The sequence below is a fragment of the Bradysia coprophila genome, unplaced genomic scaffold, assembly GCF_014529535.1.
Source record: "Bradysia coprophila strain Holo2 unplaced genomic scaffold, BU_Bcop_v1 contig_75, whole genome shotgun sequence".
Lineage (NCBI taxonomy): Eukaryota > Metazoa > Arthropoda > Insecta > Diptera > Sciaridae > Bradysia > Bradysia coprophila.
Window position 1 is genome coordinate 71,529 of NW_023503989.1, and position 288,358 is coordinate 359,886.

General features: G+C 37.0%; 2 protein-coding genes and 4 long non-coding RNA genes across 6 annotated transcripts; 2 read left to right on the forward strand and 4 right to left on the reverse strand.

The window, feature by feature from the left end:
• Window positions 1–41,470: 41,470 nt before the first annotated feature.
• Window positions 41,471–60,733, forward strand: LOC119084528. Its single transcript, XR_005089082.1, has 3 exons — window positions 41,471–41,481; window positions 52,944–52,948; window positions 60,512–60,733. It is a non-coding gene; the product is annotated as an uncharacterized LOC119084528 (long non-coding RNA).
• Window positions 60,734–66,591: 5,858 nt separating this feature from the next.
• Window positions 66,592–99,322, reverse strand: LOC119084522 (zinc finger protein 809-like). The gene is made up of 6 exons (XM_037194535.1): window positions 97,617–99,322; window positions 90,420–90,422; window positions 86,915–86,922; window positions 79,640–79,651; window positions 72,086–72,093; window positions 66,592–66,603 (listed from the first exon to the last, which is right to left on the reverse strand). The coding sequence occupies exon 1, from the start codon at window positions 99,121–99,123 to the stop codon at window positions 97,630–97,632; it is 1,494 nt and encodes a 497-aa protein (XP_037050430.1). The 5' UTR covers window positions 99,124–99,322; the 3' UTR covers window positions 66,592–66,603; window positions 72,086–72,093; window positions 79,640–79,651; window positions 86,915–86,922; window positions 90,420–90,422; window positions 97,617–97,629.
• Window positions 99,323–105,397: 6,075 nt separating this feature from the next.
• LOC119084525 lies at window positions 105,398–122,799 on the reverse strand. Its single transcript, XR_005089080.1, has 3 exons — window positions 122,789–122,799; window positions 122,726–122,730; window positions 105,398–105,464 (listed from the first exon to the last, which is right to left on the reverse strand). It is a non-coding gene; the product is annotated as an uncharacterized LOC119084525 (long non-coding RNA).
• A 16,250-nt stretch (window positions 122,800–139,049) lies between these two features.
• Window positions 139,050–139,389, reverse strand: LOC119084523. The gene is made up of 2 exons (XR_005089079.1): window positions 139,293–139,389; window positions 139,050–139,145 (listed from the first exon to the last, which is right to left on the reverse strand). It is a non-coding gene; the product is annotated as an uncharacterized LOC119084523 (long non-coding RNA).
• A 20,944-nt stretch (window positions 139,390–160,333) lies between these two features.
• Window positions 160,334–160,972, reverse strand: LOC119084527. Its single transcript, XR_005089081.1, has 2 exons — window positions 160,566–160,972; window positions 160,334–160,497 (listed from the first exon to the last, which is right to left on the reverse strand). It is a non-coding gene; the product is annotated as an uncharacterized LOC119084527 (long non-coding RNA).
• Window positions 160,973–178,967: 17,995 nt separating this feature from the next.
• Window positions 178,968–180,176, forward strand: LOC119084526. Its single transcript, XM_037194538.1, has 6 exons — window positions 178,968–178,988; window positions 179,101–179,173; window positions 179,237–179,305; window positions 179,367–179,519; window positions 179,597–179,876; window positions 179,933–180,176. The coding sequence occupies exons 2-6, from the start codon at window positions 179,126–179,128 to the stop codon at window positions 180,073–180,075; spliced, it is 693 nt and encodes a 230-aa protein (XP_037050433.1). The 5' UTR covers window positions 178,968–178,988; window positions 179,101–179,125; the 3' UTR covers window positions 180,076–180,176.
• Window positions 180,177–288,358: the final 108,182 nt, after the last annotated feature.

Below are 288,358 nucleotides of genomic sequence, written 5' to 3' on the forward strand. Positions count from 1 at the left end.
TTCTCCCATCTCGTTGCTCTAACATTATCCATCTGCAAACTTAACCTCAAGAATTTCAATCTTCGTCGAATAACACAAAAAATTTGAAAATCGGATAAGAATTAGGGAAGTTATAGCGGTAACAAGGAATAACATTCTCTTGAGAATTACTCCCATCTCATTACTCCAATATTGCCCATCTACGAACTTAACCTCATGATTTTCATTCTCCGTCGATTAAAACCAAAATTTTGCAAATCGGTAAAGAATTACTCGAGCTATCGAGTCCACAAGGAAAAGCGTCTGTGTAGAATTTCTCCCATCTCGTTGTTCTAACATTATCCATCTGCAAACTCAACCTCAAGAATTTCAATCTTCGTCGAATAACACAAAAAATTTGAAAATCGGATAAGAATTAGGGAAGTTATCGCGGTAACAAGGAATAAAATTCTCTTGAGAATTACTCCCATCTCATTACTCCAATATTGCCCATCTACGAACTTAACCTCATGATTTTCATTCTCCGTCGATTAAAACCAAAATTTTGCAAATCGGTAAAGAATTACTCGAGTTATCGAGTCCACAAGTGTACGGACGTTTTCTGTATTTAACGTTTTTTGTCAATGTAGAACATTTTCAAAATATCAAAGTGAACTTAGCGTTACGGACATTTAAGGGTATTTTCTTTCATAAGACCCTGACTTTCAGTCAAGGGAATTATATTATATTATGAAAATTGATGTGAAAATTTTCACACATCGCTTGATACTAGCGCGCGAATATTCGTAATGTAATTATTATCATTTATGGCTTAAATGGAGTCAATAATAACTCTCAGTGCTGAGCTCTATCTACAGTATTCCCTCAGGGGTCTCGTTGTTTCGTGACAGTGTGAGACTAAAAGAATCAATAGTCAACGTAGTTGTTAGTATTGTAAAATAATTTTCGTTCTGCGGAAGTTGTGGAGCCTATTGCCATTTCATAAGCCTTCCTTCAAATGTTTCTATATTACTGATAGCAGCGATAACAAATGAATAACTTGTCAAAAAAGCGCACAAAGAAAACTCTTCTTCTTCTTCTTCTTCTTCTTCTTTTTCAGCCTGTTTCTATCCACTGCTGGATGTAGGCCTCTCCAACTTCTTTCCATTTCGTACGATCCATTGCCATTTACTGCCAGTTTGTACCTGCAATATTCTTAATTCCGTTTGTCCATCTCTCTCGTGGTCTACCTATAGCTCGTCTTTTATATGGTCGCCAGTTCATGATCTTTTTGGTCCAACGTTCGTCTGTCCTTCTTGCAATATGTCCCGCCCAGCTCCATTTCAGAGATGCTATTCTTTCCATGACATCAACGACTTTTGTTTGTTGGCGAATCCATTGATTCGTCATTCTGTCTCTGAGTGTTATTCCAAGCATACTCCGTTCCATGGCTCTTTGTGTCACTCTCAATTTATCTTCGGATGCTTTCGTTAAAGTTAACGTTTCCGCTCCATAAGTGAGCACTGTAAGGACACAAGTGTCGAAAACTTTGCGTTTCAGACTATTATTCATTTTGTTTTTGAAAATTAGTCTTAGTTTTTCGAACGCTGCCCATGCAAGACCACTCCTACGTCTTATTTCTGCAGTTTGGTTGTCCAGATCTAACTTCAGTTTATGTCCTAGATATACATAGCTGTCGACTCGTTCAATGACAGTGTCACCAATTTTGATTTCTCTATCGTCCCCGATGTTGGTCATGACTTTTGTTTTCGATAAGTTCATCTTGAGACCAACTTTGCTTGCCTCTTCACTTAAATGTTGTAGCATAAGCTGAGCCTGACCTAGATTCGCTGCTATCGGTACAATGTCATCAGCGAAGCGGAGATTGCTACTGCCTTTTTGTTGGCAAAAGTTTTAGCAAAACTTTTACTACTACTAATATATGAATTTGTGTCAACACAAATTTTTTTTGTGTCTCGTGTCCGTATGTAAAATCACAAAAATTATTTGTGTCAGGAAATTTGTAAATTTTTTGTGTAGAAATATTATTTGTGTGGAGTTTTTACAAAGCAGCATATAAGAGTTGAAAATAGTTGAAAATGAGTTCATTGAATTTCTGCTATGATTTTCAAGAGAAAATAGGATAGCAAATAAAGATACAAAATTTTGCTCTACTTTTTTTTAGTGATAACTGTCTTTAAGATATAAATGCATCTGTTAATTGAGAAAAGTTTGGAACGTCGAAACTGTGTAAGTTCGAAGTAAAAAATGTTTCAAATCTGACGTTAAGTAGTTCCTACTAGCTATCCACAACGTAAAATCAATATTTAGACTCGAGATGTTAATATCAGCTGAATCCCGCTTTTCATAGCGGGGAACGTTTTTCACACTAAGTTCGAAGTAATAAATCTTTCAAATGTGATGTTAAGTAGTTCCTACTAGCTATCCACAACGTAAAATCAAGATTTGACTCGAGATGTTAATATCGGTGAACGTTTTTCACACTAAGTTCGAAGTAATAAATGTTTCAAATCTGATGTTAAGTAGTTCCTACTAGCTATCCACACCGTAAAATCAAGACTTAGACTCGAGATGTTAATATCAGCTGTATCCCGCTTTTCACGACGAAAAGCGGGGAACGTTTTTACACTAAGTTCGAAGTAATAAATCTTTCAAATGTGATGTTAAGTAGTTCCTACTAGCTATCCACAACGTAAAATCAAGATTTAGACTCGAGATGTTAATATCAGCTGAATCCCGCTTTTCACGACGAAAAACGGGGAACGTTTTCACACTAAGTTCGAAGTAATAAATGTTTCAAATCTGATGTTAAGTAGTTCCTACTAGCTATCCACAACATGAAATCAAGATTTAGACTCGAGATGTTCATATCAGCTGAATCCCGCTTTTCACAACGAAAAGCGGGGAACGTTTTTCACACTAAGTTCGAAGTTATTATTATGTGGAAATGTTCAGAGTAACGAGCGCTTCAAGATAATGCAAAAAAATGTTTCATTATTTCAGATTTGTTTTACTTTTCAGATAAAACTTATTACAAATGTTCCGATCTCTTTTTGTCATTTCTTGATAGCTTACCATGTGGCCATTTAAAATAAACCAAATTTGTCATAATGTACCTAATGTACACACTAAGTCGACTTCAATGAGACCTAATGTGTGCCCATGTCGCATTTCTCGGAAATTTCAATTTGTCATCTTACACTTTCAAGGTGTACGAGGAACAAACCACTCGATTTGCAACTCATTTGCAACTCTTTTCGTATTTAACTTGTTTTCATCCAAAAAATGTAAAGAAAATCAACAACATTTGTTAAAAACAAAAAAAAAAATGGGAAAACATTAAACTGTGATATAGAAACCAAATTAGTTAGACGAAATTCTCAAAGAATTGAATTAATTTTAGTAAAAAGGTATGTCCAACAAGTAACGATAGTGTAACCATTGTGATAATTAGTAGATCTAAATGTAATGTTTTTCAATGGATACATTGAAAATGCCAACGAAATGCTGGCGAAATACTTGGTGAAAATAGAAACAAAAACAACTGAGCTCACGAGTATCATTCCAAAAATTTCCACACAAGCTCATAAATCCCGATAAAAAAAAACATTAAACGTTCCTAATAGAGATATTGTAAATTGCCGACATCGATGTTCCTAAGGAGCGACAAAAATATTCAATGGAACCGATAAGGGTAAAATTTACAACGATTATCGGTAAATTATCGGCAAATCACATTGATTTCAACGATGTGGAATGCAAAATCAATGGGCGGGCATTCAAATTCAGTTTTTCTCATCTTGATTGTTCTATTTTGTCAAAAACGGGCATATATTCAAGGCACTTCAAGCATGAGCAATACTCTCAATAGAGCACTTAAAGTCGACAGTGTATCATATAAATTTTGGCACTGTAAAAAAATTTGGCAGGCTGACAGCTGTCACTCGAAACACTTTTTCTTGAAGTGCGTTGATTTGATCAAAGAATTTTGCAGTGGTGAAAGAGAATGTAGAAAATAGTGTGCCCTCATCGAGATCACTTAAATGAACTGGTTTATTCTTAGTAAACTGGACTTTTACATACAAATTTTGACATATCAAGACTTGTTGAATAACTTTCTATTTTCTCTCTTTTATCGCTCTTTTAACACTTTAATAAAGTTCAGTGAACAGTGTTCACTATTTGTAGTTCAAGTAATCGTTTGAATAACATTTATTATTTATTTCTTCCGCGTGCAACTCTTTTTTTATTCTCGAATGCAACTCTTTTGCAACTCATTTTGAGTGGTTTGCCCCTCGAAGGTGTATAATTTTAAAGTAATTTTCTCATTTAGTGTCGTAAATAAGCTCTGCTCAGTCAAAGTTCTCAAAATCATAAAATTAGAAATTTTCGAATTTTTTCATATTGAAATTTCGGAGAAATGCTATATGGGCACACATTAGGTCTCATTGAAGTCGACTTAGTGTGTACATTATGACAAATTTGGTTTATTTTGAATGACCACATGGTAAGCTATCAAGAAATGACAAAAAGAGATCGGAACATTTGTAATAAGGTTTATCTGAAAAGTAAAACAAATCTGAAATAATGAAACATTTTTTTGCATTATCTTGAAGCCCTCGTTACTCTGAACATTTCCACATAATAATAACTTCGAACTTAGTGTGAAAAACGTTCACCGCTTTTCGTCGTGAAAAGCGGGATACAGCTGATATTAACATCTCGAGTCTAAATCTTGATTTTACGTTGTGGATAGCTAGTAGGAACTACTTAACATCACATTTGAAAGATTTATTACTTCGAACTTAGTGTGAAAAACGTTCCCCGCTATGAAAAGCGGGATTCAGTTGATATTAACATCTCGAGTCTAAATATTGATTTTACGTTGTGGATAGCTACTTAACATCAGATTTGAAACATTTTTTACTTCGAACTTACACAGTTTCGACGTTCCAAACTTTTCTCAATTAACAGATGCATTTATATCTTAAAGACAGTTATCACTAAAAAAAAGTAGAGCAAAATTTTGTATCTTTATTTGCTATCTTATTTTCTCTTGAAAATCATAGCAGAAATTCAATGAACTCATTTTCAACTATTTTCAACTCTTATATGCTGCTTTGTAAAAACTCCACACAAATAATATTTCTACACAAAAAATTTACAAATTTCCTGACACAAATAATTTTTGTGATTTTACATACGGACACGAGACACAAAAAAAATTTGTGTTGACACAAATTCATATATTAGTAGTACAGCCGTTGAAAAGTGAAAACTAACATGTTTTCTGTTTTGGGACTAGTTTTGGGTTGAATTGTGGGACAAAAATACTTAATTTAATGAACAACAGTGGAGCTAGTTGTCCAGCAAAGTTTTTATTCAATAAAATTCTGACACTTTTGATTCGGGGTGCTCATATTCGCACCATAAAAAATTCAAACGAGCAGTTAACAAAATCGAGAACATAAATGTACACATTTTTTGCGATGCTGACCCTTCCCAAGAATTGTTGACATTGTATCTTGAAATACACACAATATCCTCATATTTATTTCTGAAATTTAAAGTAAAATTGTGAAATCTTGATGCATTGGAATTGAAGCTGCTGGTCACATTTTTAAATGGTACGGTAATGAGCAGCCAAAATTCAAATGTCAGAACCACTGTTCGCGTAGTATTGTTCTCGCATTCATTATTCTTGTGTCGCAATTTGATTCGGTTGTGATGTGAGAAAATTTCTGCTAAACTTTGTGCATTAAACATTGCAAATATTTTTGTGAACGGCTAAAAGTGTTGAGGAAATTTCGGAAATATACGTGTGTGGAAGATACACATCAAAACATTGCTGTCGGTTTCAAATTTAAACATCCACAGCCAATGTTTTGATCGTGTTTTCCCATACAAATGATACGAAAAGTGAAATAATAAATTAACTAAGTATTTGGTCGCGGTTAATTGCTAATAATTTCTATTTTCTAATCGAAAATCTTTAAATCGAAGAATTTGACTTCGGAGGAATTTTCTGCTTTTGATGTGGTCAGAAATAAATTATTTGTTTTTCTTCATCTAAAAAGGTTTTTTTTATCAAATTTTCATAAGAAAGTTATCTTGTTCAAGAAGCTTTTTGAGTCTCTGTGTGCGTCAATATTTTCGAAATATTTAATAACACATGGAAATGTGCATCAGCATTTTATATGAACTGTACACTGATATCAACAGTTAGTATCTCTCACCGAAAACAAGAGCTTAGCAAATCGATGCATGCTATTCGAATGTTCGGTTTGTGATCAATACTATGTTCTAAGAAGTTCCTACTATCAAAAGATCAAGTCTTAAATGAGGACGTTTGTAGTTGGCAGCGAGATCCCTTTCAAGTCATCAGACTTTTCATTATCTGGGAGTTTTTAGTAATACAAAGTTCATAACAGCTGAATAATGATTTATCAAAATAGACTAGGAACAGGAACGCATTTATAGCAAGTGATATGAACGATTGACGTGATGTTAGAGATTTTCGAACAGAATCAATCAACCGTATAGTTCTACCAAAAGCATGACAACGTTTATGAGAAAGTACAATACCGCGGTAGGTACAGCTGCACTGATAAAGTCAACTTACACCTTGGATATTTCACTATGCAGCATAAAGAAACGAAGCCCATTTCTAAATTATTTTTTTGATCGACCAAAATCTCATGACTGTGATCAATTCAGTCAATACACGTGTAGCGATTATAACACACTCAGTTCAATACGTGGTTGACGATACAATGGGGCGTGAAAATTCTCGTCGCCGTTATGATGTGAATTTTCAAGTTACGCAGATCTTCCCAAAAGCTTACAACCTTGACAATTCTTTCCTTACCAATTTTTACTGTTGAAGTAATTAGTTATTTGTCGCTGTTTTGGACGACTGATTAGAGGCAATTTCACGAGCTGTAGTTTGGGCATAGCAAGGCCCACAAGCGAAAGTGCCTCAGATCAATCGTCCCAAACTGGTACACAAGTAATTTTTCATGTAAACGGCCGAAACCCAGATAAAACCAAAAAAGTTGCCCTAATTTTGGCCCCGAAACATGAAAACATAATTTACTTGGAAATTTACTTACTGACCTGGAAAGGGGCTAATTTTGACATTTAACAAAGGCAATTTTTTTTAACCAAGCGAGAATCTTGGGTGTCAAAGAGAGATCTTTCATTTTTTAAGTTGTTTCTCCATCTTTTAAGGGAACCGTTCAAAAATTATCGCATTCACACAAAATCAGCAATAATTGAATCATTATTTTCACGAAATGAAGGTAAAGCGTTCACCACATCAACAAAACCTCGATTACTAAAACAACCGGCAGCTGCTTTATCTTGATTTGAAGGAAAGTTTGATAAAAAAAAACCTTTTTAGATGAAGAAAAACAAATAATTTATTTCTGACCACATCAAAAGCAGAAAATTCCTCCGAAGTCAAATTCTTCGATTTAAAGATTTTCGATTAGAAAATAGAAATTATTAGCAATTAACCGCGACCAAATACTTAGTTAATTTATTATTTCACTTTTCGTATCATTTGTATGGGAAAACACGATCAAAACATTGGCTGTGGATGTTTAAATTTGAAACCGACAGCAATGTTTTGATGTGTATCTTCCACACACGTATATTTCCGAAATTTCCTCAACACTTTTAGCCGTTCACAAAAATATTTGCAATGTTTAATGCACAAAGTTTAGCAGAAATTTTCTCACATCACAACCGAATCAAATTGCGACACAAGAATAATGAATGCGAGAACAATACTACGCGAACAGTGGTTCTGACATTTGAATTTTGGCTGCTCATTACCGTACCATTTAAAAATGTGACCAGCAGCTTCAATTCCAATGCATCAAGATTTCACAATTTTACTTTAAATTTCAGAAATAAATATGAGGATATTGTGTGTATTTCAAGATACAATGTCAACAATTCTTGGGAAGGGTCAGCATCGCAAAAATGTGTACATTTATGTTCTCGATTTTGTTAACTGCTCGTTTGAATTTTTTATGGTGCGAATGTGAGCACCCCGAATCAAAAGTGTCAGAATTTTATTGAATAAAAACTTTGCTGGACAACTAGCGCCACTGTTGTTCATTAAATTAAGTATTTTTGTCCCACAATTCAACCCAAAACTAGTCCCAAAACAGAAAACATGTTAGTTTTCACTTTTCAACGACTGTAGTAAAAGTTTTGCTAAAACTTTTGCCAACAAAAAGGCCGTAGCAATCTCCGCTTCGCTGATGACATTGTACCGTGAGGCCGTGAGATTGCTCAGGTACTCTCCATTTATCTTTATTCCCATTTTCTTCTTCTTCTTCTTCTTCTTCTTTTTCAGCCTGTTTCTATCCACTGCTGGATGTAGGCCTCTCCAACTTCTTTCCATTTCGTACGATCCATTGCCATTTGCTGCCAGTTTGTACCTGCAATATTCTTAATTCCGTTTGTCCATCTCTCTGGTGGTCTACCTATAGCTCGTCTTTTATATGGTCGCCAGTTCATGATCTTTTTGGTCCAACGTTCGTCTGTCCTTCTTGCAATATGTCCCGCCCAGCTCCATTTCAGAGATGCTATTCTTTCCATGACATCAACGACCCTGGTTTGTTGTCGAATCCATTGATTCGTCATTCTGTCTCTGAGTGTTATTCCGAGCATACTCCGTTCCATGGCTCTTTGTGTCACTCTCAATTTATCTTCGGATGCTTTTGTTAAAGTTAACGTTTCCGCTCCATAAGTGAGCACTGGAAGGACACAAGTGTCGAAGACTTTGCGTTTCAGACTATTATTCATTTTGCTTTTGAAAATTAGTCTGAGTTTTCCGAACGCTGCCCATGCAAGACCAATCCTACGTCTTATTTCTGCAGTTTGGTTGTCCAGACCTAACTTCAGTTTATGTCCTAGATATACATAGCTGTCGACTCGTTCAATGACAGTGTCACCAATTTTGATTTCTATATCGTCCCCGATGTTGGTCATGACTTTTGTTTTCGATAAGTTCATCTTGAGGCCAACTTTGCTCGCCTCTTCACTTAACTGTTGTAGCATAAGCTGAGCCTGACCTAGATTCGCTGCTATCGGTACAATGTCATCAGCGAAGCGGAGATTGCTCAGGTACTCTCCATTTATCTTTATTCCCATTTTACTCCAGTTTAACTTCCTAAAAATACTCTGCAGAATCGCCGTGAATAATTTCGGTGAAATGGTGTCACCCTGCCTTACACCTCGGCCAATTCTGAATTTCTCCGTGCTCTTATGAAGTTTTATACATGAAGCAGCATTTTTGTACACATATCGAATTGTGTTGGAGTACCTTGAGTCTACTCTACATTCGTCTAATGCGTCCAATATCGACCATGTTTCCACTGAATCGAAAGCTTTTTCGAAGTCTATGAATAGCAAGACTATGTCGATGTTGTATTCACGACACTTCTCAATAAGCGTTCTCATCACCTGCAAATGGTCGTTTGTGCTGAAACCAGATCTGAAAGCAGCTTGTTCAACAGGTTGGTAGAAGTCGAACTTGTTAGTGTTCCTCTTCGTAATGATTTTCATAAACAACTTGTAGAGTGTTGACAATAGGCTTATGGGTCGGTAATTTTCCAGCTTTGTTATGTCTCCTTTTTTATGCAGCAATGTAATTACCGCATTTTCCCAGGCTTCTGGTACTTCTTCCCATTGGAGACATTGATTAAACAAAGCCGTGATTGCCTTTAATAATGAGTCTCCACCTAGTTTAATGGCTTCCACTGGAACACCATCTTCTCCGGGAGACTTTTTGTTTTTCATCTCGGCTACTGCAGCTTTGACTTCATCAACAGTTATGTCGGGCATATCCTCCGATCCCACGTTTCTTATTATTGGTCTATCTTCGGTTTCTTCCGTTGAGCTCTGTCTTGCTGAAGAAAACAAATTCTCATAAAATTCTGTTGCAATGTTTAATATCGCATTTCGATCCGTTTGGATCGTTCCTGTTTTGTCTCGTAATTTGAAGATTTCTTTTTTGGCGTTTGTCATTTTTCTTCGTAGGACTTTCATATTGCAGTTAGCTTCAATTATGTTTTGAGCCAATTGGACATTATATTTTCTTTCATCTGATCTCCTTGCTTTGTTGATACTTTTAGACAGGTTCCGGTATTCCACCGAATCTCGTCCTCCGTTTTTTACCAACTCTGCTCTGCTTGCGATCAGGTCTAATGTTTCTCTGCTGAGTTTTGATTCTTTCCCTTGGACGGATTTGCATTTGGATTTCATGAAACCCATTATTGTATCGACGATTTTGGTATTCAATTCATCCAATGTTTCACATTGATTGTTGACGTTATCTAATTCGGCAGTCATTTTCGTAGCAAATTCTTCATTTTGTGTGTAAAGTCGTTGTACGTCAATCCTTTCACTTTTCTGAACTAGTTGTGATCTTTGAAATCTGGTATTTAACGTGACTCTTGCACGAACCATTCGGTGATCACTACCGGTTGAAAAATTGTTTAGGACCGTAACGTTCTTAACGGTTGACTTACAGCCAGTTATGATGTAATCGATCTCATTTTTCGTTACACCATCCGCACTAGCCCAAGTCCATTTCCGTTGAGGCTTTCCTGCAAAAAATGAATTCATTGCGTACAAATTGTGTTGCTGTAAGAAGTTGAGTAAAGTATTTCCACGCTCATTTCTTTGGTCATTGCTAATACTACCAACAGAAACTTCGGAGTCTTCTTCTCGTTTTCCCAGCTTCGCATTGAAATCACCGATTAGATATTGGTAATGTGAAGGGTTTTCGTCCAGAGCTTTCTCGACATCTTCATAGAATCTTTCTACTTCTTCGTCATCATGAGTGGACGTGGGTGCGTAAACCTGAATTAATTTGACACTGTATCTGTTATTTATCTTCATTTCCCATTTTCCCATTTTACTCCAGTTTAACTTCCTAAAAATACTCTGCAGAATCGCCGTGAATAATTTCGGTGAAATGGTGTCACCCTGCCTTACATCTCGGCCAATTCTGTATTTCTCCGTGCTCTTATGAAGTTTTATACATGAAGTAGCATTTCTGTACACATATCGAATTGTGTTGGAGTACCTTGAGTCTACTCTACATTCGTCTAATGCGTCCAATATCGACGCAGAAAACTCGGGCTTTAACAAAAGCACGTACTCCGCTGAATTTGAATTTCGGGCGAACGGGTGAACCGAAAAAATCAATGCATATGAGAATATAATGAACGGGGATGATTGAACGCTTAGTGAGAACTTTTCTCTTATTATTTTGAACTTTGAGGAGATTAAATTTTGTTGAAACGACTATCTTCTACCTATATTTAGATCAGAAATCACAGTTCCAAACAAAATCTCTCATTAACTTATTCTACGAACTGTTAAAAGCGTCTTTCATTTTCAAAACAAAGGTGCTGAACGCTTTCAGTTTAATTTAATTGTGTTACATTCTAAACGACAAACCATACATTTTTTTTACATTTGTTCAAATGTGCAGACACAACCAACGGAAAAAATTGCGTCTATCCAAAAATGATTCATTAACTCCTTTCCATCGGTGATGACATCTTAAAATTCAACAATACAGAGTTCCCACGGCTTAGGAAGGCTCCTAAAATTAGGAATTTTAGGAAATTTTAAAGGCAATTTTAGGAATATTTTAGGAGATTTGGAAGGCAATTTTAGGAGAATTTTAGGAGGAATTTTTTAAAATGTGGGAAAGGTGGTATAAGTAATTTCCGGAGGAATTTTTGCTCTGTTTCTCTGTTTCTCATACACTTCGTAAAATACTAAAAATGTTTAAGAAAATTGACAAAAAGTTATTTTTTTTTGTCAAAACATATTTTTCCTTATGTAGTTTAATAATTGAAACTTTTATGATTTCCTTTTTTCTGACGCCAGTCTCGACTAGCCAGCAGCTGATCCTTTATCAGGTTTTTCTTGTCGACTGCGCCTTTCGAATTAACAAGATTCACCATAATTTTGTTTCCATCATTTATCAGCTCTTGTGCACTAAAAAGTTCTTTTCTACTGGATCTGGAGAGATTTCTCGATATCGGAAAGTTTTTCTGAACTCGATTTTTTTTTGTGAAGATGCTTTATTGAGATTATCTTCCGCCTCTTTATTCTTAAGAAGTAGTACCTTCTCGACTTTTTGTTGTTCGAGAAAAGTAAAGTACATTGGAGCACATCTGGAAAATACGTCGATTCATTAGGAAGTCAGTGACGTTTATATTATTCAATGTGTCCTTAAACGTTCGAAGTGACACGATAGTCGCATCTTCTAACAAACTGCGATCCTCGATAATGTATTTATTTTCGCTAAATCCACGTTCAGGATCGCTATTTGCATGACTCAAAGAAAGGAGTGTTTTCGCAAGTTGAGTCAGGTTCATACAGAAGTTCAAATTCATTGCCGCATAATTTTGCTGTTTTTACCGTTTTTAGTTTTTCAGTATTATTAAAAAATTTCTTCGAGAGTGTGAGCTCATTTTATGAATTTTAGGAGTTTTAGAAGATTTTAGGAGATTTTAGGAGGATTTGGTCCATTTTATGAATTTTATGAATTTTAGGAGGAGTGGGAACTCTGACAATATCTCAACTCAATCGAAATTCCCTTTCAACAGAAGAATTAAATAGTTGCACCATCTGGAAATTTCTCATAAAATTGAGTGAGTAAAATAACATATTTACTTTAATATTACAATGCACTGCGTCATTATCCATACAAAAACAGTCAAGTCACATCGCTTCGCATACTTTAAATGCATCCAACTCGTACGTTTTATATAGACGTTATATATATATATATATATTATATATATACATATATATTATATACGAATAACATCTTCGTTTTATAAGGAATGGGATAGATGGATTATAGAAAGAGATTGTGATCACAAAATGCCGCGTTCGATGTGGTTTTAAAACAATTTCCTTTGTTTTCTTTAAATTATTTCGATGATGTTACCATAATTAATAAACAAACGAGTCTATTAAATACCTTATGGCTGTTGAATACTGATTTTTATTGGAATGGCTTATGAGTTTATGATTCACATGGAAACGATAAACTAAAATAAAATTAAATATATGGAAATATTTTCAAATTCCGATATTTCCACCAACCACTCTAACAGCTTGTTTATCATTCCTGATTGGAAATATTTCTGGCCTGTAATTGATCCAAAACAAAAAACACATTCGTATTAATTTCCGACATTCTGAAGATCAATCAAACGAAAAATCATCTTTTGATCAAAACGGTATGGTCGTTGTTAATCTCTAGATCTTGGGTTCTTGGGATCCGGCCGAATGGTCATATGGTTGCAATGAGTTAATGTAGGGGTAGTTTCCGAAATAATATGATAAGCAATTATCGAGCTGACACGTTTTTGTATTCAGTCTTTTTTGCAAGATAAAGATTAGTGTTATAATCTTGTAAAAATCAGTATATCAGCTTTTTAGCCCCGTACGAAGTACGAAGGGGCTTATAGGATTACGATGCCGTGTGTAATTGATGGAATTCGAAGCAGACGGTAAGGGCAAAGTGTTTGCCTATGTTCATAGATAACGAATCCGCAATAAAAATTTTGTCCGTCTGTCCGTCCGTCTGTCACGTCGATATCTTGAGTAAATAAAATCCGATTTCAATTTTTTTTTTCCCTGAAAGATAGTCAAAATAGTGAGGCTAAGTTCGAAGATGGGCGATTTTGGGTCGACCCTTCCGGAGCTGGGGCCCAATAAGTGCCTAACTGTTTTTCGACGATATCTCCAGACATTTAAGCACTACACTTGTAAGTGATACGTCAAATGAAAGGTATTTACAATACCGATCGACAACAAAAAAAAGTTTATGAAAATTGGATGACCGACTCGTGAGTTAGACCCCTTGGTGTGAACTAGGTACAGGGCGGCAAGCCGTTTTTGCTTGTAGGTTGGCCAAATTTGAACGTATTTAGATGGATTTTGCTTTATTAGATAGGTATTGACCGTACCAATCAGGGAATATATGAAATTCGATTCACCGGAGCGTGAGCTAGGTCTCTTGGAGTGAGCTTATATGTGGCTAATCGGCCGTACAGTGAAGGTGGTGTTTTTTGTTAATATCTCGAGTAAACTTTGACCGAATTTTAATTTTTTTTTGTTTGAAAGGTACTAACGAATGTAAAGCAGCCGTACTACTTTCCACCTCGTAACAAAATGGCCGTCGGCCGCCATTTTGGATTTTTGTAAAATCAATATAAATCGGTGAAAATGATACTTACTTAATTTTAGGTCAATTCGAAATTTGTGTTACATTTGAAAGGAACGTCGTACGGGGCTTCGTAATTGCGCTATGCGCAATTTTTAAGACGTACACATTTCATAAGAATTTTACTTTACCGACGTTTACCGGCGCAGTAGGCTTAAGGCAAGAGTAGGGCGACGGACGAACTAGGGTCACGTACGCAATAGATGTACGGGTTTATACGGGGCTCAGTCGCAGCAAACGTTCCGACTGTTCTGACGGCTCGTTTCGTTGTTCTCTCTTGAAAGAAAACACAACAATTCAATTTTATAGGAGACTAGTACCCGGCTTGGCTCGGGATTATTTTAACGTCAAAATATTTACCCCAAATTGTTACGCGTTGACAATATTTTCACGCATCAATAATTTTCAAGCGTTACAAAAATGTAACCGGCAAAAAAATTCGGGCGTGAAAATAATGGACGAGAGAGAAAAAAGAAGTCGTGCGTTCTTCCTAACTTTTCCTAATAAGTTAGTATGCCAAGTTCCAAGTCTATAGGACTTTCCGTCTGGGCTCCTATAGAGCTGCAAAGAAACCAACAAACAAATAAGCATTAAACTTTATATTATAGAAACAGTAGTCATGTCACTAAAGCTGCCGATTGATTTGACATGTCACCTTTTAGGGACTTTTAAGGACTTTCCGTCTGGGCTCCTATAGAGCTGCAAAGAAACCAACAAACAAACAAGCATTAAACTTTATATTATAGAAACAGTAGTCATGTCACTAAAGCAAAGCTGCCGATTGATTTGATATGTCACCGTCACCTTTAGAGACTTTTAAGGACTTTCCGTCTGGAATCCTATAGAGAGACAAACAAACAAACCAAAACCAACAAACAAACAAACAAACAAACCAACAAACAGACAAACATTAAACTTTATATTATAGATTTGACCCCTGCGTAAATGATCGACATGTGGAATATTTTCGGCTCAATTTTTGGGAATTTTTAAGCATGAAGGCAGCAAAACGGAATAGATTTGATGCTGCTACGCAATTCATTAATTCGGAAACAATTTTCTGATAAAAGCAAACACCCTTGTGTATTTTTCAGCAACTTTCTGTCAGCTGAATAACCATTTAAGCAAATTCATATATATTTTCATTGACTTATAAAATATTTGTTAAAACTAATGAAATAAATTTTTTGTAGAGACTTATCCAGAGTTTGTATTAATTTTTAGCCCCGTACGAAGTACTGGGGGCTTATAAGATTAATATGCCGTTTGTAACACGTCGAATTGGAAGCAGACAGTCAGGGCAAAGCATTTGGTTATGTTCATAGATGACGAATCCGCAATAAAAAAAATGTCCGTCCGTCCGTCCGTCCGTGACCCCTCTAGCTTGAGTAAATCACAACCTTTTTTCAAAATTCTTTTTTTCCCCGATTGGTATCGACAAAAGTAAGGTCAAGTTCGAAAATGGGCATGGTAGGGTCGGCCCCTCCAGAGCTAGGGCCCTATAGGTGTTTTTCAGTCTTTCGACGCTATCTTCCGAAATACGCACTTAATAGCTGCTTGTGATATATCAAATGAAAGGTATTGACGAGTAGAACAAAGTTGCTGAACATTGTTTTTGGGTAAGATGCAACGTGGGCTTGTTGGGAGGGCTCAAAGGTCGTTCCTCGGCCCTAAGTGTTTTTTGCACATAAATCGAGTAAATCTCATCCGATTTTGCTAGATTTAGTTTTTTATGGAAGGTAATTGAACACTGAAAAGAACGTGGCGAAAAAAGTTTCAAATTTGGGCCCTTGGACTAAGGCCGCTACTCGGCCCTAAGTGTTTTTTGCACATAAATCGAGTAAATCTCATCCGATTTTGCTAGATTTAGTTTTTTATGGAAGGTAATTGAACACTGAAAAGAACGTGGCGAAAAAAGTTTCAAATTTGGGCCCTTGGACTAAGGCCGCTACTCGGCCCTAAGTGTTTTTTGCACATAAATCGAGTAAATCTCATCCGATTTTGCTAGATTTAGTTTTTTATGGAAGGAAATTGAACACTGCAAAGAACGTGGCGAAAAAAGTTTCAAATTTGGGCCCTTGGACTAAGGCCGCTACTCGGCCCTAAGTGTTTTTTGCACATAAATCGAGTAAATCTCATCCGATTTTGCTAGTTTTTGTTTCATTTGAGAGGTAATTGAATACCCAATGGAAAGTTGGCAAAAAATTTTGGGTTTCTAAAATAATGTCGTAAATTGTTGGTTTTATTTAAAAGGTACTTCGTACGGGCTTTCGTAATTGCGCTATGCGCAATTTTAAAAATGAACAGTTTCAGTAAATTTGACAATGCCCAACTTGACTTGCATTTTGGTAACAGACGGATTAGAGGGTTGTAGACGTATTAGGGTTCCGGGCTTATTAGGGCTACGGACGTATTATGGTTGCGGACGAAATAGGATTACGGGTTGTACGGGGCTAAGTCGCAGCAAACGCTCCGACTGTTCTGATGCCTTGTTTTCATAGAAAGTGTAATTTCATTTCGGATGTTGAATATAACAGAATAATAGGTGACGGGTGTGATTGGTACTTCAGTGGTTCTCAATGTCAAGATTTGATGAAATCAATTAGGGATGGGTGCAAGACAAAGCGTCCGGTTAGAGAACGATTGCGAAGAAAGTGCAAAGAAAAGTTTCCAGATAGGTTTCCGGAGTCTAATTGTGTTTTGACAAAGGAAAAGTCTTCCTTTGGTGGGGTTATTTGTGAGAGTTGCGGTTTCATAGCAAAGAATAGCCATGGGCTCAGTATTCATATGAGAAAGCATAGAAGTGGTTTTAGTAGTGTTGATGATACTTCTGGGAGTAGGAATGATAGTGATGGGTGCAGGAATGTATTGTCAGTTGTAGAGGGTGATTCAGACGTTTTAAACGATTTTGGCCGGCTTCTTAATAGATGCCGACTTACGGTTCCTTTGACTAGGATTATTCAGAAATCTGTTAGGGCTGTTGTTTGTGAGGATCTTACTAGGGAAATCGAGTTTTTGATAAAAAAGGATGATTTAGGCTCTTGGATGAGGGTACTTGCTTTTCCTTACGTTGTACTGAGTAGTAAATCGAAAGGAAAAAATGGGGTTAATGTAATTAGGTCTAACTTGAGTTATTTCAGAAGTTCCTTTTAAGGTAGAGAAGTCAGTAGATAGGAATAGCGATCAAAACTGCTACTAGAAAGGTTAGTGAAGGCGATATTAGGGGTGCTGTTAGAGTTTTGTGCTCAGACGAAGTAGTAGCACCTCAAAATTTTGAGACTGTTACTAAGTTGAGAGCAAAACACCCGGATGATGATGGTGGGGATTTTAAGGAGACCAAGGTTGAGAGCAGTTTGCCATTGACTGAGGTTGAGGATGTTATTAGGGCCATTAGAAGTTTTTCAATGAGTTCTTCTGGAGGAATTGGTGGGTTACGTCCTAGACACTTGAAAGATCTTATATCTTATACTTGTGGTGATTCAGCAAATCGTTTGTTAAAAGCTATTGCTGCGTTTATGGATGTTATTAAGGGTGTTAAAGTGCAGAGTGAAGTTGCGAAGGTCCTTTTTGGTGCTTTTTTGACTGCTCTTTTGAAGGGAGAAAGTGATGTGAGGCCAATAGCAGTTGGGGTTGTTTGGAGACGCTTAGCAGGGAAAATTGCGTGTAGCAATGTCAGGGAAAATTTAGTTGAAAAATTGAAGCCTTTTCAGTGGGGTTTCGGTATTAAGGGTGGAGCTGAACCAATGCTGAGCCTATACTGATGCAATGGTGCTTGTTAAGTTTGACTTTAGGAATGCTTTTAATATGCTATTTAGGAAATTCATGCTAGGTGAAGTGAAGGACATTTGTCCAGAGTTGTTGCCTTTGTTGCAGCAGGCTTCCTTCGAATCTTTATTTTACTGATGAGCCACTTTTTAGCCCCGTACGAAGTACTGGGGGCTTATAAGATTAATATGCCGTTTGTAACACGTCGAATTTCAAGCAGACATTAAGGGCAAAGCATTTGGTTATGTTCATAGATGACGAATCCGCAATAAAAAAAATGTCCGTCCGTCCGTCCGTCCGTCCGTCCGTCTGTGACCCCTCTAGCTTGAGCAAATCACAACCTTTTTTCAAAATTCTTTTTTCCCCGATTGGTATCGACAAAAGTAAGGTCAAGTTCGAAAATGGGCATGGTAGGGTCGGCCCTTCCAGAGCTAAGGCCCTATAGGTGTTTTTCAGTCTTTTGACGATATCTACCAAAATACGCACGCAATAGCTGCTTGTGATATATCAAATGAAAGGTATTGACGAGTAGAACAAAGTTGCTGAACTTTGTTTTTGTGTAGGATGCAACGCGAGCTTGTTGGAAGGGCTCAAAGGTCGTTACTCGGCCCTAAGTGTTTTTTCCACATAAATCGAGTAAATCTCATCCGATTTTGCCAGATTTAGTTTTTTATGGAAGGTAATTGAATACCGAAAATAACGTGGCGAAAAAAGTTTCAAATTTGGGCCCTTGGACTAAGGCCGGTACTAGGCCCTAAGTGTTTTTTGCTCATAAATCGAGTAAATCTCATCCGATTTTGCTAGATTTTGTTTTATTTGAGAGATAATTGAATACCGAAAATAACGTGGCGAAAAAAGTTTCAAATTTGGGCCCTTGGACTAAGGCCGGTACTCGGCCCTAAGTGTTCTTTCCACATAAATCGAGTAAATCTCATCCGATTTTGCCAGATTTAGTTTTTTATGGAAGGTAATTGAATACCGAAAATAACGTGGCGAAAAAAGTTTCAAATTTGGGCCCTTGGACTAAGGCCGGTACTCGGCCCTAAGTGTTTTTTGCTCATAAATCGAGTAAATCTCATCCGATTTTGCTAGATTTTGTTTTATTTGAGAGATAATTGAATACCGAAAAGAACGTGGCGAAAAAAGTTTCAAATTTGGGCCCTTGGACTAAGGCCGGTACTCGGCCCTAAGTGTTTTTTGCTCATAAATCGAGTAAATCTCATCCGATTTTGCTAGATTTTGTTTTATTTGAGAGATAATTGAATACCGAAAATAACGTGGCGAAAAAAGTTTCAAATTTGGGCCCTTGGACTAAGGCCGGTACTCGGCCCTAAGTGTTTTTTGCTCATAAATCGAGTAAATCTCATCCGATTTTGCTAGATTTTGTTTTATGTGAGAGATAATTGAATACCGAAAAGAACGTGGCGAAAAAAGTTTCAAATTTGGGCCCTTGGACTAAGGCCGGTACTCGGCCCTAAGTGTTTTTTGCTCATAAATCGAGTAAATCTCATCCGATTTTGCTAGATTTAGTTTTTTATGGAAGGTAATTGAATACCGAAAATAACGTGGCGAAAAAAGTTTCAAATTTGGGCCCTTGGACTAAGGCCGGTACTCGGCCCTAAGTGTTTTTTGCTCATAAATCGAGTAAATCTCATCCAATTTTCCTAGATTTTGTTTTATTTGAGAGATAATTGAATACCGAAAAGAACGTGGCGAAAAAAGTTTCAAAATTGGGCCCTTGGACTAAGGCCGGTACTCGGCCCTAAGTGTTTTTTCCACATAAATCGAGTAAATCTCATCCGATTTTGCCAGATTTAGTTTTTTATGGAAGGTAATTGAATACCGAAAAGAACGTGGCGAAAAAAGTTTCAAATTTGGGCCCTTGGACTAAGGCCGGTACTCGGCCCTAAGTGTTTTTTGCTCATAAATCGAGTAAATCTCATCCGATTTTGCTAGATTTTGTTTTATTTGAGAGATAATTGAATACCGAAAATAACGTGGCGAAAAAAGTTTCAAATTTGGGCCCTTGGACTAAGGCCGGTACTCGGCCCTAAGTGTTTTTTCCACATAAATCGAGTAAATCTCATCCGATTTTGCCAGATTTAGTTTTTTATGGAAGGTAATTGAATACCGAAAATAACGTGGCGAAAAAAGTTTCAAATTTGGGCCCTTGGACTAAGGCCGGTACTCGGCCCTAAGTGTTTTTTGCTCATAAATCGAGTAAATCTCATCCGATTTTGCTAGATTTTATTTTATTTGAGAGATAATTGAATACCGAAAAGAACGCGGCGAAAAAAGTTTCAAATTTGGGCCCTTGGACTAAGGCCGGTACTCGGCCCTAAGTGTTTTTTCCACATAAATCGAGTAAATCTCATCCGATTTTGCTAGATTTTGTTTTATTTGAGAGATAATTGAATACCGAAAATAACGTGGCGAAAAAAGTTTCAAATTTGGGCCCTTGGACTAAGGCCGGTACTCGGCCCTAAGTGTTTTTTCCACATAAATCGAGTAAATCTCATCCGATTTTGCCAGATTTAGTTTTTTATGGAAGGTAATTGAATACCGAAAAGAACGTGGCGAAAAAAGTTTCAAATTTGGGCCCTTGGACTAAGGCCGGTACTCGGCCCTAAGTGTTTTTTGCTCATAAATCGAGTAAATCTCATCCGATTTTGCTAGATTTTGTTTTATTTGAGAGATAATTGAATACCGAAAATAACGTGGCGAAAAAAGTTTCAAATTTGGGCCCTTGGACTAAGGCCGGTACTCGGCCCTAAGTGTTTTTTCCACATAAATCGAGTAAATCTCATCCGATTTTGCCAGATTTAGTTTTTTATGGAAGGTAATTGAATACCGAAAATAACGTGGCGAAAAAAGTTTCAAATTTGGGCCCTTGGACTAAGGCCGGTACTCGGCCCTAAGTGTTTTTTGCTCATAAATCGAGTAAATCTCATCCGATTTTGCTAGATTTTATTTTATTTGAGAGATAATTGAATACCGAAAAGAACGTGGCGAAAAAAGTTTCAAATTTGGGCCCTTGGACTAAGGCCGGTACTCGGCCCTAAGTGTTTTTTGCTCATAAATCGAGTAAATCTCATCCGATTTTGCTAGATTTTGTTTTATTTGAGAGATAATTGAATACCGAAAATAACGTGGCGAAAAAAGTTTCAAATTTGGGCCCTTGGACTAAGGCCGGTACTCGGCCCTAAGTGTTTTTTCCACATAAATCGAGTAAATCTCATCCGATTTTGCTAGTTTTAGTTTTTTATGGAAGGTAATTGAATACCGAAAAGAACGTGACGAAAAAAGTTTCAAATTAGGGCCCTTGGACTAAGGCCGCTACTCGGCCCTAAGTGTTTTTTGCACATAAATCGAGTAAATCTCATCCGATTTTGCTAGATTTTGTTTTATTTGAGAGATAATTGAATACCGAATAGAATTATGGCGAAAAAAGTTTCAAATTTGGGCCCTTGGACTAAGGCCGGTACTCGGCCCTAAGTGTTTTTTGCTCATAAATCGAGTAAATCTCATCCGATTTTGCTAGATTTTGTTTTATTTGAGAGATAATTGAATACCGAAAAGAACGTGGCGAAAAAAGTTTCAAATTTGGGCCCTTGGACTAAGGCCGCTACTCGGCCCTAAGTGTTTTTTGCACATAAATCGAGTAAATCTCATCCGATTTTGCTAGATTTAGTTTTTTATGGAAGGTAATTGAATACCGTAAAGAACGTGGCGAAAAAAGTTTCAAATTTGGGCCCTTGGACTAAGGCCGCTACTCGGCCCTAAGTGTTTTTTGCACATAAATCGAGTAAATATCATCCGATTTTGCTAATTTTTGTTTTATTTGAGAGGTAATTGAATACCCAATGGAAAGTTGGCAAAAAATTTTGGGTTTCTAAAACAATGTCGTAAATTGTTGGTTTTATTTGAGAGGTACTTCGTACGGGCTTTCGTAATTGCGCTATGCGCAATTTAAAAAATGAACACTTTCAGTAAATTTGACCATGCCCAACTTGACTTGCATTTTGGTAACAGACGCATTAGAGGGTTGTAGACGTATTAGGGTTCCGGTCGTATTACGGCTACGGACGTATTATGGTTACGGACGAAATAGGATTACGGGTCGTACGGGGCTAAGTCGCAGCAAACGCTCCGACTGTTCTGATGCCTTGTTTCTAAGGGTGATCAGCAGGGTGATCCTTTAGGTCCTCCTGGTTTTTGTATTGGTATTATGAGAATGACTCATTCTCTCATGTCTAGGTTAAATGGGTGGTATTTAGACGATGGTACCATAGGTGATGTTCTGTCAGCTGTTTTAGAGGATAATAAGAAGGTATTGTCATTTTGTGGAATATCAGGTTTACCTTTGAACGCGAGTAAGTGTGAAGTATTTCTTGTGAATGCTTCTGCTGAGGATGAGGCTAGCATGTATGATATTTCAGCTCTGTTGCCAGGGATTAAGAAGGTTGATGAGTCTTCACTCGAGATTTTAGGCTCGCCGATCTTCGAATTAGGTTTAGAAAGGATGTTTTCGTCAAAGATAGAATCAATTAGGTTGATGTGCGATCATTTGAAGTTGATGGATGTTCATCCTGCTTTGTGTATTTTTAGGAAATCTTTGAGTAGTTGTAGATTTAATTACTTGTTGCGTTCTTGTAAGGCTTTTTTCTTGTCGGATAAGTTGAAAGCAGTAGACGAGATTTTCCGTTCTACACTCGAAGCTATTACTAACACGAGGGTGGACGGGTTTTCATGGGATCAAGCGTCTCTACCATTGTCTTTTGGTGGCATGGCATGGGTATTATGAAAGTAGAAGATTTGGCAGTACCAGCCTATTTGTCATCTGTTTATTCTTCATCAGATTCGTCAAATGAATTACTTCGGAATTTCAATTTACAAATAATTGATGACAACATTTTACATATGATTAAGGCAATCCCTCAAGATTATATTCCAGACAATGATATCCTTAGAAAAGAGCAAAAGAATTGGGACCTCCCGAGGATCAAGGGTAAATTTTCGGAAATGTTTGATTCTAGTGAGCCGACTGCTCGTGCTCGACTACTTGCGTCATCAACCAAAGAACCTTCAAAGTGGCTGCAAGTGGTTCCATCGAGTCTGTTAGGCTTACTATTAGATAACAATTCTGCAAGAATTGCTGTTGGTCTTCGTTTGGGCAGTCAATTGTGTGAAGAGCATAAATGTATTTGTGGAAAGACGGTTACGAAGGATGGCTTACACGGTTTATCTTGCAATAAAAGCGGAGGATGGAGTTAATGATGATGAGTTAATGATGAATAGAGGTGTGCGCCGGTCAAAAGTTCTCGGTGGCGGCTAGCCGAGTGTAGATGTGTCGGCGGCGGCGCGCCGAAAACGACATTTCTCGGCGGCTCGGCTCAGCCGCGCCGCGCCACTATATTTTGAATAATTTAAAAAAAATTCTAAAAATTCATAGAAAAGTCAATGTTTTTACAGTTACTCTTAAGAATACCTACTTCATTTCTAATATAATACAAGAATTATGAGTTCCTGTGAACTCTGGTGTAAAACCAACAAAGTTTAATTTTTATTTAGTGAAACATACTAGACATCAAAATCATAATGCTCATAATGTCCACAGCTGGGCTTGAACTAGCAACCTCTGGTTTATAAATCCAGCGCCTATCCAACTCGACTAACTTCATTTCTTTCAAATTTTGAATCTTTGAAAATTTAATTCGAAGATACCAATAAACTGGGTTTGCTAATAGTCGAAAGAACAACGAAACTTCTAAAATGCAGAGGGATGGTCCATAAAGTACGTAACTCGAAAAAGTCACAGGTAGGTCTAGACATATTGTTACAGATAGTGCAAAATATTCAGAACTATATGGAAACGTAATTACGAGATATAATGATAAGTCTCGAAAATGCAGATTTTGTGGATCGCCTCAGAGCTTTAAAGATTTAGTTTAATTTACAATCCAAACGACGATATTCATTCCACATACGATTTACACGTTATAATACATACGTAAATGTCATAAAGTTGGAAAGGCATGTGGAATGAATAGCGCTGATTGGATTGTAATAGTTACTTCTTATAATTCCGAGACTGTCCTATGACTAGTGACTCACTAGAGAGTAAAAAAAACTCTTCTTGAAAGAGGTGAGGTAAGAGTCGACTAAAATTTCTTAAAAAAAAAAAAATCAACACAAGATATTTGTAATATGACATTAAGGCAGATTGCGATTTTTATTTAATTTAATTTAGTTTTACAGTGAACGACATCTCAAATGTCTCACTGTCATTTTTTTCAGAGAATGTCATTGTGAATTTGCAATGACACAATAAAATTCTCAGAAAAATTTGACAGTGAGACATTTGAGATGTCGTTCACTGTAAGTTGACGTAAAACGAGGAAATTGTAAGGAATTTTTCCATACAAATTGTATTGTCAATCGACTTATAAATCGAATGTTTTACGTCAAATTATAATAAGAAGTAAAAATCGAAATTTTCTTATCATTCCACGCGGTTTCTCAGAAGGAAGTTTACGTTAAACATACATGATGTTTTACAGCACTCATCGAACCGTTTTATATCGATGAAATATTCCATATACCTAAACAATAATAGAAATTATGCTTTTAAAAGACATTACGTGTTAAGAACGAAGATTTGCGATTGCTACCATTCAAAGAAACGCTAAGCTCCATCGGAGAAATTGAAAATCGTGATATTTAGTTGAATGAGGCCCTAAACTTATTTTGTTGTCCAGCCGATGAAAACAGTCGGCGGCTGGCGGCGGCTGATGTCATATTTTTGTATCGGCGGCGGCGCTCGGCTGAGTACCTTCTGAAGTTAATAAAATCTTTTCTCATACATTTTCCTCTGCAGGTTTTCCGAATCTAGTACAACCTCCAGGCATTTCTAGAGACGACGGTAAAAGACCGGACGGTATGACTCTAATTCCATGGAGTCACGGTAAACCGATTTTGTGGGATGTAACCATTAGAGACACACTAGCTCCATCTTACCTAAGCCAATCATCTAAAAAATCTGGATCAATTGCAGATAATGCTGAAAGATTCAAGCATAATCATTACATACGTTTAAAAGAAAATTACTTATTTACACCTATTGCTTTTGAATCACTAGGTTGCATGGGTCCTGAAACAAGTTCATTTATAAAGAAATTGGGTTCATTAATGCGAAACGCTTCTGGCGAACCCCGATCAATGGATTACTTATTACAAAAGGTTTTCTATTGCAATTCAACGGAGAAACGCTAGTTGCATTTTGGGGACTTTAGGACGTAGAAGAATTGATGATTTTTATTTATTGTAACTTTGTTTTTTTTGAAAAGATCGTTTTTTACTGGTTGCGCATTGCAGCCTTTTTTTCGCTTTTAAAAATAAAAAAACAACTTATCCAGATAATTAGAAGAAATAACAAGATAATAGTATGATACTGGTGATTCACTTCTCATTCAAACACAAATAATCATCGAAAAAATATTTCATGAATTGAGAGCCTAACGGGTTATATGGTCCAGATAAATTTAAATATCAAAAATTCTATCCATATTGTGCATAAGCCCGCATAAGCCGGTGAAAAAATCTGTAAAAAATTAATTATATTCTTAAAATTCTGTGGGAGGGGTTCCGAACCGAAATAATCAGCTGTTTGAAAAAAAAAGTTAGTAATTACTTTACAAATCATTAGATTAACGCAACTGTCAAACCTATTTACATAATCGTGTTTTATGCCTGGTAAGCTTTTGAAAAATCTTTAAAATTTAATTCGAAAAACATATTTCACTTAACTCATTTGTATGCATTGAGCATTGCTTCACTATATTCAAAAAATACAACCATTTTAGCAATTACAATGCCTTTAAAATTACAAATCGAAAAACTCAAGAAGTTCAATTCCTTTGTATATTTTCTTCATTTACTTTTCCTCGACATATATCGCAAACACCGAACGTATAGATATACCAACTAGCAAGCAAATACTTACCGACAAACACAAAATTAAAGTGGCATTGTGGTTTTTAAAATCCTCTTATATCCTAAAAATAAAATCTATTTAACATTCAAGATGCATCACTATACTTAGTACTCGGAGAGATTAATGCCTGACGGTGTGCTTGTTATGTTATTGAATGTGTATTATATATATAGAAATGTGTAAGTCTATACTACGTTTTATCTGAACCGGGTAATATTGAGAGCGTTATAAGCAGAAGAAGTGCATAATACGATATACATAAGCCAAATAGTAGCTAATAACGTGTATAAAATGTGAAGTGTTTTTGTTGCACGAAAAGGTATACACATACACGATTTACAAAATACCCTCCTCTATAGTCAAACTATTTATGTTGTGTAACGCTGAAAAAATATTTTTCTTTTATTTTTGGAAAATCTATTCGGGAAAATAAGAGTATTTCGATAACGTTTCGGCATTTAAATGACTATTGTTAATTGCTATGAAATTTAGTGCAATTTAAATTTTTGAATTTATTCAAAACATGGTCGGTTAAGTTTAACTACAGAAATAATTGAGAAAATGCAATTCTATATACTGTAAGTTTCTAAGACTTTTATTGATTTGTTTTTCATCGATGTAATCAGTTGGTAGAAAATTACCAGATCTCACTTATCGGTTGTTAGTTTTATAAAACCACGAGGAATCCAATTTTAATCTAAATGATTGAGCCTCTCCATTAGAATTGATAGAAGAAATGTTCTGTTCCAAATGAATAGTAGGTTACAGTGCGAAAATGATTCATTACATGAGGGGACAATTTTGAGATAAGAGCAACTGCGCAAGTGTGATGTTGAGCAACAAACTTCGGTAACTGTTAGTTGAAACAACTGTAGAGTTTACATATCCGAGCCGAAGGCATATCCATATTAGTCTACCCTAATAACTCAAACGAGCGAACACATTTTTTCCTATTCATAAAAGATTTTTAATACCATTTCTTCATACATAAATTATCAAACCCAAATCTCTTAACAAATATTAATTTAATTTAAAGTAATTTTATTGTCCCTATAAAACCCCAAACAAAACATTTAATTTTCAAATATATGAACACTTTTTACAGATTAACCCCAATTTAATCTAGCACCGAAAGGCCCCTGATAAAACAATCGCAAACTTTCAAAATATTCCTGTGGCTGCTCCTGCTCAACCTCTAAATAAAATAAAAAATAAACAAAAAAACAGAATCGATGTTTGTGTATTATAAAAAGAAACACATACATTGTGTTCCATCAACTTTATCCATGAATATGGGTAGCAAAAAAGAAAGAAATAAGAGAAACACTTTTTGGACAGCTTTTGTTTACATATATGTACATTTTACTCTAATCGTCTAATGGTTTTCGGGGATGGGGACAATTTTATTTTATTTTATTATTCGGCCTGGATATATGTTATGAACATTGGTTTTTAAGGGATGTGTGTTTATTTAGATCAGTTAATCCCTTTCTTTCAAGAAGAATGATATATATTCAATTCATCTATACAGACAATGAGTTTTCTTGTGTACGTACATCGATGGATATTAGGGTGTAGCGGTTTTACAAAATGTGTTAGTTCTGTTAAGGCTCAGCCGGAAATCCAGTCAGCTGGTCCATCTGATCATTTTATGGAAGAAATTTTTTTTTCAAACTTTGATTTTGTGCTGCCGCCAGATCGATTTTTGAAAATTTCGTCGTTTTCGGTCCACGTCACATATATCGATTTTTTACGGTGGGCTCGGTGTACATAAAAAGTTGAGTCAACATGGTAATCTAATCTCCAGGCTTCACAGATTATTTTATAAAAAAGATCGAGTCTAAAAAATATTTTTTGAGTTCATGACTGATCGTCAAAGTTCCCCGATGGTGATTTTGAGACTTTAATCTCGCCACAAAATTTGATGAAAATGTGCAAAAATGTAAATTAAACTTTAAATATGCTAAATGGACCGCGGTGAGTCAAATACAACATCTGATTTGAATTAAGACACCTAAATATGATATTTATCTGACAAAAAGTTGTGTTTTTGGTACATGGAATATTGGTGGCGAAAGTCGAATTACCTCAAATCAATAATTTTTTAGCTTATAATGTATTCCCAGGTTCTGACAATGCGAAACCTTCAATTTTTTAGCGTTTTCTAAGCTAATTTACGTACTGTTGACAAGTTCTAGAGCCAGTGGCTACGTCTCTTTACATTTTCAAATTTTGATGTATTTAATGTTGTAAATTAGCTTAGAAAACGCTTAAAATTGAAGGTTTCGCATTGTCAGAACCTGGGAATACATTTACAGCTAAAAAATTATTGATTTGAGGTAATTCGACTTTCGCCACCAATATTCTTCTTCTTCTTCTTCTTCTTTTTCAGCCTGTTTCTATCCACTGCTGGATGTAGGCCTCTCCAACTTCTTTCCATTTCGTACGATCCATTGCCATTTGCTGCCAGTTTGTACCTGCAATATTCTTAATTCCGTTTGTCCATCTCTCTGGTGGTCTACCTATAGCTCGTCTTTTATATGGTCGCCAGTTCATGATCTTTTTGGTCCAACGTTCGTCTGTCCTTCTTGCAATATGTCCCGCCCAGCTCCATTTCAGAGATGCTATTCTTTCCATGACATCAACGACCCTGGTTTGTTGTCGAATCCATTGATTCGTCATTCTGTCTCTGAGTGTTATTCCAAGCATACTCCGTTCCATGGCTCTTTGTGTCACTCTCAATTTTTCTTCGGATGCTTTCGTTAAAGTTAACGTTTCCGCTCCATAAGTGAGCACTGGAAGGACACAAGTGTCGAAAACTTTGCGTTTCAGACAATTATTCATTTTGCTTTTGAAAATTAGTCTGAGTTTTCCGAACGCTGCCCATGCAAGACCAATCCTACGTCTTATTTCTGCAGTTTGGTTGTCCAGACCTAACTTCAGTTTATGTCCTAGATATACATAGCTGTCGACTCGTTCAATGACAGTGTCACCAATTTTGATTTCTCTATCGTCCCCGATGTTGGTCATGACTTTTGTTTTCGATAAGTTCATCTTGAGGCCAACTTTGCTCGCCTCTTCACTTAACTGTTGTAGCATAAGCTGAGCCTGACCTAGATTCGCTGCTATCGGTACAATGTCATCAGCGAAGCGGAGATTGCTCAGGTACTCTCCATTTATCTTTATTCCCATTTTACTCCAGTTTAACTTCCTAAAAACACTCTGCAGAATCGCCGTGAATAATTTCGGTGAAATGGTGTCACCCTGCCTTACACCTCGGCCAATTCTGAATTTCTCCGTGCTCTTATGAAGTTTTATACATGAAGTAGCATTTTTGTACACATATCGAATTGTGTTGGAGTACCTTGAGTCTACTCTACATTCGTCTAATGCGTCCAATATCGACCATGTTTCCACTGAATCGAAAGCTTTTTCGAAGTCTATGAATAGCAAGACTATGTCGATGTTGTATTCACGACACTTCTCAATAAGCGTTCTCATCACTTGCAAATGGTCGTTTGTGCTGAAACCAGATCTGAAGGCAGCTTGTTCAACAGGTTGGTAGAAGTCGAACTTGTTAGTGTTCCTCTTCGTAATGATTTTCATAAACAACTTGTAGAGTGTTGACAATAGGCTTATGGGTCGGTAATTTTCCAGCTTTGTTATGTCTCCTTTTTTGTGCAGAAATGTAATTACCGCATTTTCCCAAGCTTCTGGTACTTCTTCCCATTGGAGACATTGATTAAACAAAGCCGTGATTGCCTTTAATAAGGAGTCTCCACCTAGTTTAATGGCTTCCACTGGAACACCATCTTCTCCTGGAGACTTTTTGTTTTTCATCTCGGCTACTGCGGCCTTGACTTCATCAACAGTTATGTCGGGCATATCATCCGATCCCACGTTTCTTATTATTGGTCTATCTTCGGTTTCTTCCGTTGGACTCTGTCTTGCTGAAGAAAACAAATTCTCATAAAATTCTGTTGCAATATTTAATATCGCATTTCGATCCGTTTGGATCGTTCCTGTTTTGTCTCGTAATTTGAAGATTTCTTTTTTGGCGTTTGTCATTTTTCTCCGTAGGACTTTCATATTGCAGTTAGCTTCAATTATGTTTTGAGCCAATTGGACATTATATTTTCTTTCATCTGATCTCCTTGCTTTGTTGATACTTTTAGACAAGTTCCGGTATTCCACCGAATCTCGTCCTCCGTTTTTTACCAACTCTGCTCTGCTTGCGATCAGGTCTAATGTTTCTCTGCTGAGTTTTGATTCTTTCCCTTGGACGGATTTGCATTTGGATTTCATGAAACCCATTATTGTATCGACGATTTTGGTATTCAATTCGTCCAATGTTTCACATTGATTGTTGACGTTATCTAATTCTGCAGTCATTTTCGTAGCAAATTCTTCATTTTGTGTGTAAAGCCGTTGTACGTCAATCCTTTCACTTTTCTGAACTAGTTGTGATCTTTGAAATCTGGTATTTAACGTGACTCTTGCACGAACCATTCGGTGATCACTACCTGTTGAAAAATTGTTTAGGACCGTAACGTTCTTAACGGTTGACTTACAGCCAGTTATGATGTAATCGATCTCATTTTTCGTTACACCATCTGCACTCGCCCAAGTCCATTTACGTTGAGGCTTTCCTGCAAAAAATGAATTCATTGCGTACAAATTGTGTTGCTGTAGGAAGTTGAGTAAAACATTTCCACGCTCATTTCTTTGGTCGTTGCTAAAACTGCCAATAGAAACTTCGGAGTCTTCTTCTCGTTTTCCCAGCTTCGCATTGAAATCACCGATGAGATATTGGTAATGTGATGGGTTTTCGTCCAGAGCTTTCTCGACATCTTCATAGAATCTTTCTACTTCTTCGTCATCATGGGTGGACGTGGGTGCGTAAACCTGAATTAATTTGACACTGTATCTGTTATTTATCTTCAGGCTTACGTATATCACTCGATCGGATATGCTTTTCGTGTGAGTTATGCGATCCGACCACCGCTTGTTTATGAACAATCCGACACCGTGCATCAGCATCTGACTGTCACTTCCTCGGTAGAAGAATGTATGCCCTGATTGTAATTTCAATATTCCATGTACCAAAAACACAACTTTTTGTCAGATAAATATCAAATTTAGGTGTCTTAATTCAAATCAGATGTTGTATTTGACTCACCGCGGTCCATTTAGCATATTTAAAGTTTAATTTACATTTTTGCACATTTTCATCAAATTTTGTGGCGCGATTAAAGTCTCAAAATCACCATCGGGGAACTTTGACAATCAGTCATGAACTCAAAAAATATTTTTTAGACTTGATCTTTTTTATAAAATAATCTGTGAAGCCTGGAGATTAGATTACCATGTTGACTCAACTTTTTATGTACACTGAGCCCACCGTAAAAAATCGATATATGTGATGTGGACCGAAAACGACGAAATTTTCAAAAATCGATCTGGCGGCAGCACAAAATCAAAGTTTGAAAAAAAAAATTCTTCCATAAAATGATCAGATGGACCAGCTGAGTGGATTTCCGGCTGAGCCTTAAAAGAACTAACACATTTTGTAAAAACCGCTACACCCTAGGATATATTAAAACTAGAGGCAAGTGTAAGCCACAAACAACTAGGTCCCACCTTCTGGGCGGGTCAGGTCACTTAACTGACATTTTTCTTGACAAATTTGACAAACAATTTTTTCTTGGAAACCAACGACGTAAGGTGGAATGATTTTTGTCCACTTTTTGAGCTCTCAATTTTCTTATACATTTTCAATTTTTAAGATTTTCAATCAACCTCAAATCATAAATAAAATATGACTCGTGTAGATTACGGCCCTCGCTTCGCTCTGGCCGTAAACTTCCCACTCGTATGAGCTGTATTTTATTCTCTTTGATTGCCTTTTTGTTACATCAGAGTAGATGTGAAGTTTGTTTTGTGAATGTGGAACGAGGACTTTTTCTCAAAATAAAAAGTGCTATAGATGTTCTTCTCTTACACTTTTGCGTAAAAAAAAGGAAGTCCCCGGTACTTAATACACCTTTACATGGTGACATGGTAATAAATGAATTTTATTAGTTTTTGGTTCATCGTTAAAAATAACTCAGTTTACCAATATTTTCGGTAAATTGGTACCAACTTCGACTCTATAATGGTAAAGGGATTTAAAATATTTGTAAAAGGAGAAATTTATTGGTAGACCGAGATAAAATAATCCCTCGATTTCCCAATCACAAAACCTTCAACCGTGAATAAAATGTCACGACTCGTGTGAATGACGGCCCTTGCTTCGCTCTGGCCGCAAACTTCACACTCGTAAAATTTTTACAATATTCTCTTTGATTCATTTAATTCAATCTATTTGAAAAAATCTTCAGAAATTAATCGAGATAGTTCATCTTATTAGCCTGCAAAATTTTTACTTTTTTATTAAAATTTCTTACACTTTTTAATCAAAGTGTGCTAATTTGATAACAGGCATTTCGCTGGCGCAAGATGTGGTTGTAAGGGGAGTAAAAAACTACTTACTTGATAAATGACAAACAACTTGATAGTCAACTATCAAATTTGATAGTCAACTATTAAATTTGATAGTCAACTATCAAGTTGTTACGTTGTTAGTCAACTATCAAATTTGTTAGTCAACTATCAAATTTGTTAGTCAACTATCAAATTTGTTAGTCAACTATAAAGTTGTTAGTCAACTATCAAATTTGAGAGTCAACTATCAAATTTGATAGTCAACTATCAAATTTGATAGTCAACTATCAAATTTGATAGTCAACTATCAAATTTGATAGTCAACTATCAAATTTGATAGTCAACTATCAAATTTGATAGTCCACTAGAAAGAGATGTTTACACGTTAAAAGATGGGCATCGAATGATGAAATTATTCTTCCTACTTAAACAAACAAACAAACTTATATGATTTACCCACACTACCAAACAAAATCAAATTTCATCAAAGTAATCTTTTTTAATTGAGGCTATGATCAACAGTATAAAATCCCGTTTTTCTCGGATAGCTTCCAGATCCTTAGTCCTACATAGCCCATCTTCGAACTTAGCTTCGGGATTTTAATTTCACGTATTTAAAATCAGTCAAAAACACTCAAAAGAGTAAAAGTGACGCAAGTCCTTGTGCATACTTTCAAAACAACTGATATCGCTGGAGGTGACGCATTCTGCGCTTGTACGCAAAAACTGTAACAGCAAAAATTTGACCAAAGAAATTCTAGAAACAAAATTTTACCAAAAAAATTTTGCGTCACAAGTGGCAGATGTTGAGGAAAGTACTTTAAAGAATTTTTTTTAAATAGGCAAGAATATGTCCTAATTAGACAGTCTCGGAATTATAAGAAGTAACTATTACAATCCAATCGGCGCTATTCATTCCACATGCATTTCCAACTTTATGACATTTACGTATGTATTATAACGTGTAAATCGTATGTGGAATGAATATCGTCGATTGGATTGTAAATTAAACTAAATTTTTAAAGCTCTGGGGCGATCCACAAAATCTGCATTTTCCAGACTTATCATTGTATCTCGTAATTACGTTTCCATATAGTTCTGAATGTTTTGCACTATCTGTAACAATATGTCCAGACCTACCTGTGACTTTTTCGAGTTACGTACTTTATGGACCATCCCTCTGCATTTTATGAAAAATAAACTCGAGTCGTACCACTAAATTAATTAGTTTTTAACAACGAACTTTAGAAGTTTCGTTGTTCTTTCGACTATTAGCAAAACACAGTTTATTGGTATAGGCGCTGGATTTATAAACCAGAGGTTGCTAGTTCAAGCCCAGCTGTGGACATTATGAGCATTATGATTTTGATGTCTAGTATGTTTCACTAAATAAAAATTAAACTTTGTTGGTTTTACACCAGAGTTCACAGGAACTCATAATTCTTGTATTAGATTAGAAATGAAGTAAGAATACCTATGAGTAACTGTAAAAACATTGACTTTTCTATGAATTTTTTTTAAATTATTCAAAATATATCGGCGCGCCGCAGCTGAGCCGAGCCGCCGAGAAATGTCGTTTTCGGCGCGCCGCCGCCGACACATCTACACTTGGCTAGCCGCCACCGAGAATTTTTGACCGGCGCACACCTCTAGTCCTAATACGTCCAAACCATCTGCCACTTTGTGACGCAAATTTTTTTTTTAAATTTTGTTTCTAGAATTTCTTTGGTCAAATTTTTGCTGTTACAGTTTTTGCGTACAAGCGCAGAATGCGTCCACTCCAGCGATATCACTTGTTTTGGAAGTATGCACAGGGACTTGCGTCACTTTTACTCTTTTGAGTGTTTTTGACTGATATGGGAACTTCGAGGAGCCCTAGCTCCGAAACGAGGCCGGTTCCCCCCAATTTTTTTTTCTGGAATGTCTTAGAATGACGACTAGAATCTACTCCCAAAATTTAAACATCTAAAGAAGACTTTAGAAGATAGGAAACACGGACGGACGGACGGACGGACGGACGGACTAACAAAGTAACGTAGGATTTTTTCATTTTGTTTAAAGTACTGAAATTGACCAAAATGTATGGAAATGGGGCTTCTTGGAAGATTTTTTGCGTGGCCAAATTTTAAGCTGCAAGAACGTGTGATAGCTCGTTGAACTCGTACGGAGTATAGGACTTGATGACTTTGACCGTATGTCATTAAATAGTATTCAAGAGCAACGCCAGAAGTGAGCTCTGACTTCTGGATAATTATAGTCTTTCTTAACCGAGTGAGGGTTACAGGACGAGTCGAAGGCGAGTGGAATATTCACACAAGCCAAAACAATATTTTACAATCAATTAGTTATTTCACGTGTTAACGGGAGATGAGATGAGTGATGAGACAAACAGTGAAGTTCATTTTACCGCTCTTCAGTATGTAAAAGATTAGGTAACGCCAGATTTTTCGACGCTAAATGCAAAAACTGTAACACTAATCGCTAAATGTTTGAATGGTGGACTGTCATCTAAAAAATCATGGGCGCGCGTTAGCATAGCGCCCGTGACGCAAGTCCTATACTAGAAAACATTTCAAAAAAATTACTCAAATGACTCCAAATTAGCTTTAAAAAAAACTAGGCGTCCGTACGAGTTCAACGAGCTAACACCCGGGTAAAAAAAAGGTGTCGGTGAGACCTTTTTGAGACTGAAATTTTTATATGGAGATGAGACTGGATGAGTCTAGTTATTTCGAACCTTTGAGACCGATAATTCATCCAAAAATTCATCGGAATTCATCCGAAAGTAATGAGAGGTCTCATTTCAAAGATTTATGGAGGATGTTCGAGGCTGGATGAGTGGTCTCATTTCGGATTTGTTAGACGTTGTGAGACTGGATGAGTGGTCTCATTTCAGGATTTGTTAGACGTTGTGAGACTGAATGAGTGGTCTCATTTTGAAATTGTTAGACGTTGTGAGACTTAATGAGTGGTCTCATTTTGGATTTGTTAGACGTTGTGAGACTGGATGAGTGGTCTCATTTCGGATTTGTTAGACGTTGTGAGACTGGATGAGTGGTCTCATTTTTGATTTGTTAGACGTTGTGAGACTGGATGAGTGGTCTCATTTCGGATTTGTTAGACGTTGTGAGACTGGATGAGTGGTCTCATTTTCGATTTGTTAGACGTTGTGAGACTGGATGAGTGGTCTCATTTCGGATTTGTTAGACGTTGTGAGACTGAATGAGTGGTCTCATTTTGAAATTGTTAGACGTTGTGAGACTGGATGAGTGGTCTCATTTCAGGATTTGTTAGACGTTGTGAGACTGGATGAGTGGTCTCATTTTGGATTTGTTAGACGTTGTGAGACTGGATGAGTGGTCTCATTTTGGATTTGTTAGACGTCGTGAGACTGGATGAGTGGTCTCATTTTGAAATTGTTAGACGTTGTGAGACTGAATGAGTGGTCTCATTTTGAAATTGTTAGACGTTGTGAGACTAAATGAGTGGTCTCATTTTGGATTTGTTAGACGTTGTGAGACTGGATGAGTGGTCTCATTTCGGATTTGTTAGACGTTGTGAGACTGGATGAGTGGTCTCATTTTCGATTTGTTAGACGTTGTGAGACTGGATGAGTGGTCTCATTTCGGATTTGTTAGACGTTGTGAGACTGGATGAGTGGTCTCATTTCGGATTTGTTAGACGTTGTGAGACTGGATGAGTGGTCTCATTTTCGATTTGTTAGACGTTGTGAGACTGGGTGAGTAGTCTTATTTTGGATTTGTTAGACGTTGTGAGACTGGATGAGGATAAATGAGTGTCTTATTAAAAAAAAAACTGTTTCAGACTTCTAATTTTTGAGTTTTTTCTAGACTGTTTGAGACTTCTCTTTTTTTGAGTTTTTTCTAGGCCGTTTTGAGACTTCTCTTTTTTGAGTTTTTTCTAGACCGTTTTCAGACTTCTCTTTTTTGAGTTTTTTCTAGACCGTTTTGAGACTTCTCTTTTTTGAGTTTTTTCTAGACCGTTTGAGACTTTTCAAATTTGATTTCTTTTTAGGCTATGCTTTGGAACTTTTTTCTTCGTTCGTTATTTATCCGCAAGATTTTTTTTGTACTTCTCTGCTGAGAAGATGGCCACTGCCCTTTACTTTTCTTATAATTCGCTAGACCAAATCGACTGAAATCATTTAGAGAATCGTTAGTTATATTTGATTTTTTTTTACCTTTTTCTTATTTGTGATGTTTTTCTGGTCACCCATCCAAGTACTAACCGCGACGAATGATGCTTAACTTTCAATTTGGACTGCCATCGACGTTACGCATGTTGCTAAATCAGATATATCTATTTGTAGTTCTAATTTTAAACCGTTGATATAATTTTCGAGGCCAGATGAGTAGTCTCATTGCGGAGACCGGTTGAGTGGTCTCATTTGAAGAAAATATTTTCCTCGATTTCTGAGACTGGTTGAGGGGTCTCATTAAAAGTTTTTTTTTTAATTCGACTTCTGAGAATGGTTGAGGGGTCTCATTTGGAGAAAATATTTTCCTCGATTTCTGAGACTGGTTCAGTGGTCTCATTTGAAGAAAACTTTTTCTTTGATTTTGAGGTTGGTTGAGTGGTCTCATTTGACGAAAATATTTTCTTCGACTTTTGAGGTTGGTTGAGTGGTCTCATTTGAAGAACATATTTTCTTTGATTTTTGAGGTTGGTTGAGTGATCTCATTTGACGAAAATATTTTTTTTGACTTTTGAGGCTGGTTGAGTGGTCTCATTTGACGAAAACTTTTTCTTCGATTTTTGAGGTTGCTTGAGGTGTCTCATTTGAAGAAAATATTTTCTTCGACTTTTGAGGTTGGTTGAGTGGTCTCATTTGACGAAAACTTTTTCTTCGTTTTTAGCCCCGTACGAAGTACAAAGGGGCTTATAAGATTACGATGCCGTGTGTAATTGATGGAATTCGAAGCAGACGGTAAGGGCAAAGTGTTTGCCTATGTTCATAGATGACGAATCTGCAATAAAAATTTTGTCTGTCCGTCTGTCACGTCGATATCTTGAGTAAATCAAATCCGATTTCAAAAAAAAAAAAATTTTCCCTGAAAGATAGTCGAAATAGTGAGGCAGAGTTCGAAGATGGGCATATTCGGGTCGGCCCTTCGTGAGTTAGAGCCACCAAAGTGATTTAAGGTCTTTTGGTGATATTTATGGCAAAATAAACGATGGAAATGTAAATGACACGGCAAATGATAGGTATTGTCAATACCAATCCAGGAAAAAAAGTTTTTTTAAATCGGGTGAGTGGACCGTGAGTTAGGGCCTTAGAAGTGAAATGCTACTAGGGCCCTATGTGTATTTTACATATAACTCGAGCAAATTTCATCCGTTTTTCGTAATTTTTGTTTCATTTGGGAGGTAATCAAAGGCCGAATAGAATGTAGTTGAAAAAAATATTAAATTTGGGTCCTCGGACTGAGGCCGATACTAGGGCCCTATGCGTATTTTACATATAACTCGACTAAATTTCATCCATTTTTCGTAATTTTTGTTTCATTTGGAAGGTAATCAAAGGCCGAATAGAATATAGTTGAAAAAAATTTTAAATTTGGGTCCTCGGACTGAGGCCGATACTAGGCCCTTCAAAAAAATAAAATTTTAGGGCGATTTGAAATTTTTGTTTCATTTGAAAGGAACGTCGTACGGGGCTTCGTAATTGCGCTATGCGCAATTTGTAAGATATACACATTACATAATGATTTTACTTTAACTACATTAACCGGCGCAATAGGCTTACGGTCAAAGTAGGGTGACAGACGCACTAGGGTCACGTACGCAATAGATATACGGGTTTGTACGGGGTTCAGTCGCAGCAAACGCTCCGACTGTTCTGATGGCTCGTTTGAGGTTGGTTGAGTGGTCTCATTTGACGAAAATATTTTTTCCGATTTCTGAGACTGGTTGAGTGGTCTCATTTATCGAAAATATTTTTTTCGACTTTTGAGGTTGGTTGAGTGGTCTCATTTGACGAAAATATTTTCTTCGACTTTTGAGGTTGGTTGAGTGGTCTCATTTGAAGAAAATATTTTCTTCGACTTTTGAGGTTGGTTGAGTGGTCTCATTTGAAGAAAACTTTTTCTTCGTTTTTTGAGGTTGGTTGAGTGGTCTCATTTGACGAAAATATTTTTTCCGATTTCTGAGACTGGTTGAGGGGTCTCATTAAAAGTTTTTTTTTAATTCGACTTCTGAGACTGGTTGAGGGGTCTCATTTGGAGAAAATATTTTCCTCGATTTCTGAGACTGGTTGAGGGGTCTTCTTCTTCTTCTTCTTTTTCAGCCTGTTTCTATCCACTGCTGGATGTAGGCCTCTCCAACTTCTTTCCATTTCGTACGATCCATTGCCATTTGCTGCCATTTGAGGGGTCTCATTTGACGAAAATATTTTCCTTGATTTCTTCAAATGAGACCACTCAGTCGGTCTCAGCAATCGAATAAAATACTCGAAAAGAGACTACTCGTTCGATCTCATGCGATCTGAAAATTTTTCCACGGTGAGACTGCTCACTTAGCCTCGACAATTCCGTCAAAGAATACCAGAAAAGAGACTTCTCATTCGGTCTCATGCGGTCTGTAAACTTATCCACTGTGAGACTGCTCACTTAGTCTCGACAATTCCATCAAAAAATACTCGAAAAGAGACTTCTCATTCGGACTCAATAGATCTCGAAAATGACAATTTGTTCATCCAAAAGTTTCATCACACAAAAAAAAAAAAATTGAGACTGCATTGAGACTACTAACCATTTTTAGACCGAAATGAGACCGTTGAGAATACTTTTTTCGTGGTCTCATGAGTCCGACATTTTTACCCGGGACACGTTCTTGTAGCTTAAACTTTGGCAATTTCAGTACTTTAAACGAAATGAAAAAATCCTCTGTTACTTTGTTAGTCCGTCCGTCCGTTCGTCCGTGTTTCCTAACTTCTAAAGTCTTCTTTAGAATTTCTTGAAATTTTGGGAGTAGATTCTAGTCGTCATTCTGAGACATTCCAGAATAAAAATTGGGGGGAACGGGCCTCGTTTGGGAGCTAGGGCTCCTCGAAGTTCATATAAGAACACCTTCAAGTTCTGTGTATGGATGTGTATGGTAGAACAAATTTGTTGGCTTTTGGCAAGCTCTGCTCAGCTCAATTTTTTTCCTAAATTATTTTATTTATAAAATTTTTTAATTTTTTTTTAATTTTGTAAATTTTGTAAATTTTTCATTGAGTACAAATTGTGTTGCTGTAGGAAGTTGAGTAAAGTATTTCCACGCTCATTTCTTTGGTCGTTGCTAATACTACCAATAGAAACTTCGGAGTCTTCTTCTCGTTTTCCCAGCTTCCCATTGAAATCACCGATTAGATATTTTCGTCCAGAGCTTTCTCGACATCTTCATAGAATCTTTCTACTTTTTCGTCATCATGGGTGGATGTGGGTGAGTAAACCTGAATTAATTTGACACTGTTTCTGTTACTTATCTTCAGGCTTACGTATATCACTCGATCGGATATGCTTTTCGTGTGAGTTATGCGATCCGACCACCGCTTGTTTATGAACAATCCGACACCGCGCATCAGCATCTGACTGTCACTTCCTCGGTAGAAGAATGTATGCCCTGATTGTAATTTCCTGCATTCCTCTCCAGGTTTTCTCACTTCGCTCACTCCCACAACATCCAATTTTATCTTTTTTAGTTCTTCTTCCATTTCTTGCATTTTTTGTCTTGACGACAATGTTCTGGCATTATATGTGGCAATGTATAATTCGTTTTGGCTTCGTTTGAAGGTTTTTAGCATTAAAACACCACGCTTGCTACTGCGGGTTGGTGAGTATGAAAGCATTACTTTGCTCGCCCCCGGTAATCCCCGAGCTCTGACCCGTTCTGCACGTACCGGGACCACAGTGCCTATCAAAGTGCACAGTGTCCGACGGGGTAGTGTTACTCTTTTTGAACATTCTTTTCCATAAAGCTTTGCCCATTCTTTTGAACCTATCTGAGAAAAAGGTTATTGGCGTCTTTTAAAGGACGTCCTTTAGAAGCTTAACCTAGTAGCTAAAACGGTCCTAAACAATTTTTCAACAGGTAGTGATCACCGAATGGTTCGTGCAAGAGTCACGTTAAATACCAGATTTCAACGATCACAACTAGTTCAAAAAAGTGAAAGGATTGACGTACAACGGCTTTACACACAAAATGACTGCCGAATTAGATAACGTCAACAATCAATGTGAAACATTGGACGAATTGAATACCAAAATCGTCGATACAGTAATGGGTTTCATGAAATCCGAATGCAAATCCGTCCAAGGGAAAGAATCAAAACTCAGCAGTGAAACATTACACCTGATCGCAAGCAGAGCAGAGTTGGTAAAAAACGGAGGACGAAATTCGGTGGAATACCGGAACTTGTCTAAAAGTATCAACAAAGCAAGGAGATCAGATGAAAGAAAATATAATGTCCAATTGGCTCAAAACATAATTGAAGCTAACTGCAATATTAAAGTCCTACGGAGAAAAATGACAAACGCCAAAAAAGAAATCTTCAAATTACGAGACAAAACAGGAACGATCTAAACGGATCGAAATGCGATATTAAACATTGCAACAGAATTTTATGAGAATTTGTTTTCTTCAGCAAGACAGAGTCCAACAGAAGAAACCGAAGATAGACCAATAATAAGAAACGTGGGATCGGAGGATATGCCCGATATAACTGTTGATTAAGTCTAGGCCGCAGTAGCCGAGATAAAAACAAAAAGTCTTCCGGAGAAGATGGTGTTCCAGTGGAAGCCATTAAACTAGGTGGAGACTCCTTATTAAAGGCAATCACGGCTTTGTTTAATCAATGTCTCCAATGGGAAGAAGTACCAGAAGCCTGGGAAAATGCGGTAATTACATTGCTGCATAAAAAAGGAGACATAACAAAGCTGGAAAATTACCGGCCCATAAGCCTATTGTCAACACTCTACAAGTTGTTTATGAAAATCATTACGAAGAGGAACACTAACAAGTTCGACTTCTACCAACCTGTTGAACAAGCTGCTTTCAGATCTGGTTTCAGCACAAACGACCATTTGCAGGTGATGAGAACGCTTATTGAGAAGAGTCGTGAATACAACATCGACATGGTCTTGCTATTCATAGACTTCGAAAAAGCTTTCGATTCAGTGGAAACATGGTCGATATTGGACGCATTAGACGAATGTAGAGTAGACTCAAGGTACTCCAATACAATTCGATATGTGTACAAAAATGCTACTTCATGTGTAAAACTTCATAAGAGCACGGAGAAATTCAGAATCGGCCGAGGTGTAAGGCAGGGTGACACCATTTCACCGAAATTATTCACGGCGATTCTGCAGAGTATTTTTAGGAAGTTAAACTGGAGTAAAATGGGAATAAAGATAAATGGAGAGTACCTGAGCAATCTCCACTTCGCTGATGACATTGTACCGATAGCAGCGAATCTAGGTCAGGCTCAGCTTATGCTACAACAGCTAAGTGAAGAGGCAAGCAAAGTTGGCCTCAAGATGAACTTATCGAAAACAAAAGTCATGACCAACATCGGGGACGATAGAGAAATCAAAATTGGTGACACTGTCATTGAACGAGTCGACAGCTATGTATATCTAAGACATAAACTAAAGTTAGGTCTGGACAACCAAACTGCAGAAATAAGACGTAGGATTGGTTTTGCATGGGCAGCGTTCGGAAAACTCAGACTAATTTTCAAAAACAAAATGAATAATAGTCTGAAAAGCAAAGTTTTCGACACTTGTGTCCTTCCAGTGCTCACTTATGGAGCGGAAACGTTAACTTTAACGAAAGCATCCGAAGATAAATTGAGAGTGACCATGGAACGGAGTATGCTTGGAATAACACTCAGAGACAGAATGACGAATCAATGGTTTCGACAACAAACCAGGGTCGTTGATGTCATGGAAAGAATAGCATCTTTGAAATGGAGCTGGGCGGGACATATTGCAAGAAGGACAGACGAACGTTGGACCAAAAAGATCATGAACTGGCGACCATATAAAAGACGAGCTATGGGTAGACCACCAGAGATGGACAAACGGAATTAAGAATATTGCAGGTACAAACTGGCAGCAAATGGCAATGGATCGTACGAAATGGAAAGAAGTTGGAGAGGCCTACATCCAGCAGTGGATAGAAACAGGCTGAAAAAGAAGAAGAAGAAGAAGTAAATTTTTAATTTTTTTAAAATTTTTCAAAATAAAGTCGGAGCATTATAATATGATCGATTCTACTCATTTAATTCATTTTTAAATAATTCTAGTTTTTCAAGAAATCATTTCGAAAACATTACAGTATAAAAGCTTAGACACGTGCATTTGAACGGATTACCCGCAGGTGTATCGCGAGTAAACAGCTCTAATGCGCATGTGTAAGCTTTTATACTGTAATGTTTTCGAAATGATTTCTTGAAAAACTACAATTATTTAAAAATGAATAGAATCGACCAAATTATAATGCTTCGACTTTATTTCAAAGTTTTCAAAATTTTTTAAATTTTTTAAAGTTTTTCAAAATTTTTGAAAATTTTCAATAATTTAATTTTTTTCAAAATTTTTTAAATTTTTAAAATTTTTCAATTTTTTTAAAATTTAAAGTCGAAGCATTATAATTTGATCGATTCGATTCATTTTTAAATAATTGTAGTTTTTCAAGAAATGATTTCGAAAACATTACAGTATAAAAGCTTACACATGCGCATTAGAGCTGTTTACTTGCCGTATACCTGCGGGTAATCCGTTCAAATGCACGTGTCTAAGCTTTTATACTGTAATGTTTTCGAAATGATTTCTTCGAAAACTACAATTATTTAAAAATGAATTAAATGAGTAGAATCGATCAAATTATAATGCTCCGACTTTATAAAATTTTTCAAATTTTTTAAAATTTATAAAAATTTTCAAATTTATAAAAGTTTTCAAATTTTTACAATTTTCTCAAAATTTAAACACGTTTTCAAAATTTTTAACATTTTTAAAAATTTTTCAAATTTTTCAAATTTTTTAAAAGTTTATAAAATTTTTCAAATTTTTTTTTTCAAATTTTTCAAATTTTTGAAAATTTTTCTAATTTTTCAAAAGTTTTCAAAACTTTTCAAATTTTTTAAATTTTCAAAATTTTCAAATTTTTCAAATTATTCAAATCGAGGAAAGTACTATTAAGAAAATTATTAAAATAGGTAAAATACATCCTGAAAGAATGTACAAATGAAAAGTAGCCGAATCATCTGCCACTTTGTGACGCAAAGTTTTTTTGGTAAAATTTATCTTCTAGAATTTTTTGGCTTAATTTTTGCGTACAAGCGCAGAATGCGTCAGCTACACCGATATCAGTTGTTTTGGAAGTATGCCCAGGGACTTGCGTCACTTTTACTCTTTGAGTGTTTTTGACTCATAATTAATTCGACGGATTTTGACCAAACACAATGCTAGAGTGCTGTGCGATAAGACTTTCAAATTATGACGTCATCAATCAGAAAAAAATGAATTTTCAAAGTCTTATCGCACAGCAGATTGAAAACCTAATTGATTTTTCGGAGTCCTGAGATCATGCGCTACACTCTGGCATTGTGTTTGGGCAAAATCTGTCGAATGACAATTTAATAATTTTTTGGATGACAGTCCACCATTCAAACATTTAGCGATTAACGTTAGTGTTACCGTCTGCAATTAGTGGAAAATCTGATGTTACATATTAGGATTGACTTGAAACTGTTGACATATTAAAACTTGTTATATGTACAACAGAATGATTAACGGTTTAGGTACTATACTAGATCCGTAGCTGACAATACACATCATGTTCCAAAACAAGCATTTATCACCGAGTCGAATCCAACAAAATTTTAACATTTTATCACTCAGCTGAGAGTGGTCCTAGTACAAAATCGAGAAGACCATAAAAATGTTGAATTAAAAAGGTTAAAATAAAATGACGACAAAATCCAGAAATCTTGAAATTTCTTAAAAAAATTAATTTTGTTATCAAATTTATGGTCGATTCAAAGAAGTCAATGCAAGTTTTTTTAATCTTCATTCAGCAACTCAACAATTTTTATTGCCTTACACGTAAAAAAGATATACAACCAAAATCACTTTATAAAGTGACCTTCTTCCTTTACCTGAAATAAATTTAAGAATTAGGAAAAATCCTTTATTTACCCAATTTCAGAATATTCAACATCAACAATACCCTGTTTCCCACATAACATGTGTTAGTTACAGTGTTAGGTCTCTATGTTCCATACGAAAAACCAAAGTCATATATTTTTCATGAACGTTGTGTCAAATATAACACTAAACTGTTATTATGAAAATATTCCTTTTCTTTGAAACCGACACCTCTATATCTAATAAATTAACTGTTTAACTCATGTATGCACCTCATTTTTAATGTAGAAGATTTTTTTCGAAACTATACGCATATACACGATTATTGTAAACCAACGTTCAAGAATACAGAAAATAAAGGGGCTCTGTGAGTTCGTAGGTCGTAAAATATATGGCTTATGATATGATATTACGACTAGCGAATGATGTGTAACGAAAATCAACAAACAATATAACACATAAGAACTTTTCTGAGTTTTTATTTTATATTGTTGGTATACTGCGTGGCACAGAGGGTTAATACAGAACTTTTACCATTTTTACTTTGACTTTTATCAAGGTTTTTTTTAACGAATGATTTATATTGGTATTTTATCGGGTACACAATAGTCATGCTAATAATCAAAAAAATTTTGGAAAAAAGGGGTTGAATATATAGTAAACTCGTGTCTGTCAGGGGGAATTTAGTTCACAGCTAAAAACTATGATCTTCTGATTAGAACATTTGAACACAGAAGCTACAAAAGTAAAAACTCTGATGTTAGTTAATTTTAGAATCGATAAAATGAAAAGGCACTTGGTGTATGAACTACTGAACACGATGTGTTCCAGATCTTTTGAGTTGAAGAAAATTTATCGCGTAGGGTGCTATTTAAGTGGTTCGATATGTCGACTTTATTATAAAGATTTATTATATATCTTTGTTGAGTGTTGAGTCTAACATTTTCGGTCTGCCTGCATAAAATTTTCATACGTGCGTAAGTAAATCAAGTTCGTATGGCACGTGTGGTCCAAATTAATTTTTTTTCGGTGTGGTTTTTGCCTATTTCAACTATTTTAATACCACAATACCAAGTTAAACAACTATCAGCTTATATACTCAGATCACCGTTTTCTTTTGGATTCTCTGAAAAGGAAATCCTATTGTTCGAACCATATAAATATTCAAAATCTCAAATCGAACAATATACTCTTTAAATCGCCTTTTAACTAACCTTTCTATTGTCATTTTATTCTTTCAATTGATGGTGCATTAGCAATTACATTGTCATGACGTAATGCTTCCACTGATCAATGGAAAACTCACCATCATATCAAAAATTTTATGTCAAAGGAATATGTAATTACAGAGTCATTTAAATATATTTTTAATTTAAATTATTATTAATCTTATAATGTCTAATAAAAGTAAATGAACCCCGTTTTCCCACTGATCCCGGTATAGTACATAAAATATTCAACTTGCAAAATTCATTTCAATTGGAAATATATTTCCTTAGTTCGGTATATTTAAGGCGCTCTCTGCGCAAACCTATTAACATTGATCCATTCAATGAAGAGCACTATTTGAAATGACTCAAATGCGCTGACAAAAGGGTTCAACTACCGTAATTGCGTCGTTTATCAATATATAATTATGGCATGGTAATATAGAAAACATGACACACAAGGAACATGACACAGAGACAAGAGGAATATAAATACTGTACCATCGGTCGGAATGAAATTCAAAAAGCAATCCCTACAAACTGCAATATATAATTGGCAAAATGATTTTCTTTTTCATTTCTGTTGAAATGGAGAGTGGGTAGGTTAGGTATATATGCGTAGCCGATGTAAAATAGGTACTACAAAAACTTTTTTTTCATTATTTATTTTTCTATTTCATCATTACGTAGTGTCAAAGCACACACATTCACTACGATGAAGTGATATATTAGTACATTGAATGACAAGGGGCGAAAGTAAAAAAATTCAACCGTGTGCGAGAGTTGATGCCCGCGCCGAAGGCAAGGGCCTCAATCGCACAGGTTGAATTTTTTTACTTTTGCCCCGAGTCGTTCATACTATTTTTTTTGATACCAACATCGAAAGTTGATACGTATCGCAAACAGCAGAACAAAATGTTGAAATATGAAGGAATTTAGCCAGAAAATGCGGGGGTCCAGGGGGCGGCAGCCCCCTGGTATATCAAAAATTTAATTATTTAGCCATCACAACAACAACACACACAAAAATTAACAAATAACTAACAAATCATTCAGCAACAATAGTCATTTGTGTACCTGTTTTGGACGATTGATTTTAGGCAATTTCGCGGATTGTAGGCCGAACGAAGTGAGGCTTACAAGCGAAAGTGCCTTAAATCAACCGTCCCAAACAGGTGCACATGTGAGTTTTCATGCAGAGGGCCGGAAACCCGAGAAAATTCGAAAAATTGCCCTCATTTTCGGCCCCGAAGCATGAAAAAAGTATCAACTTCGTATGTTAATTTCAATAAGAGCACTGGCGCACGCTATATTTCAATTTTGATCGCAGTACACTTATTGACAAGAGTCGACTATTACATTATGTAGTCGACTTTCGCATTATGTATATTGACTTTCGCTTTATGTATTCTTTCTTTCTCCCCGCTCAAACACATAACATGCATTTTTTTACTTTCGCCCCGGATTTCGAGGGCGAAAGTATCAACTTTCGATGTTGGTATCAAAAAATAGTTATTTTCATGCTTCGGGGCCGAAAATGAGGGCAATTTTTCGAATTTTCTCGGGTTTCCGGCCCTCTGCATGAAAACTCACATGTGCACCTGTTTGGGACGGTTGATTTAAGGCACTTTCGCTTGTAGACCTCACTTCGTTCGGCCTACAATCCGCGAAATTGCCTAAAATCAATCGTCCAAAACAGGTACACAAATGACTATTTGTCACATCAGAAACTACACACAAACTACAACTGAATCATGTTTCCTCTACAACAACTGCATTTTCCATTTTGAATTGTGTTTTAATAAACATCTGTTGTTTCATTTGAAATGTTTTTTTTTTGAATTAGTTGCAATGTGTGATGATAAATGTTTATTAAAAGTTTGATGAACATCGCCGATGGGAAATGGTTAGTTTATACGCGTCACAATTTTTAGCCCCGTACGAAGTACCGGGGGCTTATAAGATTAATATGCCGTTTGTAACACGTCGAATTGGAAGCAGACAGTAAGGGCAAAGCATTTGGTTATGTTCATAGATGACGAATCCGCAATAAAAAAAATGTCCGTCCGTCCGTCCGTCCGTCCGTCCGTGACCCCTCTAGCTAGAGTAAATCACAACCTTTTTTCAAAATTCTTTTTTTCCCCGATTGGTATCGACAAAAGTAAGGTCTAGTTCGAAAATGGGCATGGTAGGGTCGGCCCCTCCAGAGCTAGGGCCCTACCGAAATACGCACGCAATAGTTGCTTGTGATATATCAAATGAAAGGTATTGACGAGTAGAACAAAGTTGCTGAACATTGTTTTTGGGTAAGATGTAACGTGGGCTTGTTGGGAGGGCTCAAAGGTCGTTACTCGGCCCTAAGTGTTTTTTGCACATAAATCGAGTAAATCTCATCTGATTTTGCTAGATTTAGTTTTTTATGGAAGGTAATTGAATACCGAAAAGAACGTGGCGAAAAAAGTTTCAAATTTGGGCCCTTGGACTAAGGCCGCTACTCGGCCCTAAGTGTTTTTTGCACATAAATCGAGTAAATCTCATCCGATTTTGCTAGTTTTAGTTTTTTATGGAAGGTAATTGAATACCGAAAAGAACGTGACGAAATTTTTTTTAAATTAGGGCCCTTGGACTAAGGCCGCTACTCGGCCCTAAGTGTTTTTTGCACATAAATCGAGTAAATCTCATCCGATTTTGCTAGATTTAGTTTTTTATGGAAGGTAATTGAATACCGAAAAGAACGTGGCGAAAAAAGTTTCAAATTTGGGCCCTTGGACTAAGGCCGCTACTCGGCCCTAAGTGGTTTTTGCACATAAATCGAGTAAATCTCATCCAATTTTGCTAGTTTTTGTTTCATTTGAGAGATAATTGAATGCCGAATAGAATGATGGCAAAAAAAGTTTCAAATTTGGGCCCTTGCACTAAGGCCGCTACTCGGCCCTAAGTGCTTTTTGCACATAAATCGAGTAAATCTCAACCGATTTTGCTAGTTTTTGTTTCATTTGAGAGGTAATTGAATACCCAATGGAAAGTTGGCAAAAAATTTTGGGTTTCTAAAATAATGTCGTAAATTGTTGGTTTTATTTGAGAGGTACTTCGTACGGGCTTTCGTAATTGCGCTATGCGCAATTTTAAAAATGAACACTTTCAGTAAATTTGACAATTCCCAACTTGACTTGCATTTTGGTAACAGACGCATTAGAGGGTTGTAGACGTATTAGGGTTCCGGGCTTATTAGGGCTACGGACGTATTATGGTTGCGGACGAAATAGGATTACGGGTTGTACGGGGCTAAGTCGCAGCAAACGCTCCGACTGTTCTGATGCCTTGTTTTTAATAATGTTCGAAATGGTTGCTTTAATTGTGTTGGGGATTAGGTTTGTATAAAAGGTATTATTAGATTCTATCGTTCTACCACTCAAATTAAATTTATAAGAAAGGGATCATCGAATGCCTTATATTCTCAATAGCTAATCATAAATTCCGCGAGTCAACTTTTAAATGAACACACCATTTCATTTTTGAGTTCCCGATTTTGCGCGCTGGATATATTGTAAAAAAACAACTTTTGAATAAGTTTTTGGAAACCACCAACTGCGGCTTAGCATCTTCTAAAAAAAGAAAACTAAAGGAACTAGAAGGGATCATCGTTGTACTAAGACGTTTTCTAAGAGTCAAATGTTAGACATCTTCGAAAAATGTTACATTTTTTTTCGTCGTTACCGACTTCATGGCTTCCGGAAATTTAATTACTCGAGAATATGCATGTAGCGTTGCATGCTAACTGAAATTATAATTTTACCTCTACAGTCGTGAAAGTAAATCAATTCCAAAGTAATTAAAAGCATCCGAAGGAACGAACATTTCAATCACCGCACGGAACGAAATTACGACAGAACCGCAACAAATCACCCGAAAGACATATAAGTCAAGTAAAACTTAAAAAACCTAACTTTGTGAGAATGACTAACCAATACCCTCTCTAGCAACCAAACTCTTAGCTCTCTGTGTCAAATTCACACCTTATTTCTTTGTATTCTACAAAACCAATTCTACATTTTGAGTGACTACGCTGTAATGTACATGTTAATTCCAAAGGATACTTGATTCTTTCACCACCTTAATAAAAGTAGTTTGGTTGCTAGAGAGGGTATTGGACTAACTCATTGTGTGCCGTGGGTCCATTCAGCTAAAAATGCCATAAAATAAAAAATGCACATGCGTCGTTATATAAAAGAAACCCGAAGTTTTTCTGTTAAATTATCACCCGCAGTAAAAGAAGGTCGATTTGCACCACATTCACGCTCTCATACGAAAATTCCATTCAAGCAGTTCACAGTTCTTTCTTTGCATTTGTTGAGAATTTTTTAAGGTTTACTACATCTACAAATTTATATGTTTTTAGCATGCATCAACGATCGTTGTACCTGAGACAAATAAAATTAACAAACATGAGAAGATCCTTTTTTCAATATATTCTATGCAGCATTGCAGCTTATGTCTTTTTTTTCTTCTTAAAGTGAGGTGTAACAAAACTGTTTTTAATTTAAAATGATCGCTTCGTTGAAAATCCATTTATTGGTCTGATATTTTTGGGGTGTTTATCACAGGGCACAAGGACAAGAAGTCATGTTGCGACTAGCACATAAGTTAGTATCAACGGGACCATTTGTGTCCTTGTTTTAACATTAGTTTTGAAAATATTTACCAATTGAATTATTTTTATGGACACTTTGTTGCAGTTTATTTTCGTACTGGAGTACCCATAACAAATATTTGTCATTGCTTGTGTGTTTTGACTATAAGAATAGTTCCACGCGACTATGCATTGCTTTTTATGAGCTCTTTTGTTATGTGAAATTATGCGTCGTTTACCATCTAAAATTGAAAGGGACTGTTTATGGTTCGTTCGTCTGAACTGAATCATAAAACATGAAGAAAACAAGACATGAAAAAGATTTGGGAGAGAAAAAATAGAAAACTTTCGACATACACTTCATGAATATGGACTGGCATTAACTATTATGGATTTTTTTCTCAATTTTTATTTATGCATGAACTTGATGAAGACATAAAATCTAAAAGCCACTCACGAACTTTCAGAAAAAACAAGGCATCAGAACAGTCGGAGCGTTTGCTACGACTGAGCCCCGTACGACCCGTAAACCTATTTAGCCTGAAACCATTATACGTCCATAGCCCTAATAAGCCCGTAACCCTTATTGCGTACTTGACATCATTGTCTATTTTTGCAAATTGTAAACTGTAAGCGTTCATCTTTAAAATTGCGCTTAGCGCAATTACAAAAGCCCGTACGAAGTACTTCTCAAGTATAAAACAAAAGTTTACGATGTAATCTTAGGAATCCGAATTTACAACTTTTTTTTATCCCAATTTTCTTTCGGTATTGAATTATCTGTCAAACGAAACAAAAAGTAGCAAAATCTGATGAAATATACTCGATTTATGTGCAAAAAACACTTAGGGCCGAGCAGCGGTCTTAGTTCAAGGGCCCAAATTTGAAACTTTTTTCGCCACGTTCTTTTCTGTATTATATTACCTTCCATAGAAAACTAAATCTAGCAAAATCGGATGAGATTTACTCGATTTATGTGCAAAAAATACTTAGGGTCGAGTAGTGGCCTTAGTCCAAGGGCCCAAATTTGAAACTTTTTTAGCCACGTTCTTTTCGGTATTCAATTACCTTCCATAGAAAACTAAATCTAGCAAAATCGGATGAGATTTACTCGATTTATGTGCAAAAAACACTTAGGGCCAAGTAGTGGCCTTAGTCCAAGGGACCCAATTTGAAACTTTTTTCGCCACGTTCTTTTCGGTATTCAATTATCTCTCAAACGAAACGAAACAAAAACTAACAAAATCGGATCAGATTTACTCGATTTATGTGCAAAAAACACTTAGGGCCGAATAGCGGCCTTAGTCCAAGGGCCCAAATTTGAAACTTTTTTTGCCATCATTCTATTCGGCATTCAATTATCTCTCAAATGAAACAAAAACTAGCAAAATCGGATGAGATTTACTCGATTTATGTGGAAAAAACACTTAGGGCCGAGTAGCGGCCTTAGTCCAAGGGCCCAAATTTGAAACTTTTTTCGCAACGTTCTTTTCGGTATTCAATTACCTTTCATAAAAAACTGAATCTAGCAAAATCGGATGAGATTTACTCGATTTATGTGCAAAAAACCCTTAGGGCCGAGTAGCGGCCTTAGTCCAAGGACCCAAATTTGAAACTTTTTTTGCAATCATTCTATTCGGCTATCAATTATTTCTCAAATGAAACAAAAACTAGCAAAATCGGATGAGATTTATTCGATTTATGTGCAAAAACGACTTAGGGCCGAGTAGCGGCCTTAGTCCAAGGGCCCGAATTTGAAACTTTTTTCCCACGTTCTTTTCGGTATTCAATTACCTTTCATAAAAAACTAAATCTAGCAAAATCGGATGAGATTTACTCGATTTATGTGCAAAAAACACTTAGGGCCAAGTAACGACCTTTGAGCCATCCCAACAAGCCCACATTGCATCTTACCCAAAAAGAATGTTCAGCAACTTTGTTCTACTCGTCAATACCTTTCATTTGATACATCACAAGCAGGTATTGCGTGCGTATTTCGGTAGATATCGGCGAAAGACTGAAAAACACCTATAGGGCCCTAGCTCTGGAAGGGCCGGCCCTACCATGCCCATTTTCGAACTTGACCTTACTTTTGTCCATACCAATCGGGGAAAAAAAGAATTTTGAAAAAAGGTTGTGATTTACTCTAGCTAGAGGGGTCACGGACGGACGGACGGACATTTTTTTATTGCGGATTTGTCATCTATGAACATAACCAAATGCTTTGCCCTTACTGGCTGCTTCCAATTCGACATGTTACAAACGGCATATTAATCTTATAAGCCCCCAGTACTTCGTACGGGGCTAAAAATATTTAAATTATATTCACTACATCAATTCAACTTGTTTATACATGGCATATGATAATATGGCAGATATTGTAAATGTTATAACAAAACCATTTCGTTTTGGACAGAATTCAATAAAAAATTGAAATTAATGTGCAGAGATTTGGTTCGGCAACATCGTTTTTAGCCCCGTACGAAGTACTGGGGGCTTATAAGATTAATATGCCGTTTGTAACACGTCGAATTTCAAGCAGACAGTAAGGGCAAAGCATTTCGTTATGTTCATAGATGACGAATCCGCAATAAAAACAAGGCATCAGAACAGTCGGAGCGTTTGCTGCGACTTAGCCCCGTACGACCCGTAATCCTATTTCGTCCGTAACCATAATACGTCCGTAGCCGTAATACGACCGGAACCCTAATACGTCTACAACCCTCTAATGCGTCTGTTACCAAAATGCAAGTCAAGTTGGGCATGGTCAAATTTACTGAAAGTGTTAATTTTTAAAATTGCGCATAGCGCAATTACGAAAGCCCGTACGAAGTACCTCCGTCTGTGACCCCTCCAGCTTGAGCAAATCACAACCTTTTTTCAAAATTCTTTTTTACCCCGATTGGTATCGACAAAAGTAAGGTCAAGTTCGAAAATGGGCATGGTAGGGTCGGCCCTTCCAGAGCTAAGGCCCTATAGGTGTTTTTCAGTCTTTTGACGATATCTACCAAAATACGCACGCAATAGCTGCTTGTGATATATCAAATGAAAGGTATTGACGAGTAGAACAAAGTTGCTGAACATTGTTTTTGTGTAGGATGCAACGCGAGCTTGTTGGAAGGGCTCAAAGGTCGTTACTCGGCCTTAAGTGTTTTTTCCACATAAATCGAGTAAATCTCATCCGATTTTGCCAGATTTAGTTTTTTATCGAAGGTAATTGAATACCGAAAATAACGTGTCGAAAAAAGTTTCAAATTTGGGCCCTTGGACTAAGGCCGGTACTCGGCCCTAAGTGTTTTTTGCTCATAAATCGAGTAAATCTCATCCGATTTTGCTAGATTTTGTTTTATTTGAGAGATAATTGAATGCCGAATAGAATGATGGCAAAAAAAGTTTCAAATTTGGGCCCTTGGACTAAGGCCGCTACTCGGCCCTAAGTGTTTTTTGCACATAAATCGAGTAAATCTCATCCGATTTTGCTAGATTTAGTTTTTTATGGAAGGTAATTGAATACCGAAAAGAACGTGGCGAAAAAAGTTTCAAATTTGGGCCCTTGGACTAAGGCCGCTACTCGGCCCTAAGTGTTTTTTGCACATAAATCGAGTAAATCTCATCCGATTTTGCTAGATTTAGTTTTTTATGGAAGGTAATTGAATACCGAAAAGAACGTGGCGAAAAAAGTTTCAAATTTGGGCCCTTGGACTAAGGCCGCTACTCGGCCCTAAGTGTTTTTTCCACATAAATCGAGTAAATCTCATCCGATTTTGCTAGTTTTTGTTTCATTTGAGAGATAATTGAATACCCAATAGAAAGTTGGCAAAAAATGTTGGGTTTCTAAAATAATATCGTAAATTGTTGGTTTTATTTGAGAGGTACTTCGTACGGGCTTTCGTAATTGCGCTATGCGCAATTTTAAAAATGAACACTTTCAGTAAATTTGACCATGCCCAACTTGACTTGCATTTTGGTAACAGACGCATTAGAGGGTTGTAGACGTATTAGGGTTCCGGTCGTATTACGGCTACGGACGTATTATGGTTACGGACGAAATAGGATTACGGGTCGTACGGGGCTAAGTCGCAGCAAACGCTCCGACTGTTCTGATGCCTTGTTTTAATCCAGTTTGCATCTCATACCCATAAATTAACAGCTCTTATCACACCGAAAACATAATAAAAAAGAAAATAATTTTTTCGATTTACTCTTCTCAAATCTACATATTGCATACCATATACCATCCGACTTGGAACATTAGTTTAAATAACAACGCACTTAGAAATAAATCCATCTGATGAGTTGAGAGTTTTATGTTGAACGTTCGTTTAATTGTACTTATGATCCTATGAATTTGCTGGAGGTTCTTCATTGATAGTCGTTTTCGAAATAGTTTTTAAGTGTCACTAATGGCTCTGTACACTTAAGTCGTGTGTTGAATCAATGCATATATGGATTTAACATTACGGATATAATGTTGTTATGTTGTAACATTTCTATTGACTTTATAATTGGCATTCCATTTCTATGGAGTATATGTCGATTTGAACGTTATTTTTTCTGATTTTTGTGAAAATATGAAAATCCGACAAAAAACATAGCTAACGCCGACCCGTACGAAACACCTATTCGTATCAAAAGCCTTTAATGTGAAACTCTTCATTTCTCTTACTTCATTTTCTTCTCTGCTGAAAAACTATTCTCCCTTTAAAATCACTTACATTATCCACTCTTTGCCTTGTTATCATATACAACTAAATTGCCGGAGGCAATATAGACAGCCCCGTACGAAGACAAATTTCATAAATTCCTATTTAAACAGCTATATACCGCTATATTTAACTATATTTCACTATAAATAAACATTTCACAGATAAATATATGCTATTATATAGCTCTATATGCCTGTATATAGCTCAATATAGCTGTATATAGGTATATATAGATGTCCGTATATGGAATCCCTGAAACCCCACACACATAACAAATTATTTCCATGTTAACAGAAACTCTCTAAGTATCATTTTTCCCAAGATATTTCTATTTTACTAAAATCCAATATGGCCGCCGGCAGCCATTTTGTTAGGAGACCGGAAATAGTACCGACGCTTTACATTCGTTAATACCTTTCAAACAAAAAAAAATTCATGAAATTCGGTCAAAATTTACTCGAGATATTGTCAAAATACACCACGTTCACTGTACTTCCGAGTAGCCAGATAAGAGCTCACTCCAAGAGACCTAGCTCACGCTCCGGAGAACATAATTTCATAAAAATTTTTTTCCCTGATTGGTACGGTCAATACCTATCTAATAAAGCTAAAACAGACGAAATATGTTCAAATGTGGCCGACCTACAAGCAAAAACTGCTTGCCGCCCTGTGCCTGTTCCACACCAAGGGGTCTAACTCACGAGTCGGTCATCCGATTTCCATAAACTTTTTTTTTTGTCGATCGGTATTGTAAATACCTTTTATTTGACGTATCACTTACAAGTTTAACGTTTAAATGTCCGGAGATATCTTCGAAAAACCGTAAAGCACTTATTGGGCCACAGCTCGGGAGGGGTCGATCCAAAATCACTCATCTTCGAACTTAGCCTGTCTTTTGACTTTACCAAACGGGAAAAAAAAGAATTTTCAAAATCGGATGCGTTTTACTCAAGTTATCGTGCAGACAGACGGACAGACGGACAGACGGACAGACGGACATTTTTTTTTTCGCGGATTTGGCATCTCTAGACAACCACAATAGGTTTCCCCTTACTCAGGGAGTCCAATTCGACGTGTTACAAACGTATGCGTAAACCCATAAGACCCCAGTACTTCGTACGGGTCTAAAAATGTCCGTCCGTCCGTCTGTGACCCCTCTAGCTAGAGTAAATCACAACCTTTTTTCAAAATTCTTTTTTTCCCCGATTGGTATCGACAAAAGTAAGGTCAAGTTCGAAAATGGGCATGGTAGGGTCGGGGCCCTTCCAGAGCTAGGGCCCTATAGGTGTTTTTCAGTCTTTTGACGATATCTACCGAAATGCGCACGCAATAGCTGCTTGTGATATATCAAATGAAAGGTATTGACGAGTAGAACAAAATTGTTGAACATTGTTTTTGGGTAAGATGCAACGTGGGCTTGTTGGGAGGGCTCAAAGGTCGTTACTCGGCCCTAAGTGTTTTTGCACATAAATCGAGTAAATCTCATCCGATTTTGCTAGTTTTAGTTTTTATGGAAGGTAATTGAATACCGAAAAGAACGTGACGAAAAAAGTTTCAAATTTGAGCCCTTGGACTAAGGCCGCTACTCGGCCCTAAGTGTTTTTTGCACATAAATCGAGTAAATCTCATCCGATTTTGCTAGATTTAGTTTTTTATGGAGTCTAATTGAATACCGAAAAGAACGTGGCGAAAAAAGTTTCAAATTTGGGCCCTTGGACTAAGGCCGCTACTCGGCCCTAAGTGTTTTTAGCCCCGTACGAAGTACTGGGGGCTTATAAGATTAATATGCCGTTTGTAACACGTCGAATTGGAAGCAGACAGTAAGGGCAAAGCATTTGGTTATGTTCATAGACTACGAATCCGCAATAAAAAAATGTCCGTCCGTCCGTCCGTCCGTGACCCCTCTAGCTTGAGCAAATCACAACCTTTTTTCAAAATTCTTTTTTTCCCCGATTGGTATCGACAAAAGTAAGGTCAAGTTCGAAAATGGGCATTGTAGGGTCGGCCCTTCCAGAGCTAGGGCCCTATAGGTGTTTTTCAGTCTTTCGACGATATCTACCGAAATACGCACGCAATAGATGCTTGTGATATATCAAATGAAAGGTATTGACGAGTAGAACAAAGTTGCTGAACATTGTTTTTGTGTAGGATGCAACGCGAGCTTGTTCTTCTTCTTCTTTTTCAGCCTGTTTCTATCCACTGCTGGATGTAGGCCTCTCCAACTTCTTTCCATTTCGTACGATCCATTGCCATTTGCTGCCAGTTTGTACCTGCAATATTCTTAATTCCGTTTGTCCATCTCTCTGGTGGTCTACCTATAGCTCGTCTTTTATATGGTCGCCAGTTCATGATCTTTTTGGTCCAACGTTCGTCTGTCCTTCTTGCAATATGTCCCGCCCAGCTCCATTTCAGAGATGCTATTCTTTCCATGACATCAACGACCCTGGTTTGTTGTCGAATCCATTGATTCGTCATTCTGTCTCTGAGTGTTATTCCAAGCATACTCCGTTCCATGGCTCTTTGTGTCACTCTCAATTTATCTTCGGATGCTTTTGTTAAAGTTAACGTTTCCGCTCCATAAGTGAGCACTGGAAGGACACAAGTGTCGAAAACTTTGCGTTTCAGACTATTATTCATTTTGCTTTTGAAAATTAGTCTGAGTTTTCCGAACGCTGCCCATGCTTGTTGGTAGGGCTCAAAGGTCGTTACTCGGCCCTAAGAGTTTTTTCCACATAAATCGAGTAAATCTCATCCGATTTTGCCAGATTTAGTTTTTTATGGAAGGTAATTGAATACCGAAAAGAACGTGTCGAAAAAAGTTTCAAATTTGGGCCCTTGGACTAAGGCCGCTACTCGGCCCTAAGTGTTTTTTGCACATAAATCGAGTAAATCTTATCCGATTTTGCCAGATTTAGTTTTTTATGGAAGGTAATTGAATACCGAAAAGAACGTGGCGAAAAAAGTTTCAAATTTGGGCCCTTGGACTAAGGCCGCTACTCGGCCCTAAGTGTTTTTTCCACATAAATCGAGTAAATCTCATCCGATTTTGCCAGATTTAGTTTTTTATGGAAGGTAATTGAATACCGAAAAGAACGTGGCGAAAAAAGTTTCAAATTTGGGCCCTTGGACTAAGGCCGCTACTCTGCCCTAAGTGTTTTTTGCACATAAATCGAGTAAATCTTATCCGATTTTACTAGATTTAGTTTTTTATGGAAGGTAATTGAATACCGAAAAGAACGTGGCGAAAAAAGTTTCAAATTTGGGCCCTTGGACTAAGGCCGCTATTGGGCCCTAAGTGTTTTTTGCACATAAATCGAGTAAATCTCATCCGATTTTGCTAGTTTTGGTTTCATTTGAGAGATAATTGAATACCCAATAGAAAATAATATCGTAAATTGTTGGTTTTATTTGAGAGGTACTTCGTACGGGCTTTCGTAATTGCGCTATGCGCAATTTTAAAAATGAACACTTTCAGTAAATTTGACCATGCCCAACTTGACTTGCATTTTGGTAACAGACGCATTAGAGGGTTGTAGACGTATTAGGGTTCCGGGCGTATTACGGCTACGGACGTATTATGGTTACGAACGAAATAGGATTACGGGTCGTACGGGGCTAAGTCGCAGCAAACGCTCCGACTGTTCTGATGCCTTGTTTGCACATAAATCGAGTAAATCTCATCCGATTTTGCTAGTTTTTGTTTCATTTGAGAGATAATTGAATGACGAATAGAATGATGGCAAAAAAAGTTTCAAATTTGGGCCCTTGCACTAAGGCCCTAAGTGCTTTTTGCACATAAATCGAGTAAATCTCAACCGATTTTGCTTGTTTTTGTTTCATTTGAGAGGTAATTGAATACCCTATGGAAAGTTGGCAAAAAATTTTGGGTTTCTAAAATAATGTCGTAAATTGTTGGTTTTATTTGAAAGGTACGGGCTTTCGTAATTGCGCTATGCAACAGTTTCAGTAAATTTGACAATGCGCAACTTGACTTGCATTTTGGTAACATACGCATTAGAGGGTTGTAGACGTATTAGGGTTCCGGGCTTATTAGGGCTACGGACGTATAATGGTTGCGGACGAAATTGGATTACGGGTTATACGGGGCTAAGTCTGATGCCTTGTTTATTTAAATTTTACAACTTAAGTAATAAAGAACAACTGTCTTACGATTAGGGAATGTAACCGGTAAGTTAATCAGTCAAAAACACTCAAAAAGTAAAAGTGACGTAAGTCCCTGGTCATACTTCCAAAACAACTGATATCGCTGTAGGTGACGCATTCTGCGCTTGTACGCAAAAATTGTCAAAGCAAAAATTAATCCAAAAAAATTCTAGAAGAAAAATTTTACCAAAAAAAGTTTGCGTCACAAAGTGGCAGATGATTCGGCTACTTTTCATTTGTACATTCTTTCAGAACGTATTTTTCCCTATTTTAACAATTTTCTTAATAGTACTTTCCTCAACGTCTGCCACTTGTGACGCAAAATTTTTTTGATAAAATTTTTCTTCTAGAATTTTTTTGGCTTAATTTTTGCTTTGACAATTTTTGTGTACAAGCGCAGAATGCGTCACCTACAGCGATATCAGTTGTTTTGGAAGTATGCATAGGGACTTTCGTCACTTTTACTCCTTGAGTGTTTTTGACTGATATCAGTTGTTTTGGAAGTTTGGTTTGATTTTCTGTTGTTATTTGGTCGCAATTTTTATCCTCCATATCTTCCATCCGAAAAAGCAATAACCGTTGCATTTTTAAATTTTAAAAAATGTAAAATATTTGAAAATTTTGAAAAATGTTGAATCTGGTTTTAAAATTTTTAGAAAATTTGAAAACTTTAAAAAATTTTGAAAAATTAGAAAAATTTTGAAAAACTAGAAAAAATTTTGAAAAATTAGAAAAGTTTTGAAAATTTTAAAAAAATTGAAAAATTTAAAAATTTTTGAAAAATTTGAAAATTTTGAAAAATTTGAAAATTTTGAAATATTTAAAAAAATTAAAAAAATTAAAAAAATTAAAAAATAATAAATTTAGGAAAAAAATTTGAGGTGAGCAGAGCTTACTAAACACACCCCCCCTGAACAAAAATAAAGTTTTACCGAAAATACACCCTAAAATTGATTGCTGTTCTGAATAGAGGGGAGTTCAAAACGATGGTCCGTTAAGCTGGACCAGATGCTACCCCAACCCCATACAACTAAGAAAAAAAATGTATGGGGTGGGGAGGCTCTATTCAGAACAGCAATCAATTTTTGGGTGCATTTTCGGTAAAACTTTATTTTTGTTCAGGGGGGGTGTGCAAAAGCGAACAAAGTTCTACCATACACATCCACACACACACACACTTGAAGGTGTTCTTATATGGGGCTTATATGGGAACTTCGAGGAGACCTAGCTCCCAAACGAGGCCCGTTCCACCCAATTTTTTTTTCTGGAATGTCTTAGAATGACGACTAGAATCTACTCCCAAAATTTCAAGAAATTCTAAAGAAGACTTTAGAAGATAGGAAACACGAACGGACGGACGGACGGACGGACTAACAAAGTAACGTAGGATTTTTTCATTTCGTTTAAAGTACTGAAATTGATCAAAATGTATGGAAATGGGGCTTCCTGGAAGATTTATTGCGTGGCCAAATTTTAAGCTACAAGAACGTGTGATAGCTCGTTGAACTCGTACGGACGCCTAGTTTTTTTTAAAGCTAATTTGGAGTCATTTGGAGTTGAATTGTAGAACTTCCATATTTGCTGTGTATATGGTTCTGCAGTCTACGACAAAAAAAAAATTTGAAATTTTTTCTAGTAATAGGACTTGCGTCACGGGCGCTATGCTAACGCGCGCCCATGATAACCGGTAAATAACCGGTACTGCCATTTACCGTTTACCGGTTAATAAAATTTTGTTTACCGGCGGTTACTTTTATAGACGTCACGTAGAAAATGCATTGATTATCTCTAACTTAACTGGATTTACGGACATAACAATTGTTGCCAAAAAATGAAAATGTAGATTACACGGTTTGAACAGTATTATTGTCTATTGAGCTATACTATGTACAAGATAGATGAGAATGATGTCCTGCTCAGCTGAATATTAACGCATTTTAGTTGTATGTTTATACTGCTATGTTACACATTTGTACTTGTCCCGCCTCCAAAAAAATGTTCAGCTGTGTTGAAATATATATTATGCACCTGTTGCCAAGATTGGTATTTTGACGTGTAGGAGATTATTGCCTTAGCCGAAGGCGTGGGCCATAATGCCTACACGTCAAAATAACAGTCTGGCAATAGGTGCATATCATATTTTATCTGTCGAGAACAGATATATCGAGATAAACAAAAACTCCCTAGAGGGATAAGCTCGAGATTAGAGAACGTTAGCTAAATGGCCGCTAACGCTAATTTCCAACGCTAAAAACCCCGCTAACGCTAAAATCAACGGTAATGCCCTGTCAATAAATGGCACCATTGTGAATGCATACATATGGACGACGAAATTTTCGATTTATTTTTCATTTATTATTTTAAAAGGTCATCCGGATCAATATTTTATTACTGCAATACGTAGATCTAATTTGCAGTAAGGTAGCGACACTGTGCTGGAAAAAATCTATTCACTTTACAATGCGCTGTTCGACGACAAACATCCTCCACTACACAACAAACACGTGGTTAACCTGCAATTGAAACACCTGAAAATAATTTTGTGATTATTACTCCCACAATGTGATCGGATTAATGGAATCAATGGATCAATGGAATTAGTAGATCTGGAAACGTTTTTTATTCTCTTTTTAATGTTACAAATAGTATCCTCCACACGACGAACATGCAGTTGGAAAATGTCATTCGTAAAACGTTTTATTGCAATCAAAAGTGAATAAAACTTTTCCAGCTTAATACCGCTGGCTTCCTACAAGTCAGATCTACTAATTGCATTGATAAAATATTGATCCGATCACATTGTGGAAGTAATAATCACAAAATTAATTTCATGTGTTTCAATTGCAGGTTAACCACGTGTTTGTTGTGTAGTTGAGGATGTCGCTGCCTTCCTGCAAATTAGATCTACGGATTGCAGTAATAAAATATTGATCCGGACGACCTTTTATAATAATAAATGAAAATAAATCGAAAATTTCGTCGTCTATGTGTATGCATTCACAATGGTGCCATTTATTGACAGGGGATTACCGTTGATTTTAGCGTTAGCGGGGGATTTAGCGTTGGAAATTAGCGTTAGCGGCCGTTTAGCTAACGTTCTCTATTATCGTTCTAGACAGATAAATAATTTTTTGGGTGTACATGTCAGTTGTGGCATCAGTCACAAAAAATATATTTTGTGAAAATTAAGTCTGTATTTTTATAGATTGACAATTTCTCGACTTTTTTTGCAATGGAAAGTCTCACAACAACTGATTTCGACTGCATCATTAACGAAGAGCGAGTGTCATGTCAATGAGACTGTTGAAATTGAAAGTGTGTTGCTCAAGATCAAGGCACGTGAAAAAAAAATAGTGCTGAACATGCAAGGGCACACGTTCGGAAGTATTTTGAATAGGCGCAAGACTTCTAGTATGCAGGATTTGTAAGATGGTTACGACCATCTCTAGGATGTAAAGCCGACTAGCATCGAATTGGAAAGTGACCAGTCAATGGAACATTTTCCTTTTTAATTTAAAACAATGCATCAGAACAGTCGGAGCGTTTGCTGCGACTGAGCCCCGTACTACCCGTAAACCTATTTTGCCCGAAACCATTATACGACCGTAGCCCTAATAAGCCCGTAACCCTTATTCGTCCGTTATCAAAGTGCTTCCATAACCTTATTGCGTACTTGACATTATTGCCTATTTTTGCAAATTAACTGTAAGTGTTCATCTTTAAAATTGCGCTTAGCGCAATTACAAAAGCCCGTACGAAGTACTTCTCAAGTATAAAACAAAAGTTTACGATGTAATTTTAGGGGCTGAAAATGTCCGTCCGTCCGTCCGTCCGTCTGTGACCCCTCTAGCTTGAGTAAATCACAACCTTTTTTGGAAATTCTTTTTTTCCCCGATTGGTATCGACAAAAGTAAGGTCAAGTTCGAAAAAGGGCATGGTAGGGTCGGCCCTTCCAGAGCTAGGGCCCTATAGGTGTTTTTCAGTCTTTCGACGATATCTACCGAAATACGCACACAATAGATGTTTGTGATATATCAAATGAAAGGTATTGACGAGTACAACAAAGTTGCTGAACATTGGTTTTGGGTAAGATGCAACGTGGGCTTGTTGGGAGGGCTTAAAGGTCGTTACTCGGCCCTAAGTGTTTTTAGCCCCGTACGAAGTACTGGGGGCTTATAAGATTAATATGCCGTTTGTAACACGTCGAATTGGAAGCAGACAGTAAGGGCAAAGCATTTGGTTATGTTCATAGACTACGAATCCGCAATAAAAAAAATGTCCGTCCGTCCGTCCGTCCGTCCGTCCGTGACCCCTCTAGCTTGAGCAAATCACAACCTTTTTTCAAAATTCTTTTTTTCCCCGATTGGTATCGACAAAAGTAAGGTCAAGTTCGAAAATGGGCATGGTAGGGTCGGCCCTTCCAGAGCTAGGGCCCTATAGGTGTTTTTCAGTCTTTCGACGATATCTACCGAAATACGCACGCAATAAATGCTTGTGATATATCAAATGAAAGGTATTGACGAGTAGAACAAAGTTGCTGAACATTGTTTTTGTGTAGGATGCAACGCGAGCTTGTTGGTAGGGCTCAAAGGTCGTTACTCGGCCCTAAGAGTTTTTTCCACATAAATCGAGTAAATCTCATCCGATTTTGCCAGATTTAGTTTTTTATGGAAGGTAATTGAATACCGAAAAGAACGTGTCGAAAAAAGTTTCAAATTTGGGCCCTTGGACTAAGGCCGCTACTCGGCCCTAAGTGTTTTTTGCACATAAATCGAGTAAATCTTATCCGATTTTGCCAGATTTAGTTTTTTATGGAAGGTAATTGAATACCGAAAAGAACGTGGCGAAAAAAGTTTCAAATTTGGGCCCTTGGACTAAGGCCGCTACTCGGCCCTAAGTGTTTTTTCCACATAAATCGAGTAAATCTCATCCGATTTTGCCAGATTTAGTTTTTTATGGAAGGTAATTGAATACCGAAAAGAACGTGGCGAAAAAAGTTTCAAATTTGGGCCCTTGGACTAAGGCCGCTACTCGGCCCTAAGTGTTTTTTGCACATAAATCGAGTAAATCTTATCCGATTTTGCTAGATTTAGTTTTTTATGGAAGGTAATTGAATACCGAAAAGAACGTGGCGAAAAAAGTTTCAAATTTGGGCCCTTGGACTAAGGCCGCTACTCGGCCCTAAGTGTTTTTTGCACATAAATCGAGTAAATCTCATCCGATTTTGCTAGATTTTGTTTCATTTGAGAGATAATTGAATGCCGAATTGAATGATGGCAAAAAAAGTTTCAAATTTGGGCCTTTGGACTAAGGCCGCTACTCGGCCCTAAGTGTTTTTTGCACATAAATCGAGTAAATCTTATCCGATTTTGCTAGATTTAGTTTTTTATGGAATCTAATTGAATACCGAAAAGAACGTGGCGAAAAAAGTTTCAAATTTGGGCCCTTGGACTAAGGCCGCTACTCTGCCCTAAGTGTTTTTTGCACATAAATCGAGTAAATCTTATCCGATTTTACTAGATTTAGTTTTTTATGGAAGGTAATTGAATACCGAAAAGAACGTGGCGAAAAAAGTTTCAAATTTGGGCCCTTGGACTAAGGCCGCTATTGGGCCCTAAGTGTTTTTTGCACATAAATCGAGTAAATCTCATCCGATTTTGCTAGTTTTGGTTTCATTTGAGAGATAATTGAATACCCAATAGAAAATAATATCGTAAATTGTTGGTTTTATTTGAGAGGTACTTCGTACGGGCTTTCGTAATTGCGCTATGCGCAATTTTAAAAATGAACACTTTCAGTAAATTTGCCCATGCCCAACTTGACTTGCATTTTGGTAACAGACGCATTAGAGGGTTGTAGACGTATTAGGGTTCCGGGCGTATTACGGCTACGGACGTATTATGGTTACGAACGAAATAGGATTACGGGTCGTACGGGGCTAAGTCGCAGCAAACGCTCCGACTGTTCTGATGCCTTGTTTTCACATAAATCGAGTAAGTCTCATCCGATTTTGCTAGATTTAGTTTTTTATGGACGGTAATTGAATACAGAAAAGAACGTGGAGAAAAAAGTTTCAAATTTGGGCCCTTGGACTAAGGCCGCTACTCGGCCCTAAGTGTTTTTTGCACATAAATCGAGTAAATCTCATCCGATTTTGCTAGTTTTTGTTTCATTTGAGAGATAATTGAAAGCCGAATATAATGATGACAAAAAAGTTTCAAATTTGGGCCCTTGGACTAAGGCCGCTACTCGGCCCTAAGTGTTTTTTGCACATAAATCGAGTAAATCTCATCCGATTTTGCTAGTTTTTGTTTCATTTGAGAGATAATTGAATGCCGAATAGAATGATGGCAAAAAAGTTTCAAATTTGGGCCCTTGAACTAAGGCCGCTACTCGGCCCTAAGTGCTTTTTGCACATAGATCGAGTAAATCTCAACCGATTTTGCTAGTTTTTGTTTCAGTTGAGAGGTAATTGAATACCCTATGGAAAGTTGGCAAAAAAGTTTGGGTTTCTAAAATAATGTCGTAAATTGTTGGTTTTATTTGAGAGGTACTTCGGACGGGCTTTCGTAATTGCGCTATGCGCAATTTAAAAAATGAACACTTTCAGTAAATTTGACCATGCACAACTTGACTTGCATTTTGGTAACAGACGCATTAGAGGGTTGTAGACGTATTAGGGTTCCGGGCGTATTACGGCTACGGACGTATTATGGTTACGGACGAAATAGGGCTAAATTGCAGTTTATAGTACAAACCCCGATTGGGGCAAAAGTGGTCGGGATCGATAGCGGGAGGTCACCTGATGACAAAACAACAAGAATTGGGGCGCGGAAGCCCCTCCCTGAGACTAAACTAAGTCCAAGGGCCCAAATTTGAAACTTTTTTCGACACGTTCTTTTCGGTATTCAGTTACCTTCCATAAAAAACTAAATCTAGCAAAATCGGATGAGATTTACTCGATTTATGTGCAAAAAACACTTAGGGCCGAGTAACGACCTTTGAGCCCTCCCAACAAGCTCGCGTTGCATCTTACCCAAAAACAATGTTCAGCAACTTTGTTCTACTCGTCAATACCTTTCATTTGATATATCACAAGCAGCTATTGCGTGCGTATCAGGGCGGCATGTGATTTTTCTTCAGAAAATAGTGAAAAAGTGATCAAATTTTCCGAAAATAGTTGGTATTCTCACTATCGATTGATTTATAAAAAGTGACCGAATAGTGAACAAAAACCAGCTCTAAAACGTGAATTTCAAGCACACACTTTTGCTTTCTACTAAGAAAGAGTAAAGTACACTTTAGCGCTTGTTAGCAGCAGGCGGGAGGTTTAAAAATCTTGAAAAAGAAGCACGAAATTCGATTATGATTTATTGGTTACTTTATTGAGACAAAGCCTTTTTCTTTATCACAAAGTGTGATTGGGAGATCAGAAAATAATAATAAACTTAGTTTTGACGATTTGACTAAGAACTTATTGTTATCTGATTACTTGTATTTGTCCCTTAAACTGATATGACTCACAAAATGCAATTTTATTTTTACAAACGTTTTTTTAGAGCAAATATATGTACGAGACGATGAGTTATCAAAATAACTCCATAATACTTAAAACTCAACGGCACATGTTTAAACAGACACTTTTATTAAATCGATAATATCTGAATGTACCATAAAGGACAGTAAAGGAAGGTGATCAAAAATTTAGAATTGTTTATGGGAAAAATAAAATATCGAAGTTATTTCTCGCTTACCTCATCAAACTGAAAGATTGCTAAAAACAAGAGTGACTAGTCCTTTAAAATTGTTTACCTTCGCTTGATTCAAATAGTACATTACTTACCAATGGAACAAATGCTGGAAATGGCACTGCTTGTGCGGATTTTGGCGATCGAATCGTAGCCGAGGTTGGTAAACACACAAGAATTGCCATTTACACCATTTATTCCATTGCCAACTTGGCAATGCCAAGTAAGGTATTTTACTCAAAAACTTGATTTAAAATTTAAATATAATTTTACCTCACGTTCCTTTTTTGAACATGATTCCTCGATAGATTAGGTTTTTCAATTGTTATACGTACATCGGTTTTCCACATTTAGTTTAGTTATCCGTAGATACACTTTTTTAGTCGAAGCCGAGGTCGAAGCTTGTGCGGGTAAAAACTAGACTCGATCATTTTATTTTGCTTTAATTTTATTCCGAAAACGTACGAGTAGAGCCGTAGCTGGCACAGCAGAACATAGCTCATTTGAGAGGTATTTCAATTCATTATAAAGTAATAGAAGCATTGGAAGCAGAAACTAAGTTTTGTATTGTCAAGGTCCAAAAATAGGGCGAACCTTTGAGCATTTTTAAGGATAAAAAAAAATCCCTCCCAAAAGCTGATTTTCACTGTTCCTCTATTTTGAACGTGTTTTTTGTTAAATACAATTGAATTTATGTCAAAAAATCGCATCAGCTGGAGGTTTTCCAGGAGATGATTTTCTCCATTCATGTATAGTCACCCTATTTTTGAACCTAGTCAACACAAAAACTTAAAATGTTTTAAATTTCTGCTTCTAAATATATTTTTGTTTGAATGTCGTATGGGGATGGGGACATCTAGATTGCGTTCACAATAAAACCTTTGCAGAAGCATCTGTAGGATACTGGTCGTCTGACCAGTCCCAGAATACAGCTACCTTAAACTACTTTCTGTTCGACTAAAAAAAATTCTCAGCGAATTTTATTTTCACATAGGATAAGTGGGCTACCGTAAACTACTCTACGACTAAAAAACAGAAAAACTGAGTTGCCCTAATACGTAGGAAAATCAGAAAATTTTCATATAAGGTAACTGACTGAAAGTTGACCTAATTTGACAAATCTCAAACACATTGAATCGTGAGTTGTCCTATCTATACAAAAGTCATAGGACATATCACGGTTTATTGAATGTTGAGTTGACCGATAATTTTTTCTTCATACAAATTTACACGGAAAACTTAAGATCACTTTTCCACTAGGTCAACTTTCAGTCAGTTACCTTACTACGTACATCTTTGCGCCGCAGGCAAATTTTGTGATGTCTTTGTGTAAGGGCATGTAATTAAAGTGATAGCTATTTAATAAGAAATGATCACAAGAAAATAGGAAATGATCACTAGAAAAAGAGAAATGATCACAATTTTTTTATGATAGCAATAAAAATAGAATTTGATCACCAAAAAATAAGAATTTGATCACTAAATATATGCAATTTTACCACTAACATATGATCGTCTCGAAATAAGAAATGATCTACAATTATACGAATTTGATTACAAAAAATAAAGAAATGATCGTGCAAAATAAAAAATTTGATTGCAAGAAATAAGGATATGCTATCTATTATTCTGTTTGATTATTAGACGATGCAAGAGAAAAAAAAATTAACACCTAAGTTACCAACACCGTTCCGGCGCCCGGCTCGCATTGCGGCCCTCCGCTTCGCTACGGGGCAATGGGCCGGATCGCTCGGCGTGTTAAAACGCTTTTTATGTGCAATGAATTACACAGACTAATTATTAGACGATGCGAGAGAGAAAAAATTAACTCCTAAGTTACCAACACCGTTCCGGCGCCCGGCTCGCATTGCGGCCCTCCGCTTCGCTCCGGGGCAATGGGCCGGATCGCTCGGCGTGTTAAAACGCTTTTTATGTGTATTCGTTCGGACTTTTAGTGATCAAATTCTTTACTTTTACTGATCAAATTCTTTATTTTTAGTGATCAAATTCTTTATTTTTAGTGATCACATTTGATTTAGCGGGTGGTAGGTACTACTTGTGATCACTTCTTATTTTAGGTTGATAGAATCTTATTTCGTAGTGTTATATTTGAAAAACTGGTTGTGATCACATTCTTATTTTCCTGCAATCATTTTAATTTTCAAGTGATCAATTCTTATTTTAGATTTATCGCTTTTATTTCTTCCCATAAATATTTAGTTGGAACAAGAAATGGTTCCGATTTTCAATACTTTTTCCGAAATAGTTAGAAATAGTTAGAAAAGTAAAAAAACAAAAAAAAAGTAAGTCACTATCGCTTCTTTAAAAAAAAGTCAGAATTAGTGAGAAAAGTAATTCACATGCCGCCCTGCGTATTTCGGTAGATATCGTCGAAAGACTGAAAATCACCTATAGGGCCCTAGCTCTGGAGGGGCCGACCCTACCATGCCCATTTTCGAGCTTGACCTTACTTTTGTCGATAGCAATCGGGGAAAAAAAGAATTTTGAAAAAGGTTGTGATTTGCTCATGCTAGAGGGGTCACAGACGGACGGACGGACGGACGGACATTTTTTTTATTGCGGATTCGTCATCTATGAACATAACCAAATGCTTTGTCCTTACTGTCTGCTTCCAATTCGACGTGTTACAAACGGCATATTAATCTTAAAGCCCCCAGTACTTCGTACGGGGCTAAAAACATTTTCTGTGTCGTCCATTAAGTGAAGAATATTTGAAAATTAACCGTTAAATAACCGGTAAATTTTGTTGAAAATTTCGGTAATACCGTCAACCGGTTATCTGAAAATCAACGGTAAATACATTCCCTACTTACGATGGGTGTGATGACCTTTTTTTCTATTTGTGGCTTTAGCAATTGTATATTTCAACATAACCCAATACACACAAGATGTGTGTGCACACACGGGCGAAGCCCAAGCGAAAACACACATCGAGTGTGTATTGGGGTATTTTGAAAGATATTTTTCTGTAATAGTGAGAGAGTGTTGGTGCATTCCTTCCCAACCGTTACTTTCCTTCTCGACCGTTTACTTTCCCTACCGACCGATATTTATATATCAATTCTAAACTGACATTCTGCAAAAGAATAGATGAACTACGTCAGATTGTTCATCCATGAAATGTGTAGCCACAATTTGAATAAATTTGAACAAAATACTGTCTATTCTGCAACTCGAACGGCATATTAATTTTTTTCTCACATAGGCGATGGCCGACAGAAATTGATAGAGGCGTTTTCATTTTAAAATATTTAACGTTTTTGACTGATTGTTATCAAATGATGAAGTGTCTATTTTTTTAAAAATCTACCTGCTTCAATCCATGTAAATTTGCGTTGGCATGAACGTGAAAAAGACCTGGTCACACATTAGGGAAGAATATTTTTAGACCCGTTCGAAGTACTGGGGTCTTACAGGTTTACGCATACGTTTGTAACGCGTCGAATTGGACTCCCTGAGTAAGGGGAAACCTATTGTGGTTGTCTAGAGATGCCAAATCCGCGAAAAAAAAAATGTCCGTCTGTCCGTCTGTCTGCACGATAACTTGAGTAAAACGCATCCGATTTTGAAAATTCTTTTTTTCCCGTTTGGTAATGTCAAAAGACAGGCTAAGTTCGAAGATGAGTGATTTTGGATCGACCCCTCCCGAGCTGTGGCCCAAACATTTAAACGTTAAACTTGTAAGTGATACGTCAAATAAAAGGTATTTACAATACCGATCGACGAAAAAAAGTTTATGGAAATCGGATGACCGACTCGTGAGTTAGACCCCTTGGTGTGGAACAGGCACAGGGCGGCAAGCAGTTTTTGCTTGTAGGTCGGCCACATTTGAACATATTTCGTCTGTTTTAGCTTTATTATCTTTAATATCTCGAGTAAATTTTGACCGAATTTCATGATTTTTTTTTTGTTTGAAAGGTATTAACGAATGTAAAGCGTCGGTACTATTTCCGGTCTCCTAACAAAATGGCTGCCGGCGGCCATATTGGATTTTAGTAAAATAGAAATATCTTGGGAAAAATGATACTTAGAGAGTTTCTGTTAACATGGAAATAATTTGTTATGTGTGTGGGGTTTCAGGGATTCCATATACGGACATCTATATACACCTATATACAGGCATATAGAGCTATATAATAGCATATATTTATCTGTGAAATGTTTATTTATAGTGAAATATAGCGGTATATAGCTGTTTAAATAGGAATTTATGAAATTTGTCTTCGTACGGGGCTGTCTATATTGCCTCCGGCAATTTAGTTGTATATGATAACAAGGCAAAGAGTGGATAATGTAAGTGATTTTAAAGGGAGAATAGTTTTTCAGCAGAGAAGAAAATGAAGTAAGAGAAATGAAGAGTTTCACATTAAAGGCTTTTGATACGAATAGGTGTTTCGTACGGGTCGGCGTTAGCTATGTTTTTTTAACGTAAACAATTTATTTTGTTTATCTGTTAATGTTGTACTGGTTATAGATCCATTCATTATTTACTGTGAATAAGAAACTGACTTACTGGGTTTGTGGATGAGGAACCAGAAAAAAAATAATCCTATTAATGCAGGTGCAACGACTGATAAAATGTTTAAACCGTAAATAGTTTTTCGACTAGACCGCTACTTATTTTACGTCTTTAAAATTTTTTCAATCCATTGCTTGTGTCTCGTCTTTTTTTGTCGACGAGAAATAAATTTGACTTAATTGTTCGTTTCAAAATGTTTTCAGTTTTTATTACTTCTTAGAATAAATTCGGATATAAAATTCGGAAAAAGAGATTCAATAGAATACCAGGACTTGACAAAAATTATCAACAAAGCGGTGAAATCAGATCTAAGAAAATATAATGTCCAACTGGCTCAAAACACAATTGAAGCTAATTGCAACATGAAGGTCCTACGGTCAAAAATGACGAACGCAAAGAAAGAAATCTTCAAAATACGAGACAAAACAGGAACAATTCAAACGGATCGAAATGCGATATTAAATATCGCAAAGGAATTTTACGAAGATTTATTCTCATCAGTTCGACCAGGTCCGACGAATACCAACGAAGATCGACCAATAATAAGAAATGTAGGATCGGAAGATATGCCTGACATAACTATTGATGAAGTACATGCTGCAGTAGCCGAAATGAAGAACAAAAAGTCTCCCGGTGAAGATGGTGTTCCAGTGGAAGCCATTAAACTAGGTGGCGACTCATTATTGGGTGCAATAACGACTTTGTTTAATCAATGTCTTCAATGGGAAGAAGTACCAGAAGCATGGGAAAATGCAGTGATAACATTGCTGCATAAAAAAGGAGACATAACAAAGTTGGAAAACTATCGACCCATAAGTCTCTTATCAACACTCTACAAGTTGTTCATGAAAATAGTTACGAAGAGGAACACCAAGAAGCTCGACTTCTACCAACCTGTTGAACAAGCTGCATTTAGATCAGGATTCAGCACAAACGACCACTTACATGTGATGGGAACGCTAATTGAGAAATGCAATGAATACAAGATTGCTGTGGTCTTGATATTCATAGACTTTGAAAAAGCTTTTGATTCAGTGGAAACATGGTCGATATTGGACTCATTAGACGAGTGCAGAGTAGACTCAAGATACTCCAACACAATTCGATACGTCTATAAAAACGCTATACGTAGTGTATAAAACTTCATAAAAGCACTGAAAAATTCAGAATTGGTAGAGGTGTACGACAGGGTGACACCATATCACCTAAGTTATTCACATCGATTCTGGAGAGTGTTTTTAAGAAATTAGACTGGAGTGAAATGGGAATAAAGATAAATGGAGAGTACCTGAGTAATCTCCGTGTCGCAGATGACATCTCCCTGATGGCAGCTGATCTAGATCAGGCGCAAATTATGTTGCAACAGCTGAATGAGGAGTCAAACAAAGTCGGCCTCAAGATGAATTTGTCAAAAACGAAAATCATGACAAACATTGACGACGAACATTAAAATCGGTGATAATGTCATTGAACGAGTCGACAGTTATGTGTACCTAGGTCACAAATTGAAGTTGGGTCTAGACAACCAAACTGCAGAAATAAAACGTAGAATTGGTCTTGCATGGGCAGCGTTCGGAAAACTCAGGCTAATTTTCAAAAGCAAAATGAACAATAGTCTGAAACGTAAAGTGTTCGATACGTGTGTCCTTCCTGTGCTCACATATGGAGCGGAAACGTTAACGTTAACAAAAGCTTCCGAAAATAAATTAAGGGTGGCGCAAAGAGCTATGGAACGAAGTATACTTGGAATTACGCTCAGAGATAGAATGACAAATCAATGGATTCGACAACAAACAAAAGTCGTTGATGTCATGGAAAGAATAGCATCTTTAAAGTGGAGTTGGACATATTGCAAGAAGGACGGACGAACGTTGGACCAAAAAGATCATGAACTGGAGACCACCTAAAACACGACCTAGAGGTAGACCACCAGAGAGATGGAGTAATGGTATAAAGAGAATTGCAGGCGCAAATTGGCAACAAGTGGCAACTAATCGTTCGGAATGGAAAAGAATTGGGGAGGCCTACGTCCAGCAGTGGACAGAAACAGGCTGAAAAAGAAGAAGAAATAACGCCTGTGAAATTTATCTTCGTATCAGAGTCAGGTTGTGGGGTGTATGTGAAGCCGTAACATCATTAGCACGTTTCATCTTTGCAAAAGATATGCATTTCATGTCACAAAACAAGTTGACTATTAGAACAAACGAAGAAACTACATATTATAGCAATTACAGCATATAGTAAACAGATTCGGTGACAGCGCGCTTATACTACAAGCCTTGGAGTCATTAATCATTTAGGTCAGTTAAAAAAGATGGCTATGCGACAGGGCATCATTTTTGTAAAATTTCACAAAATCCGTCAGCCTAAAAAAAGCCCTGCTATGCCACTAAATAGCAAAAAATAGCTCCATCCAAAGTAAACTCCAACACACAAAAATAAGATTAATATTCAACGAAAACCTTAATTCTGCAATATGGACAAACCGACATAATATCTTTTTATAATCCGCGTAGTATATACTTTCGGCTAATTAATTTAACGATCATTTCACACACACATCATCACAAATCCTGTGTGGCAAAGCAATTAATGCATTTTCTCTTTAACATATTTCTCCATTATGAACAATGTCAAAATGTGCTATAAATGTCTTATATGTTTACATGGTCTCTTGAATTTAAAAACGGAAAAACAAATTGCCACAGATTTTCATCGGTTTTTCTCTGTGATGTGGAAAAGCCGTTTACTTATGAACGTTCGTTTTGAACGCACAACACCCAACCAAAGCATATTTCGATGAATTTTTCTGGAAAATTTATAGAATAATAATGGATGTAGTCTGTGTCGCATTTTTTATACTCTTTTAGTCCAAACTATTTTCTTTTAAAATATATTTCGTATCCAAGAAAGGATTTCTCATTTGCATTAGGTCGTTTTATATCTGAGGGCTGTGCCGTCCTTAGCTTTTTGGCGCCAAGGGCAAAAATTAAATAGGCGCCGAATGCACATGTAGGATTCAAAATAAGTGCTTTGAATGATTCTTTTGAAAATCCACCTATCAAAGCCGGACCCATTTCGTCTGGGATGGATATATACATGGTCTTTGCCAGGAGACCTCAACAGGCCTCTGGCAGTCTCGAGCTACACCTGGTTTTTATGGCCAATAAATATGAGCGATGCAGGTATGACTGGGCTCGTTAGAAAGCTGTGGTCAAGTACTTTCAGGGCATTCCTAGTTTGAGACCTGATATATGTTAGAGAAAATGTACAACAAAAATGTTCAAAATCCTTGTGAATTTTAGACAGGTCTGGCACCAGCTGATGACAGTTCATGTGAACATAACATGCTAGTTTTAACGTGAATTATCTAAACTTTCCATTGATACCTCATTCTTCATTGTGCAAAATTAGTAATACATTCCATGAATTTCTTCTTTACTCTTTTTATATTTTTCATTAGCGGTAGAAATGAAACACACTCCGATTAAACCATCACACATCACAGTATCAAAACTGATAGGCTTCTTCTTTGCATACAAAAAAGATCGTCGAAAAGTCTGTGTCTCGTTCACCGCAGAGATATGATCCCTGCTGACAGTTTAATTTATTCAACTTGAATAAACTCGCAAAAAAAATGCTATTGCATTCACCGAATTGATATAGTTGAGACTCTCAACTTGAGAGTGTTTAATTTCAAAGGAAACAACCAAATTAGCAGTTCATGTCTTTTAATGACAAAAATAGCATTCATATACCAGTTAGTCGGTAGTGATTGGAATCAACTGGTATTTAATTTGCAAAAAAAATGAAACTGTGAAAAGAAATAAAAAAATAGATTGGAAATTACGACTGGCGGCATTTTATTTATAACTAACAACATTTTTACACATGCAGAACCATTGCCGAATGAGACGATTGTAATAAGAGCGCGCGCGTAGCTCTGGTAATATACACACAATGGATCTTTGTTACATTATGTCACGATGCATAATAAAATGTTGGTGAAGAAAAAAGAAGAAGAACAACACCAACATTAAAAACAATTTTTATTTACCCAGTTAACAACGACCGTAGCGCAATCGCTATGTTTACATGCAGCAGATAGTCTGGTGCGAGTTGTCCTTTCGCTCATATTGGATGTAAAAAGCGATTTTATTGTTGATTATTGTAGATTGAGTGACAAGGAATTCAGCGCTTGGGTGGTAGAGCCGTTGCCGCTGAAAACTAGTTATTTCTCTGTAAAATCCATTTTTTTTTGGCGATTTCACCAAAATCAGCTGATTTTGGTTCTTTGATATTTTATTGGTCATACAAAAATATAAAATTGATCAAAAAGTTTCAGATGGCGCTGTAATTCAAGATGGCGGCCAACAGTACAAAAATAGTCATAGCTCAGCTAAATTACATCTGCTGTAGGCATGTGATAGCTCAAAATTTCGAGAAATTGATACTTTTTCAATTTCTATTGAAAATCATTTCAAATGGCGCCTAAATATTCAAAAAGGCGTCAAAATCAAAAAAATTCTCAAATATTTCATATTTTTAATACTAGATTTTCAAATTTTAAGGCAAATGTGAAAACGAAATGAATATAACCCAAATTTGTACTTGAATTAACCCATTAATCATAAGAATCTCGTTTTTTTTCATATATTCAAGCTTTTGACTGTAAAATTTTTTGAGGCCTCTCTTTTTACTGAAAATGGCTGAAATTCAGCTGATGGGTTGTGATTTTCGCCATTTTAAGAAGAAGAAGAATGACGTTTCAGGTCTATGAAGCTCAGTAAATACACAATTTGTGAAACTATTTATGTTTCAGGCATGTAGTATACGTTGAATAAATTAGTTTATTGAGTCTATATCTCAATTTCAATAGATCATTGAAGTGAGAAATCAAAAAGAAAATGTTGACATTGGCGCTGGCGATCAGTTTCGACGGTCAAACCATGAACTTTCATCACAACCCATTGTCAGCTTCGAAGCAGTTACAAGGAAGCCGCAATTTCCAGATAATTAAGTCACGAAAACTTACGATCATATGCATCTGTACAAACCGATACGGTAATTGTTTTACATACCTCTACGATGCACAAGTAGAGTCAATGCCATGTGTTGCCTCCAGAAACTAATATATCGCTCCTCATTTTTGATAACAAGAAGTTGATTTCCTCTGTTTATAAGCAAAAATAAACTGCGCACAATGGCGTATTCAGTAAAAAAATTATCTTTTCAAATAACAAATTTTACAATAAAAATCGTCAACTCTATTTGTCCCTAATGTTCTTAGAATGCATGCCAATTTTCGTCTTTGAATAGCATTTGAAATGTTCTGTAATACATACTCTATATAGTGGCATTCTACTGAAGCTGTTCTCTTTAACGATCTCAATTTGTCGATAAATTTCTTAGAATTACAAAGAACTTCCAACTGTAGCGTTTCTCATAACTGGATAAGACGTTCGTCGACACAATATATGTGTGTCAGGTGGATGTCGGACGCTTTACTACTCACTCGGGATTTTATAGGTCGCACCATGACCAAGCCTGGAGCATTACGCTAACTGAATACCATTTTTTGGTTGACATGATTTTTTTTCCTTACTTGCAGAAATATCGCGACTTCGTCGTCTAGGAAAAACGTAGTTCCTAACTTATTCTAAAAATCTTTTTTAGCGAATCTGATTTCAACACTCGCCTCCGGCCTCTGGCAATTCGCTAGAAAATTATTTTAGCATTCGTTCGGAAAATAACCATTAGTGATATTTTCAGATCAACCTAAAACAATTTGAAGCCGGTCAGCTCAGGTTATTATTTTTATTTTCAGGTTTCAGATAAATTCAGGTCAGGTCAAATTTTTCAATTTAGGTTTAATTCTATCCAGGTTTCAGTCGAGTCTAGTAAAGCTTAGTTCATTATCATCATCATCTTCGTCCGTGGGACACCAACAAAATGTCGCTATAGCAAACACTTCATTTCAGGTTTTTCCTTGGCTTCTGGCTTACTTTTACTGTTAAAAAAGTGAAATCCAACACGTTTTATGATTCGCGAGCTGTTATGGTTTATAATTGCTGCCATACATGTTTCGATTGGATAGTAATTGTTACTTCTTATAATTCCGGGACTGTGTTGAGTACGTTTTGTTTCACACACATTTCATATATCTTTCTGTATTTGGAACCAAATAACTAGATTTCCATTTTTTAGATTTAAATTTGTTAGCTAAAATTTAGTAACAATATCAAACCACAATAACCAATATTTAGTGAGTGTTTTAGTAATTTTAAGCCGTTTATGTATTTAGCGAAGGTAGCTTTCTAATAAAGTGGTTAATTCAAGTACAAATTTGGGTTATATTCATTTAGTTTTCACATTTTGCCTTCAAATTTGAAAATCTAGTATTAAAAATATGAAATATTTGAGAATTTTTTTGAATTTGGCGCTTTTTGAATATTTAGGCGCCATTTGAGATGATTTTCAATAGAAGTCGATAAAATATTAATTTCTCGAAATATTGAGTTATTTCACGTTTAATTTGCCCGAAATATGGCCGAAATATGTAAGCTTTTGAATTATTGGACGCCATTTTGCATGTTTTCCAACACCAATAGACAGGTAATTCTTTCCTGAAAATTTTGAGCTATCACACGCCTATAGCAGATGTAATTTAGCTGAGCTATGACTATTTTTGTACTGGTGGCCGCTATCTTGAATTACAGCGCCATCTGAAACTTTTTGATCAATTTTATATTTTTGTATGACCAATATAAGATCAAAGAATCAGCTGATTTTGGTGAAATCGGCAAAAAAATGGATTTTACAGAGCAATAACTAGTTTTCAGTGGCAACGGCTCTACCGCCCAAACTACAGCGTCATCGGCTTGGCAACATGGGGCGCTGTGTTTCTTGTCACTCAATCTACAATAATCAACAATAAAATCGCTTTTTACATCCAATATGAGCGAAACAGGTTTTTTGGACAACTAGCACCAGACTAGGACTCTTTTTGTATTTTAATAGGGGACGAAGACCTTTTGGATTTGATATGCCAGTACGGAATATGGTATAATCGGGTAATGCCTTAATGAATGTGCAGTGTGTGTGCATGAACGTTTAGATGAGTAAATGCATTCAGCAACCAGTCAGAAATAAATATTTTATTTTTTCAGAAATTATGCGCAGTATTTTTGGAAAGCTATAAATTACAATATTTTATGATCATCGCTGTAAATGTGCAATGGTATGAACTGAACTGGATAAATCTCACAAAAATATAAGAAGTCTCATTGTTTGATCTTCCATGTTCCATTTGTCATAAAGTTAGTGATCTGAATAGCTGTTGTGTGGTACCGATGCGATGACGACAAAATTAATGATGCAGTAAAACGTGATCTAAGAATCATATAAGAAATCTCTGTTTGCCATACTTCGGTTTATCAAACATAAAAAGTTTCAGAGGAATTCAATTTCAAATAAAATCCAGAGTCAGTGACTAGAAAATGAAATAAATTTCTAAAACAATTCGAAGTCGGGAAAAACTCTTTAAAGTAAGATTACAAAAAAAAACCTTAAGAAAGTCCCGTTATACCTTCTTGTCAAAATAACAAATCGTTATACAGCTGGAAGTATGCCCAGGTACTTGCGTCACTTTTACTCTTTGAGTGTCTTTGACTGATTGAAAATGATTTATTCTTTTTCTTCTTGAAATTTTATTTTACCAAAATTTAGTTTACAAATAACTTTGAATCATTTAAATATTATGGATGGATGACATAATTTAACTTAACGAACTTTATTATTCAAACAAGGCATCAGAACAGTCGGAGCGTTTGCTGCGACTTAGCCCCGTACAACCCGTAATCCTATTTCGTCCGCAACCATAATACGTCCGTAGCCCTAATAAGCCCGGAACCCTAATACGTCTACAACCCTCTAATGCGTCTGTTACAAAAATGCAAGTCAAGTTGGGCATTGTCAAATTTACTCAAACTGTTCATTTTTAAAATTGCGCATAGCGCAATTACGAAAGCCCGTACGAAGTACCTTTCAAATAAAACCAACAATTTACGACATTATTTTAGAAACCCAAAATTTTTTGCCAACTTTCCATTGGGTATTCAATTACCTCTCAAATGAAACAAAAATAGCAAAATCGGTTGAGATTTACTCGATTTATGTGCAAAAAGCACTTAGGGCCGAGTAGCGGCCTTAGTCCAAGGGCCCAAATTTGAAACTTTTTTCGCCATCATTCTATTCGGCATTCAATTATCTCTCAAATGAAACAAAAACTAGCAAAATCGGATGACATTTACTCGATTTATGTGCAAAAAACACTTAGGGCCGAGTAGCGGCCCTAGTCCAAGTGCCCTAATTTAAAATTTTTTTCGTCACGTTCTTTTCGGTATTCAATTACCTTCCATAAAAAACTAAAACTAGCAAAATCGGATGAGATTTACTCGATTTATGTGCAAAAAACACTTAGGGCCGAGGAACGACCTTTGAGCCCTCCCAACAAGCCCACGTTGCATCTTACCCAAAAACAATGTTCAGCAACTTTGTTCTACTCGTCAATACCTTTCATTTGATATATCACAAGCAGCTATTGCGTGCGTATTTCGGTAGATATCGTCGAAAGACTGAAAAACACCTATAGGGCCCTAGCTCTGGAGGGGCCGACCCTACCATGCCCATTTTCGAACTTGACCTTACTTTTGTCGATACCAATCGGGGAAAAAAAGAATTTTGAAAAAAGGTTGTGATTTACTCTAGCTAGAGGGGTCACGGACGGACGGACGGACGGACGGACGGACGGACGGACGGACGGACGGACATTTTTTTTATTGCGGATTCGTCATCTATGAACATAACCAAATGCTATGCCCTTACTGTCTGCTTCCAATTCGACGTGTTACAAACGGCATATTAATCTTATAAGCCCCCAGTACTTCGTACGGGGCTAAAAATTACAAATTACAAATATAATAATAATATTTCACTTGCAGCAACGGACGGCTTTCCAACTTAATTTAGCGTTAGTGTGTTAGTTATTTATTTACATGAGGATCACTAATTATGGACAAAATGGAGACCATTGATTGAAAAGGTAGATGCTATTTGCACCCGGGTGCAATTAGTCATATAAAGACTATTTGCACCCGGGTGCAATTAGTCATATAAACACTATATCAAAATCCAAGGAAATTACGTTTTTAGCCCCGTACGAAGTACTGGGGGCTTATAAGATTAATATGCCGTTTGTAACACGTCGAATTGGAAGCAGACAGTAAGGGCAAAGCTTTTGGTTATGTTCATAGATGACGAATCCGCAATAAAAAAAATGTCCGTCCGTCCGTCCGTGACCCCTCTAGCTTGAGCAAATCACAACCTTTTTTCAAAATTCTTTTTTTCCCCGATTGGTATCGACAAAAGTAAGGTCAAGTTCGAAAATGGGCATGGTAGGGTCGGCCCTTCCAGAGCTAGGGCCCTATAGGTGTTTTTCAGTCTTTCGACGATATCTACCGAAATACGCACGTAATAGCTGCTTGTGATATATCAAATGAGAGGTATTGACGAGTAGAACAAAGTTGCTGAACATTGTTTTTGTGTAGGATGCAACGCGAGCTTGTTGGGAGGGCTCAAAGGTCGTTACTCGGCCCTAAGTGTTTTTTCCACATAAATCGAGTAAATCTCGGTTCATTTCATTTTGTACACAAAAAGTACGTTCTGTACACAAAACGTCCCTTTTGTACACACACAAAAAATATTTTGTACACAAAATTAAAGATTTTGTACACAAAATTGATTATTTTGTACACAAAAGGTCTGTTTTGTACACAAACAAAAATATTTTGTACACAAACATAACTGATTTTGTACACGGAAACCGTAACAACGTACACAGAAAACACTATTCGTACACAAAATCTTGTTAAGCTTCTAGCAATTTTTTGAATTAGCTTTACGCGATCTCAGCACATAAGTTATCAAGTGTGACAAAACAAAGAAGCTTTATCACAATGAGAGTTCTCAATTGGCTGTGTTTTTTGATTTTGAGAGATTTTTTTATTATAAACATAAATTGCATTGAGCAGCACTTTCATTCCTAGAAGTTAATAATTAACAGAACAACGGCACCAAAAAGAAGAGGTAATACAGTTAGAGAAGAGAACGTGTAATTTGTGTCTGTAGTCTTTCAAAAGTATATTTGCTTAATTCAATCTTTTGTCATTGGACTACATCTTGTTTCATACACTTTCTTTACTGTAGGATGATGTATTTTCTTTGTGCGGGGGCTCCGCCCCCAAACCCCCGCGCCTGCGGCGAGCTTTTCTTTACGCCCTGCAGGCTGCCGTACGTTCATGGGGCTCTGCCCCAAACCCCGCTAGGGGCTCTGCCCCTTAGACCCCGCAAGGGGGGCTGTACCCCCCTTGACCCCCCACTGCGGGGGCTGCCGCCCCTCGACCCCGCTTCTTTTTTTTTTTTTTAAAGTTCACGGCCTGCGGCGCTGCTTTTCATGTACAATGTTTTTACCTAACATTTTTTAAATTAATAACACAATAATACAATATTTAGATTACTCATTGAAAATTTTAAATATTCAAATGCACATGTATAAGAATTCGCATTATTCCGATTCCCACAGGCCAACATTGTAATAACGTCGATGAATAAATATATTCTTCTCTCTCTCACAAAATCATCAAATTTGTGTACAAAATGATTCTTCTTTGTGTACAGAACGAACATACTGTGTACAGAACGAACTTACTGTGTACAAAATGATCACTTTTGTGTACAAAATGATCACTTTTATGTACAAAATAATCATTTTTGTGTACAAAATCATGGTTTCTGTGTACACAATTGACTTTTTGTGTACAAAATGTATGTTTTGTGTACAGAACGTACTTTTTGTGTACAAAAAGAAATAAACCGTAAATCTCATCCGATTTTGCCAGATTTAGTTTTTTATGGAAGGTAATTGAATACCGAAAAGAACGTGGCGAAAAAAGTTTCAAATTTGGGCCCTTGGACTAAGGCCGCTACTCGGCCCTAAGTGTTTTTTGCACATAAATCGAGTAAATCTCATCCGATTTTGCTAGATTTTGTTTTATTTGAGAGATAATTGAATACCGAATAGAATGATGGCAAAAAATGTTTCAAATTTGGGCCCTTGGACTAAGGCCGCTACTCGGCCCTAAGTGTTTTTTGCACATAAATCGAGTAAATCTCATCCGATTTTGCTAGATTTTGTTTCATTTGAGAGATAGTTGAATGCCGAATAGAATGATGGCAAAAAAAGTTTCAAATTTGGGCCCTTGGACTAAGGCCGCTACTCGGCCCTAAGTGTTTTTTGCATATAAATCGAGTAAATCTCATCCGATTTTGCTAGATTTAGTTTTTATGGAAGGTAATTGAATACCGAAAAGAACGTGGCAAAAAAAGTTTAAAATTTGGGCCCTTGGACTAAGGCCGCTACTCGGCCCTAAGTGTTTTTTGCACATAAATCGAGTAAATCTCATCCGATTTTGCTAGATTTAGTTTTTTATGGAAGGTAATTGAATACCGAAAAGAACGTGGCGAAAATTTTTTCAAATTTGGGCCCTTGGACTAAGGCCGCTACTCGGCCCTAAGTGTTTTTTGCACATAAATCGAGTAAATCTCATCCGATTTTGCTAGTTTTTGTTTCATTTGAGAGATAATTGAATGCCGAATAGAATGATGGCAAAAAAAGTTTCAAATTTGCGCCCTTGGACTAAGGCCGCTACTCGGCCCTAAGTGCTTTTTGCACATAAATCGAGTAAATCTCAACCGATTTTGCTAGTTTTTGTTTTATTTGAGAGGTAATTGAATACCCAATGGAAAGTTGGCAAAAAAATTTGGGTTTATAAAATAATGTCGTAAATTGTTGGTTTTATTTGAGAGGTACTTCGTACGGGCTTTCGTAATTGCGCTATGCGCAATTTTAAAAATGAACACTTTCAGTAAATTTGACCATGCCCAACTTGACTTGCATTTTGGTAACAGACGCATTAGAGGGTTGTAGACGTATTAGGGTTCCGGGCGTATTACGGCTACGGACGTATTATGGTTACGGACGAAATAGGATTACGGATCGTACGGGGCTAAGTCGCAGCAAACGCTCCGACTGTTCTGATGCCTTGTTTTATATGGAAACTATTAGAAAAAGCTGCCGTTTAAGTTAAAAGTAACAATGGAAGTACTTAGTGAATGAAAATTGTATTTTTATTTATCAAAAATACAAAAAGAAAGAATTTCAGTGTGGAAAAGTAAAAAAAATTTAGATTCTGCAAGATTTGCAAAAGAATGTCACATTTACTTGTTTTGCTGCAGCGGCAGTAATATCAATACATAACAAATGGAACCAATCGAGGCAAGTACACAGCACATTACCTGAAATGTGTAGATAAACAAGAAAATTCAAAGCACTGGCGATGGTTTTGTACTGATACGATAATCTGTAGTAGAACAGAACTTTGTTTTTGAAGTAGATAAATTTTGGATAAGGTTCAGACTCAATATCTGAGCTGCTATCTAGTGTGATCGGACCCATTCGTAAAAGGAAAAATCTAATTGCTAAAGTCCAACAGAGTATTTTCGTTCCTATTCGTAAAGGGATTAATCTAATTGCTAAAGTCCATCACAGTATCTACGGACCCATTCGTAAAAGGAAAATTCTAATTGCTGAAGTCCATCACAGTATTTTCGTTCCTATTCGTAAAGGGATTAATCTAATTGCTAAAGTCCATCCCATTCGGACCCATTCGTAAAAGGAAAAATTTAATTGCTGAAGTCTACCGCAGTATGTTCGAACTCATTCGTAAAAAGAAGAATCTAATTACTAAAGTCCAACAGAGTATTTTCGTTCCTATTCGTAAAAGGATGAATCTAATTGCTAAAGTCCATCACAGTATGTTCGGACCCATTCGTAAAAGGAAAAATCTAATTGCTGAAGTCTATCGCAGTATGTTCGGACCCATTCGTAAAAGGAAAAATCTAATTGCTGAAGTCTACCGCAGTATGTTCGAACTCATTCGTAAAAGGAAGAATCTAATTACTAAAGTCCAACAGAGTATTTTCGTTCCTATTCGTAAAAGGATGAATCTAATTGCTAAAGTCCAACAGAGTATTTTCGTTCCTAATTGTAAAAGGATGAATCTAAGATTGCTAAAGTCCATCACAGTATGTTCGAACCCATTCGTAAAAGGAAAAATCTAATTGCTAAAGTCCAACAGAGTATTTTCGTTCCTATTCGTAAAAGGATGAATCTAATTGCTAAAGTCCATCACAGTAGGTTCGGACCCATTCGTAAAAGGAAAAATCTAATTGCTGAAGTCTATCGCAGTATGTTCGAACTCATTCGAAAAAGGATGAATCTAATTTCTAAAGTCCATCACAGTATTTTCGTTCCCATTCGTGAAAGGAAGAATCTGATTGCTAAAGTCCAACAGAGTATGTTCGAACTCATTCGTAAAAGGAAGAATCTAATTACTAAAGTCCATCAGACTATTTTCGTTCCGATTCGTAAAAGGAAGAATCTAATTGCTAAAGTCCAACAGAGTATGTTCGCTCCTACTAAAACGGTAACTTTTTTCTTATTTTTCCATAACAAAAGCGGGATTTATGTTGGAGTTGGGTGCAAATAGTGTTTATATGACTATTTACACCCGGGTGCAAATAGTCACTTCGGATTGAAAAAAGAGAACTAAGCGATTTAGCACCAAGGAAAATTATTTGATGTGTGGACACAAATTTTCAGATCTTCAAATATTTTTTTGTCTAATGCACCTTTTGGTCGACCGATATTTTCTCAATAGATTTTTGTAATTGTAACAAAAACGTAACGATCGTTGGCCTATCCACGGCCGACAAATTGAGCCCACTCTGATGTTCGCACTCACCACCCAAGGCCAGCCATCAGTCAAAGTATGGTCAACTTTCAAACAGTGCTGTACGTCTGGGCCGCTGCTATTTGCTCGTCGTGCATAAAGTACCTCTTGGTCATGAAACATTGTTTAGCCACATCTCTGCCTGCAGTTGTTTAGACGAAATGATGCTTCCGTTTTAGTTTTGAATGTGTGGCATGAATCAATCAATCACAACATAAATCAAAAAAGGACCTAGCTATTTAAAGCATTCTAGGGGCTTACCCTGTATATGGAATTTTAGTTACCTGCTGCTTGTTAATTATCAAATCAATTATTTTGTTGCATTTATATTTTCTGGCAAACCTTTTGAAGAATTGTTCACACATAGTTCATCGTCGAGCTTGACCTTCCAAATGTCAAATGGATAATTTTGGGAACCTAAATTTTTCACTATTTTCTCCACTGGAGAATAACACATTAAATTATCAATAATCAACCGAGTAAAATCCTGTTTTTCTGGAATAATTTTCAGAACCTTATCCCGAGATGGCCCATCTTCGAACTTAACCTCAGGAATCCCATTCCTCGTTGATTTAAAAAAAAATCATCAAAATCGGTTATGAATTACTCAAGTTATCGTGATGACAAAAAAAAATTGGTTACAAACAATTACGTTTTTCATCACATTTCATACATTGTTAGGTTACAAGGGAATAATTCTTTTGAAATGACATTTTAGACGGTATGCTTACTTTCAACTTCTAGCTATCCTATACTTAAAGTTCAAGATAAGAATAGTGAAGATTTATTGCTCAGAAAGAATTCTATACTTATTAAATTGACTCGGAATTATAAAGTGCCTATTTTGTGTTGAGTGTTCGACGTTCCTCTTCTCGCGACATGCAAAAAAAAACAAACAAAAATACATTTTGCATCGCTTATCATTTTAAAATTTAATTTAATTTAATAGCATTTTTGCAATGAAAAACATGTTATTTATGTTCGGCTGATTAATAGTTTAATAGGCACCAGGAGGGTATGTTTTATGAAAATGTATTTAAATAATTTTGTATAAGTTAAATTTGCAAAACGGGACAATTTCCATTCCAAAATTTATGTGATTACTGAAATCCCTTATTCAGGGATATTAACATGAATGAGTCTACAGTGAATTAATATGTTATAATATTTATAATTAAAATATTAAGTTAATCTAGTCTTTATTTTGATATTCGAACTTTGAGCCAATAGCCTTTCTGCCTTTCGTATTTATCGATTTATCGACTAACTGCTTTGCAGGATTCTTTGTCTGTTTTTGTAACCACAGTTCAAAAGCTTGCACCAAAAGAAATTGATCAAATACTTACTATTCGATAGTTCGCTAAATTGACGTTAGCATAATTTTTACTGTTACTGTTTAGTGTTACGAATACAGTTTTCGAAAATATTTATGTCTTTTGGTTGAAAAGAGCTGCTAAACAGCACTTAAGGAAAACTATATGAAAACATTACACTTTCGTTGCACATTTATGCCGCACAAATAAGGTGAACCGAAATCCCCGAAAGACGTGAACTATAAATCTCATGTTACCCAGACACCATTTACTCACTTAAAAGTGACAAAATTGAACCAAACACGAAATCGGTCCCTGTACACACGAAATGACACAAAATGGAATGTCGTGTTCTATAAAAATATTACTTAAAAGAACTAAGTGCAAGAAGTTTCCTGTTCAACAAAAAATGTTTATTTTTTCACTGTTACAAAAACCACTTGACACATAAATTTTCTAACAAGCTTCAAGTGAAAGAAGTAAAAAAAACGACATCAAAATTGTTTAAGGATAATAATTAAGGCACATTAAATCCATTTTCGGTAACAGCTCCCATAAAGTATCCCACACCTCTTGGCAATAATAATAATGTCGTCGACGTTTTGTTTTTGCTGTAAACACTTCTTAAGTGGCTTAGACGGCTTGTAGCACTTCTAAAATAAATAACCTTGTCGGAGAGAATATATATGTTGCAGATATCAATAATTTACCCTTAAATATGTTTGTTTGAGGGTTAAAATGCCTTTGAAATAATTTTTACACATGCAATCCTATTGTAAGTACGCATTTTTCTAATAATACATTTTTTTATGTCATCGTTTCTTCCTCCCTTCACCATGTTGCTACATTTAAAATTATTGTTTACAAAACTAAATTTAGTTTTAAACACTTTTTGTTAGATTTATTTCGAGAACAAGAGAGTCCTATTAGAATGCTTAACAGCCATAAATTAGTCGTATGCTTCATTCAAATATCACTTAACGAAATAAGCATTCTCCTTTCATAAAAAACAACAACAGAACATCGAATACGAAAATCACTTGTTTCTCATTAGATTTGAAATTATATGTCGTCTCTGCCGAAGGGCTGGTTGAGAATGCCAAATGAAAACCAAAGTTGGAAAATAATTTCAATATGCAAAAATTTTCGATATTTAATTTAGGCGACAGTTGGTCGATAAGCTATGGTGTAACTGCACAACTGTTTGTTGTTTGAAATTTTTTATTATTGTTAAAAGTGTAATGAAAGGGGTCCCGTACAAAGAATCGAAAGTGTTGGGATATTGAAATTGTATGCGTTTTGGTATATACACAAAATTCATACATTATCATCCCTACCCCAACAATTGAATTTCATTATCAGCCTGATAGATGAAGCGTTTTACGTTGTAAAGGAGTGTTCTGTAGGCAAAAATATTGTTTTTATATATGTAATAACATTTATAGCATTGCGGTAAATATATCGACATTAAACACTGTTTTTTGGATCAATTATTCCATTGATATGACGTCAATATTAATTACCTAGAGTTCATAAGCCTACATTAATATGTCGATAAGTTGGTCGCTTCCGCAAAACAATAAAACATTATAAGGTACCGGTGAATATACCGAAAATTAATACTCTTCTGTATATTACACGTACACTCGTTACACTCGTGTTTGTGTAATATACAGAAGAGTATTAATTTTCGGTATATTCACCGGTACCTTAATGTACTATTCAATAATTGCATCCATATGACACTAAAATCGAAATGGTCTCCCTACATCGCTCATAATTTAGTTCTCATAAAAATAGACAGTCAGCAAAATGTTTCATTGCCCAGCGGTAACATTAAAGAGATTTCTTTTCGTTTGTTTTGAAAAAGTATGAACAATGGAATTTCGGATGATCGACGATTCCTTCTCTTCTATTGTAAAAGAATCAGTCAAAAAACCCTTAAAAGGTAAATGTGACGCAAGTCATTTTTATCTTACTTACAAAATATCTGATATCGCTGAGGGTGACGCATTGTGCGCCGTACGCAAAAAACCACAAAAAATTGTGAATGAAAATTTTACAAAAATAAATTAGTTTGTCTAGTGGTTAAATATCGCGACTTCGTCGCTCATTTCCAGCCCACTACAAACAAAACGTCGTTCCTAACTTATGCTAAGAGGCTTTTTCAGCGAACTCGATTCCAGCACTCGCCTCCGGCTCTTGCTGGAAACCTCTCGTTCGCTAAAAATGCCTCTTAGCATGCGTTAGGAAAAATACTATTGCGTCACAAGTGGCAGATGATTCGGTTTTCTTCCGTTTAAATTCTTTCAGTACATTTTTAACCATTTAAGGAGAGAAGTCAAAAAGTGGATGTATATGTGCTCCGCCGCCCCAAAAAAATAAATCAATCTTTTTGGTAGTGGAATTGCGTCACGCCCGCATGATGTAGAAAATGACAATAATTAAGTGTGCTTTGATAGCTCAAGCACGGCAGACTAAAGTAAACCAGGTAGTAGCGCTTGATTTGACTAGGGACCTGAATTATCTAGTAGCCTCAAAACCATGCTGAGTAGCTCAAGCTAAAACAAACCCAAATGAAAATCTGTTCAGCCTGTCGTTTCACTATTATTTGCAGAATTTAATGATTGGTCTATAGAAATAATAAAAGTTGACACTATGTTCCACGTATTTAAATCATTGTCCATGTTTCGTATACACTTACACATTCTAAGAGAATATAATATTTAAAGAATTAATGAAAAACTTAAGGAAAAATCTTCTAGCCTGCCGCTTCCATATTTTTAAAGTGCATGTTTGATTGCCTAGTCTACGATTTTTCATTTCTATCGAGTAATTTGTTGCTTATGTTCACTGTTTGAGGTACTAGTACCGCAATATTACACTTAACATTATCGAAATAACAAAAGTTGATGCTGAAAATCTTACCAATCAGACGATAAAGCTAAAATTGTGTCTGAAGGCGTCTTAATAAAACGTAAAACTTTTTTTTAACTAATTGCTTCATTCACAATAACATTTTTCTTCCTGTAGACCGTCACATTCACTCACCAAATTTAGTACCGAAAGAGCAACATTCTCCCCTACTATTTTCTCTCAATTTTCATTCCCGCTTATGTCATTTTCGATCCTATCTTTATTCTTTCCCAAATGTGTCAAGTTGTTGTATGTACGCGAATGTAATGTTTTTAGTGTTTTGTGACAATGCATTCATAAGGATTGCTTTCAGCATTCATACGGACTGCTTTCGGCATTCATTCGGATGTCTTTCGGCATTCCTACAGATTGCTTATTTTTCGACATTTTTGAGAATACATGCACACGGAACGGACTTCTTTAGGCATTCATACGGATTACTTTCGGCATTAATATGGAATGCTTTTGCACCAGTATGTTGTTCAGTTTTGTTGTTATGTTTTGTTCGGAATGTGACTTTGGTACTCCAGGAAGAAAAATAGTATACAATCCGCTTCGCGTCGCTCCATCCCTGGACGTTTTCACCACCTGGGTCTAAAACACACCTTTTTGATCCTTGGTATGTAACATACTATTATAAAGTTTCAGTTAATTAGATTGGATCGTACTGCTACACAGTTGTCACATCAATATTGTCAACAGCTAAGATAAAGAACAAACTCAATTAGGTCACATGTGTAGCAAATGTTTGCCAAAAATTATTATAAATGTAGAAAAAAAAGTTTAACCTTACCATTCTTCCGGTCACGACATCTACTAACACTCCAGTTTCTTTCATTTTCCCTCTGAAAACTTTATATCCGTCCATGTAAGGTTTTCAATAAAATATCCTTCAGTTACACATGGAAGCCAATTCAAACTTACTTGCGATAAATAATAAATAAGTTTTTTTTTCAGTCTGCTCTGCGTGTGTGTGCTTTTTATTTTTGCCATCGATCGAACCAATCTGGTCAACATTACATATAATACAATACCATTGATATTTCAGTCACGAAATCAAATCAAAACAAATTCCTAAATTATTCGGTAAATATTGCATTTTATGTGGAAAAAGTTCTGCTTTACTTTTCGACTTAATTTGAGACTTCTTAACTAGGCCCCACCACTTGGGTGGGTCATTTCCCTTGACTGACTATCAATACTTTCAATAATTCCAGTCCCAGTTGTCTTACCATTTTTAAAAAAGCTGTTGTTTTGAAAAACACAAAATTATAGTCAGATGAAAAAGCAAAACAAGAATGGTCTCTTTGCTACATCATTAATTGAGTATCTCTTTTATTTTCACTGGGCATTTAGAAAACTCAAAATTTATTTAATTTTCTTAAGAGCTGCGTGAATCGAAGGTTCAGCGAGCGATGAGTCTCCTATATAGTCTACTAAAAGCGCTGAAAAGGTGGCATATTTCTTGCCTACCGCTTGAATAAATTAAACTCGTGTGAAACTGGGCCCTCGCTTCGCTCTGGCCGCAAAGTTCACACTCGTTCAAACATTTTAGGAACGAAAAAAATTCTTTTAAGAATACTTCTTAATTGTTAGACCAGAAATCCAGAATTTCACAACTCGTCAAATAAGAAATTTGTCTGGAAATCCGTTGCAAAAATGTCGTGGTATAACAAGTTATGTTTACAATTACTCCAAACTCACTACTCCAATATCATTCTCTGTCAATTAAAACAAAAAAAATTGAAAATCGGGTAAAAATTACTCAAGTTATCGCGCGGTAACAAGAGAAAGCGTCTGTGTTGAATTTCTCCCATCTCGTTGTTCGAACATTATCCATCTACAAACTCAGCCTCAAGAGTTTCAATCTTCGTCGATTAATACAAAATCTTTGAAAATCGGATCTCATTACTCCAATATTGCCCATCTACGAACTTAACCTCATGATTTTCATTCTCCGTCGATTAAAACCAAAATTTTGAAAATCGGTAAAGAATTACTCGAGTTATCGAGTCCACAAGTGTACGGACGTTTTCTGTATTTTACGTTTTTTGCCAATTTAGAACATTTTCAAAATATCAAAGTGAACTTAGCGTTACGGACATTTAAGGGTATTTTCTTTCATAAGACCCTGACTTTCAGTCAAGGGAATAAATAAAAATGACGATTCTTTAGGAAATTTGCAAAATCTTTTTACTTGTCGAGAGATTTAGCTCAATAAACCGACAGTTGTAGGTAATAGGTGCGTATGTATATTAGTTATTTATCTACCAAGGTAGGTATGAAGGTATTTTTTCGCACTAGACGTCGTGTGCGAAAAAATACCGGCATACTTACCGTGGTAGATACAACGTTTTTCGCAATTTCGGACCATAATCACCTTTCCAATGCAAAACATGTCCTACATTTTGACCAAAATTCTTTTGTAGGGTACGGACCCCAGTATTCGGCATAGTTTAGAATATCGGCCATCTATTGTTTAGAACAATGAAACCCAATGAAACCCATTGTTGTGGCCGATATTCTAAACTATGCCGAATACTGGGGTCCGTACCCTATGCAGAAATTCATTTGAACGATCAAGAAGGCTGCATTATAATACACATTGCAATGTGATGTAAAGAGACGCGTTGAATGAAAGCGAGTAGTCAATGCTTAGTATAATAGTATATACGCTTCAACAATAAGTTCGGTATAATTGTGTGACTCTATAGCCCAATGGCTATAGTCGCTGCTTTGTGTTCAAAAACCTTTTGGTGTCGGGAGTTCGATTTCTGGTCAATGCAAGATTTTTATTTATGCTGCGTGCGAATATCGCATTGTGTCCAGAAATACAGTGAAATAAATACCTTCAAAACGACATTAAATGGATGCATGGAAAGGTGATGATTATGGACCGGAATTGCGAAAAACGTTTTTCATGCCTCGTGGACGGCTTATTTTAGGCACTTTCGCTTGTCGACGAAATTGCCTAAAATATACCGTCCACAACAGATACGTATGTAACTATTAATTTTTTAATTTTTATCTGGGGTACTTCGCTTAATTTTATAATTAGTTGAGAAAAATACTTTGAAATTATTAACCACTTTACTTCTTTAGTTTGACTTTTACAGAACAGTAAGTAATACTGCCATGTCTCAAGTATCAGTCCACTGAAATTGATCTTCGATTATCCTAAAGAAAACTTGTATCAAACGACCATTAATCATTTATAATTCAATTAATTCGGATCAATATCACAACAATACACTTCATTAAATAACATTAGACAACAACAACTAAAAACGAATTTCACCATAAGGATTGGGTCCATTGTTGTTACAACTTTTTTCTTTTTCTTTTTCTTTAACAAAAAGAAATCAAAGGAATATCGGAAATATTTCGTGGTTAGATGTAATGGTTTCTTTTTATCTACAAATTTTATTAAAGAAAAATGTTGATTCTGGTTTCGGTGTCTGTTAGAGATTAATAAAAAATCAATAAAAATATTGGGCTATTGTTACAGTGAAATTAGCCTCCTGAGAATACATGGGAATAGGTTTCTAGTGATAGGACTGTAGCACGCTATTTAAAATTTCAGCAGCCATATGTTGAACTTTAAAAACTTCCAAGCATTAAGTAAATTAATCTGTTAAATAGAACTAAACAAAACCTAATTGCATTTTCATTTTACCAACTTATATGCCAGAATCAAACTACGTGTAAGATATAATTTGCATATATCTTATGTACATGAAACAACGATTTATCTCCTGCAAGCTGATATTTCATACATTACGCGTTTCTGCATATAAACACAAACACATACATAACCACAGCCTATCTTCTTCTTCTTCTTCCACAGCCTATACGATTGGATAATTCACACATAACCCACCTAGGGTAAATTTACTTTCCATCTACATATTTGAAGAAAAAAAAATCGCCGAACGGCGGAAGCGAACACGGGACCAGCAGCATATCAACCAAACATGCTGACCACTACGCCAACAAATCAGATAACGCGATGCAATTGGTGTCGGTAGTGGTTCGTTAGTCACTTCTACATCGATCAAATAATCAGAGTAGTCGGAATGATGTGATTTGAACTTGAGGTGGATAGTATATGTGTGTAAGTAAATAAAGGATTCTCTGTATGATGTTTTTTTTTGTTGTGAATGCGTTTTAAAACAACATGCTTAATTAATTAAATTTAAATCCAAATTTTTGTGGTTATTTCGCTAATGTATGAAATATCAGCTTGCAGGAGATAAAACATTGTTCTACCTTGGTGAATATTTCTCGAATCACTTCTTATGTACAATTGTATATACACTCGCTGGCGCTCGTTATATACAATTGTACATACGAAGTTATTCTCGAAATATACACCAAGGTAGAAAATGTACTATTTCTCATTCCTCTCTCATTCCCCTTAAGCATTTAAATTTAAAGTGATATATATTCAGTTTACAAAGCTGTGCAATTTTAATTCTCTTACCGACATGCAAGCCGGCTCAAATGTGTTGCCGCTGTAACTATTTTACATTCCCAGCTGGATTAGCGAATGAAAACGTTGTGAGAACGAGAATAATACCTACTAGAGTAAAATTGAGATGGTGAGGATGATCAAACGCATGATATAATTTCAAAATAATCGTTTCGAATAAGTTACTGTTGCACCATTGCACCACAGTCAGCCTTACTAAAATGTCTTATTTACTACAGTGATTATGCTCTCAATTTTTTAGAATAAAAGAAGATCCGCACAACGCTTATCTTAAACGTCAACTCTCATATCTGCTCGGGCATATTAGCTACAGTGTGCAAATTGTTCGTTTTAAAATGTCTGTTAATTGATGTAATGTGATTAATGTTTGGATTAATGTTTACTTTTGCGATTTATGATGAACACATTTTGCCGAACATAATTATCTAGTTGGTGTGAAGAAAATTTTGAGCTCATCATCGTAGACTGCACATTTATTTACGCACAATATTTTTATGTGTTCTGCGAAAAAGTCTCACCATGTCAAGCTTTTCTTAAATTATAATTCTTTTCAATGAAAATCATCCCATCATCTACACAATCTAATCTGTGATTTTAGTACAACCGTATACGAAATAATTAATTTAAAAAGTAGCACAAAAAGAACCAACAACAACACAACAAAAATACCACGGTTGACAGAAAATCTTCAATATCCTTTGCACCAATGAATAAGTTAGGTAATAAATAAAATGTATCAATGCATCAATGTATCAAATACACACATTTGCAAAAGAGGATCTTTTCCATTCTTCATTCAAAATCTATGAAAAGTTATAATTTATCTAAAGAACCATAAATCCAATTCTCTTCTTCGAGATATGTTTTTTTTTGAATGGCTTAAATGACATAGTCAGTCACACACAAGGAGATGCCGTAATAAATATAAGGTAAAAAGTTGTGATATTCGTTTTCCTATATTTTGTATTCTCGTATCGCACATGTACATAAATGTTGATGTCGTTTATGAAAGTTGGAAAAAAGATTTCGGTCATTGTTAAAAATATTTGTTATGAATCTTCAATAAATTCTTTAGATAAAAACTAGAACTATCTTTGGTTATGCTATTTATATGGGATATGGGTGCTATTCTACCCTCGGTCTAATAATACATTATGTTGATAAATGATTGTGAACTGTGAACGAACAATATAAATTCTTAAATAAACTGTCAACTATACCTACGCGAGCCATGCAATAGAGAACACATATTGTGGGATTTTTACAATAATATGACGCTTATGTAATTAATTGGACCCGTGATGGAAGGCACTGTGTAGTTTTAAGGTATAGATGCTTCATTAGAAAAATATCACGGAATGTCATATCACGGCTTGTCGTGGAAACAAGTTTTTAAACCTGGAATTGGGGTGGGTGTCTTTATCGGGTATAGAAATAATGTTTTCTTCCCGGTAACCAAAAACATGGAACAGACTTCCCGGTCCATACATTTCCCGCTGATTAGACCCGTACGAAGTACTGGGGTCTTATAGGTTTACGCATACGTTTGTAACACGTCGAATTGGACTCCCTGAGTAAGGGGAAACCTATTGTGGTTGTCCAGAGATACCAAATCAGCGAAAAAAAAGTCCGTCCGTCTGTCCGTCCGTCTGTCTGCACGATAACTTGAGTAAAACGCATCCGATTTTGAATTTTTTTTTTCCCGTTTGATAATGTCAAAAGACAGGCTAAGTTCGAAGATTTGAACATATTTCGTCTGTTTTAGCTTTATTAGATAGGTATTGACCGTACCAAGTTTATGAAATTATGTTCTCCGGAGCGTGAGCTAGGTCTCTTGGAGTGAGCTCTTATCTGGCTCCTCGGGCGTACAGTGAACGTGGAGTATTTTGTCAATATCTCGAGTAAATTTTGACCGAATTTCATGATTTTTTTTTGTTTGAAAGGTATTAATAAATGTGAATCGTCAGTACTATTTCAGGTTTCCTAACAAAATGGCTTCCGGCGGCCATATTGGATTTTAGTAAAATTGAAATATCTGTGTAAAAATGGTACTTAAAGAGTTTCTGTTAACAGAGAAGTTACTGATTATCTGTTTTAGTCGTTTTCAGAATCCCATATATGGACGTCTATATATAAATATATACAACTATATTGAGCTATATACAGGCATATAGAGCTTTATAATATCATATTCATCTGTGAAATGTTTATTTATAGTGAAATATAGGTAAATGTAGCGGTATATAGCTATTTAAAAAGGAATTTATGAAATTTGACTTCGTACGGGGCTGTCTATATTGCCTCACGCAATTTATTTGTATATGATAACAAGGCAAAGAGTGGATAATGCAAGTGATTTTAAAGCGCGAATAGCTTTTCAGCAGAGAAGAAAATGAAGTAAGAGAAATGAAGGGTTTCACATTAAAGGCTTTTGATACGAATAGGTGTTTCGTACGGGTCGGCGTTAGCTATGTTTTTTTGATTTCCAGGTGTCCAGGATACCAGGATACCGCATTATTTCCACGGTAGTCAAAATCGGATCTTTGGTCACAAACCCATTTAAAGGGTAAAGAATATGCAATTTTAAGAACTAATATCCGAATATCTCAATACTCCCAAAGAGCCTGAAGGGAACTCAATTGTTTCCCAACCCCATAATGTCTGGTTCCGCCCAGAAATATTGGAATAATGAAGAAATGCTTCTTAAAAAAAACCTCAAAAGAAACAAAACCCTAAAGGTCCTCGAGTTCTCAACCTGAGAAGATAGTGATCCAGAATTTTAGGAGCCAGCCTATCAACACCTCGATAGCTTGCTCGATAGTGACAAAAGTCCAGAATGGAACCAAAACTGAAAAATATTAGAACTCCGCCTTGGAAGCGATAAGGTGGAGAAAATATTAAAAACGTTATTCGACTGAAAAGGAATAATTCAAATGTAAACAAAAAAAATGTCTCTCCATCTCAAAATTATCTTGCACGGAAGATGACGCAAATATAGCGTTGAAGCGTCTGTTAAAATTGCGTTTTATTTACAACAACTGATCCCAACTGAAGAATATCCCAATAATAATTAATTCAAAGAATATGTTGCAGTACGGAACTACCATTTGTTTAAATCTGCCACGTATAAATACTATTTCAATCAAACTTTTTCGGGAACATTAGGGTTATTAGGTGAACTTACCTCTTTTTCAAAATACATGCTGGTATAGACGCGTCATTTTCATCAGTGACTGATTTTATTCAACGGTTCAAGACACCTCTAATATTTCAAATGATTTCTCTTTTATTAATAAAATATTTTCTGCCTAACATAACAAAAAACAGTGTTACAGTTCGAATGATTTCACTGTTCAGCCATTTCCACAAGATGCCGCTTTTCGTGTTTCATTAAATTCCATTTTTTATTAAAACTCCGCCGACAGAATACACATTTCATACGATTTGGATTGTTACCATCAATTCTGCGATAGTGTGAGATTTCGTGTCGATGCAACAAAAATGCACTGCTGAACGAATCCGCATCACAATCGGAATGGCTGCATTTGTAAATTCGTTTCTGATTATGGGCAACCTTTAGATGCATCGTTACATCCAAATAACTCTCGAATTTCATATCACAAATGGCGCATAGAATACCGTCTTTCTGTGGGTTCGTTGTTCGAATTTCGGCTGCTATTTTCTTCACTTCAGTTTGACCTGTTGCTTGCGATGTCTCCGATTTGATCATCCGCTTTGTTAATGGCACGTGTGTGATGACTGTTTTGTCATCAGTTTTCGGCTCTGTCTTGAAAACTTTTTTGGGCAAAGTTGTTTTACGATCTATTCGGCCTTTTGTCAGGTGGATGAGCTGATGTCGTCTCAAGTCATACGGTCGGGTGAACGAATTTTTTCCACAAATATTGCATTCATACACTTGAGCATATGATTTGTTGCGATGATGCACGCGTATCAAATGAGATTCCAGCGTTTCTTTTTTGGAAAGTGTTGTCCGACAAATTGAGCAAAAATTTGATGATTTTATAGTTTTCACTGTGCGGACCGTTTCTTCTGATTGCTTCGTATTTTTTGGCTGCAATTTCCTGTTCAGTTCCTCTGTGGAAAGGTAACGTTTATTATCCGTACAAACTTTTGCGTTAGAGGTAACAGGTGAGACATTCTTTGACTGGTAAATAGGCTTGTCGAATGTTTCGGTAGTTGGTTTCCTAGCACTTTGACTTAGTATGTTAAGTAGCACTGAATTTTTATTTCTTTCACCATTACGTCGCTGAGATTCAAAATTGTTCGTAGCATTTAAAGGTGATGCCTCAGCTGACAGATTAATGTATCGGACATGAGTAAGTTTGTGTCTTTCCAAGTCGTACGATCTGGTAAATGAATTCCGGCCACAAATCTTGCATTCGTAAATTTTTGCATGATTTTTCGGGCGATGATGCACGTCCATTAGATGAGATTCCAATGAATTTTCCATGTGACTCAATGTTTTCGAACAAAGTGGACAATAAATGGGGCATCCAACCGCTAGTTCACCATCGCTTTGATGATCGGGAACGGACAATTTGTAATCTTCGTATTCCTCGAATGATTCTTTTTTAATGTTTGCTACCACTGCTTCTACATCACTATCATTTGACATCCAATCCGGTTCGTTGATTGTCATCGGCGTTAATGCATCAACGTTTTCGTCTTCGGATGGCTCATAGAAATACTTTTCGATGTGCATAACTGTATCGTCCAGATTTTCAAAATCCTTGCCACATTGAAGGCAAATGAAATAGTAGCAGCCCATCGCATCCCGAACTAATTCAGCAGTCTTGTAAAGAGGACTCTCCGAATCCATTTCGCATCAGTTCCAATCAAATCACAATCAGCCACTGTTATTACAGTTTAAATTGTTTTATTGTCGTGGACAACCTCCAGGGAATTATCACCGAGATGGACACTGAATTACAACACAATAAGCGTTTTTCGTTCCTTGTTTATCAAATAACACGTTTTAGTAATCGAGTTGTGTAATCAAAACATTGTTTATAACTGGTCCGAATGTGACAGCAGTGGTGTACTGACGCGCTTTATGCGCAAAGAAGTGAAACTATACCAGATGTACTAGATGAAATAGTTATTTATGAAACAGGTTGGAACTGATGTTTTTGCAACTAGATGTGAAGTTATCAAACGCATTCAATTTTATTTAAATTTTCTCAACTCAGTGACGAAAATTAAAACTTTCGATGGCTTTTGAGAAAGACGTTGCATGTATTTAAGTGATATTGCTTATTATTTTTTAATAAATTATTTTTTCCTAGCTTTCGATTACAGCCAGTAATCTTCTTCAGGGAACTAATGTATTGTATCGCCTACTGTGACTTTTTATATGTGTGTGCTGCTATGCTATTTGTTCTATATGTTTGGGTGGATGTGTAATGTCTGATAGTAGTTTAGTTTGGTAGTATTGGTTTCCATGCATTGCTTAGGACCAGACCTTAGGACTAGATAAATGCTAAATAGCCTCAATACAACGTACACATACACTCCTCGGGTAATAGCGGCAGATTCAAATTGCATGCGACATTTTGTCGTTTTGGAACCACAACAAACAGTGTCATTTTGGAAAATTTTTACAAAATCATAAACATTGAATTATTGTTGATTTATTTTGTTGGTTTTTTTAATTTTTAAAATATTGAACGTGGTATTTGTGGCCGTCCAGTCAAATGTTTTGTGTTATATACATAATTAGTAATATTTCATGTAAAATTTTCTATAAAAAATTGATGGGTCTGAGTCTGGGTAAACAAGACTTCACATAACTTTCAACATAGTCATATAGGACGCAACTCTAGATTCTAGTAATATTTCACAATACTTTACTGTTCAAGCAACTAAATAGTAACTAGTTGTCTTGAAAAAAATTTATTTGTGAACTCAAAGTTGAATAATTTGTCGATTCATTTGGAAGTGTGCAGGTTTGTAGTGCATAGAAAGACGTTCTGATCGAACTCAAAGTTGAATAATTTATCGATTCATTTGGAGTTGTGCAGGTTTGTAGTGCATAGAAAGACGCTGTAATCAAGGTCGAACGGTCCTTGAATGAAAGCGCTGTACGTCGAAAATCAACACATGGTTTTCGTCTTCAGAATCTCTTGGATAGCAACAACCAAAAATTGTGTCAATGGATAGTTAAGAGTAGTCTACTGGAAGTCCACCGATATTAGGGAAGCCGTTTTTGTTGCTGTCCAAGATGGTGACAAGAAATTTGAATACGTCACAGAACTTCTAAAAGCTCTGCTCCCGCCACATAGCTACTAAAAAACGAAAAATCTAACAGACCGCGTTGTTACTGGTCTCATCTTTCTAACGATATCAAAGATACGTGGGTAGAGACCCGACGAATGCATTTTTCATTAGTACATACAGATACTAGTATACACAGTACAACTTTACGTTCACAAACAAATTTTTTTCCACATAATTAATTAATAAATAATGAACGAATTTAATTAACGATTATTTATAAATGAAAAATAATCGTATTCTAAGCGAATAAACATCTGAAAATGATTTCGCAGTATTTTTTCTCACATTTTGTAAGATGGCATTTTCCCTGTAGTTACCAAATCATATTCAAAATATTCGCGCCTAATTTGGAACCACTTTCACGCAAATTTTGAATGTCGCAAAATTTGTCGCAAAATACGACTCTGCCGCTATTACCCGTGTGTGTGTGTACGTTGTATTAAGGCTATTTAATAAATGCTTTTGTTTAATTTACAAATCTATCACAAAGCATCTGGCATAAAAAACTATTGTAATGCAAAACAAAACCTTAGATGAACTATACGCAATAATTGCGTCGCAATTATATGGGAGATCAAGAAGTAAACTCTCTTATCAGTTCCAGCTACAACTCGCAAATTTGCTTAAGCAAAACAGATACACATAAATCTGTTGTTCACAGCGACTATGATATATCTTAATAGACCAAAATTAAAATTCGAGTGATAAAGAAAACATACCACCAAAAACACGCATGGAAAAGTTCACTTTTCACAACGAAATTGCATAGATGTCATTATATTCTCTTCGAGTTAATATTAATCCGACGGATGTATATAAGATAAGGCACCACCTTTTGGGTGGGTCAGATTGCTTGATTTATGAATTTTTGTTGATATTTTTACAATTTTGATTGCAAAATATAATCATCAGAGCGTGATACTGCTACAGAAATAGCTTTGCATATCTTTTAGGTTAGGGGGAACTGAAGGGCCTGTATTCAAATGTACGGTACATGCTAAATTACTATTCGGTAGAGTGTAGTACCCTGATTATGAACACTAAGGAAGCCAGGCTGAAATCTTGGACAAGAACTTTATTACACTTTTCATTGATTACTAAGAGAACCCGAGAAGATAACAAAAATTAGTTTCTTTGGAAGAAATGTAGAGTTTTAAATTCTGAGCAATATTGTCGAAGACAAATAGTTTGTGGAAAGTTCAGGATGGGCCAAAAAAAGACCACGTACCACGAACGTACCTGTATCAGTCCCATTACCTATCTAAGTTATAGCATGTAAATAGCCTCAATACGAACAGCACTCACTCTACGGATAATAGCGGCAGAGTCAAAATGACCCAAAATTATATCGGCTAAATTTGAAGTTTTTGGACAAAATGATGTATGGACGACTTGTACATTATCAAAAATAAGGTGTACCTTCCATACATCACTTTTCGATTGGACCACAGGTACCACCCGGAACCACCTGGAACCACCTGCAAAAATCAAGCAAAATTTCGACTCTGCCGCTATTATCCGTAGAGTGTGTGTTGTTCGTATTGAGGCTATTTAATAGTATGTTGTGTTATAAGTGTTGTAATGTTGGGGTCTTGTGCTAAAAAAATCTTATTACAACACGTGTAACACGCTTTGTCATGCTTGGAATTCATCCAACCGAGAATTGAAATTTTCATTGCAAACAATTACTCTCAGAATTCGATCGATCACATTGCTTTGCATTTTGTAAAACGAATGTTGTAATAACTCGTACAAATTCCATATCATATTTTTTCAGTGTTGTTAATAACCCAACCCATACAAATTTCACACCAACACTAAATTTTGAAATTTTCGACTTTTCAATAGCTAGATCGGTATAGAAATCCGTCGTATTTCAATTCTCGTTGGGACAAAAATATTTATGCAACTCAGCAACTCATACACTCAGCAAAATGACGGTAGTGGCACAATTTTGTTTTTTTAAAGAAATGACACAATCCACAAATCTCGATATTGTCCCAGACGACATTTCTTGCAACAAACTCAAAGAGACCAAGGAGGATATATGGGGAGGTAATGTCATACAACAGAATCAGCACAAAAGTTCGATACAAACGCCATCTCCTCCTTTCATCAAAAACAAAATTTTGAAGTAATTACTTAGACTTGAAAACATCTTATAAACCGACTCGGTTTATCCTCACCCTTTAATGTACGCATCAGTCTTGGTGCATGACAAAAAATAATTTTATCACATACGCGCGGTGTTCGGATGTCAAAATTACTCAACTAGAAGTTTAATTCAAAAATTACACTTCAGTTCTATGGTTTTGTCTCGTTTTCGCTTATGTGATAAAATAGAGTACACACTTGTCACTATCAGTCTCGGCAAGCCTCGACTTCTTCGTGACAAGTGTGTCTCAAGTGACAAGTATTGTTCTCTTGTGCATCTGTCATTTGAGACGATTTCATGTAAATTAGAAATTTTGTTCGTATCTAGAGTAAACTAGCATTCCTTTTGAATAGAGTAAACTAGCATTCCTTTTAAACGTCGTCAGAAATATAGTCTGAGACAATATTCACAAAATCATTCAAAATCATTGCTGGGAAAATTTGTGGGTTGAAGAAAAGAAGTAAAAACAAAATGGTGATACATATTACATAAGTGTAATGTTAAAAATTTGCAAACTTTAGATGCCTCTGTTATACATAAATCTCTTAAATTGTTGTATGAATCTCGGTGCAAAGTAAGTACTTATATTTAGCTCACGATGAGGCCTCGTGTCATAAGTACACATCCAGAGCCTAATAAATTGCTTTACATTCGACTTAATAAATAACCATTATAAACGTCCTAAACCTTGGCGAGTACGCAGATCGTGAAAAATGCATGAAAAATGCTTGCAAAATCAGAATTTACACTTTACGTCAAGCTTGAAAAATATTGAGTGATAATGTATGAGACAAATGCCAAATATTTTTCACACTTGATGTAAACTCTGATTTTGGAAGCATTTTTTGACTTTTCAAACTTGTACTCATCTTTAAAGACGTTCTTAACATGATTTTTCATTGTTTTTTTTCGGTCTGATTCACTTTGGATATCTATTATTCTTGCAAGGCAGATAATTTCATTGAAAACTACAAGGTGTGTGCAGCATTATTACACTTTTCATATAATGCAACACAAAAACGTGCAAACATGAATGAGTATCATGCTGTTTTTGAATGAATTCCCTTTTCTAAATTGAAGACTGAATGAATAGAACATGTTTATATTAACGTTTTCGATTAGTCTTGTTGAATTTTTGGATTTCTTTGGGTTACCTATGGTTTTTTGAAGGACACTTTACTATTGAACATTTCTTTGAATCAACTAAATTCAGCTTAATTTTATTGTAGAGGAGCGTTTTGCAATGGTTAAATTTTTTTTGTTGATTTTTTGCGTGTGGCAATCACGCTCAGTACCGAATTCTCCCCCTAAAAACATTCAAAACTGTTATCGGTATTAATGTATCAAATGTCTTGTAATTATCTCAGGCATCGTTAAATTGCATCGAGTTTATGTACAGATATTAATGTGCACACCGTAACTATCAAAATTCAAATTTCACATCAAAAACTATGCAGTCAGACCCGAAAGAATATATTTTGGTTAATCCATAAGGGAATTTTCGATCGCACAAATTGCACACAGACGAATTCATTATGACTAAACATTGCATACGCGCACCATTGGTATCATAATCTCTAGGGAGTGTTGTTTGTTAGATATAATATGGATTGAGTTTTGCTGTTTTGTACGGGATATGGGTGTAGTGGCAATATCTAGCGGTTCCAATGTTATTCGACTGAAGGACTTTTTTTTCCTGTTCAACAATAGAAAACGTGTCATTAATGACCGTGACCAAATGACATAATTTATAACTTTTCGAATGCAGCGATAACGACAAAAAATTCGGTGCTAGTGAGTGTTCGAATACTCTTTCAAGATGAGGGCGAATACGATGAAAAAATTGTTTTTGCACCCCTTTTGTTAATCTTGTTAATTGGCGCTATTGTTGGAAATTCAGTTTGACACGATGAAAGTACAATATAAAGTCGAGGATTACATTGGAGTATAAGAGTTTTGAAATTCAATATAAAAGTAACAGTTCGACTGAAATGTGAAATCAGAAAGCGAATTTTTGTCATTCGATGAATACTCAACTTTTTAAGTGATTAATGATCTACCGTAATGGAAGCATTGTTGTGCGAGTATCAATATTTCTTTTATTTAATAAGAGTATTGGAAATGGCTTAACCATAGAGTTACACTCGAGAGTTGGCAAGATATATTTTGCCAATTTGTCATCATCTACGCCCGTGGTCTCTACATGCTGTATTGACTTAAAGCTGTAACGATTACTACAAAAACAAATGCGTATGTTTTTATCGTTCCGGAGTGAGTATGTCATACATTAAAAGGTTCTGTATATAAGCTTTATATGATACATTAATCTATCGTCGACCGCGACCCGTCCCTAGGGAGTTTTGTTTTACTCTGCATTTAAATGAAAGAAACTAAACTGTTCAAATGTTGTGTTGCATTCGCATATATGAAAGAAACTCGAAAAAAAATCCTGACCCCAACGAGAACCGAACTCGGAGACTTTGCGTGAAAGCAAGCAGTGCTAACCATTCGACCACTGAGTCTTCGAATACGTACGAATTGCTAAATTACTAGTTGGATTTTCGCAGCTAATGTGATTCAATTCGAAAAGTACATAACGTGTACGACTCATGGCGTAGTGTGTGTGTGAACCCTTTGTCTTGTATTTTGTTTACGATGAAAATAATTAAATTTCGACTAAACGGATTTCAATCAAACAAAATGCCAGTGTGTAGTGCGTGATCTCAGGACTTCTGTAACGTAATTAGTTTTTCAATCGGATAAATATCTGCCGAGATACAAACCTTTGAAAAGTCGATCTGCTCAACATGTACGACGTAAGAGCACGTTTTGTTGAGTCATACATCGAAACAGATATCGTTTCGATTGAAAATGAAATTAGTTTGAAGGGATTCTGCAAGTCTACGTGAATATTTGATTTAAAAAAAATAATAAATAAAAAAACAAAAATTTGACCATGAGCGAACCCAAGACCATCGCATAAAAGTGACGCGCTCTAACCGATTCGGCTACTGAGACTTCGAATGAAACGGATTTGTTGACACGTTTTGTTTTGCACAATGTGTGTGTCCATGTGTGTATCAGTATATTTTCCACTTTTCGTTTATGTATGACATACTCACTCCGGAACGATAAAATCATATATGTGGTAGTAGGGCTACACTCGATCGTTACACTTCTGTACATAACACACACACTCGCTGTTGCAACGTCGTGCAACCGTATTTTCTTGTCTTGCGCCTGTTTACAATATATCCACAAGGATCTATTCAGCATCGCCATAATTGAAACCATTTGTCTTGTATTCAAATGTGGTGAAGGCTTTTATTTACCTAAATTAGATCAGTAAAACGTAAACAATCTAGAATTCTTAAAACTTATTGATCAAATCCTACTTTGCTGTGTAAACTAGGATCACAAGAACCGCGTTGGAACATACTTTCGGATTAGAATAGCTAACCTAGACCAGACTGCAAAATCAGTAAAATTAGCTCGTGTCAAACTAACAAATCAACAAATCTCACCACTTGGCAAATCGGTCAGCGAATCTGTAACTAAAATTTGACCGTTCTGAGCACCGGATAAAAAAATGAATTTCCTCTCTCTAAATTACCTAATTACAACAATTCACCAGACACAATCCTCCGTACGTCCAACACACTTCTTTATACAATTTAAATTTACTTCAACGCAGATGTTCAACGATTTAAATAAAAATTCTCCTTTTCCAATTCGATCTACATTTCACTTCTTTGCCTCAAATATAGAAAAATGTCTTCTTCCGCCCGTTTGCCAACTCAGTTCGATTAAGATGTTGACATTTCGACTTCGGTCCCAGTAAGAGGCCGTTCAATTGGAATTCGTGCGCCAACAATCTCCCCCTCGTTTTTGTCGGTTTTTGTCGAACTCCAAGTCGGTTGGCTGGTCGCCATAACGTACTTCCATTCGGGAACAGGACCTTAGCTCTTCGTACCTGATTGTTCGTTCCGATGATCGTTTCCACGACTCTGGCCCGTTTGTAAGTATTTCGTGGAGCGTTCTCGTCGAAATTGATGACCAGATCTCCGACCTCCAATGGCTTAACCTTCTCGAACCACTTTGATCGTCGGATTAACGTTGGACAATATTCTTTGATGAAACGTTTCCAGAATAGGTCGGTACATCGTTGTACTTCTTTCCACTGGCGGCGTAAGTATGGGCCGTCGGATTTGAAATTTCCAGGTGGTTTTAGGCCATTCGATGAACCCAGCATGAAGTGCATGAAGTGATTCGGCGTCAATGCCTCGTCGTCCTCCGATTCGACCGGAACGAATGTAAGCGGCCTTGAATTAATTATGTTTTCTGCTTCGATTAACCAACTTCGTAACATTTGGTCTGTTGGAGTTCTCGTACTCATCGAATCGTACAAGCTGATTTTGACCGATCGGACGAGTCTCTCCCACATTCCACCCATATGCGGAGTTTCTGGCGGGTTGAAAATCCAATTTGTGTAACAGCTCGTGAATTCGTCTCTCAGTCACTCGAAATCGATTTTCTTAATTTCGTTGGCCAATTCGTTGTTGGCTCCCTTCAGGTTGGTACCATTGTCGGTATAAAACGTTTGAACAACACCTTTTCGATTGATGAAGTCGCGTATAGACAATATACACGCATCCGTATCGTAACTTGGCACCACGTCCAACCGAACTGCTCTCGTTGTGAGACAGGTATAGATTATTCCCCAGCGCTTTGGATACTGGCGGCCTACTTTCACTTTGTACGGTCCAAAACAATCAATTCCGGTGTATGTGAGTGGTCTGATTCCTGCTTCGAAACGTATAGGAGGTAAATCGGCCATCTCAGGATTCTTCGGCTTACAACGTCTCAATGCACATAATTTGCAGCTCCATCGAACACTTTTCATAACGGTCCGGATTTTTGGAATGTAGAATCTCTGCTTCAGTTCGTTTACAACCGTTTCGTGGTTTCTATGTTGGAATTTCTTGTGGTAACTGAACACGATGAGTTTCGTTACGGCATTATCCTTTGGTAGAATGATTGGTCGCTTTGCGTCTTCCGTTACTGCCGATGCTGAATCGATTCGGCCTTTCACTCGTAGTACACCATATTCATCCAAATACGAAGCGCAGTCTTTAATTGGACTTCCCGAATCGATCGGTTTCTTTCTATCTAGATCCACGCTATGATTTCGAGTTAGGATAGTCATTTCCTCAGTGAAGCCTTCCCATTGTGCTTGGCGAATCAGATTTCTTTCAGATTCCATTAAATCTCTTTGCGATAATTTGAGCGATGGTAGTGTTAACTTCCTGTGTCTCGCTACCATCCAAGCTGCTATTCGTTTCGCATTTGCTACTGCTCTCACCAGTCGTTGCCATGTTGAAAATTTGGTCGAATCCACAATTGACGGCATTATCAACCGAGAACAGAGGCGCCGACTTCTTTATTTGTATAGTGTTGCCCAAAAAAGTCGCTTTTTTGTATGATCGAAAATTGATGTTTTATTAATTGATGCTTTTGTAAAATTTAATTATCGATAAACAGCCGTGTCCTGGGCACTTTTGAACATTGGGCGAAACTTCTTTATAAGAACCATAAGCTTTGTAAAGAATAAAAGATAATTGCGAGCGTAGCGAGCGTTTTTTTTTTCTTAATTGTGCTGCCAGTGTAAATTCGGATGAAGATAAAGTTCGTTTCAATACGGTCCCTTAAAAACTTTGCTAACGCTCTTGTTTCATAAACATTCACACTTGAATACATATACTCACACACACATTCAAATTTGTCATGTAATGACTCACTTACTTTCCTAATGTTGTAACATACTCTTACAAAACTAGAACAGCGATAAAAAGATGTTAGTCGAGTTATCGTGTGGAACCGAAGGATTTCTTTTAAATTATGTAGAATTCCGAGAAAGTAGTGAAGCTAACGTTGCAATTGTTCTTAAAGTGAAATGCCACGCAGCGAGAATTTTTGACTTACATGCTCGTTTTCTTCTACAGTTTAAATCATTTTTGATGTAAAAATGATATTTATTGTGTCGTAGAGTCATAGTGTTGCTCAGCCTCGACTAATTTGGTCATAGTGTTGCCCGAGCCTCGCGGCAAGACCGTAGTCGGCGCCTCTGATCAGAATTCATCCGAAACTGTGGAGAAGTCTCGTTTTAAATATTTTTCAAAGATGTTTGAGGTTGGATGAGTAGTCTCTTTTCAACTTTTTACGAGTCTGTTTGAGACTGTAAGAGTAGTCTTCTTTCTAATATGTTGCGAGACTTTCTGAGATTGTCAGAGTAGTCTCATTTACAATATTTTTAGAGAATCTGTAAGACTGACAGAGAAGTCTCATTTGGAATAATTTTTTTGGACTTCAAGAGACTGCCGAGTAGTCTCATTCAGACTTGTTTGTGTCAGACTGACAGAGTAGTCTCATTTCTGGTTTACGAGACGGTATGAGACCGGATGAGTAGTCTCATTTCGACTTTTTGAGACGGTGTGAGACTGAACGAGTAGTCTCATTTCGACTTTTTGAGACGGTATGAGACTGAACGAGTAGTCTCATTTCGACTTTTTGAGACGGTATGAGACTGGATGAGTTGTCTCATTTCCACTTTCTGAGACGGTATGAGACTAGATGAGCAGTCTCATTTTGACTTTTTGAGACGGTATGAGACTAGATGAGCAGTCTCATTTCGACTTTTTGAGACGGTGCTCTGATGATAATTTTTTAAGTTAAAAAAAGACTGTTTGAGACGTCTCACATTTTGAGTTTTTTTTATTGTTTTCGAGTTTTTTTATAACTTTTTGAGTTTTTTTATTCTTTTTGAGAGGACTCACATTTCGAGTTTTTTTATTATCTTTGAGACGTCTCACATTTTGTGTTTTTTTTATTCTCTTTGAGACGACGTCTCATATTTTGAGTTTTTTTATTCTCTTTGAGACGTCTCACATTTTGAGTTTTTTTATTCTTTTTGAGAGGTCTCACATTTTGAGTTTTTTTTAAATTCTTTTTGAGACGTCTCACATTTTGAGTATGTTAGACTGTTTTTGAGTCTCATATTCTCTGTCCCGTTTTTTGTCATTTGTTACTTCTCTGTTGAGTTCATAGATGGCCACAACTTTTCATTTCTCTTACAATTCACTAAATCCAATTTCGGCAGTCTCTTGAAGTCCAAAAAAATTATTCCAAATGAGACTTCTCTGTCAGTCTTACAGATTCTCGAAAAATATGGTAAATGAGACTACTCTGACAATCTCAGAAAGTCTCGCAACATATAAGAAAGAAGACTACTCTTACAGTCTCAAACAGACTCGTAAAAAGTTGAATAGATATATCAGATTTAGCAGCAAGCGTAACGTCGTTGGTGGTCCGATCCGAAAGTTAAGCATCATTGGTCGCGGTTAGTACTTGGATGGGTGACCGCAAAATACATCACAAAATAAAAAAAAAATGTAAAAAAAATCAAAATACAATCATTTCAGTCAACTTCTTCGGTACAAATTGTGACCAATGATGCTTAACTTTCGGATCGGACCACCAACGACGTTACGCTTGCTGCTAAATCTGATATATCTATTGGCAGTTTCATTTTTGAACCGTTGTTACAATTTCCGAGACTAAACGAGTGGTCTCTTTTCGAATAATTTTTCTTTGCACCTTCCGAGACTGACTGAGTAGTCTCGTTTCGAATATTTTCCGAGAATGTTTGAGGATGAACGAGAAGTCTTTTTTGGACTTTTATTTGTTAGACGTGATGAGGCTGACCGAGTGGTCTCCGATTTAATACTTTTCGAGACTGAACGAGTGGTCTCTTTTCGAATAATTTTTCTTTGCACCTTCCGAGACTGACCGAGTAGTCTCGTTTCAAATATTTTCCGAGAATGTTTGAGGATGAACGAGAAGTCTTTTTTGGACTTTTATTTGTTAGACGTGAAGAGGCTGACCGAGTGGTCTCCGATTTAATACTTTTCGAGACTGAACGAGTGGTCTCTTTGCTAACATTTACGGGTGTGCGAGACTGGAAGAGTGGTCTTATTTGGCAAAAATATTTTCTTAGACTTTTGAGAACGGAAAAGTGTTCTCATTTCGACAAAATGTTTTCTTGGACTTTTGAGAACCAAAAAGTGGTCTCATTTGGCAAAAATATTTTCTTAGACTTTTGAGAACGGAAAAGTGTTCTCATTTGGAAAAAATGTTTTCTTGGACTTTTGAGAACGGAAAAGTGTTCTCATTTGGCAAAAATATTTTCTTGGACTTTTGAGAACGGAAAAGTGTTCTCATTTCGACAAAAAAATAACGAAGTTTATGACGATAACCCACAAGTAATGGTTTCAGAAACAACAACTGATGTTGATCTTAACAGCTTTTTGTTGTTGAACATGACTATTCAGGAAATCGATACACCAATGATAACATGATCACTTTTTTATTTTTTAATTTTCATTTAAAAAAAAACCTAAAAAAATGTTTTGGTGTAGTACTATGTTTTCTATTTAATAAATAGAATTAAAAAAATGTTAAGGAACCGTTTCAGTGTTTGAATACAGTACAACATTACCACTCTATCCATTACATTTTGTGCCGCACATTCAACAATCTAATTTTGTAAAATCGAGTTAAAGAGTTCAGGTTCTCGAAATGGAGCGCACTTTTTCGCTGGAAGAAAATATTTTCTCGAAATGAGAACACTCTCACGTTCTCAAAATTGGAAGAAAACATTTTGTCGAAATGAGAACACTTTTCCGTTCTCAAAAGTCTAAGAAAACATTTTGTCGAAATGAGAACACTTTTCCGTTCTCAAAAGTCTAAGAAAACATTTTGTCGAAATGAGAACACTTTTCCGTTCGCAAAAGTCTAAGAAAATATTTTTGCCAAATAAGACCACTTTTCCGTTCTCAAAAGTCCAAGAAAATTTTTTGTCGAAATGAGAACACTTTTCCGTTCTCAAAAGTCTAAGAAAATATTTTGTCGAAATGAGAACACTTTTCCGTTCTCAATGACTGACGAATTAGATAACGTCAACAATCAATGTGAAACATTGGACGAATTGAATACCAAAATCGTCGATACAATAATGGGTTTCATGAAATCCAAATGCAAATCCGTCCAAGGGAAAGAATCAAAACTCAGCAGAGAAACATTAGACCTGATCGCAAGCAGAGCAGAGTTGGTAAAAAACGGAGGACGAGGCTCGGTGGAATACCGGAACCTGTCTAAAAGTATCAACAAAGCAAGGAGATCAGATGAAAGAAAATATAATGTCCAACTGGCTCAAAACATAATTGAAGCTAACTGCAATATGAAAGTCCTACGGAGAAAAATGACAAACGCCAAAAAAGAAATCTTCAAATTACGAGACAAAACTGGAACTATCCAAACGGATCGAAATGCGATATTAAATATTGCAACAGAATTTTATGAGAATTTGTTTACTTCAGCAAGACAGAGTCCAACGGAAGAAACCGAAGATAGACCAATAATAAGAAACGTGGGATCGGAGGATATGCCCGACATAACTGTTGATGAAGTCAAGGCCGCAGTAGCCGAGATGAAAAACAAAAAGTCTCCCGGAGAAGATGGTGTTCCAGTGGAAGCCAATAAACTAGGTGGAGACTCATTATTAAAGGCAATCACGGCTTTGTTTAATCAATGTCTCCAATGGGAAGAAGTACCAGAAGCCTGGGAAAATGCGGTAATTACATTGCTGCATAAAAAAGGAGACATAACAAAGCTGGAAAATTACCGACCCATAAGCCTATTGTCAACAATCTACAAGTTGTTTATGAAAATCATTACGAAGAGGAACACTAACAAGTTCGACTTCTACCAACCTGTTGAACAAGCTGCTTTCATATCTGGTTTCAGCACAAACGACCATTTGCAGGTGATGAGAACGCTTATTGAGAAGTGTCGTGAATACAACATCGACATAGTCTTGCTATTCATAGACTTCGAAAAAGCTTTCGATTCAGTGGAAACATGGTCGATATTGGACGCATTAGACGAATATAGAGTAGACTCAAGGTACTCCAACACAATTCGATATGTGTACAAAAATGCTACTTCATGTATAAAACTTCATAAGAGCACGGAGAAATTCAAAATTGGCCGAGGTGTAAGGCAGGGTGACACCATTTCACCGAAATTATTCACGGCGATTTTGCAGAGTATTTTTAAGAAGTTAAACTGGAGTAAAATGGGAATAAATATAAATGGAGAGTACCTGAGCAATCTCCGCTTCGCTGATGACATTGTACCGATAGCAGCGAATCTAGGTCAGGCTCAGCTTATGCTACAACAGTTAAGTGAAGAGGCAAGCAAAGTTGGCCTCAAGATGAACTTATCAAAAACAAAAGTCATGACCAACATCGGGGACGATAGAGAAATCAAAATTGGTGACACTGTCATTGAACGAGTCGACAGCTATGTATATCTAGGACATAAACTGAAGTTAGGTCTGGACAACCAAACTGCAGAAATAAGACGTAGGATTGGTCTTGCATGGGCAGCGTTCGGAAAACTCAGACTAATTTTCAAAAGCAAAATGAATAATAGTCTGAAACGCAAAGTTTTCGACACTTGTGTCCTTCCAGTGCTCACTTATGGAGCGGAAACGTTAACTTTAACGAAAGCATCCGAAGATAAATTGAGAGTGACACAAAGAGCCATGGAACGGAGTATGCTTGGAATAACACTCAGAGACAGAATGACGAATCAATGGATTCGACAACAAACCAGGGTCGTTGATGTCATGGAAAGAATAGCATCCCTGAAATGGAGCTGGGCGGGACATATTGCAAGAAGGACAGACGAACGTTGGACCAAAAAGATCATGAACTGGCGACCATATAAAAGACGAGCTATAGGTAGACCACCAGAGAGATGGACAAACGGAATTAAGAATATTGCAGGTACAAACTGGCAGCAAATGGCAATGGATCGTACGAAATGGAAAGAAATTGGAGAGGCCTACATCCAGCAGTGGATAGAAACAGGCTGAAAAAGAAGAAGAAGAAGAAGAAAAGTCTAAGAAAATATTTTTGCCAAATGAGAACACTTTTCCGTTCTCAAAAGTCTAAGAAAATATTTTGTCGAAATGAGAACACTTTTCCGTTCTCAAAAGTCTAAGAATTTTTTTTTGTCGAAATGAGAACACTTCCGTTCTCAAAAGTCTAAGAAAATATTTTTGCCAAATGAGAACACTTTTCCGTTCTCAAAAGTCCAAGAAATTTTTTTGTCGAAATGAGAACACTTTTCCGTTCTCAAAAGTCTAAGAAAATATTTTTGCCAAATGAGAACACTTTTCCGTTCTCAAAAGTCCAAGAAATTTTTTTGTCAAAATGAGAACACTCTTCCGTTCTCAAAAGTCTAAGAAAATATTTTTGCCAAATGAGAACCCTTTTCCGTTCTCAAAAGTCCAAGAATTTTTTTTGTCGAAATGAGAACACTTTTCCGTTCTCAAAAGTCTAAGAAAATATTTTTGCCAAATGAGACCACTCTTCCAGTCTCGCACACCCGTAAATGTTAGCAAAGAGACCACTCGTTCAGTCTCGAAAAGTATTAAATCGGAGACCACTCGGTCAGCCTCATCACGTCTAAAAAAAAAAGTTCGAAAAGACTACTCGTTCATCCTCAAACATTCTCGGAAAATATTCCAAACGAGACTACTCGGTCAGTCTCGGAAGGTGCAAAGAAAAATTATTTGAAAAGAGACCACTCGTTCAGTCTCGAAAAGTATTAAATCGGAGACCACTCGGTCAGCCTCATCACGTCTAACAAATAAAAGTCCAAAAAAGACTTCTCGTTCATCCTCAAACATTCTCGAAAAGGGTGGCGGGACATTTCGACACCGTCAATATCGTCAGGAACGATATTATGGTTTTTTTGGACGATACTATCATCTAAAAAACGATACTATCGTCTAAAAAACGATAATATCGTTTTTAGACGATAGTATCGTCTAAAAAACGATAATATCGTCCAAAAAATTTTCATATATCGTCTAAATTGGAAAATTCTAAAATATCGTCCTGGGCGATATTATCGTTTTCTTAAATGATAATATCGTCCAGCACGATACTATCGTTTAAAAAAACGATAATATCGCCCAGGACGATATTATCGTTTAGTTTTGGGTGGTAATATTGTACAGGACTTAATTTTACTCAGAGGTGCAGCAAGAACCGAATTCTCTTCCAAAATATCAAAAAACAATTGTCAGAGGAAATCACCTACACATCAGTGTTTAAAAAAGGCGTTTAGTTCGTCCCTAAATCATTCATCTTTTTACGAAATGAATACCAACTTAGATTGTACATAAAAAGCGTTTTAACACGCCGAGCGATCCATTGCCCCGGAGCGAAGCGGAGGGCCGCAATGCGAGCCGGGCGCCGGAACGGTGTCGGAACTTAGGAGTTAATTTTTTTTTCTCGCATCGTCTCATAATTAGTCTGTGTAATTTTTCTATTATAAAATTTAAATTTACGGAACCAAATGAACCAATTTTTAATATATATTTGCCGTCTATAAAAAGGTGTTTATCTACAAGATTTTGTGTTTCGTCTTCAACAACCATCCAGAACGATAATATCGCCCAGGACGATATTATCGTCTAGAATTTTTATTTTAAATAAATTAAAAACGATATTATCGTCCTGGACGATATTATCGTCTGAAATTTAAAAAAATTAATAAATTAAAAACGATATTATCGTTCTGGACGATACTATCGTCCAGAACGATATTATCGTCCCAAAAATTATCGACCAGGACGATAATATCGTCCAAAATAACGATAAATTTGTTCAGAAAAAGAAAATAACGATAATATCGTCCAGCGGATATTTTCATCCAGGACGATATTATCGTCAAAAAACGATATTATCGTTTTTTGAACGATAATATCGTTTTTTAGACGATAGTATTATCAAAAAAACGATAGTATCGTCCAAAAAAAACGATAGTATCGTCCAAAAAAACGATATTATCGTTTTTTTAAACGATAATATCGTCAAGAAAACGATAATATCGTCCTGAAAATATTTCAAAATTTATAATTTTAGACGATATTATCGTCCTGGATGAAATTTTTTTAGACGATATTATCGTTTTTTAGACGATAGTATCGTCTAAAAAACGATACTATCGTTTTTTGGAAGATACTATCGTCTAAAAAACGATAGTATCGTTCCTGACGATATTGACCGTGTAGTTATGTCGCCTCACCCTCGAAAAGTAGTCGAAACGAGACCACTCATCTTCTCTCGTTCATTCTTGTTCATTTACAGAAAATAAATTAAAATTGAGACTTCTCGTAAACTGAAAAAGTCAATGAGACCGAAATGAGACCCTTGAGACTACGTATTTTATGGTCTCACTGAGACTGAAATTTTTACCCGGGTAACTTTGTATACCTCAAGGAAAACCTGAAGCAGTCCGACTCAGTATCCCAGAACATTCCAAGTACCTGTTCCTTCGCTAGGTCTACCTGTTTTGCTTCAGACGTTTCTCCAATTGCGTTCAGGACTTCTTTGGAATTCGATTTGAAATTTCTTATTTCAAACCCTCCCCGACTGTGTACGTATTTGACGTCATTTATTAGTTTTATCGCTGCTCCAGTTGAATTTGCTCCGTCTAGCATGTCGTCGACGTAATGATTTCTTGTGATCGACTCGTAAGCTTCTGGGAATTCGATTTTGTATTCTTCGGCGTTGATGTTTTTGACGTATTGTTGGCGAGCATTTTGAACCAAATGTCATAACGTTGAACTGATAAACGTCGGGCTCTCGATTGCGATCTCCATTTCGCCACAGGAATCTTTGTGAATGTCTGTCCACCTCGTTGACGAGCACCCGGTAGAACATATATTTTATATCACCGGCCACTGCAATTTTCCTTTCTCGGAATCGACGTAATATATCAACCAGTGGTGACAGCAGATCTGGACCAGTAAGCAGGGTTGAATTAAGGGATGTTCCGTTGACAGTTGCTGCGGCATCAAAAACTGGCCTGATCTTTTCAGGTTTCTTTGGATTTGTAACGGTGAAGATTGGTAGGTAAAACGTTCTTGGATGTTTCTTCTTCAGCTCTTCTGATGACAGTTTCGATTCGTAACCTTTCGTTATGTAATTGTCTATGATTTCGTTGATTACTTCCCAAGTAGCATTTCATAACCGCGGTTGGAAAATGACTTATTTGTTGCAAACTTTTTCGTTGTCCAACGGTTATGTAACGAATAAGTTATGCTCAAAATAACTTATTCGTTATATAACCGTTTCAGAACTAATTCGTTATCATTCAATTTTTAACGAATTAGTGGTGCAACCGTTAATAAACGAATAAGTGAAAAGATAATTTTTGCCAAAAACTTATTCGTCAATTAACCGTTATGCAACCAATAAGTTGAAGAAGTTTCTTTCACTAATTCGTCGTAAAACGGTTGAGCAACTAATGCATTTGCAAATTTGCGTCAGTTGGAATCAAGATGTCATGCTAAAAAGTTCGCTCGGAATATATACCTATCTATGAGAGACTTTTTATGCTTTAGTGTTTCAGTTTTCATACGATGTCACTATGTGAAACAATGAAATTTGAAGAATGTTTGTGCTGAAAACTGTGAATACTTTGTGGAAAATACTTTTCTAACTTATTGCCAATTCGTAAATCAACATTTTATTGATCAATTTCACTAGTTTTGTTTGCCGCTGTTGTCGAAGTTAGGTTTCTTTATGTTATTTGTTAGGTCTCTTGATAGGAGTTAGGGTCGACAACAGTATCTTACAATAAAAGTGAAATTGATGGTTAAAACTTTGTTGAATTGGCATTAAGACAATACTGTGCTAATTATCAAAGATGTAGAAAAACGAGTGGAAAAACTTGTTGAGCGCGCAGCGCGAAGCGCTGCGCTCTTAATACATGACTTTACAACAATCTAAAAAACGATGCCCGAAGGGCATCGTCGTTTTTAAAAATCTAAAAAGTAGGTAGGAGTGTTTTTTAGGTTGGAGAGATGGGAAAAAGTCGAGTTCGGACCTAGGTTAGGACTGAGGCCGTACCTCGGACCTAATGATGTTATCATTGATTTCGGTAGTGCTTTTGATGCTGATTCAGGAAATGTGGGTCAAATTTTTTTTTATGCGTCGCTTGGCCGCTAGGTGGCTTCAAAGTCGGAATTTTTGAAAGTTAAAATAGCTGTCAGTTAGCGTAAAATCAATGGATTGGCGTGATAGTTGCGTCGTAATGGTTTTTGAGGTCGGCGCTTCCAATAGAACACATTTGAGAGCCGCCAGAAGCCTGTGAGCTGCCGCAAATAGCAAAAGACTGCTTTTTCTGACAGTTTTTCTCGATTTTCTCCAAAATTTGTCGATGGATTTTTTTGATATGTACATCAATCGATAGCCACTGGAAATACCTATCGATTGATGTGCATATCAAAAAAATCGTCGGAACCTTTTTTGAGAAATGTCGAAAAATGTGCCAAAACATAGCAACAACTTCGACGTTGGTACGGCGACAAGATGGCGTCGTAGAGTTTTGGTCTCTTCAGAGAAAATGTTCACAAAAGAAAGCTGAGGGGGGTCCCAGAACAAATTTTTGATGGCCGAGGTCAGTAGACCGATTTGAGATTTTAAGTCACTCGATGTTCCAAGAGTCTCAATGTGCGGCACCAAAATTTCATTTTACAGTAGAGATCTTTATGTCACTTGGATTTTTTATACAACAATATCATCATAACGCATCGATTCTAAGACAAAAATCTATTTCCCAAAGTTTATACCGTCAATAATCTGATCTAATCTAATGTAAACAGTTGATGCTGGATCATTTTCCTAAAAGAATTCGAAAATTTCAATCAGTGATCTTTCGATGCATGTTTATGAATTAAATTACCTGCTTAAAGATAAGGCCTATCAATTCCACAACATTTCGTCATCAAACACTAAATATTTTATATTAAAATATTTGAGTTTTGATTCCAACTCTTACTTACAGAATTCCATTAATACAACGAACCATTTTGTAAACATCAACAATGTTTTTCATTTCGCTTTCTCAATACGTCAAAATGGCAGTACTGAACGTACTAGATCAAGACGTGTAACAAATCGTTTGTTTTTTGTGAGCGCTAAAATTCGAAAAAGTTTATAAGTTCACATGCAACGGGATACTGATTGATTGCTTCACTGTTTTACCATTCAATACGTTTAAGTTAACGTACACAAAATTAAAATTTCTAATTTTTAAATCTAATGTAAAAAACATCAAATTTTTACGGTAATTTGCTGTACATCGATTACATGGGATCGCTATGACGATTGCAAATTGTTTGACACCATCTATTTTACTACACTTTCAATATTTTTAAAAAGAAATATTTGCTTTGGTTCAACTGAATTCATCCTTTTACGAATTGTTATAGGAAAACAGTTTTGCCTTTAAAAATTTGGAACAAATAGATGGTTTCGTGAATTGATCTAAATTTTAAATAATCTTTTGCGACGTTCGAACGGATCTTAAATAAATGGCCACGTTACCCCGTTACATGGCGAAGGAATCGCATCGGCTATTAGTGTAAAACTTCTTGAACCAATTTTCCGAAGATTAAGAATTTTCATTCAATTTTTAAAAAGAAAGAATCATGGCCGTCGTGTGTCCATTTTCTCTTTCATTTTCAATCTTCAACGGAGTCACTATGTAAAACGTCGGTAATGGTTAGGACTCTAAATTATGGAGCGGTTATCCAAAGAAAGAAACGGTGGGTGACACACTAGATCTAATGATAATTATTGCTGATTTCAATACAAATAATTTACCTACCGAGATGATTAGCGTCGCCGTGATGATGGATTGAATTTTATTTTTATGTAAAATCGCCAAAGGTCCTACCCAAAAGTAGATTATAAGTATTGAAGGATTAATTTAAACAGATTATGCAAACTGTAGTTTCTGCACTGGGTCAGTAATGCAAGAGTGTCTGCATTAAAGTTTTTCTCAAACGATTTATCATGAAGAAAACCTAGGATGATGGTTAAGCAGCTTTAGCTGCTTAAGATGTGCCTCCTTTTGAGTTTACAACTTTGTTTGGATCATCAGCAGCGAATGAGATATATAAGAGACTAGTGACTGACTGAATTGTTGACTAAAATCGAACCGTGACTAAAATAAGAACAATTCATCGTGCCTCTTACTTTATTTACGCACCAAACGATGAATGATAATAAATAATTAAAAAAAAAAAAATAGTTGAATTGCTGTGCATAAAAACATAATAAATAATGTAAATTGATTTACGAATATTGCACATACAATTTTCCAGATAAAACGTGTTCTTGAAAGTGTAGCTATAAGCTGAAAATAATGATAAACAAAAAAGTTGTGAAACGGTAGTACAACTAATAAGTAAGATGGTATCGAATTTTCAAATGTGATTTTAAGTCCTACGTCGGTCATACAACTGTTTTACAACTTTAACCAATTCGTTGTATAACCGTCTTACAACCAATTCGTTACTAGAATCTTACAACTTTCGCAACTGGGCAAAAACCGTTGCACAACCGTTATTGCAACGTTGTAGCAACGTTGCGACAACTAATTAGCAAGGTTGCACTAGCGTCGTTAATCATTAGCGACGCTACTAGCGTCGCTACTAGCGCCGCTAATAGCGACGGTTATTTTCAAAATTTGTCGCTACTAGCGTTAGCGCTCGCTAGAATGTCATTAGCGAAAGTTTTTTCGCTGATCGCTAATCACTTCGCTAATGAAATATAGAACTTTCTAGGTATTGAACAATTTAATATTGAATTATTAGAATTGCTATTTGCATAACTAGAAGTGAAGCGTTGAAAAATCGAGTTATGAAATGTACTTCACATTCAAAGTCCGTTGAAAGTTTATGAAATTTCATGTATTAGACCAATTCCACCTCGCAATCGTGTAAAATACTTTTCATGCTTTGGATTAACAAAATTCACACGAAAGCTTGACTTTCCAATTGTTACTATACTCAGTCTTTTGCAACTCCGGTAAAAAGGTAATATTCAACATAAATCATAATCATAAAATCTATAAAATTTTCCTCAAAAAATGATTGAACAAAATTCAATCAAAGTTCATCAAAAACAATATTAAAAAAATTATTGAGATTTCATCATGCTCACCGTGATCGAAAACGTTAAAAAAATTTATAAATTAAAAAATCGTCTTATTCATGAGATCTCTTAGCGAAACATTAGCGATCGCTATTAGCGACCGCTACTAGCGCGCTAACTTTTTTTCGGTTAGCGAATAAGTTTAGCGACGCTAACATTTTTCGAAATTAGCCGTTAGCGTTAGCGTCGCTAATAAAAATCGTTAGCGATCGCAACCTTGCTAATTAGTTATTTTGGGTTATCTTCAAATAATTTATAACCGCGGTGTAATAACAGTTGCACAACCGAATTTTAACCGTTGAATGATACTTGCAAACTTGCTAACTTGTTTGGAGAATAAAGGTGCAGAAGTCGTGCAGAAGTTCTGCACCTTTATTCTCCAAACAAGTTAGACGTTTTCGCGCCATCGCATAGCTATCTGGCAGTACGTACAAATAGTTTTTCCATAGTAGTCGTGTTTCAAAACGATATCCTTTGTGAATCGTAAATTTCTTCAGCATTTCTAACGCCTGCCTGTTTTTTTTTTATTCCATATCCATAGAGTTCACCGAGACTCCATGGAAAAATGGTCTTTGATTAACTTGTATGTCTTCGTCTCTGTCTTTGCAGGGACATTTTGTTACCACGTGATGATTTTTTTTTATTAAAGTAAGCCGCTCTACTAGCGTAGAGCACGCACGGGGGCCTCCGTTTGGGCCCATTGTACTGGCTTTGGGGCTGGGTTAGACATTCGCTGTTGTATGGGACTATTCCAAACTAACGGTGTAGCTCGGAATGTCCTCCGATTGCAAAAATCTATTTCCTCAGGCTCTGCCTGAGTATGTTTTTGTCAACACATTACTTCATCTATTTAATGATGAAAGTGACAGAAACAGCAGTGAAATTTTTAAGGCAACGATATCATCGAGCATTACAATCACTGAAGCACATGTCTGAATTTGAAAAAGAACAAAAAGTCTTGTACAAAGCGTATACAGAAGCCTGTACCGTTTGTACCGATAAAAATATCATTCTGCATTTCCAATGGAAATTTTCCTTACAAAACAATTTCACTGTTCAATATGAATGTTAACTTAGTTTTGCTCAAAAGAAGTCCAAGTACCGCTACAGCTGTAAATAACAATTAGATAGTTTACACATTCAATAATATCATGAGCCATTAGGCAAGAGATCCGTGGATCATTAGAATCAGGTTCATTAAGAGTCCCGACATAGAGCCATACGGCGAAGAGTTCTTTCGAACGATTGTACAAAAATTGTACCAGAAATTTCATTGTAAATCCAAGCAAAATCATCGCTGTTCATAAGCACATGTCCGTTAACAAAAGAGAACAATAGAATTGTACAAGCCGTACACATTGATCAAAGAAAAAGTGGTTCACGAGCAAACGATTTTGATTTTGTCAATAAATTTTAAATTATCTCACTATTTGACCACACATAATTAGCCAAAAAACATCGAAATCATCAAAAAGTAGCACAAAATTAGACAAAATCACAAATCTATTTACACAAAGAAGCACAAAAGAAACACTTTCAGAGAGCGACGTATAAACACGTCCGTTCACTATGCCGTTCACGTGATGATTTACTCTGCCACGGTAGCCTTTACTGTCGATAGGTCCACATACCGTCCATCCCAGTCTTGAACGTGACGCAATTGGCTCATTTTCTCCACCTTCAATTGTCTCTAGCGGTGTAGTAAGTCGAATGTGTCGTAGGCCTATCAGTGTCGTTGGAATTGCGTTTTTGTACTTGGATAACGGCAGTCCTTTCAAATACTTAAATCGCTTTCCTAAGCCGTGAGGATCAACTGTTTGTGCTGTTAGACCTAAGTCTTCGACGACGTTCACTGACTTCAACTTATATTTCACGTCACTTTCGTTTACGCCCGAAATTTCCAGGCTTACGTTCAATGATTCTTCTTGACGATGAATTCCCTTGGTCCACAACAGACAAATATTTTCCTTCACACCGGTGGCGTTCAACTTATCCGCTGAATGTTTTTCCATTAAAGTGTACGATGATCCTTTATTTATTTATTATCCACCAACGGGTATCAACCCTACTGGCGTATTCAAAAAGTACAATTTGTCAAATTCTTCTAAAACATTTGTCAATCAAAAACGGTTCATTATCAAATTAAATCAAAGCATTGAAATAAGCGTCAAAAAAGATCAATTACAAATCAAAATCACATGCAAATCACACAAGTTTCCATTCTAGTTTCCACGTCAAAAAATAAAAGACAAGAAACAGAAAAAACGATCAACTGGACTTTAACATAATCTGTCAATCAATTCTAGTTCACTTTAACAAAGAAATTGTCCATCGACACTCCAGTGTATTTCGTTCCCTTGTTAACAAAGTCGCGCAATCGAACATTTGGAGGCCATAAGTCATGCGACATTATCGAACTGTAATTGTCGTCCGGGACTGTCACCTTATACTGAAGGAAGCGAATGTCATGTATATTTTTGCCAATTGGCAAGAGCAACGACAAATGGATTTTCGTTTCCTCGATTCCTCATTTGGTGGACAGATAAGACTTCAAACAATCCATGGAAACGTCCTTGCCAATGTTTGAGATAACAATGCTCTTTGACGAACGACCAGCTGCAGTAATGAATTTCGGGTCAGGGGCCTTCTTGCGACAAACGGGTGTACCAACATTCTTCTCTTGATTTGGTGGATCAGCTAAATGACTATTTGTGACATTGTCCTCTGTGATAACTCGTCCAAGTACGTTTTCCATTAACCCATTCGACATATCATATATTGACATATCGTTCGCTCAAACTGATACCAGATACCCCCAGCCACATCCGCCTGAAGATGAGTCAAATAATAGGACACGTTTTGCTTTTCGATCTGTGAGTGAACTGGAAGTGTACGATGCGGTGAGAGCGATTAAAACCAATGCAATCGGTCTGGATGGTATTCCGTTGGCATTCATTAAGATTATTATCGTTGATATTCTTCCACACATAACACACGTTATAAATAGTAGCATCATGCTCTCGAAATGCCCGAGCGAATGGAAAAGAGCTAAGGTTCTCCCCAGTCACAAAAAGAGCAAGACTTTCATGCTGGACGACTTCCGTGGTTTGAGCATCCTACCTATTTTCTCTAAAGTGTTTGAAATCCTGCTGAAAAATCAGATGATGGATAACTTAATGACAAACAGATTGATTGCAGATCGGCAGTCTGCGTTTCGACCACTGCACAGTACGACTACAGCCCTGCTGAAAGTGTCCGACGACATAAAAAGAACACTGGATAAAAAAATGACAGCGGTTATGCTACTCCTGGACTTTACTAAAGCGTTTGATTCAGTGGTTCATAAACTGCTCAGTGGAAAGCTGCGATCACAGTTCCTCTTCGACCAAACTGCTGTAGCGTTGATTTTGAACTATTTGAGTGGACGAGTACAAGCTGTTTGCATTATATCTCCGAACTTAGTCCAAGTCCAAAATTTAGAACCCGCCTCCTGTAGGAGAAGGGACCCGCCTCTTTTCAATGAAAGTTCATCCCGTTAACGTTAAAGGTGTGTCTTACTAAAATTAAATAGGCGTGTCTTTAGAACAGGCAGTCCATTTTAATTAAATAAAATATTTCTTATCAATTCTGGACTGTCCAACTTTTTTCGCGACTCTTATTTCTGGACAGTCCAATTTATTTCTTACGAATCAATTCTGGACTGTCCAACTTTTTCCTCGACTCTTATTTCTGGACAGTCCAATTTATTTCTTACGAACCAATTCTGGACTGTCCAACTTTTTCTTCGACTCTTATTTCTGGACAGTCCAATTTATTTCTTACGAATCAATTCTGGACCGTCCAACTTTTTCCTCGACTCTTATTTTTGGACTGTCCAATTTATTTCTTACGAATCAATTCTGGACTGTCCAACTTTTTCCTCGACTCTTATTTTTGGACTGTCCAATTTATTTCTTACGAATCAATTCTGGACTGTCCAACTTTTTTCGCGACTCTTATTTCTGGACAGTCCAATTTATTTCTTACGAATCAATTCTGGACTGTCCAACTTTTTTCGCGACTCTTGTTTCTGGACAGTCCAATTTATTTCTTACGAATCAATTCTGGACTGTCCAACTTTTTCCTCGACTCTTATTTCTGGACAGTCCAATTTATTTCTTACGAACCAATTCTGGACTGTCCAACTTTTTCTTCGACTCTTATTTCTGGACAGTCCAATTTATTTCTTACGAATCAATTCTGGACTGTCCAACTTTTTCCTCGACTCTTATTTTTGGACTGTCCAATTTATTTCTTACGAATCAATTCTGGACTGTCCAACTTTTTCCTCGACTCTTATTTCTGGACAGTCCAATTTATTTCTTACGAATCAATTCTGGACTGTCCAACTTTTTTCGCGACTCTTATTTCTGGACAGTCCAATTTATTTCTTACGAATCAATTCTGGACCGTCCAACTTTTTTCGCGACTCTTATTTCTGGACAGTCCAATTTATTTCTTACGAATCAATTCTGGACTGTCCAACTTTTTCCTCGACTCTTATTTTTGGACTGTCCAATTTATTTCTTACGAATCAATTCTGGACTGTCCAACTTTTTTCGCGACTCTTATTTCTGGACAGTCCAATTTATTTCTTACGAATCAATTCTGGACCGTCCAACTTTTTCCTCGACTCTTATTTTTGGACAGTCCAATTTATTTCTTACGAATCAATTCTGGACTGTCCAACTTTTTCCTCGACTCTTATTTTTGGACTGTCCAATTTATTTCTTACGAATCAATTCTGGACTGTCCAACTTTTTTCGCGACTCTTATTTCTGGACAGTCCAATTTATTTCTTACGAATCAATTCTGGACTGTCCAACTTTTTTCGCGACTCTTATTTCTGGACAGTCCAATTTATTTCTTACGAACCAATTCTGGACTGTCCAACTTTTTTCGCGACTCTTATTTCTGGACAGCCCAATTTATTTCTTACGAACCAATTCTGGACTGTCCAACTTTTTCTTCGACTCTTTTTTCTGGACAGTCCAATTTATTTCTTACGAATCAATTCTGGACTGTCCAACTTTTTTCGCGACTCTTATTTTTGGACTGTCAAGAAGCGTCATAAACATTTCTAACTTAATTGAGGTATTTGTAGTCTGTTACATCACTATTTGGGAACTATGGTTTTGGCTAGCAAGTGTGAAATTTTTGGAACGATTCGATGGCGAGTCTAAATAAGCATGTACTGACGTACTACACATTAAATGTTAGAAAGCAGTGAGCTCTTTTTCAAAATCGCAATATGTGAAGTTAGGTATACCTTATGTAAACATCGTATTTTCATGATTTAACATTCGAATAGCACGTCTTTTTGATTAAAGTTAAGTATTTGGGAGGTGAAAAGCATCGACGCTACTACGTCATGAATCAATTTTCAAATTGACTAAAAGTAATAAACTGAGTAATTGCTCTATTTATATAAGAACGTTATCAAAAATCGACTATTGTCATTCCATAATTGTCGATTAATTATCAAAAATCGATATTTTGACAATTATTGAATTTTTCTTATTCGAATTTACGAAAACTATTACTATGCGCACTGTTGCGTTCTATTTGTATTAAATATGTAAGTATAATTCCTGATAGACCTGCATTTGTAAGTATTTTTATAGACTTATCGAAATATCGATGTTTTGATAATTATCGATTTTGATTAATATTATGATAGAAAAAATGATCGATTATCGATAGTCGATAATTCATAATTATCGATATTCAAAATCATTACCGACCATTCTTACTTCAACTGATTACTAATTAATAAATCACATAACACAGAGTCGCACATTTAAAACTTCGCGCCGTTTTTTTAATAATCGTCGGTATTTCAGATATTTTTCACGAACTGTGTTAACAGCGTTATACTAGACTAAAGAATCTACAGACAATAAACGGTTAACAGAAGTGACATTAGTTCAATGTTTTCTTTTTCTTTCGATTCGTTTTGCTGCGGAGGTCGAAGAATTTTAGTTTTTTAGTTGTGTTTTCTGTTTTTTGTGATTGGACAGTCCAGAATTGATTCGTAAGAAATAAATTGGACTGTCCAGAAATAAGAGTCGAGGAAAAAGTTGGACAGTCCAGAATTGATTCGTAAGAAATAAATTGGACTGTCCAGAAATAAGAGTCGCGAAAAAAGTTGGACAGTCCAGAATTGATTCGTAAGAAATAAATTGGACAGTCCAAAAATAAGAGTCGAGGAAAAAGTTGGACAGTCCAGAATTGATTCGTAAGAAATAAATTGGACTGTCCAGAAATAAGAGTCGCGAAAAAAGTTGGACGGTCCAGAATTGATTCGTAAGAAATAAATTGGACTGTCCAGAAATAAGAGTCGCGAAAAAAGTTGGACAGTCCAGAATTGATTCGTAAGAAATAAATTGGACTGTCCAGAAATAAGAGTCGAGGAAAAAGTTGGACAGTCCAGAATTGATTCGTAAGAAATAAATTGGACAGTCCAAAAATAAGAGTCGAGGAAAAAGTTGGACAGTCCAGAATTGATTCGTAAGAAATAAATTGGACTGTCCAGAAATAAGAGTCGAGGAAAAAGTTGGACAGTCCAGAATTGATTCGTAAGAAATAAATTGGACTGTCCAAAAATAAGAGTCGAGGAAAAAGTTGGACGGTCCAGAATTGATTCGTAAGAAATAAATTGGACTGTCCAGAAATAAGAGTCGCGAAAAAAGTTGGACAGTCCAGAATTGATTCGTAAGAAATAAATTGGACTGTCCAAAAATAAGAGTCGAGGAAAAAGTTGGACAGTCCAGAATTGATTCGTAAGAAATAAATTGGACAGTCCAAAAATAAGAGTCGAGGAAAAAGTTGGACAGTCCAGAATTGATTCGTAAGAAATAAATTGGACAGTCCAAAAATAAGAGTCGAGGAAAAAGTTGGACAGTCCAGAATTGATTCGTAAGAAATAAATTGGACTGTCCAGAAATAAGAGTCGCGAAAAAAGTTGGACAGTCCAGAATTGATTCGTAAGAAATAAATTGGACAGTCCAAAAATAAGAGTCGAGGAAAAAGTTGGACAGTCCAGAATTGATTCGTAAGAAATAAATTGGACTGTCCAGAAATAAGAGTCGCGAAAAAAGTTGGACAGTCCAGAATTGATTCGTAAGAAATAAATTGGACAGTCCAAAAATAAGAGTCGAGGAAAAAGTTGGACAGTCCAGAATTGATTCGTAAGAAATAAATTGGACAGTCCAAAAATAAGAGTCGAGGAAAAAGTTGGACAGTCCAGAATTGATTCGTAAGAAATAAATTGGACTGTCCAAAAATAAGAGTCGAGGAAAAAGTTGGACAGTCCAGAATTGATTCGTAAGAAATAAATTGAACTGTCCAAAAATAAGAGTCGAGGAAAAAGTTGGACAGTCCAGAATTGATTCGTAAGAAATAAATTGGACTGTCCAGAAATAAGAGTCGAGGAAAAAGTTGGACAGTCCAGAATTGATTCGTAAGAAATAAATTGGACAGTCCAAAAATAAGAGTCGAGGAAAAAGTTGGACAGTCCAGAATTGATTCGTAAGAAATAAATTGGACTGTCCAAAAATAAGAGTCGAGGAAAAAGTTGGACGGTCCAGAATTGATTCGTAAGAAATAAATTGGACTGTCCAGAAATAAGAGTCGCGAAAAAAGTTGGACAGTCCAGAATTGATTCGTAAGAAATAAATTGGACTGTCCAAAAATAAGAGTCGAGGAAAAAGTTGGACGGTCCAGAATTGATTCGTAAGAAATAAATTGGACTGTCCAGAAATAAGAGTCGCGAAAAAAGTTGGACAGTCCAGAATTGATTCGTAAGAAATAAATTGGACTGTCCAGAAATAAGAGTCGAAGAAAAAGTTGGACAGTCCAGAATTGGTTCGTAAGAAATAAATTGGACTGTCCAGAAATAAGAGTCGAGGAAAAAGTTGGACAGTCCAGAATTGATTCGTAAGAAATAAATTGGACTGTCCAGAAATAAGAGTCGCGAAAAAAGTTGGACAGTCCAGAATTGATTCGTAAGAAATAAATTGGACTGTCCAGAAATAAGAGTCGAAGAAAAAGTTGGACAGTCCAGAATTGGTTCGTAAGAAATAAATTGGACTGTCCAGAAATAAGAGTCGAGGAAAAAGTTGGACAGTCCAGAATTGATTCGTAAGAAATAAATTGGACTGTCCAGAAATAAGAGTCGCGAAAAAAGTTGGACAGTCCAGAATTGATTCGTAAGAAATAAATTGGACTGTCCAAAAATAAGAGTCGAGGAAAAAGTTGGACGGTCCAGAATTGATTCGTAAGAAATAAATTGGACTGTCCAGAAATAAGAGTCGAAGAAAAAGTTGGACAGTCCAGAATTGGTTCGTAAGAAATAAATTGGACTGTCCAGAAATAAGAGTCGAGGAAAAAGTTGGACAGTCCAGAATTGATTCGTAAGAAATAAATTGGACTGTCCAGAAATAAGAGTCGCGAAAAAAGTTGGACAGTCCAGAATTGATAAGAAATATTTTATTTTATTAAAATGGACTGCCTGTTCTAAAGACACGCCTATTTAATTTTAGTAAGACACACCTTTAACGTTAACGGGATGAACTTTCATTGAAAAGAGGCGGGTCCCTTCTCCTACAGGAGGCGGGTTCTAAATTTTGGACTTGGACTATCTTCGGACACGTTTTGCATTGACGGAGTACTGTCAGGCTTCCTTCTAGTTACTAGAGGTCTGCCGCAAGGATCTGTTTTGGGTCCGGTCCTTTTCCTGCTGTTCATAAATGACATGCCGGCACCGATTAGATCTATGCTAACTCACCTGTTTGCGGACGATGTGCAATTATACAAGGTTTTTGCTAATGTGGATTTGGCGAGCGGTATAAATGAGATGAACTGTGATATTAACGAGGTCAGTAGGTGGGCTGCTGTTAACAAGCTGGAACTAAATGCTAAGAAATCTCAAGGAATTGTCATCTCGGCCGGTTTAACTGATTTTAGTCCACTCATTCGTCTGAACTGTGTTTCTATACCATTTTACAACAAGGTTAAGAACCTGGGCGTTTTAATCAACAATAAGTTTAAATGGAATGATCATGCAGAGCAGATACATAGCAAAGTATTTGCTGGCCTAAGGAGGCTTGGCCGCTTGCACAATCAACACCGCTCAGAACGAGAGAAATGTTAGCCAAAACCCTGTTGATGCCACATTTCGACTATTGCAGTACAGTTTTTGCACATGGCCTGGAATTTGGTGACAAAAAACTGTTGAATAGTGCTTTTAATGCGGTAGTTAGATACGTATATGGACTTAGCAGGCGAACGAATGTCGACGCTTATGCTATTCGCTTTATTGGATTTACACTGTGTGACTTCTACAAGCTCAGAAATATGGCATTCCTGTACAAGTTGATCTACTCGAATTCACCAAGCTACCTGAAGGAGCTTGTGAACATAAATTACTCGTCAAGAATGAAACAAGCGGAAATTCCTAGGTGCAATAATATGCTGAGAAACACACTGTTTGGGAAAGGATTAGTGGATTGGAATATGCTGCCTGTTGATATAAGATGTTCTAGCTCGTTTGACGTGTTTCGCAGACGCTACTTTGATTATGCCCGTTGATTTCGGCTGTGTTTAATGAACTTCAAGTGAGATCGGTTTAATTGCTGTTTATATTCTTACTAGGTGTATCCCGTGTCCATAAGGGCACCCCCACATTTACAACGATCGGGGTCTTCGACCCCTCTGCATTCGAATGGTTTGAGCGGAGCTTCGCTCCGCTCAAACATTCTTATGAAAAGTTAGCCCCAAACAACACCTTCTTCTTTTGTAATGCCTAATATCGTCTTTTCATTATTTATTATTCATGCCAGGGGGCTGCCGCCCCCTGGACCCCCGCAATCACCTATAATACATCTTTTCATGCAAAATACCTCATCCCGTGTGACACTCCCACATTTTTTCAGTTAAGTTAGACCGCAACAACACCTTCTTCTTTTGTAACGCCTAATATCGTCTTTTTATTATTTATTTTTCATGCCAGGGGGCTGCCGCCCCCTGGACCCCCGCAATCACCATTAATACACCTTTTCGAAAAAACACCTCTTCCCGTGTCACACTTTACAGAAAATCATCAATACCGAACAACTTTGTCGAAGAAACCAACTCTCCATCAGCTTCACACAAAAAATTACAAACATCGAGGGGGTGGTCACTCACACACAAAAGCTGACACTGTGGTCACTTCTGCACAAACACTCTCTCAATTAACAACAACTTTGTCGAAGAAACCAACTTTCCATCTGCTTCACATAAAAAGTTACAAAAATCGAGGGGGTGGTCACTCACACACAAAAGCGTACACTGTGGTCACTTTCAAACGACAACTCTTTCGATAACCAACAACTTTGCCGAAGAAACCAACTTTCCATCTGCTTCACATAAAAAGTTACAAAAATCGAGGGGGTGGTCACTCACACACAAAAGCGGACGCTGTGGTCACTTCCACACAACCACTCTTTCAATAACCAACAACTTTGCCGAAGAAACCAACTTTCCATCTGCTTCACATAAAAAGTTACAAAAATCGAGGGGGTGGTCACTCACACACAAAAGCGTACACTGTGGTCACTTTCAAACGACAACTCTTTCGATAACCAACAACTTTGTCGAAGAAACCAACTTTCCATCTGCTTCACATAAAAAGTTACAAAAATCGAGAAGGGTGGTCACTCACACACAAAAGCGGACGCTGTGGTCACTTCCACACAACCACTCTTTCAATAACCAACAACTTTGCCGAAGAAACCAACTTTCCATCTGCTTCACATAAAAAGTTACAAAAATCGAGGGGGTGGTCACTCACACACAAAAGCGTACACTGTGGTCACTTTCAAACGACAACTCTTTCGATAACCAACAACTTTGCCGAAGAAACCAACTTTCCATCTGCTTCACATAAAAAGTTACAAAAATCGAGGGGGTGGTCACTCACACACAAAAGCGTACACTGTGGTCACTTTCAAACGACAACTCTTTCGATAACCAACAACTTTGCCGAAGAAACCAACTTTCCATCTGCTTCACACAAAAAGTTACAAAAATCGAGGGGGTGGTCACTCACACACAAAAGTGTACACTGTGGTCACTTCCATACAACCACTCTTTCAATACCCAACAACTTTGCCGAAGAAACGAACTCTTTATCTGCTTCACATAAAAAGTTACAAAAATCGAGGGGGTGGTCACTATTACCTAAAAGCGTACACTGTGGTCACTTCCATAGAACCACTCTTTCAATACCCAACAACTTTGCCGAAGAAACCAACTTTCCATCTGCTTCACATAAAAAGTTACAAAAATCGAGGGGGTGGTCACTCACACACAAAAGCGGACACTGTGGTCACTTTCAGACGACAACTCTTTCGATAACCAATAACTTTGCCGAAGAAACCAACTTTCCGTCTGCTTTACATAAAAAATTACAAAAATCGAGGGGGTGGTCACTCACACACAAAAGCGTACACTGTGGTCACTTCCATACAACCACTCTTTCAATACCGACCAACTTTGCCGAAGAAACGAACTCTCCATCTGCTTCACAGCCAAAGATACAAAAATCGAGGGGGTGGTCACTCACACATAAAAGCGTACACCGTGGTCACTTCTATTCAACCACACCACTCACCTCTACAACTCATTCAACTTTCCCCAAAAACAAATCCATTTCACCCAAAGAAAAACTCAAAATCATCACCGATCACTGTACGTTTGAGTAGCTCAAAAATGGCCCACTTGGAGAGCTGTCACTCGCTCGAAATTGATCCGAATTTCCTAAATTTTTTTTTCCTCGATTCGTAGGATACCTTTCATTTGAGCCCGCTCACGCCTCACCACCTGCCAAAACAGTCGCTCCACAATTTAAAACATTTTCCAGACCCTCAAAAAAACCCATAAAATCCACTCTACCACCTCCCGATGAAAAGTTAGAAAAAAACTTTCTTCTGCAACTTTGTTCACCGCAATAAATTGAACATTTCTTGTTCCCCACCCGACGCTCCATCTCTCAAAATAACCGAGTTATTCCGATTCTCCCATTTTCCACCTCCCCACAGTCATAACTTCACTATCTCCGAACAGACTTTTCACCGGACCACGTTTTCTCCACGTTTCAGACCATTCCCTACAACATATCAAAAAGTGTTTTTTTTTTTTTTTTTTTTTTGCTCTGAACTTTTGTTTTGACGGTAAATAGCGGACAAACAGACAAACATCCCGTCGTTATAATATAGTATATTTTTCCCCACTAGCTGTTGTAATTATTTTATCTTCGTTTTTGTACTTTACTCATAATTTGATTGGCGATGAACTAAACCCTCATTTTTCCTGTTTTTTTTTTAAATGAATTTTATGTTTACTGTCGTGTTATTTATATGCTTATTGTGCGCAATTAACTTTGTATAAGGCTCGGCCTTCGCATGATTATGAATAAATGAATCTATCTATCTATCTATCTATCATTCAGGCCGTCCAGAAATTTTAGCAAGTCACCAGACAACGATGTAGACAATCGAGCTATTGAGTCGTCGATACTTTTTATGCCAGCAGACAGGTGCCGGTTTCCATCATTGCAATCATTACAATACCAGTGAATATTTGGACAATTTTTTATTGCGTTCAGTGTTGCTCTACTCATAGCGACACATTTCATATGAAAAATCTCGCCACATAACACCAGCACAGCTGATAAATTCGTTGTTCATTATTCCAATGTTACAAGAGAAGCATTTAGCGGCCATTGTACAACCAATTTTACGGTCTCACTTTACACACACTTGAACGTAATAGAAATTCGATTTGCAATCGGCACACAATATATTGTCTTTATCGTTCTTTATTGTCCGTCTCTGTTGAACAAAAAAAAATATTGAATTTTGTCGATAAATAGTTCGTATTTTGCCACAAATGATGATCCACAGCAAGCAGACGACAAGTCTCACCACCAACCAGACAAATCAAGACACAAAATGCAAATTCAACTATCAAAAACTATCAAAAATCGGGAGCAAAAACAGAACACGTACGATGTCAACGACAATAACGACATTACACATTCATTACCTCCATTGCATCCTTCATCTAGGAAGGCAAATGTCTCTATCGAGGCTCCATTGTGGAATAATCTGACTGGCAGAATTCTGAATAATTCTTCGTCACCTCCAACTTGATGCACATTGTTCGGCTTTGGATTGGAACGGTTTCCAATTGATGATGTATCTTTGCCGGTTGTAGTGTCATCAGTAAACTTACCCACTCTTGGCTCTTTCGATTTCTTGGTATTCGGTTTGTTTGAATTGAATTTTGAATGCCGTTCTTCGTTGTGCAACAGCGTATTGTGCTTTAACTCACATCCTGGAATTCCACAAGTTCGGAAATTCGTGTTCGTACAAATTTTCCCGTGGCCACGAAGACATCTTTTGCATAACTTCAGCTGTTTAACCAGTATGGGGCCATTCACAAATTACGCACGCACCAAATTCGAAATTTCAGACCCCCCCTCCCCTTGCACGCGAAAATGTATGGAAAAAATTCCAAAAATGTATGAAGCGTACACCTTGGTCAAACACCCCCTCCCCCCTTAAGAGCGTGCGTAATTTGTGAATGGCCCCTATCCATCTATCGTTGACAGTGAGTCCTTTGAACTTGGAACATTCGCCGACGTACTTGCAATCGTTTGAGCACGATGGACATTTCTTGCTGGTTTGGCTTGTTGTGTCAGGCTTTTCATGGAAATTAACTAATCCTGATTTGCCTTCTGACTTTTTTTGTGCGTTTTGTTCACTTTGCATTGAGTCCAAATCCAAAGACGTAACCATATTTAGCGTTTCCGCTAAATTGTGTAGCCAATCTGCAATCATTCTGAAATTTACGTGCACTTCTGACGTTTGGAGTCTCTTTGCGTGCTTTGCCCAATCCATTTTGGTTTGGCTCGGTAACTTGGCCACAATATCTCGAACCAGATCCGGATCGTATAAGTAGAATTGCATTCCCATCGATTCGATCACATTGCATGCGTTGTTGACTTTGTATCCAAAATCGGCTAAAGCTTCGAGCTAATCTGGCTTTATAAGCGGTACTGTTCTGATTTTCTCCAGCGTGGCCTGTGCTATTAATTCTGGTTTGCCGATCCTCGAAGCGTAGCAATTGTCTGATCGACACATTCTGGCATGAACAATTGGCTTTCGACTAATTCCCGTGCTTTGCCTTTAGTCTCAGTCTACTCAAATTTTCACTATTTGTGAAACCAGCTCGGTTGTGTCTTCGTACGTTTTGATGAATTGGATCCAATCTTTTGGGTGGCCGTAGAAATATGGTAATCCGTCTTTACCGATCGTGTGTCTTGATGCTATTTGGTTCGGTGATAGTTTCACAGGAATTTGTGGCTTTCCGCTTACATCATTACGTGCTGGCGATTGTAAATTTGGCAAATGTCTGCTGGGAATGTTGAAAATTCGGTTATGGTTGTCACTGCTCGGATTCGTCTCAGGATTTTCATAAAATGGGTATTTACCGTTGCGATTTCCATCCTTTCCATGATGTTCACTTGATGCCTTGCTTCGACTAGTTGAAAATTTCTTATTTTCGACGTCGCGATGAAAATTCTCTTCTTGGTTTCTCCTTTTCTCCTTTTGTTCATCGAAATTATGGTTGATTCGAGAGTTGTTATCCAACGATCGATTGTCAAATTGTTCGTCTTGATGTTGTGACACAATACTTTGGGCGTAACTGTTGGCTCTCGAGGCTGGCTCTACATTCTGCCCATTTTTTCGATAAACATTTTGACGAATTGTGGGCGGTTCGTCGTATTGCATACCATTTTGCCGGTCTCTTAACTGTTTGAGGCGTTTGACTTCATGATCATCTACCGGAATAGATAAATTGAGGCTCTTTGCGGGGAGTTGCGGGAAGAAGAACAACTACACGAATAGTAAGACTTAAATTATTTGCCGCAGCATTTACGTGTACCGATTGTTCAATATTCAATTATAACCAAATCCATACAATAGTACCGAATTGGCAATATACTCACCGAAATTCGTTATTTTACTATATTTCAGCCAAAATAAGAAACCTTTTTTTCACGATCCTGAATACAACGCGTAACTCGATTTTAAACACATTTTGGTTAAAACCTAAGCACTATGAGTGCCATTCAAGAATGTTAAGAACTTCCTGAATTCATTGTTTTCCCAGCAATTTGTTACTGATCGATCGATCGATCCGAAAGAAGACAAATTTTGTTGGGATAAAACATGGAAAACGCGGAAATAATGATAATAAAAAACACACTCCACTACAATGAATGTCGGATAATTTCTTTTAAAAACGCCTTTTTTTTATTAAGTATGACCCGACCTGACAGTATCAATTCAAATTTGTTGAATCAGAAATTTGCATCTGAGAATGTCCTGAGAATGTCCTCCATGGCTCGATACTTTGCCTCCAATAATTTCTTCTCACGCATTTCCTTTAATTCAAGTGCCTTCCGTTCTAGTGATAACCCCTCTTCGTCGATCTTCTTCTCGAGTTCGTACTCCGCCTGTCGCTGGCTTGAAGTTTTTGAGGCTTTGGACAAAACCGATCATACATTTGACTTTTGTGATTTGCATGACGTGCTAGTTCGGATGGATACGTCATCTCGCTGTCTTTTGGTACTTTGATCGGCTAACGTATTTTCTTGACGTTCAGGCTCCTTTTCGGCTGACTTGCTTGCATCCGGTACCACATCGGTATTCTTGATGGATGTTCTATTTTTTGGTACTGCGGTACCATTGACATTTTGTGTTTGTCTTAATAGACCAGCCTTTAACTCTGGTAGCGATTGGCTTACTCTTCGTTGATGATAGGATGACGCCAGACCTTCTATACGCTGCATGAATTCACGGCGAAGTTTTTCACTTTCAGCGACGTATTCTTGTCTTGTAAATATCGGATAATCGTTTCGACTCAGATGATGTTTTGCTGTTCAAATCTCGGTCGGCTTGACTTGCATCTTGTTTGTGTGCGGTTGATGATAAGACTTTCTGGACGTATTCGGCGCAGCTCCATGGATCATCATCACCGCCTGGGATGAACTTGGCGCAATCGAAATGGTAATTTTGATCACAATCGTCGCACTGCACGAGCCAGTCACCCGTTTTATTGTTTGAGGAAACTTTACAGGTTGAGCTGTCATCTGACGTCTTCGTGACGTTCCGTATGCTATCTACGCCGTGTGTCCTACCATTCGTTGCATTCGTAGTTCCATTTCTTGTGTTTATCGTTTCATACGTGGCATTCTGGTCGCTTGATGTTTGCAAATTATCGCCGGGTGAATTTTCGGAATTTGCCTTTGATCAGCTGTGGCTAGAACCGTCTTTTTCCCCTTCTTTCTCGATTTTTTCTTGCTGTTCGTCATGCTGATATGCCACAAAGTAAATAAAAGATTATTGCAACGTCGTGCAACCGTATTTTGCGCCTGTTTACAATATTCAGCTATTCAACTATTCAGCATCGCCATAATTGAAACCATTTGTCTTGTATTCAAATGTGGTGAAGGCTTTTATTTACCTAAATTAGATCAGTAAAACGTAAATAATCTAGAATTCTTAAAACTTATTGATCAAATCTTACTTTGCTGTGTAAACTAGGATCACAAGAACCGCGTTGGAACGTACTTTCGGATTAGAATAACTAACCTAGACCAGACTGCAAAATCAGTAAAATTAGCTCGTGTCAAACTAACAAATCAACGAATCTCACCACTTGGCAAACGTTTTATTTTATCTATTCAAAGCGAAAAAAAAGACTGCTCGCATACGGCGCAGTCAGTAAAAAAACGATCTTTTCAATCAACAAATATTACAATTAATAAAAATCATCCGCTCTGTTACTTCCTAAAGTTCCAAGAATACATGCCGCATTGCCTCTTTGTATAGCAATAGAAATTTTCTGCAACAGATAATCTTTGGAACGTGGCTCCCCTGATGCTCTCTTCATTAATGATCCCAATTTGTCAATAAATTTCTTTGTTTCTGGACCCATGCAACCTAATGATTCAAAGGCAAGGGGAGTAAATAATTAGTTTAATGATTATGCTTAAATCTCTCCGCTTTATCTGCAATAGACCCTGCTTTCTTAGAGGATTCACTGATGTATGAAGGAGCCAAAATATCACGAATTGTTACATCCCATAAAAGTGATTTTCCATGACTCCATGGAACTACTGTCATACCATCAGGTCTTTTACCGTCGTCTCTAGAAATACCAGGTGGTTGCTAAATATTGGGAAATCCTGCAGAGGAAAATGCATGACCAAAAACATTATTGACAGAATCTTGTTTAGCAATAATCCCTATCTTTAATTTGCACGATAAACCATGCAAACCGTCCTTCTTAACCACATTACCACAATTACACTTGTACTCTTCACACAACTGGGATCCTAAACGAAGACCAACAGCAATTCTCGCTGCATTGTTATCTAATAGTAAACCTAGTTGACTCGATGGGACAACCTGCAGCCACTTTGAAGATTCTTTGGTAGATGACGCAAGTAGTCTAGCACGAGTAACAGGTTCATTAGAATCTAATATCTCGCTAAAACTGCTCCTAATCACCGGTAGGTCCCAGTTTCGTTGCACCTTTCTCATTTCATCATTATCTGGAATATAATCGTTAGGAATGGTATCTACTATGCTCGAAATGGCATCATCAATTATTCGCAATCTACTCAAAATTTCATTCGACAAATCAGATGATGAATACACAGATGACAGATAGGCAGGGCACTGCCAAGTCTTCAACCTTCCGAATCCCCAAACCACCAAAAACTAAAGGAAGAGAAGCTTGATCCCAAGCAAAATCTGACAGCCTAACATTCGTAATCGCCTCAAGCGTAGAACGGAAAATCTCGTCAACACTTTTCGAATTAAAACGTCAGTGAATGAAATAGAATTATTGTATGCGCTCCAAGAGTGCTGTGAAATAGTGCTGAAATACACAATCTATTGGTAATGAAAAGTTGTGGAACAACAATTTTTTCTGACACAAGGGCTTTGACTATGTCATTTGGTCTGATCTTGAAGATAATGTTAATTGTGAATTGACATTATACGAAGAAAACACCTCACTGTTTTCAATATTATCCGGGCTGGGATCTAAATTAGCAACACCTGCTATTGCAATTATAACTAAAAGTAGCAGCAATGACTTTCCTACCTACAGAAATGAAGAAATTACTTGATGAATAATGGTCCGACTATAAAAACGAAAAAAATAAGCTATGAAGTCTGGCTAATGTTACTTTAAAGCAAATAAATGAATGTTTAAATGGTATGTGGTGTTAAGAAGCTCCATTTAACTTACAATTTGAAACCAAGCATTAACTCTTGTCCATAATGAAGCCCCGCAACAACAGATCGTACGTTTGTTTACCATTTTTATTGAGCTAGGCCCCACCTTTTGGGTGGGTCAGGTCCCTTGACTGACAATTTTTTCAATATATTTTTAATCAATTTCATTTTATTTTCCGTTGTTAAACTTCCGTAACATCACAAACAAGCAAGGCCACTTCGTGGCATACCCGTAACTCTACTTGCGAAATAATTTAAACACCATAAGCTGACGCCGAGCCGTACTAAACCTTTCTAAAAGCCTGGAATATCAAACTTATCATCTTCGACTCACTTTATTTTCGTCTCTGCTGCCCATTTCTTTTTTTTTTGTTATCATGTTAGAAAATGTCTATACAAACATTTTTTTAACCGCTGCATTGTGTTATAAGTAAACATTTTACAGATAAATATGTATTATATAACACCGCCAAAGACTGTCCCAAGCCAGTTTGAAAAAGAGTGGAGGGAATGAAGTTTAACGAGGACGTAGCAGTAAATAAGATAGGATTAGATAGATCAATCTTAAGGTTGAATGAATCGTGAGCTGGAAGCCGAAAGAATTGGGGTTAAGGGACCAACGTTGAGGTGGAACAACACGATCAGGAAGCCAAAGGATAGAACGATCCCAGAATTCTTATTAGCTACTAGGTTAAGCTTTTAAAGGACGAATAACCTTTTGCTCAGATAGGTTCAAAAGAATGGGCAAAGCTTTATGGAAAAGAATGTTCAAAAAGAGTAACACTACCCCGTCGGGCACTGTGCACTTTGATAGGCACGGTGGTCCCGGAACGTGCAGAAATGTGCGGGTCAGAGCTCGAGGATTACCGGGGGCGAGCAAAGTAAAGCTTTCATACTCACCAACCCGCAGTAGCAAGCGTGGTGTTTTAATGCTAAAAACCTTCAAACGAAGCCATAACGAATTATACATTGCCACATATAATGCCAGAACATTGTCGTCAAGACAAAAAATGCAAGAAATGGAAGAAGAGCTAGAAAAGATAAAATGGGATGTTGTGGGAGTGAGCGAAGTGAGAAAACCTGGAGAGGAATGCCTGAAATTACAATCAGGGCATACATTCTTCTACCGAGGAAGTGACAGTCAGATGCTGATGCACGGTGTCGGATTGTTCATAAACAAGCGGTGGTCGGATCGCATAATTCACACGAAAAGCATATCCGATCGAGTGATATACGTAAGCCTGAAGATAAATAACAGATACAGTGTCAAATTAATTCAGGTTTACGCACCCACGTCCACTCATGATGACGAAGAAGTAGAAAGATTCTATGAAGATGTCGAGAAAGCTCTGGACGAAAACCCTTCACATTACCAATATCTAATCGGTGATTTCAATGCGAAGCTGGGAAAACGAGAAGAAGACTCCGAAGTTTCTGTTGGTAGTTTTAGCAACGACCAAAGAAATGAGCGTGGAAATACTTTACTCAACTTCTTACAGCAACACAATTTGTATGCAATGAATTCATTTTTTGCAGGAAAGCCTCAACGGAAATGGACTTGGGCTAGTGCAGATGGTGTAACGAAAAATGAGATCGATTACATCATAACTGGCTGTAAGTCAACCGTTAAGAACGTTACGGTCCTAAACAATTTTTCAACCGGTAGTGATCACCGAATGGTTCGTGCAAGAGTCACGTTAAATACCAGATTTCAAAGATCACAACTAGTTCAGAAAAGTGAAAGGATTGACGTACAACGGCTTTACACACAAAATGAAGAATTTGCTACGAAAATGACTGCCGAATTAGATAACGTCAACAATCAATGTGAAACATTGGACGAATTGAATACCAAAATCGTCGATACAATAATGGGTTTCATGAAATCCAAATGCAAATCCGTCCAAGGGAAAGAATCAAAACTCAGCAGAGAAACATTAGACCTGATCGCAAGCAGAGCAGAGTTGGTAAAAAACGGAGGACGAGATTCGGTGGAATACCGGAACCTGTCTAAAAGTATCAACAGAGCAAGGAGATCAGATGAAAGAAAATATAATGTCCAATTGGCTCAAAACATAATTGAAGCTAACTGCAATATGAAAGTCCTACGGAGAAAAATGACAAACGCCAAAAACGAAATCTTCAAATTACGAGACAAAACAGGAACGATCCAAACGGATCGAAATGCGATATTAAACATTGCAACAGAATTTTATGAGAATTTGTTTTCTTCAGCAAGACAGAGCCCAACGGAAGAAACCGAAGATAGACCAATAATATGAAACGTGGGATCGGAGGATATGCCCGACATAACTGTTGATGAAGTCAAAGCTGCAGTAGCCGAGATGAAAAACAAAAAGTCTCCCGGAGAAGATGGTGTTCCAGTGGAAGCCATTAAACTAGGTGGAGACTCATTATTAAAGGCAATCACGGCTTTGTTTAATCGATGTCTCCAATGGGAAGAAGTACCAGAAGCCTGGGAAAATGCGGTAATTACATTGCTGCATAAAAAAGGAGACATAACAAAGCTGGAAAATTACCGACCCATAAGCCTATTGTCAACACTCTACAAGTTGTTTATGAAAATCATTACGAAGAGGAACACTAACAAGTTCGACTTCTACCAACCTGTTGAACAAGCTGCTTTCAGATCTGGTTTCAGCACAAACGACCATTTGCAGGTGATGAGAACGCTTATTGAGAAGTGTCGTGAATACAACATCGACATAGTCTTGCTATTCATAGACTTCGAAAAAGCTTTCGATTCAGTGGAAACATGGTCGATATTGGACGCATTAGACGAATGTAGAGTAGACTCAAGGTACTCCAACACAATTCGATATGTGTACAAAAATGCTACTTCATGTATAAAACTTCATAAGAGCACGGAGAAATTCAGAATTGGCCGAGGTGTAAGGCAGGGTGACACCATTTCACCGAAATTATTCACGGCGATTCTGCAGAGTATTTTTAGGAAGTTAAACTGGAGTAAAATGGGAATAAAGATAAATGGAGAGTACCTGAGCAATCTCCGCTTCGCTGATGACATTGTACCGATAGCAGCGAATCTAGGTCAGGCTCAGCTTATGCTACAACAGTTAAGTGAAGAGGCGAGCAAAGTTGGCCTCAAGATGAACTTATCGAAAACAAAAGTCATGACCAACATCGGGGACGATAGAGAAATCAAAATTGGTGACACTGTCATTGAACGAGTCGACAGCTATGTATATCTAGGACATAAACTGAAGTTAGGTCTGGACAACCAAACTGCAGAAATAAGACGTAGGATTGGTCTTGCATGGGCAGCGTTCGGAAAACTCAGACTAATTTTCAAAAGCAAAATGAATAATAGTCTGAAACGCAAAGTTTTCGACACTTGTGTCCTTCCAGTGCTCACTTATGGAGCGGAAACGTTAACTTTAACAAAAGCATCCGAAGATAAATTGAGAGTGACACAAAGAGCCATGGAACGGAGTATGCTCGGAATAACACTCAGAGACAGAATGACGAATCAATGGATTCGACAACAAACCAGGGTCGTTGATGTCATGGAAAGAATAGCATCTCTGAAATGGAGCTGGGCGGGACATATTGCAAGAAGGACAGACGAACGTTGGACCAAAAAGATCATGAACTGGCGACCATATAAAAGACGAGCTATAGGTAGACCACCAGAGAGATGGACAAACGGAATTAAGAATATTGCAGGTACAAACTGGCAGCAAATGGCAATGGATCGTACGAAATGGAAAGAAGTTGGAGAGGCCTACATCCAGCAGTGGATAGAAACAGGCTGAAAAAGAAGAAGAAGAAGAAGATGTATTATATTGCTTAAAATAGCTCTATATGACTCAGTTAAACTTGTCCATTTATGGGATGCCTAAATCACTTCATACATATAATCAATCAGATCCTATATTAAACTTCAATATCTCTTTTTTAATTACTGCACATGATAAGAACATTTTTATTTTCCTTGACTGTAAATCATGGGGCTAGCCAAGGTATAGGTATAGGTATAGGCTCTAAAGTTCAGATTGGCCGAAATTTATGTACATTGAATGTGAACGTGTGCCTCAGGTTGATGGTTTTGGTGAGTTAAATGACACATCATTCTTTTTCTGACCTGTTTTTTCTGTTTTCACCTGAGCCGTTGATGTTAGAGGGCGAACCTTTCTCGTAGCTTGTTTCGTCGAGAGGTACGTATGTGCGAATAGTCCTTTGTCAAACTGCAACGTTAAAAAGATCGTTTACGACCTAATGCCATATTTATGACCGAATCAATGGTGCCAAAAGCTAAAGGCGGCAATGTGGTGGAAGCTTAACTTGAAATCGAAAGATAGGAAAAATGATGTGACCAGAGCCGGATTATAAGGCGGGCCAAGCGGGTCGGGCCCGGGCGCTGGGAAAATTAGGGGCGCTGAGAAAGTAAAACTAAAGTACACAAGCAAAATGTACACCAATCAAAGTGAGGTTTAGATCTCGGTTTTGATACAGTGTTCTTGCTCAGTTATTATCGATTAACGTCATTTTTTTTCCGTATAAATGGAATTCGTTTAAAAACGGTCCTATTGAAATCGGACGCATTTATATGTGCCTAGATAGGTAATAATACATAGAAGCCACAACTATATTTTTTTAAAGTACTCAACTCTTATCCAGTGGTATAACTGATCGAATACTGAAAACATTCCTTTTTCTTGTGGAGGTATCTCCATATACATGACACGTACAAGGTCGTGTGAAGTGGCATTACAAAGGTAATTGCACGCACTTTCGGGGCAAATGAGGTCTTATTTCGTTTAAACTTTATTTGAACTGAGATATGAACGGCTGGAAAAATGCTTAAAATTTGACTACACCAGTGAACATCTGATGGTTACTATGCATACAAAAAATAATAAAAACATCAAAGGCTGTTGCTACTTAGCTTTCCAATGACACCAAACATGCATGGGTTGTGACATGATGAATGTCCCTTTGAACTTCAAAGTTTGAAGTATAAATCGGAGACTCAGTTAATCTACTCGAATATTTCCTGGCATTGTCAAAATTTTATCAAAAAATATCAAAAAACTGTGCCAGTAACAGCTGCTGACTTACGTTTGCGATATCAGCGAACATCAACAAAAAAACTGTTTTAAGTAACTTTCTGTTCACAATTACCTTTCCAATGACATGTATCTGGAGATACCTCTATAAGAAAAGTGCATGTTTCCTGTTTTCGATCAGCTTCCGCTGTTGAGGATTGAGGATTTTTAATAAAAATAGTTTTGCCTTCTATGGGCACGTTTGGTAGGACTGTTTTCAAAAGAATTCGGGTATTAAATTGCAAGCGATAAACCTCGCGGGAGACAAATTACAAAGAAAAACGTTTGATAACCGGAAAATCGGGTAATATGTTGACATCATTTTTCACTAAGTCGAGCTGGTAAAGCTTTCATACTCACCAACCCGCAGTAGCAAGCGTGGTGTTTTAATGCTAAAAACCTTCAAACGAAGCCATAACGAATTATACATTGCCACATATAATGCCAGAACATTGTCGTCAAGACAAAAAATGCAAGAAATGGAAGAAGAGCTAGAAAAGATAAAATGGGATGTTGTGGGAGTGAGCGAAGAGAGATAACCTGGAGAGGAATGCCTGAAATTACAATCAGGGCATACATTCTTCTACCGAGGAAGTGACAGTCAGATGCTGATGCACGGTGTCGGATTGTTCATAAACAAGCGGTGGTCGGATCGCATAATTCACACGAAAAGCATATCCGATCGAGTGATAAATAACAGATACAGTGTCAAATTAATTCAGGTTTACGCACCCACGTCCACCCATGATGACGAAGAGGTAGAAAGATTCTATGAAGATGTCGAGAAAGCTCTGGACGAAAACCCTTCACATTACCAATATCTAATCGGTGATTTCAATGCGAAGCTGGGAAAACGAGAAGAAGACTCCGAAGTTTCTGTTGGTAGTTTTAGCAACGACCAAAGAAATGAGCGTGGAAATACTTTACTCAACTTCTTACAGCAACACAATTTGTACGCAATGAATTCATTTTTTGCAGGAAAGCCTCAACGGAAATGGACTTGGGCTAGTGCAGATGGTGTAACGAAAAATGAGATCGATTACATCATAGCTGGCTGTAAGTCAACCGTTAAGAACGTTACGGTCCTAAACAATTTTTCAACCGGTAGTGATCACCGAATGGTTCGTGCAAGAGTCACGTTAAATACCAGATTTCAAAGATCACAAATAGTTCAGAAAAGTGAAAGGATTGACGTACAACGGCTTTACACACAAAATGAAGAATTTGCTACGAAAATGACTGTCGAATTAGATAACGTCTACAATCAATGTGAAACATTGGACGAATTGAATACCAAAATCGTCGATACAATAATGGGTTTCATGAAATCCAAATGCAAATCCGTCCAAGGAAAAGAATCAAAACTCAGCAGAGAAACATTAGACCTGATCGCAAGCAGAGCAGAGTTGGTAAAAAACGGAGGACGAGATTCGGTAGAATACCGGAACCTGTCTAAAAGTATCAACAAAGCAAGGAGATCAGATGAAAGAAAATATATTGTCCAATTGGCTCAAAACATAATTGAAGCTAACTGCAATATGAAAGTCCTACGGAGAAAAATGACAAACGCCAAAAAAGAAATCTTCAAATTACGAGACAAAACAGGAACGATCCAAACGGATCGAAATGCGATATTAAACATTGCAACAGAATTTTATGAGAATTTGTTTTCTTCAGCAAGACAGAGCCCAACGGAAGAAACCGAAGATAGACCAATAATAAGAAACGTGGGATCGGAGGATATGCCCGACGTAACTGTTGATGAAGTCAAAGCTGCAGTAGCCGAGATGAAAAACAAAAAGTCTCCCGGAGAAGATGGTGTTCCAGTGGAAGCCATTAAACTAGGTGGAGACTCATTATTAAAGGCAATCACGGCTTTGTTTAATCAATGTCTCCAATGGGAAGAAGTACCAGAAGCCTGGGAAAATGCGGTAATTACATTGCTGCATAAAAAAGGAGACATAACAAAGCTGGAAAATTACCGACCCATAAGCCTATTGTCAACACTCTACAAGTTGTTTATGAAAATCATTACGAAGAGGAACACTAACAAGTTCGACTTCTACCAACCTGTTGAACAAGCTGCTTTCAGATCTGGTTTCAACACAAACGACCATTTGCAGGTGATGAGAACGCTTATTGAGAAGTGTAGTGAATACAACATCGACATAGTCTTGCTATTCATAGACTTCGAAAAAGCTTTCGATTCAGTGGAAACATGGTCGATATTGGACGCATTAGACGAATGTAGAGTAGACTCAAGGTACTCCAACACAATTCGAAATGTGTACAAAAATGCTACTTCATGTATAAAACTTCATAAGAGCACGGAGAAATTCAGAATTGGCCGAGGTGTAAGGCAGGGTGACACCATTTCACCGAAATTATTCACGGCGATTCTGCAGAGTATTTTTAGGAAGTTAAACTGGAGTGAAATGGGAATAAAGATAAATGGAGAGTACCTGAGCAATCTCCGCTTCGCTGATGACATTGTACCGATAGCAGCGAATCTAGGTCAGGCTCAGCTTATGCTACAACAGTTAAGTGAAGAGGCGAGCAAAGTTGGCCTCAAGATGAACTTATCGAAAACAAAAGTCATGACCAACATCGGGGACGATAGAGAAATCAAAATTGGTGACACTGTCATTGAACGAGTCGACAGCTATGTATATCTAGGACATAAACTGAAGTTAGGTCTGGACAACCAGACTGCAGAAATAAGACGTAGGATTGCATGGGCAGCGTTCGGAAAACTCATACTAATTTTCAAAAGCAAAATGAATAATAGTCTGAAACGAAAAGTTTTCGACACTTTTGTGTCCCTCCAGTGCTCACTTATGGAGCGGAAACGTTGACTTTAACGAAAGCATCCGAAGATAAATTGAGACTGACACAAAGAGCCATGGAACGGAGTATGCTTGGCATAACACTCAGAGACAGAATGACGAATCAATGGATTCGACAACAAACCAGGGTCGTTGATGTCATGGAAAGAATAGCATCTCTGAAATGGAGCTGGGCGGGACATATTGCAAGAAGGACAGACGAACGTTGGACCAAAAAGATCATGAACTGGCGACCATATAAAAGACGAGCTATAGGTAGACCACCAGAGAGATGGACAAACGGAATTAAGAATATTGCAGGTACAAACTGGCAGCAAATGGCAATGGATCGTACGAAATGGAAAGAAGTTGGAGAGGCCTACATCCAGCAGTGGATAGAAACAGGCTGAAAAAGAAGAAGAAGAAGAGAAGAAGAGGTGAACCAAGAAAAAATTCGCTCGCTCCGCTCGTAACTCTACTTTCATTTCTATCACAAGAAATCCAAGTAGGAATTATTGGTCGGTTAAAATTAAAAAAAAAAAAACAAGCAAACATAATTTAGACAACTTTTCTTAAAATTTAATTTCATTTTGTTTCTAAAAAAAATTGATAAATTTCGTTTTTCACATTTTTGAGCGGCGCTGTAATCTTAAGGCCCAGGGCGCTGGAAATGATAATCCGGCTCTGGATGTGACAAATATCCATATTATAAACGGAAATCCATTTTTACTTCAACCATAGATATTATCCGAAAAAACATTCGCCTCGATTCGCTCGCTTCTATCACGTAGAAAATCTTGTTTAGAAATTTTGGTGTGATTCTTGCAGTAAGTACCTATGTAAGAAGTGAGGTATGTTGTAAGAATGCGCATATTTGTATTATCAAAAAAAAATACAAGTAAACATTTCCTGGGGTTTTGGGTCTGGCTACGGCTCTGCTCTTGTTCACTTAGGATTAAAATTGTTAGTGTACACGGATAAAATTTTCTATTCAAATCCATTCGAACTTGGTGTACACGGACAAAATTATCTTTTCAGATCCATTCGAACTTGGTGTACACGGACAAAATTTTCTTTTCAGATCCATTCGAACTTGGTGTACACGGACAAAATTTCCTTTTCAGATCCATTCGAACTTGGTGTACACGGATAAAATTTTCTATTCAAATCCATTCGAACTTGGTGTACACGGACAAAATTATCTTTTCAGATCCATTCGAACCGGGTGTACACGGACAAAATTTTCTTTTCAAATCCATTCGAACTTGGTGTACACGGACAAAATTTTCTTTTCAGATCCATTCGAACTTGGTGTACACGGACAAAATTTTCTTTTCAGATCCATTCGAACTTGGTGTACACGGACAAAATTTTCTTTTCAGATCAATTCGAACTTGGTGTACACGGACAAAATTTTCTTTTCAGACCCATTCGAACCGGGTGTACACGGACAAAATTTTCTTTTCAGATCCATTCGAACCGGGTGTACACGGACAAAATTTTCTTTTCAGATCCATTCAAACTTGGTGTACACGGACAAAATTTTCTTTTCAGACCCATTCGAACCGGATGCACACGGACAAAATTTTCTTTTCAAACCCATTCGAACCGGATGTACACGGAATTTTTTTTTTCTGACCCGTTCCTCTAACGAGTAACGGGAATAACTGATATAAAAATCTTTGCTTGAGTACAAATTCTTTGGAAAAGTACTTTTTCTGTTCTCTATTTTCTTGTAAATTTGCGGCCAGATTTTTAATCAACAATAAATCATAAATAGACAGGGACTCGTGTCAATTACGGCACTGGCTCCGCTCTGCACGCAAACTTCTATTATTCAGTTTCATAGTCTTATTGTTAACGCAAAAGTAAAAGATGCGAGTGTGGAATGACTAGAGGACTCTTTCACTTTGGTACAATATAAAATAGTACGGTAGACGTTCTTCGCTTACAATTATGTACAAAAAGGAAGCCCCCGGCACTTACTTAAGAGCGACGCAATCTCAATAAACTAAACAGACATCTGAAACAAAATTTATTTTAGCATTACAAAGAAAATTTTAGCGGTTTTTACAGGTGAGGCGATTTTTCTACAAGGTCAATATCGACAGGGACGATTATATCGTTTTTTTAGACGATAATATTGTTCAAAAAACGATATTATCGTTCGTAAATTTTTCACCCAGGACGATATTATCGTTCTGGACGATATTATCATCCAAATCGATATTATTGTCCAAACAATTCGTAAAAGGAAAAATACTCTGATTCGGATGAAAGGTTTATTTTTCCGAAGAATTCTTAAGAGAAAAGTTACTTTGATTTGAATGGAAATTTTAAATTTCCATACAATTCTTAAATGGAAAATAACTCAGACGATATTATCGTATAGTTGGACGATAATATCGCCCTGGACGATATTATCGTTTAGTGGGACGATACTATCGTTTAGTTGGCCGGTAATATCGCCCAGGACGATATTATCTTTAGTACGAAATTATCGTGAAGAAAACGAAAACATCGTCCAGACAATTATTCATTTTAGACGATATCGTCGTCCTGGATGAAACATTTTAGAACGATAATATCGTTCTTTCAGACGATATTATAAAATACGAAACAAAATTTTTGTTCAGTCCAGTGGTTTGGTACGTAGAACGCTTGATTCATAAGCAAGAGGTCCACGGTTCAAATCTCGTTGGGCGCATAAAACAAAAATTTTATTTCCAAATTCTCATTAGTATCTCTACTCTTTATAGCACTCTTTATGCATAAAAAGATATTTTCGTTTTTTGGACGATAATATCGTTCCTGACGATATTGACCGTGTAGAAATGTCCCTCCACCCAGCCAGAAATCCACTCAGCTGGTCCGTTTGATTATTTTATGGACGAATAAAGTTTTCAAATATTTCAATCATTTTGTGCTGCCTTCGTCTTAGATGACTTTTTATATCGGCCACCCTTCAATGCAGAAGTCAGCCTCTTTTCCGTTGGACGTAGGTTTTATTCTCACGGCTAAACTCTCGTCCGAAAGGTCAGCTACATCTCTGCTGGTACTGCTGCCTGTCTTCAGCCTCGTACATTTTTGAGAAAGGATTCTCGTAGAAAGATATCATCAAAAGTAAAAGGCATCACTGAGCTGAAAATTTCAGCCTGAAATTAGAATACGTATCCGAAATTTTCATAAACTGCAGGCTCTTCTAAGCTCTATTCACATTTTAGAATTAGGATTTTTTTAAAAAGAGATTTAGAAAATAAAATACTAAAAATTCTTAGTCTAAAGTACACCGGAAAGATACTATAGCAAGTGAATCTCAAGAATTTTGTGTTCGCAATTAAAAATTTTCAATTCGTCGGCCATTTGATTGGTGAGGCGATTTTCTACACGGTCAATATCGTTTTTTAGGCGATAATATCGTCTGAAAAACGATATTATCGTTCGTAAATTTTTAACCCAGGACGATAATATCGTCTAAAATATTTTTTTTAAATGACTGCCAGGACGATATGAGTCGACTTATAAAACCCAACTTATAAGTTATAAGTCAGATGGGTATAAGTCATAAGTTATAAGTTCCTACCTATAAAGTAAAAGTTATTAAGATCATAAGTCTATACGTCGCGTCAGATGCTTATAAGTGGAATGGTCTCGCACTAGAACGATGTTTAGACATGAGTAAAATACGAACCATCGAAAAGTGAGCTGTAGCTGTAAACAGGTAAGAAACATCATATTTCGATGGTATTCGAAAGAACTGTTTCAAGAACTTTATTTCTGAGGTCAGATAACAAAAAGATTTTTCCAAATCCACCGGTTCAACCACTTCATTTCTCTAGAACTTAATGATTGTAAGGGGGCTTTCATGTTCTTTTGGGTAATATTTTTTAGAATCATTGAGATGGGTGCTGGTTAGTTCCTACAATTTCGTCTTTTACTCATGCGTAAACATTGTTAAACGCCAAAAAAGAAATCTTCAAATTACGACACAAAACAGGAACGATCCAAACGGATCGAAATGCGATATTAAACATTGCAACAGAATTTTATGAGAATTTGTTTTCTTCAGCAAGACAGAGTCCAACGGAAGAAACCGAAGATAGACCAATAATAAGAAACGTGGGATCGGAGGATATGCCCGACATAACTGTTGATGAAGTCAAGGCCGCAGTAGCCGAGATGAAAAACAAAAAGTCTCCCGGAGAAGATGGTGTTCCAGTAAAAGCCATTAAACTGGGTGGAGACTCCTTATTAAAGGCAATCACCGCTTTGTTTAATCAATGTCTCCAATGGGAAGAAGTACTAGAAGCCTGGGAAAATGCGGTAATTACATTGCTGCATAAAAAAGGAGACATAACAAAGATGGAAAATTACCGGCCCATAAGCCTATTGTCAACACTCTACAAGTTGTTTATGAAAATCATTACGAAGAGGAACGCTAACAAGTTCGACTTCTACCAACCTGTTGAACAAGCTGCTTTCAGATCTGGTTTCAGCACAAACGACCATTTGCAGGTGATGAGAACGCTTATTGAGAAGTGTCGTGAATACAACATCGACATAGTCTTGCTATTCATAGACTTCGAAAAAGCTTTCGATTCAGTGGATACATGGTCGATATTGGACGCATTAGACGAATGTAGAGTAGACTCAAGGTACTCCAACACAATTCGAAATGTGTACAGAAATGCTACTTCATGTATAAAACTTCATAGGAGCACGGAGAAATTCAGAATTGGCCGAGGTGTAAGGCAGGGTGACACCATTTCACAGAAATTATTCACGGCGATTCTGCAGAAAAGAAGTTAAACTGGAGAAAAATGGGAATAAAGATAAATGGAGAGTACCTGAGCAATCTCCGCTTCGCTGATGACATTGTACCGATAGCAGCGAATCTAGGTCAGGCTCAGCCTATGCTACAACAGTTAAGTGAAGAGGCAAGCAAAGTTGGCCTCAAGATGAACTTATCGAAAACAAAAGTCATGACCAACATCGGGGACGATAGATAAATCAAAATTGGTGACACTGTCATTGAACGAGTCGACAGCTATGTGTATCTAGGACATAAACTGAAGTTAGGTCTGGACAACCAAACTGCAGAAATAAGACGTAGGATTGGTCTTGCATGGGCAGCGTTCGGAAAACTCAGACTAATTTTCAAAAGCAAAATGAATAATAGTCTGAAACGGAAAGTTTTCGACACTTGTGTCCTTCCAGTGCTCACTGGAGTGGAAACGTTAACTTTAACGAAAGCATCCGAAGATAAATTGAGAGTGACACAAAGAGCTATGGAACGGAGTATGCTTGGAATAACACTCAGAGACAGAATGACGAATCAATGGATTCGACAACAAACCAGGGTCGTTGATGTCATGGAAAGAATAGCATCTCTGAAATGGAGCTGGGCGGGACATATTGCAAGAAGGACAGACGAACGTTGGACCAAAAAGATCATGAACTGGCGACCATATAAAAGACGAGCTATAGGTAGACCACCAGAGAGATGGACAAACGGAATTAAGAATATTGCAGGTACAAACTGGCAGCAAATGGCAATGGATCGTACGAAATGGAAAGAAGTTGGAGAGGCTAACATCCAGCAGTGGATAGAAACAGGCTGAAAAAGAAGATTCGTAAGTAGAAAATTGGGCTGTCAGAAATAAGACTCGCGAAAAAAGTTGGACAGTCCAGAATTGATTCGTAAGTAGAAAATTGGACTGTCCAGAAATAAGACTCGCGAAAAAATATGGACAGTCCAGAATCGGTAAGAAATATTTTATTTTATTAAAATGGACTGCCTGTTTTAAAGACACGGCTATTTCACTTAAATTAGACACACCTTTAACGTTAACATTATGAACTTAAATTGAAAAGAGGCGGGTCCTTTCTTCTACAGGAGGCGGGTTCTAAGTTTTGGACTTGGACTAAGTTCGGAGATATCTTAAAAATACTCTGCAGAATCGCCGTGAATAATTTCGGTGAAATAGTGTCACCCTGCCTTACACCTCGGCCAATTCTGAATTTCTCCGTGCTCTTATGAAGTTTTATACATGAAGTAGCATTTTTGTACACATATCGAATTGTGTTGGAGTACCTTGAGTCTACTCTACATTCGTCTAATGCGTCCAATATCGACCATGTTTCCACTGAATCGAAAGCTTTTTCGAAGTCTATGAATATGAATAGCAAGACTATGTCGATGTTGTATTCACGACACTTCTCAATATGCGTTCTCATCACCTGCAAATGGTCGTTTGTGCTGAAACCAGATCTGAAAGCAGCTTGTTCAACAGGTTGGTAGAAGTCGAACTTGTTAGTGTTCCTCTTCGTAATGATTTTCATAAACAACTTGTAGAGTGTTGACAATAGGCTTATGGGGCGGTAATTTTCCAGCTTTGTTATGTCTCCTTTTTTATGCAGCAATGTAATTACCGCATTTTCCCAGGCTTCTGGTACTTCTTCCCATTGGAGACATTGATTAAACAAAGCCGTGATTGCCTTTAATAAGGAGTCTCCACCCAGTTTAATGGCTTCCACTGGAACACAATCTTCTCCTGGAGACTTTTTGTTTTTCATCTCGGCTACTGCGGCCTTGACTTCATCAACAGTTATGTCGGGCATATCCTCCGATCCCACGTTTCTTATTATTGGTCTATCTTCGGTTTCTTCCGTTGGACTCTGTCTTGCTGAAGAAAACAAATTCTCATAAAATTCTGCAATGTTTAATATCGCATTTCGATCCGTTTGGATCGTTCCTGTTTTGTCTCGTAATTTCAAGATTTCTTTTTCGGCGTTTGTCATTTTTCTCCGTAGGACTTTCATATTGCACTTAGCTTCAATTATGTTTTGAGCCAATTGGACATTATATTTTCTTTCATCTGATCTCCTTGCTTTGTTGATACTTTTAGACAAGTTCCGGTATTCCACCGAATCTCGCCCTCCGTTTTTTACCAACTCTGCTCTGCTTGCGATCAGGTCTAATGTTTCTCTGCTGAGTTTTGATTCTTTCCCTTGGACGGATTTGCATTTGGATTTCATGAAACCCATTATTGTATCGACGATTTTGGTATTCAATTCGTCCAATGTTTCACATTGATTGTTGACGTTATCTAATTCGGCAGTCATTTTCGTAGCAAATTCTTCATTTTGTGTGTAAAGCCGTTGTACGTCAATCCTTTCACTTTTTTGAACTAGTTGTGATCTTTGAAATCTGGTTTTTAACGTGACTTTTGCACGAACCATTCGGTGATCACTACCGGTTGAAAAATTGTTTAGGACCGTAACGTTCTTAACGGTTGACTTACAGCCAGTTATGATGTAATCGATCTCATTTTTCGTTACACGATCTGCACTAGCCCAAGTCCATTTCCGTTGAGGCTTTCCTGCAAAAAATGAATTCATTGCGTACAAATTGTGTTGCTGTAGGAAGTTGAGTAAAATATTTCCACGCTCATTTCTTTGGTCGTTGCTAAAACTACCAATAGAAACTTCGGAGTCTTCTTCTCGTTTTCCCAGCTTCGCATTAAAATCACCGATTAGATATTGGTAATGTGATGGGTTTTCGTTCAGAGCTTTCTCGACATCTTCATAGAATCTTTCTACTTCTTCGTCATCATGGGTGGACGTGGGTGCGTAAACCTGAATTAATTTGACACTGTATCTGTTATTTATCTTCAGGCTTACGTATATCACTCGATCGGATTAGGGATGGGAGGCGTTCAAAATTATCGATAATATCAATCGAAAGAAATTATCGATAATTGATTAATCATATCGTTATCGATAATTTAATAATTATCGATAATTATCAAAATATCGAAATTCGATAATTATCAAAATATCGATATTTTGATATTTATCTGAAAATTAATGATAATATACCGATATATCGGAATATATCGATAAATATCGGATTTTCGGACCGAAATATCGGTATATCGAATTATCGATATCTTGATAATTATCAAAATATCAATAATTATCGATTATCGATATTTTTTTTGATAATTTTCGATAAAAAAAGATAATCATTTTCATTATCGCCCATGCCTAGATCGGATATGCTTTTCGTGTGAGTTATGCGATCCGACCATCGTTTATGTATGAACAATCCGACACCGTGCATCAGCATCTGACTGTCACTTCCTCGATAGAAGAATGTATGCCCTGATTGTAATTTCAGGCATTCCTCTCCAGGTTTTCTCACTTCGCTCACTCCCACCACATCCCATTTTATCTTTTACAACCACACATATAATCAAGTTGACCTGACTGTAAAGTAGTCTAGTTGAACTCAACACCCTCACTTGCTAAGAATTTCATTTTAATTTCAAATTGATTTAATTATTGAAAAAATGATTAATTTTTTAAAATTTTTTTTTTTTGATTTTTATTATAAAATTCGAAAAAAAAGACTGCTCACTAAGGCGCTGGCGCAGTCAGTAAAAAAACGATCTTTTCAAAAGAAAATATTACAAAAAATTAGTCTTTTTTTTTGAAATCAAATTAAAAACTACTTCCAGAGAACTCGTTGATGGCAATGTATTGAGAACTGATATCGCGTTTCCTCGTTGAACGTCAATGCTCAGCCTTTGTTTGAGGTATAATGTGGCCCTTTTTTCATGTGTAAGTTCTGAAATTCTTTTGCCCAAATCGGAAACAAATTTCTTACAATGTGGTCCCCATGGACCTAAGGTTTCAAAACCTAGCGGAATAAAATGATATTGACTAAGTAAGGATGAATAATGAGATATCTTATCTTGCTGTTCTGCTGTTCTGGCAACCCAACCAACATCTTTGGAAGTCTGCTTTACGTATGATTTTGCAAGTGTGTCACCACAGGTTGCATCCCACAGTAAGCATTTGCCATGTGACCACGGTGTTAATGTTAATCCATCTGGTCGTTTTCCATCTTCACGTACAGTCCCTGGTGGTTCCAAAATCGCTGGAACTCCAGCTGATACTACTCCTCTTCGAAACGTTTCATTCAAATTCTTATGTCTGGCGTACCGACCAACGCATTTCAAACAACTTAAACCATGATGACCGAATTCGTCCACTTTCTTTCCGCATTTGCAATTGTGTGTATTGCATATTTTCGCACCGAGTCTCAAGGCAACTGCAATTCTTAATGAGTCGTTGTCCAAACATAAACCCAATGATATCGACGGTAAAGCGCCTAACCAATATCCGGATTCTTCTTGAGATGATGCGAGTAGACGGGCTTTTTGACAAGCATCATTCTCGAAGGAAACGAAAAGGTTAGCAAGCTTTCTCTTCATTATTGGGGGTGATCATGACTTTTGAACTTGTTTATCGCCATTTGATTCTTCTTTCCATTCGTCAATTGCAACTGTCAATATTTCATCTCTTGTTTGCATAATTTGAAATCTCAAACTTTCTGTTGCGTACATTGACGAAATAAATGCTGATGATGCGATGTCAGTTGTCATTAGCATTCCCAATCCTCCTATTTTTATTGGCAGCGAACATTGAATCCATGCATTCTCGTTCAATTTCACATTCGTAATATCTTCAATAGAATTTTTCACCATTGCATCAAAATCCATTAGATTTTGCTTAAAAAGCCAACATGGCGTTGACCGCAGGAGATGCATCATTTTCGGAATTGCAAGACAATTCTTCAATACAAATAGCGCTTGATGTGCGTTCAAAACAGACAGCCTCGATTAAGCAGACCTATTGACCGGCACTTTCTCTCAATCGCATCTGGGATTCCATCCATTGTTAAAGGCGCTCCAAGTAGACAAAATTCATTTGACGACGGTACGAGTATCCCTGGTATTGCTTCATTTAACATTTCTATTTCTCCATCGTTAAGTGGCTTGATTCTTAACACTTCGCATTTACTTGGATTCAAATGAAGACCAACTTCTTCACTCATAGAGATGATTCGCTTAATGTCCTGTATGACACTCATGATTGAGCCACCAATGCTACCGTTCGATTTTCCACCTTTTCTCTCAAGTAGTGGTGACGTATATCGATATGTTTTGATCGTTGACGATACCCATCGCATTCTGCCAAATTGATAGCACTTTGACTGTCACACAATATCTCGCATGGATTTTCAAAATTTTTATCCAATTCGGTGCCAAACTGTTTGAGCCACATTGCTTCCTGGACGCATGATGACATAGACATATATTCTGCCTCTGCAGTCGGTTGTAATTTACTGGACCAAGAAATCGCACCATTCGCCAATTTAAAAAAATGTTTACTACACGACCGCCGTTTGTCAACATCGGACGCCCAATCTGAATCGGTGAATGCTACCAAATTGGAATTTCCGTTTCTCGTGTAATGCAATTTTTGATCGATTGTACCTTTGAGATATCGTACAATCCGCTTTACTGCCTTCCAATGTTCGGCTATATGCATAGCATTGAATCGGCTGACGTTATTCACTGCGAATGCAATATCTGGCCTAGTGCATTGGGCCAAATATAGCAGACATCCAACAAGCTCTTGATATGGTACGGTTCCCGTTATATGTCCATCCTCTTCATTGTTCGATGATTTTACTGATAGATTTTGGCCAAGTTCGCACGGCGTTGATACAGCCTTACAGTTTTCCAGTCCAAATCGATGAAGGACTTCGGTGATAAATATTGCTTGATCCAATGACATGCCATCCTGTGTGTAATTGATTTGCATGCCAACCAAACTTTTCGCTTTACCCATATCTTTCATTTTGAATGTCGAACACAATGACTTTTTGAGCTGAGCCAAGACGGATGCATTTTTGTAAAGTATAAAAATGTCGTCCACCCAATTCCCCAACAATAAGTCCAATTTCGTTGTATAAAACACGCAGGGATCCATTTTTGATTGTTTTAGTCCAAACGATTTTAATGCCTTGACCAATTTGATGTTCCAGACCCTACCTGACTGCTTCAATCCGTTGATTGCTCGATGCAATTTACACACTCGATTTGAACCGTCGTTAAATCCTTCTGGCTGTTCAAAGTAGAGATGTGCGGGCCGCCCGAAATTCACTAACCCGACCCGGCCCAGCCCGACCCAAACGGGCTTGGGTCCGGGTTTCAAAAATTAGTCGGGTTCGGGCGGGCTCGGGTTTCAAAAACAAAGATTCGGGCTGGCCCGACTTTGTTCGTCTTTAAGAAAAATGTGAAAAATTAAAGAAAAATGTGAAAAATTAAAGAAAAATTGCAATACAGTCCGAGCGTAAGCTCACTTTCAAGTGTACGATAGATTTGTGAGACTACATTATTATAACGATAGGTAACCGAACGATTTCCACTTCTTAGACGCGTCAATTTTAGGTTTTTTCGCTCAGTAAAAAAAATACGGGCCGCGTCGGGCCGGGCCGGGTTCTAATACAAAATTCTCGGGTCGGGTCGGGCTCGGGTTTTAAAAATTAGTTTGGGCCGGGCTGGGTCGGGTTTTCGGCCTGCACATCTCTAGTTCAAGGTAAATTTCGTTGGTTAACTCGCCTTGCATAAATGCAGTCACTGCATCCATTTGATCGATTTGTAAATTATTTTTTACTGCCAACGCCACCAAAAAACGTAGTGAAGTGTGACGAACCACTGGCGAATAAGTTTCCTCGTAGTCGATGCCGTATCGATGAGAACATCCTTTGGCCACCAATCTCGCTTTATGTCGAACGACATTGCCATTCTGGTCTCGCTTGATTTTAAACACCCATTTTGATTTAACGGCTTTTCTTCCAGGCGGTAAATCGGTTAATGACCAAGTGTGATTTTCATCCAAGGAATTTATCTCCTCCTGCATTGCTAACTTCCAATCGTTAGCGTCATTTTGTGAAAAAGCATCCAAAACTGATACAGGATCCGATTCGTTTGATTGAGAATTTGCCATATACGCCACATACTCGGTCGATTGCTGTTGTCTCATTAAACGCGTAGTTTCGTGTAATTCTTCGTGAGTGGGAACATAATCCGGGTCGTTTAGCGTGTCGTCGACCTCCGAAAAAGTGTCATTACCCACCGTCGATGCGTCGCTATCTGATTGACTCATTGAATCGTTGACGGTTACTATCGTGTCGTTACCCACTGTCGATGCATCGCTATTTGAGCTCATCGAATCGTTGACCGTTGCTATCGTGTCGTTTGCACCAATTTCTGAATCCTCGCTGTTGGAATCGACTACTCGGCTCAGGACAGAATCCTCTTCAGTTTCAGGCTGCATTGCCCTCACTGGAATAAACTTCTCATTCAGAGGCATCTTTTCAATTGTTGGAATTACGGTTTCATTCCACTCCGGAATCTACAATGAAACGACCAGTTTGCCGTCTCAGAATAGACTAATTTTATTTAGAACAAATACGGCGTATTTATATGTTTTACAAACTTATCTAGGCTTACTATATTCTTCTTATTCAGACTGACTACAACGTTTATTCACTTTATAGAGTTATTCAATTGTAACTTCCAACACTCCCACTCAATTGGATAATTCTATAAGTGTACTTCGACTCCCACTTAAATCGTATTGCGGACCATTTCAATAAACCTCCTGATTCGATAAATCAACTGAGCCATTCGACCATCGACCTTGTGTACATTCGACCATTCGTTCAATCATGACCCACTCAATTAAATTATTCGTGCAAATTCGATTTGACCTCGTACAAATTATTCGACCATGCCATTCGTCCTTGCCATTGACTTTCGGTACTTCCGAACTTGCCATTCGTCCTTGCCAATCGACCTTGTCGTTTACCTTCGATACTGCCGTTCAACTTTCCCAATCGACCTTGTCGTCTGCCCTTTACTTGAACATTGATCAATTGTGATGCAGCGACTGTCCTTTATGTCCGATTGCAACTAATCCGTAGTTGCCACGAATAGCATTTAGCTATTTCCATGACTAAAATCCGTAGTCATCACACCCATCGTGTGTCATCTTGACCATCGTGCGTCATCTTGACCATTGTGTGTCATCTTGACCATCGTGTGTCATCTTGACCATCGTGCGTCATCTTGACCATCGTGTGTCATCTTGACCATCGTGTGTCATCTTGACCACTGTTGCCATCTTGATCACCGTTGTCATCTTGACCACTGTTGCCATCTTGACCACTGTTGCCATCTTGACCACCGTTGTCATCTTGACCACTGTTGCCATCTTGATTGATGCTGAACCGTTTGTGAGATTGCACTGCTCACCCAGTATTACGCCTACCGACCGTCATCGACGTGACCATTTGTCATCTGCCATGACTCGACCAATTTTGTCGTCTGCCATTGACTTGACCATCGACCATCATCGACGCGACCATCTGCCATGTGACTACCTCCTCAGACGAAACGATGCCATACCAACCGCCATACTTGGAGTTTACCGCCACCACTTTGTGACTACCTCCTCAGACGAAACGATGCCATACCAACCGCCATACTTGGAGTTACCGCCACCACTGCCATAGCGCGAACCAGCGTCGAAACTTTCCGCAGAACACACAACAACCACAATTTAATCATACAGCGAGTGTTATTGACACCCCTTCCAGTACAAACTGGCGCTGCAGATTAATTGCCACAGTTCAATGTGTCTGGGCCCATAACCTGTTGGAATTACGGTTTCATTCCACTCCGGAATCTACAATGAAACGACCAGTTTGCCGTCTCAGAATAGACTAATTTTATTTAGAACAAATACGGCGTATTTATATGTTTTACAAACTTATCTAGGCTTACTATATTCTTCTTATTCAGACTGACTACAACGTTTATTCACTTTATAGAGTTATTCAATTGTAACTTCCAACATCAATTACCTTTTTCAGAAAAATGATATCACGGCTGACGGTCAACTTCTTCGTTTGTGGGACGATGCACCGGTAGCCTTTTTTATCGCCATTATAACCAACAAATATTAGCTTAACTGATTTGGCGTCCCATTTCTTGCGTTTCGGTTTGGGTACGTGTACCATGACCTCGGAACCAAAAATTTATGTCCGGTCCATATTTCCTCAGGCGTTTCATTGACCAGTGCCGCACAAATGGATCGATTTATTAAATACACCGCCTCTGCCCAATACGACTTGTCCAAACCAGCATCGAATAGCATACGCTTAGCACGTTCAAAAATTGTTCGATTCATCCTCTCTGCGACGCCGTTTTGTTGTGGAGTTTACACCAGGCGTCCCACTTGTCCGAAATGTCCGAAATGTCCGAAATTTTACACATTTGTCCGAAATTGTCCGAAATGTCCGAAATATTCTTCAAGGCCTGACCAGAATTAAATATATAAACTTATAAAAGTCTCATTTTCAAAAAAATTGCCTGCGGCGCGCTTCACAGACTTTTTAATTGAACTTTCAGTCTATCAATACTTTGTCTCTAAATTTTTATTCAGTTGACTGTAAGTCATATGGGTCTTTATGGCATAAAATACCGGAAAATGTGTATAGGTACCGCGATCACTATAATTGAAAATTATGTGGAAATATGACGTTAAATATGAAACGTTAAATGTGTAATATTTTTTTAACTTGAGTAAATCTAAATCGATTTTCAAAAACGTTTTGTTCGAAGGAGAACTGAATTCCTCAGGTCTAGTTTTTAAATGGGCGTTATCAGCTCAATGGTCTGGGAGTAGTTCTCGAAAAACCGATATGCTCATTGTTTCTTTTCCTATGGAACACGATAACTAACTCAGCTAATTCAGCTAATTTTCTAGACCTGGTTTTCATTCAAAGAAGCATTTCCTCAAAAAAAAAAATTCTTGTTTTTCTGATTATGGTACTCGGGCATAATGTTACAATTCTTCCTTCGATATGTTAGAAAATAGCTGTAACTCTAAAAGACAGCCACGTTAAGAGTTTCGTCGTCACATCTTGGCTGACTCCAATATCTTTTTTAAGCATTTTTTCAGTATAGTCGACATTAAAAAATTTCGAATAGAAGCAAGAATATGATCGAATTTTTGAAGTAATAGTAGGAAAAGTAGACAAAAATTCCAACAGGTTTGATGGAAACTAATTACAAGATTCGCCTGTGGCGCATGGAAATTCTGGAAAAAGAATCGAAATTTTAACCTTGCTTGTGATCATTATTTCTTCCATCCTTCGATGAAATACATGCAAATGATGTAGGTCAACGAAGGAAGTGTATTGACTAAAAACCACATATTTGAGGAAATTATTCTATGCGAGGAAAATGTATTTCTCAGCATTTGTCCAAAATTTGAGGAACGGAAAGAAGCCTGACCCGTATTCAACCTGGTTTTATTTAAACATACAGTCTCGTAAGGTTGAAATACGACATGTTTCTGATTCGGGAGTTGTGGTTTGTAATTGAATTCACAAGAATTTCGTTTGACAATGAAGATCTGGATTTCTGTTTTCTGAATTTTTATACTAAAATACCAAATCTAGATTTTCGTTTGTTAGACGAAATTTATATGGGATCTATTACAAACCCTTACCTCAGAAACATGTCAGATATTATTCTTCCGCGACTGTATTCAGCCTTTCACCTTTCCGGTGAGATGCATTAGTTAACCTACATCTTTAACACTATCTTTTCGTGAAGGTTTCAAGCCCTCTATTCAGGTTTATGATCAGTACAGCTACAGGTCATGTCAAAGTATACTTTTAAAAAAAATCTCATCTCTCTCATCTCATATAAAGCCTTAGAATTTGTTGGTGGAATGGGCTTAAATGACTTACAGACTTTTTCTAATGCGTAACCTTAGTGAAAATTAGAAAAAAAAATGTCCGAAATTTTTGCAGAAAATGTCCGAAATTTTTATGAATTGTCCGAAATGTCCGAATTTCGGACAAGGCAAAATTTAGTGGGACGCCTGGTTTACACGCTTGTACGTTGATGCTGAATTCCATTAGAAGAATATATAGGCTGTTTTCACTGCTGTACGTCAAACTAAAAAAAGAACAATACCTGTCAAATTTTGACGAGGGTACAATAGACCTGTCAAAAAAGGGTAATATAGAGGTCAATAAATCTGTCAAAAAGAGTTGATGAATAGACAATAGAACTATAATGACCTAATATATTCGCGTATTTTATCAGTTATTATGTCACTATATCGTGAGAAAGTCTTCTCCCACACTAAACACAATGACCCTATATAACAATAGAAACTCAATGACTTGATATATTAGCTCTTTTAACCTAATTCAATGTCACAGGACCGTGAGACAAAAAAAATTCATCTACGCTCTATAAAAAAAGATAAATCTGATTGACCTGGTATACTTGCTCTTTTTACCAAATTTACTGTCTCAGAATCTAAAAAAAAAATGTTTCCCACACTCGATAAGAAGGCATTATGAATAGCAAATTATATACAAAGAAATTCAAGTGACCCAATCGCAATATTATGTCTAAAAAATCAATTATTCCTAGAAAATAGCAAAAATCCTTTATCAATTTAATTTCACTCGTCCATTTATCATCCACTAAAAAAAAAAAAGAACAACAAATCATTGTGATACAGGTTGTAAAATCAACTAAAACATATATCTCCTCATCAGACAAAAGTGCCTGATAAAAAATTCTCAAAAGGTTCTATAAATCAAACTTAGTTACACGATCCATTGTATCATAATGTTCCTATATAATTGGTCGTTACATCGAATTCACTGTCTCAAAATAGTGTGAAATAGATTAATACAATAGAAAAGTAAAATCAAAAAATTAAATTCTATTGTATCAAATACAGTAAAAACATTTCTTAGTTTCAAAATCTTCACTTTATCAATCCAATTTATCATTCCCTAAATAAAATCTGTAATAAATTATAGAATAAATTCAAACACCTATTGTATACAATAGAGATTCAAGTGACCCAATCTCAATATTTTGTCTAAAAATCAATTATAGCAAAATAGCAAAAATCCTTTATCAGCTAAATTTCACTCGTCCAGTTATAATCCACTAAAAAAAAAGAACAACAAATCATTGTTGTACAGGTTGTAAAATCAACTAAAAATACATCTCACACAACCTTTACGCTAATAAAAAAAAAATGAAAGTATTCAGCCGCCTTTTGTTAACTCTATCCTCAAAGAATGCTATACGCAACAAAGGATATGGAAAAAAAATGTTGTTACCTGTTAGCGCACGGTAAGATGGACAGCGAAGAAAAATTTGTTTATTTTATTTTATTTGTGTTGTTAGTATTTTCTTCACACGAACACAATAGGACCTGTTTCGACGTACCGAATATATTTTATTCAAGTGATGGAAATTAAATTACCCCCTCCATGATCCTTACGACGGAAAAAATATATGTTTCGGTGCAATGTTCGTCTCGTTTCGGAAAAGATTTAGGTGGGGTGCTCAAAATCAGATATAAAGAGACATTGTTCTGTAGGAAAATCATCATTCTGTGAAATCAGTTTACCAGTCACTTCGCTAAATCGTGAAAATTTAAAACATAAAATACCAAGTTATTACAAACATGGCACAAACAATTGTTGATTTGTCAAACATGGCTCCTTTTGGATTAAAACGTCCGGCAGCAGAGGATATAGCGGCATTGGAGCCGGCAAAAAAGAACAAACCCTCAGGATTGTGGACTCATGAATCACGAATGCTGGCTGAAAAAACCATCTACCTCAACAAGTCTGCCACAAAATATGTCATCATCGGCAACGACCCCGAGACTTTTGAACTTACCATGAAAATCTGTGATCGCGTTACTGGCAGTCATATCACCATTCCCACTGCAAAAAGAATTTACTTTTTCATGGCACGTATTGCACTGATTGTCACCGGTAGCGGGGATATTATTGGCGACGTTAACACTATAACCACAGAGCTGCCGAAGGACCAGTGGAAATTTTCCGAGAAAAACGGGTATGGAGCAATCGTGATGCACAAAATCAGTCTGGAAAATCTTCATCACAGCCGAGCGTGTATTGAACATGCAGCTGGACAGCGCCATGCATGGTCAAGCAAATACCCCGTAATGCTACAGTCCATTAAATACGAATTGATGGGTTTATCATCGTGGGACCAGGAACAAGCATTGAAAAGAATTATCTCCCAGAAGCCCCGTAGACTTGAGGAAGTGGATGAAACTACTATAAAGCACTACATTGCGTTTGGCATCATCACCAACTGTACATACCTCGAAACTTTGAAAACATATGATAACATTTATAAAAAATGAGAAAAGGAAAGAAAAATGTACTTTCTGAATAATAAATTTTTTGTGAGTGAAAAAGAAATTCTTTTATATCATTCATCTACTGGAGACCCCACCTAAATCTTTTCAGAAACGACACGAGTATTGCAATGAACAGTATTTTGGCTCCATCTCGCTTTATATTTTCGCATTCGCAGCATACTGTACAACTGTTAGGGTGAGTAAATATATTTTCCCTTTTTCGTGTAAATAAAAGTATCAGACTGAAACCCTGCGGGTTTAAGGCTGAAACTTTTATTAATTGTGCCCTTAATCCCCCCCCAGGACAGAGGTCAAAGGACACAACCCCTGGGCGGCATCGGAATCTCACTTATAATTAGTAATGGCATCCGAAAAGGGTTGACGAGGGTAAAATAAAGGTCAATAAATCTGTCAAAAAAGAGTTGATGAATAGACAATAGAACTATAATGATCTAATATATTCGCTCATTTTATCAGTTTTTATGTCACAATATCGTGAGAAAGTTTTCTACCACACTAAACACAATGCATGGTAAAATTCGTGAACCAATCGTGGAAAAACTTTACACCCCTAAGATGATGGTGCCTTCTGAGGATACTGGGTACAATATAAGCCATATTTCCAAGAACACCTTTGGTGAAAATTTTTTTTGCTGATCATCAAAGTGGAGTGAATTTACGAAATCTTAAACTGGAAAAATGATTTCGTGGACATGTGCTGTACTGATTGTTTATATATTATAATGATAATAATAATAAAAAAACAAGAAAATGTTTTATACATCTTTTTATTTAGTCCATAAAATGTTCTTCACAAAAAGGTGATAAAAGAAGTTTTTACTTTTCTTTAATATTATAATCTGCATTACATTTTTTTTGTTTTTTTTTGTAAAAAACCGGATATTGTTTTACTGTTAAAAATATACTTTATTAAAATGAAAACAAAGAAATTAATTGAAGAGGTTAACTATTACATAATCACTGACAAGTAAATTATTTACAAAAATTTCATTGTTGGTGGTGTGGTTCAAGATAAAATCTTAGTACTGCTACAACGTCGTCATATGTGTATGTACAATCTTCATCGCCATCGCCCGAGTCGGTAGCTTGACTTTCGCCAGATTCTGATCCTCCTGAGTTATTGTCTTCTTCTTCTTCTTTTTCTTCTGTATCATCATCATCTTGGTCACTTTCAGTACCAACATTGTCGCTTTCTTCATCATTATCGCATTCTTCAGTTTCTTCGTCACTATTGTTTTGGATATATTCTGAATGTTTTCTAGAAATATGCCTTTTCAAGTTGTAAGTAGTGGCAAGAGTGCTCGGACAATACGGACATGCTACAGTCATTTTTTATTCTTTATCTTTGCTCGGCAACGTTTGGGGTGAAACTAAGGTAGTATAAGTCTGTAGCGTCTTATTTATTACAACGATTCTTATGAAACCGAAGAATAGCTCGAAGCTCTTCATATGTATAATTTTTAGGTTCACTGAGAGTCTCATCGCGCAACATACCGTTTCCTGTCAAGTCTGCAACGTAATTATTGGTCTCATTTACTTTCAAGGCGTTATTCGCTGGATATACAATCAAAGGTGGTCTACCTAAACGTCTATTATTGCGGGCTGCTCGAGGCCTAGGGTCGATCCATACGTTATTAGGAGTACCATACAATAATTGCACTTCAGGCTTGTTGACGTTTACGTGTTTCTCGTAGTGGTGAGAATGCAAGTAGAAATGACTTATAAACACTTCACCACATATTGGACACTTCATTTTTCTTTGTGGAGCGTTGTGCCAGGTACAAAACCCAAAGTCCTATAATCTTTATAATTTTGTAAAGATTTTTTAATTATAAGAATATCTGTTCTTGCTACTGTATCAACTGCACAATACCTTATCATTGACTGAATCACATCTATCCTTAACATGGCATTTATAGACAAATTTCCGCGATACTTGATTTTTTACAACCCTATTTAGTGTTATTCTGAGATTTCACTATTTTAGGGTAAAATATTTTATCACAGACGAGTTCAGTTAAATGTTTTAACCCCAGACCTATCACTCCAACTGCTGAATGCCAATTTTTGTTTCTTAGCCAATCAATTAGAAACGCTAGAATTGCCTTTTTATCGGCATTGTGGATATCATCGGTAGTACAGGCATCTTTGTAAGCGAAATCGTGTTCTTTAGCAATAAAATCATCACTATCTATCGGAGCACCATTATTCAATTCATTGCCTGGACCAAGATATTTATGCCCTGGAAACAAGAAAAGGTTACCAAATGCCATTCTCTTCAATGGTATTCTTTAGTAGTTAAATCTTTGATTATTTTCAACACTTTCTGTGTTAGAAAATTATTTTTCAACACTTTTTTGTGTCAGAAATTTATTTTTCGACACTTTTTTTGCCACAAAATTAATTTTTCAACACTTTTTTGTGTCAGGAATTATTTTTTCAACACTTTTTTGTGTCAGAAATTTATTTTTTCAACACTTTTTTGTGTCAATTTTTTTTTTTTTCAATACGTATTCTTTAGTATTTAAATCTTTGATTATTTTCAACACTTTTTTTTGTTAAAAAATTATTTTTCAACACTTTTTTGTGTCAGAAATTTATTTTTCGACACTTTTTTTTGTCACAAAATTATTTTTTCAACATTTTTTGTTTCAGAAATTATTTTTTCAACACGTTTTTGTGTCAGAAATTTATTTTTCGACACTTTTTTTTATCAAAAAAATATTTTTTCAACACTTTTTTGTGTCAGAAATCTTATTTTTCAACTCTTTTATGTCAAGTGACAAGATTGAGTTGCTTTGAATAAATTACCGGTGTGTTTTACACACTGTACACTACTCAGAATCATTCGGTAATGGCTTGTTGAATGATTGTAGTTTTCTTTTTATAAAATGAAACTTGTCTTCTTCCATAGCGTTTAGAATGACAAAGGACAACCCCCCCCCACCCCTTCCGGCCAATAATAGATACTTGTCAGCTTGGTAGCCGGAAAGGGGGGGGGGGGGGTTGTCCTTTGTCATTCTAAACGCTATGGAAGAAGACAAGTTTCATTTTATAAAAAGAAAACTACAATCATTCAACAAGTCATTACCGAATGATTCTGAGTAGTGTACAGTGTGTAAAACACACCGGTAATTTATTCAAAGCAACTCAATCTTGTCACTTGACATAAAAGAGTTGAAAAATAAGATTTCTGACACAAAAAAGTGTTGAAAAAATATTTTTTTGATAAAAAAAAGTGTCGAAAAATAAATTTCTGACACAAAAACGTGTTGAAAAAATAATTTCTGAAACAAAAAATGTTGAAAAAATAATTTTGTGACAAAAAAAAGTGTCGAAAAATAAATTTCTGACACAAAAAAGTGTTGAAAAATAATTTTTTAACAAAAAAAAGTGTTGAAAATAATCAAAGATTTAAATACTAAAGAATACGTATTGAAAAAAAAAAAAATTGACACAAAAAAGTGTTGAAAAAATAAATTTCTGACACAAAAAAGTGTTGAAAAAATAATTCCTGACACAAAAAAGTGTTGAAAAATTAATTTTGTGGCAAAAAAAGTGTCGAAAAATAAATTTCTGACACAAAAAAGTGTTGAAAAATAATTTTCTAACACAGAAAGTGTTGAAAATAATCAAAGATTTAACTACTAAAGAATACCATTGAAGAGAATGGCATTTGGTAACCTTTTCTTGTTTCCAGGGCATAAATATCTTGGTCCAGGCAATGAATTGAATAATGGTGCTCCGATAGATAGTGATGATTTTATTGCTAAAGAACACGATTTCGCTTACAAAGATGCCTGTACTACCGATGATATCCACAATGCCGATAAAAAGGCAATTCTAGCGTTTCTAATTGATTGGCTAAGAAACAAAAATTGGCATTCAGCAGTTGGAGTGATAGGTCTGGGGTTAAAACATTTAACTGAACTCGTCTGTGATAAAATATTTTACCCTAAAATAGTGAAATCTCAGAATAACACTAAATAGGGTTGTAAAAAATCAAGTATCGCGGAAATTTGTCTATAAATGCCATGTTAAGGATAGATGTGATTCAGTCAATGATAAGGTATTGTGCAGTTGATACAGTAGCAAGAACAGATATTCTTATAATTAAAAAATCTTTACAAAATTATAAAGATTATAGGACTTTGGGTTTTGTACCTGGCACAACGCTCCACAAAGAAAAATGAAGTGTCCAATATGTGGTGAAGTGTTTATAAGTCATTTCTACTTGCATTCTCACCACTACGAGAAACACGTAAACGTCAACAAGCCTGAAGTGCAATTATTGTATGGTACTCCTAATAACGTATGGATCGACCCTAGGCCTCGAGCAGCCCGCAATAATAGACGTTTAGGTAGACCACCTTTGATTGTATATCCAGCGAATAACGCCTTGAAAGTAAATGAGACCAATAATTACGTTGCAGACTTGACAGGAAACGGTATGTTGCGCGATGAGACTCTCAGTGAACCTAAAAATTATACATATGAAGAGCTTCGAGCTATTCTTCGGTTTCATAAGAATCGTTGTAATAAATAAGACGCTACAGACTTATACTACCTTAGTTTCACCCCAAACGTTGCCGAGCAAAGATAAAGAATAAAAAATGACTGTAGCATGTCCGTATTGTCCGAGCACTCTTGCCACTACTTACAACTTGAAAAGGCATATTTCTAGAAAACATTCAGAATATATCCAAAACAATAGTGACGAAGAAACTGAAGAATGCGATAATGATGAAGAAAGCGACAATGTTGGTACTGAAAGTGACCAAGATGATGATGATACAGAAGAAAAAGAAGAAGAAGAAGACAATAACTCAGGAGGATCAGAATCTGGCGAAAGTCAAGCTACCGACTCGGGCGATGGCGATGAAGATTGTACATACACATATGACGACGTTGTAGCAGTACTAAGATTTTATCTTGAACCACACCACCAACAATGAAATTTTTGTAAATAATTTACTTGTCAGTGATTATGTAATAGTTAACCTCTTCAATTAATTTCTTTGTTTTCATTTTAATAAAGTATATTTTTAACAGTAAAACAATATCCGGTTTTTTACAAAAAAAAACAAAAAAAATGTAATGCAGATTATAATATTAAAGAAAAGTAAAAACTTCTTTTATCACCTTTTTGTGAAGAACATTTTATGGACTAAATAAAAAGATGTATAAAACATTTTCTTGTTTTTTTATTATTATTATCATTATAATATATAAACAATCAGTACAGCACATGTCCACGAAATCATTTTTCCAGTTTAAGATTTCGTAAATTCACTCCACTTTGATGATCAGCAAAAAAAATTTTCACCAAAGGTGTTCTTGGAAATATGGCTTATATTGTACCCAGTATCCTCAGAAGGCACCATCATCTTAGGGGTGTAAAGTTTTTCCACGATTGGTTCACGAATTTTACCATGCATTGTGTTTAGTGTGGTAGAAAACTTTCTCACGATATTGTGACATAAAAACTGATAAAATGAGCGAATATATTAGATCATTATAGTTCTATTGTCTATTCATCAACTCTTTTTTGACAGATTTATTGACCTTTATTTTACCCTCGTCAACCCTTTTCGGATGCCATTACTAATTATAAGTGAGATTCCGATGCCGCCCAGGGGTTGTGTCCTTTGACCTCTGTCCTGGGGGGGGGATTAAGGGCACAATTAATAAAAGTTTCAGCCTTAAACCCGCAGGGTTTCAGTCTGATACTTTTATTTACACGAAAAAGGGAAAATATATTTACTCACCCTAACAGTTGTACAGTATGCTGCGAATGCGAAAATATAAAGCGAGATGGAGCCAAAATACTGTTCATTGCAATACTCGTGTCGTTTCTGAAAAGATTTAGGTGGGGTCTCCAGTAGATGAATGATATAAAAGAATTTCTTTTTCACTCACAAAAAATTTATTATTCAGAAAGTACATTTTTCTTTCCTTTTCTCATTTTTTATAAATGTTATCATATGTTTTCAAAGTTTCGAGGTATGTACAGTTGGTGATGATGCCAAACGCAATGTAGTGCTTTATAGTAGTTTCATCCACTTCCTCAAGTCTACGGGGCTTCTGGGAGATAATTCTTTTCAATGCTTGTTCCTGGTCCCACGATGATAAACCCATCAATTCGTATTTAATGGACTGTAGCATTACGGGGTATTTGCTTGACCATGCATGGCGCTGTCCAGCTGCATGTTCAATACACGCTCGGCTGTGATGAAGATTTTCCAGACTGATTTTGTGCATCACGATTGCTCCATACCCGTTTTTCTCGGAAAATTTCCACTGGTCCTTCGGCAGCTCTGTGGTTATAGTGTTAACGTCGCCAATAATATCCCCGCTACCGGTGACAATCAGTGCAATACGTGCCATGAAAAAGTAAATTCTTTTTGCAGTGGGAATGGTGATATGACTGCCAGTAACGCGATCACAGATTTTCATGGTAAGTTCAAAAGTCTCGGGGTCGTTGCCGATGATGACATATTTTGTGGCAGACTTGTTGAGGTAGATGGTTTTTTCAGCCAGCATTCGTGATTCATGAGTCCACAATCCTGAGGGTTTGTTCTTTTTTGCCGGCTCCAATGCCGCTATATCCTCTGCTGCCGGACGTTTTAATCCAAAAGGAGCCATGTTTGACAAATCAACAATTGTTTGTGCCATGTTTGTAATAACTTGGTATTTTATGTTTTAAATTTTCACGATTTAGCGAAGTGACTGGTAAACTGATTTCACAGAATGATGATTTTCCTACAGAACAATGTCTCTTTATATCTGATTTTGAGCACCCCACCTAAATCTTTTCCGAAACGAGACGAACATTGCACCGAAACATATATTTTTTCCGTCGTAAGGATCATGGAGGGGGTAATTTAATTTCCATCACTTGAATAAAATATATTCGGTACGTCGAAACAGGTCCTATTGTGTTCGTGTGAAGAAAATACTAACAACACAAATAAAATAAAATAAACAAATTTTTCTTCGCTGTCCATCTTACCGTGCGCTAACAGGTAACAACATTTTTTTTCCATATCCTTTGTTGCGTATAGCATTCTTTGAGGATAGAGTTAACAAAAGGCGGCTGAATACTTTCATTTTTTTTTTATTAGCGTAAAGGTTGTGTGAGATGTATTTTTAGTTGATTTTACAACCTGTACAACAATGATTTGTTGTTCTTTTTTTTAGTGGATTATAACTGGACGAGTGAAATTTAGCTGATAAAGGATTTTTGCTATTTTGCTATAATTGATTTTTAGACAAAATATTGAGATTGGGTCACTTGAATCTCTATTGTATACAATAGGTGTTTGAATTTATTCTATAATTTATTACAGATTTTATTTAGGGAATGATAAATTGGATTGATAAAGTGAAGATTTTGAAACTAAGAAATGTTTTTACTGTATTTGATACAATAGAATTTAATTTTTTGATTTTACTTTTCTATTGTATTAATCTATTTCACACTATTTTGAGACAGTGAATTCGATGTAACGACCAATTATATAGGAACATTATGATACAATGGATCGTGTAACTAAGTTTGATTTATAGAACCTTTTGAGAATTTTTTATCAGGCACTTTTGTCTGATGAGGAGATATATGTTTTAGTTGATTTTACAACCTGTATCACAATGATTTGTTGTTCTTTTTTTTTTTTAGTGGATGATAAATGGACGAGTGAAATTAAATTGATAAAGGATTTTTGCTATTTTCTAGGAATAATTGATTTTTTAGACATAATATTGCGATTGGGTCACTTGAATTTCTTTGTATATAATTTGCTATTCATAATGCCTTCTTATCGAGTGTGGGAAACATTTTTTTTTTAGATTCTGAGACAGTAAATTTGGTAAAAAGAGCAAGTATACCAGGTCAATCAGATTTATCTTTTTTTATAGAGCGTAGATGAATTTTTTTTGTCTCACGGTCCTGTGACATTGAATTAGGTTAAAAGAGCTAATATATCAAGTCATTGAGTTTCTATTGTTATATAGGGTCATTGTGTTTAGTGTGGGAGAAGACTTTCTCACGATATAGTGACATAATAACTGATAAAATACGCGAATATATTAGGTCATTATAGTTCTATTGTCTATTCATCAACTCTTTTTGACAGATTTATTGACCTCTATATTACCCTTTTTTGACAGGTCTATTGTACCCTCGTCAAAATTTGACAGGTATTGTTCTTTTTTTAGTTTGACGTACAGCAGTGAAAACAGCCTATATATTCTTCTTCCATTTACTGAGCACATGTCCTCAACCGCTTTCGAGCAAAATTCCAATCCGTTGTCCGTTCGAACAATTTTGATTTTGCGTTCGCACTGATTTTCGGCCCACAATTTAAAGTCATTGAAACAGCTTAGTACATCTGCCTTCGAATTCAGGAAATAAATGAATGTTTTTCTCGAAAAGTCGTTGATAAGGGTGAGGAAATATTTAGCGCCACCAATCGATACAGTTTCCATGTCACCACACAGGTCGGCATGGATTAAATCCAAAACGTTATTCGATTGACTTTTACTGGTATGAAACGGCAATCTGGCTTGTTTTCCCATTGGACAAATTTCACACGCCTTCAAAATATTTGCATCATTTCCAAACTTGACTCCAGTGACAGCTCCATCTCTCATCTTACACATGCTTTGGTAATTTAAATGCCCAAGACGTCTGTGCCACTCAATAACACTATTCGCTGCTCTCGACAACATGCACTTGTATCCATTCGTGGTGATCTTGTAAACGCCGTCTGTCTCCTTACACTGCGCAACCACCTCCTTCTTGGCATTAAAAATTCTACATCCGCTTTGATCGAATAGCACCGTGTTACCGCTTCTTACAATTTTGGCCACTGACAACAAATTTACAGCTAAATCCGGTACGTGTAGGACGTCGTTTACTTCAATCGTGTTTCCCAAAATATTAAAATTGACAGCTCCAATACTATCCACTTGCAATACTGCATCATCAGCTGTTGTTATTTGTTTCACTCGACTTTCACTTTTATTGTTTACAATGCCTTTGTACGGTGTCATATGGCTCGAACCACCACTATCAATGAACTAATCGTATTTGCTTTTGTTGTCACTTTGTGCCATAAATGCTGTACCTCTAGCAATTTTACTGGATCCAACCCGATTATGCGCATTTGTCATTTGTCATCATCAGGAATATTTTGAATATCTCGATCACTGTATGAATTGGTTTTCTTCTTGCATTCGGCGCTTTTGTGATTCTTTCCACCACAGTTGTAGCAATTAAAACTTCTCGGTTTGCCTTTGAAATTGGGCCTTCTATTGGCAAAAAACACTTCACCAGACGTACTATCCTCTTCATGAGTGTAGAAAAGTTTTTGTTTTATTGAATCGGCAGTTATTTTAACTCCGCTGCCTTCAATACGCATTATCAATGGCCTATACTGATCTGTCAAACCAGCCAACAAAATGACACCAAGCCATTCATCGTCTATGTCAAAGCCAATGTCGCTAAGCTTATTCAATGTGTTAATGATTTCGTTAACGTAACTCTGCATTGACGTAGATTTTTCCAATCGAACAGATATAAGTTGGCGCAAAAGACCGATCTTACGTAACAATCCTTTGTCTTCGAACAAATTCTTCAACGTTTGCCATATTTCCAATGCAAGTTGTACATTTGCGGATATGAGCATATAGCGACTCATCTACACTCAATGCCAATCGACCTTTTGCCTGTTTCAACGTTTCGGGTTTCTTTTCTTTCGGTACATCAGGATTTTCTTTCGAGGGGGTTATGCAATCGTCCAAATTATTCAACTCAAAATAATTTATCATTGCGAATTGCCACGTATGGAAATTATCACTGCCGGTTACCTTCTTCACTTCGAATTCGTTTTTTTGCCCCATTGCGATGTTCAGCATGGAAAAAATTGATCGTTTTTTGCAACAGATGCACTTCAACGGTATCTCACTCTATGGCCGAATTTTTTTGTTTTTATGAGCACACTTTAGTCTTTCTACCAAATTCTCGCAACAAACGCTTATGCGGTTTTACTATTTAATTTTTTCCTTTATGCAACGGATGCTGGACTAGTTAAAATTTTCAGAAAATTCAACTCGAAATTAATTTTAATTTCGCTGGTAGCCCATAACCTGATGGCAGAGTAAAAGTAAAAACAACTGATTTAGATGAAAGTACAAAATAAAGTGAATTTATTCATAGCAGCAACAGTGCGCTCGGGTGATTACCCGACTGGGCCTAACATCGAAAAAATTGAAACATTCCGTTTGAAATACTCTTTGCGGGTGATCACCCGACTGGTGACTGAACCTAACATTGAAAAATTGTAAACATTTCGTTGGAAAAAGTATTTGCGTTCGGGTGATAACCCGACTCGACTCGACTAGAAAATGATTTTTCATTAAATTTCTTATAGTAAAAAAAAGTCGGGTCACGTCGGGCCGATGATTTTTTCGGGTCGGGTTGGGTCGGGCCGCGAAGAGAAAAGTCTCGGGTCGGGTCGGGCTCGGGTTCAAAAAATTGGATCGGGCCGGGTCGGGTCGGGTATTGAAAAAACGTCGGCCCGCTCATCTCTAATTGTATTTTAAATTAAATATTTATTTGCGTTATTATACCAACTCCAATGAAGCTCACAATATTTCCTGGTTACGTTGAACCTAAATTAATTTGTTTAAGAATTTTCTGTTACATTTTGGGGCGCGAAAATTCGTGGAAGTTTTGATGTGTTAACGAGGAAAAGCTACTTTTTCACTATATTTCAATTTTAATCTCAATTACCGGCAAAAAATATCGCAAAAAAAACAAACCAAACTTTTAAAGCCACCCAAGCCAATAGAATTTTTTTTTTTCGAGAAAACATTTTTTTTTTGGCTAAGCCCTCTACCGAAATACATGTCCCAAGACTTGGTCTCAAATTGGCTAAAGTCACTCAAAAACATAAATTCTTTGTTATTCCAACAATTTAGAGATTCAGTATTTTTTCCACATTCTTCGACATTTGAAAATTATAGTTTTAGGAAATCACACATAAATAAATTGTAGTTCTAAATATATTGGAAGTTTTTGTCGTTAGCTGAGTCACACCACAAAAACGTTTCGTAGTTAAGGAAATCACAGCAAATCATAGCCGAAGTAGGGAAAATCGAAAATTGTAAATTGTCAGAAAATCACACAGCCAAAATTGTAGTTCCTGTGAACCACATATCCGAAATGAGCCTAATTAATTTTTTAGTTTGTCTGTGTGATTGATTCTCTAAAGCTAGTATTTTCAAATTCTCCTATACTTTAGCTGTGAATCAAATTTTAAAATTTCCTTATTTGAATGAGTAATTTGCTAAAACTAAAATTTTTAAATTTTATTATTTTGATTGTGATTTCCTAAATTATTTCCTATGACCTGTGTCTTTTCCGAGTATATATTTATTTTTGGTCGTTTTTAAATAAATTTTTTTCTAAGCTTTTTTTCTGGATTTTGTCTGAATATTTTTTTGGTATCTAGGATACTGAGGATACGGCACAATTCAACGGTACTAGTTTACAGTCTGTTTTCGAACAATTTTGGAATTCTCAAGCAATTACCTAACATTAAACAGGTCATAAAAGGGAGTATATTGCCCTGGTGCAAGGTTGCAGTATAAAAATATTGAAACACATTGTACTTAATTTATTGTAGCCGTGAACGTCGTAGGCGAAAGATATACCCTCAGGTCGTTTCAGGTTGCTTTGCAACCTTAAGTTCTTGAGTTTTCAAATAGCTAAAAGTTAACTTTTAACTTCTATTAACTAAAAATAAGAAATCGATCCTTCTTTCATATCTGTACATACAACAACACCTCTAGGCATTACGGTCAATGTTCGTGGAATGAATTAACATTTGAATTAAACATTGGCGATAATGTGAAATCATTTGAATGGACGTCAAAATAATTACCTCTTAATTACTTAATTTTTTAATGAAATCGAACTAAAAAATATTTCCTAGAGCTTATAAAACTCAGAGTCCCATGGGCTTAGTACGAAATGGTCCCCGAAAAGTTGGACTTTTGGAACTTTTCCCCGAAGGGCATTTTGGAGCCAGTCCGGCACTGAGCAGCAATAATGCAACATCATATCATTACAACCACACATATAATCAAGTTGACCTGACTGTACAGTAGTCTAGTTGAACTCAACACTTTCACATGACTATAGCCAACTATCACCGTGATAGCTGACTTTCACCTGACTATCCCTGACTAAAGCCAACTATCACCGTGATAGCTGACTATTATGCGTGATAGATGGATATAACTGACCGACAAAATCAAATTCCATCAAAGTAATCTTTTTCGATTGATTGAATTTCCAACAGTGGAAAATACTGTTTTTCTGGAAAAACTTCCTGATCCTTAATCCCACATAGCCCATCTTCGAACTTAACCTCAGGAATTCAATTCTGCGTCGATTAAAAAAATAAAATTAGTAATTTGTTGATAATGACTCAAGTTATCGTGTTTACAAGCAAAATATTGGGACAAACAATTCCGTTTTTCATTACATATCATACAACCTTTCATACAAACATTTAAGGGTATTATCCGGCATAAGACCCTGACTTACAGTCAAGGGAATAACTCTTGTCCCTGAAGAAGCCCCGCAACAACAGATCGTACGTTCGTTTACCATTTTTATCGAGCTATTTTTAATTTATTTTCCACAACTGATGAATAAGCTGCTAATGCAACAGTCACTGCACGAATGTTAGAGAGAAGAGCAGACATTTTTTAGGTGTATACTTCCAATCTGTTTTCAATGATAAGAGTAATACTAAAATACTTTAATCAGCTTCAATATCCGGCTATCAAAAACATGTACAACGACACTCAACTAAATTCGTTTTTTTGTAAACTTAAATAAGTATACAATTGTGAAACTTAAACTCTACAATTCGAGAAACGACTAATCTAGCATGACGAAGTAAAGGTACAACAGCAGAAAGTAATGTCTGGAGCTGTAATTTGGTTGCTGATAACGGAATTATTTGTTTATTTTTTTATTGAAAATTTTTTGGACGAAGGTTGTATCCTGAGCCGAAGACAATGAATACACCCCGAGTGGAATATTTCACTAAAAATGTTGGACATTTTCTCTAGACTTTAAGATGGTGTTACGAGAGATATTTTAAGGAACTCAACCATAGTCCAAACATCAACGACATCGATTAGCTTAAAAAGTTGTATTCAACACTTTTCTCAAAAGGCAATGAAAGTTCTTCTTTTCATAACTTAGTTGAGTTTAGAAAGTATTAATCTCTTGTATGCAAACTGTGTGATATCGCAAGTTTCAGCGTTGGACGAACGCAGCCTTGGTCATTAAGTTGGCTTGAGTGAAAACTTTTCATCTCTCAATAGAGGAATTATATTTGTAAGCAATAACGTTGATAATCAGATGATACTTCCTGGCGTGACGGCGATTAATTAAAATTTAATTTAAAAATAAAACAACGAAGAAAAACAGTAACGAGATTCTATCGATTCGTGTGATGTTATAATTTTTATGGCATTTAATTACCACGAATGAGCCCTAATTATTTTTAGTATTCAGTTTAGATTATTGTATACTTTGCTCGAGTACACACATATTTTAAAAATTTATTAAATATTTCACAGCTTTACCGTTAGGGGCTCAGTATTGAACGATTATGCAAATTTAATTCTAATTTAAAAATTTAATTATTTTAAGATCACAAGTATATAAAACGAACGATATGAGGTGTGGACTAATTGTGGTTATATTGATCGGTATATTGGCTTATGTAATGCATTCAGCTGAAATGAATTAGATATCATTTTTATAACCATTGTATTCCATTGTACAGATGACCTTTGCAGAAGAAACTGTCGAGCCTGAACAGTGTAATGGCCCACCTCCCTTGGACCGTCAAAGCGTAAGTGCACTAACGAAAAATTCTTTCTGTGGTGAGAATTTGATACAAATTTAAATTCAAGAACCCCGACAAATGCTGTAAAAAACCTGTTTTCAAGCCGAATGTACAGGGTTGTTTGAAAAAGACACGTGAGATATTAATGAAACGCTATCATGAGGCACGTGAAGGACCTAAAGAAGATCAAGCAGACAGCACAGTTGTCGGTGATGATGTGGTAAAGTTAGGCGCATTAAAGAGAAACTAAATGACGTGCACCAAGCGTCACCAATTAATGAATATTGTTGTTTTTAGTGCATGGCTAACTGTTTAACTAACAACGAAATTTTCCAAAATGATGAAATCAACCGGGACGAATTAATTAAGGCTCTAGAAAGTCAATCCGAAGATAGTGCTTGGGCGTCCATTCATTCGGATGCGGTTGATAAATGCATTGAAGTTTTGCAATCCGATTTCAAAAACATTCAACCGTCTAAATCAGGACGCCGGTGTAATCGCGCGTCAGTGTTGATGATGATTTGTTTAAATGGCCAATACGTTGTTAAATGTCCAGAAACGAACTTCCAAAACGATGGTAGATATGTACGATTTTTTAACGACTCATTGAATTTTTTCCAAATTTTTGTTCAGATGAAAATTGCAAGAAATTGCAAGAGCATATCAAAACTTGTCCGATGCCACGATTAGGACCTTGGGGACACGGAAATGGTAGGAAAGGTAGAAAGGAACGCAGCATTAACATGCCATTGGTCCAGGTCCATGGGTACCAATGAGAATTGGAATGTAATTTTGACCTTTTATTTTTCTCCGCCTATAATATGAATAAAGAAATTTGAAATAGTTTATGCAACCAGAATCCTTTGAAGATATTTTATTGCACTATATGTCGATCGTCATCTTGAGACGAAGCCGAAATATTAGTTAGTTAAATTATTGGTTTCCTACTAATTAGAATCGGATTCAACAGAAAAAAGTTCACCGTTCGACTATGAAAAATTCAATGAATCCTTAACATCAAAATTGTTATATCTATTTAGAAATCTATTCTATTGCTCAAATAGGCTCAAATTCTTAGAAAAATATTGTGAATAGATAATCCCATAAAGAATAGTTTTTGAAAATCGTCCGTCAAGTGTTCGTGGTGTGGCCTAAAATTGAGGCAACCGGACTAAGAATGAATTTGCCAAGGTATCGAACAACTCAGATTCAAGCCACATCCGATCCGAATGATCGATTGCTCTATAGAATCGTTAGTCTCCCCTGACAATTTTGTGGAAACACTTTTTTCTTGTTGTGTTTTAATTTTTGGCAGTAGAGTTGTGTCGTATGTTGAAAAAAAATTATTTTTGAACTAAAAGTTGAATTATCTGGCCAATAAACAAACGATTTATTAGGAAGTGTGCAGGTTTGTAGTGCTTAGAAAGACGCTCCGATACATACCCAAAAAGGGTCGAAGGGTCTGTGTGTGGAAGCGCTAAATATCGAAATACAGTATATGGTTTACGGTTTCGGAATCTCTTGGACATCAGTGTCCAAAGAAGTTTGGCAATGGATAGTAGAGAGTAGTTCACCAGGAGTCCAACGCTACTACGGAAGCTGTTGGCCGTCGCTGTCCAAGGTTGTGACAGGAATTTGAGAAAATTTGACTACGCCGGAGAACTTCTAAGGGCTCATCTGCCGCTATAAAGCAACTAAAAAACGAAAAACATATCAGAGCTCGCTACTACGGGTCTCTACTTTCCAATGATACCAAACACGCGTGGGTAGAGACTCAACGAATGTATTTTTTATTAGTAAATGTGACACACAGTACGTCTATATGAAGAACAATTATGGAGGGAAAAAAATGCCAAAAAATTCATTCCAACAGTCTTAATCCTCTTTCTTCGTAACGTAATACGTAACGTAACGTAACGTAATAAAATAGTAAATTACTCTTCAAATTGAGCCTTGGAACTAAATTTTAGCTATCTACTGTTGGCATTGGCTACGAAGAGTTGTTAGTGTTGCAAGTAAAAACAGTTTCAGGGCTCAATTTGAAAAGTAATTTAAAAATGAATAAAAATTATTATATTTTTAGTTGTTTAAATATATTTTTTTGATAAAATTAGGTACATTCGACGACGATCAGTAAGCACCGTCTATATTTTTTGAAGATTTGAGTGACGTTTCTTGTCATACATTTTTCTAGCCATTCCGAATATATTAAAACATTTTGGTGTTTTTTTAGTCGTCTTTGTGTCCAATATTGCAACTTTAAAGAAAAAATGTAGCTAAGTTAAAGGACCTCCGTGAAACCGAAACCACCAAAGCCCGACACTTTCGTAACGAAAAATGTAAAATTTAAATAGATAATCGCTTTTGTATACCTCGAAGACATCGAAAAGATACTAACATTAGGAAAATGTAGTCATATTAAACTCTGATTGGTCCTACAATGCTGTTACGTACGGCTACTCCGAAATTTTGGAGCGCTGCTCACATATATTGATGAATCACATCCTAATTATCACATTTAGTGGCACATTAAGTTCTTGTAACTAGTTGACAGTATTCTTGATCACTTTCTATAATCAGATGACTTACCAAAATTTATATAATAAGTCATTTAGCCCACAACAGTTATTAAAAGTGCTGGAAACGGCCAAATAATGGATTTCAGATGAAGTTTTCGCAATTTTTTCGAAAAGCGCCCGCTGCGCCAACCTACCCCTCGAACAAAAGTTGTTTGTTATGACCCAAAAAAGAGAAAAAAAAAAGAAAAATCAGAGGTGTAAAATTTTTTGTTCAAATTTGGTTCAGGCACACCGTGTTGTTTATTTGGCCAGATAATTCAACTTTTAGTTCAAAAATAATTTTTTTCAACATACGACACAACTCACTTTCTCAACTCTACTGCCAAAAATAAAAACACAACAAGAAACAAGGCATCAGAACAGTCGGACCGTTTGCTGCGACTTAGCCCCGTACGACCCGTAATCCTATTTCGTCCGTAACCATAATATGTCCGTAGCCGTAATACGCCCGGAACCCTAATACGTTTACAACCCTCTAATGCGTCTGTTACCAAAATGCAAGTCAAGTTGGGCATGGTCAAATTTACTGAAAGTGTTCATTTTTAAAATTGCGCAAAGCGCAATTACGAAAGCCTGTATGAAGTACCTCTCAATTAAACCAACAATTTACGACATTATTTTAGAAACCCAAAATTTTTTGCCAATGTTCCATTGGGCATTCAATTACCTCTCAAATAAAACAAAAATTAGCAAAATCGGATGATATTTACTCGATTTATGTGCAAAAACCACTTTGGAACGAGTAGCGGCCTTATTCCAAGGGCCCAAATTTAAAACTTTTTTGCCACCATTCTATTCGGCATTCAATTATCTCTCAAATGAAATAAAAACTAGCAAAATCGGATGAGATTTACTCGATTTATGTGCAAAAAACACTTAGGGGGCCGAGTAGCGGCCTTAGTCCAAGGGCCCAAATTTGAAACTTTTTTCGCCACGTTCTTTTAGGTATTCAATTATCTCTCAAACGAAACAAAAAACATAGCTAACGCCGACCCGTACGAGACACCTATTCGTATCAAAAGCCTTTATTGTGAAACTCTTCATTTCTCTTACTTCATTTTCTTCCCTGCTGAAAAGCTATTCGCGCTTTAAAATCGCTTGCATTATCCACTCTTTGCCTTGCTATCATCAACAAATAAATTGCCGGAGGCAATATAGACAGCCCCGTACGAAGTCAACTTTCATAAATTCTTATTTAAACAGCTATATACCGCTATATTTACCTATATTTCACTATAAATAAATATTTCACTGATGAATATGCTATTATATAGCTCTATATGCCTGTATATTGCTCAATATAGATATATATGGAAGTCCACATATGGGATTCCTAAAACCCCCCACACATAACCAATTACTTCCCTGTTAACAGAAACTCTCTAAGTACCATTTTTCCCAAGATATTTCAATTTTACTAAAATCGAATATGGCCGCCGGAAGCCATTTTGTTAGGAGACCGGAAATAGTACCGACGCTTTACATTCGTTAATACCTTTCAAACAAAAAAAAAATCATGAAATTCGGTCAAAATGTACTCAAGATATTGACAAAATACTCCACGCTCACTGTACGGCCGAGTAGCCAGATAAGAGCTCATTCCAAGAGACCTAGCTCATGCTCCGGAGAACCTAATTTCATAAACTTTTTTTCCCTGATTGGTACGGTCAATACCTATCTAATAAAGCTAAAACAGACGAAATATGTTCAAATGTGGCAAAAACTGCTTGCCGCCCTGTGCCTGTTTCACACCAAGGGGTCTAACTCACGAGTCGGTCATCCGATTTCCATAAACTTTTTTTTTGTCGATCGGTATTGTAAATACCTTTTATTTGACGTATCACTTACAACGTTTAACGTTTAAATGTCCGGAGATATCTTCGAAAAACCGTAAAGCACTTATTGGGCCACAGCTCGGGAGGGGTCGATCCAAAATCACTCATCTTCGACAGACAGTGGGACAGACGGACAGACGGACATTTTTTTTTCACTTATTTGGCATCTCTACACAATCACAATAGGTTTCCCCTTACTCAGGGAGTCCAATTCGACGTGTTACAAAATCGGATGAGATTTACTCGATTTATGTGCAAAAAACACTTAGGGTCGAGTGGTAGCCTTAGTCCAAGGGCCCAAATTTGATACTTTTTTTGCCATAATTCTATTCGGCATTCAATTACCTATCAAATGAAACAAAAACTAGCAAAATCGGATGACGGCCCAAATTTTCGACACGTTCTTTTCGGTAGGGATGGGAGGCGTTCAAAATTATCGATAATATCAATCGAAAGAAATTATCGATAATCGATTAATCATATCGTTATCGATAATTTAATAATTATCGATAATTATCAAAATATCGAAATTCGATAATTATCAAAATATCGATATTTTGATATTTATCTGAAAATTCATGATAATATACCGATATATCGGAATATATCGATAAATATCGGATTTTCGGACCGAAATATCGATATATCGAGTTATCGATATCTTGATAATTATCAAAATATCAATAATTATCGATTATCGATATTTTTTTGATAATTTTCGATAAAACCAGGCATCAGAACAGTGGAGCGTTTGCTGCGACTTAGCCCCGTACGACCCGTAATCCTATTTCGTCCGTAAACATAATACGTCCGTAGCCGTAATACGCCCGGAACCCTAATACGTCTACAACCCTCTAATGCGTCTGTTACCAAAATGCAAGTCAAGTTGGGCATGGTCAAATTTACTGAAAGTGTTCATTTTTAAAATTGCGCATAGCGCAATTACGAAAGCCCGTAAGAAGTACTTCTCAAAGAAAACCAACAATTTACGACATTATTTTAGAAATCCAAAATTTTTTGCCAACTTTCCATTGGGTATTCAATTACCTCTCAAATGAAACTAAAACTAACAAAATCGGATGAGATTTACTCGATTTATGTGCAAAAAACACTTAGGGCCGAGTAGCGGCCTTATTCCTAGGGCCCAAATTTGAAACTTTTTTCGCACGTTCTTTTCGGTATTCAATTACCTTCCTTAAAAAACTAAATCTAGCAAAATCGGATGAGATTTACTCGATTTATGTGCAAAAAACACTTACCGAAAAGAACGTGGCGAAAAAAGTTTCAAATTTGGGCCCTTGGACTAAGGCCGCTACTCGGCCCTAAGTGTTTTTTGCACATAAATCGAGTAAATCTCATCCGATTTTGCTAGTTTTTGTTTCATTTGAGAGATAATTGAATACCCAATAGAAAGTTGGCAAAAAATTTTGGGTTTCTAAAATAATATCGTAAATTGTTGGTTTTATTTGAGAGGTACTTCGTACGGGCTTTCGTAATTGCGCTATGCGCAATTTTAAAAACGAAGTGACTATTCGCCCGCGCGGGCGAATAGCATATTATAGACTAATCGCCCGCGCGGGCGAATAGCATATTATAGACTAATCGCCCGCGCGGGCGAATAGCATATTATAGACTAATCGCCCGCGCGGGCGAATAGCATTTTATAGACTAATCGCCCGCAAATTCCTTTTTTTATTTTAAAATAGGTATTTTACTAACGCATGCTTTAAGGCTTTCTTAGCTTAGACACGTGGAATCGAATTCGCAAAAAAAAGCCTAGAGAAAATTATCGGTGACAGTTGTTTTCGTAGTAAAAAAAACAACTTCTTTGTTTTCTTCCTTTTACAAAATATGATGCAAAGTGCTTACGATCTCTTTTACAAAATGTGACACATGGAGCTTCACGGAGAAAAAAGCCGAAACCGATTACTTTTGTGAAAAACGTTTTTGTTTTGTGAGAAACGTTTTTCTTTTGTGTAAAACGATTCTCGTTTACCTCAAAGAAATATCTTTTGTAGCAAAGGTAAATCTGTTCTCACAAAAATTTTCTCTTTTGGACTAGTTATGTTGGCCATTTTCTTTTGTGATAACCGCGAATTAACGTTTTTCCCAAACGATTGCGTTTAAAAAAAATGTTGAAGGAATTTTTCTTGGGTTCAATACTTTCTTAAGCAAAAGTTGAATTCTCTTCTTCTTTCTCGCTTTATTTTTATGTGCGACTAATTGTGCAAACAATTTCGAGATATTTTACAGTGATCTGCATCTAAAATGACCGTCGTGCTATGATTTCATTGTTTCATATGATTTCTATCATATCTTCACACTTTCGTTATGGAGAAATGAGGGAAGTAAGAGAAGCGATGAAATCAATAACACAACGGTTATTTTAGGTGTAGATCGCTGTAACTTTCGAGATGAGTTGAATTTCCAAGTTTCGAAAATTAATTTCGGATCGAATATCGAAAAGCTACCTGCTTTTTATTCTGAACTAAAGGCCGCATCCTAGTCAATCTTTACGAAAACAATTAGTTTCAGTTTGACGATTGTCACAAAAGATTAACGTTTGTAACAAAAGAAATACTTCTGTACCAATTGTTCGAAATAAGCTGTCACTATTTGTATGACTAAACAGCAACATTAGTAAGATCGTGGACTGAAGATCATGAGGTCGGGGGCTCAAAACCATTACAAGGTAAAACATTTTTAAATGAAAAAAAAATCTTTGAAATAAACCAAATATTCCACTGCATACAACACAGTCCGATAAATTGAAGAAAAAAAATGTAGGAAGAAGTGCAGAAAAAATAATTATATTTTCTTTCGCTTCGTACATCGGTCGTTTCGTACAAAGGTAAATCGTTTTTCACAAAAGACTTTCTCTGTTATCCCTAAATTACCTTTGTGATAAACACAAGATTTCTCTACGTGTTATGCTCCTTTTACAAAATGCGACGCAAGGAGCTCATGCCTCGTTTTTCATAATGTGACGCAAGGAGACTATGCTCAATTTTACATAATGTGACGCAAGGAGACTATGCTCCCTTTTACATAATGTGGCGCAAGTAGGGAATGCAATCCCGGTACCAATCCCGGTACCAGTACCGGAAAATCCCAGTCCCGAATCCCGGTATTGATCAAAAAATCCCGAGATTAGTACCGAAATTTAAAATCCAGTTTTCACTGACAAAAAAGTTTCGAAAAACTCATCTGTTGGAGGTAACTTTGTCTACAGGTAATCTACATTATCTGCCGCAGCTGTATTTTTTGCATGGGGCGCTACAGTTGTGGCAGCTATTGTATATTACCTGGAGACAAAGTTACCTACAACAGGTGAGTTCGAATCTTTTTTGTCAGTGTTTTTTTTATAAAATTTTGAAATCAATCAACTTGTATGATTCAAACTACTATGGCAATATAAGATAAACATTGAAACATAGGATTAATTAACGTTTTTCTCTTATGTCGTATTATTTGCAACACAGAAAAAGACGTTTTTAAAACTACGATGGCTAGCAACGCACTTCACGCATGCATGATCATAGTGGTCGGCTGCAGAAAGTACTCTATTTTATATTTGAAAGGTATTAACTATGCCGATCTACAAAAAAAAGTTTATAGAAATCAACTCGACCAACTCGTGAGTTAGAGCCCTTGTTGTGAACTAAGTATAGGGCGCCAAGCAGTTTTTGAACAGATTTCAACTATTTTCGCTTTATTAGATAGGTATTGACCATACCAGTCAGGGGGAAAAAGTTTATGAAATTCGGTTCATCACAGCGTGAGCTAGGTAACTTGGACACAATTTGCCCGCAATGAACTCATTTTTACTGGGGAGATGGACTTGTGCGAGTGTAGATGGGGTTACGAAAAACTAAATTGATTACAACACAACGAATCGCAGGTCAACCGTTAAGAACACCTCGCTGCTGAATAATTTTACGACTGGTTTAAAGATTATCCTCAATACATCGTTACAGAGGTTAAAAATGGTGAAGAAAAGTGACATTATCGATGTGCAACGACTGAACGAACTGAAACAGGGATTCAGTAGAATACAGAGCTAAACTTGTGCAACATGATAGTTTTACGAACAAATTACTAGACAATAGTTTAGCTGGAGGAGTGATGTTGAGGCCCCCAGTTGTTGTTTTGCTTACTCAAATGACCAAGAATGAAAACAATTTAGTTGTTGTTGTCGATGCCTTGCATTCGACCGGAGTGACCGGTCATCTTCATGGCTATTTATTTACAAAAATATAAAAAAAATTTCATTTTAATTTACACTTTTCAATTGTTTTCTTAAATTTTAGCAACTTACGCTAACTATTAACTTCAGTTATCACACTCAATTGCCGTTAAACGAAATACATTTTTCAACTATTGCGAATCGCAGTTTGTTATGTAAACATTTGGTGTGAATTATATTGCGAAATGTCATTAACGTCTGAACATCTGTTCGACCGATTCAAAGGATTGTTCACTTGTAGTAGATGTTGTGTGCAGAGTTGTCGGAATTCCGATGTTGTGGTTTTGGAGGCTTTTTCCCAGGGCCGGATTAGCATTTACAGCGCCCTGGGCAACGAGCCTTGCAGCGCCGCATGAAAAATTTATTAAAGAAATTGTTTCCTACATTGTCAACCAAATCAAATAAAATGTTTTCAACATTTCCTCAAGAATATTATTTTCTAAGTAATGTGTAGTTAGAAACGGCGAGCGAGGCGAGGTGGCAAGCTTATGATAACATATAACCATATATGAATGAGAGATTGAGAGATACATGATATAACCAGAGTTTTCGTGATTAATTCGCAAAACTTTCCCACAAACAAAAATCAAGTAAAGTTATAAAAAGGTTTCGCTCGTATTTTTCGGGATTTTAAGTTTGAAGTTTGTAGAATGAATCCGAAACAATTTTTTCTTGAAATTCTTCTTGAAGAACAAATCAAATCAAACAAATTTATTTAGCAAATAGCTATTTTCAAATACAAAGTTCCATAATCACAGACATTGAAAAATGAACACTACAATTCAAATTTACATCACAATTCTATAGTTTCATTCAGGTGTTCTTTCAATTTACACTCGAATGGCCTCTCATTATTCTCACTTTTCACTTCCCTTGGAAGATCGTTAGAACATGAACGCGTTGTGAGGAAAAACCAAGAAAAAAACGTGAATTTTTGACACAATATTTGTGATACTGTTACAGTTTCATTATATTGCGAGATTTACTCTACTTGGTAAGGCAACGCACTGCTCCTAGCATGAACACTACTTTGACAAACGTCGAATTTGGAGGCTTTTGTGATGAGAGCTACCGCTTAAGATTGATTGTATTGTGTGTTTGAACTCACACAACTAAAACAAGTCACCTATCTTCACGAAAGAAACGCAGTGCCTACTGTGACTTCATCAGCCTCCAAATATTTCTTATGTTCATGCTAGGAGCAGTGCGTTGGGTAAGGTCATGATTCGGAAAAAACGACTTGCGTTGAAGCAATTTCAAGGATCTAGGACTCGGGATCCCAAAAGTATTGAAGTTTAGGGCACTCTAGAATGATCCTTTGTCTTCACTCTGAAAGTGTTAGATCTTGAAATTTAGGTAATTGGCCTTGGATTTCGACAAAAAAAATCGCGAATATATGCCATGAACAATTTTCAATGGGCGGAAACGGATTTGTTCTGCAGCTTTTCCAGCTGCTTTATTTGTTCCAAACTCCCGTTGTCCGGCGATCATGAGCAGGTTTCAGCTCATGAGGAATTTACAAAATTTTCGAAAATTCCTAATGAGCTAAAAGCTTTCCATCATCCGACTATCACCGGCGGCTGACGAAAATGAAGCAATGGAATGGTTATTGAAAATTATTTATAGTGTCTTCAGCCAGAAGCATCAAAGTTCAACTTTTCTAAAGCAGGACCATCATAAAAACGCTTTAAATAACCAAATACGAACAGCCTTGAGTTAGTCGATGTGCGTGTATTATTCAAAAATATCAAGTTAGATGTATATATGCATTTCTTGTAGCTCACATTTACCCCAAGAATGTAATGTACAGACGCAAGCGAAGCGAGCGCGAATTTTTTTTAATCGACGTTGATTTGTGCATGTTGAACGTGAAATGATTACATTGTCGAGAAAATTTAATTTCTAAGCGCCCCTATTTTCCCAGCGCCCTGGGCCGGGCCCACTTTGCCCATGGGTTAATCCGGCTCTGCTTTTTCCAATCATTTTCTTTTTAATCAAGTTATACACAACCGGCGAGACATGTTTGGCATCTTTTTTGAAATTAACGACGAAGCTTTCGTTGAGAATGATGCAGTGCCTATATTCGCGAAAATATTTTCTTAATTTTCTCAAATTTTCACAAATTTCATAAATTCTCACAAATTTTCTTGAATTTTCACAAATTTTCGTGAATTTTCATGAAATTTCACGAATTTTCTTAAGTTTTCACAAATTTTCACGAATTTTCAAGAATTTTCATGAAATTTAGGAAAAACGAATAAACAAGAGAACTATTAGAAAATCGTCAAACACTCAATATATTTATTTTAAATGCGACAAAAAAGACTGCTCACAATTATGGCGCAGCCGGTAAAACATCGATCTTTTCTCAAAAATTAAAAACTACAGTAAATAAATATCATCGATCTTCTTCTTCCCTAATGTTCCCAAAATACAAGCAGCGTTACCACGTTGAATTGCGATGGAAATTCTTTGCAGAAGGTCAAACACTCAGTTTAATTAACATTTAGTCGATGGGTCACTGAAAACCCTGTGTCAAAGTGAGGTCCGGAGCATGTTAAAGTGTTTTTCGGTTGAGTTTAGTATCCTGATGAAGAAAAGTTAGGGTTAAGGCTAAGATCCTGGGCAATAACTTTTGGCGGCGGCATCCGAAAATCCGTGTTTTTCAAGTTTTTTAGTGAATATCACGAGAACTCGAAAAGATAAAAAATTAGTTTGTGTAAAATACAGGATAAGCTGAAAAAATCGTCAAAGTCGAAATTTTTAATTATTGAAAAAATGCTTAATTTTGGGCCATTATCTTCTCTTTTCAAGTGTTTTACATATATATATATATATATTAACTGGGATATGCGAATCTCTAAATTATGAACACGAATGAAGAAATCAAAATGTTTTTGGAAAGTACAGGGTGGGTATTTTTCATGAAATCTTCGATTTCGCTGTTTTCTTTCCTGTTTTTTCAAATTTTTTTCGTAGACTTACTAATTATTTGATGGATATTTAGGAAATGCGGTCTTTCGAACCTTTTTTCTTATTCGTAGTTGTATGAATGCCAAATATTGTAAGATCCGTTCAAATGCTGACGAAAATAAATAACTTTTCTTATTCTAACTGAAAAGTGCCCAGCTCACCTACCAAAAGAGGTTCACGTTGGTTTAAAACGCACGAAAACCGCTTGTAAACCTATTGTTACATTGTTTAAATATGGTGCATACGTGCAATTTGATACGTCAAGATATTCATGCTCTTTGTTTTATACATATGACCAAATTATGTGATTAGGAGCGAATTGAAACAAAAAACGATTACGGCCCCGTACTCGTATCAAACAAATATATACATTTATATCCCGATACGACGAAGAGAAACTAGTTCTGAGTTACATTTGTTTCTGTTTCGATAAAGTGCTACGATTTTCAGTTTTCAATATTACTATCCTATTACTTGCATCCATCATAGTAATTTATGCAACAAGTTGCGAAAAGTAGTTGTTTTTGTCACTAGATGTGATGTTATCAGACGAGCGTAGCAAGTTTGATAACAACATCGTGTGACAAAAACAACCACTTTCGCAACGTGTTGCATACAACGTTTTATGCAATTTTGTCGCAAAATCACTTTTTCATGTATTATTTCAAGGTATATTGATTTACTTTTTATCACTAGTGACAAAAAGTTATATGGAAGTCCTTTTTGTCACTAGTGATAAAAAGTAAATCAATATACCATTGAAATGATGCATGAAAAAGTGAACATTTTGCGACGGAATTGCATAAAAGTATTTTTAATCGGTTGATTTCAAATCTTGTACTTCGATTTTTTTAACATGCATTTTACTATATAAATACTGAAATCATACTACACATAGCTTCGATAACAGATGAATATAATGAAAATAATGGGGAACTATAAATTGGACAAATTATTTTTAATTGTTGTTAAACATCATAATAAGCAAAACTGCTCCAAAATGGCTGATCTATATTTTCAGCCAAAGATGTCAATACCCATGTAGTTCTTGTTACAGACAACCCTAAATCTACTTTGATAGTCCATAGGAAAATCGATTACGGTGGTCTTTGCGAGTTGCTTTTTTTACTTCTGTGACGAAAGAAAAACCTCCAAGTCGGTAGTACTGACTCAGTGGAATAATGCGTTGCGTCAAATTAGTTTAAAAAACGATTATTTAGCAAAAAAAAAAACAAACGACAGCATTTACTAAATATCCACAAAAAATTTGTAAAGTGCGTTTTTTAATTAGCGAATTCAAACACCAAAACATCATAGACTGGGAAGCACTTAATTGACTGGGAACATGGATGACTTTTAAAACTCTGATAAATCGAAAATTGTGTTTTTTAAAGATGAACAAACTGTAAGTCTAATAAAAAAAAATTGAAAAAAAAACGAGAAAAGCAACGATATAGAAAATTTTATGAAAAAATAAGTAATTTTCTTTAATTTTCCCAAATTTCATAAATTTTCACAAATTTCATAAACTTTCACAAATTTTTGTGAATTTTCATAAATTTTCTCAAATTTTCACAATTTTCATGAATTTTCTCAAATTTTCACAATTTTCTTGAAATATTTTCGCGAATATAGGCACTGGAATGATGTGATTCGCTTCATGTATCTTCAAGAGGCCACGGGTGCGCACTTTGCGAAGTATTTTTGCACTGTTAAAGTCAAACTGATGATTAGTCGTACTAACATGTCTGACTAGAGCTGTTTTTGTGGGTTTCGTTGCCACATTCGCGACATCTTTCTCTTGCTGGTTGCATCTTTCAGATAAGCACCGCGATGTTTCACCAATGTAAGACGCACCACATTGTACGCAAGGGATGCCATAGACTACGTTCGATTGTTGTGCATTATCGACCGGGTCTTTCATGTTCGTGAAGGCTTCGGAAACTTTGCACGGTGGTCGAAAAGCTAATTTTAGCCGTGGGGCATGTCTCTTCAACTGTGTCTTGATAGTCTCAGACAATCCATGCATGTATGTGATGCCAGCGTAACCGAGCGCTCTTTTCGGGTATTTTGGAGGCGGCGTAAGAGTCATCTCTTTGAAGCTAACTTCTTTCGGAACATGCATCGTTGAATTCGCCAACGGTCCTATACGTTGTGGTAACTTTGTATCATCCAAAAATGGGTAGCTCTTTTGTTCGCGTGAAGCGTTACAAGACAATAATGGAATGATGCATCGAACCGGAATACATACTGAATATTGCAAAGGAATTTAATAGAGATTTGTTTTCATGATTGAAGCCAATTACTACGATAGACCACAAACGAACACAACTGGATAGAACAGGAATTACGTATGTGGGTTTCTAAGAACTACCTGATGTAACTGTCCGTCGAAGCCATTACATTAGGAGGCAACGCTTTATTCTATGGAATATCTGCCCTATTCAAAAAAACTCTCGAATTGGGAATACAGCGATAATATTGCTACATAAAAAAGAAGATATCTTAAAAATTGGAAAGCTACCAGCCAATCAAGCTTCTACCAACAGGTGGGTTTCAGATCCGAAATCAGCTCGAACGATCATTTGCGAGTGATGAGGACATTGATAGAAAAATGTAATGAATACAAATTTGGCACAGTCAAACCCACAGACTTCGAGAAAGCTTTCGACAATACGATACGTTATGTATACGAAAATGCTCTGTCGTTCATAAGACTTAACGAGAATACAGGGAAGTTAAAGGTCGGACGAGCGGTGAGCTAGGGTCATACCATCTCCCCGAAATTATTCACATGGACTCTTTAAAGCGTCTTTTAATAGGTTGGATTGGAGCAAGATTCCAATTAACATAACCGGAAAATACCTGAGACATCTCGATGAAATATGTGAAAAATGTAAGGCAGTCGGAATTCACTGTTTCAATTAGGGACTTAGGTGCATTTCTTGTGGCAGTTGGAGAATTGGTTTCTTCGGCAAAGTCTTAGAGTTTTGTGAGTAGAAGAGGAAGGTATAAGCGAAAAATGTGGTCCAGTTGGAATTCACTGTTTCGAAACTGTAGCAGATGGAATGTTAGTTTTTTCGGCAAAGTTTTTGGTGTAGAAGATCACCGTATATGCGAAAAATGTCGGGCAGCCGGGATTAACTGTGTATTTTTAGATATTGGCCGGCAAAGTATAAATTCTTTGTCAGAGTCATAGTAGTTGACAAGAAACTTAGCTTACACAGATGTAATCCGAATTAATGCATCTTAAAACTTCAGAGCAAAGATTTTGAATATCCATAGAGATTTCTTGAAAGAGTCTAACTTCAATCTTTTAATTTTAATTTTAATTAAAAAGGAAACAAAAGCAAATGAAAATAAACTAATTGAGTGAAAATACAAAAAGTAAGAGAAATAGAGAAGACTGAATTCTCGTTGAGAATTGGAGAAAAAGTTAAATTTTTGCGTATCCTAGCTGCCTTGTGCGTCATGCCACTCTTTCTCATCGGAATATACTTCTTCTCACACAATAAATAGCCTCCATACAAACAAACACCTTTCTCCTCAGGTAACTCTTTCCTATTTTCAGCCTATAATTTTATAAATAGTGTTTATGACTTTGCTAGCGTACTGCTTTGTTACAGCCCATGCTATTGGCAACTATTGTGTAATACAAAATATTAAATTAAAACTTATTTATATTACATATTGCGGTAATGAAAGTGGTAGTGAATTATGATTTAAAAGGAATTACAACGAGTAGGATTTGTTTTTCTTTTTTAAATAAATTAAATGAAGTTACCAATGAGAAATCATTAATATTAAGAAAGGATGATCTTAAAGATCTCTGGCCATTTGCTATATTAGCTTCATCACCTTCTACAAATTCTTCATCAAATTTATTTTTTGTTTCCAAAATTGGGTGCCGAATAGCATCAGCTGTGTTGTATCGTGTTAAGCGGCTAATTGTATTGTGTTGTTTACAAATTCACAGCATGAAGCCAACAGGCGGATGAGATTGGGACAGACACCTGTGATTATGACAGACTGACGTGGGGCGGACCGGACGGACGGCTGTGATTGGGACAGATAGACATAGGTGGGACAAACAGACATGGTTGGGCCAGACGATCGCGAATGGGACAGACGGACGCGGATGGGACAGACGGACGCGGATGGGACAGACGGACGCGGATGGGACAGACGGACGCGGATGGGACAGACGGACGCGGATGGGACAGACGGACGCGGATGGGACAGACGGACGCGGATGGGACAGACGGACGCGGATGGGACAGATGGACGGATTACAATTTTTTTGAGGCGACAAGATATAACATATAATTTAATATATTATAATATATATATATATATATATATATATATATATATATATATATATATATATATATATGATACGATATTTTTATATGGATATTAGACATCCGGGGTGGGACAGACGGACGGATTTCGGCTGTAAGACCCTTGACTGTACGTCAAGGGAACATGGAAATATTTTTATAGTGTTCTACGTTTGTATAATACACTGTCCAGTTTCAGTACTCTATTTAGAGTATCATCCATGCTTGAAGTGTTTAAAATCTTTCTGGTGAGTGTCTGCTGCTCATCAAACCAACTAGCGTTGAATCTGAACGTGCATTTCCGGCTTGCCGTTACTTGCGTAATAAAATATATTGTGGATTTAGGCGATATTTCACAAAACTGCCACTAATTGACGCTGTCGGAAAGTCGGTCTTCTGTCACTTCACACGATTTATATTTTCAAAGGCAGCGTGCTTGAAAATTTACATTACCTAACAAATCAATTAATTTTTAAATCACAAAGCACAAAAATTTGCGATTGTGACGACAACAAGTCCCACAACTTATACGTTCAAGATTGAACGATGATACGTTAAGTGCATTGCGAACATTTTTCCAAAGAGAAAATTGAATTTACAATGTGACATCTACGCTGTTGCAAACATAAGTTAAAGTTACCCGGCCTTCACACAGCGACGTAAGTATCGAATTTCTTTTGTCGTAGTGTCAAATTTGATATTTAGAACAAAATAAATTCGATACGTGTTTCACTGTGAGTAAGCACACTTAACTGTACCATTAAAAAACTTAAAAAAATGAGAATAAAATGAAAATAATTTCTTTTACTGATAATTAATCCATATCTTTTCAGTACCGGAAATCCCGGTACTGGTACCGGTACTGAGTTTCTCAATCCCGAATCCCGGGATTCAAAAATCGGTACGGGATTGCATTCCCTAGGCGCAAGGAGCTTATGCTCCCATTTACATAATGTGACAGAAGGAGCTTATGCTCCCCTTTACATAATATGACACATGTTGCTTATGCCGTGGTTTACAAAATTACTCCCTTTTACATTAAGTAACTTACGAATAGAAGGATGTCTTTTAGAAATTGTAATACAATAAACTGAAAGTGTGAAGTAATGTAACAGGCGGAACCATTGGCCGAAAAGAAAGACTAAAGTTTTTGACTTTTAAAAGAGCCACAAAATTTGACAATACTATGCTAACCTTGGAGTTTAGAATCAAAAGTTTTTCAAACACCACTTTTTTCTTGATCCGTTCATATTTCATTTGTAACTCTTTCATCTGATCTGTATATTTCTACGCTATTTTCACACTTAATTAGCATCTTCACTAACTGTATATTATATGTTCATCGCGCAATAACTGTCATTTGCGGGCGAATAGTCTATAAGATGCTATTCGCCCGCGCGGGCGATTAATCTATAAAATGCTATTCGCACGCGCGGGCGATTAGTCTATAAAATGCTATTCGCCCGCGCGGGCGAATAGTCTATAAGATGCTATTCGCCCGCGCGGGCGATTAGTCTATAAAATGTTATTCACCCGCGCGGGCGAATAGTCTATAAAATGCTATTCGCCCGCGCGAGCGAATAGTCCATAAGATGCTATTCGCCCGCGCGGGCGATTAGCAACGGCCTTTTAAAAATGAACACTTTCAGTAAATTTGACCATGCCCAACTTGACTTGCATTTTGGTAACAGACGCATTAGAGGGTTGTAGACGTATTAGGGTTCCGGGCGTATTACGGCTACGGACGTATTATAGTTACGGACGAAATAGGATTACGGGTCGTACGGGGCTAAGTCGTAGCAAACGCTCCGACTGTTCTGATGCCTTGTTTTTAAGTTGTGCATAGTAAAGTGAAAATTAAAAAACTGCTGCGTGTTGCAAGACACATTAGTTCTGGCCGCCGAATTACGGACGTTTCACTGTTCGTCGAATTTTGTTTAATCGGTGCGAGCTAGACCCAGGAATTCGTTGGCATTTGTTTTGGGCATCAATTACACAGCCGATTACTTCTGGCCGCCGAAGAACCGACATTTCATTGTTCGGTACATTTTGCATAATCGGTGTGAGCTAGACCCCTGAGATTCGGTTGCAGTTGGTTGGAAGATAACCCCTGGCTATATCGGACTGGAAATTTCATTGGATCGGCGACATTACGGCAGCATCCTTTTCAAACTACTCCGGACATTGTGGCTGATAGAGAAAACCGAAAACATTTGAAGGCTTTGTCATTTGGAAATCTCCACAGGTACGAATCCTGTGGAGATAAAAGGTACGTGACCTTGAATTTAACCTCAATTTGCTGCACTGTGAATAAAATCGACGAATTTTATCCGAACCGGTAACATAATTGGCGCGCATATAATCAAACGAACTGGAACTTTCCACATGTTTTGGCGCGTAAACCATTGTCCAACACAACAATAGGCAGCATTAACGATCACATTAATCAACAATCAATGCAAAAATCGGACCCAAGACAATAGAATCATTTCATGCGATTGTTTCCATCTTCATTTGAATTGTATAAAGAATCATTCCATTTTTGCTCAAGTTTAGGCAACGGTCATATATTAATTGTTTCTTTCGATCATCATTTAGAGTAGAATATTTTTTTTCTTAAATTCATCAATCACCACAAACCAAAGCTTTCTTTTCAAGTTTTTGATTTTAACTGTAAAATTTGCTTTCCGATCGACTGGATTTTCTTTTAGTTGAGTTAGTAATCGATTACTGTCTTGTCGACTGGACTAGGGTGAGTGATTTTCGATATTTCTTTTTATTTGATTTTTCGATATCTCGCGTAAGTTTAATTTCGAAATGGCTAATGATAAAGACGGTCAGATTGAGATACCTAAACAGGATGTTCCAACTGACATCAGCGCGTTGATAGTTAAATTACCGACTTTTTGGGTTAATAATCCACGAACGTGGTTCATACAGGCCGAGGCGCAGTTCTCGCTAGGCAAAATCACTGCTGACATCAGCAAGTATAACTACTACCACAAGAAATCGCTGAATCCGTTTCGGACATTTTAGAGGAACCACCGGCGACCGATCTGTACAAAGTTTTGAAGGATAGTCTAATTGAGCGTCATTCTTTGAGTTTAGAAGCGCGCATAGAGAAGTTGACTTCCGATGAAGAGATGGGTGTTAGAAAACCATCCGATTTTTACAGAACTCTCCACCGTTTAGCTGGGAATAGCGGTACTGTAGGGGAAGCATTGTTGAAAAAGCTGTGGGTGAGCAAGCTTCCGCAAGCAATCAGTGTGGCTCTTATCCCTCAAAAAGACAATGATGTGAAGGAACTGTGGAAATCAGCTGACCAAGTTTGGGAAGCAATTAAAACAGCTAATGTCTCTGCTGTATCCGTTAGTCAGAACCAGAGCAACGACAGTATTAGAAGCGAAATAAGCGAATTAAGGGCCATGATTGAATAGTTATCTTTCGACAGATCTCGAAGTAGATCAAATAATCGTTCAAGGCAATTTTTCCGTTCGGATAGCCGAAATAGAAGCCGCTCACGCAGTTCACGCTACAACCCCAAAGGAAAATATTGCTACTATCATTTTAGGTTCGGCAGTAAAGCCAATAAGCCCTGTGACAAGCCGTGTGCTTTTGGAAAAGATTTGCCGAACTCAAATAATTCTTCAAATCAAGGCAACCACCCAAACTAAATAATCCTGCTGTAGACGCGGCTAGCAGTGGGATTCGATTTAAGTCGTGCCGCCTTTTTGTTAAAGACAGTAAGAATAAGTTGTTGTTTCTAATTGGTACTGGGGCAGACGTCTCAGTTATTCCCAAGACATTTGCTAAAACCTTCAAATTGAATAGTGATTTTAAGTTAACGGCCGCTAACGGTTCGGTGATTGACACTTATGACAGTATGGTAATTGAAGTTGATCTAGGTTTAAGAAGAAGTTATTCTCACGAATTTATCCTAGCATCTGTGAGCAAACCAATCATCGGTGTAGACTTTCTAGCTAAACACGGCCTTCTGCCTGATTTACGAAATAAAAAGTTGATTGATCCAGCGACGTCTCTAGCGATTAACGCGATGCGAGCTGACAACTGCTATGAACCGACACCCCGTTTGTATTCGATTGCTTCTGAATTCGGTGAAATCTTCGGAAAGTATACATCCTTAGTGTCACCACCAAATTTCAATCTCCCCGTGAAGCACAATGTCGTTCATTACATTCACACCCAAGGCCCGTTACCGTACTCTAAAGCACGAAGACTCAGTCCGGAAAGGTTCAAACTAGCTCAAACAGAGTTCAACTATATGAATGAAGTCGGAATCTGCTGACCGTCTTCGTCCCAATCCGCTTCACCATTAACTATGGCACCAAAACCTCGTAGTCCGGATTTCCGTCCATGTGGCGACTATCGTAGGTTAGTTAAATGCTATAACAATTCCGGATAGATATCCACTTCCGCACATAGAAGATTTCAATGCGAAATTGCAAGGCTGCAACATTTTTTCAAAGGTCGATTTGGTGAGAGGTTTTTACAATATCCCGGTAGCACCAGAGGACGTGCACAAAACCGCAATCATTACGCCATTCGGCTTATTTGAATTACCTAGGATGCCTTTCATAAGGGTCATAATGCCAGGCGTGTAACTGTCTATCTATCAAGTGCTCTTTTTACGTCCCCGTCGTAGTCCCCGGGAACTCATTCTCTTAGGAGTTTGTGCTAAACTTAAGAGTGCTACCTGAAGGTCTGCCTACGGGCTGGAAGGGAAATTGTGTAGTAGGTTGGGCGTATGGTTAACAGCCAACACCGTCAAAAAAGCTTCGTTATGAAACTAACAGCAAGGCCTCGGATCGGACAGGAAAATCGGCAACGACCAACGCTACGAAATGGACTTATGGATATCGACTTAAATTTAGCAACCTGGAATGTAAGAACTTTGTTGCGACCGGGTGGTTTGAGAACTTTAACTGATGTTCCGAGAAAAGGAAGATTTAATATAACTGCGGTACAAGAGACAAGGTGGCCTGATGCAAACCTATTGAAAAGTAAGGAATATTCATTCTACTACAGTGGAAAAACGAACAAGTCAGGGGAGTTTGGCACGGGCTTCGTTGTGATCGGAAAAACAAGGGATGCTGTGATAAGTTTTCAACCATTCGACGAGAGATTGTGCTCTCTACGCATTAGAGGCAAATTCTTCAATATTACCCTCATTAATGCGCACGCACCCACAGAAGAAAAGGATGAAGACACGTAGGATGAGTTTTATGAAAAGTTGCAATGGATATATGAACGAAGTCCTACCAGAGACATTAAGATTATTCTTGGTGATCTTAATGCAAAAGTTGGGAGAGAGGAAATATATCGGCCAACGATTGGAATGCACAGCCTTCATGAAACATCAAACGATAATGGGTGCCGTCTGATTGATCTTGCGGTATCTAACAACATGGTTATCAGTAGTACCTGCTTTCCCCATAAAAACATTCACAAAGCCAGTTGGATATCTCCGGATGGCTCAACAGCGAACCAAATAGATCATGTGCTCATCGATGCACGCCACAACTCTAACATCCTTGATGTACGAAGCTGCAGAGGACCGAACATTGACTCTGACCACTACCTGGTTAGGGTGGTCTTTCGAGCTAGGATCAGGGCTGAGGTCAAAAACAGAGAGGTGGTGAGGAGATTTGACACCGATAAGCTGAAGAACATGGACACAAGGAGACTGTATGTGGAGAAGCTAGAGGAACGGATAATTGCAGATATGGAGTCAGAACCGGCAACAATTAATGATACATGGAGCAGGATTAAGCAAGAAATAGAGAGTGTTGCAACAGAGACCATTGGGTGGAAAACTGGAGGTATTCGAAATGATTGGTATGACGACGAATGTAAGCTTGCAACACAAGCGAAAAACGATGCAAGGTTGAGGACTCTGCAAACTGGAGCAACACGGTCAGCCACATTAGAATATCGAACCAAACGTAACGATGAGCGAAAACTTCTCCGAAAGAAAAAAGCAGAAAGTGAAAGGAAGGTTTTCGCTGAAATACAAAATTTAGCAGAAACAAGGGACACTCGAAAGCTGTACCAAAAAGTAAAAAACGTTAAAAACGGATACAGTCAACAGCCCCAATTGTGCAAGGATTCAAATGGTGTAGTGCTAGCAGAGGAGAGACAGTGCATGGAAAGATGGATTTTTCAAGAGCCTGCTATGCCAGAGTCAAACAGTAACAACAGAAGAAGTAGCGGAACCGGATTCACAATTGAGCGCACAAGGTGTGGCGGAACCTACACTGGAGGAAGTTAGGGCTTCTGTTCTCAAGCTCAAGAATAACAAGGCCCCTGGATCAGACAATCTACCCGGAGAACTTTTTAAATATGGAGGTGATGCGCTGTGTGCACGGTTACATGAGCTGATTGTGAAGATTTGGGAACGTGAAGAAATGCCAGAAGAATGGGAACTCGGAATCATTTGTCCAGTGTATAAGAAGGGTGACAAATTGGAATGTAGCAACTACAGAGGAATTAATCTATTGAACACAGCGTACAAAATATTTGCGGATATTTTACGGCAGCGTCTCATGGAGTATTCGGAACCAACAACTGGTGAATATCAGGGTGGATTCCGCAACGATCGCTCAACAACAGACCAGTTGTTTAGCATCAGGCAGATCATGGAGAAATGCAGAGAGTTCAATGTTGCTCTACACCATTTGTTTGTTGATTTTGAAACGGCATATGACAGGGTTTTTCTGAGGAAACTATGGAATGCGATGGTGGAACTTGGTTACCCCAAAAAACTTATTCATTTAGCTAGAATGACTCTGTCACATGTGAGAGCCAAGGTCAGAATTCGGAACAATCTATCTGTTACCTTTGAAACCTTGGAAGGACTTAGACAAGGCGATGGACTGGCAGCTCTATTCTTCAACATTGTTCTTGAGAAGGTGATAAGAGAGAGCGGCGTGGAAACCAGCGGTACAATCTTCAGAAAGTTGAGTCAGTTGTTAGGATATGCTGATGACCTAGACTTAATTGGACGGAACATTGACATCGTTAAAGAGAATTTCACGAAAATTGAAGATAGGGGTGCTGAGTTCGGTCTCAAGGTCAGTGAGAGAAAAACCAAGTACATGACAACTTCATTGTCTGATGGCAGACCAACGGATCATACGCTGGAGGTGAATGGAAAACACTTCGAGACTGTCGACAGCTTTATTTACCTTGGGTCGCTGGTCAATAGTGATAATAGCATCGGTGAGGAAATACGTAGAAGGGTAACGCTTGGTAACAGGAGTTACTACAGTCTTCAAAAACTCATCCGGTCAAAAACACTCAACCGCAACCTTAAGTGCGAACTGTACAGATCGCTGATTCGACCAGTTATAGCATATGGATCGGAAGCTTGGTGCATGACACAAAGTGACGAACAGACACTTTTGGTTTTTGAAAGGAGAATTCTTCGATCAATTTTTGGAGGTGTCAATGTGAACGGCAACTGGAGAAGAAGATACAACCATGAGCTGTATCAGCTTTACGAGGAGCCCGATATAGTCAAATTCATCAAAATCAATCGATTAAGATGGCTCGGTCATGTACAAAGAATGAACGAGGAACGTATACCACTGAAACTGCTAAATACAAATCCCGATGGAAGCCGCAGGCCAGGAAGACCGAGAGCGAGATGGAAAGATGCAATTGAGTCTGATCTGAAAGTACTAGGAGTGAGCGACTGGAGAACGTTGGCGCGGAATAGGTCCGATTGGAGAAGATTGCTGGAAGAGGCCAAAACCAATAGTAGGTTGTAGTGCCCGCCTAAGTAAGTAAGTAAGTAGGATGCCTTTCGGATTGAGAAATGCGGCGCAAACTTTCCAGCGTTTCATGAATGAAGTCTGCAAAGACTTAGATTTCGTATTTGTATACATTGACGATGTTTTAATATTCAGTAAATCGCCAGATGAGCACAAGGAACATTTAGATACACTTTTCAAACGTTTGGCCGAATATGGTTTGAACATCAAACCATCCAAATGTCTCTTAGGTGTCAAGTCACTCGAATTTCTCGGTCATTACATTGACCAAAATGGCATCTTGCCAGCAGCCGAAAAAGTTGCAGCTATCACCAATTTCCCAGCACCAGATTCGCTTAAAAAAGCTCAAAGATTCGTTGGAATGATCAACTATTATTTCCGTTTTATTCCGAGGTTAGCAGAAATTCTAATTCCTATTCATTCGCACATAGCGGAAAGGCATTTGGCAACTATTAGGTTTTTTCTCAAAGAAGCTGAGTCCAGCTGAAGAAAAGTACAGTGCACTTGACCGGGAACTTTTGGCCATTTACTTATCAATCAAGCACTTCCGGTATTTTGTTGAAGGTCGTCAGTTTGTAGTATATACCGATCATAAGCCGCTGACCACAGCTATGTCGTCGACTGTTGAAAGAAGCCCGAGACAAGCTCGGCATTTAGAATTCATTTCCCAATTTACCACGAACATTCAACACGTTAAAGGAAAGGACAACGTAGTTGCTGACTTTTTGTCACGAATAGACGAGCCAGAAGTGGCCTCCGTGAAAGTAACTCTTGAATTAAAAGCATTAGTTGAACTTCAAAGAAAAGATGAGGAGATTCTTGAGCTGGTGAACAGTCGTGGTAATAATTCAAAGTGGTCATTAAAAGAAATCGATCTACCACTTTCCATGGGCAAATTGTGGTGCGAAATTAGCACAGGAAAGAACCGCCCGTTCGTACCGATGCCGCTCAGACGAGCAATTTTCGAACAAATTCATTCATTGTCGCACCCTGGGATACGGGGATTGCGAAAACTGATTACTTCTAGGTATTTTTGGCCAAGTGTCAATAAGGATGTGAACTGTTGGACTAAATGTTGTGTTTCGTGCCAAAAGGCCAAAGTCATTAAGCATACCAAATCCCCACTCGGGAAATTCAATGTTCCATCCGGTAGATTCAAGTACATTCACATCGACATAGTTGGTGAGTTACCAACGTCCAATGGCTTCACGTACATTCTCACTGTAGTAGATAGGTTCACTCGATGGCCTGAGGCTTATCCGATGGTCAATCAGACAGCCGAAATGGTAGCCAAATGTCTTGTTAGTCAATACATCTCTCGATTCGGTGTGCCATTAGAAATCACTACGGACCGTGGAAAGCAGTTCGAATCTCGATTGTTTTCAGAACTGTGTAGGCTTTTAGGTTCGAATCGAATTCGTACGACGTCGTACCATCCACAAGCCAATGGAATGGTTGAACGGTTCCACAGGAAATTCAAAGAATCATTGATAGCCAGATGTAATACGGTACACTGGAGTGAAGAGCTACCCGTCATTTTGTTAGGAATAAGAGCTACAGTGAAAGAAGACTTAGCTTGCTCACCGGCAGAATTAGTGTATGGACGAGCGTTAAAGATTTCCGGAGAATTTTTTGTCGATACACCTCTCAGTGATCCAGCGAATCCCTCTAATTTTGTTGATAGGCTGCGTATGCAGATGCGAAGTGTCAAACCGGTTGAAACCTCGTCTCATCGCGAAGTGCGTGCGCAGGTTCCGAAAGAATTGAGTACTTGCAGTCATGTCTTTGTTAGGATTGATAGAGTCAAGCCAAGTTTGAATCTCCGATACGATGGGCCGTTCAGAGTCGTTAAGCGCTTGAGAAAAGGTTATGTGCTCGACATAAACGGAAAGAATGACACGGTGTCGATCGATCGCTTGAAGCCAGCTTTTGGTATTTTAACTGTATCGTCAGAAGAACCGAATCGAGTTAAGAAGTCGGTGCGGTTCGCTTAAAACTTGTTTCTAGATTTTTTTTTCTACTTAGGTTTTCTCACTTTTGATTTAGCCCAATTTTCAATACGCCGGCTGGTATGATTTACACGATGAATCGGTTTATTAATTTGAATTGTCTATTTTAGTATCGCTTCGCTAGAAGGGGAGTAATGTAGTGACCAGATTTGGATCACTTACCCTAATTTAAGATATCGAACTGTCACATAAATGAACATCGCATTTCACTCTCTCTGTCTTCACGCTCTCGTTGTGTTCTGATCAGCCGATCAGGATATAACAAGAGTGAACGATAAGACAGAGATTTTAATTGCTGCTCAGCCATCATACAAGTAACATCACATCAAGAGCAAATATAATAATTCAATTACCTTCCATAAAAAACTAAATCTAGCAAAATCGGATGAGATTTACTCGATTTATGTGCAAAAAACACTTAGGGCCGAGTAACGACCTTTGAGCCCTTCCAACAAGCCCGCGTTGCATCTTACCCAAAAACAATGTTCAGCAACTTTGTTCTACTCGTCAATACCTTTCATTTGATATATCACAAGCAGCTATTGCGTGCGTATTTCGGTAGATATCGACGAAAGACTGAAAAACACCTATAGGGCCCTAGCTCTGGAAGGGCCGACCCAAAGAAGAATATGTAACACTTTTCGGATCCAAATGTCATCCGAATTTACAAAGGATTTGCCGCCTTTCTTCTGAGGTGCCACCTGGCGGCATTTCCCGAATTTACAAAGGATTTGCCGCCTTTCTTTTGAGGCGCCGCCTGGCGGCATTCCCCGATTTTACAAAGGATTTACCGCCTTTCTTTTGAGGCGCCGCCTGGCGGTATTTTCCGAATTCACAAAGGATTTGCCGCCTTTCTTTTACGGAGCCGCCTGGCGGCATTTTCCAATTTTACAAAGGATTTGCAGCCTTTCTTTTTGAGAAGAAGGCGCCTGGCGGTATTTTCCGATTTTACAAAGGATTTCCTTTGTATACCGCCTTGGCGGTACGTTTCTTTGTATCCCGCCTTGGCGGTATTTTCCCTTGAAAACATCCTTAGCGGTATTTTCCCTTGTATTTCCCCTTAAAGTGCGGAGTATTTTCTCAGATGTGTTCGTAGAAGCGAGAATGAAATGTGGGAAAGGTACCATGGGAATGAAGAATTTTCTCACATTGGTGATGATACTTTGGTATAAAAAGGACTCTCTACATGGAGATCAGCATAGTCTATTTCTGGAGAGTGTGTGGTCAGGTCGTGTTTCAGCTGTGAAAATCTGCTTGTCTTGAATTATTTAGAGTAAAATTAAAAAGTTAATACCGAAACTGGTGGTGTTGTGCATTGCATTAGAAAAAATATAATTTCTGATTGAATTGTGTGTTGGAATTAATTTCTGACTGGAAATTTCATCGAAAACATTTTGGTGTAAAAAAATTTTCCATAAAAAAATTGTAATTTTGTAAAACAACGTGCATAAAATTGGGTAAAAATTATTTTTATTGGTTAAAACCTAATAAAAAAAACAAATTTTTGTGGAGCTCATTTTATCATAAAAAAAATATTTGTGGAGGTAATTTTAACATAAAAAATGGCACATCATGAGCATTGGGTTGATTTCGAGGATTATATTCTTGAGACAGTTGTCGATAGCGCAGAGTGGATTAACGACTTTGAGGTTGCTGAGATCGAGATCGAGATGGGGAGTGTCTTGAACGAACTCTATTCGATAAATATTGATGATCATATTGAAGATTGTAATTTCGAACAATATGGTACAAGTGCAGAGGCGTCGACTATCCGATACGGGGGCGGTGTAAATTCTCATCATGCGATTAGTGGTAATGGAACGGTTACTGAAATACCAACGAGTCTGGTTACGATTGGTGATATGACTGCTCACCGCTACGATGAGTTTCATACAGAAGGAGGTCGTTATAATTTGCAAATAAAAAAACCAGACCCATCGGGAGATCCCGAAGCATTGTTAACAATACATATCAAAGTTGTGCAAAACCTGTTACCCGAAATTAGGAAATTGGCAGAGACTCCTGATGCTCTACCATTTTACACCGGATACCTTGAGGAATTCAGCGAATTTCTAAGAAATGCCGAAACTGCATCAGCTGATGGTCATTTCTGTCCCGACATCTTATACGGTGACATACCCGACTCATGCGCATGTCAGTGCTACAGTTATTTTAATAGAACTCCTAACCGGCTCTTAAAGGAGTACCTTTATGCACATCTCATACAGTCACAACATGGCTTATGATATCCTATCAACTGCTTGGGAGATCAGCATTGTTATGAGTCAATATTTAAAAATCGAAACCTATTTGATACAAAATTTCTGTATGTATTACATTCTTAAAAAGAGCTTCAAATAAAACCAGGAAATTTTTTTTTTTAATTTATTTATTCCTTGAAATCTGGCTTCGATACCTTGGATCACAGTTCGACAGTATGGAGAATATGAAATTACTAAATTGGTACAAAATTTATTATTTATCAGTTAGTTTCGATCTGAATCTGAAAACATTAATAGAGCGTTGTGTATGCTGAAAAGCTGTTTAAAACCTTTCAATTTTCGAAGGGAATTCAATTTACAGATACATTTTCATTATAGGTTCTTTCCATTTTAGAGGATTAAAATTCCCTAAATTCCTTAAAATTCCCGAAAATTCGTTGTTTAATTAGTGGCATTTGAAGTAAATATGTAGAAAATGACTAAAAAATTGAGAAATTTTAGGGAATTAATTCCCTTAAAATAGGCACTGGTTCTTTCACTAAATTCCACGCTCAAAATACAAAAAAACACTCAAATTTTGAATAAAATCATGTAGTTTGAAAATTATATTTTTTTGGATAAATCGTGAACCCAAAGTCATAGAAATTCCACCGAAAAAGTATGGTGGGTTTTTCGAATTTAAAAGGACTATGTACAAGGAGATCATCATAGTCTATTTCTGGAGAGTGTTTGGTCAGGTCGTGTTTCAGCTGTGAAAATCTGCTTGTCTTGGATTATTTAGAGTAAAACTAAAAAGTTATTACCGAAACTGGTGGTGTTGGGCATTGCATTAGAAAAAACATATTTTTCTGATTGAATTGTATGTTGGAATTAATTTCTGACTGTGAAAATTTCATCGAAAACATTTTGGTGAAAAAATGTTTCCATAAAAGAAATTGTAATTTTGTAAAACAACGTGCATAAAATTGGTTAAAACCTAATAAAAAAAACAAATTTTTGCGGAGATCATTTTAGCATAAAAAAAAATATGGCACATTATATGGCTGATGAATATGACATTCTTGAGGCAGTTGTCAAAAGAGCAGAGTGACTTAATGACTTTGAGGTTGCTGAGCTGTGAGAAAATCTTGGTTCGACACGCCCCTTTCTACGGAAGATTCAGTGATAGAATATGAAATTACTAAATCGGTATCATTGGACTGATAACGAAGATGACATTCTTGAGACAGTTAGCAATAGACAAGAGTGATCGATATTATGAAATTTAAAACTTTCTACGAACAAGAGTAGAATAATATGCTAGGTGTATGAATTGAGTGAAAAATGATTTCTGCAATTAGAAAACAGTACGCTGGGTCTTGTAGATTTAAAAAAAACGTTTTTATTGTACGAAAAATCTTAAAGTTACTTTTTTATAATTTAAAATTCTTAAATTGAAGAGCTTAGCTATTACATAATCATTGATAAAAATTTATTTGAAAAATTTCATTGTTGTTGATGCTCAAGATGAAATCTTAGTACTGCTACAACTTCATCATATGTGTATGTACCATCTTCATCGCCTGAGTCGGTGGGTTGACTTTCGTCAGATTCTACTCCCCCTGAGTTATTGTCTCGTTCTTCTTCTTCATCATCATCATCATCAATTTCAGTACCAACACCGTCGCTTTCTTGATCATTATTGTATTCTTCAACTTCTGCGTCACTATCGTTTTGGATATATTCTGGATGTTTTCCAGAAATATGCCTTTTTAAGTTGTAATTATTGGCAAGAGTACTCGGGCAATACGGACATGCTACAGCCATTTTTTATTCTATATCTTTACTCGTCAACGTTTGGAGTGAAACTGAGGTAATATAATCCCGGAGTGTCTTATTTATTACAACCATTCTTATGAAACCGAAGAATAGCTCGAAGCTCTTTATATGTATAATTTTTGGGTTCTCTAAGAATCTCATTGCGTAACATCCCGTTTCCTGTCATCAAGTCTGCAGCGTACTTATTTGTCTCATTTACTACTTTCTGATCTGGCTAAACGTCTATTATTGATGGCTACTCGAGGTGTAGGGTCGATCCATACGTTATTAGGAGTACCGTAGAAATATTCTAATTCAGGTTTGGGGACGTTTAAATGTTTCTCGTGGTAGTGTGAATGTAAGTAGAATTGATTTATAAGAACTTCCCCGCATAATTTGCACTTCATTTTTATTCGTGGAGCGTTGTGACAGAGCGCGAAGACATATACTGATTAAAATTTTGTAAAGAATTTTATTTATAATAATAGTCGCTCCTGCTACTGTGTCAGTTGTACCACACACTTTCATTGACTGAATCACATCTATCTGTAACAATCCTTTTACAGGCAAATCTCCGCGATACTTGGTTTTTTATAGGTCTATTTAATGTTACTCTCATATTTCACTAGCTTCGGGTAAAATATTTTATCACAAACGAGTTCAGTTAAATGTTTTAACCCCAGGCCTATCGCTCCGACGGCGGAATGCCAATTTTTGTTTCTTAACCAATCAATGAGAAACGCTAAAATGGCTTTTTTGTCGGCATTACGTACATCTTCGCTAGTACAGGAAGTTTCGTAAGCTAAATCGTGATCTTTCGCAATAAAATCATCATTATCAACCGGAGCACCATTATTCAATTCATTGCCTGGACCAAGATATTTGTGCCCCGGAAACAAGAAAACGTTACCAAATTTCATACTCATCAACCGTATTCTTCAGTAATTTAAGCTTTGATTATTTTGAACACATTTTGTGTTAGAAAATTATTTTTCAACACTTTTTTCTGTTAGAATTTTTTTTTTCAACAATTTTTTGTGACATAAAATTATTTTTCGACAGTTTTTTTTTGACAGTAAATTATTTTTCAACAGTTTTTTGTCAAGTGAGAAAATTACGTCGCAAAAAATAATTTAACGGTGCGTTGTACATGTACACACTGCACATTCTTCCGAGTCGCTCGGTAATGAGGTGATGCATGATTTGATGGTTTCTTTTATTAAATGAAACTTGTCCCTTTCCTTCGTTGAGGAGGACAAAGGACAACTCCCTCCTCCGGGCCACCCACAAAATAATATATGAGCGTCGGACGGGTGGCCCTGGGGAAGGGAGTTGTCCTTTGTCCTCCTCAACGAAGGAAAGGGACAAGTTTCATTTAATAAAAGAAACCATCAAATCATGCATCACCTCATTACCGAGCGACTAGGAAGAATGTGCAGTGTGTACATGTACAACGCACCGGTAAATTATTTTTTGCGACGTAATTTTCTCACTTGACAAAAAACTGTTGAAAAATAATTTACTGTCAAAAAAAACTGTCGAAAAATAATTTTATGTCACAAAAAATTGTTGAAAAAAAAAATTCTAACAGAAAAAAGTGTTGAAAAATAATTTTCTAACACAAAATGTGTTCAAAATAATCAAAGCTTTAATTACTGAAGAATACGGTTGATGAGTATGAAATTTGGTAACGTTTTCTTGTTTCCGGGGCACAAATATCTTGGTCCAGGCAATGAATTGAATAATGGTGCTCCGGTTGATAATGATGATTTTATTGCGAAAGATCACGATTTAGCTTACGAAACTTCCTGTACTAGCGAAGATGTACGTAGTGCCGACAAAAAAGCCATTTTAGCGTTTCTCATTGATTGGTTAAGAAACAAAAATTGTCATTCCGCCGTCGGAGCGATAGGCCTGGGGTTAAAACATTTAACTGAACTCGTTTGTGATAAAATATTTTACCCGAAGCTAGTGAAATATGAGAGTAACATTAAATAGACCTATAAAAAACCAAGTATCGCGGAGATTTGCCTATAAAAGGATTGTTACAGATAGATGTGATTCAGTCAATGAAAGTGTGTGGTACAACTGACACAGTAGCAGGAGCGACTATTATTATAAATAAAATTCTTTACAAAATTTTAATCAGTATATGTCTTCGCGCTCTGTCACAACGCTCCACGAATAAAAATGAAGTGCAAATTATGCGGGGAAGTTCTTATAAATCAATTCTACTTACATTCACACTACCACGAGAAACATTTAAACGTCCCCAAACCTGAATTAGAATATTTCTACGGTACTCCTAATAACGTATGGATCGACCCTACACCTCGAGTAGCCATCAATAATAGACGTTTAGCCAGATCAGAAAGTAGTAAATGAGACAAATAAGTACGCTGCAGACTTGATGACAGGAAACGGGATGTTACGCAATGAGATTCTTAGAGAACCCAAAAATTATACATATAAAGAGCTTCGAGCTATTCTTCGGTTTCATAAGAATGGTTGTAATAAATAAGACACTCCGGGATTATATTACCTCAGTTTCACTCCAAACGTTGACGAGTAAAGATATAGAATAAAAAATGGCTGTAGCATGTCCGTATTGCCCGAGTACTCTTGCCAATAATTACAACTTAAAAAGGCATATTTCTGGAAAACATCCAGAATATATCCAAAACGATAGTGACGCAGAAGTTGAAGAATACAATAATGATCAAGAAAGCGACGGTGTTGGTACTGAAATTGATGATGATGATGATGAAGAAGAAGAACGAGACAATAACTCAGGGGGAGTAGAATCTGACGAAAGTCAACCCACCGACTCAGGCGATGAAGATGGTACATACACATATGATGAAGTTGTAGCAGTACTAAGATTTCATCTTGAGCATCAACAACAATGAAATTTTTCAAATAAATTTTTATCAATGATTATGTAATAGCTAAGCTCTTCAATTTAAGAATTTTAAATTATAAAAAAGTAACTTTAAGATTTTTCGTACAATAAAAACGTTTTTTTTAAATCTACAAGACCCAGCGTACTGTTTTCTAATTGCAGAAATCATTTTTCACTCAATTCATACACCTAGCATATTATTCTACTCTTGTTCGTAGAAAGTTTTAAATTTCATAATATCGATCACTCTTGTCTATTGCTAACTGTCTCAAGAATGTCATCTTCGTTATCAGTCCAATGATACCGATTTAGTAATTTCATATTCTATCACTGAATCTTCCGTAGAAAGGGGCGTGTCGAACCAAGATTTTCTCACAGCTCAGCAACCTCAAAGTCATTAAGTCACTCTGCTCTTTTGACAACTGCCTCAAGAATGTCATATTCATCAGCCATATAATGTGCCATATTTTTTTTTATGCTAAAATGATCTCCGCAAAAATTTGTTTTTTTTATTAGGTTTTAACCAATTTTATGCACGTTGTTTTACAAAATTACAATTTCTTTTATGGAAACATTTTTTCACCAAAATGTTTTCGATGAAATTTTCACAGTCAGAAATTAATTCCAACATACAATTCAATCAGAAAAATATGTTTTTTCTAATGCAATGCCCAACACCACCAGTTTCGGTAATAACTTTTTAGTTTTACTCTAAATAATCCAAGACAAGCAGATTTTCACAGCTGAAACACGACCTGACCAAACACTCTCCAGAAATAGACTATGATGATCTCCTTGTACATAGTCCTTTTAAATTCGAAAAACCCACCATACTTTTTCGGTGGAATTTCTATGACTTTGGGTTCACGATTTATCCAAATATCATCCTCGAAATCAACCCAATGCTCATGATGTGCCATTTTTATGTTAAAATTACCTCCACAAATATTTTTTTTATGATAAAATGAGCTCCACAAGAGTATCCGAAGATTTTTCTGATCTCGTCACCCTTGAAATTGCGGTTAAAATCATTTGCTCTTAAAACCCAAGCGGAATGAAAAAAAATGTTCATAAGGAACGATTGGGAACCATTTGCTCATTTATTAAATGCTGTCTCACGACGGTACGAAAACTTGAAATGGAGTAACCTGTAGAGCGACAAATATTTTGATATAAAGTTCGACGATCTAGAGTCAAATCATTTTTTTTTTCGGGTATTGCACTGCATCGTTACGCTCTGAGTCAATATTCAACTGTAGGCGTTCCGAAAAAAAAATCTAAAGTAAAGAAGAAACATTTTTTAATCGTAGTCGCCTACGGTTTTGCTAATCAAATTGAATTGTCATCATAGATGTATCTGTACATTTGGCTGTTTTATTTGTCACAATATAATATATACATACACATTGACAATAACAAACCGTTATTGTGATATACGAAAGCAAATGATTGCTTTGATTTTGTAGAATATTTTATAAGCAAGTACATTTTAGTTTCAACCTTTGCGAAAGCAACATCTTTTAATTCTTTTAACGTTTTACTTTTTTAAATTCGACAACTAAACGGCATTTTTCAATGCCAGTGTATTGTTTAGACTGTTCCGACCAAAAAAGGTCTAAGGATAGCAAGTTTTATAATGCAAGTTCACTGCCGTTAGTGGCTGTAAACAATTTGCGCCAGTCATTCAATATGAAAAAACGCAAATTGGATACGATTTCCGAAATTCCCGTGTCGAGCAAGATATGCAAATCCTGCTATGATATGACACATAATAACGCCGTCGTCTCCATAGATTTAAATGTCCCGGACCCGACCATTTATTGGAAGGGGTTGAACTCCCACACACAATGCACGTTTGGTTGCAAAATACTGGGAAACTTTGTTTCTGTGCCAGCTAAGACCCGTACTTTGTTGTTAATGAGCTACAAGTTTCTTATTATGCCGAGCGCTCAGATGTGTGTCGATCATTTCGCAATAGATAATTATTGGCCTCTTGTCAAGCAAATTACTCGCGAGGTGCAGGCTGAAGACCAAAAATACATCAGCGATATGATGTTTAATAATTATCATAGCTCGCGAAACGATCACAGGTTTAACATCAATAATCTGAACTCAATCAATGATAACGATTTCAAGGCATGGTTTGCCTTTGATAAGGAACAATTTGGAACCATTTGCTCATTTATTAAATCTTGTGAGGCCAAGCACGTAGCTGTCCTACTGTGCAAAATACGAACCTCACTGTCGAACGAACAAATGTCATTTCTGTTTGGTTGTTCTGATAGAACTATTGCTAATCACATGCATCAAGCCCGAAGTGACTTGCTCGCAAACTTTGTCCCTCGTTTTCTAAACAGCAGCGATCGGAGTGTACCTCTGCGCCACAACACTCCCATGGCAAAAGCTTTGTTTGATGTTGGAGACGAAAATGGTGTTTGTCTCTTTGATGCCACTTACAGACTTGTCCAAAAATCTAAAAATTTTGCAGGTCAAAAACAGCTTTGGAATGAGCAAAAAAAATGCCCCTTATGAAACCAATGGTGGGGTGTGCTCCCGATGGATATGTTCTGTATGTCTTAGGCCCGTATGATGCAACTCACAATGATGCAGTCATTTTGAAAGATTGTCTGACGCGCTTTGAAGAACCACTGAGCGCATTGCAGAAAAATGATATCGCAATTGTTGATAATGGATTCCGAGACGCTGTTGATCAAGGTTGCGATCGCTAACGATTTTTATTAGCGACGCTAACGCTAACGCTAATTTCGAAAAATGTTAGCGTCGCTAAACTTATTCGCTAACAGAAAAAAAGTTAGCGCGCTAGTAGCGGCCGCTAATAGCGATCGCTAATGTTTCGCTAAAAAATCTCATGAATAAGACGATTTCTTAATTTAAATTTTTTTTAACATTTTTGATCATGATGAACATGATGAAATCTCAATAATTTTTTAAATATTGTTTTTGATGAACTTTGATTGCATTTTGTTCAATCGTTTTTTGAGGAAAATTTATTAGAATTTATGATTATGTTGAAGATTTATGTTGAAGTTTACCCTTTTACGGGAGTTGCAAAAGATTGAGTATAGTAGCAAGTAGCTATTGCATACTAGTGATGAACAATTAGAAAGTCAAGATTTCATGTGAATTTTGTTAATCCAAAGCATGAAAAGTATTTTACACGATTGCGAGTTGGAGTTGGTCTAATACATGAAATTTCATAAACTTTCAACGGACTTTGAATGTGAAGTACATTTCATAACTCGATTTTTCAACGCTTCACTTCTAGTTAGGCAAATAACAATAAGGGATGTGACCCACCCCTAACTAAAGGTGTTTATATAAAGCTCATGAAAAGTAGTTGCTTTCGCACTAATTTATTTTACCGGAAACGGATACACATTTAAAGCAAAACGTTTCCGCTAAAACGTAATTTTTAAGATTACCGCCGTCATTTTATTTCTACTGGGTCATCTCTTCTGCAACTCACGTCCCACCAAACGACAATATTGTTGTTTGTTTACATGATTGGTCATAAATTTTTTTTCATAATTTTGGTTGCTTCGACGAATATTTTAAGTCAACCGATAAATGAACTGTTAAAAACAACACAAGAAATTATGACATTTTCACAACAAACACTACATTTTTGTGTTGGCGATTTGACGTTTGAAAAACTATAATCATGTTCCGATGAACGACTTTTACGATGATTTTCTTCGTTAAACCATATTTGACTAAGTTCAAGGTGGATGTGATTTGGGTGTGAAATTGAGTGGGAAGTGCTATTTTCATAGATTTTCTTTTTGTAAAATCTTTTAAATGAGACAATATTTTGAGGATGCCCGATGTACGAGTTTCTTATTTTTCGTATTTCTATTGATATTTGACAAGAAATCGCGAATAAAATCGATAAGTCCCTCCCTTATTCTAATAATTCAATATTAAATTGTTCAATACCTAGAATGTTCTATTTTTCATTAGCGAAGTGATTAGCGGTCAGCGAAAAAAATTTCTAGCGAGCGCTAACGCTATTAGCGACATTTTTTGAAAATAAGCGTCGCTATTAGCGGCGCTAGTAGCGTCGCTAATGACTAGCGACGCAAGTGCAACCTTGCTGTTGATACACTTAAGGAAAAAGGAATCATTTCCTATGTTCCTGGTACTGGACAGCGAGACACGATGGCTGCAAAGAAAGCAAGATTTGTAACAAAGATTCGTTGGGTAAACGAACAAGTGTTCGGCCGGTTAAAAAAAATAATCAAAATATTCGCTTTGCCAGCACATAACTCCACCTTAGAAAATGATTACGATACCCTCCTCATAGCAATCGCTCTGCTGAACTTATTCCACAAGCCCATATTGAGCGATAAGAATCATAAGGACCTGGCAGCTATAATGAAATCGAGACTGAACACTCCGAATCTGCTTCAAGACGTAGTTGATCATTACAATTTGTCAAAGGTCAGAGTCCCATTCATCGAAGTAAATTATACTTCTCTTGACAATGAGGAAAATAACCGTAATCTCCAGTTTCCAAAACTTACTTCGGAAGACCTGTATTTAATGAGTCTCGGGCCTTATCAAATAAAGAACGCTGTTTCGTACTACGCCCAACATCGAGCAGATGATATATTCCTCGTACAGAAATTCGAACCCACTCGTCGATATCCGATCACGGCACAAGATTATGCCAAATTCGGTATAAGCGTTTCCGATCCGCTGCTTGTAAAAGCATACATGAAATCACGGTTTCGTAGTACAAAAGCATCACCATATTTTTGTGCTGGCAGAAGCGCAGAAAACAGGAAGATCAGCAATAGTAGAATACTTTTGTACTTGTGAGACTGGGGCTCGTACTGTTGGCTGTTGCAGTCATGTAATAACGGTACCTGGTATAACGAATGTGTCCATAACGATTCCTAAAATTCAAAACACTGGAGTAGAAGATTCAGAAGAAGGCAGTGACATCGATGATTAAAAATAATGAGATAAGATGAGATAAGAAACAACACACCATAAGAAAAACAAAAAAATAAAGAAAATACAAAAAAAAATCAAAAAATACAAAAAAATCAAAAAGTATAAAAAACCAAAAAAAAAATCAAAAATTCAAAAAACAAAAAAAAAAAATACAAAAATACAAAAAACCAAAAAAAAAACATAGCTAACGCCGACCCGTACGAAACGCATATTCGTATCGAAAGCCTTTACTGTGAAACTCTTCATTTCTTTTACTTCATTCTCTACTGAAAAACTATTCGCCCTTTAAAATCACTTACATTATCTTTCTTTGCCTTGTTATCATATACAAAGAAATTGCCGGAGGCAATATAGACAGCCCCGTACGAGGTCAACTTTCATAAATTCCTATTTAAACAGCTATATACCGCTATATTTACCTATATTTTCCTATAAATAAACATTTCACAGATGAATATGCTATTATATAGCTCTATATGCCTGTATATAGCTCAATATAGGTGAATATAGATATATATATAGATGTCCATATATGGAATGTCTGAAACACCCCACACACATAACAAATTATTTCCATGTTAACAGAAACTCTCTAAGTACCATTTTTCCCAAGATATATCACTTTTATTAAAATCCAATATGGCCACCGGCAGCCATTTTGTTAGGAGACCGGTTTTACCGACGCTTTACATTCGTTAATACCTTTCAAACAAAAAAAAAATCATGAAATTCGGTCAAAATTTACTCGAGATATTGACAAAATACTTCACGTTCACTATACGGCCGAGTCGCCAGATAAGAGCTCACTCCAAGAGACCTAGCTCACGCTCCGGAGAACATAATTTCAAAAACTTTTTTTTTCCCTGATTGGTACGGTCAATACCTATCTAATTAAGCTAAAACAGACGAAATATGTTCAAATGTGTTTGACCTACAAGCAAAAACTGCTTGCCGCCCTGTGCCTGTTTCACACCAAGGGGTCTAACTCACGAGTCAGTCATAAACTTTTTTTTTGTCGATCGGTATTGTAAAAACCTTTCATTTGACGTATCACTTACAAGTGTAACGTTCAAATGTCCGGAGATATCTTCGAAAAACCGTAAAGCACTTATTGGGCCACAGCTCGGGAGGGGTCGATCCAAAATCACTCATCTTCGAACTTAGCCTGTCTTTTGACATTACCAAACGGAAAAAAAAAATTTTCAAAATCGGATGCGTTTTACTCAAGTTATCGTGCAGACAGACGGACATTTTTTTTCACTGATTTGGCATCTATAGACAATAGGTTTCACCTTACTCAGGGAGTCCAATTCGACGTGTTACAAACGTATGCGTAAATCTATAAGACCCCAGTACTTCGTACGGGTTAAAAAAATTACAGTCGGAGAAAAATAAGAAGTCACAATAACAATCCAATTCTCATTACTTTTCGCTATTGAATCGAAATCGAAATTATGAGTCAGTCCACTCTCTAGCAACCAAACTACTTTTATTGAGGTGGTGAAATAATCAAGAAGCCTTTGGAATTACATGTACATTACATCGCAGTCAGTCAAAATGTAAAATAGTGTTTGTAGAATAGAAAGAAATAAGGTGTGAATTTGACACAGAGAGCTGAGAGTTTGTTTGTTAGAGAGAGTATTGGTCAGTCACTTATAAGCTATGAGTTGACGACTTACAAAATAAAAGTTATAAGTTGAATGAAAAGTCTATAGGTCGAAAAAAATAAATAAATAGGTCGATAGTGTTGTACGTCGATAAGTCACAGCTTAAAAGTATTAGGTCTATAAGTCCAAAAAATCGAAATGGGAAATGTTAAGAGTGATATCGCCAAAAGTTTGGTGAAAATCAATACAATGGTGCGGTGATCTGGGCAATCTATGGCTCGTTTGAATCGTCTTTCAATTCTAAGAAATAAGTATCTTTTACTTTTTCTGTTAGTTTCCCATTTTCAGAGTGAACACATGAACAGTTATAGCATGTCAAGGGGTCTTGAAATAGTACATTTCGTACCTAGGACTAAAAGTCTTTTTTAGCGTGTGAGAAGTTTCCAGACAGAGAGCCGAAGGCGAGGTCTGGAATCGAATTCGCTAAAAAAGACTTTTAGTCCGTGGTACGATTAGTATTTTTCATATTGGACGGAGAAAACTTTTCGGGTCCCTGTTGCCAAGATTGATATTTTGACGTGTAGGACATTATTGCCCGAAGGCGTGGGCCATAATGCCTACACGTCAAAATAACAGTCTGGCAATAGGTGCATATCATATTTTATCTGTCGAGAACAGATATATCGAGATAAACAAAAACTCCCTAGAGGGATAAGCTCGAGATTATCGTTCTAGACAGATAAAATACTATTCGTACCACGGACTAAAAGTCTTTTTTAGCGTATTCGATTCCAGACCTCGCCTTTGGCTCTGTCTGGAAACTTCTCACACGCTAAAAAAGACTTTTAGTCCTAGGTACGAAATGTACTATTACTGTGGTAGCTCGAGATAGAAATGTTTCTAAAAGTTAAAATGTAGGAATATTTGCCTATGGCAGACCTTCATAAAGATTATAATCATAGGTAAGTGCCGCCACTCGTTATGGACTTATGACTCAAAATATGGTAAATGTTTGGTCAGTCCTTCTGGCTTGCAACAGCGCCTATCAATGGAAGTGACTAGGGACTAGCTGGACTTACCCTCTTCCATTCCACATATAACACACCACAGATATTTTGTGTTTTGTAAAAGAGCCTTAGCTTGGCCGGATCGCCGCACCAATGTTTTCGAATTGGTTCAAGTTTTGGCGATATCACTCTCAATGGCATCATGGTAATTCATTTTTGCGTTCATTGAAAACATAACATGTAGCTTGGACAGGAAAAAATATTTCGGCTGTCGTTAAGAGATCCAGCTCGGCTCTGCTTTCAATAGAGTTCGATCTGTCGAATTGGTATCTTGCTCTTGATACTACTATTCGATCTTCACTTGCATTTGTCATTAGAAATATCTTATGAAACTAGCTTTGATTTACTCGATTTGTATAAAAAAAAACATCTGGGGGCTTGTGCATACCGGACTTCGAGGGCACTGGCTCACAGCACACAGAACTGGATTTAAAAAAGCTTTCAACCGAAAATTATGTTCAATATGTTTTTAATACATATTATCATTACAATTCATTTTTCGTTTCATAATACAGTTACATAGTCCTTGAATTCATAGGTTTACTCGAAATTCCGTAAAAAACCCTCTAAGGTCATACTTTTTGGGCAAGATCATATAAAAAAAACGCGAGGATCACTCTACGAGTTCATTACCAAGCAAAATCTAATAATTAGTTACATTTATAATCAATTTCAACTACAGTTTCGTGAGTGACGGCACAGGAAAAATTTTGGATTTTTTTTCGGTCACTCGTTTTTTTATTAGGTTTTAACCAATAAAAATAATTTTTCCCCAATTTTATGCACGTTGATTTACAAAATTACAATTTTTTTGTGGAAAATTTTTTTACACCAAAATGTTTTCGATGAAATTTCCAGTCAGAAATTAATTCCAACACACAATTCAATCAGAAATTATATTTTTTCTAATGCAATGCACAACTCCACCAGTTTCGGTATTAACTTTTTTATTTTACTCTAAATAATTCAAGACAAGCAGATTTTCACAGCTGAAACACGACTTGACCACACACTCTCCAGAAATAGACTATGCTGATCTCCATGTAGAGAGTCCTTTTTATACCAAAGTATCATCACCAATGTGAGAAAATTCTTCATTCCCATGGTACCTTTCCCACATTTCATTCTCGCTTCTAAGAACACATCTGAGAAAATACTCCGCACTTTAAGGGGAAATACAAGGGAAAATACCGCCAAGGATGTTTTCAAGGGAAAATACCGCCAAGGCGGGATACAAAGAAACGTACCGCCAAGGCGGTATACAAAGGAAATCCTTTGTAAAATCGGAAAATACCGCCAGGCGCCTTCTTCTCAAAAAGAAAGGCTGCAAATCCTTTGTAAAATTGGAAAATGCCGCCAGACGGCTCCGTAAAAGAAAGGCGGCAAATCCTTTGTGAATTTGGAAAATACCGCCAGGCGGCGCCTCAAAAGAAAGGCGGTAAATCCTTTGTAAAATCGGGGAATGCCGCCAGGCGGCGCCTCAAAAGAAAGGCCGCAAATCCTTTGTAAATTCGGGAAATGCCGCCAGGTGGCACCTCAGAAGAAAGGCGGCAAATCCTTTGTAAATTCGGATGACATTTGGATCCGAAAAGTGTTACATATTCTTCTACCCAACCATGCCAATTTTCGAACTTGACCTTACTTTTGTCGATACCAATCGGGGAAAAAAAAGAATTTTGAAAAAAGGTTGTGATTTACTCAAGCTAGAGGGGTCACAGACAGACAGACAGACGGACAGACAGACGGACAGACAGACAGACAGACGGACAGACAGACAGACGGACAGACGGACATTTTTTTTATTGCGGATTCGTTATCTATGAACATAGACAAATGCTTTGCCCTTACCGTCTGCTTCCAATTCAACATGTTACAAACGGCATATTAATCTTATAAGCCCCCAGTACTTCGTACGGGGCTAAAAAGTGGTTCCACAAAATTGTCAGGGGAGACTAACGATTCTATAGAGCCATCGATCATTCGGATTGGATGTGGCTTGAATCTCATTTTCATATAAGCTGGATGAAGTTTTCGCAAATTCATTCTTAAAAGAATTACAGTGCACTGGGCCATTAATACCTTTATGAAGAAGGCACTGGAGAAAATCGAATTTTTAGATTGATACAATGACCCGGTCATAATATGATTTAGAATTTATTCCGAAAAAGAGAGCTGTTATAAAATCAGGAGACTTAATGCATCAGCTGTTTTAAATTTTATGGCAAAATTTACCAACATTTATTGATTTTATTAGTCATTATTGTATAACCGAACCCAATTCCCTACTTATCCCTTATTTCGCTCATTCGTGTGACCCTTCAAAAATATTCAAAATATGGGCTACATTGTAGCAAAACAAAATTATTCTATTTTATATACGAAAATAAAAGTTTTGTTGATGTTAGATTTTTGGTATCGAGTTGTCCTCTGATGCATTTTTTTCATTGAAATTCGTTTATGTTACGTATAGAAGAGAGGATATATGTGGGTCGTGTATTGGGAAAAGATTTTTATTTCGGTAATGTCACGCACATACACCCATCGCAAATCTTATTTCGGAGGGTATTGATTTTGATTAACTAACCCCTATTTCATAGAGGACATTACATCTCTGTGCGTTATCTGTACGTATATGAATGAGATTTCCATTTTAAATGAGTTATCCCATTTATTAAATTTTATGTGCACATGGCTAAAGTGGTTGTAATCTCCAGTTTTTTGCATTAAATTGTAACAAATATTTGTAAATGACTTTAGGAAATATTTTGTTAGCCCCGTACGAAGTACTGGGGGCTTATAAGATTAATATGCCGTTTGTAGCATGTTGAATTGGAAGCAGACGGTAAGGGCAAAGCATTTGTCTATGTTCATAGATAACGTATCCGCAATAAAAACAAGGCATCAGAACAGTCGGAGCGTTTGCTGCGACTTAGCCCCGTACAACCCGTAATCCTATTTCGTCCGCAACCATAATACGTCCGTAGCCGTAATACGCCCGGAACCCTAATACGTCTACAACCCTCTAATGCGTCTGTTACCAAAATGCAAGTCAAGTTGGGCATTGTCAAATTTACTGAAACTGTTCATTTTTAAAATTGCGCATAGCGCAATTACGAAAGCCCGTACGAAGTACCTTTCAAATAAAACCAACAATTTACGACATTATTTTAGAAACCCAAAATGTTTTGCCAACTTTCCATTGGGTATTCAATTACCTCTCAAATGAAACAAAAACTAGCAAAATCGGTTGAGATTTACTCGATTTATGTGCAAAAAGCACTTAGGGCCGAGTAGCGGCCTTAGTGCAAGGGCCCAAATTTGAAACTTTTTTTGCCATCATTCTATTCGGCATTCAATTATCTCTCAAATGAAACAAAAACTAGCAAAATCGGATGAGATTTACTCGATTTATGTGCAAAAAACACTTAGGGCCGAGTAGCGGCCTTAGTGCAAGGGCCCAAATTTGAAACTTTTTTCGCCACGTTCTTTTCGGTATTCAATTACCTTCCATAAAAAACTAAAACTAGCAAAATCGGATGAGATTTACACGATTTATGTGCAAAAAACACTTAGGGCCGAGTAACGACCTTAGAGCCCTCCCAACAAGCCCACGTTGCATCTTACCCAAAAACAATGTTCAGCAACAAGGTTCTACTCGTCAATACCTTTCATTTGATATATCACAAGCAGCTATTGCGTGCGTATTTCGGTAGATATCGTTGAAAGACTGAAAAACACCTATAGGGCCCTAGCTCTGGAAGGGCCGACTAGAGGTGTGCGCCGGTCAAAAATTCTCGGCGGCGGCTAGCCGAGTATAGATGTGTCGGCGGTGGCGTGCCGAAAATGATTTTTCTCGGCGGCTCGAAAAAACACTCAGGGCCGAGTAGCGGCCATAGTCCAAGGACCCAAATTTAAAACTTTTTTTGCCATCATTCTATTCGGCATTCAATTATCTCTCACATGAAACAAAAACTAGCAAAATCGAATGAGATTTCCTCGATTTATGTGCAAAAAACACTTAGGGCCGAGAAGCGGCCTTAGTCCAAGAGACCAAATTTGAAACTTTTTTCGCCACGTTCTTTTCGGTATTCAATTATCTCTCAAACGAAACAAAAACTCGCAAAATCGGATGAGATTTACTCGATTTATGTGCAAAAAACACTTAGGGCCGAGTAGTGGCCTTAGTCCAAGGGCCCAAATTTGAGACTTTTTTGCCATAATTCTATTCGACATTCAATTATCTATCAAATGAAACAAAAACTAGCAAAATCGGATGAGATTTAATCGATTTATGTGCAAAAAATACTTAGGGCCGAGTACCGGCCTTAGTACAAGGGTCCAAATTTGAAACTTTTTTCGACACGTTCTTTTCGGTATTCAATTACCTTTCATAAAAAACTAAATCTAGCAAAATCGGATGAGATTTACTCGATTTATGTCCAAAAAAACACTTAGGGCCGAGTAACGACCTTTGAGCCCTCCCAACAAGCCCACGTTGCATCTTACCCAAAAATTGCGTGCGTATTTCGGTAGATATTGTCGGAAGACTGAAAAACACCTATAGGGCCCTAGCTCTGGAAGGGCCGACCCTACCATGCCCATTTTCGAACTTGACCTTACTTTTGTCGATACCAATCGGGAAAAAAAAGATTTTTGAAAAAAGGTTGTGATTTACTCAAGCTATAGGGGTCACGGACAGACGGACATTTTTAGCACAGTACGAAGTACTGGGGGCTTATAAGATTAATATGCCGTTTGTAACACATCGAATTGGAAGCAGACAGTAAGGGCAAAGCATCCGTCCGTCCGTCCGTGACCCCTCTAGCTTGAGCAAATCACAACCTTTTTTCAAAATTCTTTTTTTCCCCGATTGGTATCGACAAAAGTAAGGTCAAGTTCGAAAATGGACATGGTAGGGTCGGCCCTTCCAGAGCTAGGGCCCTATAGGTGTTTTTCAGTCTTTCGACGATATCTACCGAAATACGCACGCAATAGCTGCTTGTGATATATCAAATGAAAGATATTGACGAGTAGAACAAAGTTGCTGAACACTGTTTTTGGGTAAGATGCAACGTGAGCTTTTTGGGAGGGCTGAAAGGTCGTTACTCGGCCCTAAGTTTTTTTTGCGCATAAATCGAGTAAATCTCATCCGATTTTGCTAGATTTTGTTTCATTTGAGAGATAATTGAATGCCGAATAGAATGACGGCAACAAAAGTTTCAAATTTGGGCCCTTGGACTAAGGCCGCTACTCGGCCCTAAGTGTTTTTTGCACATAAATCGAGTAAATCTCATCCGATTTTGCTATATTTAGGTTTTTATGGAAGGTAATTGAATACCGAAAATAACGTGACGAAAAAAGTTTCAAATTTGGGCCCTTGGACTAAGGCCGCTACTCGGCCCTAAGTGTTTTTTGCACATAAATCGAGTAAATCTCATCCGATTTTGCTAGATTTTGTTTCATTTGAGAGATAATTGAATGCCGAATAGAATGATGGCAAAAAAAGTTTCAAATTTGGGCCCTTGGACTAAGGCCGCTACTCGGCCCTAAGTGTTTTTTTCCACATAAATCGAGTAAATCTCATCCGATTTTGCTAGATTTTGTTTCATTTGGGAGATAATTGAATGCCGAATAGAAACACGGCAACAAAAGTTTCAAATTTGGGCCCTTGGACTAAGGCCGCTACTCGGCCCTAAGTGTTTTTTGCACATAAATCGAGTAAATCTCATCCGATTTTGCTATATTTAGGTTTTTATGGAAGGTAATTGAATACCGAAAATAACGCGACGAAAAAAGTTTCAAATTTGGGCCCTTGGACTAAGGCCGCTACTCGGCCCTAAGTGTTTTTTGCACATAAATCGAGTAAATCTCATCCGATTTTGCTAGATTTTGTTTCATTTGAGAGATAATTGAATGCCGAATAGAATGATGGCAAAAAAAGTTTCAAGTTTGGGCCCTTGTACTAAGGCCGCTACTCGGCCCTAAGTGTTTTTTGCACATAAATCGAGTAAATCTCATCCGATTTTGCTAGATTTAGTTTTTTATGGAAGGTTATTGAATACCGAAAAGAACGTGGCGAAAAAAGTTTCAAATTTGGGCCCTTGGACTAAGGCCGCTACCCGGCCCTAAGTGTTTTTTGCACATAAATCGAGTAAATCTCATCCGATTTTGCTAGTTTTTGTTTCATTTGAGAGATAATTGAATACCCAATAAAAAGTTGGCAAAAAATTTTGGTTTTCTAAAATAATGTCGTAAATTGTTGGCTTTATTTGAGAGGTACTTCGTACTATGTACTATGTATAACAATCTCACCAACGGAGCGTGTGTATATCGACAAGCAATTTAGTGAATCTGTAAACAAAGAAAAATATAATAAAGTATTTTGAACATGAAAAGTGCATTTTGAAATGGTTGTCGCAGTTTTTTTTCTAATTTTTTAATAGCAAACTGATAGAAACAGGAATGGGACAGCTGAAATTGGTAGTAGTTTATGTTTTGAATCTTAGTGACAATAATAAATACTAAAGATCACTTTATTCAAAGCACCTAGCAGGGTATCTTAGTACTTTAATCTAAGTATGCGAATATTTCCATACCTTTTTAGACCCGTACGAAGTACTGGGGTCTTATAGGTTTACGCATACGTTTGTAACACGTCGAATTGGACTAACTGAGTAAGGAAAAACCTATTGTGGTTGTCTAGAGATGCCAAATCTGTGAAAAAAAAATGTCCGTCTGTCCGTCTGTCTGTCTGCACGATAACTTGAGTAAAACGCATCCGATTTTAAAAATTCTTCTTTTTCCCGTTTTGTAATGTCAAAAGACAGGCTAAGTTCGAAGATGAGTGATTTTGGATCGACCCCTCCCGAGCTGTGGCCCAATAAGTGCTTTACCGTTTTTCGAATATATCTCCGGACATTTAAACGTTACACTTGTAAAATAAAAGGTATTTACAATACCGATCGACAAAAAAAAAGTTTATGGAAATCGGATGACCGACTCAGACCCCTTGGTGTGAAACAGGCACAGGGCGGCAAGCAGTTTTTGCTTGTAGGTCGGCCTTACACGCGCGTGCGAATAGCATCGGCCTAAATTAATTGCTTCGTTAATTAAGTTGGTTTGAGTGTTTATCATCATTTCACTTTATATTTGATATGAACGTGCTTCGGGAATAAACAATTTTCCATCATCGGAGCGCTGACTCGTAGTTTTGGCTTCACATTTTGACAGACAATTAGTTTGTTTGGCGAGGGGAGAAAATCGAAGATTCCAACGGGAGCAAATATTGCTCAAGTTGTAAATTCCACCTTTAACCGATGCGATGTGAGCAAAATGAGGGCAATTAAAAAAATTCTCGAATTTTCGTCAGTTTGTAAGAAAAGTTGTATTACCTAATTTGGACGGTTGTTTTGAGGTAAAACTCTTGTACAACTTTCGAATTACCTAAAATCAATCAACTAAAACATAAATAACTATTTCTTGACTAGAAGAAAACATCAAGTCGCTACAGAATTTTTATATACAAATACAAAGTGACAAGTACAAATTTCTATTTTGTCCCCAAAATAAGAAAGAGTTGAGAAAGTAGAAATTTTCTCACTAAAGTTGCCTTCAACGTCAACAAAATACTATTTCTCAAGGATTCAAAATCTTAAACTCTCAGTTTAAAATATTAATATCCCGAATAAAGTCGAAGCATTATAATTTGATCGATTCTATTCATTTTTAAATAATTGTAGTATTTCAAGAAATCATTTCGAAAACATCACAGTATAAAAGCTTACACATGCGCATTAGAGCTGTTTACTCGCGATATACCTGCGGGTAATCCGTTCAAATGAACGTGTCTAAGCTTTTATACTGTAATGTTTTCGAAATGATTTCTTGAAAAACTACAATTATTTAAAAATGAATTAAATGAGTAGAATCGATCAAGTTATAATGATCCGAATATACCATTATTGTAATTTTTTGAAGTTTGGTCGATTAGAGCCATACAAACGTTACTTAATTAGGTTGGAAACTTTTTGATTAAATGATTAAAACTGATTACATAATTCCATTCTGGAATGATAAAAGCGAAAAAAGCGAAAAGTGAACGATTTGAGTGACGTATAAGAGTCTTTTTCACTGTTTCAGAAAGCGTTGTATGCAAACGTTGCGAAATTGGGTGTTTTTGCCACACGATCTGATCACACCTAGTGACAATCCTATTTTGCAAACTTGGTGCATAAACAACTATTATCAGATTGACGAAAAGTAAACTCTCGTTGCATTTATTGAAAAAAAAAATGTTGGTTGCGAAGTTAGCTGACTGCAAAAACTGTTGTTCATTAACTCTTGACGTGCTTTTGTAGCTGTAACTTAATAGTTATTTACGTATCTGTTGTGGACGGTATGTTGTGATCCGAACGAGGTGAGGGCGACAAGCGAAAGTGCCTAAAATAAACCGTCCACTACAGATACGTATACAACTTTTCATGCAGAGGCCTAATTTACGAGAAAAATTCCGTAATTTATACCCAAGGCACGAAAAGTAATGTCCCATCTCGATCATGGGCTAGACGTTACGACCATAAATTCCACATGAACTGTTTAAAAACCAATCTACTAACATAATAAATGTTATTCAATTTTCAAACGATAATTGAATAAAAACAATTTTTATCATAAAACAGTTCGTCGGGACATACATTTATGTACATACTAGATAAGTGGAAGTAACGATACAAAAAACGAACGAAACTTACCCTTCAGAATGTGGGAAGCAGAAGGACATACAAACATAGAATTTTTTAGATATACTTTTTGATTGTTACACTAAATGTTTATATGAGTTTATGCAGCAAGTAAATATAGAGCGCAATCCCCTCTTCGTCGCCGAAGGATATAAATTTTGGATATAATGTGATTTAAACTAGAAAACTAATGTGATTTTGAAAATTTTGTTTTTTTATGTAAGCGCGACTGTATGTGTTGTGCGGCAGAATGGCTAGTTTCCGCTGGGTAAATTGACAAAGTACAAAGTACATTTTTACTTCCAAACAATGTTTGTCAACAGCCAGTGTATGATAGCTTTTTAATTAAAACGAATCATGTCCGGAGCGATAGCGGAGGACTTGACGCAGTCTAACTTCCAAAAAAAGAACGAAGAAATTTTTTTGAGACGCGGCAACTATATATAGGTGAGAATTTAAGTTTCTTTCCTTTGGCCTGTATCACCACAAATCCTATTTTATCTTATTCGCGCTTCAAATACGAGCAAAACGAGCTATCACTCGACTATGTAACTTTAAAATTGCCGGAGATACATCGTTTTGAAGTTGGTCATTTTGATAGAAAATGCAGAAAATGTCGAGACGAAGCCTTGATAATGATTGCGTGGCAATCGAAACTAGTAGGCAAAAATCACAATTGGCATAATTTAAAATAAATAAAGCGAGTATTTGAATCGACTCCAAACGCATTTTTTTGTTTGTTTTCACGTAAAATTATTATAATTGTGCCGTGTTCCGTGCCGTCTTTGAATCATTTTGGATTAACGATGGGACTAAAATCGAAGTTTCAAAGTCTTAATGAGAAAATGCACCAAATTAACGTTTTCCAAACAATCAAAATCTTTCAACTTGCTCTGTATGTTTCTATCTATCTGTCTATCTGTCTATCTGTCTATCTATCGACGGTCGATCTCGGAAACTAGTCAGCCAATCTCCATGAAATTTTGCAGGAACCTCAGGGTGGGCATAAAAATGAAAATGTGATACGCCATTACCCCAGGAAAAACCAGAATTTTGTTTTATTGGCCTCGAAGTGGTTTCTGAGTGTGGTTTTCGAGGGTCGGGAACGCGTTTTCGGCTGTAGCTTAGCTGTATTGAAACCTACAGAGGCGTGCGACCCATCAAATGAAAGGTATTCGTAACACGATTCGAACAAAAAAATCGGGGCAGATTCGTTTGAGCTAGAGTGATTAGAGTGACCAAATTTTGAGCTACTCGAGCGTAGGTTGAAAGGACTAATATTTTTTTGGGTTATGAGAGATAGAAAATTACTTTCTTCGGCAAAGTCTCAGAGTTTTACGAGTAGAACAGAGGGGCATATGTGAAAAATGTCGAAAGTTGGAAATGGGTGGGTCAATTATGTTTTTAGAGTGATTTCTTGAATGGTGGCAGATAGAGAGTTACTTTCTTCGGCAAAGTCTCAGAGTTTTACGAGTAGAACAGAGAGGCATTTGTGAAAAATGTCGAAAGTTGGAAATGGGTGGGTCAATTGGGGTTTTAGAGATATTTCTTGAATGGTGGCAGATAGAGAATTACTTTCTTCGTCAAATTTTCGATTTTCGTCAAATTTCGAATTTCGTCAAATTTTCGATTTTCGTCAAATTTTCGATTTTCGTCAAATTTTCGATTTTCATCAAATTTTCGATTTTCGTCAAATTTTCGAATTTCGTCGAATTTCGTCAAATTTTCAAATTTCGCCAAATTTTCGATTTTCGTCAAATTTTCGAATTTCGTCAAATTTTCGATTTTCGTCAAATTTTCGAATTTCGTCAAATTTTCGAATTTCATCAAATTTTGGAGCTTCCGAATTTCTGTTATAAACTGTTATAAAAGGCAGTGTTCTAAAACTTCTAAAACGACTGATATCCCAACAAAAATCTCTTCGAGAAAAGTGTGACGCAGTCTTTGAAGTACAATTTCTAAAATGAATGATATCGCTAGAGTTGACGCTTTCAGCTTCGTTACGCAAAAATTAAATTTTACACTCAATTTTAGTTCAAACAAGCTGGCTTAGTTTTTCTCATCATCTGCCAAATAATTTTTACCAAAAAAAATTTGACTGGAAACAACCAAAATTTTACCAAAAAAATCTGCGTCGCAAAGTGGCAAATGTTCAGGAACAGACCAGCAAGAAAATTTATCTGCCACATGCGACGCAGATTTTTTTGGTAAAATTTTGGTTGTTTCCAGTCAAATTTTTTTTGGTAAAAATTATTTGGCAGATAATGAGAAAAACTAAGCCAGCTTGTTTGAACTAAAATTGAGTGTAAAATTTAATTTTTGCGTAACGAAGCTGAAAGCGTCAACTCTAGCGATATCATTCATTTTAGAAATTGTACTTCAAAGACTGCGTCACACTTTTCTCGAAGAGATTTTTGTTGGGATGGTGTTATGAAAAATACATTTTGCTTAGAGAACAAGAAATATTTTGCTTAAGATTTCATAAAAGCATAAGACGTCCCTAAAACAACGATGTTATCATGTGGCGCAAAAATATATTAAATTTCAGATTGTAAGAACACCTAATATGATTTACTTGCCGCTTTGTGCGGTGTGTAATTTTCTCACATTTTTAATATTCCTGATGTGTGATGCTGTACACCGTATACAGTTTCATATCTCAGGATCCCATGTTATATACATTTTGATAGAAAAAATCTTTGATATATGGTTCATTTACCACTTAAAATTATTATTATGCCAATACAAATTTAGTTAAATTGGGAAAACATATTGGAAATAAATGAGAAGGTATGCATAAAAATCGACACCTCACATTGCTCTGCACTATAACACTAGTGAACATTTTTTGAATGATTACCCGAAAAACCGAGAAGAAAAACATTTTTTGTGTTCGGTTTCTGATCTATTCACTAAGGTATTGTTTGCCATGTCCTTTCGTTTGGGATCATAATTTCATGTATTGAATGGTGTAAGGACCATTGTTGTGATTTCATGTGTGATTTTAATAGAATTTTATAACAAAAAGTATCTTTTTTTTCGGATGGTTCGATAGGCTTCGGAATGATCAATGTTCAGCTGCTTTTGCTATTCCTTTTTTGTTGTTATTTTAAGTTATTTTTTCGGAATAATACAATTTTTTTTTGATGTATTAGCTGAAGAGGAACAATGTTATGAAATTGGGGGTCTATGTCGATCGCTGGAGTATTTTTTTTTCTAGTATGGATTATTGTCGCTATGGTTTCTTTGAATGTTGTTAAACAATAGGACAAAGTAAATAATATATTTACCTAACTAGAGAACTCATTCAATGTACCAAATGTTTTCAGGCATAGAGGTATTCATCGTCTTGGGCATGCAAAAAGAATTATGTTTGGATAGATCTTTTCAACATTAAAAAATAGACATGAAAATGAAGACTTATTTAAAAGTCATTTACTATTATGTCAGACGTCAACATTCAGTGGGATAAGAAATGTTTTATTTCTAATCCATTACAAGATATGTATAAGAATTAGAACATTTCATTTATGTTTCACACATAATGTTGTGTGCCATTGTTAGGTATTGTAATGCATAATCTGATGAGCTTTGTTAATGTCTGATGAATCACTTAAATATTTTTTAATTTTATTTGGTTTTATGGCTGTCAGTAGAGGCGCTAAGTTTCGTTAAAGACATAGCTAACGCCGACCCGTACGAAACACCTATTCGTATCAAAAGCCTTTAATGTGAAACTCTCGAAACTCTTCATTCCTCTTACTTCATTTTCTTCTCTGCCGAAAAACTATTCTCCCTTTAAAATCACTTACATTATCCACTCTTTGCCTTGTTATCATATGCAAATAAATTTCCGGAGGCAATATAGACAGCCCAATACGAAGTCAAATTTCATAAATTACTATTTAAACAGCTATATACCGCTATATTTATCTCTATTTCACTATAAATAAACACATAGTGATATGCTATTATATAGCTATATATGCCTGTATATAGCTCAATATAGCTGTATATAGATATATATAGATGTCCATATATGGAATCCCTGAAACCCCACACACATAACAAATTATTTCCATGTTAACAGAACTCTCTAAGTACCATTTTTCACAAGATATAATAAAATCCAATATGTCCGCCGGCAGCCATTTTGTTAGGAGGCCGGAAATAGTACAGACGCTTTACATTCGTTAATACCTTTCAAACAAAAAAAAATCATGAAATTCGGTCAAAATTTACTCGAGATATTGACAAAATACTTCACGTTCACTGTACGGCCGAGTAGCCAGATAAGAGCTCACTCCAAGAGACCTAGTTCACGCTCCGGAGAACATAATTTCATTTTACTTCCCTGATTGGTACGGTCAACACCTATCCAATAAAGCTAAAACAGACGAAATATGTTCAAATGTAGCCGACCTACAAGCAAAAACTGCTTGCCGCCCTGTGCCTGTTTCACACCAAGGGGTCTAACTCACGAGTCTGTCATCTGATTTCCATAAACTTTGTTTTTATCGATCGGTATTGTAAATACCTTTTATTTGACGTATCACTGACAAGTGTAGTGCTTAAATGTCTGGAAATATCGTCGAAAAAAAAGAATTTTCAAAATCGGATGCGTTTTACTCAAGTTAGAGAACAGACAGACAGACGGACGGACGGACGGACATTTTTTTCGCGGATTTGGCATCTCTATACAACCACAATAGGTTTTCCCTTACTATAAGACCCCAGTACTTCGTACGGATCTAAAAACACGAAACGGCTCAATGAAGTGAACGACTACAAACAGCGTGACACAAGAGTTCAAAAGATTTTTTGAAATTAAAATAGATTCTATCAAATGCTTTAACCGCTTTTTGTGCATTATTTTCAATTGCAATAATACCCAATAATTTAATGAAACGATTTAATTTCAGCATTACCACATATTTTACGATTCGTGTTGAGCACATTTGGGATCATCACTCTTCAAAATTTCCATTTAATTTGGAAAATGAATAATCGCAAAATTGTTTCATACAAAATTTGATGAAGACCCCCAACTTCAGAGAATGAAATATCAGTTCGAATTAAGAAAATCTTTTGTCCCAAAAATATTCTACGTTTATTTCCCATTGTCTACCAAACACATAACAATTATGTAATTATTTCTAAATGATGATCCACATTAAAACACCCCTCCAATATGGAACAACCCAAAGTCGCCATCCAATTCAAAGTGAATTATTTCCTTTTTCTCAATTGTGTTATTCTGCTACATTGTGTTTGCTGCCTGGAAATATCAGCCGTAACTGCAGCTCATTTCGCATATACATCTTTTTAACAAGACTCATTAACCCTAATTTCTTCAATTATTTTATGTTGTAACACATGTTCCGTTCTCTTTGGCTTCAGGTTTCGACTATAAACGAAATTTTCTTATGAAAAAGTTGAGACAACTCTACTCGGTGTACGTATGGTTGCTTTATTGTTTAACTTTTTCTCCGATAATTTTGTGCTCTGAACGTATTTCTTCGACAAGAAAAATACATATATCTATACACAGGCTCGTACACTGGGCTACATGCTTCGGTGTACGTACAGACTAATTTGATGAGTTTTTGAAAGAAACCATAAGACAAGGAAATGTGATGTACAATGAGAAGGAGTCACAATAAACCGAGTCTGCATCGTCTTAAGAAAGTTATTCTCGGATACTCCAAAAGGTAGCATGGAGAAGGAATGATTTGGATTTAGTATCGGGAAGGCATTGAACAATTACCGATTGTTGTTTCAGTTTTTCGTTGTATAAAATGAAACTTTTGTTCTTCGAAATTTCTTTCATAGCCAAGAGGGCATATTTGGAAGAAAATTGTTGTGATTTATGTTCTTGTTGTTCGTGTTTAAGCTAACAATAAAGTAATTTTAGAAAATCATCGGAATTTTAATTAGGACATGTTTAGTCTTCGTTTTTAAGGCATTACTCAGCAAAAGATATTCTTTCGAAAAACAAAATTCAAGTACAATCGAGGGAGAAAATTAAAATCCAAAAACAAGTTATACGTTCAAAAAGGATGCGGACAATAAAACTTCAATAAATAAAACCGTTGCCGTAAAATGATAATAATGCTTCATATCGGTAGCGCCACACGACATCGTCTTTATATATATTCTTTGAACATTATTACAGCTACGTTTCTGTTGCAACCAAGTAGACTCTTAACGCATATGGTCGATAACGATCTCAACACGCGCCCGGAAGATTATAAATTTCAAAATAAAACTCTTCTCGGATGATGTGAACGACTTTCACAAAAAGTATTAAATCAAAATGTTTACTGTAATATAACTCACATAGTACACACAAAACTTGGTGTAAGGGATGGAGATTAAATCAGTGTTACGACTATGGAAGTTCAATGCATTTTAAATTGCATTCGGTTGTGTGTTTGGTGTTTATCTTCTATAATAAACGCACAATGGAAATTTACGTTTTTTTAGAGAAACAGTTTCACGACTTTTTTGTGTGTTATTTAAGGGGCACAAAATAATGTGGTTATGGGGACTAGGCCTGTTCATTTTAGAGAAATAGTCTCAAATTCATCTGGCATGATGTCTATCTGGTCCGGAAGGCTAAAATATTGGACCCGTATTCTTAGACCCGTACGAATTACTGGGTCTTATAGGTTTACGCATACGTTTGTAACACGTCGAATTGGACTCCCTGAGTAAGGGGAAACCTATTGTGGTTGTCCAGAGATGCCAAATCAGCAAGAAAAAAAATGTCCGTCTGTCCGTCCGTCCGTCTGTCTGTCTGCACGATAACTTGAGTAAAACGAATCCGATTTTGAAAATTCTTTTTTTCCCCGTTTGGTAATGGAAAAGACAGGCTAAGTTCGAAGATGAGTGATTTTGGATCGACCCCTCCTGAGCTGGGGCCCAATAAGTGCTTTACGGTTTTTCGAAGATATCTCCGGACATTTAAACGCTATACTCGTAAATGATACATCGAATGAAAGATATTTACAATACCGATCGACAAAAAAAGTTTATGGAAATCGGATGACCGACTTGTGAGTTAGACCCCTTGGTGTGAAACAGGCACAGGGCGGCAAGCAGTTTTTGCTTGTAGGTCGGCCAAATTTGAACATATTTCGTTCGTTTTAGCTTTATTAGATAGGGATTGACCGTACCAATCAGGGAAAAAAAAGTTTATGAAATTATGTTCTCCGGAGCGTGAGCTAGGAGTGAGCTCTTATCTGGCTACTCGGCCGTACAGTGAACGTGGAGTATTTTGTCAATATCTCGAGTAAATTTTGACCGAATTTCATGATTTTTTTTTGTTTGAAAGGTATTAACGAATGTAAAGCGTCGGTACTATTTTCGGTTTCCTAACAAAATGGCTGCCGGCGGCCATATTGGATTTTATTAAAAGTGATATAAAGTGGGAAAAATGATGCTTAGAGAGTTTCTGTTAACATGGAAATAATGTGTTAAGTGTGAGGGGTTTCAGGGATTCCATATATGGAGCTATATTGAGCTATATACAGGCATATAGAGCTATATAATAGCATATTCCTCTGTGAAATGTTTATTTACAGTGAAATATAGGTAAATATAGCGGTATATAGCTGTTTAAATAGGAATTTATGAAATTTGACTTCGTACGGGGCTGTCTATATTGCCTCCGGCAATTTAATTGTATATGATAACAAGGCAAAGTGTGGATAATGTAAGTGATTTAAAAGGAAGAATAGTTTTTCAGCAGAGAAGAAAATGAAGTAAGAGAATCGAAGAGTTTCACATTAAAGGCTTTTGATACGAATAGGTGTTTCGTACGGGTCGGCGTTAGCTATGTTTTTTTAGAATTTTAAAAAATAGTTTAGATCTGGGGAGCGAAGCATTTGTTCAAATGTACGAAAGCGTTGGTTAGAAGAGAGGAGAATGATGGTGTATATCTTTTTTACTCTTCTAACCAACGCATTCGTACATATGAACAAATGCTTCGCTCCCCAGATCTAAACTAGTTTTTAAAATTCTAAAAAAAATACGGGTCCAATATTTTAGCCTTCCGGACCAGATAGACATCATGCCAGATGAATTTGAGACTATTTCTCTAAAATGAACAGGCCTAATGGGGACATTGTTTTTTTAGTGTTTGACGAACAAAGATTTAAAATTTATTGATTGATTGCACAATAATTGCATTCGACGCAGGATAATATTTTTGAATGATTACATTTTTATGCCTTTTTTATTATTTATTTTTCCTTACAGGATAACATGGGTGATAATCCATCAAACTAAAAATAATTCAAATTTTTAGTACTTATCAGTACATCGGATAAATTAGTAAATTAATAATCATTTAGGATTATTATTATATCTCACATTTACATAAATGAGCTGAACAAAATTTAACTATTAACTTATATGCACCGAAAATCTCAAACATTGAATTTTGACATCAGTCAACTAAGTAATAGTTAACCATGATCAAACCATTTTTAGCCCCGTACGAAGTACTGGGGGCTTATAAGATTAATATGCCGTTTGCAACACGTCGAATTGGAAGCAGACAGTAAGGGCAAAGCATTTGGTTATGTTATTAGATGACGAATCCGCAATAAAACAAGGCATCAGAACAGTCGGAGCGTTTGCTGCGACTTAGCCCCGTACGACCCGTAATACTATTTCGTCCGTAACCATAATACGTCCGTAGCCGTAATACGCCCGGAACCCTAATACGTCTACAACCCTCTAATGCGTCTGTTACCAAAATGCAAGTCAAGTTGGGCATGGTCAAATTTACTGAAAGTGTTCATTTTTAAAATTGCGCATAGCGCAATTACGAAAGCCCGTACGAAGTACCTCTCAAATAAAACCAACAATTTACGATATTATTTTAGAAACCCAAAATTTTTTGCCAACTTTCTATTGGGTATTCAATTATCTCTCAAATGAAACTAAATCTAGCAAAATCGGATGAGATTTACTCGATTTATGTGCAAAAAACACTTAGGGCCAAGTAGCGGCCTTAGTCCAAGGGCCCAAAATATAGTTCCGGCAACAATATTATTCAGCTCGTAGGAATATTGTGAGGTTCCCAGGTATATATTTGCTGTGTGCTGAATTATATCTTCAAATTAGTTGTGGGATGTATTACTTAACTTTACCTGCATGCCGAATATTGACTAAATGGTACTATCGAACTATACCTGCATGCTGAATATTGACTAAATGAATAAAGTCGTCTGTATTTAGAATAAATTTATTGTTTTAATGAAATAAAAGGAAGATCTCAAGAACATACGCATAAAGATGATTATCAAATCTAATTTTATTCCTTCATTTAAAGTTATTTCTATTTTTACCGAATTAATATGCAATGATAATGTTACATTTATGTATTTCAATAGAAATTTTGACGAACGAACTTTTAAATCCATTTTCGGTGTTAAAGGCTTTTGAAATGTTAACAGAAATAGTTGGTGGTATTCAGCAATAAATGATGGAATTTGTTTATGTACTGTCCGTTTGACAAGAGGATCGCCACGGTTCAGCAGGGGGTTTTGAACATTTGTTTTTTACACGTTGGCAAACGTGCTCTTGTCAGATTCAAGATTCTTTTTACGAAGGTTACGCCGATTATACTTTGTGAAAAAGGCCAATACCTTGCAAATATGTCACATCTTGGACAGAATTTGACACTGCAATATCTGCAACATGAAAAAACTAAATGTTCGAAACCCCCTGAAACCCCGTGCTTCCACCTACGTAATATACACAAACTAGGTGAGCCAATCTTAATTTATTAATTCGCGTAATAGATGCTCACTATTAATGTGAACAGTTTTTTTGTAGAACGATTGAAAAAACCTCTAATTCAGAACCAGGCTCAGAATTAAAATAATAATATCCGATGACATTGCTTAGTGGGGAGAAGTACTACATTTCATAGAAAATAAATTCAATTAAATGTTGTTGCATAACCCAACCCATTCTAAATACGGACGACTTTATTCATTTAGTCAATATTCAGCATGCAGGTATAAATATGCCTGTGTGCTGCATAAAGCAAAGTAACAACGGTTCGAAATAAGACTGCCACTATATGCAAGCAGTATAGCAGCAGTGGTAAAGTCGTTGGCAGTCAGAAACTGAGGTTAAGCATCGATGGTCGCGGTCCGTACTTGGGTGGGTGACCGGAAAAAACGTAAGCAAAAAAAAAAAAGTTTTTTTGTTTTTTTTTTTTGCTAACGCAAATAAAATTGATAAAGTTAATTAAATCAATTTCTTCTATTAAACGATAAATTAGGTTGTTTATTGAATTGAAAAAAATGGCGTCATTTTAAATTATGAAACAGGCATACAGCTAAGACCTGCACGCTGAAAAATAATATCCAGCACACAACAACAATATTCATTAGGCGGGCATAGTATGATCCTCAGATCAATATGCAGCACACAACTAATTATAATGACGAGATGTCTGTCTGTTTGTCCGCTATTTACCGTCAAAATAAAAGTTCAGAGCAAAAAAAAAAAAAAAACACTTTTTGATATGTTGTAGGGAATGGTCTGAAACGTGGAGAAAACGTGGTCCGGCGAAAATTTTGTTCGGAGATAGTGAAGTTATGACTGTGGGGAGGTGGAAAATGGCAGAATCGATATAACTCGGTTATTTTGAGAGATGGAGCGTCGCGTGGGGAAGAAGAAATGTTCCATTTATTGCGGTGAACAAAGTTGCAGAAGAAAGTTTTTTTCTAACTTTTCATCTGGAGGTGGTAGAGTGGATTTTATGGGTTTTTTTGAGGGTCTGGAAAATGTTTTAAATTGTGGAGCGGCTGTTTTGGAAGGTGGTGAGGCGTGAGCGGGCTCAAATGAAAGGTATTGATGGTACGAAGCGAAGAAAAAAAAACTGGAAAAAATTGGATTCAATTTGTTGGAGTTAAGGTGGTAAGTAGGGTGTTTGACCACCAACGGGAACACGTTTGTAATTGCGGAGCGGCTGTTTTAGAAGCTAGAGGGGCGTGTGAGAGTTTCAACGAAAGGTAACAATCCTACGAATCGAGGAAAAAAAAATTTAGGAAATTCGGATCAATTTCGAGCGAGTGACAGCTCTCCAAGTGGGCCATTTTTGAGCTACTCCAACGTACAGTGATCGATGATGATTTTGAGTTTTTCTTTGGGTAACATGGATTTGTTTTCGGGAAAAGTTGAATGAGTTGTAGAGGTGAGTGGTGTGGTTGAATAGAAGTGAACACGGTGTACGCTTTTAGGTAATAGTGACCACCCCCTCGATTTTTGTAACTTTTTGTGTGAAGCAGATGGAGAGTTGGTTTCTTCGGCAAAGTTGTTGGTTATTGAAAGAGTGGTTGTATGGAAGTGACCACAGTGTACGCTTTTGTGTTTGAGTGACCACCCCCTCGATTTTTGTAATTTTGTGTGTGAAGCAGATGGAAAGTTGGTTTCTTCGACAAAGTTGTTGGGTATTGAAAGAGTGGTTGTATGGAAGTGACCACAGTGTACGCTTTTGTGTGTGAGTGACCACCCCCTCGATTTTTGTAACTTTTTTTGTGAAGCAGATGGAAAGTTTGTTTCTTCGACGAAGTTGTTGGTTATCGAAAGAGTTGTCTACTGAAAGTGACCACAGTGTACACTTTTGTGTGTGAGTGACCACCCCCTCAATTTTTGTAACTTTTTGTGTGAAGCAGATGGAGAGTTCGTTTCTTCGGCAAAGTTGTTGGTTATCGAAAGAGTGGTTGTATGGAAGTGACCACAGTGTACGCTTTTAGGTAATAGTGACCACCCCCTCGATTTTTGTAACTTTGTGTGTGAAGCAGATGGAAGCTTCGTTTCTTCGGCAAAGTTGTTGGGTATTGAAAGAGTGGTTGTATGGAAGTGATCACAGTGTACGCTTTTAAGTAATAGTGACCACCCCCTCGATTTTTGTAACTTTTTATGTGAAGCAGATGGAAAGTTGGTTTCTTCATCAAAGTTGTTGGTTATTGAAAGGGTGGTTGTATGGAAGTGACCACAGTGTACGCTTTTGTGTGTGAGTGACCACCCCTTCGATTTTTGTAACTTTTTGTGTGAGGCAGATGGAGAGTTGGTTTTTTCGGCAAAATTGTTGTTAATTGAGAGAGTGGTTGAATGGAAGTGACCACGGTGTACGCTTTTGTGTTTGAGTGACCACCCCCTCGATTTTTGTATCTTTGGCTGTGAAGCAGATGGAAAGTTGGTTTCTTCGGCAAAGTTGTTCGGTATTGAAAGAGTGGTTGTATGGAAGTGATCACAGTGTACGCTTTTAGGTAATAGTGACCACCCCTCAATTTTTGTGACTTTTGATGTGAAGCAGATGGAAAGTTGGTTTCTTCGGCAAAGGTGGTCGGTATTGAAAGAGTGGTTGTATGGAAGTGATCACAGTGTACGCTTTTGTGTGTGAGTGACCACCCCCTCGATTTTTGTAACTTTTTGTGTGAAGCAGATGGAAAGTTGGTTTCTTCGGCAAAATTGTTGGTTATTGAAAGTGTTGTCGTCTGAAAGTGACCACAGTGTACGCTTTTGTGTGTGAGTGACCACCCCCTCGATTTTTGTAACTTTTTATGTGAAGCAGATGGAAAGTTTGTTTCTTCGGCAAAGTTGTTGGTTATTGAAAATGTTGTTGGCTAAATGTGACCACAGTGTACGCTTTTGTGTGTGAGTGACCACCCCCTCGATTTTTGTAACTTTTTGTGTGAAGCAGATGGAAAGTTGGTTTCTTCGGCAAAGTTGTTGGGTATTGAAGGAGTGGTTGTATGGAAGTGACCACAGTGTACACTTTTGTGTGAGAGTGACCACCCCCTCGATTTTTGTAACTTTTTATGTGAAGCAGATGGAAAGTTGGTTTCTTCGGCAAAGTTATTGGTTATCGAAAGAGTTGTCGTCTGAAAGTGACCACAGTGTCCGCTTTTGTGTGTGAGTGACCGACCCCTCGATTTTTGTAACTTTTTATGTGAAGCAGATGGAAAGTTGGTTTCTTCGGCAAAGTTGTTGTTAATTGAGAGAGTGTTTGTGCAGAAGTGACCACAGTGTACGCTTTTGTGTGTGAGTGACCACCCCCTCGATTTTTGTTACTTTTTGTGTGAAGCAGATGGAAAGTTGGTTTCTTCGGCAAAGTTGTTGGTTATTGAAAGAGTTGTTGTCTGAATGTGACCACAGTGTACGCTTTTGTGTATGAGTGACCACCCCCTAGATTTTTGTAACTTTTTGTGTGAAGCAGATGGAAAGGTAGTTTCTTCGGCAAAGTTGTTCGGTATTGAAACAGTAGTTGTGGCATGAGTTGTAGAAGGGTACGGGATTCACCAAAAATTGATGGTTTTCAGCAGAGTGTAACACGGGAAGAGGTGTTTTGTTCGAAAAGGTGTAAGAGTGGTGATTGCGGGGGTCCAGGGGGCGGCAGCCCCTTGGCATGAAAAATATAAATAATGGAAAGACGATATAAGGCTTTACAAAAGAAGAAGTTATTGTTTCGGGCTAACTTAACTGTAAAAATGTGGGAGTGTCACACGGAAAGAGGTGTTTAGTTCGAAAAGGTGTAAGAGTGGTGATTGCGGGGGTCCAGGGGGCAGCCCCCTGGCATGAAAAATAAATAATGAAAAGACGATATTAGGCATTACAAAAGAAGAATGTGATGTTTTGGACTAACTTTTCATAAGAATGTTTGAGCTGAGCGAAGCGATTTTCGTATAGCTCTTTAGCAGACTTAGAGTTGCTTTCGAATAGATATTTGTCTGTAACAGGTGTTCGTCTCTAATTTCTCTGTTTGTCTGTAACAGGTGTTAGTCTCTAACAGGTGTCTGCCCGGTCTAGCTTGCTAGGATGCGACGTGGTACGAAGTGCCACAGGATGCAGACTAGTGTTCTATAATCGTGAAGCTGTTCCCGATTTCTTCGTCTGGGGTGCATATATGAGTTTTCCGTGTGAAACTTTTTTTGCCATCATTCTATTCGGCATTCAATTATCTCTAAAAAAAACTAGCAAAATCGGATGAGATTTACTCGATTTATGTGCAAAAAACACTTAGGGCCGAGTAGCGTGTTTTTCAGTCTTTCGACGATATCTACCGAAATACGCACGCAATAGCTACTTGTGATATATCAAATGAAAGGTATTGACGAGTAGAACAAAGTTGCTGAACATTGTTTTTGGGTAAGATGTAACGTGGGCTTGTTGGGAGGGCTCAAAGGTCGTTACTCGGCCCTAAGTGTTTTTTGGACATAAATCGAGTAAATCTCATCCGATTTTGCTAGATTTAGTTTTTTATGGAAGGTAATTGAATACCGAAAAGAACGTGGCAAAAAAAGTTTCAAATTTGGGCCCTTGGACTAAGGCCGCTACTCGGCCCTAAGTGTTTTTTGCACATAAATCGAGTAAATCTCATCCGATTTTGCTAAATTTAGTTTTTTATGGAAGGTAATTGAATACCAAAAAGAACGTGGCAAAAAAAGTTTCAAATTTGGGCCCTTGGACTAAGGCCGCTATTTGGCCCTAAGTTTTTTTGCACATAAATCGAGTAAATCTCATTCGACTTTGCCAGTTTTTGTTTCATTTGAGAGATAATTGAATGCCGAATAGAATGATGGCAAAAAAAGTTTCAAATTTGGGCCCTTGCACTAAGGCCGCTACTCGGCCCTAAGTGTTTTTTGCACATAAATCGAGTAAATCTCATCCGATTTTGCTAGTTTTTGTTTCGTTTGAGAGATAATTGAATACCGAAAAGAACGTGGAGAAAAAGTTTCAAATTTGGGCCCTTGGACTAGGCCGCTACTCGGCCCTAAGTGTTTTTTGCACATAAATCGAGTAAATCTCATCCGATTTTGCTAGTTTTTAATTCATTTGAGAGGTAATTGAATACCCAATGGAAAGTTGGCAAAAATTTTGGGTTTCTAAAATAATGTCGTGAATTGTTGGTTTTTAGCCCCGTACGAAGTACTGGGGGCTTATAAGATTAATATGCCGTTTGTAACACGTCGAATTGGAAGCAGACAGTAAGGGCAAAGCATTTGGTTATGTTCATAGACTACGAATCCGCAATAAAAAAAATGTCCGTCCGTCCGTCCGTCTATGACCCCTCTAGCTTGAGTAAATCACAACCTTTTTTCAAAATTCTTTTTTTTCCCGATTGGTATCAACAAAAGTAAGGTCAAGTTCGAAAATGGGCATGGTAGGGCCCTAGGGTCCAGAGCTAGGGCCCTATAGGTATTTTTCAGTCCTTCGACGATATCTACCGAAATACGCACGCAATGGCTGCTTGTGATATATCAAATGAAATTGACGAGTAGAACAAAGTTGCTGAACATTGTTTTTGGGTAAGATGCAACGTGGGCTTGTTGGGAGGGCTCAAAGGTCGGTACTCGGTCCTAAGTGTTTTTTGCACATAAATCGAGTAAATTTCATTCGATTTTGCTAGATTTAGTTTTTTATGGAAGGTAATTGAATACCGAAAAGAACGTGTCGAAAAAAGTTTCAAATTTGAGCCCTTGGACTAAGGCCGGCCCTAATTATTTTTTGCACATAAATCGAATAAATCTCATCCGATTTTGCTAGTTTTTGTTTCATTTGATAGATAATTGAATGCCGAATAGAATTATGGCAAAAAAAGTCTCAAATTTGGGCCCTTGGACTAAGGCCACTACTCGGCCCTAAGCGTTTTTTTGTACATAAATCGAGTAAATCTCATCCGATTTTGATAGATTTAGTTTTTTATGGAAGGTAATTGAATGCCGAATAGAATGATGGCGAAAAAAGTTTCAAATTTGGGCCCTTGGACTAAGGCCGCTACTCGGCTCTAAGTGTTTTTTGCACATAAATCAAGTAAATATCATCCGATTTTGCTAATTTTTGTTTTATTTGAGTGGTAATTGAATACCCAATGGAAAGTTGGCAAAAAATTTTGGGTTTCTAAAATAATGTCGTAAATTGTTGGTTTTATTTGAAAGGTACTTCGTACGGGCTTTCGTAATTGCGCTCTGCGCAATTTGAAAAATGAACACTTTCAGTAAATTTGACCATGCCCAACTTGACTTGCATTTTGGTAACAGACGCATTAGAGGGTTGTAGACGTATTAGGGTTCCGGGCGTATTACGGCTACGGACGTATTATGGTTACGGACGAAACAGGATTACGGGTCGTACGGGGCTAAGTCGCAGCAAACGCTCCGACTGTTCTGATGCCTTGTTTTTATTGCGGATTCGTCATCTATGAACATAACCAAATGCTTTGCACTTACTGTCTGCTTCCAATTCGACGTGTTACAAACGGCATATTAATCTTATAAGCCCCCAGTACTTCGTACGGCGCTAAAAATGTCCGTCCGTCCGTCCATCCGTCCGTCCGTCTGTGACCCCTCTAGCTTGAGTAAATCACAACCTTTTTTGAAAATTCTTTTTTTCCCCGATTGGTATCGACAAAAGTAAGGTCAAGTTCGAAAATGGGCATGGTAGGGTCGGCCCTTCCAGAGCTAGGGCCCTATAGGTGTTTGTCAGTCTTTCGACGATATCTAATGAAAGGTATTGACGAGTAGAACAAAGTTGCTGAACATCGTTTTTGGGTAAGATGCAACGTGGGCTCGTTGGGAGGGCTCAAAGGGCCCTAAGTGTTTTTTGCACATAAATCGAGTAAATCTCATCCGGTTTTGCTAGTTTTTGTTTCATTTGAGAGATAATTGAATGCCGAATAGAATGATTGCAAAAAAAGTTTCAAATTTGGGCCCTTGCACTAAGGCCGCTACTCGGCCCTAAGTGTTTTTTGCACATAAATCGAGTAAATCTCATCCGATTTTGCTAGTTTTTGTTTCGTTTGAGAGATAATTGAATACCGAAAATAACGTGGCGAGAAAAGTTTCAAATTTGGGCCCTTGGACTAAGGCCGCTACTCGGCCCTAAGTGTTTTTTGCACATAAATCGAGTAAATCTCATCTGATTTTGCTAGTTTTTGTTTCATTTGAGAGATAATTGAATGCCAAATAGAATGATGGCGAAAAAAGTTTCAAATTTGGGCCCTTGGACTAAGGCCGCTACTCGGCCCTAAGTGTTTTTTGCACATAAATCGAGTAAATCTCATCTGATTTTGCTAGTTTTTCTTTCATTTGAGAGATAATTGAATGCCAAATAGAATGATAGCGAAAAAAGTTTCAAATTTGGGCCCTTGGACTATGGCCGCTATTCGGCCCTAAGTGTTTTTTGCACATAAATCGAGTAAATCTCATCCGATTTTGCTAGTTTTTGTGTCATTTGAGAGGTAATTGAATACCCAATGGAAAGTTGGCAAAAAATTTTGGGTTTCTAAAATAATGTCGTGAATTGTTGGTTTTTTTTTAGAGGTACTTCGTACGGGCTTTCGTAATTGCGCTATGCGCAATTTTAAAAATGAACACTTTCAGTAAATTTGACCATGCCCAACTTGACTAGCATTTTGGTAACAGACGCATTAGAGGGTTGTAGACGTATTAGGGTTACGGGCGTATTAGGGCTACGGACTTATTATGGTTACGGACGAAATAGGATTACGGAGCGTACGAGGCTAAGTCGCAGCAAACGCTCCGACTGTTCTGATGCCTTGTTTTTATTGCGGATTCGTCATCTATGAACATAACCAAATGCTTTGCCCTTACTGTCCCTTTCCAATTCGACGTGTTACAAACGGCATATTAATCTTATAAGCCCCCAGTACTTCGTACGGGGCTAAAAATGTCCGTCCGTCCGTCCATCCGTCCGTCCGTCTGTGACCTCTCTAGCTTGAGTAAATCACAACCTTTTTTGAAAATTCTTTTTTTCCCCGATTGGTATCGACAAAAGTAAGGTCAAGTTCGAAAATGGGCATGGTAGGGTCGGCCCTTCCAGAGCTAGGGCCCTATAGGTGTTTGTCAGTCTTTCGACGATATCTAATGAAAGGTAGAGTAGAACAAAGTTGCTGAACATCGTTTTTGGGTAAGATGCAACGTGGGCTCGTTGGGAGGGCTCAAAGGGCCCTAAGTGTTTTTTGCACATAAATCGAGTAAATCTCATCCGGTTTTGCTAGATTTAGTTTTTTATGGAAGGTAATTGAATACCAAAAGTGGAGAAAAAGTTTCAAATTTGGGCCCTTGGACTAGGCCGCTACTCGGCCCTAAGTGTTTTTTGCACATAAATCGAGTAAATCTCATCCGATTTTGCTAGTTTTTGTTTCATTTGAGAGACAATTGAATGCCGAAAAAAAGTTTCAAATTTGGGCCCTTGGACTAAGGCCGCTACTCGGCCCTAAGTGTTTTTTGCACATAAATCGAGTAAATCTCAACCGATTTTGCTAGTTTTTGTTTCGTTTGAATACCCAATGTAAAGTTGGCAAAAAATTTTGGGTGTCTAAAATAATGTCGTAAATTGTTGGTTTTATTTGAGAGGTACTTCGTACGGGCTTTCGTAATTGCGCTATGCGCAATTTTAAAAATGAACACTTTCTATAAAATTTGACCATGCACAACTTGACTTACATTTTGGTAACAGACGCATTAGAGGGTTGTAGACGTATTGGGGTTCCGGGCGAATTACGGCTACGGACGTATTATGGTTACGGGCGAAATAGGATTACGGGTCGTACGGGGCTAAGTCGCAGCAAACGCTCCGACTGTTCTGATGCCTTGTTTCGTACTAAGTACCAAGTTTCGTACTAAATCAATGTTGACAAAATGGTCGCACTTTACCATCACAGGTAAATACTTGCGATTGTAATATATATTACTGCCATTTAAGGGGAAATCACGCCAAGCCTCGATATTTCCTTTAAATGGCAGTAAGATATTTTATCGTGTAAGCGGAAACGAGACAACAAAATATGGGAATGACATGTTTGACACATCACAGAAGAATAATTTTCGTTTATAGGTCAAAAGTTTGACCACTGGCAGTGCAATCGCATGCAAAATTTTGTGTAAGTAACAGCAAACTTCACGAAACGGGGTAATATTTGAATTCTTTGTTGCTAAAACGAATAAACTGAAAAGTCTGACTAAAAATTTTATTGAACAATTATTTGAAGTAACCAGGAAATGTTTATATTTGAATTTAAGCAAAATAAAAGCACTAAATTAATCCGAAAAATTATAAATTTTATGTTGAATTTCTCAGTAATTAAAAAAATATTCCAATTTTGTGAGGTTGTGCTACAATTAGTTAGCACACAAAATAGTCAAAGTGAACTAGGTACTAGGGTGTAGCGGTTTTACAAAATGTGTTAGTTCTGTTAAGGCTCAGCCGGAAATCCACTCAGCTGGTCCATCTGATCATTTTATGGAAGAATTTTTTTTTTCAAACTTTGATTTTGTTCTGCCGCCAGATCGATTTTTGAAAATTTCGTCGTTTTCGGTCCACGTCACATATATCGATTTTTTACGGTGGGCTCGGCAGGGCCTATTTTTCAAAAACGGCGTTTCTCAAATTTCTAAAATTTCTAAAAAGTTTCTTAAATTTCTAAAAAATTTCTCAAATTTCTAAAATTTGAAAATTGCATGAAATTTATGAAAAGAAGATGTAATTTTCCCAAAATTTTCACTGTATTTGTGTGTTCTCAGTGGAAACATTCAAAACTTAACAATTTTAGAATGTTTACGTTGAAAATGTTCACTCATTTCATCAAAAACACCATGGTACCATTCCTGTTGCTTTGATTTTGAACTTTGTACGGGCTTTCGTTTCTTTTCAGCCATCCAATGTTTAACTGAAGAACCAGGGTCGAATTTGTCTAATGTAGGCATATTCAAGTTAGCATATAAAATGTTGAACAATGCTTCAGCCGAAAGAGGTGTTCTATCCGTGTCTTTGGTTTTGTTGTAGAGACCTAAGGTACAAATCGTTTAAGAAAATTGACAAAAGTAATTTATAAGTTATTTACTGATGAACCTTTCGACATCCGCCGAATGAGGCTTAGCAGCAGCTAATCTTGCAAGTGCGGTTTTCATAGCCAAAAAACGTTCCGCTGAAATCTGGTGCAAAGTCTGGAGAGAATCAAGTGGACTCTTAAATTCATAGGTTTGCAATATATTGGCCACATCTCGGTATTCTGCAATGAATACGTCCTCATCAAAATCTGGAGCAATAAACTTGTGGCACAATTTGAGGGAATCCGTTGATGTCAGTTGAAGTATTGGATGTAGTGGTTTTAGACTTTCCAACATTACGTCGTCACATTCAAATTGTTGATTGAGATACTTCACGAAAGAAGTAACAATGGCCTTTCGTTTTTCAAAAGTAAAAACGTATATGCTCACATTCCTTGTTCTTTGCTCAACAATTAACTGGTGTCCATAGAAAAATGTATCCTCGTTATCATGATGAATTTGACTTAAAAATAATTCTTCCCAACCGTTTTCTGAAGGTCGATCTATACATTTTTCTAAACGATCGAAAAGTTTTTGTTTTTCAATGGGTAACTCAAGAATGGTGTTCGTATCAGACTCAAAATGCTTTTGGAATGTCTTAATTATATGCAACACATCAGTCAAAAATGTCAGCAGGTGTAAACGATCGTATTGCAACCAACAATCTGCTAACAAAGGTTCATCTTCAGTTACGAAATATGCCATCGAGGCTCTCCAATTTCTTAGAACGATGTTCAACAAATCAAATGCGTATTGAACCCAACGATTTGAGTTGTATGATGGATATTGAAGTGGTGCCTGTAAGTTGTTGTTCTTCGCAGCCAGTCTTAATTTAGCAGTACGTTTACCGGATGTGTGAAAGAATGTGCACAGCTTAGATGCAGTCTTAATGAGATCAGTGATAATGGTGTGATCATTACAGACAGATTTCCATGACAGTGTTATACGGTGTGCCAAGCACCAAATTAATAGTAAGGGCATAAGGTAAGCAGTTGCCAGTTGATGCTCGCGCATTAATCTTGCCCACAACCCATTTCTGCATCCAGTATTTAACGGTTCACCGTCAGTTACTAACGAACTCGTTAATTTTAGAAAATCTTTCCATGGAAGAATATCAGTTATTACTGTTTTTATGCATTCTAAATATGCCGCTGCACCATCATCTTCGTTCTCTTCATTCTCGGGGATGTCGAAACCTAGAAAGACTGTTTCCATGGTACCATCTATGTTAACCAAATTTGCTAACACAAACACATTGTGGTCTTGTGTTCTGTCAACAGATCCATCAACCCGTAATGATAAGGCAAGTGAATTGTTAATTCGACGTCGAAAATTGTCGAGGTCACTTTTTACGATGGAGTCGAGAAACACTGGGTGCTGAGAAGGCGTAACGTAGTTAAAATCAGGTGTGAATGGTTGATTTCCATTGATTTTAAAATTGCTGGCTTTCTGTGCCGCGAAATGCCGAGATGGCCAAGACCATGCACTAAGTGTCAGTCTCTTTGCATCGTTGAACACCTCAATCATCAGTGATCCAATATAATTAGAAAATCGAACTTCATCTTCTTCGACTGGCGTCTCTACAATTTCAAATAGTTCTGCAGACGAGGGAGGATTAAAATTGTCATCTTCGATGGAAACGGAAGATCTTTCAAGAGGCCCACTGGTCGCTGGGTTCAAATCACAAAGCTTTTTGCAAGCGTCGGCAATGAGATTAATCAACACTTTGTGTCCATACGAAAACGCGAACTTGTCCTGGCACTTCGCATATCTTCCGAGGTAATCAGCCAAAGTTTCCTCGTCAATTAACATGTCTGGGTTGAACACATTTTTCACGAAATGCTCAAGGTTATCAAAAGATTTGGTTGTGAAAGTGGCACAAACCACTACTGTGTCCATATCATTTATCATAAGTATGTTTCTGATCATCGGTGGAATTTTCGTTTGCAGATAACTCTCAAGAATATCGAAAAAGCCATGTCCTGACGAGTTAAATATATTTTCACAGATTACGGAACGTTCCGCAGCTTCAGCCATGTTGTAAACTAAAACCGTAAATAAATGCTTTGTTACAATTTAAGAATTATACAGCGCAATCAGCTCGTTGGTCATACACTGAAAAAAATATTTCTCTATCACCATAACGTCATACAAGTCTCTTTTATACATATTTTTTTCAGTGTATGACCAACGAGCTGATTGCGCTGTATAATTCTTAAATTGTAACAAAGCATTTATTTACGGTTTTAGTTTACAACATGGCTGAAGCTGCGGAACGTTCCGTAATCTGTGAAAATATATTTAACTCGTCAGGACATGGCTTTTTCGATATTCTTGAGAGTTATCTGCAAACGAAAATTCCACCGATGATCAGAAACATACTTATGATAAATGATATGGACACAGTAGTGGTTTGTGCCACTTTCACAACCAAATCTTTTGATAACCTTGAGCATTTCGTGAAAAATGTGTTCAACCCAGACATGTTAATTGACGAGGAAACTTTGGCTGATTACCTCGGAAGATATGCGAAGTGCCAGGACAAGTTCGCGTTTTCGTATGGACACAAAGTGTTGATTAATCTCATTGCCGACGCTTGCAAAAAGCTTTGTGATTTGAACCCAGCGACCAGTGGGCCTCTTGAAAGATCTTCCGTTTCCATCGAAGATGACAATTTTAATCCTCATTCGTCTGCAGAGGCCGGAGGAGATGCTGCTTCACAGAAGGAGCACATTGATTTATTGTTTCGTTCAGTCTACAAATGGATTCGAAATAATCAAGCTTTTGAACAGGTGCGATCATTAAGTACACTTCATTCACTTAGATTGAACACACAAAATGTCTATTCAGGTTCGTAGAGACGAATTAGTTTTTAAGGTGATACGTGGTACATATGATAAGTCATCGGATGGTACAACCACATGTACTATGATGTGTCCAATAATTTCGTGCGACAAACCATTCCTGGTATCTTTCAAGGGATATCGTCCATACTACAAGCCGAAAAAAGCGTCGACTGCACAAAAGAACACTCCACCGAAATGGCAGATTGCTCGTGTTCAGCAGCATATGATACATGATCATGCGAGTGTATCTACAGTTCACGCTGACCGTTCTATTGACATCAATAGAAGTACTGCCTCCATTCACAATGTTCAAACCGTCATTCAACCTGAAAACAATTCAGCTGAGCCAATTTCTCAACCGAACGAACATCAGCCTACAGTTGATGACAATTCAGCTGAGCCAATTACTCAACCGACCGAACCTCAGCCTACAGTTGATGACAATTCAGCTGAGCCAATTTCTCAACCGAACGAACCTCAGCCTACAGTTGATGACAATTCAGCTGAGCCAATTACTCAACCGACCGAACCTCAGCCTACAGTTGATGACAATTCAGCTGAGCCAATTTCTCAACCGAACGAACATCAGCCGACAGTTGAGGACAATTCAGCTGAACCATTGATTGAACTAGCTAGACTTGATAGTGTTGAGCAGGATCAGGCTAGACCTGACACATCTCTTCATAAGAGAGACAAACGAATTCGCAGAAAACGATTGTCTGCTGACTGTGTTCCATCAAAGAACAAACGATCGAAAAAATAATTGTATTTTCATTATGATTATATGGAAAATGACATCTTCGCGAAATGTTTTGTTTTATTTCTAAAATTTCTAAAAAATTTCTAAAATTTCTAAAAAATTTCTAAAATTTCTAAAAAATTTCTCAAATTTCTAAAAAGTTTCTTAAATTTCTAAAATTTCTCAAATTTCTAAAATATTTCTCAAATTTCACAAATTTCTTGAATGTTTTTGAAAAATAGGCCCTGGGGCTCGGTGTACATAAAAAGTTGAGTCAACATGGTAATCTAATCTCCAGGCTTCACAGATTATTTTATAAAAAAGATCAAGTATAAAAAATATTTTTTGAGTTCATGACTGATTGTCAAAGTTCCCCGATGGTGATTTTGAGACTTTAATCTCGCCTCGAAATTTGATGAAAATGTGCAAAAATGTAAATTAAACTTTAAATATGCTAAATGGACCGCAGTGAGTCAAATACAACATCTGATTTGAATTGGGACACCTAAATTTGATATTTATCTGACAAAAAGTTGTGTTTTTGGTACATGGAATATTGGTGGCGAAAGTCGAATTACCTCAAATCAATAATTTTTTAGCTTATAATGTATTCCCAGGTTCTGACAATGCGAAACCTTCAATTTTAAGCGTTTTCTAAGCTAATTTACGTACTGTTGCAAATTCTAGAGCCAGTGGCTACGTCTCTTTACATTTTCAAATTTTGATGTATTTAATGTTGTAAATTAGCTTAGAAAACGCTTAAAATTGAAGGTTTCGGAAAAAATTTTGATAGCGGAGATCGCCGTAGAACATGGGTTTGAAAATGCAGACCTCCGCCAATCGCAATAATTTTGTATGACCAGTTACCTCAGATTAAATGTTTAACACTTTGAGGCAATAGAGGAAGGTTCAGTCTAATGCATGAAACTACGATTTTTTCTTGAAACTAGAGTTTTCAGTCTTAAAAATTGTAACGCAACAGACCGACTGTTGTTGGCAAAATCTGCTCTTAAGAGTGTTTTCTTTATAAGATAGTATAGATTATAGCTTAACTTTAGCTTATTTCTCGTTTAGCCTGTTTTAAATTAGTAGGGGTGGCGAACCAAGTCCTGAATTTCAACCTAGTCATTCGATTTCAATGTAAACACTAACTCATAAATATTCTAATGTGTCCGTTGCCAAATCGCAGAGTTAGAAATATCGAATATCCTAAGCCAAGCGCGCCGACTTTTATTTTGAGTGTTGGGTGCTAATGCTCCAAGATAAATTTGCATTGCAAAGCCTCTTAGAAAACGTAGAACGACGATCAGTTAAAATTTCAACAGACACAGATGTTCCTGTTACGGTATACCGTCAAACCGAACACTCAATAATAGCTCTGAGTATTCTGAATAGTAAAAGCCGATAAATGAGTGATATAAACTTAAATACTTGAGCGCCGCAGGCGAAATTTTTTTACAATGGAAATTTAGAACTTTTCCTACTGGGAAGACGGTGCCAAAATTAAAATTTCATACAATGATGACATTAAGATGTCACCAGACCTATTCCAATTTATTGGAGCTAGGGGTTTTATATCCGTTCTGTATATTCTGTTGTTGGGTGCTTCGGCAACGGAAAGAAACATAAAAAATTTAGAAACGTTGAAAACTCATAAATACATTTTTGAAAATTTTGAAAATTTTAATAGAAATATTTCACAAATATTAGGTTGTGTTTTGATTATAAAATGAAATCGTAATATTGACAGATTGCGCCGAAAAATGATAATGAAAACTTGTCCGGGCGCACTAGATGTGAGATTGTCGATACGAGCCAAGCGAGTTCGGCAACACATTGTGTGCGCTAAACCTCCATTTACTACCGTGTTAGGAACAAGATTTTATCTTCTGTAATGTCATACAGTGAACGACATCTCAAAAGTCTCATATCTTATGATTTCGACGTTTTCGATGAATTCCACACATTCCACACAGCTCACACTCTGTATCAGTATGATCCGCTGTGGTTGCCAAGGTTGTATATTATTAGGAGGTTGCGCCAACAGCCTTTTTTCGTGGTGACATTAAATCAAAAATAAATGGTCGCTGGTGTGTTGTGTTTCAAGTAAGTTGAATTCTTCGTTGTGACATTAACGCAAAAAAGAAGTGACAGCTGCGAAGAATTCACCTAAATACAAATAGTACCACAGTTGCGGTCATTTCTTTTTCTCGTTTACTGTGACAGTAAATCGCGCAACCATTTAATTAACGAGCCATCAGAACAGTCGGAGCGTTTGCTGCGACTGAGCCCCGTACAAACCCGTATATCTATTGCGTACGTGACCCTAGTGCGTCTGCCACCCTACTTTGACCGTAAGCCTATTGCGCCGGGTAATGTAGTTAAAGTAAAATTATTATGTAATATGTACATCTTACAAATTGCGCATAGCGCAATTACGAAGCCCCGTACGACGTTCCTTTCAAATGAAACAAAAATTTCAAATCGCCCTAAAATTTTATTTTTTTGAAGGGCCTAGTATCGGCCTCAGTCCGAGGACCCAAATTTAAAATTTTTTTCAACTACATTCTATTCGGCCTTTGATTACCTTCCAAATGAAACAAAAATTACGAAAAACGGATGAAATTTGCTCGAGTTATATGTAAAATACACATAGGGCCCTAGTATCGGCCTCAGTCCGAGGACCCAAATTTAATATTTTTTTCAACTACATTCTATTCGGCCTTTGATTACCTCCCAAATGAAACAAAAATTACGAAAAACGGATGAAATTTGCTCGAGTTATATGTAAAATACACATAGGGCCCTAGTAGTGGCCTTAGTCCAAGGACCCAAATTTAATTTTTTTTCAACAACATTCTATTCGGCCTTTGATTACCTTCCAAATGAAACAAAAATTACGAAAAACGGATGAAATTTACTCGAGTTATATGTGAAATACACATAGGGCCCTAGTAGCGGCCTTAGGCCAAGGACCCAAATTAAATTTTTTTTCAACAACATTCTATTCGAACACCGCCAAAGACTGTCCCAAGCCAGTTTGAAAAAGAGTGGAGGGAATGAAGTTTAACGAGGACGTAGCAGTAGATAAGATAGGATTAGATAGATCAATCTTAAGGCTGAATGAATCGTGAGTTGGAAGCCGAAAGAATTGGGGTTAAGGGACCAACGTTGAGGCGAAACAACACGATCAGGAAGCCCAAGGATAGAACGATCCCAGAATTCTTATTAGCTACTAGGTTAAGCTTTTGAAGGACGTCCTTTAAAAGACGTCAATAACCTTTTGCTCAGATAGGTTCAAAAGAATGGACAAAGCTTTATGGAAAAGAATGTTCAAAAAGAGTAACACTACCCCGTCGGGCACTGTGCAATAGGCACTGTGGTCCCGGTACGTGCAGAAATGCGCGGGTCAGAGCTCGGGGATTACCGGGGGCGAGCAAAGTAAAGCTTTCATACTCACCAACCCGCAGTAGCAAGCGTGGTGTTTTAATGCTAAAAACCTTCAAACGAAGCCACAACGAATTATACATTGCCACATATAATGCCAGAACATTGTCGTCAAGACAAAAAATGCAAGAAATGGAAGAAGAGCTAGAAAAGATAAAATGGGATGTTGTGGGAGTGAGCGAAGTGAGAAAACCTGGAGAGGAATGCCTGAAATTACAATCAGGGCATACATTCTTCTACCGAGGAAGTGACAGTCAGATGCTGATGCACGGTGTCGGATTGTTCATAAACAAGCGGTGGTCGGATCGCATAACTCACACGAAAAGCATATCCGATCGAGTGATATACGTAAGCCTGAAGATAAATAACAGATACAGTGTCAAATTAATTCAGGTTTACGCACCCACGTCCACCCATGATGACGAAGAAGTAGAAAGATTCTATGAAGATGTCGAGAAAGCTCTGGACGAAAACCCATCACATTACCAATATCTCATCGGTGATTTCAATGCGAAGCTGGGAAAACGAGAAGAAGACTCCGAAGTTTCTATTGGCAGTTTTAGCAACGACCAAAGAAATGAGCGTGGAAATGTTTTACTCAACTTCCTACAGCAACACAATTTGTACGAAATGAATTTTGCAGGAAAGCCTCAACGTAAATGGACTTGGGCTAGTGCAGATGGTGTAACGAAAAATGTGATCGATTACATCATAACTGGCTGTAAGTCAACCGTTAAGAACGTTACGGTCCTAAACAATTTTTCAACAGGTAGTGATCACCGAATGGTTCGTGCAAGAGTCACGTTAAATACCAGATTTCAAAGATCACAACTAGTTCAAAAAAGTGAAAGGATTGACGTACAACGGCTTTACACACAAAATGAAGAATTTACTACGAAAATGACTGCCGAATTAGATAACGTCAACAATCAATGTGAAACATTGGACGAATTGAATACCAAAATCGTCGATACAATAATGGGTTTCATGAAATCCAAATGCAAATCCGTCCAAGGGAAAGAATCAAAACTCAGCAGAGAAACATTAGACCAGATCGCAAGCAGAGCAGAGTTGGTAAAAAACGGAGGACGAGATTCGGTGGAATACCGGAACTTGTCTAAAAGTATCAACAGAGCAAGGAGATCAGATGAAAGAAAATATAATGTCCAATTGGCTCAAAACATAATTGAAGCTAACTGCAATATGAAAGTCCTACGGAGAAAAATGACAAACGCCAAAAAAGAAATCTTCAAATTACGAGACAAAACAGGAACGATCCAAACGGATCGAAATGCGATATTAAATATTGCAACAGAATTTTATGAGAATTTGTTTTCTTCAGCAAGACAGAGTCCAACGGAAGAAACCGAAGATAGACCAATAATAAGAAACGTGGGATCGGAGGATATGCCCGACATAACTGTTGATGAAGTCAAGGCCGCAGTAGCCGAGATGAAAAACAAAAAGTCTCCAGGAGAAGATGGTGTTCCAGTGGAAGCCATTAAACTAGGTGGAGACTCCTTATTAAAGGCAATCACGGCTTTGTTTAATCAATGTCTCCAATGGGAAGAAGTACCAGAAGCTTGGGAAAATGCGGTAATTACATTGCTGCATAAAAAAGGAGACATAACAAAGCTGGAAAATTACCGACCCATAAGCCTATTGTCAACACTCTACAAGTTGTTTATGAAAATCATTACGAAGAGGAACACTAACAAGTTCGACTTCTACCAACCTGTTGAGCAAGCTGCTTTCAGATCTGGTTTCAGCACAAACGACCATTTGCAAGTGATGAGAACGCTTATTGAGAAGTGTCGTGAATACAACATCGACATAGTCTTGCTATTCATAGACTTCGAAAAAGCTTTCGATTCAGTGGAAACATGGTCGATATTGGACGCATTAGACGAATGTAGAGTAGACTCAAGGTACTCCAACACAATTCGATATGTGTACAAAAATGCTACTTCATGTATAAAACTTCATAAGAGCACGGAGAAATTCAGAATTGGCCGAGGTGTAAGGCAGGGTGACACCATTTCACCGAAATTATTCACGGCGATTCTGCAGAGTGTTTTTAGGAAGTTAAACTGGAGTAAAATGGGAATAAATATAAATGGAGAGTACCTGAGCAATCTCCGCTTCGCTGATGACATTGTACCGATAGCAGCGAATCTCGGTCAGGCTCAGCTTATGCTACAACAGTTAAGTGAAGAGGCAAACAAAGTTGGCCTCAAGATGAACTTATCGAAAACAAAAGTCATGACCAACATCGGGGACGATAGAGAAATCAAAATTGGAGACACTGTCATTGAACGAGTCGACAGCTACGTATATCTAGGACATAAGCTGAAGTTAGGTCTGGACAACCAAACTGCAGAAATAAGACGTAGGATTGGTCTTGCATGGGCAGCGTTCGGAAAACTCAGACTAATTTTCAAAAGCAAAATGAATAATAGTCTGAAACGCAAAGTTTTCGACACTTGTGTCCTTCCAGTGCTCACTTATGGAGCGGAAACGTTAACTTTAACGAAAGCATCCGAAGAAAAATTGAGAGTGACACAAAGAGCCATGGAACGGAGTATGCTTGGAATAACACTCAGAGACAGAATGACGAATCAATGGATTCGACAACAAACCAGGGTCGTTGATGTCATGGAAAGAATAGCATCTCTGAAATGGAGCTGGGCGGGACATATTGCAAGAAGGACAGACGAACGTTGGACCAAAAAGATCATGAACTGGCGACCATATAAAAGACGAGCTATAGGTAGACCACCAGAGAGATGGACAAACGGAATTAAGAATATTGCAGGTACAAACTGGCAGCAAATGGCAATGGATCGTACGAAATGGAAAGACGTTGGAGAGGCCTACATCCAGCAGTGGATAGAAACAGGCTGAAAAAGAAGAAGAAAGAAGATTCTATTCGGCATTCGATTACCTTCCAAATCAAACAAAAATTACGAAAAACGAATGAAATTTACTCGAGTTCTATGTAAAATACACATAGGGCCCTAGTAGCATTTCACTTCTAAGGCCCTAACTCACGGTCCACTCACCCGATTTAAAAAAAAAACTTTTTTTTCCTGGATTGGTATTGACAATACCTATCATTTGCCGTGTCATTTACATTTCCATCGTTTATTTTGCCATAAATATCACCAAAAGACCTTAAATCACTTAGGTGGCCCTAACTCACGAAGGGCCGACCCGAATATGCCCAACTTCGAACTTAGCCTCACTATTTCGACTATCTTTCAGGGATTTTTTTTTTTTAAATCGGATTTGATGTACTCAAGATATCGACGTGACAGACGGACAGACGGACAGACACCATTTTTGTTGCAGATTCGTCATCTATGAACATAGGCAAACACTTTGCCCTTACCGTCTGCTTCGAATTCCATCAATTACACACGGCATCGTAATCCTATAAGCCCCTTTGTACTTCATACGGGGCTAAAAATCTAAGTCGATGCGGTAATTTATTTGGTTTCATTAGACGTCACATGACAATCCTATAGGTTTATTCCGAGGCCATATGATTGTCGAATTTCATCCATAGACAGAGATACAACCTCATCAATATGAAAACCGATCTCTATGGTGAAATCGTGCTCGTTCGGCGAGAAAAAAATTCGTGTTTACAGTAAGCTATTGTCATTATTTGTCATTTGAAAGCAGAACGAAATGTAAAAATTGTGTTGTTTCAGAAATTGACAAAACTTATGGATGGTGTAAGGTAAGCGAGGGTATTGCTGACCGTGCAGGTGTACCTGACCAGCTACATTATTTATCAGTTTTGGAAAATATATACAAATGAAAATACGCAAATTAACGTTATAATTAACATAAATAGCGTCTAAAAGTTAATATTTGATTAATTACATGGTGGTCAAAACATTGCATCAAAAATATGCCATGTTTGTGTAGTTGACCGCACCAAATTCCGTACATTTTTCTTCATGTGACAAATTCACCTTCCATGTGCATTGTTGTGTACAAAATGATGTGATTAAAATTCGTTGATATTTTGTGTTTTTATGAGTTTTTATCATTGAAATTGGTTAATATCAGTGAATTAAAAGTGAAAATGTGTCGAATAATGCGAAATTATTGCGAAAAATGTGAAAGATGTCTTAATTTTGTAGCGGTCAACTACTGCAACAAGACTGGTCAGGTATAAAAACATCCGTTTTTTAGTAGTCAGCTACTGCATCAAAAACAGTGCTTCAGTAAAATCAGTTTTTTACAATAAAAATTAATTAATTGTCAATATTTCTGATATTCTACGGAATGGGAACAGATCAAATTAAATTCTGACGAAGGAAAAACGTAGCTTCATCGAAATCATCCTGAGATACTGATGACCAAAGTTGAAAAATTGCTTAGCCGGTCAGCTACTACCTCGCTTACCTTAAATGAAATCTTTTAATGACATTTACTATGAAAATGTTGTGAAATTTTTGTCAGATAAAATAGAGATGCATTTATTTGAACTTGTCTTCCAACAAGAATTTGGCAAACGGATCTACCCTCACCTTTGACATGGATGGACAGGACATGCCTTGGTACATGAGTTTTTTTTTTTCTTTGTGCAACTCTGCCGTACTAAGCAATATTATCGCAAGTTTTCTTTTTATTTCATTAAAAAAGCTCTGTCAACGTACGTTTTTTAAGTCAGTTGAAAAATCAAAGCTATAAAGCTACTATCGTCGATAGGCTATCACACAAAATAGAAAATGAACGCAACCATGAAAATGTCAATAGATCGGGCAACACGAATGTTTATTTCGCAAATGTACACGTGAATACTACACAAAATTTTCAGAATGTCGAGCGGAAAAATGTGGAATTTTAAACATTCTGATCAAATGGACATCTGCGATCAAGAAATATTCACAGAAACTGATCTCAACGACTCCAACGACGTTGTGTTGTATGAAGTTCTCACCAGAAAAAATGAAGAAGCCGCAAAGAAAGATCCATGTAAATTGTCTTTTACATTCCCATACGTCCTCGTATGGCAATTCTTCGTTTTATTTACAGCAAATGATGAAGACGACGTATCCGTAGTGTCAATAATTGAATGGGACGAAAATGAAGAATTGGTTATCAGTCACTCGAACAATGGTTGTGTTTTTGCTTCGCAATGTCATTACATCCATCGCAAACAATTCTCCATTCTATTTTGCAGCTATTAGTGAAGATTCCAATTCTGAAATCTCGATGATTGACTTGGAAGAAACAAAATTCGACGATAGTGAACTATCGAATGAAAAAATTTTGACCGAACTCGATTCCGAATCTGTCATTGACATTGTGTTTGAAGATCATTGTCATGACACTGCTAATGCACAGGCGAATCGACTGAGTATTAATTCAAGTGAATTTTGTTACTATTCACATCTTTGGGACTTGCTCCAAACCAAAATTTTGTTTCTTATATTATAGAACTGACAGAAAGCGACACAAATTCGGAAGTGTCAATAATAGAATGGTATGCTACTGACCAGTCAATCCAAGAAACTGTAAATAACAGTGATACTCTCTCGGTAATGGACGAGCCAATCCGAGAAACTGTAAAAAACAATGATTCCCCCTCGGTAATGGACGAGCCAATCCAAGAAACTGTAAAAAACAATGATACGCCGACGTCGGACAAGTAAATATTTTATTTTATTCGATCGTCAAAAGCTAGAGCTAAAATGAGAGTAAAATACGATGAGATTTCTTTTATACTCAAAAATCTACACAAAAATGTGCAACATAGATTTGCAGACTAAACTCATTCTGGTCTATCTAAAGATGAAGTTCAGACGCTGATTCAATTTTACCAGTTCACATGTCAACATTAAATTCGTTTTCAATTGTTTTACAAAAGAGAATGACAATAACGACGTAACAATTGGTGTCACTAAAGGTAACTAGTTAGAATAAAGTACGCCTGTTCAAAAGACAGTAACAACCTCTACAGTTTCAGCCGCCAAAGAAATTGAAACTTTGAAAGAAATGTTGAAAAAGAAAGATGACCAGTCGACGACAAAAAAAGGGAATTTACGATTACGTAAACCATTCGCGCTTCCGAAGAAAGATCGTCAAGTTATAAAAGAGCAAATCCGAGAAGCAAAACATTATGTCAAACGATCTTGTTTACACAAAAAGTGCATTTCCGCTATTTCGGAGAAACGTAGACGGGAAATTAATCGTGATTTTTGGCGATTGGGTTTCTCATCTCGAGCTACGTTTGTTCATTCTACAATATCGAGAAACAATTGCCAGCACCGTAAGAAAAACTCAAAGGAACTGAGGAAAAATACCTACTCTTACCATTTGAAAAATGACGGTGGTCAGCTGAAGGTTGTCTGCAAAGTGTTTTACTTAACTACGCTGGGTTTTACTAAATCTAATGACGCCTTCGTTCGAGAACTGCTTGGAAAAGATAACTACAAAAACCCAATCCCTGTGCAAAGCAAACAAGAAAAACACACGAAGAGACCCATGATAGACCGAGAAATTATTGTACAACACATCAATTCATTCAACCCATCAATCTCTCATCGTCGACGTGTGCATGCACCAAAAAAAAAATATTTGCCGAGTGATATAACGATCGCTTCTATGCCGATTTTAACAGCAAACATCCAGGACTGTGCTCGTACGATATATATCGCCAAGTCGTTTCTGTTGATCTAAACATTTCGTTTGCGCATCTTGGCAATGAGGAGTGCGAGTCATGCGAAAAGTTTAAGTTACATTCCACCGCACATCCGAATCATACGAAAGAGGCTCCGTTTCCAGATTGCGAGGAGTGCTTAACTTTCACCAAACATCGTAAAAAGTCAGAGAGATGCTAATATGACGGCTGGGACGTCGAAACGGCGTCCCAGCCGTTATCTTAGCATCTCTCTGTAAAAAGTACACAATATCCAGACAGATTTACGCGAGTCACCAAAATTTGAGTACTGTCGATCATCATCGTACAACGGCTGATCTGGAAAAAGTAATCATGCTGCCGCGAATGGATATGTTCAAGCAAGTTATATTTTGTCCGCGATTGATTGCATTTAATGAGAGTTTCGTGCCTATCGGAGAAAATAACCATGTTGTTAAGCCATTGGCCGTCATTTGGCATGAGGCAACATCTGGTCGAAAGAAGGAAGACATTATTTCGTCATTCTACAAATATTTTTTGACAAACAAGACAGTCAAGAAATTTTCAATGTTTTTGGACAATTGTTCAGCACAAAACAAAAACTGGACTCTTTTTGGATTTTTGGTGCATCTAATGAACTCGAAAGTAATTGAGGCAGAGTCAATTGAATTTTTTTATTTTGAACCAGGACATACGTTCATGTCAGCGGACTTTTTTCATCATCAAGTGGAACAATCACTTAAAGCAATGAAGAAGGTAAGGTGTATAACTTCGATGATTTTAAAACCGCAGTTCAGAAATCAAATTCTGGACGCGTGACAGTTGCTGATATGAATTACGACGATTTCTACGACTGGCCCACGTACCATTCCTACGCAAAAATCAGCAAAGCAAAGCCTCGACCGTACATATCTGATATTGTGTACATTCGGGCCGAACGTGGCAGCAAAGTATTAAAATACAAAACAGACCTGGCGTCACAAGAAGAATTGGTCATGGATTTTATGCAAGTGAAATACATTCGCCAGGACATTCCTCTACCGTCGCCCAAATCTGGGAATCGCGGTATTTTGAAATCACGTAAACAGAACATAATTGATCAGTTAGGCGGACTAATGAAAGAAGGAAAACTGGATTTTTGGAGAAATTTGCCAGAAACTGTTAAAGAAAGTAGACTGCACGACGATGATTGAAAACTGTGATGCTTCGAAGTGTTTGGCATTGTTCTTAATAAACTTTTTTGGTTGAAGGGGAACGTTTTATTTATTTGTATTTCATCCACAAATATTTTATTCTGCAGTTTCGTTTCGAAGACAGTTTTAGCACAGTGTTCTATTTACACCTGAGACCTTTTATTGGAAGACGTTTCTAAGCACAACCATTTGCAGCCGGTAATTCATAATTAGTTGAATGACATTTGGTGACATAACTTTCAATCAAAATATCGTATTTCAGGTGCGTCACTACACCATTTAAATCATTTTTTAAATATAATCCTATGACGATGCTAATTCTGTCTGTTGCAAAAGTCTAAAAACAATAAACTTTTTCTTTCTGACATATCTTTATACATGAGTGTTACCATCGTTGCCATTTCTAATATGAATGCGTTCAATTTCATTCTAAAACTGTATTATGTGACCTTACGTTGTTTTTGCATCACAATTTGCCAAGCTTTCATAAATTTAGGCTACACAAAGGGGTAACACATAAATAGCTGAAATAAGCTTACGACTTTATAAGTTAGTACGGCAGAACTGTCAGTGAGTTGTGTTGTGATTCTAATGTAGTTTTGCATTTTCTAATTGATTTCTTTAAACTTAATTTTAATGTTTGTGTACAATTTGTGAGTTCAAATTTAATTTAATTCGCGTGAACGTCGTCGAAAATTCTGCTTGAAGACATAAGTGTAAATGTGTATGCAGAAAATGCATAAGCCAAGACTTTGCATTGTTGTTTACAAAAACATCAACAATCAATGTCCTGGTCGTCTTTTCGCATGTAAATAAAATGACCACTTTTTGTCTTCAAATTGTAAACTATGCAAGCCGAAGAACATTATTTTCATTTTCTATAGCGATGTGGAAAGAAACTTGCATTCTAATGGGCTCCGAAACGACAGTCAGCTGTCGCTCGGTGGCTTTATGGAGAAAAGATTTCATTTATTTCAGTTTCAAAATTACAAATACAAAAACATCTGCGTAGCTCTAGTGTGACGAAGTCAATTCGAAAGAGCTACGATTTGGACAAAGGTTTTTCACTTTACCACCAGCTTTATGTTTCGCAGAGACATTTCGTCATTAGATGTAACATTTAATTGAAGCGGGGACGCTTGATTGACATCGTTCATAAACGAGTTCATATCCGCTTGAATCGACCGCAGGAATTGAACATAAATGTAGGAAATTTCGACCTCTCTGATCCATCTGTTCAGTTTTAGATTTTTGATAACTATATCCAGAGCTGTCTTTTTGTCACCATTTACTGCATTCACATAAGTAGCATGGCCAATCGAAGTTTCAAGCAGTCGCAATATTCGCAGGGCAGATGCAGCGGTGACCAATGTTCCTATAGTGTACTTCTCCCTTCGTCGCAGTTAAAGTTGTTGATGCAGTGAATCTTATTCACTATTTTACCTTTATCTAGAACACAGTGCTTGACACCGATCCCCATATCAACAATCCGTCTCAACTCCGTGATTTTTTTCTTTGATGATTGTTGAACTTTGGCTGAACGAGACTGACCGAGTGGTCTCTTTTTCAATAGTTTATGAGATTTTTGAGACCGACCGAGTGGCCTTTCTTTTTTGTTGGACTTTGGGAGACTGAGCGAGAAGTCTCGTTTATGAACATTTTACGAAAATGTAAGAGACCGAACGAGTGGTCTTTCCTGGATTATTTATTTTTCGTTGGACTTTGGGAGACTGACCGAGTGGTCTCGTTTTGAATATTTTACGAGAATGTAAGAGACCGACCGAGTGGTCTTTCTTGGATTGTTTTCCGTTGGAGAGATTGACCAGGAAGTCTCGTTTTTGACCAAGACTGACCAAGAAGTCTCGTTTTTGAACATTTTACGCGAATGTAAGAGACCAAACGAGTAGTCTTTCCTGGATTATTTTTCGTTGGACTTTGGGAGACTGACCGAGAAGTCTCGTTTATGAACATTTTACGAGAATGAAAGAGACCGACCGAGTGGTCTTTCCTGGATTATTTTTCGTTGGACTTTGGGAGACTGACCGAGTGGCCTGTTTTAAGGTCTACTGGCAAAGACCTTTCAAACCATGTATATATCAATCCCAGACGAAATGGGTCCGATTTTGATAGGTGGATTTTCAAAAGAATCCCTCTCATAAACGAGACTTCTCGGTCAGTCTCCTAAGGTCCTTTTTATTAATCGTATGGGACGTTACATTGTATTACAAAATCAGTTTTTCGTTAAAAAAAAACACTTAGTCAAAGGTCAAAACGATTACTCATTCACTTCAAATCTCAATGTCTAAATTTCTGATCCATTCGATTCCTTCTGCGGTGGCTTGATGCATTGATTCCAACCCATGCTCGAAACGACGGAGCGGACAGTAGTTGAGGATGTGATTCAGTGATTGGTTGACGTTATTGTCACAGTCACACAACGGAGATTCGCAGAAATTCCACCGATACATTTGTTCGTTGCAGCAGCCGTGTCCTGAACGAAAGCGATTAAGTATTTTCCACTCTCGCCTCGGTAATTCAAAACCTTCGAGCCTCTTTTCTGGTGAATCGATCAAATGTTTGTTCGTGAAAAACGGGCTTTCATTCCAGTACCGTTTCCAGGCCACCGCAATGTCGAAGTTATCGTTTTGTATTTCTGCGTCCAGCCAGATAGGGGAGCGCGAGCGCAATCGGTAGGGTGGAGGGTCAGTTAGGTCACGTTTAATCGGAAGTTCATATCCCCTGCTGTCATCGATGCATTTCATCCACGTCTTATGCGCAGCCATTTTCCGTCGTAGTTCCGGTGGGGCAATGTTTGACAGCACATGCAGCCATGGGATAGGAGTCGAATCAACAGTCCCCGTTATTATGCGCAAAGCAGTGTTGAGTTGAACGTCTAGTTTTTCCACGTGGGTACTGCTGTACCAAGCTGGAGCGCAATATTCAGCGCAGGAGTACACCAGTGACAGTACAGCGGTTCTTAGCACGTTTCCATTCGCACCCCAATTCGTTCCAGAAAGTTTTTGGACCAGATTGATGCGAGTCTTTACTTTCTGTGACGTCTTGTTCAAATGGTCTTTGTACGTTAGCGACCTGTCCAATGGGATGCCCAGGTAGCACGGTACGTAATTGTGGTTCAGACGGACACCGTCGATGTACACGTCAAGCTGACGGCTAGCCTGTTGATTGTTGAGATGGAAAATCGCCACCTCTGTCTTTTGATCGTTTAGTTTCAGCCGCCACTGTACGTAATATCGTTTCATTCTGTATATGTCTTGCTGTAACACCCATTCAGCTACTTCAAAACGGATGACCTGAGTTGACATTCCTAGGTCATCAGCATAACCAAATTTCCTCGAGGACGTTTTAGGCATGTCGCTGGTATACAAGTTGAAGAACGGAGGCGCGCACACACTTCCTTGAGCAAAACCATCGTTTAGCCTTCGCGGACGACTACTTTTGTCGCCTATGAAAACTCGGAATACTCGGTTCGTCAACATAGCGTTAACCAGACGGCCGATTTTCTTACTATCAATGACCTGGTAAAACTTCCATAAAAAACCGAAACGAGACTTCTCGGTCAGTCTCCTAAAGTCCTACGAAAAATAATCCAAGAAAGACCACTCGGTCGGTCTCAAAGTTTTTGTAACAACGGTTCGAAATAAGACCTATACGAAGATATATCCAATTTAGCAACACGCGTAAGGTGGCTGGCAGTCCAATCCAAAAGTTAAGCATCATTCGGAGCGGTTAGTACTTGGAGTGGTGACCGGAAAATACATTACGAAATAAAAAAAAGGTAAAAAATAAATCAAATATCACTAAAATTTCTATCATTTCAGCGAATTATAAGAAAAAATAAAAAACTGTGCCATCTGTGATTGCGGGAAGAAACTGCAGCCTAAAGACAATGAAATATCTCACAGATGGAAAATAGAAATGAGAGTTCTCAGATGGTCTCAGAAAATGTCGAAAAGAAAGTGGTAGTTCTCAGATGGCCTCAAAAGGATATCGAAAAAAAATTAAAATGAGACTTCTCAAATAACCTAAGAAAATATCGCAAAGAAAGTGAGAGTTCTCAGATAGTCTCAAAAGACGTCGAAAAGAAAGTGAGAGTTCTCAGATAGTCTCAAAAGACGTCGAAAAGAAAGTGAGAGTTCTCAGATGGCCTCTAAAAGGATCGAGAAATTGTCTGTTTGCAATTTTCATCCGTCTGTTACCGAGAAGGACGTTGTTAAGTATCTATTGCAGAAGAACGTAATATCATCGGCTGAAGACGTGTCATGCAAGATATTGCTCTCATCCTATGTAGATATAAACAGCGTTTCCTTTGTATCGTTTCGGATCACAGTTAACTCTAATATTTTTCACTCAATAGTCAATAGTAAACTGTGGCCCGACGACGTTGTAGTTCGTGAATTTATGAAACGTTAAATAACCAGTGAATTTTGAACTTTCATTTTGAACTTTAATTTTGTCTTTTTTCAAGAACTAACTTATTGTCATAATTTTAACTCAGCCTAAACCTAACCTCCGATTAAACTAAATGTTGATTGTACTGAATGGTTCTAACTCTAATCAGAATATGATTAGCCAAATCGAGTCTCACGACTTTAAAAAAACGAACTCCAGGTCTACTCGACCTGTGCAAATATCTGCTGGTCTAGTCGACTGGCTGTTGCTAATCATTTCTCTTTCAGATGGGCCATTGAGTGCATCCAGTCAGTCAAATTAAACAACGCAAACGAACTTAACAGTCGCCGCTGTACTCCTCAACCACGTTATAAGCATATCGTCATTATTAATGAATTTATTTAAATTATTTTAATTGTTATTTGCAAATTGTCAATTTTATTATACCGAAAGTAGTCAGGGGGCCTATGCCATTGATGAAATAAATAAATAAAAATAAAATAAAAATAAAAAAAAAACTGAAATAAGACTTCTCAAAGAGTCTCAAAAATATTTTGAGTCTCAAACATAGTCAAATCTAAAAAAGAGACCACTCAGTCGGTCTCGTAAACTATTTTGAAAATAGACCACTCAGTCGGTCTCGCAAATCATTAAAAAAGAGACCACTCGGTCGGTCTCGTAAAATACAGAAGAAGAGACTACTTGGACAGTCTCGTAAAATACAGAAGAAGAGACCACTCGGTCAGTCTCGTAAAATACAGAAGAAGAGACCACTCGGTCAGTCTCGTAAAATACAGAAGAAGAGACCACTCAGTCAGTCTCATACTAATAGACTGTATTTAAAACGAGACTTCTCATCGGTTTCGCAATCATCATCATCATCAATTCATCAGTATATGAGAAGAAACCAGTCTCAAAGGTTCGAAAAGAGACGTCTCACCTCCATACAAAAAAAACGGTCTCAAAAGGTGTCTCACATTCACTTTTTTTTACCCGGAGATTGAAACGGTGTCTATTTCAGACGTAATTCCGAAAAATATTTTTGTCCAGGAAAAAGCGAAATCTGGAAATCATTTCTTTCACAGAATAATTAATGAAAATAGTCCAGCCTCTTGAGTCAGAAAAAGTCGTCTCGCTCGCTTTAAGTTTTTCGAATTTTTTCTTTATCTCATGTGATTCAGCATGGAACTAATTTTTTTTCTGGAAAATCGCTTTTCCGGCCGGAAAAGCGGTTTATATAAAAAAAAATTAAAAGTCAAATATCTACCGAACGCGATAACTTTTTTGAAAAATTCTTTTTTTCCTTGAAAGCCTGATTCAATACCAACATTTCGTGGAACAACTTTTTTCTTCTGTAAAATAGAATGGCGTCGATATAGGAATCTTCCCAAAAAATGACCCGGAAAATTCATAAACTTTGAGTTCACCTCACACCGTCAATTCGAAACTGATTTCAAAACATGAGGGTTCTTTAGAAAGCTAGAGTCAGTACCTTTCGAATGCTGCCCGGCGGGCTTCACGCCGTTTCATGGATATTGAGATATAAGCCAGGATTTCCACGGTTCCTAGAACTGATATTTTCCAACATTCTTTGGTATTTATTTCTGAGCAAAATAGTGACGCATAATTAATTTTTGCTGATAAGTTTTGAAGAATAGCCTGTCCACATCGTTTTGGAATTGAATCCTAGTCACAAAACTAGCTCAGGATGTTGTGGATGCCATTCGATACCCAAATTTGTATAACTCGTCAAAGTAAACCCTATTTATGCACTAAACTACTTTCGATTCGACAATTTAACACCAGAAGTGTTTTAAATGGTGATAACGTCAGTTTCGAATTGACGGTGTGAGGTGAACTCAAAGTTTATGAATTTTCCGGGTCATTTTTTGGGAAGATTCCTATATCGACGCCATTCTATTTTACAGAAAAAAAAAGTTGTTCCACGAAATGTTGGTATTGAATCAGGCTTTCAAGGAAAAAAAGAATTTTTCAAAAAAGTTATCGCGTTCGGTAGATATTTGACTTTTAATTTTTTCATATAAACCGCTTTTCCGGCCGGAAAAGCGATTTTCCATTTTCCAGAAAAAAAATTAGTTCCATAGTTTTTCATGCTTAATCACATGAGATAAAGAAAAAATTCGAAAAACTTAAAGCGAGCGGATTGACACAAGGGGCTGGACTATAATCCAAAAGTGAACACCTTGCTACAGAAAATGAAAATAATGTTCTTTGGCTTGCATAGTTTACAATTTGAAGACAAAAAGTGGTCGTTTTATTTACATGCGAAAAGACGACCAAGACATTGATTGTTGATGTTTTTGTAAACAACAATGCAAAGTCTTGGCTTACGCATTTTCTGCATACACATTTACACTTATGTCTTCAAGCAACGCACATCAAGCAAAAGTGCTATTAATGGCAGCTGCCAAATAGAGTACTATTTTGTATGAAATTTTATCCCCACTCTTTTTACAGTGTAAAATTTTGTATGGAGCACTGTCAAGTTTCAGTACCCTATTTAGAGTACCACTTTTGCTTGAAGTGCGTTGCTTCAAGCTGAATTTTCGACGACGTTCACGCGAATTAAATTAAATTTGAACTCACAAATAGTAGACACAAACATTAAAATTAAATTTAAAGAAATCAATTAGAAAATGCAAAACTACATTAGAATCAACACACAACTGACTGACAGTTGCACAATGAAAAAAAAAACTCATGTACCAAGGCATGTCCATTGAAAGGTGAGGATAGATCCGTTTGCCAAATTCTTGTTGACAAGTTTAAATAAATGCATCTCTTTTTTATCTGACAAAAATTTCACAACATTTTCATAGTGACAGTCATTAAAAGATTTCATTTGCACCATCCATAAGTTTTGTCAATTTCTGAAACAACACAATTACATTTCGTTCTGCTTTCTTTGATAATTCATAATGACAAAATAGCTTTGTTCCAAATAACTGTAAACACGAATTTTTTTCGGAGTAACTATTCGACCGCGCGGCCAAATAGCCAGTTCTTCTTTAGTAGACTATTCGCCCGCGCGGTCGAATAGCCAGTTCTTCCTTAGTAGACTATTTGACCGCGCGGTCGAATAGCCAGTTCTTCCTTTGTAGACTATTTGAACGCTTCTATCGTGAAATCATTGGATGGTAATAATCGAACGTTATTAGTTTTGGGTTGAGCGTTAAAAATAATTCCATTTACCAATATTTCCATCTAATTGGTACCAATTTGATGGTAATAACGGTAGCGAGAATTAAAATATTTGTAAAAGGAAAAATTCCAATGGTCGTCGATCAAAAAATATTGGTCGAATATAATTTCCCGAAATCATTTGACATTTTTTTGTTTCAAGCTATATTTTTGGGAAATATATTTCGTAAAATATCATCTAAATACCCGTATCGTCTAACTTTTTCATGCAAATAACAGGCACGATAGTTAACACATAGGTAAGTCTAGATTGATAATTTCCACTGTCGAAAAGAATAAATTGGTTTTTCTTCTTTTTTGTTCGCAAAAATGAATGCGATACATTGCAAAAAATGTCGCTAAAGCTCGTTGTGTGTAATACAACTCGATGGTATTTGCTTGTTTTACATCCAGATACAATAATTTTATAATATAGCTAAGTTGTCAATTTTTATAAATTTTATAAATTAAATCATAAACCAAGGCGTTTCGGACAAATTAGAGAAAATTTCCCTTTACAAACTAAATTTTAAAACTAGGTATTTCACGCAGATCGGAGTAGATTTTCCTTTTACGAAACTTTTTTTGAGTCTTAGACGTTTCACACATATTAGAGTAGATTAGTGCTGGAGGTCTACTTTCGCGATGTTTTGCGATGCATGGAGGGGTATGTATGATGGATGTGGACTGTCAGATCCCCGGTAATTCTCTATAATGTTTCACTATAGACTATTATGATCAGAGCGAGAGAACCGAAGACTAGTTAATTATAACTTGCCTTGGGGTACTTGTCAAAATATTGCTTTCTCTTTCAACATGTTACGTTGAGAGCGAGAGGACCGAAGACCAGTCTATTATAAGTTGTCTTGGGGTACTTGTCAAAATATTTCTTTCTCTTTCATCATAACACTCTATATTGAAAATACATAAAGTAACTAGTTTGACTGCATGCACAGTAATATTTAAGTGATAACATTTAGGACAGTCATGTAACGTGTGTAATGATAATGATGCCCTCTATGGTCCTGCAGAGAACTTGAAACTAGTCAAGGCAAAGGCGCAGTCAGATGTCATGTATGACTGCTACGATCGCTTTTAAAAAGCTGTCTAATTGGGAGTGGATCCAGATCACAGCGCTCTATGTGAAGTGTGAGTCAGTCCAGTCCACTTTCGCAGTCCCAAATAAATAATTGAATTAATTTTACAATGTTTCGTGATTTGGAGGTTTTAGTAGAAACGTGAAAAACTGTTGCGCTATGCGTTGGTGAAAGTAAGACAGAAAATTATTTACAAAAGAGTGAATCAATATTAATATTATGTTATGATGTTTCTCGGTTTGTAGTAGCATGAATTTCAAGTTTTGAAAGCCGTTAACAGATAGAGTTCCCTCTCATCTTTAATAATTACCGCTTGAATGAAAAAATATATCAGGAGTCAAAGAAAGCTAATCCTGCCAGTGTAGACTATTTGAACGCTCAAAAATGGTGGAATAAAATTTCGCGCTGCGCGAAATTTTATTCCACCATTTTTTGAGCGTTCAAATAGTCTACACTGGTAGGATTAGCTATTCGCCCGCGCGGACAAATAGTCTGGACTCATGGGAATGGCTATTTGACCGCGCGTTCAAATAGTCTACACTGCTAGATCTCGCTATTCGCCCGCTAGCGGTCAAATAGTCGTCACTGCTAGGAATGGCTATTTGCCCGCGCGGTCGAATAGCATCACTCGATTTTTTTCTCGACGCACGATTTCACCATAGAGATCTTCTTCTTCTTCTTCTTTTTCAGCCTGTTTCTATCCACTGCTGGATGTAGGCCTCTCCAACTTCTTTCCATTTCGTACGATCCATTGCCATTTGCTGCCAGTTTCTACCTGCAATATTATTTATTCCGTTTGTCCATCTCTCTGGTGGTCTACCTATAGCTCGTCTTTTATATGGTCGCCAGTTCATGATCTTTTTGGTCCAACGTTCGTCTGTCCTTCTTGCAATATGTCCCGCCCAGCTCCATTTCAAAGATGCTATTCTTTCCATGACATCAACGACCCTGGTCGGTTGTCGAATCCATTGATTCGTCATTCTGTCTCTGAGTGTTATTCCGAGCATACTCCGTTCCATGGCTCTTTGTGTCACTCTCAATTTATCTTCGGATTCTTTCGTTAAAGTTAACGTTTCCGCTACATAAGTGAGCACTGGAAGGACGCAAGTGTCGAAAACTTTGCGTTTCAGACTATTATTCATTTTGCTTTTGAAAATTAGTCTGAGCTTTCCGAACGCTGCCCATGCAAGACCAATCCTACGTCTTATTTCTGCAGTTTGGTTGTCCAGACCTAACTTCAGTTTATGTCCTAGATATACATAGCTGTCGACTCGTTCAATGACAGTGTCATGACTTTTGTTTTCGATAAGTTCATCTTGAGGTCAACTTTGCTTGCCTCTTCACTTAACTGTCGTAGCATAAGCTGAGCCTAACCTAGATTCGCTGCTATCGGTACAATGTCATCAGCGAAGCGGAAATTGCTCAGGTACTCTCCATTTATCTTTATTCCCATTTTACTTCAGTTTAACTTCTTAAAAAAACCCTGCAGAATCGCCGTGAATAATTTCGGTGAAATGGTGCCTTACACCTCGGCCAATTTTGAATTTCTACGTGCTCATATGAAGTTTTATACATGAAGTAGCAATTTTGTACACTGTACATTCGTCTAATGCGTCCAATATCGACCATGTTTCCACTGAATCGGAAGCTTTTTCGAAGTCTATGAATAGCAAGACTATGTCGATGTTGTATTCACGACACTTCTCAATAAGCGTTCTCATCACCTGCAAATGGTCGTTTGTGCTGAAACCAGATCTGAAAGCAGCTTGTTCAACAGGTTGGTAGAAGTCGAACTTGTTAGTGTTTCTCTTCGTAATGATTTTCATAAACAACTTGTAGAGTGTTGACAATAGGCTTATGGGTCGGTAATTTTCCAGCTTTGTTATGCCTCCTTTTTTATGCAGCAATGCAATTACCGCATTTTCCCAGGCTTCTTGTACTTCTTCCCATTGGAGACATTGATTAAACAAAGCAGTGATTGCCTTTAATAAGGAGTCTCCACCTAGTTTAATGGCTTCCACTGGAACACCATCTTCTCCGGGAGACTTTTTGTTTTTCATCTCGGCTACTGCGGCCTTGACTTCATCAACAGTTATGTCGGGCATATCCTCCGATCCCACGTTTCTTATTATTGGTTTATCTTCGGCTTCTTCCATTGGACTCTGTCTTGCTGAAGAAAACAAATTCTCATAAAATTCTGTTGCAATGTTTAATATCGCATTTCGATCGTTCCTGTTTTGTCTCGTAATTTGAAGATTTCTTTTTCTTTCGTTTGTCATTTTTCTCCGTAGGACTTTCATATTGCAGTTAGCTTCAATTATGTTTTGAGCCAATTGGACATTATATTTTCTTTCATTTGATCTCCTTGCTTTGTTTATACTTTTAGACAAGTCCCGGTATTCCACCGAATCTCGCCCTCCGTTTTTTACCAACTCTGCTCTGCTTGTGATCAGGTCTAATGTTTCTCTGCTGAGTTTTGATTCTTTCCCTTGGACGGATTTGCATTTGGATTTCATGAAACCCATTATTGTATCGACGATTTTGGTATTCAATTCGTCCAATGTTTCACATTGATTGTTGACGTTATCTAATTCGGCAGTCATTTTCGTAGCAAATTCTTCATTTTGTGTGTAAAGCCGTTGTACGTCAATCCTTTCACTTTTTTGAACTAGTTGTGATCTTTGAAATCTGGTAATTAACGTGACTCTTGCACGAACCATTCGGTGATCACTACCGGTTGAAAAATTGTTGAGGACCGTAACGTTCTTAACGGTAGACTTAAGTTGAGTAAAGTATTTCCACGCTCATTTCTTTGGTCGTTGCTAAAACTACCAATAGAAACTTCGGAGTCTTCTTCTCGTTTTCCCAGCTTCGCATTGAAATCACCGATTAGATATTGGTAATGTGATGGGTTTTCGTCCAGAGCTTTCTCGACATCTTCATAGAATCTTTCTACTTCTTCGTCATCATGGGTGGACGTGGGTGCGTAAACCTGAATTAATTTGACACTGTATCTGTTATTTATCTTCAGGCTTACCTATATCACTCGATCGGATATGCTTTTCGTGTGAGTTATGCGATCCGACCACCGCTTGTTTATGAACACGACAGAGTAAAGTTAACCAGGCAGGAGCGCTTGTTTGACTAGGGACCTGAATAATCTAGTAGCCCTTGTTATTTTGCGAATAAAATTTTTCAATTTATGTCAGTGTTCATTTGAGTTCATTTTCAACCCATGTATTAGGTCCCTTATTTGACGTTTCGAAAATGAACCGCTCCTGCCTGGTTTATTTTACTCTGCCGTGTTATGAACAATCCGACATCGTGGATCAGCATCTGACTGTCGCTTCCTCGGTAGAAGAATGTATGCCCTGATTGTAATTTCAGGCATTCCTCTCCAGGTTTTCTCACTTCGCTCACTCCCACAACATCCCATTTTATCTTTTCTAGCTCTTCTTCCATTTCTTGCATTTTTTGTCTTGACGACAATGTTCTGGCATTATATGTGGCAATGTATAATTCGTTGTGGCTTCGTTTGAAGGTTTTTAGCATTAAAACACCACGCTTGCTACTGCGGGTTGATGAGTATGAAAGCTTTACTTTGCTTGCCCCCGGTAATCCCCGAGCTCTAACCCGCACATTTCTGCACGTACCGGGACCACAGTGCCTATCAAAGTGCACAGTGCCCGACGGGGTAGTATTACTCTTTTTGAACATTCTTTTCCATAAAGCTTTGCTCATTCTTTTGAACCTATCTGAGCAAAAGGTTATTGGCGTCTTTTAAAGGACGTCCTTTAAAAGCTTAACCTAGTAGCTAATACGAATTCTGCTATCGTTCTATCCTTGGGCTTCCTGATCGTGTTGTTTCACCTCAACGTTTGTCCCTTAACCCCAATTCTTTCGGCTTCCAGCTCACGATTCATTCAGCCTTAAGATTGATCAACCCCTCTTATTACACAAGCACCGTTTTTAGCTTTTGCCCTGTAAAAGGCGTTTGCGTGGTTCTAAAAATCTGAAACTTCACAGGATGACTCTAAATAGGCGTTAGAATCGATTTTTGATAGTAGGGCCCTACCTTAGGTCCGGCCCTTCGACACGGACCTAACGATTTTTTCGTTGATTTTGGTAGTATTCAATGCGCTGAACACGATGGTGGTGGAGAAAAAAAATTTTTATGTCGTTTTGCCTGTCAAAATGGCCGCCGAAGTGCAAAATTTTGCACTTTTCAATTGCGTATTACGGGCTGTGGTTGATAGATTTCTGCGCGGTTTGTGCCTACTAAGGGGTAATCGAGGGTGTAGATTCCGAAAATCAAGTTTTTACGGCACCTCACGGTGGAAGAAGTGCCGCAAAATGCGAAAAAACCTGTTTTTTTGGGTACAAAAAATCGTTTTTTTCGTATCCCATTCAACATTTTCCACTTTATTGAAAACGGCTGCTATTAATGAAAAGTACTCTAAAAGACCTTTCAAATGAGTCCCATATCAAGAAAATCCTTGGTGCCATTTCCGAGCAATTGAGGTTTAAATGTCGAAACAGAGGCCCAACTTTGATCTCAGTACGTCCACAAGATGGCGTCTAAGGCTATAGGTTACTTCAGCAATTTTTTTCTAAATATAAAGTTGAGATAGGTCACAGAACAAACGGATTCAAATCGAAGTCACTGGACCGAGATATGAAAAGATTTGTAAACGAAAATTTTGTGACATTCTTCAGTATATGGCGCACTGCTTCTTAAATGAAAAATTTTTCGTTGTACAAATTTAGATATTGCAACGAAAGAAGTTCCAGCACTTTAGGGCGCACTAATAATTAGAGTGTGAGCGCCACAGCAGTGATTGGGGCAAAACATCCAATATCCGAAGCCTCTGCCTGGAGCGATTATGTGGTCTTAGGGTCATATTTTGCTAAAAGATTTCCACAATAAATTATTTGTTTTGCATCTTTTAATGAATTGAATTACCTGAAATCTGATAGAGCCTATCGATTGCACAACATTTTACCATAAATCACAACACTTTTTGTTGCATTCATTCATTTTTCATTCCAAAGCGACATTTTATTATTATTTTTGCAAACAACAACAAAATGTTTTTCGTTTTAAGACGTCAAACGGCAGTGCTAAAGGTACTAGATCAAACTGTGTCATCGTTTGTACGCTTTTGTAGGCGCGAAAATTTAAACAAAAACCAATGCTCGAGATAAATGTACTGTGCTTCAATTTTGAGCGTATTTTTGTTAGCGCGAAAATATTCGAAAAGCGAATGGTGTAATAATAACATATTATCGCGTGTGATCGTTCTAAATTTAGTAATGTGCGTTACAGTCTGTCTTTGCAAATTAAATGTATTAACAGTCGGCAGTTTAAAACTCATCAACTATTCGGTTGCAAAAGTGCGTTGCGGGTGGGTCTAAATAATTTTTGTATTATGTTGATTGCACAAACTCGAGCAAAATTATAATTTTTTTGACTTACACATAGAAACAAGTCTGAAATTATTGAATATAAAATAGCGCCAGTTAGCAAATGTACAGGTGAACTTATTCACGCCATAAGTCCGCTGAAAATTCAAAACTTGAAGTGGCAACGTCGTATATGAATGATTCACGATATTTTCATACAAGAAAATTTATTTTTCAATTCATTTGTTCATCCACTGATTCACCCGAAATCAGCGTTGGGTGGAGTCGGGTGCAAACGAAATGTTGGTCAAATTAATTAATAATTAAGAAATTGTTGTGCAATTTAATTCGGCCGTAATAGATCGACCTCACAAGATTTGACCTTTTAAAAAATTTAGCAGAAGCACTCATAGAACAAACTCACCGGATTTGACGTTTTACAGATCGCGAAGGCGTTTATAGATCGATATTACCGCATTTTCCCTTCTACAAAATGTAATGAAGACTCTAAACTCTTATAGATCGATCTCACCAGATTTGGCTTTTAGCGAAATCTCTAATAGAACGACCTCACGGGACTTTTCCTTTTACAAAATGTAGCGATGTAGCTAACAGATCAAGCTCACAGGATTTCGTTAAAAAATGAATTAAAGTTGCTAATGGAACCTCATGGGATCTGCCCTTTAAAAAATGTAGTGAAGACTCCAATAGATCGACCTCACAGGATTTTTCTTTTAACGAAATGAGGCAAAATCGCTAAAATAGATCGACCTCGCCGGATTTGCTATTTTACAAAATGTATTAAAGACGCTAATATATCAACCTCATAGATTTTGTCCTTTTATGAAATGTAGGGAAGGTACTAATAGAACTACCTCGCCGGATTTGTTCTTTAACAAAGTGTAACGGGAATGCTAAAATAGCCCGACCTCATTGGATTTGCCCTTAAACGAAATGTAACGGGAACGCTAAAATCGCTCAACCTCATTGGATTTGTCCTTTAACTAAATGTAACGAAGGCTCTAATAAATCGACCTTACCGAATTTATCCTTTAACAAAATTTAGTGGGATCTCTAAAATAGCTCGACCTCACGGGATCCCTTTAAAAAATGTAGCGGGAACGCTTATAGCTCCACCTCATTGGATTTGTCCTTTAACAAAATTAAAGCGAAGGCTCTAATAGACCGACCTTACCGGATTTGTTCTTTTACAAAATGTAGCGGGAACGCTAAAATAGAACGACTTCACCGGATTTTCCCTTTTACAAAATGTAGCGGGAACGGTAATAGCTCCAGCTCATTGGATTTGTCCTTTAACAAAATGTAGCTGGAACTCTAAAATAGCTCAACCTCACTGGATTTTCGCTTTTACGAAATGTATGCTCAATCTCTATAGGTTAGCAGGAATTTAACAGAAGCGTATACTTCATACATTTTGCTGTACTGTACGCATTGGGAAAGGGTCTGATAATCATACTTTTTTGCGCGTGCATTTCTTGAATGACCCTTTTGTCTACATGTCTTTAACGAGAAATTATACGGCAAATTTGACCACAAAATTTAACAAATGTAACAAACGCAATTACTAAATTAAACCTAGAGTGATGGTTAAGGCAGCTATGCTGCCTTCTCGCATTCAGTTGTAGGCATTGGGTGCAGCTAAAATATACTAGTCTATCTAATCCTATCTTATCTACTGCTACGTCCTCGTTAAACTTCATTCCCTCCACTCTTTTTCAAACTGACTTGGGACAGTCTTTGGCGGTGTTCCATAGAGATCGGTTTCATATGAATATTGATGAGGTTGTATCTCTATGGATGAATTTTATTTTATTTATTTTTATTTTTTATCGTTTACCGACCAACTAACAGGCCGAGGCCCAATGACAAGTCAGTCCATGAAATTCGACAATCATATGGCCTCGGAATAAACCTATAGGATTGTCGTGTGACGTCTAATGAAACCAAATAAATTACCGCATCGACTTAGATTTTTAGACCCGTACGAAGTACTGGGGTCTTATAGGTTTACGCATACGTTTGTAACACGTCGAATTGGACTCCCTGAGTAAGGGGAAACCTATTGTGGTTGTCTAGAGATGCCAAATCAGTGAAAAAAAATGTCCGTCTGTCCGTCTGTCTGCACGATAACTTGAGTAAAACGCATCCGATTTTGAAAATTCGTCTTTTTCCCGTTTGGTAATGTCAAAAGACAGGCTAAGTTCGAAGATGAGTGATTTTGGATCGACCCCTCCCGAGCTGTGGCCCAATAAGTGCTTTACGGTTTTTCGAAGATATCTCCGGACATTTGAACGTTACACTTGTAAGTGATACGTCAAATAAAAGGTATTTACAATACCGATCGACAAAAAAAAAGTTTATGGAAATCGGATGACCGACTCGTGAGTTAGACCCCTTGGTGTGAAACAGGCACAGGGCGGCAAGCAGTTTTTGCCACATGTCGGCCACATTTGAACATATTTCGTCTGTTTTAGCTTTATTAGATAGGTATTGACCGTACCAATCAGGGAAGAAAAAGTTTTTGAAATTATGTTCTCCGGAGCGTGAGCTAGGTCTCTTGGAGTGAGCTCTTATCTGGCTACTCGGCCGTACAGTGAACGTGGAGTATTTTGTCAATATCTCGAGTAAATTTTGACCGAATTTCATGAATATTTTTTTGTTTGAAAGGTATTAACGAATGTAAAGCGTCGGTAAAATTTCCGGTCTCCTAACAAAATGGCTGCCGGTGGCCATATTGGATTTCAATAAAAGTGATATATAATGGGAAAAATCGTACTTAGAGAGTTTCTGTTAACATGGAAATAATTTTTTATGTGTCGGGGTGTTTCAGGCATTCCATATATGGACATCTATATTCACCTATCCCAACAAAAATCTCTTCGAGAAAAGTGTGACGCAGTCTTTGAAGTACAATTTCTAAAATGAATGATATCGCTAGAGTTGACGCTTTCAGCTTCGTTACGCAAAAATTAAATTTTACACCCAATTTTAGTTCAAACAAGCTGGCTTAGTTTTTCTCATCATCTGCCAAATAATTTTTACCAAAAAAAATTTGACTGGAAACAACCAAAATTTTACCAAAGCGCATGTGGCAGATAAATTTTCTTGCTGGTATGTTCCTGAACATTTGCCACTTTGCGACGCAGATTTTTTTGGTAAAATTTTGGTTGTTTCCAGTCAAATTTTTTTTGGTAAAAATTATTTGGCAAATGATGATAAAAACTAAGCCAGCTTGTTTGAACTAAAATTGAGTGTAAAATTTAATTTTTGCGTAACGAAGCTGAAAGCGTCAACTCTAGCGATATCATTCATTTTAGAAATTCTACTTCAAAGACTGCGTCACACTTTTCTCGAAGAGATTTTTGTTGGGATATCAGTAGTTTTAGAAGTTTTTTAGAAGCTTTTTATAACAGTTTATAACAGAAATTCGAAAATTTGACGAAAATTCGAAAATTTGGCGAAATTTCGAAAATTTGGCGAAATTTGAAAATTTGACGAAAATTGAAAATTTGACGAAATTTGAAAATTTGACGAAAATTGAAAATTTGACGAAATTCGAAAATTTGACAAAAATTGAAAATTTGGCGAAATTTGAAAATTTGACGAAAATCGAAAATTTGAAGAAATTCGAAAATTTGACGAAATTCGAAAATTTGACGAAATTCGAAAATTTGACGAAATTCGAAAATTTGACAAAAATTCGAAAATTTGGCGAAATTTGAAAATTTGACGAAAATTGAAAATTTGACGAAATTCGAAAATTTGACGAAAATTGAAAATTTGACGAAATTCGTAAATTTGACAAAAATTGAAAATTTGGCGAAATTTGAAAATTTGACGAAAATCGAAAATTTGAAGAAATTCGAAAATTTGACGAAATTCTTCTTCTTCTTCTTCTTTTTCAGCCTGTTTCTATCCACTGCTGGATGTAGGCCTCTCCAACTTCTTTCCATTTCGTACGATCCATTGCCATTTGCTGCCAGTTTGTACCTGCAATATTCTTAATTCCGTTTGTCCATCTCTCTGGTGGTCTACCTATAGCTCGTCTTTTATATGGTCGCCAGTTCATGATCTTTTTGGTCCAACGTTCGTCTGTCCTTCTTGCAATATGTCCCGCCCAGCTCCATTTCAGAGATGCTATTCTTTCCATGACATCAACGACCCTGGTTTGTTGTCGAATCCATTGATTCGTCATTCTGTCTCTGAGTGTTATTCCAAGCATACTCCGTTCCATGGCTCTTTGTGTCACTCTCAATTTATCTTCGGATGCTTTTGTTAAAGTTAACGTTTCCGCTCCATAAGTGAGCACTGGAAGGACACAAGTGTCGAAAACTTTGCGTTTCAGACTATTATTCATTTTGCTTTTGAAAATTAGTCTGAGTTTTCCGAACGCTGCCCATGCAAGACCAATCCTACGTCTTATTTCTGCAGTTTGGTTGTCCAGACCTAACTTCAGTTTATGTCCTAGATATACATAGCTGTCGACTCGTTCAATGACAGTGTCACCAATTTTGATTTCTCTATCGTCCCCGATGTTGGTCATGACTTTTGTTTTCGATAAGTTCATCTTGAGGCCAACTTTGCTCGCCTCTTCACTTAACTGTTGTAGCATAAGCTGAGCCTGACCTAGATTCGCTGCTATCGGTACAATGTCATCAGCGAAGCGGAGATTGCTCAGGTACTCTCCATTTATCTTTAATCCCATTTTACTCCAGTTTAACTTCCTAAAAATACTCTGCAGAATCGCCGTGAATAATTTCGGTGAAATGGTGTCACCCTGCCTTACACCTCGGCCAATTCTGAATTTCTCCGTGCTCTTATGAAGTTTTATACATGAAGTAGCATTTTTGTACACATATCGAATTGTGTTGGAGTACCTTGAGTCTACTCTACATTCGTCTAATGCGTCCAATATCGACCATGTTTCCACTGAATCGAAAGCTTTTTCGAAGTCTATGAATAGCAAGACTATGTCGATGTTGTATTCACGACACTTCTCAATAAGCGTTCTCATCACCTGCAAATGGTCGTTTGTGCTGAAACCAGATCTGAAAGCAGCTTGTTCAACAGGTTGGTAGAAGTCGAACTTGTTAGTGTTCCTCTTCGTAATGATTTTCATAAACAACTTGTAGAGTGTTGACAAAAGGCTTATGGGACGGTAATTTTCCAGCTTTGTTATGTCTCCTTTTTTATGCAGCAATGTAATTACCGCATTTTCCCAGGCTTCTGGTACTTCTTCCCATTGGAGACATTGATTAAACAAAGCCGTGATTGCCTTTAATAATGAGTCTCCACCTAGTTTAATGGCTTCCACTGGAACACCATCTTCTCCGGGAGACTTTTTGTTTTTCATCTCGGCTACTGCAGCTTTGACTTCATCAACAGTTATGTCGGGCATATCCTCCGATCCCACGTTTCTTATTATTGGTCTATCTTCGGTTTCTTCCGTTGGGCTCTGTCTTGCTGAAGAAAACAAATTCTCATAAAATTCTGTTGCAATATTTAATATCGCATTTCGATCCGTTTGGATCGTTCCTGTTTTGTCTCGTAATTTGAAGATTTCTTTTTTGGCGTTTGTCATTTTTCTTCGTAGGACTTTCATATTGCAGTTAGCTTCAATTATGTTTTGAGCCAATTGGACATTATATTTTCTTTCATCTGATCTCCTTGCTTTGTTGATACTTTTAGACAGGTTCCGGTATTCCACCGAATCTCGTCCTCCGTTTTTTACCAACTCTGCTCTGCTTGCGATCAGGTCTAATGTTTCTCTGCTGAGTTTTGATTCTTTCCCTTGGACGGATTTGCATTTGGATTTCATGAAACCCATTATTGTATCGACGATTTTGGTATTCAATTCGTCCAATGTTTCACATTGATTGTTGACGTTATCTAATTCGGCAGTCATTTTCGTAGCAAATTCTTCATTTTGTGTGTAAAGCCGTTGTACGTCAATCCTTTCACTTTTCTGAACTAGTTGTGATCTTTGAAATCTGGTATTTAACGTGACTCTTGCACGAACCATTCGGTGATCACTACCGGTTGAAAAATTGTTTAGGACCGTAACGTTCTTAACGGTTGACTTACAGCCAGTTATGATGTAATCGATCTCATTTTTCGTTACACCATCTGCACTAGCCCAAGTCCATTTCCGTTGAGGCTTTCCTGCAAAAAATGAATTCATTGCGTACAAATTGTGTTGCTGTAAGAAGTTGAGTAAAGTATTTCCACGCTCATTTCTTTGGTCGTTGCTAAAACTACCAACAGAAACTTCGGAGTCTTCTTCTCGTTTTCCCAGCTTCGCATTGAAATCACCGATTAGATATTGGTAATGTGAAGGGTTTTCGTCCAGAGCTTTCTCGACATCTTCATAGAATCTTTCTACTTCTTCGTCATCATGGGTGGACGTGGGTGCGTAAACCTGAATTAATTTGACACTGTATCTGTTATTTATCTTCAGGCTTACGTATATCACTCGATCGGATATGCTTTTCGTGTGAATTATGCGATCCGACCACCGCTTGTTTATGAACAATCCGACACCGTGCATCAGCATCTGACTGTCACTTCCTCGGTAGAAGAATGTATGCCCTGATTGTAATTTCAGGCATTCCTCTCCAGGTTTTCTCACTTCGCTCACTCCCACAACATCCCATTTTATCTTTTCTAGCTCTTCTTCTATTTCTTGCATTTTTTGTCTTGACGACAATGTTTCGATTTGACGAAATTCGAAAATTTGACGAAATTCGAAAATTTGACGAAGAAAGTAATTCTCTATCTGCCACCATTCAAGAAATATCTCCAAAACCCCAATTGACCCACCCATTTCCAACTTTCGACATTTTTCACATATGCCCCTCTATTCTACTCGTAAAACTGTTAGACTTTGCCGAAGAAAGTAACTCTCTATCTGCCACCATTCACAAAACAACTCTAAAACCCTAATTGACCCACCCATTTCTAACTTTCGACATTTTTCACATATGCCCCTATGTTCTACTCGTAAAACTCTGAGACTGTGCCGAAGAAAGTAACTCTCTATCTCTCATAATCGCAAAAATATTAGTCCTTTCATCCTACGCTCGAGTAGCTCAAAATTTGGTCACTCTAATCACTCTAGCTCAAACGAATCTGCCCGATTTTTTTAATTATTTTTTTGTTCGAATCGTGTTACGAATACCTTTCATTTGATGGGTCGCACGCCTCTGTAGGTTTCAATACAGCTCAGCTACAGCCGAAAACGCGTTCCCGACCCTCGAAAACCACACTCAGAAACCACTTCGAGCTATATATAGTTGCCGTGTCTCAAAAAAATTTCTTCGTTCTTTTTTTGGAAGTTAGACTGCGTCAAGTCCTCCGCTATCGCTCCGGACATGATATTGAGCTATATACAGGCATATAGAGCTATATAATAGCATATTCATCTGTGAAATGTTTATTTATAGGAAAATATAGGTAAATATAGCGGTATATAGCTGTTTAAATAGGAATTTATGAAAGTTGACTTCGTACGGGGCTGTCTATATTGCCTCCGGCAATTTATTTGTATATGATAGCAGGGCAAAGAGTGGATAATGCAAGTGATTTTAAAGCGCGAATAGCTTTTCAGTAGAGAATGAAGTAAAAGAAATGAAGAGTTTCACAGTAAAGGCTTTTGATACAAATAGGTGTTTCGTACGGGTCGGCGTTAGCTATGTTTAATTAAATGGTTGTGCGATTCACTGTCACGGTAAACGAGAAAAAGAAATGACCGCAACTGTGGTACTATTTGTATTTCGGTGAATTCTTCGCAGCTGTCACTTCTTTTTTGCGTTGAGGTCACAACGAAGAATTCAACTTACTTGAAACACAACACACCAGTGACCTTTTTTTTTTGATTTAATGTCACCACGAAAAAAGGCTGTTGGCGCAACCTCCTAATAATATACAACCTTGGCAACCACAGCGGATCATACTGATACAGAGTGTGAGCTGTGTGGAATTCATAGAAAACGTGGAAATCATAAGATATGAGACTTTTGAGATGTCGTTCACTGTAGTCACTATAAAAACAAATTAAAAAAATCAAACTGCAACACCGACACGCCATGACACCGTCCCTCATTCATATTCCCCACAAATAAAACACACATCTAATACACTGTCAAGACAAAACTGTGACCAAAGTTATTTTTAAATGAGGTCACTAAGGGGTAGACAGACATAGCAAATCTCTTTGCATTCAAAATAAGCATTTGTCAAGAAAATCTTCACCGGATGCTTAGGTGCAGGGTTTGTCCCTCAACTGGTTGTCTAATTTAATCTAGAGTCAGAGATATTTCAGTATGAATTTGCTTCAACCGGTCCACTCATACAAACAAAACTATTTACACCTGTTTGTACGGTTGAAGCAGCTACACGACCGCACGCACGTGGTAGTTGTAAACTGTATAGACGTACGAGTAGTTTTCTTGGTATATACGATTATGTGCCCCTGGTCTTATTAGTAGAATCGAAAATAACAAAGTTCAATCAAAGTCGAACATTTTCTTAGTATTTGCTGTACGATGACGCATTCTTACAAAAGCTCTATTTTATTATTCAATTGTTTTGAAGTGGTGTCATCTTTTCTATCAAATAATTTGAACTGTAATCTAAAAACAGCAGAACCTGTTCAACGTACATAAGATTTTCGAAACCAGATGGCATGGAATTCAATTATTGAGTCCCTCAAAAATTCATCGAATCACTTCATACCGAATAACAAAAAAAATTATTTAATTCTCATTTTCGGAAAGTATTCCTCAAATTGATATGCTGTGGGGCATACAATCACCATTCATTGGTATTCATGTATGCAATTAGATGAAAATAATATCTCTAGATTCTTGCTTGAATTTTTTTTCCTGAGGTTTTTTGTGTGTGATATGTCAAGTACCTATGAAAATTTTTAAATTGAATTGTGATTTGGGTTTTTATTGCATTTGTAAAATCGTTATGGGGGAGGCGTTTTTATATTACGGGAATTTTACGTTGTTCTGTGTCTTGTTTCGAAAATTTAATTTAGACATAGCATGGCAGTACGCACAATTTTCATTATTGGAGTCTATATTTAAATTTATTATGTCGATAGATATTTCTAAAAAAAAATTTTAAGTCACGGTCATAAGCGAGGTCATAAGTTAATTATCCCAGTTTGTTATTTACCTAATTAGGGAAATAGTCACTTTACACAATCTTCTTCTTCTTTTTCAGCCTGTTTCTATCCACTGCTGGATGTAGGCCTCTCCAACTTCTTTCCATTTCGTACGATCCATTGCCATTTGCTGCCAGTTTGTACCTGCAATATTCTTAATTCCGTTTGTCCATCTCTCTGGTGGTCTACCTATAGCTCGTCTTTTATATGGTCGCCAGTTCATGATCTTTTTGGTCCAACGTTCGTCTGTCCTTCTTGCAATATGTCCCGCCCAGCTCCATTTCAGAGATGCTATTCTTTCCATGACATCAACGACCCTGGTTTGTTGTCGAATCCATTGATTCGTCATTCTGTCTCTGAGTGTTATGCCAAGCATACTCCGTTCCATGGCTCTTTGTGTCAGTCTCAATTTATCTTCGGATGCTTTCGTTAAAGTCAACGTTTCCGCTCCATAAGTGAGCACTGGAGGGACACAAAAGTGTCGAAAACTTTTCGTTTCAGACTATTATTCATTTTGCTTTTGAAAATTAGTCTGAGTTTTCCGAACGCTGCCCATGCAAGACCAATCATACGTCTTATTTCTGCAGTCTGGTTGTCCAGACCTAACTTCAGTTTATGTCCTAGATATACATAGCTGTCGACTCGTTCAATGACAGTGTCACCAATTTTGATTTCTCTATCGTCCCCGATGTTGGTCATGACTTTTGTTTTCGATAAGTTCATCTTGAGGCCAACTTTGCTTGCCTCTTCACTTAACTGTTGTAGCATAAGCTGAGCCTGACCTAGATTCGCTGCTATCGGTACAATGTCATCAGCGAAGCAGAGATTGCTCAGGTACTCTCCATTTATTCAAATTTTACTCCGGTTTTACTTCCTAAAAACACTCTGCAGAATCGCCGTGAATAATTTCGGTGAAATAGTGTCACCCTGCCTGACACCTCGGCCGATTCTGAATTTCTCCGTCCTCTTATGAAGTTTTATACATGAAGTAGCATTTTTGTACACATATCGAATTGTGTTGGAGTACCTTGAGTCTACTCTACATTCGTCTAATGCGTCCAATATCGACCATGTTTCCACTGAATCGAAAGCTTTTTCGAAGTCTATGAATAGCAAGACTATGTCGATGTTGTATTCACGACACTTCTCAATGAGCGTTCTCATCACCTGCAAATGGTCGTTTGTGCTGAAACCAGATCTGAAAGCAGCTTGTTCAACAGGTTGGTAGAAGTCGAACTTGTTAGTGTTCCTCTTCGTAATGATTTTCATAAACAACTTGTAGAGTGTTGACAATAGGCTTATGGGCCGGTAATTTTCCAGCTTTGTTATGTCTCCTTTTTTATGCAGCAATGTAATTACCGCATTTTCCCAGGCTTCTGATACTGCTTCGCATTAGAGACATTGATTAAACAAAGCAGTGATTGCCTTTAATAAGGAGTCTCCACCCAGTTTAATGGCTTCCACTGGAACACCATCTTCTCCGGGAGACTTTTTGTTTTTCATCTCGGCTACTGCGGCCTTGACTTCATCAACAGTTATGTCGGGCATATCCTCCGATCCCACGTTTCTTATTATTGGTCTATCTTCGGTTTCTTCCGTTGGACTCTGTCTTGCTGGAGAAAACAAATTCTCATAAAATTCTGTTGCAATGTTTAATATCGCATTTCGATCCGTTTGGATCGTTCCTGTTTTGTCTCGTAATTTGAAGATTTCTTTTTTGGCGTGAGCCAATTGGACATTATATTTTCTTTCATCTGATCTCCTTGCTTTGTTTATACTTTTAGACAAGTCCCGGTATTCCACCGAATCTCGCCCTCCGTTTTTTACCAACTCTGCTCTGCTTGTGATCAGGTCTAATGTTTCTCTGCTGAGTTTTGATTCTTTCCCTTGGACGGATTTGC

What these genes read in the sequence shown, in the direction of transcription:
- LOC119084522 (XM_037194535.1), bottom strand. Translation starts at nt 99,123, where the DNA reads ATGGATTCGGAGAGTCCTCTTTACAAGACTGCTGAATTAGTTCGGGAT.
- LOC119084526 (XM_037194538.1), top strand. Translation starts at nt 179,126, where the DNA reads ATGAGGTGTGGACTAATTGTGGTTATATTGATCGGTATATTGGCTTAT. An exon ending in TGATCGGTATATTGGCTTAT is followed by an intron (nt 179,174 to 179,236) that starts GTAATGCATTCA and finishes TCCATTGTACAG; the next exon opens with ATGACCTTTGCAGAAGAAAC. An exon ending in CTCCCTTGGACCGTCAAAGC is followed by an intron (nt 179,306 to 179,366) that starts GTAAGTGCACTA and finishes TTTAAATTCAAG; the next exon opens with AACCCCGACAAATGCTGTAA.